The 288,358-nt window shown below is 39.3% G+C and overlaps 4 protein-coding genes and 1 non-coding gene across 7 annotated transcripts; 4 read left to right on the forward strand and 1 right to left on the reverse strand.

Annotated features, from left to right (window-relative positions):
* Positions 1-20,936: 20,936 nt before the first annotated feature.
* LOC122917593 (FRAS1-related extracellular matrix protein 1-like) lies at positions 20,937-86,572 on the forward strand. The gene is made up of 14 exons (XM_044265638.1): positions 20,937-21,212; positions 26,055-26,149; positions 28,475-28,785; positions 30,320-30,531; positions 57,481-57,804; positions 61,437-61,545; positions 65,105-65,236; positions 71,368-71,712; positions 72,334-72,476; positions 77,922-78,115; positions 78,820-78,910; positions 80,209-80,376; positions 83,702-83,910; positions 86,420-86,572. The coding sequence occupies exons 1-14, from the start codon at positions 20,982-20,984 to the stop codon at positions 86,544-86,546; spliced, it is 2,691 nt and encodes an 896-aa protein (XP_044121573.1). The 5' UTR covers positions 20,937-20,981; the 3' UTR covers positions 86,547-86,572.
* An 11,980-nt stretch (positions 86,573-98,552) lies between these two features.
* Positions 98,553-177,411, forward strand: LOC122917592 (FRAS1-related extracellular matrix protein 1-like). Of its 2 annotated transcripts, XM_044265636.1 has the most exons (20): positions 98,553-98,583; positions 104,056-104,252; positions 108,265-108,487; positions 112,955-113,099; positions 117,730-117,871; positions 120,747-120,942; positions 125,427-125,691; positions 134,147-134,561; positions 141,170-141,371; positions 142,512-142,656; positions 152,286-152,415; positions 155,381-155,453; positions 161,233-161,382; positions 162,854-163,092; positions 163,920-163,967; positions 164,253-164,402; positions 164,580-164,708; positions 165,145-165,260; positions 174,310-174,395; positions 176,622-177,411. In XM_044265636.1, exons 1-20 carry the CDS (start codon positions 98,568-98,570, stop codon positions 176,819-176,821), a joined length of 3,267 nt encoding a protein of 1,088 aa, XP_044121571.1. In that variant the 5' UTR covers positions 98,553-98,567; the 3' UTR covers positions 176,822-177,411. The 2 variants fall into 2 exon arrangements, with proteins under 2 accessions (XP_044121571.1, XP_044121572.1); XM_044265637.1 differs by lacking the exon at positions 163,920-163,967.
* LOC122917866 lies at positions 115,144-115,246 on the reverse strand. Its single transcript, XR_006386493.1, has one exon. It is a non-coding gene; the product is annotated as a U6 spliceosomal RNA (small nuclear RNA).
* Positions 177,412-194,040: 16,629 nt separating the features above from the next.
* On the forward strand, positions 194,041-197,943 carry CER1 (cerberus 1, DAN family BMP antagonist). The gene is made up of 2 exons (XM_044264330.1): positions 194,041-194,629; positions 196,367-197,943. The coding sequence occupies exons 1-2, from the start codon at positions 194,135-194,137 to the stop codon at positions 196,679-196,681; spliced, it is 810 nt and encodes a 269-aa protein (XP_044120265.1). The 5' UTR covers positions 194,041-194,134; the 3' UTR covers positions 196,682-197,943.
* Positions 197,944-213,906: 15,963 nt separating this feature from the next.
* Positions 213,907-276,514, forward strand: ZDHHC21 (zinc finger DHHC-type palmitoyltransferase 21). 2 transcript variants are annotated; one of them, XM_044265639.1, is made up of 9 exons: positions 213,907-213,995; positions 221,523-221,655; positions 227,563-227,761; positions 229,053-229,151; positions 236,650-236,761; positions 239,753-239,891; positions 261,059-261,175; positions 271,673-271,716; positions 272,265-276,514. In XM_044265639.1, the coding sequence occupies exons 3-9, from the start codon at positions 227,608-227,610 to the stop codon at positions 272,395-272,397; spliced, it is 798 nt and encodes a 265-aa protein (XP_044121574.1). In that variant the 5' UTR covers positions 213,907-213,995; positions 221,523-221,655; positions 227,563-227,607; the 3' UTR covers positions 272,398-276,514. The 2 variants fall into 2 exon arrangements, with proteins under 2 accessions (XP_044121574.1, XP_044121575.1); XM_044265640.1 differs by lacking the exon at positions 213,907-213,995 and adding an exon at positions 219,023-219,122.
* Positions 276,515-288,358: the final 11,844 nt, after the last annotated feature.

Genomic DNA, 288,358 nt, shown 5'->3' on the forward strand with positions numbered 1-288,358 from the left:
AATTCTCGAGTCTAGGAGTCCAAGATCAAGGTTTTAATAGGGCTGTTTCCTCATGAGGTCCCTCTCCTTGGTATGTGGAACTGATTTCTTCTCCCCGTGTCTTTACATGGTGTTTCCTCAGTTACCCACCTGTGTTCTAATTTTTTCTTTTTAGAAGGACACGAATGATATTGGATCAAGGGCCACCCTAATGACCTTATTTTAATTTAATTACCTCTTTAAAGACTCTGTCTCTAAATATAGTCACATACTGAGGTACTGGGGGTTAAGACTTTGATCTGTGTATTTGGGGAGAAGAAAATTCAACCCATAAAAACCATGCCACCATATCAAGCCTCTGCTTGTTGTTACTTAACTGATCTTCTAAATGCTGAGGACAAAACTGCAGCAGAAGGAAATCAAATAAAACCTGTGGACCTATAAATTCACGTTTAGAAATCCATTTGTAATACACTCTGGATTTTGAGCTCAACTTCAGGGTGGAGGGATGAGGAAACTTCCTTGGGCAGGACTAGCTTTGAACTTTTAAAAATTCTAGGTGAAACCCATTTTGCTTTTCTTATTTGGCTAAGAAGCCCGCACAATGCCAGTTTAACTGTTCAGGTTAGGAGGGAACAGTGTGCCGTGTCCTCGTTTGCCTTGCAGATGCTATGAAGCCTCCTATGTTGGTTGTTGCTGGATTGCTTTATTGGAAACCAGTGGCCTTTATTTACCCCCAATACAGAGACATTTCCTTTTTTTTTTTTTTTTTAAGATTTTATTTATTTATTTGAGAGAGAGAAAGAGAAAGAGGGAGCATGAGATGGGGGAAGATCAGAGGGAGAAGCAAACCCTTTGCTGAGCAGGGAGCCCGATGCAGGACTTGATCCCGGGACTCCAGGATCATGACCTGAGCCAAAGGCAGTTGCTCAACCAATGGAGCCACCTGGACGCTTGACATTTCCTGGTCTGTAACTTTGTAAGTTGCTCTGGCATGAAACTCCTTGTAGTGTGTGGAAATCACAGGCTATGAGATTCGATGGTAGGAAAACTCAAGTCTTCGTACATCCCTTCCCCCACTGAAGTGTTTGTCTGCATTAAGAATGGCAAATGATGGGATGCCTCTATGGCTCAGTCAGTTAAGTGTCCGACTCTTAATTTTGGCTCAGATTGTGATCTCAGTGTTGTGAGATTGAGCCCTGCATTGGGTGTTGTGCTGAGTGTGAGGCCTGCTTTAGGCTTCTCTCTTTCTCCCCTTCCCTCCCCCCTCTCCTGCTCTCTTAAAAAAAAAAAAAAAATCTAGCGCTCTCTCTCTCTCCATATATATATATATGGCAAATGATGACAACCACTTGAGATAAAAGAGACATAGTCAGGGATGATCTGTGGTGTTGCACAGCAGGCTTGCTATCATGGACAGCCCAGGGCTTGTAGGTATCGCCTCTGAATCATTAGCTCTATGGCCAGAGAGATCTGACATCAGAACTTCAAAATCTAAGACCTAGATTTTTCAGACATCTTAAGACCAAGACTGAAGACTTCAAGGTGATGACTTGGTAAGGAGCACAGATGCCCAGGAAGTGAGAGCATTTGAATTTGTTAATTAAGAACAACAGCAACAAACGCAATCTTTACAACAACCTTGTGAAATTAGTGTTACAGATCCTCACGGTACAGATGATGAAAGGAAGTCTGAGAAGGTTTAAGTAACATTTATTTTGTAGGTTGAGGTTCTTTTGAACCTCTAAAGTGTTCAGAAAGGGAATGGCTTAGAGTGCTTATCCTTCATTCAGAGGCTTAATTGAGGTCTATGAAGAGATGTGTGAGCTAGAGAACATGACATAAATGTAGTGGAGTTATTACCTGGCTTTCTATTAATATAAAAAGAAAAAAAACCAGTTTTATGTCCTTCAAAGGATTGATCTTTTTTTTTTTTTTAATTGAGCAGAAAAAGCTCAAATTGTGAATCCTAAGCAGAAGGCTAGAGGTAAAATTTTTTTTGAATTGAGCAGAAAAAGCCAAATTGTGAATCCTAAGCAGAAAGCTGTAGGTAGTGAGAGGGCTCCAGTGGAAAGGATCGAGGTTCGTGAACTTGGTAGCAAGTGTTAGAAGAGGCATGAAACGGTGGCTCCTGTTTCACTGAAGAACTGACGAGAAGAAACTGGTACGCTAGGAACACAAAAAGGAATTAGACTTTGGTCTAAGGCCATACCACCCTGAACACACCTGATCTCATCTGATCTCGGAAGCTAAGCGGGGTTGGGCCTAGTTAGCACTTGGATGGGAGGAATTAGACTTTGGAGTCACGTGAGGGATTTTTAATTTATAGACAAGAAGGTCTGAATGTTTATATTTTGCAGCAGATGATTAAGGAGAGAGCCTCAAATCCCCTTTTACTCTGATCAATAGTGACCACAAGTATTGATCTCAGGGAGACCTCCGACTTCCTGCCTAAACCCAAATGATTATTTCTATCATAACACAAACTATCATAATATGGGGGGAAGGGGAGCATGGAGAGATATTAGTCTTGTGGGTAATAAAATTTGTTGTTGTAATACACACATTTAACTGTGTCTTTAAAGATTCACAGCAAGGGAAAAGTTGGAATGCAATGGAAAATAGTCCTTGCCCAAAATTTTGCTGGCTAAACTTGATGTTAATTTCTTTTATTTTAGACTGTTTCCTTTCTAACGAGTTTGCTACTTTGGGAAACCGCTGCCTCATGTCTGTACTTGTCACGCATGTGACTAGCTTCCTAGGAATGGCCTCCCAGCTAGGCTGTCTGGAAAGTTTCCCTCATTTCCTCTCTGTCTGGGACCATCCTGTCTCCCTCTCCTTTTCCCCACTGCTCCCCAAACTGGATCTTGCTTTTAGCCTCTTCCTGGTGCTGGTCTTCTGGGTGGGACCCCAGCCCTAGACCCACCACTTCACTCCACTCTGATGGTTTTCAGGTATGCCAAAAAACCTACCTTCTGTCTTTGGGCACTAAAGCCCCCTTTACCTCCTCTACCCCGAGGTGAAGAAAATAAAGTGCTGTTGTTCACAGCAGTGATTCTCAAACCTGGTGGCTCATGAGAATCACCAGAGAACTTCTGATTTCAGACGGCTGGACCCCACCCAGGCAAATTACTTCTGAAAAAATTTGAGATGATGCATGAGCTGTCTTGAGATGAAGCCAGAGGTGGGACCCTGCTGGCTTAGGAGTGACATTAGGGCAACACTTTGACCTTATAGTGTTTCTAGAATGTTGTCAATGACAAAAACCGTCTTCAGCCCACATGAAGGCTGTTTAATTACTTCCAGCAGTCAAGTGGGGCTGAAGTCATGAGAGCAAAATCTCGTTTGTAACCACTACTTTCCCTCAGGCCTCAGGAGATATTGGGGTCCACCATCACACTGCAGGAGCTCTGCGGGCCCTGTTTACTATCTGGTATGTGAAAGCAGCGCCCCAAACACCACCACTCCCCCCACCCCTGCCCTGAGCACGGTTATAAAATGAACAGTGCCCCTGGAATTTGAGAAAAACCCAATAACGGAGTCTCACCTCCTTTGGCCTGTACTCTGAAGGATAGGTATGTCAGCTGGCTTCCCCAGAAATACGTTCCGTCGTGTTGAGTTTATGTCATGCTCAGCGACATCACAGTGTGAACTGCCTTCCTCTGCTAGTCCGGACGCTATGCCTATGGCTAATACGTTCTCACTTCTAGAGGAATGATTTGCAAACCCACTTTTAAAAAATAGTCTATTTGTGTTTTGGAGACTTAAGAAAATGTTTACACCAAGACCACTTGTGTGCACCCTATTTGTCTCTCTTTTTAAAGGTTTTATTTCTTTCTTTGAGAGAGAGAGAGAGAGAGCACGCGCAAGTGTGCGCTGACAGGGGGCAGGGCAGAGAGAGAGAGAGAGGGAGAGAAAGGAACTCCGCGCTGACTGTGGAGCTGATTGCCTGGTCCGATCTCAAGAACCTGAGATCATGCCCTGAGCAGAAACCAAGAGTCGGCTGCTTAATTGACCGAGCCACCCAGGTGCCCCCCTCTCTTTTAAAACACTTCTCTGACTTGGTTGTGCTTGTCATTGTCATGGTAAGCCACTCTTATACGTTGCCATATTCTTGTGCACACATGTATTCAACAAATAAGTCATCTCATCAGACATTCAGATACTTTTAATTTGCAGCCTGTGATGTTTACTGAGATTTTGTTTTTGAGCTAGGACTGAACCATTTTTAATCTCATTGCCTGAGAGCGCTCTCCCACTCACTGCAGCCCACCCCCAATTCTGCCAAAGTAAGCAGATTATGTTTCCACTCTTCTTAATGCAATTAAGCTCAGCGGAGCACAGAGGGGTCGGGGACTCATGCATCTGCAGGAGACCTAATGGTGGCCGCTGGGTTCACCTGGGCGGCGGGGGGGTCCTCAGTGTGGGAGAGTCCTGTGGCCAGCAAGCCCTGCTGGTGCCAGAGTAGCTGGATGTCTGCAGATCGTGAGGAAGGGCAGAGCTCTACAGCGCGAACACAGTCATGCTCGGTTCTGAACGCCAGGAAGTCCCTGTGGCTTGCCTGGCTTCTATTTTGTTGCCAGTAGCCCTGCACTGCTCTACAGGAAATTTTCTAGCTCTGTTGGGGGTTACTGGAGAGTCAGTTCAACCTAAATCCCAGAACATGTCAAAGGATGGCTCAACTAATGATTTTTTTTTTTTTAACTTGATAAACTTCAGTTTCTGAGCAGATTTCGATTTATGGAAGAATTGAACAGCGTTCTCACATACACCCCATCTGCCCACTTTCCCTGGTTACTGACACCTTGTATGAGTATCAGGTACTACAGGGGATAAGCCAGTGATGATTATCTAAAGCCCGTAGTTTCATTAGGATTCACTTGTAATGTACATTCTCTGGGTTTTGATGAATGTTTAATGACAAGTATCCATTACAGTGGTAAATTTGTCACTAAGTTTTAGAAAACACTCTGACGGGCCTGGGCCAGATAGGGGACGGAGTTACCCGGAGCCTTGCTCTCTCTGTGGGTGCGTGTACACCTGCGTGCTGGGGACTCCGAGCAGCAACACATTTACGTGCATTATCACGTTTAACTATTTTAATGGCCCTGAAAGGCATCGCTTTTTGTATAGGTGAGGAAACAGAGGCCAAGGAAAAATAAGGACCTTGTTCAAGGAAATAGTGGAACTGGGAGAAATCTGATTTAAATCCGGCCTCTGTTCTTATTACTGTGGCATTTCCTTTCACTTCAGCAGTAATCCTAGAGCAGAGCATTAAGCCCTCCCCACCCCCTCCCTCCTCTTCCTTCTCCTGTACTATATTTGCAAAATTATTTCTAATAAACAAACATTCGTAAAACAACTATTTGTAAAATAAAGTGATGTACAGGTCATGGGTGAACCTAGAATTGTGCTAAGATCCTCAGCAGAGAAGAAGGGAAAGACTCTCATTAGAGTTCTGTTAAATTTAATTATTTGTTGGTGTTAAGAATTGTCATTTTTTTTTAAAGATTTTATTTATTCATTTGACAGACAAAGATCACAAGTAGGCAGAGAGAGAGGAAGGGAAGCAGGCTCCCTGCTGAGCAGAGAAGCCTGACGCGGGGTTCGATCCTAGGACCCTGGGATCACGACCTGAGCCGAAGGCAGAGGCTTTAACCCACTGAGCCACCCAGGCACCCCAAGAATTGTCATTTTTTAAAGGATTCAGTGTTTGTTTCCTTGTCTTGACCCCCATCTCCCTGAAGGGCAGGTATAGGCAGTGAGGCGAAGGCAAGAGATGTTCACTTGGCAGATCTTGTCCTGATTGAGGGCTTTGCCCATGTGCTGGATGGCTGGCTTGTACTCTCACACAAGTGTCTGCATCTCTGTGTATAGGACTTGTAGTTTTTTTGACTTTATCCCAGGATTTGATACTGTGGTGTGCTGTCCATTTTCTGCCTGCATTAGTGAATAAGACAGCAGGCAAATCAGTTCTTTAATTCTTGGCAAATCACTTTGCCCCTTAGGGCGGTTGCTTCCTCACCTCTCTTCTATTTGTGTGCTGGAGTGTGCAGAGTATGGGCTTCAGGAACGGGGGCTTTGGAACCTATCCGCTGGGGTTGGACTGTCAGCTCAGTTGTTTATTAGCATATGCCTTGGACAAATTACTTACCTTAGAACCAGAGTCCTTAGAATAGAATCTGTTCCATAGGTGGTTGTGAAACAGGACCAGATGCAAAGTAAGTGCATAAACACCGAAGAACGTTGGTTTAAGTAAATTTGGAGGAGAAGCTCCTTCCAACCCTAGAATTCTTTGACTTTTGATGTACCGTGACTTAGTCTCAAACAACATTACATTCTTTATCATTATCACTTGGTTTCTTAAGTCATCAAAAGCATTTCCAATGCAAATCAAAACTGCAGTAAGGTACCATCTTACACTAGTTAGAATGGTTAGAATTAATAAGTCAGGAAGTGACAGATGTTGGCAAGGCTGCAGAGAAAGGGGAACCCTCTTACATCGTTGCTGGGAATGCAGGCTGGTGCAGCCACTCTGGAAAAGTACTCTCAAGAAGTTTCCTCAAAAAGCTAAAAATAGAGCTATCCTATGACCCAACAATTGCGCTCCTGGGTATTTACCCCAAAGATACAGATGTAGTGATCTGAAGGGACACCTGGACCCCAGTGTTTACAGCAGCGATGTCCACAATAGCCAAACTATGGAAAGAGCCTAGATGTCCATCAATAGACGAATGGATAAAGATGTGGTATGTATATATATATGTGGGTGTATATATATACACATATATACATATGCATACATACATATATACATATACATATGTGTATACACACACACACACACACACATACACACTAGAATACTATGCAGCCATAAAAATGAAATCTTGCCATTTGCAATGACATGACTAGAATTAGAGGGTATTATGCTAAGTGAAATAAGTCAAGCAGAGAAAGACAATTATCGTATGATCTCACTCATATCTCACTCATATGTGGACTTTAAGAGACAAAACGGGGGCACCTGGGTGGCTCAATGGGTTAAAGCCTCTGCCTTCGGCCCAGGTCATGATCCCGGGGTCCTGGGATCAAGCCCCACGTCGGGCTCTCTGCTCTGTGGGGAGCCTGCTTCCCTTCCTCTCTCTCTGCCTGCCTCTCTGCCTACTTGTGATCTCTGTCTGTCAAATAATAAATAAAATCTAAAACAATAAAAAATTAAAAAAATAAACAAAACGGAGGTGCATAGGACAAAGAAGGAAAAAATAAAACAAGATGAGATCAGAGAGGGACACAAACCATAAGAGACTCTTAATCATAGGAAACAAACTAAGGGTTGCTGGAGGGAAGGAGGGGGTGGGAGGGATGGGGTGTCTGGGTGATGGACATTACGGAGGTGCTGCGGTGAGTGCTATGAATTGTGTAAGACTGATGAATCCTAGGCCTGTACCCCTGAAACAAATCGTGGACGGAAGGAAGGAGAAAGAAAGGTTAAGGGGGCATGTTTGAAGATGAAGAGAAAGAATATGGCAGAGTCAGAGGATCAATGAGTAGATGTTACGTCAGAAGCACAGTCTCTGTGTAAATGAGTGGAGAGGCAGCTGACTCCTAACAGTCCACTAAGGTAAAAACCCCGTCTTTGAGAAATTGAGGTCTGTGGGACAGATCTCTAATCAAGTACTTCACAATACAAAATGGTATTGCTATGATAGCATATGTGCACAATGTTCTAAAGAGCTCCTCAAACGCAGCAACTTACCCTTAACTTGTACTGCTCGAAATGGAGTACTTCGTGGTGGACAGGACCGCTCAACATTTCAGAAAACTACCGAGGGTGGTGCCCGAGTGGTGTAGCTGGTTGAGGGTCTGACTCTTGATTTCTGTGTAGGTTGTGATCTCAGGGTTGTGGGATTGAGCCCCGTGTCGGGCTCCACACTCAGTGGGGAGTCTGTTTGGGATTCTCTCTCTCTCTCCCCCTGCCCCCTCGCACTGCACCCTCTCTCTAAATAAATAAATAAATCTTAAAACAAAACAAAACAACTACCCAGCATTGCTCCTTGAGCTATACTACAATAACCTTGACCATCTTACTTGCATGCCATAGCTAATGATAAAATCCAAACTCACAGATGTCTGGTGTAGAAAAGAGGCCAACCATCACAAATAGTCCTGTTCAAAGATCTGCCAATATGGAAATCCTTTTTTTTTTTTTTAAAGAATTAAGTATGAATTTGGAAAATACTTTATGAAAAAGATATTCATTGCCCCGTACTGGAAAACCCAAATGTCTAACAATAAGGAAGAGACTAAATAAACCGATAGTACATCGGAAGTTTTTAAAAAACAACACTTTCCCAATTTTTATAATAGTATAAATTCATTGTGGAAAATTTAAAAAAAGATTATAAAGAAGAAAATAAAAACTATCCAAAATTCTAGTATGCAAAGATAATTATAGTTAATGTATGGTCTGCTTTCTTCTAGGAATAGTTACAGATTTCTTTTTTATTTAAATTTAGTTAATTTACATATTGTGTATTATAGTTCCAGAGGTAGAGTTCGGTGATTCATCAGTTGTCTATAACACCCAGGGCTCATTACATCACATGCCCTCTTAATGTCCATCACCCAATCACCCCATCTCTTCCATCTCCTTCCCCTCCAGCAACCTTCAGTTTCTTTCCTGTGATTAAGAGTCTCTTATGGTTTGTCTTCTTCCCTGGTTTCATCTTGTTTCATTTTTCCCTTCCTTCCCCTATGATCCTCTGTCTTGTTTCTCAAATTCCTCATATCAGTGAGATCATAGTGTTATTTTCTTTCTCCAATTGACTTACTTCACCTAGCATAATACCCTCTAATTCCATCCACATCATTGCAAGTGGCAAGTTTTTGAAGGCTATGTAGTATTCCATTGTATATATACCACATCTTTATCCATTCATCTGTTGATGGACATCTAGGTTCTTTCCATAGTTTGGCTATTGTGGACATTGTGCTGCAAACATTCGGGTGCACGTGCCCATTCGGATCCCTACGTTTGTATCTTTGGGTAAATACCCAGCAGTGTGATTGCTGGGTCGTAGGGTAGCTCTATTTTCAACTTTTTGAGGAACCTCCATACTGTTTTCCTGAGTGGCTGCACCAGCTTGCATTCCCACCAACAATGTAGGAGGGTTCCCTTTTCTGTGTATTCTCGCCAACACCTGTCATCCTAACTGGTTAATTTTAGCCACTCAAACTCCCTTTCACCTTTCTAAATAAATCCTATTTGTCCTAATTTAGCTCTCTCCCCTTTTAGGAAAGCTCTCTCTCCTATGCCCAGTATGAGTCAAATGCTGCCCTCCTATTTATTCCTGTAGCATACAATGCATTCCACCATTAGAACACTTAACACTCTTTTTGAATTCAGAGTTTATATGTATGTCCTTCTCCATTACACTATAAATGCTGTATGAGCAAGAACTTTTTTTTTGTCTTTTTTTTTCTTTTGTCTAGCACTTATTAGAGCCCTTATCACAAAGTGGGTATTCTGTAATTGCTTGTATCTTAAGCGAACTAATGAATTTGTCCTATTCAAACAGAGAACCAGGATCAAATGTAGAAAGGGAATTGTTTCCAGATGATGAACTTCTGAACATGACCTCATGTGACTTTAAACAGAATCTCACTTCTGGACAACTTGGTGTTTGGTGAATTTAAAAGATACAGAATTCACTCAAGAAGAGAAAACCCAATTTTAATAGTGTGACTGTGGTTGGGAAGGTCCTGAGTTTAAGTCTGGGTGTGTACACATGGTTCAGTCCCAGGTAGAGTCGACCATCGTGAATGAGAATGTTTTTCATTCTGTTTAAGTTATTCAATTAAAACAAGCTGTTGTGAAAGTTTGTTTAATACAACCCTCTGGCTAAAAGCAAAGTGAATGTAAATTATGGTCACTTCCTAATCTTCAAGGAAATGCCTTTGATGGTTTAAGAAACTTCAAAAGTCATTAAAAACAACTGTAAATCGAGGGGACAAAATCTTTTTCCACCCTGCCATCCATTTTCTCTACCTTTGAAGGTAGTTTTAGTGGAAGTTCTTTGTAGAGAAAGGCCAGATGTCTGGTTTCCAAAGAGTGGCCTGGAATTTGGATTTCTGATGTAGATTCATTAAATATGGATTTATCAGGGATGGCCAGAAATTTGTGGCCATTCTATATTTCAGTCATTTTTAACACTCTAACCTAGTGTTTCTTGAGTGATTTATCAAAGAACCTGGATTTTGTATTGGGACGGAGAGGGTTCTCTGTAAGTTTGCAAACTTCCATGTGAAAGTTTTTCTTTCCTCAGGGCTTCTTAGAGCCTCTGATATGCTCATATTGCATTGCGAATCTTAAAAACAAAAACACCCCTTAGATTTCTGTGTTTTAGATATATTTGGATATAGAAGACTTTTTTGTGTGTGAAAGCTTATAACATCCCCAAAATGTGTATTTTAAGAAACATAGTTTGCAAAATGTGACCTTGATCAGTGGGATAAACACTGAACTATTGAAAAATCCGAGAATGGAAACCTTCTAATGAGTTTGTGTGGTGGTCAAAGATCCCTGTTTGCAACTTGGGTCTTGACAGCATGGCCCGAGGGAAGGCTTTCTCTCCATAGTTCTGGGAGTCTGTCAGGACTTGCTGAATTGGGGGAAGAAAGTACTGAAACAATAGTCTCTGGACCAAGCATCAGTGATTTGAGTGAGCTGGAGGGATGGCGGACATTGCCATGGTCTGGATGTCAGGAGGACAAAGTTTCCAAACCAGGCTTTGTCTCCAGACACCTGTGTAATCTTGGTGTGGAGACACTGATTAAAGGAGATAATTTGGGTGATGCAGACAAACTTTACTTAACACTTTATGAGGTGGACAGTCTCAGGGAACTGCAAAATGGGGCAGAGGCTAGAAATTTTATAGGATAAAGAATAAAAAACAAGGGGTGCCTAGGTGGCTCAGTGGGTTAAGCCTCTGCCTTCGGCTCAGGTCATGATCTCAGGGTCCTGGGATAGAGGCCCACATCGGGTTCTCTGCTCAGTGGGGAGCCTGCTTCTCCCTCTCTCTGCCTGCCTCTCCGCCTACTTGTGATCTCTGTCTCTGTGTCAAATAAATAAATAAAATCTTAAAAAAAAAATAAAAGGATAAAAAGCAAGGAAGGAACAGCTAGAGAATATCTGACTGGCTGGGGCCACATGGTCAACCTTGTTGAGGGTGAAAAGGCGTAGAGTTGGCTTGGCGTTCGGGATTGGCTGATTGAATAGATGGCGTTTCTGGTCAAGCAGAGCATTGACTGGGACATGAAAATTATCTAAGTTTCGGTTTGTGATTGTGGTGTCCTGGGCAGGAGTGGCTCCGTCTTGTGCCTGGAAATTTCTTTCAACATTAGTAAAGTCACTAATTGCCATGGGGCTTTCTTTCTTCTGTAAAATGAAATACACATAAATAAAAAGCTATATCGCGGGCGCCTGGGTGGCTCAGTGGGTTAAGCCGCTGCCTTCGGCTCAGGTCATGATCTCAGGGACCTGGGATCGAGTCCCGCATCGGGCTCTCTGTTCAGCAGGGAGCCTGCTTCCCTCTCTCTCTCTCTCTGCCTGCCTCTCCATCTACTTGTGATTTCTCTCTGTCAAATAAATAAATAAAGTCTTTAAAAAAAAAAAAAGCTATATCGCAAGTAAACAAAGGAATGCAAGTTAAAATAGGGGTAGGATACAACATTTCACTTTGGAAGTGAGTAAAGATTTAAGGGGTGATACGGAATGTGAGCAAGACTGGGAATGGTGTCAAATTAGCACCATCTTTCTAGAAAGCGTGTGTATCAGGATCCGCAAAATAAATTCATACCCTTTGATCTTATCATTCCACTGCTAGAAAACTATCAAAAGGAAAGAACTAGAAAAATAAACTAAAGTATAATTAAGGAGTTTTCATCACAATCTACTGGCATGGTAAGTACTTCAGCATAACAAGACATGAAGGTGGAGATCAGAGCATATCCATGTCTTGGATAGAGGGCATAACTGAAAAGTAAGATCACAAGGAATGTTTAATGATATGGAAAATGCTTAAACTAGAATGTTGCGTTAATAGGAAAAGATGGTCCATGCTCTTTTTATAGTATGATTTTAATTAAGTTTAAAAATTGTATATACATATGCATACATTTGAAAAACCCAAAGATGTTTTCTTTGGGTGTTGGGAAAAGATATTTATTCCTTTTCTTTGTGTTTCTGTGTTTTTATCTGTTAGTTAATGAGCATATATTTTTTAATACACATAAAAGGGGGTTATTTTCAAAAAAGACGAATACATTGATGAAAAAATAATGAAGGATGTGGACTCCTTGATTTCTAAAGTCTCTCCTAAAGCATATATTCTGTGATTCAGATTGCATTTTAGAAAAGATTTGCAGAGTGGGGGAAGCACAATGTTGTAAACAGAATCAAGACACATTTTATTGATTTAATAGACTGGAATTTCGAGGAGACCTGTTTGCCTTGAGATCTTTAAACTGTGCTGCTTGTGTGAGGAGTTGGAATAGTAAGACGCAATGAGACAGGGCATCTGCCTTGATTATCTGCTCTTAAAGTAACAGCTACTTCTCTGAGAGAACATTGCCTGCAGTGAAACCTTAACTCAGGCAGCGTCATCAATTGCTGTCTGCAACTGTCCCCTAAAATTGTTAGGGATTCACGTACTGTAAGAAAACAACCCCGAGGGGGTAGTGAAGTAATTGCAAGGAGTGTAAGATTTTGCTGTGATGTGGGGACAATGGGGTGGCTCACTTAAGCCTCTGCCTTCAGCTCAGGTCATGATCCCAGGGTCCTAGGATCGAGCCCCACACTGGGCTCCCTGCTCAGGGGGAAGCCTGCTTCTCCCTCTCCCACTCCCACTGCTTGTGTCTCTCTCCATCAAATAAATAAATAAATAAAATCTTAAAAAAAAAAAAAAGATTTTGCTGTCATGTGAAGCAGTGTAATGTCTTGTGGTTAAGTGTGTGGGTCCCAGGGTCAGGCAAAACTAGGACACAGACTCGAGTCAAACTGATGACCTTGGGCAAGTTACTTAACCTTTTTGCACCTCATTTTCCAAACCTGTAAAATCGTTCTCTATATCCTAGAACTGTTGCAGGAATTAAACAAAGATAATATGTATGAAGTACTTTGAACGTCTCCTAGCCCTTAGTAAGCACTTAGTAAATGCTAGTTCTTGTTTATGATTCTTCTGTCACTTCTTTAAGGCACTATTTACCTGTGAAATCAGAACAATAGTAGAAAATGCGTTGTAGGGCTTGTTGTGAGAAAGAAATGAAAACATATAAAAAGAACGGAGCTCATTGCCTGTATATAGTAGGTAATCAAAAAATGGGGATAGGAAGACATGAACAATTCTTTGATAAAGAAAAAACAGTCTTTGAAGTCACAAGCTTTTTCTTCTGCAAGATTCTATCTCCTATTTGAGAGAAATTTCTCTGGAAATTCTGTATTGGGCAAGACTGCCAAAGATTCTTCACTCTCGTGGGGTCGTTGAGCAATTAAAACTCCATAAAAGGTTATGTGTTTCTCAAAAAGAAAAACTTTTTTATGACTGTGTCTTCCCAGCTCATCTTTTGTGGTCTATATGGTTCAACTACTCTTTGTTGGAGAGAAAAGAATGAGATCGGTAGCATACAGGAGGAAAAATCCCTACACCGAGACTCAAGATCTGCTTCCCCCAGGCTCTGCTGCATCAGGCTATGACCTCTTAGAATGTTGACTCCCTGTTGCCTATAACAAGGAGCAGTTAGACTTGTCTGTCTCCCCCAGCGGGGGCTGAAGTCAGAGGAGGCAGTGCATCTGAAGTCCTTGGTAAACTCTGCCTAAGTTTTAATTTCCTCAACCAAAATACAGAGAAGAGAACCATTTTTTTAAAATTTTTTTTTAAAGATTTTATTTATTTATTTGACAGAGAGAGATCACAAGTAGGCAGATAGGCAGGCAGAGAGAGAGAGGAGGAAGCAGGCTCCCTGCTGAGCAGAGAGCCCGATGCGGGACTCGATCCCAGGACCCTGAGATCATGACCTGAGCCGAAGGCAGCGGCTTAACCCACTGAGCCACCCAGGTGTCCCGAGAAGAGAACAATTTTGCCCGAGTTTGGACAGCTAGCTGTTCTCTGGATACAGTTCCCCTTGAACGCCCATTCCTTTGGAGCACTTCATGTCATCTGTGATTTGGTTTCAGTTCAGTTGTCCTGTGGACAGTTTTATTCAGTGACAAGTTTACGCTTTAAATTTTTACCTTTGATTTATGTGAGTTATTTTGGAAATTCGTTTGGGTGAAAATAATGATGATTTTAAAAATCCATCAAAAAAATTCCACAGTGGCTTCTCAGGTCATTCTGATTGATATTTTAAAGATTTTAATGTGAAGTAGAGTTAGAAAAATCTCACTGGCTTTCTTCATCATTCTAGGCAAGGATATCAAAATCTCTCTATGTTGGGGTAGGTGGGAATGGGTTGATCCTGAGTTGGCTGTTTTTAACTTTACTGAGTTGGCTATTTTTAACTTAAACCCACTTTATTGATTTTCCCCTGTTCCCCTGTTTTGTTATTTATTTAATTAAGATTTAAATTGAAGTATAATGAACAAACAACATGATACTAGTTTTGAAGGTACAATATAATGATTCAGCATTTCTATATATTACTCAGTGCTCATCACAATAAGTATACTCTTAATCCCCTTTCCCTCTTTTACTCATTCTTCCACTGATCCCCCCTCTGGTAACCACCAGTTTGTTCTCTGGATTTAAGAATCTGTTTTTTTGTTTATCTTTTTTTTTTCTTTGTTCATTTGTCTTATTTCTTAAATTCCTCATATGAGCAGTATCATATGGTATTTGTCTTTCTCTGACTGACTGATTTCACTTAGCATGATATTCTCTAGCTCTATCCATGTTGTCACAAATGGCAAAATCTCATTCTTTTTTTGTAGCTGAGTAATATTCCATCGTAGATATATACCACATCCTCATCCCTTCATCTCTCAATGACCCCTTGGGTTGCTTCCATATCTTGGCTGTTGTAAATAATGCTGCAGTAAGCCTAGGGGTGCACGTATCTTTCTGAATTACTGTTTTCATTCTCTTTGGGCTTATTAGGTTCTGTTCTTTCAAGTTTATTTTCATTTTTAAGAACTTGAGGGTACTTGTAAAACAGGAAAACAAACAGTTCCATTGTTTGCGTCATCTTCCCTTGACTGGTAACAATTAACCTGGATCACTGAGAAGAGTATCAGGCTATCTATGAGAGTCCTGCACACGGCAAAGCAAACCAACAAGAAGATATAATAGATTATTGTGCTGGGCACAAGACGGGGAAGGGTATATCTTTGCATTGCATAGCTACCATTGCAAATTTTGAAGAATAGTAGTAAATATGATTCTTATCAGGGCACACATCATTTTCATTGACCACTGAAAATTTCCATTGCAGAAAGAGCTGGGGAGTACAGCTAGGATCCATTCTTTTCTTGATGTGTGCAAAATATTCTAGCTAAGTAATAAGAGTTTCATGTTTTTATTAACATAAAGAATACTTGCTCCTAAGGTTAAATCAAATGTATAATTATGAAGTAAATACTAGCTCACATTCCTTAACCCCCAACCACCTGGAAATGTTACTAAATTACTTTCTTCTGTTCAGGAAATTTACCAAGAAAGAAAGGTTGATTACAGAAACATTTTTGAATATTTATGAGGAAGAACTCAAAGCAGAGTCCTTTACCACTTTTCAGAATGTGTTTTCACTCGCCGGGCGCGGTGGCGCGCGCCTGTAGTCCCCGCTACTCCGGAGGCGGAGGCAGGAGGATCGCTTGAGCCCAGGAGTTCTGGGCTGTAGTGCGCTATGCCGATCGGGTGTCCGCACTAAGTTTGGCATCAATATGGTGACCTCCCGGGAGCGGGGGACCCCCAGGTTGCCTAAGGAGGGGTGAACGGGCCCAGGTCGGAAACGGAGCAGGTCAGAATATGTTTTCACTCATTTTTATTGGCGTGTGCAGATATTCCTTAGAATACCTGATTTCCATAAGAAGGAAAAAGGAGACAGTGAGAACATGGTCGATAGGAACAGAGCTGCTTTGGAGCTGCAACCTGAGGATTTTGAAATGGCGAGAAGCAGCTGAATCACCACATGGACAAAGAGAAACAGGGTTTGTTTCTGTTACAGGGTCAGATTAAGTCTGGAGCGGCTAAAAGTCAGGTGACAAGGTCCCTTGAAGAATTCAGCCGCCTTTCTGCTTCTGCATCTGAGCGCTTCTGCTGATTCTGCTCACTCCGTGGGTGCCTCCACTGGCATTCTGAGAGAGCTGTGGGCAGATGGATTCTAAGCATCTGATGAGGCCCTATGTTGGGACCAGAAAATGGGCTTCTTGTGATGAGCTTTATCAGGGTGTTGTCAGGTAAATGTTGGTTCCCTCTGGACGTCATAATTTGGTATCAGAGTCAAGACAGTTACTACCATTTAATTTGGGGGGTGGAGGTAAAAGGCCCATCATTGTCTACAAAACTTTGTGTGATGCAGAGCCCAGATTTCCTTATCTATTGTTCTGTTCATTTGTTTGCTTTTCTCTTCTCCATTTGTTCATCCAAATCCTCTCTCTCCCCTCCTCTGCTGCCTTCTTCAAGTGAAAAATCAGAGCAATATTTTCCATGGAATGCCCACATTCTTGGTGTTCCTCAACACCAAGAAAAAAATACCAGAGCAAAATCTGAATGTAAATAGAACTTAAGTACAACATACTCTTTTTGATCTTCATGGAGCTTAATTTTGCACACTTCACTCAAGCCCACTGATTAAAGGATATTTGGTTTTGAGTTTGGAAATTGTTACTCTTGTGCCCTTCTTTTCTCTCAGTTGTGTTGCTTCAGGTTGTTTCCGAAATACTGGAATTCAGTTTTTATTGTTACAGCTTGTCTTATGATCCTGAGGAAGAAAAGAGTAAATGAAAATGTAAACAGAACATACTTGGTTTGACTTGTCCGGAATCCAATTCTGCCACCTTCACCAAGGGCCAAGTCCTGCCATTCTGCTTGTCTCAAGACAAGCTTTCCTCTTATTCCTTTGATGTATTTTGTAATAGTAATGCTTCATTCGTATGGCACTTTATCATTAGAGTATTTCCACATGGATTATTTCATTTGGTCTCACAGGGAAACTGGAAATGGGAGGATGGATGGCTCTTCTCTTAGAAGAGGAAGCCAGTGTTCATAAGAATCAAGCCAAATCTGGATTTTCAGAATTCAGGTCCACTCTTTCCATATCATTGCAGCTCAGGAGCCACAAGAATAGATTTTCTCCTCCTTCTCTCTTATCTCTTCCTTGTGGAAAAGCATTAGGATCTTGGTCTGTGTACTTCTAGGCTAATTAAGAACTTATTATAATATGATTAGAGGATGACCTATTGCCCCGTATACTATTAGGCAAGAAGGTACACTATTTAGCTGATTAGTGACTAAATTAAATTAATAGAAAAACTTGAAAAATAAGGTGATGATTAAAGCTATAATTACAGTTCAGTCATGAGTACCAAAATAAACCCCAAATATCAGTGGGTTAAACAAGAAAAAAGTTTACATTTTCTGCCATGTAAAATTCTGGAAGAATGGGCTGGTATGGTGACTTCACTTTGCAAATGTCCCTTCTAGGCTCCTTCTAGCTCACAGCTCTGCCAGCCTGTGGTATGGTCCTGGGCAATGAGATGGAGGAAATCATAAAGATAAATCCATGAATAAAAAAGATAAAAATTCTCACCTCCATGAGGGAGATGGTTACACACAATGTAAACAAGCAAATGTATTATTAGATGGTTTTAAGGACTAAGGTTGAAAACAAAGCAGAAAAGAATGCTGGGGATGGAGAGATGTTTTAAGGGAGTGGTTAGGTGTGGTACAGAGCAGGTGTTACATTTGATGAAAAACTGGGAGCCAGTGAGATAAGAAGAAGAATATCCGAGAGAAGAATGAGCCAGAGGCTAACAGCAAGTGGGAAGGTTCTGGATGGGAGCAAGAGAAGGCTAATCTTGACATGTTTGAGGAAAAGCAGAGATGCTAGTGGGCCTAGAGCAGGGGAAGTGAAGGAAAGACAAACAGAAGAGGAGATGAGAGAAGTAAGAGAGAAACACGTTACATACATGGTTGCCTTATGGCTTTTACACTAAGATGAAAGGCCATTGGGGGTTTGGGGCATGGAAGTGACCTAAGTAATATTTAATAGGACCTGTGGCTGCCATGCTGAAGCTTGGCTATCGGGGAGGCAAGAGGCAAAGCGGGGAAGTCAAATTGGATGCTATTTGTAGTCATCCAGCAAAGAGTTGATGATACAACTTGGCTCTCATAACAACAACGGAAGTGAGAAGTGGTTGGAGTCTGGATATGTTTTGAAGAAGAATGCATTCAATTTATATTGCCAAGTAAGCAAATTACTACAAACTTAGTGACCTAACACAAATTTCTTATCTCACAGCTGACATTGTTTGGGAGTCTGGTCACAGTTTACCTGGGTTCCTTGCTTCAGGTGATAATCAAGGCATCTTCTCTGGAGGCTGGATGCCAGTCTTACCTGGAGGCTTGATTGAGGCTGCATCTTCTTCTGAGCTCATTTAGGCTGTTGGCAGACTAGAACCCAGGGACGCTTGCTTCTTCAAGTTCAGCAGGAGAGCCTGGAGCCCCAGTCTGCTAAGACAGATTCTTTTCTTATATAGTGTGACCATGGGAATGACATCCCATCACCTGTGCCTTATTCTGTTGTTTCGAAGCCTCAGATAGTCTGCTGTCACCCAGAGGGAACTCTGGGATGCTATAGGCTGAAATTCTTGGAGGTCACCCTAAGTTGTGTCCATTGCAGCAAACGAACAGGATTTTGTTGCGCTGTTTAGCGGTAGACTAAACATTGAGACAAAGGAGAGAACAACTAAAAAGTTGGATGCCATTAATTGAGATCGGGGAGAGGGAGAGAGGGAGGACCAAGAGCACAAATTTGGCAACATGAAGAATGTGATGTCTGTTAAACACCCCTAGGAAGATGTCACATAGACAGTGCCGTATGGAATCCAGAGTTAAGGGAGAAGGTTAGAGATATAAATTTGGGACTCATTCGCATATAAGTGGTATTTAAAGCCAAGAAATGAGATCATTAGGGAGAAAGGGTAGACGAAAGCCAGGTCCAAGGACCCTAGGCTCCCCATGTTAAAAAGTCAGGGGATCTTGGAAAAAACAGGAAAGGAGAAGGGAGGTGATATGAGATAAGAGGGATGCATGAGAGCCTGCTGTCCTTATGACCTTTACAGGTTGATTTAATTCTTTAAAAATCTCAGAAAGCAAAGTTTTTCCCCTTACCTCTCCATTTTGAGAAACACTTAGCCATGGTCTTCTTTCTGAATGTGCTGCTTTTTTTTTTTTTTTCTCCCCCCCTTGAGTGGTCTTAGATGTCAAACATGAATGGAAACCAGGTTTGACTTTGTTGTGAAGGTTCAACAGCAAAGTTTACATTTCTGCCCAAATAAGCCAACCTCATTCAGCCAGATTGTGGACAACACCATCAGTGGGAGTGTGGAAACTCTTTTAGTTTGAGATTGATGCCATTAAAAAAAAAAACAAAAAACTGTTCTGTAAAATGTACACCCCCCTTAGATACCAGGTGACGTATGTCATGTACTACCTCAAAAGTGAATGGTTTCAAACAATGACAAGAGAATGAGTCCTCCCTTGATGTATTGAACATGGGTGATTTTTTTGTGTACACCCTTTGGTCAAACATTTATTTGAGTATCCTTTGGTTATGTACAGAAATTTGTTGAAATCATTAAAACGTTAAGACTTCCTATGGGCATAGTCAACCATCATTGGTCCACCCAACCTTAGCCTGAACCTGAGGATTTATTGCAATATGTTTTACTTGGCAGAGTCATATCTGTTATGGAACACAGAGAAATAATCTTGAAATTCTAAGTGGTGAAAGTAGAAACAAAGATCCCATTTGTGCAGATTCAGTGCATTATGTTACAATTAGTGTCATAGACAATACGAACATGTATGCATACGCCGAGTCAGCTATGTCTAGTCAAGCTATGTGACTTGATTCCTAGTCTCTTTGATGTGAAAACAAACCCCCCCAAAATGTTCACTTAGAAAAACATCTGTTCTCCAGTTTACACTCAAGAGTTTCTCAGGGTCTTCATTGCCCAGCAATGTCAGAGTTGTGTTCATGGGGCAAATTACGAAGCTCGTTTCTTATTTGGGTCATGATGATTAAGAATTCTTCAGTGTTTGAAACAGCGTGCAAATAATTCTGTCAGCTCTCTTCTACAGATTAGGCTCTGGTCCTCATTCAACAGATGAGGAAACAGAAGCAGAGCTCACCTCCCAGGCAACCAAACACTGTACTTGGGGAGTGAGGCTAGTTGGCTCCTGTGGGACCACACAAGTGACATCCCCCTGGGGCAGGGTGGGGTTGGGGGTGGGCAGCACTGAGTCCGGAAGCGGGAGTTACAAGCAGGGTAGTGAAATGGCTTCACTGCCTTTTTACATGGGCCTGGAGGTCAAGTTAGTTTATTTGTTTTTAATTTAGCTGAAATTATAGGCTGGTTGAAAGATTCCTTTGCCAGCAGGGATCTTTTGAATAGTCACACAAACCTTTTGGTCTCTCTCTCTCTCCCTTTCCTCCAACCTCTCCTCTCATTTGCAGGATTAGAAAAGCACTTGGGAGGCACATTCATCTTGCCGGCGTTGTCAGGAGTGATCAGCGAGTTTTATTAAAAGCCCTGGGAGTGCCTGAAAAGCCTCCTTGTCTGGGTTTGAAATGAAAGGGACATGTTAAGATCTTGGGGCACATCGTCAGGACCCCTTGCCCTGCCCCTTGGACTATGAGCTAACATCTCTGGAGGAAGAACAGAAGCCCTCTTGTGTTGAAGGGATTTCACCAGTGGACAAACCAAGTTGGCCCCTGACAGCATGAGCTCTCTGAACTGGGGTGGGCCCAGTGCTCTGCTGCTGCTGCTCCTCGGCTGGGCCAGTTCCACCTTCATCAGCCTTAACCGTGGGGTCAGGGTGATGAAGGGCAGCTCTGCCTTCCTGTCGGGAGATGACCTGAAGTTTGTCATCCCCAAAGAGAAAGATGCTTGCAAAGTGGAAGTTGTGATGAACGAGCCAATGACCCAAAGAGTTGGGAAACTAACTCCACAGGTAGGTCATTCCTGAGATTTTTCTATTCAGCCATGTGTGTGAATGTGAGTGTGTATGGGTGTGTGTGTGTGTGTGTGTGTGTGTGTGAGAGAGAGAGAGAGAGAGAGAGAGAAAGAGGGAACGAATGAAACCAAACAGGGATGGGACAGCCTTTCAAAGGTTGGAGTAGGCCCTGTGTGGTGTGATATGATCAGTCTTTATGGGATTATTCTTGTCCCAAATGAGCTCATCCATTGCTAGTCAGGGTGCCTTTGGGTAAGATGTCAGGATTTCAAGATATGTTTTAGGCTACACTTGTGGTCGCAGAATAGCACAAGTAAAACGTGAAGACATTTTTATCTGTTTCCATCACTAGAACATTCCGGGGAGTGGGAGGAGAGACATGGCAAGGAGAGGTGAAAATACTTCATTTTAAATATTCATTGTTTCTTCAAAAATGTCTGTAGAAAAGTGTCTTCCTTTAGTAAAAATCTTGGAGACCTTATCATTTAAGAGTATTATAGGCACAATCCTTTTGTAGTATTATCTTCTAAGGGCAGAATAGAGTTACTGGGTTGAACTCTATTGGGTTGGGTCATCGGGTTGGGTTGAAAGTCATTGGGTTGAAAAAAGTCTGTATTATCATATATTGTACTTGCTTGAAGTAGGAGTTTACCGCTATATAAAATAGGAAATTGGTTCTGGTTTTATGGCTCGTCCCTACTGTGATTTAACTTCCTCCCAATGCAGACAATTTTGAGAATGTTCTGCACTGGCTGCTACTGCTGCTTCTGGAAACATGCACCATTATTTGTGAACCGTGAACATTAAGTTTCTTCTCCATTTGGCTAAAGACTTTTATTCCAGGAAGTTACTCCACAGTGGTACTAGATGATGTAGAGACAAATGGAAGGGGCCTTAGATAGATACTAACTCAAGTGGTTATTGCAAGCTGTTTGATTTACTGCTCTCAGAGGATAGGCCAATTCTGAAATACATCACAACTCTGTGGTGGATTTCTACTTAGGGAGCATTCCTGATGTGACAGCAACAAAATGTCTCTCTCCAGTTTCCCAGGAGATTTTCTTTTGTCATTCAGAGCTTCTGATGGGCACCTCCGAACTGAATACAGTAATGGTCCTAGCTCCCAAGGGGTTGTAGTCCCAAGTGTTTGGGACTTGCAGCATCTTTATACTTTCTCCCAATACCGTTTGCACTGCAAAAGTGTGTGTGTGCATGTTTTTAAGATTTTGTTTATAAGAGAGAGAGAGAGCATGAGCAGGAGGAAGGGCAAGCAGACTCCCTGCTGGACTTGGGGTCCATTCCAGGACCCCAAGATCATGACCTGAGCCTAAGTCAGATGCTTAAGGAACTAAGCCACCCAGGTGCCCAGTGGAAGTTTGGTTGGTCGAACTTACAGTCAGAGAAAGAAGAGAGACCTGAGGTGGCTCATACCTAGATCCCACATGACTAAGGGCAATGAGTAGGTGACATGAATAAGCTCAACTACAGAACATGGAGTCCTAACTACAAGGACTCAGTTTGTTAAAAGCAAATCCTTGGAGTTTTAGAGAGCAATAGAGGACCCTAGTCCTAGAACACGGGAGTCCGTGGCTGCACGGATGTATATGGGTGCCTTATCGAGAAATGAACTCGTAATTTGGTACCCTTTCCAATCAATATATTTTTTAAAATCATTCAATATTTATTTAGAAGTGAGGTTGAATATTTTATGAGGGAAGAGAAAAAAATGTCTTCCTGGTTTATTATCTCTGGTGCTAAGCATGCAAAGCAAATGTCCTGTTCTTCACCAGATTCTCCCTCCTTAGAAAGTAATTTGGGGAGAATATACTGTTCCTTAAGTCAGCCTCTGAGGAGTATCCTCTCCCTGTCTCAAATAGCCTATGACTCATAAACGTATATATAGTACTTTCTCCGCAAGTAGTGGAATTGTCTCCACTATTTATTTTTGGTGATGTTTAATGGTCTTTGCCATCTGGCTGTCTCTGAGATACTAGAGAGTGAAAGAGCATCTAAGTGACTACAATCAGGTAAAACACTTATTTGGGGTCAAGGGTTGTAAGAGATCTCCTAGTCATCTCCATTCCAAAATTTCTCTGATTTTAAGACAAAAATCCAGTTGCTGGAAAGAATATGGAGCAGAAACAGCGTGCCTGTCTGATTTAGGGATGTCTGAACAGGCAGGCCAGGGATGGGGCTCCAAAAAAGTCCTAACTTGTCTCCTCAAGTGCTGTGGCTTTAAAATGAGAAAATGTTCAGTGAGCGCATTTCTGGAGGTAAATGTGGCATCTCAAATGGATTTGTATGGTCTAAAGTAAATATGTGACTTGTATCTTCTAAAATTTATTGTGTGGAAAAGGAACCCATTGAGCTGTGGCGTTTCATTACCCTTTTGTCAGATATTTGTACCAGAAGGAAATCTATGTATCCAGAAAACTTTGTTTCTCAAACTCCCGGATGATCTTCCTACTTTAGTATGATAATTTCAACAGAAACCAGATTCCTACATAAAGTCTGTTGTTTTTTCTTTTCTTTTTTTTTGGGGGGTGGGGAAGATTATGTGCCTATTTTTAATGCAACGCTTCCAAGGCTTGATTTCTTATGGTGTTTTTGAAATTAAGCATAGCTGAATGCGCGTGCATACACACAAAGCCTAAGCATTATTCTTTAATAGCACTTACCAATAAGTTGAAAGCAAGGCTTATGTGAACCCGTTTCTAGTGAGATGACTATTAACAACACCCTGCTGTGTAATGAACAGTTTTATTTGATTTGCACAGAAAATGTTTTGTTTAACATCTGTTCAATTAGTGTTTTCATTTCATTACTGAAGTTTGTCTTAGGACCAACAGGTTCATTTTCCTATTGGATATTTGGAAAGGGATTTCCATTGGCGCACACCAGTACCTTCTGTTTAGATAATCCTCCTGATGTAGTCAATTAGACAAGGTCTGTGGCAATATGTTTTCCCCATGTTTTAGGACACGACTTCCTCACACAGAGCACTTCTCACACCTGTTTCAAAGCAAGACATTTCCTGGGTGGAAAATTCCCTCAGTTTAGAGCTGAGCTTGCTTTTTTGAATCAGAAATGCGGCCGTAAGAAAACATCTCTAGGTTGAACCAGTATACTGTCATTAAAGTGAGTAATGAATTAGGAATGTGTGACAATTTAATTATAAATTGTAATTGAAAAGCAGTTGAAGTGGAAAAAACCAAGGCTAGACAGTAATTAGAAAAGGATTTAGCTCTCCTTTGTTTTAGTTAGTAAATTTATGGACAATTATGGTTGTCGCCTTTTATAAAAGGAAAACATATTACGAAAATAAAACAGATGTTTCTTTTAACAAACCAGATTGTCTCTTTATCACCAGGACTATTTGTCAATGACATGGGGAAGGTCTTTCCTTTATCTCCTTCTTTGTTGTCAATTAAAAAGAGGAACCAATGATGTCTGTGGGAAAAGAAGATCATTTGTATTAGTAGTAAAGTCTTAGAGAGGATGATGTTGTCTGTAAATGTTTGAAACTGTGACAAAATGTAGGCTAAACACCATGAACTCAACAGTTATGGTATGGGGATACTTCAAGGGTATTTCTTAACACTCTGACAAGTCAGGTTGGGCAGAAGGAGAGTCATGGTGTGGTTGGGAGAGAAAATTCTTTTAAGAATTACAGTCCCCTCCCACCCCCCAAAAAAGAGAGTTCCCAAAATACAATGGTACAATTTCCTTAAAAGTGATTCAGTTAATTATAATTTTATTTGGATTGGAAGAAATTACCTTTAGCTTGCTATTGGTTTCATCAACTATTTTAAAAAAGATTTTGTTTATTTATTTGAGAGAAGGAAAGTGCATGAGCAAAGGGGGTCAGGGAGGGAGAGGTGGAGTGAGAATCAGGCTCTCCACTGAGTAGGAAACCCCAGGTGGGACTTGATTCCAGGACCTGGGGATCACAACCCAAGCTGAAGGCAGGCGCTTAACCACCCATGCCCCCTCATCAACCATTTCTGCTGTTAGTAACCAGTAAAGAAGTCTTTTGCAATTATATGAGAAGCAGTTTGGGACCACGTTTGGCTCTGATCAACCACAACAGTGTCCATAGCCTGTGGCTTCATTTTTGAATATAAAAATGCTATTTGGAAAAGAAAGAAAGAAAGGAAAAGAAAAAGATATAAAATTAATACAGTGTGTTTGTGTGTGGGGTAATGTGTACCTTTTCATGCATATGCACAGGTAGGCCTCTAATTCCATTGCTATGAACCTCTGAAGGGTGTGGGTGTATTATATTTTGATAAATGGAACCATAGTTTAAATATACTGGAGACTGTGAACAGAATCATTTTAAGAGATAATTACTCCTTAATATATCTGCTTGATCTGTTTGCATTATCATGGTTTAGATATTCTTTTTTTTTAAATATTTTATTTATTTATTTGACAGAGATTGAGATGAGATCACAAGTAGGCAGAGAGGCAGGCAGAGAGAGAGTGGGAAGCAGGCTCCCCGCTGAGCGGAGAGCCCGATGCAGGGCTGGATCCCAGGACCCTGGGATCATGACCTGAGCTGAAGACAGAGGCTTAACCCACTGAGCTACCCAGGCACCCCATGGTTTAGGTATTCTTAAAATAAGACATGTCTATAGAAGCAGGCTGGGAGCGGGCACAGAGGTGGGCAGAGATGGTGGTGGTTACAACATGGACACGTGTACGCACACATATACACACTCAGACACACCGTTCTAACAGACCATGGTTTCCCCAGGCGGTACTCTGCTGCCAGAAACATCTAATCGTGTACCAATTTTTTTCACAAATATTTATCCATTTCTTCATGTGAACTAGGTCTTTGACTGCCATTTCCTTCCCAATGAAGTAAAGTATATTCATAATGGTTGCCCGATTCTTGATGAAGACACAGTGAAGCTTAGACTTTACAGGTAAGCAGCACACATAACCATTCTGTGTACTTCTTCAGGATTTTTCTATAGATTGATGTTATCATGAGGCTAGTTGCTAGATCCCAAACAAGCAAGTAATCAATAGAAACTGGGGACCTAAGTAGGTGAGGCAAGAATTGTCGACTTCCAATCATCTTTATTTGTATCATCTTCCTGGGAGCTTTTCTGTGGAAAGCTTCTGTCCTGTTCCCCTGTAGAGTTCTTGTACAGGTCACTCTGGTGATCTACCTTCCTGCTCATGATGGGAAATTAAAATTACGAAATACAAATTCTTAAAAAGAACTCAGAAAACATATTCCAAAATTGAGTGCTATTCTTTATTTTGATTATCAGCTGCTGAGTTAATAAGAAGTCAAGTATGTCTTCTAATCGTAAGCATATTAAATGATAAAAATGTTTAAATAATCAGCTATAAAGTTAAGTACAGAGTGACTGTGTGAGCCAGCAATTCTACTCTTAAATAAATGTGTAAGAGAAATAAAAACCTTTATTTCCCCCAAAACTTGCACACAGATCTTCATTGTAGCATCATTCATAATAGCTAAAAATTTGAAATAACCCAACTGATGAATGTGTGAACAAAATGTGGTGTATCCATACAATGGACTATTACTCAGCGGATGAAGTTACTGATGTAGGCTGTAACATGGGCGAACCTCGAGACCATCATGCGAAATGAAACACACCAGACACAAAAGATCACATACCTTTTCTAGAAAAGGCAAATTCATAAAACGCAGAACGCAGATTAGTGGTTGCCAGGGGCCGGGGGAAGGGCAAATGGGGAGTGATCACTAACGGGTATGGATTTCTTTCTGTGGGAATAAAAACGTTCTGGAATTAGGTGGTTGTGAAGGTTGCACCACCTTATGAATATACTAAAAACCACTGAGTTGTATACTTTAAAAAGGTAAATTTCATCTCAGTAAAACTTAGCTTAAAAATTAAGTTCATGGTTATGGTATTGCTCACTTCATAGAGGTAACTGACAATGCAGTAGGTGGAGTAGGTTTTTTGTTTTTTTTTTTTTTCTTCAAGATTTTACTGACTTATTTGATAGGGAGAGAGCACAACAGAAGGAGAGGCAGGCAGAGGGCGAGGGAGAAGCAGGCTCCCAGCTGAGGGGAGAGCCTGACATGGGGCTCGATGCCAGGACCCTGGGAATATGATCTGAGCCAAAGGCCGATGCTTAACTGACTGAGCCACCCAGGCTTTTAGATAGATTTTTGGAGTAGGCTTTTAGATAGATTTTTACTCGGTTTTACGGCGGTTATGAATATCTGGCTGAAATATCTTAGTATGAATTTCCCTTTAGTACCACAGTACTATTGCAAAGAGTTTTGTAGAAGACACTAGCATATTGAATCGTTCTATGGACACTTATAATCACCTACTATAACTCAAGGCCCAATGCTGGGCATAGGAAACACAAGAATGAAGATTCATGGATTTTTGGTGTTCATAATCTGATGCAAAATATGGTAGATAACTGTAATGTGAACAAGGGCTGAAAGAGAGGCTTGAACACAATGCTGTGCTCAAAAAATGAAATAGTACCCAGAGATTCTATATCAACAGCACACAGAGATGTTTGATCTTTCTAAGGCTTTAGAGTTAAAAAACTAACTTTGGATAGCTTGCCTGGAAGGCTGGAAAAGCTGGTGGTTCTGGCTTCTCCCACTTCTTCCTTGAGTTTCCAAGGGGCAGGATAGGGGAGAAGGCAAGCAGGGCTCAGTCAAAGCACCTGCTGGAGGACATTCGAAAGAAAATATTTAGAGGAGTTAGAGGCAGAAAATCAGAGAACATGCTTATTCCCCTCTCTCCTCCCCCTCAGCTCCTTTGGCGAGCTACTTGGCCTCTCTCTGCCTCAGATTCCCCCTCTGTAAAGTGGAATTTACAATGTCTCTCATAGGTTTCTGAAGCGCAGAAAGGTGTTGATGCTTCAGAAACTCCTCATCCTTTCAATCCTGAATTAAAACCCGATCCATAAATTACACAAGCTTGCTACTCAAATGACAGATGTGCTAGAAGTGAGACTCTGAGCTCCCAGCCATCATTACATATCAACGTGGATGATGGGTTTGAGAGAAGGTGTGGAAAGCAAGCTCATTGGGGAGGGAGATGGCAGATAAAGGAGTTGACACCAGGATAAGGAGAAGAAAGGAAGAGAACAGAGATTGGGAGTAGAGTATATAACAAAATCCAAACTCTACCCTATATGCACATTTTATAAAGTCAGTCTTTAGATACTGGAAGTGTACCTGAACTCTGGTAAACATTGCCTTTGCTTTGCTCTCTCCACAGATTTACTGAGACTGATACCTTCACAGAAACCTTTATCCTGCGGGTCTATCTCCTCGAACCAGACTGTAACATCATCCGTAGGAGTAACAATGTCCTGGAGGTGTCTGAATTCTATGGCCTTTCCCCAGCCATTGATAAGAACCTCCTCAGATTCGATTATGAGAGAACGGCTGGCCTGGAGTGTACGATCAGGCTGGATCCTGTGGGAAGCCGGCTGCCAGCCCACGGTCAGATGGTCCTGCTGGAGCCTCGGCCAGAAAAACCTCGTGGAGATCAGCCACACAGTTTTTTCCCTGAGACTCGTATGTACTGTGTTCTTTTTTGTTATTTTTTTTGAAGATTTATTTATAAGCAAGAGAGGGAGGGAGAGGGAGAAAGTGAGAATGGTGGAGGGAGAGAGAGAAAGTGGGAGAGAGAATCTCAAGCAGACTCCCTGCTGAGCTTGGAGCCTGATGTGGGGCTCTATCTCACGACCTGAGCCAACACCAAGAGTCAGATGCTTAACCGACTGAACTACCCAGGCTCCCCTCATATGTATATTTTAATATGTACCCAAATGTTAATAGAACTGACAAAAACATCTGTTAATAGTCATCTTCTACTTTGAAAAAAAATATCTTATATCTTTGATATAATAACTGGTTGAAAAATGTTGGCTAGTGGTCAAGAGTATGGACTTTGGAATCAGAGAGACCTGGGTTTGAAACAGCTTCTGCTCTTTATTTCCTAAGTGATTTTAGGTAACATATTTAACCTGGTTAAGTCTCTGTAAAATGGGCAAAGATAGTAGCTGCTCCCCAAGTTTGTGGCCGGATGGAGTAAATGAGATCACGTGCATGCAGTGGGCTTCGCATGGTGTCGGGCCCATAGCAGGCACTCAGTGATGGTCAGCTGTTCTTCACAGTGGCAGTCGTAGTAAGAACAGCTTGTGCATTTATTAAGTATTATTTGATTACAAATAAGTTTGACGTAGAGCAGGTGGCCAGTAGCTGTGCTTTAAATCAGGAGGAGTTGATGGATGATGTCCCTTCTGTTACTCATCTAATCAGTGTATTTGGGGTACCTCCTCTGTGCATAATAATGTTCTAGGCACTATGGGAAGACCAATAATCACAGTCATAGTGATACCTTGAATTTGGGCAACAATTTACAGCTAAAGGTATGTTTGCACATGAACCCACCCATTTAGTGTTCATGACCATCTGGCTAAAAATTAGAACACTCATTTTATACAACAGGGAAAGGCCACTCAAAAAATAAGTGGCCTAGGGGTATCACCCTGCATGACTGTAAAAAGAAGTTGGGCAGAGAAAGAGACACACTCTTGAAGAGATGATGGTGGTTTTTAGTGGGAGAGAGCAGGTTGGTTCAGGCTGTCAAAGATTACTTAAAGGAGGGTTTAGTAAAAGGACTAAGGGGACCTGGAAAGGTGTCAGGACTTGGGGGTGTGATGAACACGGTGGGGAGCGAATTTCAGCATGTCGAACAGCCTTGGAGAGAGTGCATGATGGAGCCGTGGACGTGCATGCTGTGAAGGAAGACCAGCACTAGACTGTGGAAAGCCTGTCTTGACCCAGTGGCCTATTTGTCAGGGATGTTCAGTCACCAGAACATGTATTTTATTATTTTTTTCTCTCAATGTAACATTCCGTGGGCAAGGATCTCGGGAGAAAACGGGTCAACCGTTCTTTTCAGGAAAAGAAGTTATAGGGTTATCGAACAATGCCATCCCTCTCTGTGAATGATTAGAGGGTATGCGTGGGTATTCCGGAGGCAGTCAGGATCCACGGGAGGGAGGATTTTTAAAAATTTCACATTCGTGCTCAAGTAGCTGTCTCAAATCAGTGCTGTACATTCTAGAACTGGGAACAGAACTGAGGTGTCCAGGTGGAAGCTGTGCCCTGGGACTGAAGAAAATGGGAAGTGCCAAGGTGAGCTGTGAGGCGTTCCTGCTGATGGGGCTTCGCTATCAACACACAGATCCCCCTTCTCCCAACATCGACTACATCTCCATCCAGCTGGACCTCATAGATGGCAGGAGCAAAATTGTGTACAAGGTAGAGTTGGGGGTTATGTGTTTGTGTCCCCAGCTGATCTGTAGCAAGAGAGCCACTTTTGTGGGGGTTCTCGTGCTGGCTGCCACGCCAGGGACAGCTCCTGTGCTACCATGGATGGGACTGCCCAGTGACTCATTAGAGCTGCAGAATATAAGTGTATAATATCCCTTCCCTGCCTCTCTTCTAGCTTTGCCCCTCTAAGGCAATGGAGGAAGGTCTGGTTTGGTCACATGCTACCCTTCTTACGCCTCTTCCTTCAGTTTTTTTTAGCTTGACATTTGGTCTTTTGGAGCACCCTCTCTTCCAGGCTTCATTTCCCTCCATCTTGGTTAGAAACTCTTTTCGCCTGTTAGAGGAAATGAGGGGGTCCACAAATCAACTAGGCAAGGCTGTGGGAGACAAAGAGCAAGTCAGTCCCAGTATTATGGGTATAGTGGTTTATATCCTTTTTACTCTTTTAGACTGGCAGATGGAAGACCAGGCCTTCAAGGAGACGGCCCAAGGCCCCCTCCATTTTTCAGTCTCTTTCAAATCCCCCTGCCCTTTCTTCTTATTGATCTCTTGACATTGAAATGAAGGTAGAAGATGAAATCAATTTATATGAAATAGTTAACACCCTACTGAATTGATTCATGTACTCTATAATTTGTTTTATTTGGGGCAACTGTGTACCAGCTGAAACAGCTTGGATTCTGTGCTGACAAAAGATGATCCAAGATTAGAGTCATGAGAGACCTCCATCTTTCAAAATTTGACTTCTCACAGGATTTCTCCCAAGAAAGTCAGATATTGAACATTGTCACTCCCAAGGAATGGATAAAATACAAAATGATAAGAAAATGACAAGACAGGATCAGAGAATTATAGAATTGAGATAAAAAAACAACAACTTTGAGTTGGTCTGGTCAAATCACCTGGTGAATTTTCAAAGATTTTTAAAAAGATTTCTGAGTCTAACATTAATAGCTAAGAGCATGAACCCTGTGCCTACTTTGCCTGGGTTCAAATGTGTGTTTAACTAGCTATTTGACTTGGATTTTATGCCTCATTTTAATAAATCTTAAAATGGAAATAATGGAATCGACTTCTTAGAGTAATTGAGAGAAATAAACAAGATAAAAGGCAGTTGGTGCAAAGCCTAGTACATAGTAAGCATGGGGCGTATTTTGCTAGTTAAAAAAGCCACCCAGGAAAAAAAATGGATCATCAGCTAGGTTTGGAAACAACTGGTGTAGCCCAAACAACTTGTTGTATAATAGTGATCAGAGAAATCATATACCTTGCACATGCATACACAACTGTTTTATGACCGAGTCAGAACTAAATTCTAGGTCTCCTAACTAGTAGTAGATGTCTTCTTGTCTTTGTGACACAAAAATATTTTTACTTTTATCTTATTTTATTTTGTTTTATTTTAAGAGAGAGAGAGAGAATGAGTGGGGACAGGGGGAACACAGGGAAAAGAGAGAGAATCTCAAACAGGTTCCATGCTCAGTGCAGAGCCTGACACGGGGTTCGATCTCAGGACCCTGAGATCATGACCCAAGCTGAAATCAAGAGTTGGATGCTTAATTGACTGAGCCACCCAGGTGCCCCAAAACTTTCACTTTGATTGACTTATCTCCATTAAAAAATATATATACTCATTTTTCTTCCTGATTTTTTAAATTTATTTTTTATTTATTTTCAGCATAACAGTATTCATTATTTTTTCACCACACCCAGTGCTCCATGCAATCCGTGCCCTCTATAATACCCACCACCTGGTACCCCAACCTCCCACCCCACCGCCACTTCAAACCCCTTAGACTGTTTTTCAGAGTCCATAGTCTCTCATCCTGATTTTTTAATTTTACTTCACTATATTGAGTTAGGGCTTTATTGTTTATATTTTTAGATCAGTTTGATTGGGATTTTACCCCGTAAAATGACCTTCTTGTTTTATTAATTAACCTACTCCATAGTCAATTTGGCATCATAAAACATTCCTTTATGAATATCAAAGTAATGTGTTCACTGCAGAGAATTTTTTTTTTAAGATTTTATTTATTTATTTGACAGACAGAGATCACAAGCAGGCAGAGAGGCAGGCAGAGAGAGAGAGGAGGAAGCAGGCTTCCCGCTGAGCAGAGAGCCCGATGTGGGGCTCGATCCCAGAGCCCTGGGATCATGACCTGAGCCGAAGGCAGAAGCTTTAACCCACTAAGCCACCCAGGTGCTCTCAGAGAATTTTTTTTGAAAAACACACAGAAAGCAAAACAAGAAGAAAACGAAATGAGCTATGTTTCTCCCACTTTTTACACACACACGTATGCACCCTCATGGTCAGGAGACATGCACACCAATGTTGGTTTTGTTTTATGTGACTGAATTTATACTATATTTGAAGATTTTGAATCTTGTTATTTTATTATTTTTATATTTGTACAGTCTGTCCTCATCAAGTGACTAAATGACTATTTCATCCATAATTTCTTCTAGGTTCTTAAGATTTTCTTGTTTACAGTTGCCTTTTTAATCCATCTGAAATGAATTTCATCATATTGTGAAACACAGGAACAGTTTTTTTCTCCAAGTAGTCAAAAATTTCAACACTAGATGTTGAATAATGAACCTGTTTCTCATTGATTTTTGATGCTTCTTCTATTGAATAGAAAGGCTAGCTCTGTTGTTTCTTAGATATACCTCCTTATTTCTGTGCCAGTATCAGTTATTCTAAATATAAAAGGTCAATAAAACACTTTAATATTTTACAGGCAAGTTCTTCCTTATCACTTGTCTTCAAAGTTTTCTTATCCATGCTCACCTAATCTTAGTTCTCAATAAAGAATTAAATCATTTATTTCCATTAAAGTAAATGCCTATGTATTTTTATCAGGATGGGATTAAAACTATAAATTATTTTGGAAATAATTGGAATATTAGAACATTTACCACACTGAGCACTCTCATCCAGAAATGAGGGACCTCACTCATCTAGGCAAATGTTCTTTGATGTGTTTCTGTAAAATTTGCAGTTTTCTTCATGTAAGTTGAGCACACTTATTAGTTCAGTCCTAGGCAGTTTGCTTTTGAGAAATTACTGTGAATAGACACTTTTCCCTCCATTATATCTTCTCATTGGTTACTGATAATAAATAGGAAAGCTATTTTTGGTATAATTTTCTTTTATCTGGCTTCTTTCTTGAATTCAATTATTCTAAGAATTTTTCAGTTCTTTGGGCTTTTGAAGACCATAATTATGTCTTTCACTAATGACGATAATTTTGTCTTTTCTTTTTCAGTAATTATTCCTCCTTTTTTTTTTTTTTCTCTATTCCCCACTGGTTTGGCCAGAATAATATTAAATATAATGATGCTTATAAGAATACTTGCTTGTATATTTTATCAATCTTAACTGCCCACCCACACTGTCCTTTTTTGTGGGGAGGGGTTTAAAATTTAAATTCAATTAATTAACATACAATGTATTATTAGTTTCAGAGGTAGAGGTCTTATCTACCTCTGTGATTCATCAGTCTTATATAGTACCCAGTGCTCATTACATCACATGCCCTCCTTAATGTCTAACTCCAGTTACCCCATCCCTCCCCTCCAGCAATCCTCAATTTGTTCCCTATGATTAAGAGTCTCTTATGGGGGATGCCTGGGTGGTTGTCATTAGATGTCATGATCCCTGGGATCGAACCCCACATTGGGCTCCCTGATCTGTGGAAGCCTGCTACTTCTCCCACTCCCTCTGTTTGTGTTCCTCTCTCTGTGTCTCTCTGTCAAATATATAAAATCTTAAAAAAATAAAAAAAAAGGATCTCTTATGGTATGTCTCCCTCTCGATTTCATCTTGTTTTATTTTCCCTCTCTTTCTATACAGTCCTCTGTTTTGTTTCTTAAATTCCACATATGAGTGAGATCATATGGTAATTGTCTTTCACCGATTGACTTACTTCACCTAGCATAATACCCTCTAATTCTATCCATGTCATTGCAAATGGCAAGATTTCATTGTTTTTGATGGCTGAGTTGTATTCCATTACATATATATACCATATCTTCATTATCCACTGATCTGTCAATGGACATCTGGGCTCTTTCCCTAGTTTGGCTATTGTGGGCATTGCTGCTATAAACATTCAGGTGCACATGCCCCTTTGGATCACTATATTTGTATCTTTGTGGTAAATACCCAGTAGTACAGTTGCTGGGTTGTAGGGTATCTCTATTTTCAACTTTTTGAGGAATCTCCATATTGTTTTCCAGAGTGGTTAAACCACTCTGCACCACCAACAGTATAGGAGGGTTCCTCTTTCTCTGCATCCTTGCCAACACCTGTTGTTTCCTGATTTGTTAATGTTAGCCATTCTGACTGGTGTGTGGTGGTATCTCATTATGGGTTTGATTTGCATTTCCCTGAGGCCGAGTGATGTTGAACACTTTTTCATGTGTTTGTTGGCATCCAGATAGGATGTCTTCTTTCCAGAAATGTCTGTTCATATCCTCTGCCCATTTCTTGTTGGGATTATTTGTTCTTTGGGTGTTGAATTTGATAAGTTCTTGATAGATTTTGGATACTAGTCCTTTATCTGGTAAGACATTTGCAAATATTTTCTCCCATTCTGTTGGTTGACTTTTGGTTGTTGACTATTTCCTTTGCTGTGTAAAAGCTTTTTTTTCTTGATGAATTTCCAATAGTTCACTTTTGCTGTCATTTCCCTTGCCTTCAGCGATGTGTCTATGAAGAAGTTGCTGTGGCTAAGGTTGAAGAGGTTGCTGCCTGTGTTCTTCTCAAGAATTTTCATGGATTCCTGTCTTGAGTCTATTTTAGAGTATGGTGTAACAAAATGGTCTGGTTTCAGTCTTCTGCATGTGGCTGTCCAATTTTCCCAACACCATTTGTTGAAGAGACTGTCTTTTTTCCATTGGATATTCTTTCCTGCTTTGTTGAAGATTAGTTGACCATAGAGTTGAGGATCTATTTCTGGGCTCTCTACTCTGTTCCACTGTGTGTCTGTTTTTATGCCCGTACCATGCTTTCTTGATGATTATAGCTTTGTAATATAGCTTGAAGTCCAGAATTGTGATGCCACCAGCTTTGTTTTTCTTTTTCATCATTCCTTTGGCTATTTGGGATCTTTTCTGGTTCCATACAAATTTTAGGATTGTTCCAGCTCTGTGAAAAAAAAAAATTGACAGTATTCTGATAGGGATTGCATGGAATGTATAGATTGCTCTAGGTAGCATAGACATTTTCACTGTATTTGTTCTTCCAGTCCATGAGCATGGAATGTTTTTCCATTTCATTGTGTCTTCCTCAATTTCTTTCATGAGTGTTCTATAGTCTTCTGAGTACAGATCCTTTGCGTCTTTCTTTAAGTTCATTACTATGGTTTTTGGTGCAAATTGTAAATGGGATCAATTCCTTAATTTCTCTTTCTTTTGTCTCATTGTTAGTGTATAGAAATGCACTAATTTTGTATCCTCCTGCTTTGCTAAATTCCTGTATGAGTTCTAGCAACTTGGGGGTGGAGTCTTTTGGGTTTTCCACATAGTTTATCATGCCATTTGCAAAAAGTGAGAGTTTGACTTCTTCTTTGCAGATTTGGATATCTTTTATTTCTTTTTGATGTAAGATTGCTGAGGCTATGACTTCTAGTACTATGTTGAACAACAGTGGTGATAGTGGATTTCTCTGCCCTGTTCCAGCCCTCAAGGAGGAGCTCTCCGTTTTTCCTATTGAGAATGATATTTGCTATGGGTTTTTTGTAAATGGCTTTTATGTTATTGAGTGATATTCCCTCTATACACTGTGGATAGTTTTAATCAAGAAAGGATGCTAGACTTCGTCAAATACTTTTCCTGCATCTATTGAGAGGATCATATGGTTCTTATCCTTTATTTTATTAATGTAGTGGATCATATTGATCGATTTGCTGATGTTGAACCAGCCTTGCAGCCCAGGCATAAATCCCACTTTGTCGTGGTAAATAATCCTTTTAATGTACTGTTGGAGCCTATTGGCTAAGATCTTGCTGAAAATTTTTGCATCCATGTTCCTCAGGGATATTGTCTATAATTCTTTTTGGTGGGGTCTTTGACTGGTTTTGGGATCATGGCAATGCTGGCCTCACAGAATGAGTTTGGAAGTTTTTCTTCTATTTCTGTTTTGAAACAGCTTCAGAAGAAAAGGTTTAGTTCTTCCTTAAATGTTTGGTAGAATTCTCTGGAAAGCCATCTAGCCCTGGACTCTTGTTTTTTGGGAGATTTTTAATTACTGTTTCAGTTTCCTTGCTGGTTATGGGTCTGTTCAGGTTTTCTATTTCTTCCTGTTTTCTGTTCTAGTTTAGTTTGGTAGTTTATGTGTTGCTAGGAATGCATCCATTTCCTCCAGATAGCCTAATTTGTTGGCATATAGTTGCTCATAATATGTTCTTATACTTGTTTGTATTTCTTCGGTGTTGGCTGTGATCCCTGCTCTTTCATTCATAATTTCATTTATTTGGGTCCTTTCTTTTTTCTTTTTGATAAGTCTGGCCAGGGATTTATCAATCTTATTAATTCTTTCAAAGAACTACCTCCTAGTTTTGTTGATCTGTTTTACTGCTTTTTTCTATGGTTTCTGTTTCATTGATTTCTGCTCTAATCTTTGTTAATTCTCTTTTCTTGCTAGATTTAGGCTTTATTTGCTGTTCTTTCTCTTGCTCTGTTAGGTGTAAAGTTAGGTTGTGTATTTGAGACTTTTTTCTTTCTTGAGAAGGGTTTGTATTGCTATTTACTTCCCTTTCACGACCACCTTTGCTGCATCCCAAAGGTTTTGAACAGCTGTGTTTTCATTTTCATTTCTTTCCATGAATTTTTAAAAGTTTTCTTTAATTTTCTGGTTAGCCCATTCTTTTTTCAGTGGGATGCTCTTTAACCTCCATGTTTTTAAGTTCTTCCCAATTTTCCTCTTGTGATTAAATTCTAGTTTCAAAGCATTGTGATCCAAAAATATGCAGGGAATAATCCCAGTCTTTTGGTACCAGTTGAGATCTGATTTGTGACCCATTGTGTGATCTCTTCTGGAGACTCTTCCATGTGCACTCGAGAAGAAAGTGTGTTCAGTTGCTTTAGGATGGTATGTTCTGAATATATCTGTGAAGTCCATCTGATCTAATGCGCCATTCAAAGCTCTTATTTCCTTATTGATTTGCTGCTTAAATGAGCTGTCCATTCGTGAGTGGGGTGTTAAAGTCCCCTACTATTATTGTATTATTACCAATGAATTTCTTTATGCTGTTATTAATTGATTTATGTATTTGGGTGCTTCCAAGTTGGGGGCATAGATATTTACAATTGTTTAGCTCTTTGTGTTGGGTAGATCCTTTATGTATGATAGACTGTCCTTCCTCATCTCTTATTACAGTCTTTGGTTTAAAATCTAATTTGTCTGATATAAGGATTGCCCCTCCCGCAGCTTTTTTTCTGAAGTCCATCAGCATGGTAAATGGTTTTCCACCCCCACACTTCCAGTTTGGAGGAGATTCATCTGAAACGAATCTCTTGTGGACAACATATTAATGGGTCTTGCTTTTTTATCCAATCCAATACCCTGTGTCTTTTGATTGGAACATTTAGCCCATTTACATTTAGAGCAGCTATTGAAAGATATGAATTTAGTGCCATTATATTAACTGTAAAGTTACTGTTTCTGTATATTGTCTCTGTTCCTTTCTGGTCTAGGTTACTTTTGGGCTCTCTTTTCACTTAAAGGATCTCTTTTAATATCTCTTGCAAGGCTGGTTTCATGATCTCAAATTCTTTTAGTTTCTCTGTGTCCTAGAAGCTTTTTATCTCTCCCATTTTGAATGACATCATAGCTGGATAAGTATTCTTGACTGCGTATTTTTCTCATTTAGCATCTTGAATATATCATACTTGTCCTTTTCAGCCTGCCAGGTCTCTGTGGATAGGTTTGTTCCCAATCTAATGTCTCTACCCTTGTAGTTTATGGACCTTTTGTCCTGAGCTGCTTTCAGGTTTTTCTCTTTGTCTCTGAGATTTGCAAGTTTCACTGTTAGATGGCAGGATGTTGACCTATTTTTATTGATTTTGAAGGGGGGGTGGTCTCTGTGTCTTCTGGGCTGGAATGCCTATTTCCTTCCCCAGATTAAGGAAGTTCTTTGCTATAATTTGCTCCAATATACCTCCTGCTTCTCTCTCTTCCTCTTCTTCTTGGATCCCAATTATTCTAATATTGTTTTGCTTTATGGTATCATTTATCTCTCAAATTCTTCCCTTTATCTCTCTCTTTCAGTGGTTATTCATCTCTTTTTTTCTCAGCTTCTTTATTTTCCATTATTTGGTCTTCCATATCATGAATTATCTCTTCTGCCTCATTTATCCTAGCAATTACAGCTTCTGTTTTTTATTACATCACATTAATAGCCTTTTGATTTCAGCTTTATTAGATTTTAGTTCTTTTATTCCTCCAGAAGGCGATTCTCTAGTGTCCCCTATGCTTTTTCCATACCAGGTTTGGAATGTATTTTGATCTGTTTGTTAGAAGAAACTGTATCCCACAATTGTAAAGAAAGGAAAACTTATGTATACATAAAATAAAATTAAATACAATGAAAGTATAGAATGTAAGTATAAAAAGGAAATTTTTAAAATATTTTTAAAAAAGGAGTTAATACATTTCCTTGGGGGGAGACAAGATGGCGGTGAAGTAGGAGGCGGCGCCCTTTCAACCTGTACCCTAAAGTGAGCTGATTACCTTCCAAAGAACTCCAATCACCCACGAATTTAGCCTGAGATCAGAATTATACACGTTTGGATCTCTACAGAAGCAGAAGGCGCCAGAGGGCAGGTAAAGCGAGTGCGAACATCGGACTGATATCAGAAGATAAATAAAAGGGGGAGGGAGCCACAGAGCTGACCCTTTGGAAAGTAATATCCCAATAAGAGAGTGCCCTCCGTCTGGGGATCAGCATTAACTTGGAGTCTGGTAGAAAGCACTCAAAAAGAGCAAAGGATCACGGGGGGGAAACTGTGGGAATTGGGGCAGTTAGGGACAGCTGCTTAAGTCCCCAGACCCAGGACAGCCAGCCCTGGTGCAGAGGCAGAGTGCAGCGGAGAAACCAGGTCTTGGTCCCTGAGCCACCAGCATGCCTGAGAGCGCATGGAGTCCAGCTCCCGTGAGGGGCTGGGAGCCTCACCAGCTGGCAGAAGCACAGTCCCCATGCGCACTCCGCGCCCTGCTATCAGAGTCTGAGTCACCACCACCACCCCCCCCCCGTCCTCCTCTGAGAGAGGTGCGCACAGGCACCAGTCTGGTGCTCTCAGACCCGGAAAGACCAGGCACTCCCAGCCCGGGCCAGCAGGAAAATCTCAGTGTGCAATTACTGCTTGGAACCTCTCTGGCGATCTGGAGCTGCCCAGACAGCCGCTGCTGTCGTGGTTTTGGATACAAGCAAAAAATCCTGTGTCCCCAGGGACCACGACTCGGAACCTGTTCTGCCTGCGGCCAAGGTGGAATTTATTTGGGCTCTGCAGCCAGACTGAGGCTTCTCTCTGAAAGGGAGGTCAGGGTGCAGTCTGCTTTCCTCTAAACCTACAAAAACCATCAAAAGTGGTCAAGGCGAGAGGGAAAAAAAAAAAAAAAAAAAGTGAACAAACATAAAAACCTCCAGAGACAAAAGCCTGGAAAAAACCAGTTTCCTCAGAGCCCACCCCCTTGAGGGGAGCAGGAGGACTTAACTCAGAGAACATCATTGACTGAAAACCCACGTGGCAGGCCCCTCCCCCAGAAAACCAACCAGGAAAGGAAAAAAAAAAAAAGATGACAAGACAACTTTTATTTTTAATTTGTTCCCACCATTCTGGCTCATTTCTTTTTTATATAGATAATTTTTTAGCCTATTTACCATCACAGTTTGATGTCCAGTACATCAAATTCCATAATAACCTTCTAACCTGAACTTTTTGATACATACACCTGTGTTTTTCTTTTGAATTTCTACTTTTTAAATTTCTTTTTTTTAAATTTTAGTTTAGTCTGGTTTATTCCTTATTTTTATTTTCTAATATTCATATAGAGTTAAACTTCAAGGTAATCCCCTTTCCCCAATCAATGCTACCCCTATAGGTAAACCAATTTTTAATCCCCCTTTATCTTAGGAAAGTTGAGTCCTTTAACAAAGATATTAAGATACATACAGGAAGAATCAAAACAACCTTCCTCGCCCACACTGAGAATTTATAAACCACTCTCCCATCTTTTTCTTCCACCAGTGTTTCTGTGTTTTTGTGTTTGTCCTGATAGTATATAAATCTTACATTTGGTGTTCTTTTTGAGAGGTTCGTCCTTTATTTGCAGATATATATATATATATATATATATATATATATATTTTTTTTTTCTCTAGTCATATACTTTTATCGGTCTTTTTGTTTGTCTGTTTTTGTTTGTATACTTCATAAATCTTACCTTGGGGGCCCATTTGGGCTGAACCTTCTCTTTTATCTTCCCTTTCTTTCCTGTCTCTCTCTCTCTCTTTTTTTCTTTTTCTTTTCTTTTTTCTCTTGTTGGGTGGGGATCCTGATTGTTCAGAAGTGTTCCAGGTTGCATCTTGACTGCACCATGGTCAATACATCCAGCTACATCCGTTCAACCATCTCTCACCAAAATGACTAGGAGGAGGAATGCCCATCAGAAGAAAATTACAGAGGATGGGCCTTCTGCAATAGAGCTAACGGCTATCAACATAGACAACATGTCGGAAAGAGAATTCAGGCTAACAATTATCCAGGCAATAGCTAGGTTGGAGAAAGCCATGGATGACCAAATGGAATTGATTAGGGCCGAACTGAAAGCGACCAGAAATGATGTCCACAATGTTAGGACAGAGCTAAAAGCTACCAGGGATGAGGTTCACAATGCTCTCAATGAGTTCCTATGTAAATTCTCTCAAAGCTAGGGTAACTGAGACAGAAGATAGAATTAGTGATCTGGAGGACAAACAGATAGAAAGGATCAGGAGGAAGCCTGGAACAAACAGCTTAGAAGCCATGAAAACAGAATCAGGGAAATAAATGATGCCATAAAATATTTCAACATCAGAATTATTGGAATCCCTGAAGGGGAGGAGAGGAGAAAGAAAGAAGTCTAGAAGATATAGTGGAACAAGTTCTTCATGAAAATTTTCCCAATCTCGTGAATGGAACCAGAAGTTCATGTACTAGAGGCCGAAAGGTCTCCACCCAAGATTATAGATTTCAGAAAAACATCAAGGCACCTGATAGTCAAATTGAGGAATCATAATTGTAGATATAATGTCTTGAAAGCTGCTAGGACAAAGACGCTCCGTACTTACAGAGGAAAGTCCATCAGAATAACGTCAGACCTGTCCACAGAAACCTGGCAAACTAGAAAGGGCTGGCAAGATATATTCAGGGCACTAAATGAGAAGAACATGCAGCCAAGAATACTTTATCCAGCAAGACTGACATTCAAAATGGATGGAGAGATAAAGAGTTTCCAAGACCGGCAAGGCTTGAAAGACTATGTATCCATCAAGCTGACACCTCAGGAAATATTAAGGGGGGTTCTATAAAAGAGGAAAAATCCTAAGAATAGCATTGAACAGAAATACAGAGACAATCTACAGAAAGAAAGACTTCAAAGGTAATAAGATGTCAATAAAAACGTATCTATCAATAATCACTCTCAATGTGAATGGCCTAAATGCGCCCATAAAACGGCACAGGGTTGCAGATTGGATAAAATGACAGGACCCATCCATATGTTGTCTACAAGAGACCCATTTTGAACCTAAAGATAACACACAGACTGAAAGTGAAGGGATGGAGAAGCATCTTTCATGTCAGTGGGCCTCAAAAGAAGGCCGGGGTAGTGATTCTCATATCAGACAAATTAGATTTTAAACTAAAGACTTTAGTCAGAGATACAGAAGGACAAATCTTTCTTAAAGGGACTATCCACCAAGATGATCTAACAATTGTAAATATCTATGTCCCCTATATGGGAGCAGCCAATTACATAAAAAAACCTGTTAATCAAGATAAAGAGTCATATTGATATGAATACATTAATAGTAGGAGATCTTAACACACCTCTCTCAGAAATAGACAGATCATCGAAGCAGAAAATCAAAAAGAAACAAGAGCATTGAATGACACATTGGACCAGATGGACCTCATAGATATTTACAGAATATTCCACCCTAAAACAACAGAATACTCAGTCTTCTGAAGTGCACATGGAACCTTCTCAAGAATAGACCACATACTGGGTCACAAATCAGGACTCAACTGATACCAAAAGACTGAGATTATTCCCTGCACATTCTCAGATCACAATGCTTTGAAACTGGAGCTCAATCACAAGGAAAAGTTTGGAAGGAACTCAAACACCTGGAAGCTAAAGACCACCTTGCCTAAGAATGCTTGGATCAACCAGGAGATCAAAGAAGAACTGAAACAATTCATGGAAACCAATGAGAATGAAGACACGTTGGTCCAAAACCTATGGGATATAGCAAAGGTGGTCCTAAGTGGAATACACAGCCATCCAAGCCTCCCTCAAAAAAATTGAAAAATCCAGAATACACCAGCTGTCTCTACACCTTAAAGAACTGGAGAATCAACAACAAATCAAACCAACTCCACACATAAGAAGAGAAATAAACAAGATTAGAGCTGAGATCAATGAGGTAGAAACCAGAGACACAGTAGAACGTATCAATGAAACTAGAAGCTGGTTTTTTGAAAGAATCAATAAGATCGAAAAACCATTGGCCACACTAATCCAAAAGAAAAGAGAGAAAGCCCAAATTAATAAAATTATGAGTGAAAAGGGAGAGATCACAACTAACACCAAGGAAGTAGAAACAATCATCAGAAGTTATTATCAACAGTTATATGCCAATAAGCTAACAACCTAGATGAAATGGATGCATTCCTGGAAAACTATAAACTCCCAAAATTGAACCAGGAAGAAATTGACAACCTGAATAGACCAACATCTAGTAACAAGATTGAAGCAGTGATCAAAAAACTCCCAAAAAACAAGAGCCCAGGACCTGATGGATTCCCTGGGGAATTCTACCAAACTTTCAAGGAAGAAATAACACCTATTCTCCTGAAGCTGTTTCAAAAAATTAAAGCAGAAGGAAAATTTCCAGACTCTTTTTATGAAGCCAGCAGTACCTTGATCCCCACACCAGGCAAAGACCCTACCAAAAAGGAGAATTTCAGACCAATATCACTGATGAATATGGATGCCAAGATTCTCAACAAGATCCTAGCAAACAAGATTCAACAGCACATTAAAAAGATTATCCACCATGTCCAGGTGGGATTCATTCCTGGGCTACAAGGATGGTTCAACATTTGCAAATCAATCAATGTGATAGAACAAATTAATAAGAGAAGAGAGAAGAACCACGTGGTCCTCTCAATTGATGCAGAAAAAGCATTTGACAAAAACCAGCATACATTCCTGATTAAAACACTTCAAAGTATAGGGATAGAGGGAACATTCCTGAACTTCATCAAATCTATCTATGAAAGACCCACAGCAAATATCATCCTCAATGGGAAAAAGCTTGCATCCTTCCTGTTGAGATCAGGAACATGACAAGGGTGCCCACTCTCACCACTCTTGTTCAACGTAATATTAGAAATCCTAGCAACAGCAATCAGACAACAGAGAGAAATAAAAGGTAGCCAAGTTGGTAATGAAGAAGTCTAACTCTCTCTCTTCGCAGATGACATGATTCTTTATATGGAAAACTCAAAAGACTTCATCCCCAAACTACTAGAACTCATACAGCAATTCAGCAACGTGGCAGGATACAAAGTCAATGTACAGAAATCAGTGACTTTCTTATACACTAACAATGAAAATACAGAAAGGGAAATTAGAGAATCGATTCCATTTACTACAGCACCAAGAACTATAAGATACCTGGGAATAAACCTAACCAAAGAGGTAAAGGATCTGTACTCGAGGAACTGCAGAACACTCATGAAAGAAATTGAAAAGGACACAAAAAGATGGAAGACAATTCCATGCTCTTGGATCGAAAGAATAAACATTCTTAAGATGTCTATACTGCCTAGAGCAATCTATCCTTTTAATGCCATTCTGATAAAAATTCTACAGGTATTTTTCAAAGATCTGGAGCAAATAATCCAAAAATTTGTATGGAATCAGAAGAGACCCAGAATTACTAAGGAAATGTTGAAAAACAAAAATAAAAGTGGGGGCATCACGTTAGCTGATTTCAAGCTTTACTACAAAGCTGTGATCACCAAGACAGCATGGCACTGGCATAAAAATAGACACATAGACCAGTGGAACAGAGTAGTGAGCCCAGATATGGACCCTCAACTCTATGGTCAAATAATCTTCGACAAAACAGGAAAAAATTTACAGCGGAAAAAAGACAGTCTCTTCAATAAATGGTGCTGGGAAAACTGAACAGCTATATGTAGAAGAATGAAACTCGACCATTCTCTTACACTGTACACAAAGATAAACTCAAAATGGAGAAAAGACCTCAATGTGTGACAGAAATCCATCAGAATCCTAGAGGAGAATATAGGCAGTAACCTCTTCGATATCAGCCACAGCAACTTCTTTCAAGATATGTCTCCAAAGGCAAAGGAAACAAAAGCAAAAATGAACTTTTGGGACTTCATCAAAATCAAAAGCTTCTGCAGAGCAAAGGAAACAGTCAAGAAAACAAAGAGGCAACCCACGGAATGGGAGAAGATATTTGCAAATGACAGTACAGACAAAAGGTTGATATCCAGGATCTATAAAGAACTCCTTAAACTCAACACACACAAAACAATCATATCAAAAAATGGGCAGAAGGTATGTACAGATACCTCTCCAATGAAGACATACAAATGGCTATCAGACGCATGAAAAAATGTTCATCATCACTAGCCCTCAGGGAGATTCAAATTAAAACCACATTGAGAAACCACCTTACACCAGTTAGAATGGCCAAAATTAGCAAGACAGGAAACAACATGTGTTGGAGGGGATGTGGCGAAAGGGGAACCCTCTTACACTGTTGGTGGGAATGCAAGTTGGTGCAGCCACTTTGGAGAACAGTGTGGAGATTCCTCAAGAAATTAAAAATAGACCTTCTCTATGACTCTGCAATTGCACTACTGGGTATTTACCCCAAACATACAGATGTAGTGAAAAAAAGGGCCATCTGTACCCCAATGTTTATAGCAGCAATGGCCACGGTCGCCAAACTGTGGAAAGAACCAAGATGCCCTTCAACGGATGAATGGATAAGGAAGATGTGGTCCAATACACTATGGAGTATTATGCCTCCATGAGAAAGGATGAATACCCAACTTTTGTAGCAACATGGATGGGACTGGAAGAGATTATGCTGATTGAAATAAGTCAAGCAGAGAGAGTCAATTATCATATGGTTTCACTTATTTGTGGAGCATAACAAATATCATGGAGGACAAGGGGTATTAGAGAGGAGAAGGGAGTTGGGGTAAATTGGAAGGGGAGGTGAATCACGAGAGACTATGGACTCTGAAAAACAATCTGAGGGGTTTGAAGTGGCAGGGGGGTGGGAGGTTGGGGTACCAGGTGGTGGGTATTATAGAGGGCACGGATTGCATGGAGCACTGGGTATGGTGCAAAAACAATGAATACTGTTACACTGAATAGAAATTAAAAGAAAAAGGAGTTAATAAAATAAGAAATTGGTTGAAAAAGGAAAGAGAAAAAATTGAAATGGAAAGACTAAAGAATAGGGGGGGAAAAGCCATGAGTTCTATATAGTGTTTCCCCCTAGTGCTGGAGTTGTGCAGTTCTCTATGATGGGTAAACTTGGTCTTAGTTGGATGTTCTTGTTGATCACCTTGGGTAGGCGATCTGTTGCACTGATTCTCAGGCGTCTTTACCTTAGGCAGAATTGCAGCACCCTTGCCAGGGGCAAAGCTAGATCAGTGGCTCCAGGTTGCTCTGTGTGGCTTTTGTTCCCTGAAGGTTTCCTGTGCAGCTTTAGGATGAGAATGAAAATTGTGGTCTCCCCATCTCCAGCCCTGGAGCCAAATGCTCAGGCCCCACTCCTCAGTGTTTCCTTAAGGAAAAGCATTCAGTCACTTATGTCTCTCTGATCTCCAGTCACACTTGTGCTCACCCGGCCTGTGACAGAATTTCGTCTCAGGCTCACAACACTGTTTCGAGTCTCAAGACCCTGCATACTCCTGAGGCACACTCCTGAGCTACTCCTCTTGGTGGGTAGGGGTGTCTCGCAGGTTCTGCTGCTTGCTGGGCCCCTGCTTGGACAGTAGTCACTAGACCACTATTTGTGGTTTATGGTTTGTGGCAACCCCGAGCTGAGAGCCCACTCCTGGGCTTACTAATTGCAGCTGGCTTCCCTGCTCTGATACCTGGGACCTCTGCCACATTCAGGCATCTCTGGTCTTCCTGTGATCCTGGGGATCCTGGGGATCCTGTTCTACTTAGGATTCTGCCCTGCTTTGCCATCAGAGCACCTCTCAGGCAGGGACATCCCTCACTGGATCAACCTTTTAAAAGTTCTGATTTGGGGCTCTGCTGCTCCCTCTGCCTGCAGTTTATCTTCCTATATATTGCTTCAGAGTACCGTCTCTGCACCTCCTACCTTGCAGAAAGTGGTGGTTTTTCTATTGGTGGAGTTGCAGCTATTTTTTTCTTAGGTCTCTGGTTGAGTTTGCAGGTGTTCAGAATGATTTGATAGCTATCCAGCTGAATTCCTGGGACCATACAAAACTAAGGTCTCCCACTCCACTGTCTTTGACAATGCACACTGTCCTTCCCCCCCCAATTTATTTATTTTCAGAAAAACAGCATTCATTATTTTTTCACCACACCCAGTGCTCCATGCAAGCTGTGCCTTCTATAATACCCACCACCTGGTACCCCAACCTCCCACCCCCCCGCCACTTCAAACCCCTCAGATTGTTTTTCAGAGTCCCTAGTCTCTCATGGTTCACCTCCCCTTCCAATTTACCCAAAAGCACATACCCTCCCCAATGTCCATAACCCTACCCCCCTTCTCCCAACCCCCCTCCCCCCAGCAACCCACAGTTTGTTTCGTGAGATTAAGAGTCACTTATGGTGTGTCTCCCTCCCTATCCCATCTTGTTTCATGGATTCTTCTCCTACCCACTTAAGCCCCCATGTTGCATCACCACTTCCTCATATCAGGGAGATCATATGATAGTTGTCCTTCTCCACTTGACTTATTTTGCTAAGCATGATACGTTCTAGTTCCATCCATGTTGTCGCAAATGGCAAGATTTCGTTTCTTTTGATGGCTGCATAGTATTCCATTGTGTATATATACCACCTCTTCATGATCCATTCATCTGTTGATGGACATCTAGGTTCTTTCCATAGTTTGGCTATTGTGGACATTGCTGCTGTAAACATTCGGGTGCACGTGCCCCTTTGGATCACTACGTTTGTATCTTTAGGGTAAATTCCCAGTAGTGCAATTGCTGGGTATTAGGGCAGTTCTATTTTCAACATTTTGAGGAACCTCCATGCTGTTTTCCAGAGTGGTTGCACCAGCTTGCATTCCCACCAACAGTGTAGGAGGGTTCCCCTTTCTCCGCATCCTCGCCAGCATCTGTCATTTCCTGACTTGTTGATTTTAGCCATTCTGACTGGTGTGAGGTGATATCTCATTGTGGTTTTGATTTGTATTTCCCTGATGCCGAGTGATATGGAGCACTTTTTCATGTGTCTGTTGGCCATCTGGATGTCTTCTTTGCAGAAACGTCTGTTCATGTCCTCTGCCCATTTCTTGATTGGATTATTTGTTCTTTGGGTGTTGAGTTTGTTAAGTTCTTTATAGATTTTGGTCACTAGTCCTTTATCTGATATGTCGTTTGCAAGTATCTTCTCCCATTCTGTCAGTTGTCTTTTGATTTTGTTAACTGTTTCCTTTACTGTGCAAAAGCTTTTGATCTTGATGAAATCCCAAAAGTTCATTTTTGCCTTTGCTTCCCTTGCCTTTGGTGATGTTCCTAGGAAGATGTTGCTGCGGCTGAGGTCGAAGAGGTTGCTGCCTGTATTCTCCTCAAGGATTTTGATGGATTCCTTTCTCACATTGAGGTCCTTAATCCATTTTGAGTCTATTTTGTGTGTGGTGTAAAGAAATGGTCCAATTTCATTTTTCTGCACGTGGCTGTCCAATTTTCCCAACACCATTTATTAAAGAGGCTGTCTTTTTTCCATTGAACATTCTTTACTGCTTTGTCAAAGATTAGTTGACCATAGAGTTGAGGGTCTATTTCTGGGCTCTCTATTCTGTTCCATTGGTCTATGTGTCTGTTTTTGTGCCAGTACCATGCTGTCTTGATGATGACAGCTTTGTAATAAAGCTTGAAGTCCGGAATTGTGATGCCACCAACTTTGGCTTTCTTTTTCAATATCCCTTTGGCTATTCGAGGTCTTTTCTGGTTCCATATAAATTTTAGAATTATTTGTTCCATTTCTTTGAAAAAAATGGATGGTACTTTGATAGGAATTGCATTAAATGTGTAGATTGCTTTAGGTAGCATAGACATTTTCACAATATTTATTCTTCCAATCCAGGAGCATGGACCATTTTTCCATTTCCTTGTGTCTTCCTCAATTTCTTTCATGAGTACTTTATAGTTTTCTGAGTATAGATTCTTAGCCTCTTTGGTTAGGTTTATTCCTAGGTATCTTATGGTTTGGGGTGCAATTGTAAATGGGATTGACTCCTTAATTTCTCTTTCTTCTGTCTTGTTGTTGGTGTAGAGAAATGCAACTGATTTCTGTGCATTGATCTTATATCCTGACACTTTACTGAATTCCTGTACAAGTTCTAGCAGTTTTGGAGTGGAGTCTTTTGGGTTTTCCACATAGAGTATCATATCATCTGCGAAGAGTGATAATTTGACTTCTTCTTTGCCGATTTGGATGCCTTTAATTTCCTTTTGTTGTCTGATTGCTGAGGCTAGGACTTCTAGTACTATGTTGAATAGCAGTGGTGATAATGGACATCCCTGCCGTGTTCCTGACCTTAGTGGAAAAGCTTTCAGTTTTTCTCCATTGAGAATGATATTTGCGGTGGGTTTTTCATAGATGGCTTTGATGATATTGAGGTATGTGCCCTCTATCCCTACACTTTGAAGGGTTTTGATCAGGAAGGGATGCTGTACTTTGTCAAATGCTTTTTCAGCATCTATTGAGAGTATCATATGGTTCTTGTTCTTTCTTTTATTGATGTGTTGTATCACAGTGACTGATTTGCGGATGTTGAACCAACCTTGCAGCCCTGGGATAAATCCCACTTGGTCATGGTGAATAATCCTTTTAATGTACTGTTGAATCCTATTGGCTAGTATTTTGGTGAGAATTTTTGCGTCTGTTTTCATCAAGGATATTGGTCTATAGCTCTCTTTTTTGATGGGATCCTTGTCTGGTTTTGGGATCAAGGTGATGCTGGCCTCATAAAATGAGTTTGGAAGTTTTCCTTCCATTTCTATTTTTTGGAACAGTTTCAGGAGAATAGGAATTAGTTCTTCTTTAAATGTTTGGTAGAATTCCCCCGGGAAGCCGTCTGGCCCTGGGCTTTTGTTTGTTTGGAGATTTTTAATGACTGTTTCAATATCCGTACTGGTTATGGGTCTGTTCAGGCTTTCTATTTCTTCCTGGTTCAATTTTGGTAGTTTATATGTTTCTAGGAATGCATCCATTTCTTCCAGATTGTCAAATTTGTTGGCATAGAGTTGCTCATAGTATGTTCTTATAATAGTTTGTATTTCTTTGGTGTTAGTTGTGATCTCTCCTCTTTCATTCATGATTTTATTTATTTGGGTCCTTTCTCTTTTCTTTTTGATAAGTCTGGCCAGGGGTTTATCAATTTTATTAATTCTTTCAAGGAAGCAGCTCCTAGTTTGGTTGTTTTGTTCTATTGTTTTTTTGGTTTCTATTTCATTGATTTCTGCTCTGATCTTTATGATTTCTCTTCTCCTGCTGGGCTTAGGGTTTCTTTCTTGTTCTTTCTCCAGCTCCTTTAGGTGTAGGGTTAGGTTGTGTACCTGAGACCTTTCTTGTTTCTTGAGAAAAGCTTGTACCGCTATATATTTTCCTCTCAGGACTGCCTTTGTTGTGTCCCACAGATTTTGAACCGTTGTATTTTCATTATCATTTGTTTCCATGATTTTTCTCAATTCTTCTTTAATTTCCCGGTTGACCCATTCATTCTTTAGAAGGATGCTGTTTAGTCTCCATGTATTTGTGTTCTTTCCAAACTTCCTCTCGTGGTTGAGTTCTAGCTTCAGAGCATTGTGGTCTGAAAATATGCAGGGAATGATCCCAATGTTTTGATACCGGTTGAGTCCTGATTTAGGACCGACGATGTGATCTATTCTGGAGAATGTTCCATATGCACTAGAGAAGAATGTGTATTCTGTTGCTTTGGGATGAAATGTTCTGAATATATCTGTGATGTCCATCTCATCCAGTGTATCATTTAAGGCCTTTATTTCCCTGTTGATCTTTTGCTTGGATGATCTGTCCATTTCAATGAGGGGAGTGTTAAAGTCCCCTACTATTATTGTATTATTGTTGATGTGTTTCTTTGATTTTGTTATTAATTGGTTTATATAGTTGGCTGCTCCCACGTTGGGGGCATAGATATTTAAAATTGTTAGATCTTCTTGTTGGACAGACCCTTTGAGTATTATATAGTGTCCTTCCTCATCTCTTATTATAGTCTTTGGCTTAAAATCTAATTGATCTGATATAAGGATTGCCACTCCTGCTTTTTTCTGATGTCCATTAGCATGGTAAATTCTTTTCCACCCCCTCACTTTAAGTCTGGAGGTGTCTTCGGGTTTAAAATGAGTTTCTTGGAGGCAACATATAGATGGGTTTTGTTTTTTTATCCATTCTGATACCCTGTGTCTTTTGATTGGGGCATTTAGCCCATTAACATTCAGGGTAACTATTGAGAGATGTGATTTTAGTGCCATTGTATTGCCTATAAGGTAACTGTTCTGTATATTGTCTCTGTTCCTTTCTGATCTACCTCTTGTAGGCTCTCTCTTTGCTTAGAGGACCCCTTTCAGTATTTCCTGTAGAGCTGGTTTGGTGTTTGCAAATTCTTTCAGTTTTTGTTTGTCCTGGAAGCTTTTAATCTCTCATTCTATTTTCAATGATAGCCTAGCTGGATATAGTATTCTTGGCTGCATGTTTTTCTCATTTAGTGCTCTGAAAATATCATGCCAGCTCTTTCTGGCCTGCCAGGTCTCTGTGGATAAGTCAGCTGCCAATCTAATACTTTTACCATTGTATGTTACAGACTTCTTTTCCCGGGCTGCTTGCAGGATTTTCTCTTTGTCACTAAGGCTTGTAAATTTTACTATTAGGTGATGGGGTGTGGGCCTATTCTTATTGATTTTGAGGGGCGTTCTCTGAACCTCCTGAATTTTGATGCTCGTTCCCTTTGCCATATTGGGGAAATTCTCCCTAATAATTCTCTCCAGTATACCTTCTGCTCCCCTCTCTCTTTCTTCTTCTTCTGGAATCCCAATTATTCTAATGTTGTTTCATCTTATGGTGTCACTTATCTCTCGAATTCTCCCCTCGTGGTCCAGTAGCTGTTTGTCCCTCTTTTGCTCAGCTTCTTTATTCTCTGTCATTTGGTCTTCTATATCACTTATTCTTTCTTCTGCCTCATTTATCCTCGCAGTGAGAGCCTCCATTTTTTATTGCACCTCATTAATAGCTTTTTTGTTTTCAACTTGGTTAGATTTTAGTTCTTTTATTTCTCCAGAAAGGGCTTTTATATCTCTGGAAAGGGTTTCTCTAATATCTTCCATGCTTTTTTCAATCCCGGCTAGAACCTTGAGAATTGTCATTTTGAACTCTCGATCTGACATATTACCAATGTCTGTATTGATTAGGTCCCTAGCCTTCGGTACTGCCTCTTGTTCTTTTTTTTTGTGGTGAATTTTTCCGCCTTGTCATTTTGTCCAGGTAAGAGTATATTAAGGAGCAAGTAAAATACTAAAAGGGTGGCAACAATCCCAGGAAAATATGCTTTAACCAAATCAGAAGAGATCCCAAATCATGAGGGGGATTTCTCCCCCCTCACGATTGGGTGAGGGATCTCCTCTGATTGGGATCTCCTCTGATTGGGATCTCCCAATCTCTTCTGATTGGGATCTCTTCTGATTTGGGGATAAAAAGAGGTTCAAATAGAAAGAAAGAAAAAAAAGAAAAAAAAAAGAATTAAAAAAAAAGAGATTGAATTAAAAATTCAACCAAGAATTTAAAAAAGAATTAAAAAAAAAGATTGAAGATATTGGGATCTCTTCTGATTTGGGGATAAAAAGAGGTTCAAAAATAAAGAAAGAAAAAAAAAGAAATGAAAAAAGAAAACAAATAAAGAAAAGTATAATAAAGAAAAAAATTTATATATATTAGATAAACTAGTTAAAAAACGTTAAAAAAGAAAAGGGTAAAAGTTAAAAAAAATTTTAGCAGAAGAAGAGAAAAAAAATGAAAAAGAAAAAAATTAAATTAACTGCAAGACTAAAAAATCACAGGGAGAAAGCCATGAGTTCCGTGGTTTGTTTTCTCCTCTGGAATTCTGATGCTCTCTCCTTGGTATTGAAACTGCACTCCTTGGTAGGTGAACTTGGTCTTGCCTGGATTTCTTGTTGATCTTCTGGGGGAGGGGCCTGTTGTAGTGATTCTCAAGTGTCTTTGCCCCAGGTGGAATTGCACCGCCCTTACCAGGGGCCGGGCTGAGTGATCCGCTCGGCTTTGCTTTCAGGAGCTTTTGTTCCCTGAGCGCTTTCCGTAGAGTTCCGGAGGACGAGAATACAAATGGCGGCCTCCTGGTCTCCGGCCCGGAGGAGCCGAGAGCCCGGGGCCTTGCTCCCCAGTGCGCCCTCAGCGAACAGCTCCTAGTAACTCGCGTCTGCCTAACCTCCGGCCGCACTCCGAGCTCACCAAGCCTGCGACCGGTTCAAGGCAACACCGAGCTGTGAGCTTACTGTCGGCTCTGTCTCTGCAGCCGGCTTTCCCGTTCCAATATCCGCAAGCTCTGCAACACTCAGACACCCCGATCCTTCTGTGACCCTGTGGGACCTGAGGTCACGCCAACCCCGCGTGGGCTTCGCCCCGGTTTAGCCTCCGGAGCGATGTCCCTCAGCGGAACAGACTTTTAAAAGTCCTGATTTTGTGCTCCGTTGCTCCGCTGCTTGCCGGGAGCCGGCCCCTCCCCCCGGGGTCTATCTTCTCGTCGCTTTGGATTCACTTCTCTGCCAGTCCTACCTTTCAGAAAGTGGTTGTTTTTCTGTTTATAGAATGCTGTTCTTCTTCTCTTCGATCTGCCGATGGATTTGCAGGTGTTTGCAATCTTTAGATAAGCTCTCTAGCTGATCTCCTGCTAGCTGAAGTAGTCTCAGCCTGCTACTTCTCCGCCATCTTGACTCCTCCCCACACTGTCCTTTTTTAATGCTTTTTGCCTTGATTAATCTTTCTTTGAAAGTAATATGGTCACTTCTGCTTTTTCCTTTACATGATAACTTTTGATCATCCTTTTGATTTTAATATTTGTATGTAATTTTATTTTATGTCTCCCCGGGGCGCCTGGGTGGCTCAGTGGTTTAAAATGAGTTTCTTTTTTTTTTTTTTTTTTTTTAAGATTTTATTTATTTATTTGACAGAGAGAAATCACAAGTAGATGGAGAGGCAGGCAGAGAGAGAGAGGGAAGCAGGCTCCCCGCTGAGCAGAGAGCCCGATGTGGGACTCGATCCCAGGACCCTGAGATCATGACCTGAGCTAAAGGGAGCGGCTTAACCCACTGAGCCACCCAGGTGCCCCGGCTCAGTGGTTTAAGCCTCTGCCTTCAGCTCAGGTCATGATCTCAGGGTCCTGGGATCAAGCCCCTCGTCCGGCTCTCTGCTCGGCAGGGAGCCTGCTTTCCCCTCTCTCTCTGCCTGCCTCTCTGCCTACTTGTGATCTCTCTCTGTCTATCAAATAAATAAATAAAAAATGTATAAAAAATCATTTTAAATGTCTCCCCTATAAGGCATATGTAATTAGATATTTAATTTCAGAATATTTGTCTTAAACAGGGGAATATAAGGTATGGTTTTGTAATGGATATATATTTTTTTCTATCATTTTGTTTTATGCTTTCTGGCTAATTAAAAAAATTGTCTTGCAATACAGATTATATTTTCTATGCCTGTTTCTCCACTTACTTGAAAGTCCTTTATCTCATTTTATATTTTACTGGAATTTAGTTCCAAACTTTAAAACATTGTTTAGCTTATATTTTTAATATTTAAGACAAAAAATGAAATGAGTTTCGTTAGGTCTTTCCTATATGTGGAAAGGGTTGATCTTGTTTATCCTTTCTCCTGGGGATGGCCCATCTTCCAGGCTTTGTTTATACAATCTGCAATTTCAGTTTTAGGATTCAGTAGTTATACCTGTTACTTCTTAAATCATTTATCTCTTATTTCAAGTAAGCTTTTTTGATATTTATATCTATTTTGTTAGCATGTTTTAATTAACATATTTATTTAGGCTTAATCCTAGGTTTAAATAGTCTTACTGTTCAGCACTAGTCCTTTTATACTTTGATTTTCCCATACTTGAATTTCAACATTATGACTTTTATGGTTTTTAAATATACATGTTTTTAAAGTAGTTTCCATGTCCAGCATGAAGCCCAATGCAGGTCTTGAACTCACAGCCTTGAGATCAAAACTTGGGCTGAGATCAAGAGTCAGATGCTTAACTGACTGAGCCACCCAGGTGCCCTTAAAAAAAATTTTTTTTAATGGCACGTGAAGACTGATATCTCAGCATATCTTTAATTTGTTTTCATTAAGCATGGAGTGGGAGGAAAGAGGGGTTGATTGTCTTTTCTCTTTCTCTGTTGCATTCCTCTCTTTTTAGTTTGCTGGCTAGTCTTGGAACTTCTGGTCTTAGAGGGCTTGGTTTGTGGGGAGCATTGGTGAGAGAGGTCTTACTTGATCAGATACTGATGGAATAAAACTTCGTGCTCCGTAACTCTGGCAAGTGTTTCTAGCTTAGGCTTTGTCTCCAGGGCAATTTTGTGGTTTCTCTGGGGATCTCCCATCCTTGAGATCTTCTTCAGGTAGAACTCCAGTAGAGTCATTTCTAGCCTGAGTATTCATTTGCAATTCCTCCCCCCAGCTCCTAGGATGATTTCCACCCCCAGCTTCCTGCTTCTGCCATTCTTTGGCTTCTCACAGATGCACCCAAAAGGTCAAAGTCCAGTATGACCCCAGACCAACAGTCTGTCCCCTTCAGCTCATATGTGGTAGCCCCCATATGTTTATCCCTGCCATAAACAAGGACTAGACAGATCCCAGAAGAGACACCAGTATTCTGGGTCTGGCCCCCTTGCTTTCTCCTGTATGAATCCAGCATTAATCCTTGCCATCTCACATGTAAAAGATACATTTAAGGCTGGCCTCCAGGAAACTTCTGTCCTGACACCCAAGACAAATGTAGCATTGTCTACCTTTCCTCTTCATGGGGTTGGGTGGGGTTGGGGATTGAGGGAGTGACTCAGCACAGAAAAGCACTCTTCTCTACAAATAAATCTTTCTCTTACCCCTCTCAACCCTTTTCTATTCTTGCAGTGGTTGAAGGGGTTCTAGACCAGTTCCAGACGATTTACTTTGTAAATGTGCCTATAGTATCGGTGCCACATTCATTTTGAAATCTGGTATCTTTCTCATTGGAACCTCAGTTGAGACTGAGTTAAAAAGAATTCTGTTCTTTACATTTCGTTTCATACAGATAACAACTTCTAGTCCAATATCCAGTGTTCTGCATACTGAATGTGACTCCTATCATTAAGGGTCATTCTTAACAATGCAAAACACCAAATCCCATGATAACCAGCATCTCCTGCTTTGAGGACTTTTCCTCATAAAGCCTGATCCCAAGATGCAATTTCCTGGTTTCTATGGCAATCCCCATTATAGAGGCTGTTTGCTCATAGCGCTCTCATTTGAGGGTGCGTTTCTAGCCTGATTGGTAACTTTCAGCTTTAATTATCTTCTTGTCACCTGGGGACTCAGGGCCTTAACTAGACAGATGAGCCACCACCCTTCAGTTGCGTGGGTACTGAGTTACCGAGACATTTTCCTTCATCCTGCCTTTGCCCTCTTCAAAACCACATGGCAGGAAGTGGGCAGAGTGACCAGAGGAGGTAGGTGGGGCATGCCAGACACTGCTAAGTGCTTTACTTTGGCTATCTCATTTAATCCTCACTTAATACTTGGGGTCCCACTATTTGTATTTTACAAAGGGGGGAAAAGGCTTAGGAGTTAAACAGTGTGTTTAAAATCACACAAGTGCTGGACATAGACTCAAAAGGACAGTTCCTTCTGACACCAAAATGAATGTACCCTTCAATCCTGGCTACATACTAGAGTCCACCAGAGAGTTTTAAAAATACCAGTTTTCTGGTCCCTTTTTGGGAACAATTAAATTAGAACCCACAAGAGATGAAGCTTGGGCATCAGTATGTGTTTAAAACTCTCCAATGATTCAGGCGCTTGGGTGGCTCAGATGATAATTGTCTGCTTTTAGCTCAGGCCATGATGCCAGGGTCCTGGGATGGAGCCCCACATCAGGCTCTCTACTCAGTGGGGAACCTGCTTCTCTAACTCCTACTCCCCCTGCTTGTGTTCTCACTTTCTCTCTGTCAAATAAATAAATAAAATAAAAAGCAAAAACAACAACTGTCCACTGATTCTAATGTGCAGCCAGGTTTCAGGCCACTGCTGGACATCCTGTCTCCAAACTATTAGCCATGTATGTGATCACTTCATTCATATTATTTCCCCTTCGTATTTTTTTTCCTTTTCAAAAGTCAGAGAGTGCGTGGTTGCCCGTCTATATCAGAGCTGGCTTTCCTAATCAGATTCCAAGGGCTGCATTCATGGCCATGTTTACTCTGGAAGTGGATCAGTTCATCCTGACCTCCCTGACTCCATCCGTTCTGGACTGTGAAGAGGACGAGACCCCTAAGCCCTTGCTGGTGTTTAACATCACCAAAGCTCCGCTGGACGGCTATGTGACGCATCTGTGGGATCACACCAGACCAGTTGCCTCGTTCACCTGGAAGGATCTAAGTGACCTGCAGATAGCCTATCAGCCGCCAAACAGCAGCCATTCTGTGCGGAGACATTATGAGGTAAGAAGAAAGGGAGATGAAGCGTCTAACCTGTCTGGTATCCACAGTCAGTGAAGATGCAGGTACTTCTCGTCACCTTCAGGTTAGTTTGTACCCTCAGTGCCTCAGAAGAGAATCAGTCACTGTAAATCTGGAGGCAGACTCAAATGCTTACAGGAGCTGGGCATGTGATGCCAGTGAGGAGACTAAGCAGGGGGAGGGGATGGGAGAGGGAGACTGAGGGGAGGCAGCTGTCCCCACGCCAGTGATTGCTGCCTTGTGTGAATACAGACAAATCAGGCCACACCCAGGGTAGCCTTAGATCTTGTTCTTCAGAGTAGTTGGAGATCTGTAAGTTTTTCTTTTATTTTGTAAAAATGTTTCAATTTTTAAATACAGGATACATATTTAAAATTCTGAAACATATTGTGGCACCTACAAAATATTTCTGAGGGCCACTTTTGGTCCAGAGGTCACTGGTTTGAGAACTCCGGTGTCCTTGATGGAGTTAAAGATGACTTTGTCTACAATCCTTTCATTAACAAATTCTTTTTATTATAGAGATTTATTTATTCATTTGAGAGAAAGAGAGAGAATAAGCACAAGCGGGAGGGTCAGGGGGAGGGAGAAAGAATCTCAAGTAGGCCTCATGCTGAGTGTGGAGCCCCACATGGGGCTTGATCCCGTGACCCTGAGATTATCACTTGAGCTGAAACCAAGAGTCGGACTCTCAGGCCACTGTGCCACCCAGGCACCCCTCATTAATAAATTCTATTATTCCTTCTTTGTAGAAGCGTTTTACTGGGATCCTTACTTTATTTATTTATTTATTTGACACAGAGAGAGAGAGACAGTGAGAGAGGGGACATAAGCAGGGGGAGTGGGAGCGGGAGAAGCAGGCTTTCCGCTGAGGAGGGAGCCTGATGCAGGGGCTCAATCCCAGGACCCTGGGATCATGACCTGAGCCAAAGGCAGATGCTTAACTACTGAGCCACCCAGATGCCCTGAGATCCTTAATTTTAATGAATAACCCGACTCAGGATAGGAGATTCCATAATCTCAGTAGATGACTAATTTCTCTATCAAACACTTTCCTGTCAGAAAAGTCTCCTTCCTGTCTAATCTCAATACCTTCTGCTGCTCTTCTAGCCTCTTCCCTCTAATTTTGTTTTGGATGGGAGTTGAGAACAGCTGGTGACAGTCTTGCACATAATAACCCTCCACAAACTTGCAGACCTACCAGCAAGTTGATTCAAACAGGATGGAACGTTTACATGAGCAGATTGACACAGACCTGACTTCAGGTTTATTAAGGAAAATGAGTGTGCCTGCCGTTCCAAATTGCCCTCTATCTAATTTAGGCTTTCTCAGCATTTAGCCTCCAGGGAAGACAAAAGACTTGACTGTAAGTGCCATGTTTTTGCCCTTTGCTTTGCTTTTCTCCACTTCATCATAGTAAGTGGCAGACATTTTTTTCTTTTTTCCTTTTGCCTCCCATTCCTTTTGTATTACCGGCTCATTACTCATTAGCTGTCCAGTTTTACCTTGAACTCCTAAATAAAGCACAGCTCCTCTGGTTGCCTTCTGTGTCTTTTCTGGCATGGTATAATGTGATCCTAAAGCAGAACCTGGTCAAATGTGTGATTTTGTCATTGCTGTTAGAAGGTGACTCTCAGTTTTCTCAGTGATTAGGTGCTTTGCAGATTCTGTGGGCTGGAAGTCCTGGGCTCCTTCAGTCACCTAAGGTAGGACTCCCGAGGCCAGCGCAATGACCCATGCTCCTGAAGCTAGCCAAGCATTTCTTGGACTATAATGTCAAGGCGGTCCATTCTTTCAGCCATGCAAATTCAAACTCGTTTTACCAGGTACCCTGTTGGTTTGAGAACAGTGTTTTTTAGCGAGCACGTGACATACAATTTCAGATGGCTCAACCTAACAGATACTGACATTCTACCTCCAAAAGATAACCCCGCCTGGGTGTGGTTCCATTTTTAGTCTGTTACTTTGGCCCCCTTGAACCTGTTTCTTTGGTGGGGTAGTACCTGCTGATATGCTGCCATTTAAGAATTTATCCTCTCTGGTGGACCAAATGGCGATTCAGTGTCAAATGGACATTCTTCAAAAGTAGGCATGTGCCTTGCATTTCTGTCTTATATGCCAACCTTCCTTGTCAACATCTGGTAAAATATGTGCATAATACAATAAGAAGGTTCAAAACTTAGTGGGATAAAATCTTAAAAAAAAAAAAAACAAACTTAATAGGGCACTGGGTGGCTCAGTTGGTTAGGAAAGAGTCTACCTTAGGCTCAGGTCATGATCCCAAGGTCCTGGGATGGAGCCCTGTATCGGGAAATCTCTGCTCAGTAGGGGGTCTGGTTTTCCCTCTCACTCCCTCTGTCCCTCTGTCTCTCAAATAAAGAAATAAAATCTTTTTTAAAAAAGATTTTATTAAAATTTATTTTATTATAAATTTTTAATAAAATCTTTTAATAAAATTTTTATTTTATTATAAATTTTATTAAAATTATTAAAAATTTAAAAAGACTTTATAAAATATTTTTTTTTTAAGATTTTATTTCTTTATTTGACACAGAGAGATCGCAAGTAGGCAGAGAGAGAGGAAGGGAAGCAGGCTATCTGCTGAGCAGAGAGCCCGATATGAGGCTCAATCCCAGGACCCTGAGATCATGACCTGAGCTGAAGGCAGAGGCTTAACCCACTGAGCCATCCAGGCACCCCAAGAAATAAAATCTTTATGAAAAACCTTCTCATATAGCCCCATTTATTAGCTATGGATTTCATGGAAGCGAATAAAATCTGGGTATTTAAAAATATGTTTGGAAAGATAGATGCCTCTAGAGCAGGGTCTCTTAAAAGCAGCATTTCGCACTGGCTGATTCTTTATTATGCAGGCTGTCTTGTGCGTGGTAGCTTGTAGGAGCATCCCTGGCCTCTGTCTACTATTTAGTGGCCGGTAGGACCACCCACCATGCTTACCTATTTGTGAGATCAAAAATGTCTTTAGACATTTCCAAGTGTCCCCTGGGGGAATAAAGCCTCCCGCAGTTAAGATTTACTGCTCTGGTCCTTGTACCTTTGGGAGAGGCTCTAGTGGCCCGAGGCTGGTCTTTTGAGCAAATACAGGGGCCCTTTTTCACCGTATTCACCTATTTGAGGCTAAAAGCTTCTTTTATGGAGAGGAAAATTTAACAATACTGCTAACTAATGAACAAAATCTAGAGCCTGAAAACGTGAGATCTGGTTGTCGAAAATGACATCAGGTGGGACGCCTGGGTGGTTCAGTCGGTTAAGCATCTGACTCTTGATTTTGGTGCAGGTCATGATCTCCGGGTCCGGAGTCTGAGCCCCATGTCAGGCTCCTCGCTCAGCAGGAAGTATGCTTCTCTCCCTCTGCCCCTCCCCCTGTGTTCGCTCGCACACACACACTCTCTCTCTCTTTCTCTCTCTAAGATAAATAAACCAATCTTTCTTTCTTTTTTTTTTTTTTAATAAACCAATCTTTAAAAAAATGAGTTATGGCTTCAGCAGAAATCTAACCTTTTGCCTCCCACTGTGGAGTCTGCTCCAGGAATAGTGGTATTTTATGCTCTAAACGGTCAATGTGTGATCCATAGGCAACTGTTTGTTTGCAGCTGGAGGTGGAGGTTTATGATTTCTTCTTCGAGAGGAGTGCACCGATTACAGTCCACATCTCCATCAGAACAGCAGATACCAACGCCCCGCGGGTGTCCTGGAACACAGGTGAAGCTCCGTGGAGTGTGTCAAGCCACAGAGCCCTAAAGGGAAGACGGGAAAGTATATGGGTCAGGAAAGAAAGGTCGTTTTCTTCCCATTTCGCACAAGAGGCAGCTGAAACCCAGCCCGGTGAAGGCAATCAGATAGTTTTTGTTTTGTTTTTCCTACTAGCAGGGTGAGAAATTTAAATCCAGGATTCCTGTGTGGGGAAGCCAAGTTTCTCCTCTGGAAGAAATAAGCCAGAAGGGCACCTTTCAAATGAATGAGGCAAAAAGTGACTACTTGGGAGACTGAGCTATAGTCGGGACAGAGAGCAAAAAGGTGTCCAACCGCTGTTCAGAAGGAGGGAAGGAAGCGGTAGACTAATTCATTGTCCTGTTTTTAAGACAGGCAAGGAAGCCACAATGCAGGAATAAAGAGCTTAAAGTGCTTTATTTTAAAAGCAGGTCACTTCTGAGTGGTCTTTAATGCAATGTATATATTTAGATCAAATGTAAATGTGGAATGTAAATGAGGATTTTTCTCCTTTCCCATTGATCTCATTGACAGCATTTAAATATACTTGTAAGTAGTGGCTGTAGGTTCTGTTAAGGGAAAACATCTCTGTCTGATTTAAATCCCCATGTGGTGGCTTAAACTTGTTTCCGTGTGTGTGTGTGTGTGTGTGTGTGTGTGTGTATGCCCTTGCATGTGGGTACACACACACACGTGTTTGCATGTATGTGAGTTTCAGTCATGAGAACATTGGTTGAGCAGTCTTGTGTTTCTCTGTCCTACTCTACCTGTTAGAGGGATAATGAAAGAAAAGAAGGAATTGATAACCCAAAGTTTAGTAATAATCATATATTAAATGAATTATTGCTTCAGATAAAGACTTAATAGTCTGTGTGATCTGTGAAACCCAAGCTTGTTAAGAGTGCTCCAGATCTGGTTTTGACTACTTGGGACATGACAATTTTTTTTAAAAGCAATTTTCAGTTATGATGAACTTAATACATGTTCATCACTGGAAACTTGGCAAGTACATTAAGCAATAAATTGAATGAATGGATGGATAATAATAATGATACTAATAATGAATGGATAGTAATGAATAAATGATTGAAATGGTAATGAATGAACAAAATCATTTATTACTCCACCATGAAGACAGAACCACTCTTAATATTTTGCTGTCTATACTTCTAGTCTTGCTTGTTCTTCTGCTGTGTCCCACGATGCCTTGGATTATGCTGTACCATACACTCATGGTTTCAAAACCCTTATTACCAATCACAGAGATTTTTTTTTTTAATAGGCTCCACACCCAGCATGGAGCCTAGCACGGGTCTTGAACTCACGACCCTGAGGTCAAGAACTGAGCAAAGACCAAGAGTTGGACACTTAACTGACTGGGCCCCTCAGACACCCCTCACAGAGATTCTTTATATGTGTTTGTTCTTCCTCCCTTCTCTCTTTCCTTTCTTCCTCCCTCCCATCTTTCTCTCTCTCTCTCTCCAGACTGAATGGCTTACCCCAGGTTCCCCAGCCAACAGCCCTTGAGGCAGGTCATATACTAACCCTATACCCAAAAAGAATGAGGGGGAATGGACGTTGTGAGGAACAAATAAAAAGTTGACAAGACTAAGTTGGTGAGGAAGTGAAGTTGACTGCTCGCTCATGCTGGGGGCTCCAGGAGGAGATGGAGCCACTGTGTGTAGCAAGAGTCAGAGTTGGACTGGGGAAAGGGTGAATAGTTTCTCTCTTAACTCCTTCCCATCTCCTGTCTCACTATGGTCAGTTTGCCCCGCTGGATGTTAGCTCCTCACATGTCCATGATGAGCTACCTGGCCCCTCTTTGCTGCGGCAACAGAAATTCCCTGGGTCCCCTGGTGTAGATAGAACCTGGCTGTGGTCACAAGAGTGGGTCATGCCACAACCTGGCCCTTGACCAAGAGGACAGCTGAGGTAACCAGCCACATCAGAAGATGAGGCAATGGTGGCAGCCAGGACTTCACAATTGTGGGGACTGTGGGGCTCCCAATGGGGCTGTTGCTTTGAGAAAGCACATGCATGGTCACAGCTGGCAAGAGGGGATGGGAAGAAGCTAACCAGGTTTGAAAGGGAGTGTCCTCAGGTCCACCAGTACACGACTTTTAAATTTTATCAATTTGTTTCCTCAAAAAGCATTGCTCCCTTTTATTTTTTAATTTTAATATTTTTAAAAGATTTTATTTATTTATTTGAAAGACTGAGATCACAAGCAGGCAGACAGGCAGGCAGAGAGAGAGGAAGAAGCAGGCTCCTCCTGAGCAGAGAGCCTGATGCGGGGCTCGATCCCAGGACGCTGAGATCATGACCTGAGCCGAAGGCAGAGGCTTAAGCCACTGAGCCACCCAGGTGCCTGCTTTGCTCCCTTTTTGTATTCTTTGCAATAGGTCAGTTCCTGGATCTCCTGGATAATGGCATTGGCAGTGATGCTCAGCTCCACATTTTCACTGGAGTGTTCCATCCAGGATCTGTATTCTGGCTGCTCTGAGCAGCACTTACCCTCTCCCCACATTTCCTCCAGCATGCTGGATCCAGGGAGAAGATTTTATTTCATTTCCTTTAGTTACAAAAGTCCTTTCTTTGTTAGAGTCCAGAATAAAATTCAGCCATCATTGCAGAGTGTCAGACTCTTCACGTCTAATACCGCTCAATGCTCTGCTAGTGCAGTAGCTCTGTATTTGCGTGGTTACCCACCTTACATTCTCTGTCCTATGGGCTACTCTTGCACTCATAACGTATGGAAAAGCTCTTCTGATTCTTTTGCCTGCTTAAAATTTCTGGATTCATCTTTGAAAAATTCCTCGTGGACATTTTTGAGCTAGAGACCACTGTGAACATAACATCTATTCTTTCCTTTAGTATTTATTTTCTGGACCACAATGTCTCCAATGGATATATAAGGAACAAGTTGTAAGTTTGGGGTTAATAGTATTAAAAGAAGAAATATTATGGGGCACCTGGAGGTTCAGTTGGTTAGCTGTCTGCCTTCATCTCAGGTCAATGGTCCCAGGGCCTGGGGTCGAGCCCTGAGTCAGGCTTGCTGCTGGGTGGGGAACCTGTTTCCCTCTCCCACTCCCCTTGTTTGTGCTCTTTCTCTCTCTCTCTCAAATAAATAAATAAAATAAAATAAATAAAATCTTATTGAAAAGTAGAAATATTAACTAAAATATGAGGTGCCTGGGTGGTACAGTTGGTTAAGCATCTAACTCCTGGCTTCAGCTCAGGTTATGATCTCCGGGTCATGAGATCAAGCCCCACATGAGACTCCACATGAGCATGGAGTCTGCTTGAGATTCCTGCTTCCTCTTCCTCTGCCCCTCCCCTCTGCACACTTGCTCTCTCTCTCTCTCAAATAAATAAATAAATCTTAAAAAAATTTTCTAAAAATAAAAACGAAATTCCAATTTCTTGTAAAGCTTTCATAGATACAATTTTCAGCTAGTTTCGTGACTGAAAATTCATTAATCTTGTCTTAAAGTAGATACGTTGGCATGTCATAGAACTTTCCAGGACACTTGTCTGTTTTCTTTTATAGGTCTGAGTCTTCTAGAGGGCCAGTCTCGGGCCATCACTTGGGAGCAGTTCCAGATTGTCGACAACGATGACATCCATGCTGTCCGGCTGGTCACCGTGGGTGGCCTGCAGCATGGACGGCTTACACTAAGAGGTGAAACACCAGTCTGTTTGACCTAGAAGAGAATCTGAGCAGTATTTTCTCCAAAGGCAGATCATATTTGACAGGATGTACATAGCATCTCTTGGGTCACATTTCTTTCTCTCTTTTTTCCCCAAGTTTTTATTTAAATTCTAGTTGATTAACATATAATGTAATACTAGTTTCAGAAGTAGAGTTTAATGATTCATCACTTACATATAGCACCCAGTGCTCATCACAACAAGTGCCTTCCTTAATACCCATCAGCCATTTAGCCCATCCCCTACCCACCTCCCCTTTGTTAATCCTGTTTGTTCTTTATAGTTAAGAGTCTCTTATTGTTTGCTTCCCTCTCTCCTTTTTTTCCCTCTTCTCCTATGTTCATCTGTTTTGTTTCTTAAATTCCACACATCAGTGAAATCATATACTTGTCTTTCTCTGAATGACTTATATTGCTTAGCATAATACCCTCTAGCTCCATCCATGTCATTGCAAATAGCAAGATCTCATCTTTTTTTGATGGCTGAGTATTATTTTATTATATATGTGTATATACCACATCTTTATCCATTCATCAGTTGATGGACATTTGTGCTCTTTCCACAATTTGGCTATTGTTCATAATGCTGCCGTAAACATTAGGGTGCAAGTATCCTTTCAAATCAGTATTTTTGTATCCACTGGGTAAATACCTAGTAGTGCAATTGCCGGGTTATGGGGTAGTTCTATTTTTAACTTTTTGAGGACCCTCCATGTTGTTTTTCCAATGGGGCTGCCCCAGTTTGCATTCCCACCAGTAGTGTAAGACAGTACCCCTTGCTCTGTATCCTTGCCAACATCTCTTGTTCCCTATGTTGTTAATTTTAACCATTATGACAGGTGTGAGGTGATATCTCACAGGGGTTTTGATTTGCATTTCCCTGGTGATGAGTGATGTTGAGTATCTTTTCATGTCTGTTGGCCATCTGTATGTCTTTGGAGAAAATGTCTGCTCGTGTCTTCTGCCTCTTTCTTATGTGGAGTATTTGCTTCTTGGGTGCCAAGTTTGCTAAGTTCTTTATAGATATTAGACACTAATCCCTTATCTGATATATGATTTGCAAATATTTCTCCCATTCTATAGGTTGCCTTTTCGTTTTGTTGATTATTTCCTTTTCTATGCAGAAGCTTTTTATCTGGATGAAGTCTCAGTAGTTCATTTTTCCTTTTGTTTCCCTTGCCTGTGGTGACATATCTACTAAGAAGTTGCTGTGGCCGAAGTTGAAGAGGTTGCTGCCTCTGTTCTATTCTAGGATTTTGACTATTTACTGTCTCACATTTAGGTATTTCATCCATTTTGAATTCCTTTTGGTGTGTGGTGTAAGGAAGCAATCCAGTTTCATTCTTTCTCATGTTGCTGTCCAGCAATCCTTTGTTGAAGACACTGTCTTTTTTTTCCACTGGACATTCTTTCTTGCTTTGCTGAAGATTAGTTGACCATAGGGTTGAGAGTCTTTTTCTGGCTTCTCTATTCTGTTCTATTGTTCTTTTTGTGCCAGTGCCATTGCTTTGTAATAGAGCTTGTCTGGAATTGTGATGCCTCCAGATTTGCTTTTCCTTTTCAAGATTGCTTTGGCTATTCGGGGTCTTTTGTGATTCCATACAAATTTTAGATTGGTTTGTTCTTGTTCTGTGAAAAATGCTGGTGGTATTTGATAGGGATTGCATTAAATATGTTGATTGCTCTGGGTAGCATAGACATTTTAACAACATTTGTTATTCCAATCCACAAGCATGGAATGCTTTTCCATTTCTTTGTGTTATCTTCAATTTCTTTCATCAGTGTTCTATAGTTTTCAGAATACGGATCTCTTACCTCTTTCATTAGGTTTATTCTTAGGTATCTTATGGTTTTTGTTGCAATTGTAAATGGGATTTATTCCTTGATTTCTCTTTCTGCTACTTCATTATTGTCATATAGAAATGCAACAGATTTCTGTATATTGACTTTGTATCTTGCTACTTTGTTGAATTCATTTATCAGTACTAGCAATTTTTTGGTGGAATCTTTCAGGTTTTCTTCATAGAGTATCATGTCATCTGCAAATGTTTGACTTCTTTCTTGCTGATTTGGAAGCATTTTATTTCCTTTTGTTGTCTGATTGCTGAGGCTAGGACTTCTAGTACTGTATTAAATAACAGTGGTGAGAGTGGACATCTTTGTCCACTCTCAGTTTTTCCTCATTGAGGATGATAATAGCTCTGAGTTTTTCATATATGATCATTATTATGTTGAGGTATGTTGCCTCTATCCCTACTTTGTTGAAGATTTTAATCAAGAATGGATTCCTTATTTTGTCAAATGCTTTTTCTGCATCTATTGAGGGGATCATATGGTTCTTACCCTTTCTTTTATTAATGTGGTATATATCACATTGATTGACCACTTTTGCTGCATCCCAAAAGTTTTGGACTGTCACATTTTCATTTTCATTTGCTTCCATATATTTCTTTATTTCTTCTTCAACTTCCTTGTTACCCATTCATTCTTTAGTGGTATGTTCTTTAGCCTCCATGTATTTGTGGTTTTTCCAAGTTTTTTCTGATGGTTGACTTTAAATTTCATAGCCTTGTCATCGGAAAATATACATGGTATGATCTCAGCCTTTTTGTAATTGTTGAGGGCTGATTTATGACTCAATATGTGGTCTATTCCGGAGAATGTTCCTTGTGCACTTGAAAAGAATGTGTATTCTGTGTACGTAAAAAGAATGTGTCATTCAAAGTCATTATTTTCTTGTTGATTTTCTGCTTAGATGATCTGTCCATTGCTGTAAGTAGGGAGTTAAAAGTCCCCTGCTATTATTGTATTATTATCAATGAGTTTCTTTATGTTTGTTATTAATTGATTTTATATTTGGGTGCTACCAAGTTGTGGGCATAAATATTTACAATTATTAGATCTTCTTCTTGGATAGAGCCCTTACTCATGATATAGTGCCCTTCTTCATCTCTTTTTACAGTTTTTGGTTTAAATTATAGTTTGTCTGTTTTAAGTGTGGCTACTCTGGCTTTCTTTTGACATCCATTAGTGTAATAGGTGGTTCTCCAAGCCCTCACTTTCAATCTGTAGATGTCTTTAGGTCTAAAATTAGTTTCTTGTAGGCAGTAAACGTGGATCTTTTTTTTTTTTTTAAAGTCCATTCTGATATCCTATGTCTTTTGATTGGAGCATTTATTCTATTTACATTCAGAGATATGAATTTATTCATATTTGTATTGTATTACAAGTTAATTGTATTACCTTTAAAGTTTGTGTTTCTGGAGATTTTCTCTATTCCTTTCTAGACTTTGTTGCTTTTGTTCTTTCTTTCCTACTCAAAGTGTGTCCTTTAGTATTTCTTGCAGTTTAGTCGTCATGAACTGCTTTAGTTTTTGTTTGTCTGGGAAACTCTTTATCTCTCCTTCTATTCTCAATGACAGCCTTGCTGGATAAAGTATTCTTGGTTGCATATTTTTCCCGTTTAGCCTGTTCAATATATCATGCCACTTTCTTCTGGCCTGCCAGGTTTCTGTGGAGAAATCTGATGTGAACCTGATTTGTCTTCCTTAGTAGGTTAGGGATTTTTCCCCCTTCCTGCTTCCAGAATTCTTTCCTTATCTCTGTATTTTGCAAATTTTACTGCAGTAAGTCTTGGTATTGGCTTGATTTTGTTGATTTTGATGGGAGTTCTCTGTGCCTCCTGGATTTGGATGTCAGTTTCCTTCCCCAGATAAGGAAAGTTTTCAGCTATAATTTGTGCAAAGAAAACTTCTGTCATAGACCTCATTTCTATTTTTCTATTTTTATTTTTTTAAAGATTTTAATTATTTATTTAAAAGAGAGAGAGACAGAGAGCGCCTGAGTCGGGGGAGAGGGACAGACTCCTTGCTGAGCAGGGAACCTGACTCTGGGCTCAATTCCAGGACTCTGAGATCATGACCTGAGCCGAAGTCAGATGTTTAAGTGACTGAGCCATACAGGTGCCCCTTAGACCTCATTTTTAAATAAATTGTCATATCCAGAAAATCTGGAGATCTTGAAACCATTAGCTTTTTCATTAGGGTGCTCACATCAATGGATGACCATTTATTTACTTACTTATTTATTTATTGAAGAGGGAGGAGCAGAGGGAGAAAGAGAGAGAGAATCTTAAGCTAACTTCATGTCCAGCACATAGCCTGATGTGCAGCTTGATCAATATCACAACCCTGAGATCATGACCTGAGCCGAAATCAAGAGTTAGAATGGACTGAGCCACCCAGGTGCCCCTGGATGACCATTTATGAATAGCCTCCTGTACTTGGCTCATACCTTGCCAGGTAGTACTCCTTCTAAATATATTCTTTAACTTGTGATCTTACCCCCACTGGAAGACAAAATATTTCCCTCTCATTTCTCTGATTCAGAAAAATGTATTGAAAAACAGAGAAACTTAGTTCTTTGAATACTTGGTAATGATTATGTTATTATGTTAATAACATTATGTTATGTTAATTATGTTACAAGGATAGTAGTTAACAAGGCATTAAGCCCTAACAAAAATAATATTCATGTCATATGATAGTATAGTCCATTCCTTATAATGAGCTCAGAGGATTTAATTCAGTTATCCTTTTGGTATATTCCCAACTATAATGCAGAAAGGGGGTTCTTATTTATTATCATTTGTGATTAGGATTTCTGAAATCAAAAATGAAATGATAAATTCTCTTGTTTAATCCCAGGAGAGTAGGAGATTGGTTTAAGCCTAGGTGTATTAATTAGGGTGGATGTTCAGTTACATGTAAAGGAAACCCAGTTCCAGTGATTTAAAAATTCAATATCTATTTTCCTCATGTAATAAGTTGCCCAGAGGTAGGCATTCCAGATCCATGAGGCCAGGAGCTCTTTCTGCTCTGTCAGTGGTCACAAGCTAGTGTATATACCTCTAGACTTTGGGTCTGCATTCCAGGAAGGAAGAAAGAGAGGGACAATGAAACAGTTATGTCAATTAATTTTCTCTTTAATAGCTTTTCACAGAAATCTGATACAACAGGTTCCACTTAAATCTACCAAGCACATATTACCTCCCAGATGCAGTGGTGTCTGGGAACCTGAGTATTTTTTAATGCTCATATTACCATTCCAAATAAAAGTAGGATTCTGCTACTGGTGACGAAGCAGAAAAAGGCTACTGGACAAGTAACCTGCAGTGTCTATTACACAAATGTTTAATCACTTATTCCTCAGGGTTTTAAAACAACCATACAGTGTGGGGAGACCACTGGGGCACTTGTCATCAAGAATTGTAATCACCTATACAGAGTGAAGCAATGTTTATTAGCACTGTAGAAATGAAGAGTAGAGTGATAGCCCATGATGATGTGGCTCAGAGGAGGTAGAAAATAGTACTAATATTTATTAAGTATTTTCTTTGTGCCAGATACTATACAAAGCATTCTATATACTTATATCAGCTTTATGAAATGAAGTAGTATCATTATTCCCACTTTACAAATGGGGAACCTGAGATTTAGAGAAGTTGACTTGTCTAAGGTCATCTACCTAGAAAATGGCTGAACTGGGCTTTGAACTGAGGCCATCAGATACCAGAGCTCTAGCTTTGGGGCAATAAGCCAGTGATTCTCAAACTTTAGCATGTGTTAGACTCTCCTGGAAGTTTAGTGAAACAGATTGCTGGGGCTTATCTATGGAACTTGCATTTCTAAAGACATCCTAGCTGGTACCAATGCTCCTGGTTGAAGACTGCCCCTCTAAGAGGTGCTGCCCTGTAGGATGACAACAATGAGTTTAATAATCAACATATTTTGTAGGCTTACTGTTTTTAAAATTCTCTCATCCTTACTAGGGAATATGAGGTAGGTAGTATTAACCCTGTTTCACAGATGAGTCTCAAACAAATTAAGTACCTTGCCCAAATCCACACAACTCATTAGTGTTATAGCCAGTATTCAAAACCAGGTTTTTGGAGGTCCAGAGCTGACTAAACAAGACTGTTTAAGTGAGGCATAAATTGGCTGGTCCTCTTTCCTTAACGCCCTTTTCTCCACGGCTGCTTTCACTATAGCTGTTCTCTTGGCATCCCTCACTCAGTCAGCTCCATCTCTGCTGTCTCCATTAGGTGGGAAAGGATTTCTCTTCACTGTGGCTGACCTTCAGGCTGGAGTTGTTCGCTATCATCATGACGACAGTGATTCCACCAAAGACTTTGTAATCTTCAGGATATTTGATGGCCAACATAGCATCCACCATAAGTTTCCCATCAACATTTTGCCTAAAGATGACAGTCCCCCATTCCTCATAAGCAATGTTGTGATTGAACTGGAGGAGGGGCAAACCATACCGATCCAGGGTTCCATGCTCAGAGCATCAGACATGGACTCCAGTGATGACTACATCTTCTTTAATATCACAAAACCTCCTCAAGCTGGAGAAATCATGAAGAAACCAGGGCCAGGGCTGATAGGTAAGTTCTGAACAGTGAAGATTGTAGGCACCAGAATTTGTACAAGGGTGAACATCAAGTTTATGAGGTATGATACGATGATCGTTCTCATTTTATGGATGGGAAAACTCACACCTAGAAAAGTTAAATTGATCCATTCGAATTTGTGCATCTGGAAAGTTCCAGCCCTCAAGCTGACTATTACACTATGAAAAATTATGTCTGCCAAGCAAGATGATAGAACAAATAAGCTTGAAGAGAAGTGTTTGGCCTATTTTAAATATTGATAAAGTAATTTCCTGAATAACATTTGTTTATGCTTTATCAGAATAATTCCATAACTATTTCTTAAAGTATTCAGGAGTAACAAAATAATAGTGATCAAGCAGTTAGTGTTAGTTACGACTGTGTTCCTAAAAAATATTTTTTGTAATGCTAATTTTTCTACATATTTTCAGATAGATGTAGCAACTTTAATTTTTCTGCTTATTATTTATAAGCCTTGATAAAAATATTTAATGAAAATTCCTTGGGTGCATACGCCATACAAGGCAGAAAGTACTTTGAAGGTAAGTCCAAAGTTTATACTCCAACATCTGGGAGATTGTTACAAAAGTATGTGATGTTTTGTGGACCCAATAGGCTATCCTGTCCCTGGCTTCCTTCAGAGGGATCTATTTAATGGCATCATTTACTATCGTCACTTTGGTGGAGAGATCTTTGAAGATTCTTTTGAATTTGTCCTGTGGGACAGCCACGAACCTCCAAATCTCTCAGTGCCGCAGGTAAGAAGCTATCTCTGAATACTGTCCTCAAGTCTTATCCACAGATAGCCGTTCTGGGAGGTGTCATTAGAAACTATATAAAAGCAGGTCTTAAGATTCAAAGTTTGAGAAGCAATGGATTCAGCAAGGTTAAGTCAATTTCTTTGCATGTCTTCTCTACCTTTTACTTCCCTAATATGTTTTGTAAATTATTGTGTTTGTAAAGTATTGTATTTGTAAATATTGCATTTGTAAATTACTTGTAAAAACTCCGTGTTATGTTATGCTGTGTTTTCAAGATTATTTAACCATGGGACCCTTGCAGAACACCTACCAAATATGCTGGCCTCATAACACTCAAGAAAACACTGGCATTTTATGTGTAAGTGGTGAAGTATAGTCTCTGAAGTTACATTGCCCATGTTTCTCTCCTGTCCTTGACCCGACCTGTGCCTCAGTTTCCTCACCTGTAAAATAGGTAAATACTACAACTTCCTTATAGGGCAATTGTGAGGGTAATGGAGATAATTATATATAAAGTACTGAGCTTTCTGGCAATGGTAAGCCCTCAATAGATAAATTAGTTATTATTTATTGTTGCTTTTGAAGAACTATGTGTTTCACCACCACTCAAGTATATCATTTAAGTATACAGGATACAGAAATAAGTTTAAGGAGGCATTCTCATATAGAAATTATAGAAAAGGAAGTTAGTGTAGGATCTGGACAACTATAAACTTAAAAGGTAGTCTCCATATAAAGAGAGCATGGCTGGTGGTAGGGGTGGAAAAACAGCTGAAAATAAGTGATCACTTACTATACATAGTTCTTTTTGCTAGGCATTTTATACCTATGATCTTGGAAGGTAGCATGTGTAGAAATCTAAGCAAATCTAGAACCAGCTCTAGAATGATTTTTTAAAAAAAAGACTTATTTATTTTAGAGCAGGTAGGAACAGACGGAGAAGGGGGAGGAAATAGACTCCCTGCTGAGCATGGAGCCCAGCTGCAGAGCTTGGTCTCATGACCCTGAGATCATGACCTGAGCTGAAATCAAGAGCCAGGCGCTTATCAGACAGAGCCACCGAGGTGCCCCTCTAGAATGATTTCTTAAAGCATATGTCCCTATTAGCTATATAATGCTTCTCATAATGTCACTGTCACTTACATTAGCCACTATATAGGGGACTGAGCTATTCATCTCATCTGTTTGCTAAGACAAAGGTAACAAAAAGGGATGATCAGGAAGAATGACGTCAGAGAGCCCAGAAACTGAAGGAACAAGGTGATCCCTGTTAAGAGGGAATAGAGAATGAATGATAAAATTCTTAATTCATCTGCATATTGAATAACAAATCAATTCCTTTCCAAATAACAACTCCCTTTTTTGGTTAGTGTATTCTATGCCATTTCTAGGTTGCATTTTTGCTTGAGACCTTGGTTGACTTGATGATGCAAAATGGCGACGACAAATAGGATTTATTTTTAAATCTTCTATTGTAGCTATTCAAACTGACCTGCTTCTGACTAGAATATCATATCACTTTTAGCAGATTATGTATTTTTTTTTAACTGAAAGCTCAGGACTTCTTTTTCCTCTTCTGCTATTACATATTTTATGTAACATAGGTATAGAATTATTTATATTTATCGATCACATGGGGATGTGAGATCTCCCTAGAGTAGGAAAACTTCATTGAAACAGAATTATTTCTGAATCTTGGCAAATAGGTCAGACCAAACTCTGCAGATCCAGTTGTAAGTTTATTCCCTATGGTGGATGGAAAGCAAGGATCTCCTCAGATGAGACACAATGTGCATAAAGCAGGAAAGAGCTTACATAAGCAGGGATGCCCCTTCCCTCCTCTAGTCCTTCTCTACTGAATGCTCCTCTGAGAGGTTGACTGACACACCAATCAACAGTATATCTACACATCAGCAAGAAACCCCCTCTCTCTTTTGATCTTGGTTGTCATTACTGTCATCAAAGTAACCTCACCTGCTCAGTTTGTTTTTGAAAAGTATTTCCTTTCTTATCCTTCTCAGTAGAGGGCTTTTTAGGTCTTAAGCTGTAAGAGATCTTAAACCTAGGAGAAAGTGATATTAGAAGCAAAATGGGATTGGCGGGGAGAAGGGTGTAATTGGTGAGGGGGATTAAGGCATGCCCTTGTCGTGATGAGCACTAGGTGATTAAAGTAAAAACTTGAAGAAAAAAAGAAGTAAAATGGAGAATGGAAAATAAGGATAGATGAGAGAAATAGGAAGAGGACTAAGAGATGGAGGAAGAAAGGAAACAGGTACCACAAAGGCCTGTAGGTCAAGTGGAAGGAGGCAACTGGACATGACTGGATGAGAATGGGCACCCAGGGCATGGACATTTGTCAGAAGTCAGAATGGAAAGTGGGGTTGGCAAAGCTAACATGGGTATTAATTTCTGGGGCTGAGAAATAGAACCGGATAATCTCAAAAGAAGATGCAAGAAAATGAATCAGGCAAAAATCAAAGCTGAGGCAGAGAAAGGATCAAGAACCAAGGCTTGATGGCTTCTGACTAGGAAAGTCAGATACTAGCTGTCGGAGTATCATATGTGGACCCTGATCCTGAGGGTCAAGGTCAGGCTTTGTCATTTTGTGTACTGATTTATCACTTTATATTCAGATTCTGTTCAAGTGTGTGTGCAGGTGCCTGTGGCTATAAGTAGACTGGAGGGATGCAGGGAGAGCCAGCAGCAAGAGCCCATGATTGGGCACTACTTTCTCACTGTCTGGGAATGGCTGTTCAATGTCTTTTTTACAACCAAATTTCAGTACAATGAGGATTCTTTATTTCTCTATGGAGTTTTTTTAAAATAGGATTTCTCCTACCCACAGACACACATACAATAATTGTTTAAACATACATAAATATGTAAAGATTCATCAACTTAAGTGATCATAAAACATGTTGAAAAATGTGCCCACCAAGAATTACTACAGGGGTATAAAAAAGCATGCTTGTACATTCTTTTTATACAAAGAACACATTGGAGAATAAATTAGCATGGAAAATGGTCTCTTTGAAGGCACAATAACTATTGTTTCCATATTAAATCCAGTTTTTCAATTAAGTGGAGCCTTGCTGATGCACACTATGGCTGGGAGGCCCCATAGAGAATTTCTGAACTTTGTAGATTAGCAAAAAACTGTAATTGGAAAAAAAATTGTGACACAGACTCCAGGAGACGGGAGAAATGACTGTCATTGTGTTCTTTTATTTTGATAACTGGCTTTAGTTTTTAATTATTGAAATGCTTCATAACGGAGTAGTAAATATGTTGTATGGTTTTGTAAAAGTAATGAAGGATGGAGACAGGGGATTAATTAATTGAGCACCTACTACTAGATACTCACTGTGCTACTAGAGAGAAAAATTGAGCCCCAGAGGGGTAAAATTATCTGCCCCAGGGAGCATAGCTTGTAGGTGACCGAGCCGGTGTCCCAGGCTTTATCACAGAAAAGCTTAACTATGCCTTGGTTTTTGCTCTGTGCATCAATTTAAAAAAATATATTCTTCATTTTCAAATTAAATATTGTGAACACCATTATTGTAGACAAAACTGGCATTGCTGATCTGTGCTTTGGTAACAATATTAAAACTAGAATCAGGGTAAGAATACCTCATGCATCAAGCTGTGCAAAGATCCATGATGCCAAACAGATGTCCTGTTTCGGGAGAGAGTTCGTAATTGCTTTCTCACAAACAGGATTATTGGGGAAAAAAAATAAATGTGATTATAAAAGTTGTTTGGCAAAGCTGCCTTGCCCTCTTACATGATCCCAAACCCTGACAGTACGATTTTAAGTTTTTAAAATCACAGATAGGACATACTGACTGGGTTAGCAAACACCAATGAAGTATCATCTACCTACAAAATACCATGCTAATTGCGGAGCAGCCAAAATGAACACAATATTTATTGAGCACCTACTATGTGCCAGATACTCATCTACATGGTTATATTTGATCCTCATAGCAACTCTTTGAGATTATTGTTGTTACACTTAACTAACCAATAAAACTGGTATCCCAAGAAGTTGAATGACTTGTTCAAGATTAATAGCTACTGAGTGGTATATTCTGCATTTTAACTGTCTGTCCACTGACAAATTTCACGGGGTTTTCAGTATGCTATGGTTCTCCCCTTGTGGACCTTTCAGTCTAGGAGAGACTGACATGTGGACTACTAATACTATAAGGCAGTAAAATATTTGTTGAGGGATAAGCCAAATTCAGAAACAATTCCAACTGAGAAATTGGACAAAGTTTGGATTTTTTTTTTACAGATTGATTTATTTCTTTTAGAGAGAGAGAGAGAGCATGTGTGGGGGGTGGGGTAAGGGCAGAGGGAGAGAGAGAGAGGGAAAGAATCTCAAGCAGACTCCTTACTGAGAGGGCAGTCTAATGTGGGGCTCAATCTCATGACCCTGATACCATGACCTGAGCCAGAGTCAAGAGCTGAACACTTAACTGACTAAGCCATCCAGGAGTTCCAAGAAACTGGGCAAAGTTTTAAAAAGAGTCCTCAAGGTAAAGAAAGCCTGAGGTTGCTGGAGAAAGCAGGAGAAAAGCATTGTAGACTGAAGGAACAGCATGATCCAGAGCATAGAGGCCTTCTTGAGAACTACAACTGGGTATCTTGTGCTCATCTGGAGTCCTGGGTTAATGTTGAAAGGTGGCACAAGATAAAGTTGAAATATAGAGTGTGTCTAAACTGTGGAGGTCTTGGGTGCTATGCTGAGGAGCTTGAATAATTTAATCTGAGTGGTTGTTTAGTTTTTTGGGGAGATGAATAACCGAGTTGGCCTGCATTTTCTTTTTCTTTTTTTTTTTTTTTTAAAGAGAGCACTAGAAATATGTAAAGTCGAGATTAGGTAGTGGAGTTAGGGTTCACAGGAAGCTATTGCAATAATGTAGGGAAGAAAGAATGAGAGTGGGAGCTAGAGCAGTAAGAGTGGGAATGACAGTTGGGGTGGGGGCGGGGTGTGGTCATGGCATAGGAAATTTGGTAAGCAAAAACTCTGGGACCTGGAGATGTGTTACATGTCACAGGAGAAGGAGGAACCAAAGTCATAACAAGGTTTCTAGGGTCAATGACTGAGTAGAAGGTGGTAGCAAAAGAAAGCATAGATTGTTGGTGGAAGGGAGAAATCGAAATAAAATCAGGAACATATTTTGTGTATCATATGCCTGTTCTGTAGCTTTCATGATGGCATTAACTATATTTGTGATAATTCTATTTTTAAAATATAACATTAAATGGGCATGAATGTTCCATTTTTGGCCCAAGTTCTTAATAGCTCCTGAATCATTTCAGTGGAAGTATATTACAAATGGGAGTTTTGAATAGCATCTTCACCATGACTGGGGGACTGTGGGGACATTTTCTTTGGTGTATTTCAAATTAATGGCACAGATAATTTCTTTCCAGGTGGTGACCATCCATATCACTCCAGTGGATGATCAGCTTCCAAAAGAGGCTCCTGGAGTTTCTCGGCATTTGGTTGTCAAGGAAACTGAGGTGGCCTACATAACTAAGAAACATCTACATTTTATAGATACAGAATATGACAGTGAGCTTCTTTACACGATAACGACACCTCCGTTTTTCTCTTTCGGCCACAGGTATCTCTTGAGAAGTCATCACCTGGGCTATTTGTTGAGGGTTGTGTCCAAGGACTGAGTCACAAGTGTTCCTATACAGTACTGTGGTTCAGTTGTTCTCTTGGTCAGACATGAACTTGTACTCAAGTCCACATATATTGTAATCTCAAACTTATCTCATACCTTCCTTCAAAAGCTGTATTAATTGGTAAGTGATCTGCTACTGGTAGTGTCTTCAGCTTAGGTAAGCTTCAAAGAGTCTTTAATCTGTTTTTCATACAACATTTCTTTTTTTCTAAAGAGAATGTTATTTTTGACTTTTTAATAAAAGGTATTGAATCTTTATAACACTATTTTCAGACATTGCAGGCCACAAAAGGGTCATATTGTATGACCCCAATCAGAAAAGTGACATGAGTATACCTGAGGCTTGTGTCATGTACACGATAGCAAGGAAACATTTTTTAGAATGAGAAGAATGATCCCCTTTCATGAGATCAAAGCAGAAAATTCTGTACATAGTTTCTGCAGTCATAAGAATGGCATTGATGACTCTGGACTGAAGGCTAGAACCCCACAACAGCAGGAGAGAATATAAAGATGGAACATTTGATTTCTTCTTACAATGAACATTTGTAGCTTCAGAAAAGTTGGTTGCAGGCTCTTTGACTAGTTGTTTCTTGCCTGGAAAATTAACTGATGTGTTCTCCTGTATTTCTCTTTAGACATCTGGATGCTGGGAAATTATTCATGGTGGATAGCGTCCCAAAGCTGACCAAAAATCCTGCAGCCCTGGGACTGGGGTCATTCACTCAGGTATGATGCTATGCTAAAATGTTGACAAACATGATGGAGGTGTCTTCTGAGAGAAAGGATGACACTCCTAGTGTTGGACTCAAGAATGTTGGTCTTTGACATCTGTCAAAAGCATCAAATGCTTGATGTCTACATTCTGTCTGCTTGAACACTTTTAACTAGGATGTGCTATCTATTTGACAATGCTTCATTGAGTTGGATATGATTTCGAAATCTTGCTATAATTCAACACAGCCTTTTGTATTGTTTTACCAGTAGCAAGGCTCTGATTTACAGACTTGGTGCTTATGGTTTTATTCCAACGCATTCAACTCAAGATCCTACCATATTAGTTTCTTATGGCTGCTGTAGGTACCACAACTGGGTGGCTTAAAATAACAGAGACTCACTGTCTCGAAGTTCTGAAGGTTGGAAGTCTGAAATCAAGATGTTGGCAGGGTTGTGATTCTCTGAAACCCTGTAGAAGCCTTCCTTGCTCTTCTTTGGACTCTCTGATGCTCTTTGGCTTGTGGATCATCACTCCATTCTGTTTCTGTCATCCTGTGTGTCTTCTCTCTATGTGTCTCTCTCTTCTTATGAGGACACAAGTTACAGTCCATGAAGGGCTTTACCCTTCCCTGTGACCACAACTTAACTAATTACAGCTGCAACAACCCAATCCCCAAATAAGGTCATATTCTGAGGTATTCTAGAAGTTAGAAATTCAACATATCTTTTTGGGGGGACACATATTCAAAGTATAATACCTACTCCCTTCCCAAATCTTCATCAACCTTCTCCCCCTTCCTGTGGACTCTACCCTGAAACTCCCCCAAGAGTCACAGCCTTGTGAATACTTAGGCATGATGAATACTTAGGCAGAAGCTACCCCTGTCTGTAGGGCCAATTCTGCCTAATCTCACAGTAACTAGATGTTGCAAATGAGTATGTAAACCCTATGTGCTCAATACTATTACTTTATTATTTCACTTATTATAGTGATAAAGAAACAAAGGACTTGAAAGTTTAGTTAACTTGACCAATATCACATAGCTAATTTATGGTGGAGCTGTGTCAAAACTCACATCTCCTGTCTTTTATAGAGTTGTGCTGACTTCAAGCACTTGGCATATTTACTTTCTTTGTTCTTTTCCCTCCTGGTTTTAGAAAAAGTGATTTATAAAATAGAGATTTTGGACTCTTCAAAGTGGCATTTCTAGTGTTCGATGTCAACATAATGGTTCTCAGGGACCTAGTTCTCTGAAAATCTCTGATCCTTGCAGATGGGCACCCACATGTTCATCTCAATTGCTTTGCAGCATGCTGTGAACCACATGAAGGTGGCCTACATGCCACCCATGCAAGATATAGGCCTCCATCCGGGACATGTCCAGTTTGCCTTTTCCATCAGTAACCAACATGGCGGCACTTTGCACGGGATCTGCTTTAACATCACAGTTCTTCCAGTGGACAATCAAGTTCCCGAGGTATGTATGATATTTGATATTAAAGATGACAAGGCTGGAAGATCTCAGGAAAGAAAGGGAAGACTTGAAGACTTACTAAAAATGCTAACTTTCCTTCAGGCTATTTTCCAGAATTTTTTAATTTTTCAGCTACAGTGTAGGAAAAAAAGCTTGGAGAGGGGAGTCTTTCACCTCCCATGGGACTTTCTGTCTGAAAGGTGAGATTTTCCAGTTGCTGAATTTGGCAATATTTTCAAAGCTTTATCATAACCTCTTTCATTTTCTTTCCTTTCTGCTAAGTCTCACATGCTGATCAGGGGAAGGGGATTAAGTTATGGGTCTCTTAGCAACCGGAAGGACTTATTTGATCTCATTGCAGGCCAACTCTAAGCTTGCTAATCTAAATAAGGTTTTTAATTTTTCAAATGAGTGAAGATGGGTTCTTCTATCCTCTCCCATCCCAGCCCTAGTGTTGACATAAGTGGTCAAGAAGCTGGGCCTCTTATTAAAACTGAACTGCAAAGGCAATGCTACCTTGTCTACATCTTATATTTGAGGCTGGACTTCAAAGTGAAAGTTTGATCCAAACCCCATCAGGGGGTCAGACTTAACTCGTGTGGCTATTCCTGGGCTCATTTTACCCTCATAAGTAGAAAGACAAGGTAGGATTACCTATTCATCAGGACCCAGAGGGATGAGAACCCATACTTCTCTCACCCCTAAGGAAAGAGATCACCTTCCAGTCACCTCCTTGGAGGACAGTCAGGAGCCCTGAGGCTCCCTTTCCTGCTTCCTCCTCCACTTTTCTACATCTGCCCAAAGTTGGATGGCAGATGTCTCACTCTGAGGGAACAAGTGGCTTTCCCAGCCCACAGAGCTATTCTGACAGAGCCAAACAAGACTTTTAATTAGTGAGTTGTCAACATTCACACATTTCATATCAAGTCTGGCTTTCTGACTTCTCTTGAAAATTTGGGACCTCTAGGAAGAATAAACTGACTCACTTACCCTGAGCAGCAGTTGCCTGGGCTTGCTCTCCAGTCTCCAGAGGCCCCACCACGCTCAGCACACTCATTTACATTGCTGGCCTGCCTCCTCAGGCCTCTGAACTTGCCATTTTTGGCAGAAGATGTGCCAAAGAGCTCACGAAAAAGACCAAAGAATCCAAACTATATTCTTTGATTCCTTCCTTGTCAGGGACCAGATCACATTCCCCATGGAAGAAATAGTTTAGAATGTCTGTTCATTTGATTAGATTTTATTCATACCATCCTTTTCCACGTATGAGATACACGCCCTGAACTAGGCCAGCATCTTAAGAAGTCAAAGCATTTTCTAAAACAGTCATGGAGATAAATAGTGTTTTAAGCAAAGCAATCCAAACCTCTTGCTAGAGAAGAATGATCTGTGGAGAAAACTAGAAACATTCAAGTGAAAAGTTAACCTCCCTCGTTTGAAGGTAGACCGAGTAGCTATGAGGACTCGGGGCTAACGTGGCATAGCACCTTCTTTTTCCTATAGTGCATGGGACAAAAGAAATCATGCCTTAGAAAACTGAGACCATTAGAAATAAAATCAAATGAGTAGCTTAAGTGAAACCAGTCTCAAGAGTGGTTTCCTGGCATAAAATACCCACAGATAGCAGAGTTGAGTGATAACCACTAGGTGATTTTAATATCATGCTAATGGGAAGGCCCAAAACCTAAACACTAGGTTTGGGCAGAGACTGAAAAGTTAGTGGCGAATGAGTTGGGGGAAATTAGCCTTATGCTTTTATTTTTTGAAAGTTGCCCTAAAATACATGTATATTTTAAAAGCCATAGAGTACAGCGGAGTATATCACTTGAAACATTAGCATCTCGGGGTATTAATTGATGCAAATTTGGAATCAGTGAGGTTGGCAGATGTGGACCTTGTCTCAAAGATAATGCTCCTCTTTTAATAATAGGAGTATTCTTTCCTTCTCCTACAAACAGTAAAAGTGTAGGAGTAAGCCGTGTGGGAAGGATAGGGGCGAGAGTCATTGTAGGGAGAGAAGTCCCTTGTATTGTGTTTTCCTTTCTAGTAGAGGTAGCTTATTAAAGAATAGAAGGCAACTGTCTCAGGGTGGTTGGTCTAATAATTTCCATGACCCAGGGGGCTGCCTTGGGGCAGCTGTGCCTTTGTGGGCAGGAGGTTAGAGGAGGGCTCTGAGTGAAGGCTGTGACTTGTCCTTGCTCACTTCTTTTTCCTCTGCCCATCTCCACGACCCCCAAACCCCACCCCCTCCAACCACTTCCTTTATCAACTTTTTCCTCAGGAACATTCTGCCTTCTGGGAGCAGCAGTTGGTCTGAAGAGAGCAGCTTCTTTCTTGAAGAATGCTGTATCCTCACATGGGTGGGGCACTCACCTCAGACCTTTAGGAGGGGAACTTCAGAGCCCATGATTGGTACCCCAACTCTATCTGCTTGCTTTTACTTCTGTGTAGTAATATAAATTTAGGAGAATGAGAGGCTAAACAAAGTTCACCAATGTTTCTACTGCAGGATCTCAGAATGTTGGATATGCTTACACGCCTTATAAATCTCCAAGGTGAAGATACTGTACATGACTCTTCTCAAGCCTTATTTGGCCATAGAACACTTCTTGCCAAGTCGCAATGTAATGATAAAATATCCCAACCACTTCTGACTTGCTTTTTACTTTCAAATGAATTGTTTGTTGAGTAGTGGATTTTTCTGTCATCAGAAAAATCAGTTATCTTTATGGTTTTATTATTTGTCTGATGTTTGAATAAATGTATTTCTTATGGAATCTTTGATCTCTGATCTTCAGTTTCCCAGGTCTACTTCTATCTTAAAAATACTCATTACATTTGACACTTAAAAGCTCCAACCAATTTCCCAAATCTTTAAGAATTTTTAGGGTAAAAGGAAGAGATGGATTCTGTCCTCTAGGGGAATTTGATATAAGTGTTGTTTGTTGTTGTTTGATATATATATATATATCCATCCAGCAATGGGGGGTATGGACATGGTGATGGACGTTACTATTTCCTCTATTTAGTGCCACTGATAGTAACCAGTTTGGTTGCTGCTTCCATTATAATGGGGTCTGAGGTAATGAATTGTAGATACTTTGAAGCTTACAAATCCACCTTGCTTCTTTGTATACCTCAGTGCTTAGAATTGGAAATGTTTAGTAAAAATTTTTTTCAGCCAAGATGTTCAGCTATGAACTTGTTCCCTTTACTACATCCTTGAAAAATTAATTGACATGTGAAGGTGGTACTAGATGTTTTCCATTTATTTAATGAGCTCAGTCTTCAGGAAAAGCTCATAGAATGCTTTCTTCCTTCTTTTTAGGTGTTTACCAGCTCCCTGAGAGTGACTGAGGGAGGTCAGTGTATCATCAGCACAGAGAATGTTCTGGTTTCTGATGTGGATACGAAACTGGACAACATCTATCTCTCCCTGCAAAGACTGCCTCAGTGTGGAAGTGTGGAGCTGGATGGATTTCCTCTAAACACAGGAGGCACATTTTCTTGGGGAGACCTCCATGCCTTAAAAGTTAGGTTAGAACAATTCCTGGATCTCTTTTTTGATATGCTTTGGCCTTCATCTTGATGAGTTGTGAGGCAGAGTAAAAGATAGAAGTTTGTTCGATTTTTTTCAGGGTTACTAGCAAGCCAGTTAATACTTCAAGGGTCAGTTGAAAATTTGAAATGATAAACTTTCAATTTCCCTTCAGACATTTTCTTTCCATCTGTCTAGCTTGTACCAGTGGAAATGACTTTTTGGATATTTGAACAATAGGAATTAATTACCACGAATGTTAATTTGCTTCAACTATACATATCACAAGAGGCAGTAGCCAAACTAGATGAATATAGACTGAAATAATTTATATGGCTAATCTATATAGTTGAACTTGGCTTTAAGGACAGTCAGTTTCACTGTGGAAACTGGGAATAAATTCTGTTGATCAGTATATACTTAGGGTTAATTTCTATTCCATTGTACTGGGAAGGGACTTGCAGGCAAACATGAAGGGTAGACTGGGGAGGTAGAGCATGGAATAGTACTTGGGTTTCTGACAGAGAGAGCAATTTATTTTTCAAGGTCCTATAGCAGTTCCCCTCACCTTAAGGTCTTTCACTTTTCTTGCTACTGTGGTTCTCTAAGAAACTTTCCTACAGAATTTAGTAACATGCCTTCTCTGTAAAACAATGCAAGATACTCAAAAGCAAGGATCAGGTAGACAGATATACTAGCTGACTTTTCATTTATAGGTTCAAATTGTAAATGGGAATTTTGACCTCTCAGAAGGTATTAGGCATCAAATGCTTAATTCCACACTTGGAAGTTGACTAGGAGCTCAAATTTGTGCATAAGAACATCAATTTCATCTGAAATTTAGTTTGGTTACATTAGTTATTCATGATCTCTAATATATTGACCTCTTTTTCACTACTCATCTTATCCTCATTAAAATTTCCTTTTTTTAGAGATCTCAGCTCTTAGCTACATGTTAGAATAAGAGCTCTGTTTAGGTAATTCTTACTAGGGAGCAAGCGATGGATAGAAGAGTACTATTATCTGCCAGCACATATAATTCAAGGACTTGCAGTTGTGGTTTTTTTTTCCCCATTTAATCTTTACAGTAATCAAGCCTGACAAGGTCGATGGTCGTATTCTCATATTATGTGGTATATATTATATTATAGTTGAAGAAACTCGGAGGTTGAGGTCACTCAGTTAGTATCTGGAAGAGTCTGGTTTTGGAAATTCTGTTTGATTCCAAAGCCATGCCTTTGGATGTTACTCCTAGATCCGCTTGGCTCTTTTAGGGGTATTAGTATGGTAAGATAGGACCTAGTACATTATCACATATCTATTTTTGATGAAAGTATCAAGGAGCATAAGAGGCAGTGTGTGGGAGGGATACTGGGGTGGGAGTGGACTTTCTTCACCATTGGAATGGAATCCCAAACCTGAGTCCCTACCCAGTGTATGGGTAAGACTAGTTCTGAGTAAAATATTTTTTAACCTGGGATTTTTTCATATTTAAGTGCTTTATATGATTGATATATGATTTTTTTATATTTATTTGAGAGAGAGAGAGAGAGAGCATGTGCATGTGAAAGAGGGGAGGGGCAGAGGGAGAGGAAGAGAGAGAATTTCAAGCAGACTCCCTGCTGAGTGTAAGCCCAAATCAGGGCTTCATCCCAGGACCCTGAGATTATGACCAGAGCCAGAACCAAGAGTTAGATGCTCAACCAACTGAGCCACTCAGGTACTCCTCAATATTATTTTTATGTAACTTTTAATTTTATTTCCTAGGGCTTATTTCCTATTTTGAACAAATCATTGATGAGCTAAAAATTTGGCTCAATTCAACCACTGTTTAGAACTTACCATGTATCACTACAGTGGTTGGAGAGTAGATGGAAAGTCCTGAATTAGACAATTCTGTTATAAAACTTGACTGGAAATTAAAGAAAAGTAGGGCCAAAGCTAAGTCAAGGAAAAATATTTTGAAGTCTGGAGGGATTCAAAAATCTTTATAGGTTGAGTGGAAGAGAGCTAGTAAGTAGAAAAGAGAAAATGGCAGAAGAGAAGCAATAAATAATTCGTAGATCAGAGTTTTGTAGAAGAACTGAATAGATCGAAAGTACAGGCAGAAAGATCAGGCTTAAAATAGTAGAGGAGGGGCCTCATCAAGATTCACAGTGTCCCTCTTTTACCTACTATCTGTCTCAGTTACTCCCCAGCCCCAGCCTTATTTTATGTAAGTAAGCAAAACTACACCAACTGGTTCCCATTGCCATGGTGGCAACTTGAAGGGCTAATTTTGATTTGCCAGACATATCATGAAACCATATAACACATTTTTCCAGGGTGGAGCAAATTTTTACATTCAGAGACACTTGAGTAGTTCAGTATGTGACTTTGTAATTATGTTATGTATTTTGTTATTCATTTACTGGCCATATGGCCAAAGCCATGGAAGAACTTTTGTGTCAGACATCTCCTACTGTCACAGTGGTCTTGAGGGGCTAGTGGCAAATATCATCCCCACAGGTATCAGCATGATGACTCTGAGAGACTTCAGGATGACATATTCTTGGAGGTCACAGATGGCACAAATTCAGCAGAATTTGTTCTACATGTTGAGGTGGGTAGAATGTTTCCTTCCTCATTCATATAGAAATAAAGCATCTGGTTTAGAAGCCTTTTTTTTTTTTTTTTTTTTTTTTAGAATGAGAGAGAGCATATAAGTTGGGTGGGGACAGGCAGAGGAACAGAGAGAGATTCCACTTTCAGTCCAGAGCCTGATGCAGGCCTTGATCCCACGACCCTGAGATCATGACCAGAACCAAAATCAAGAGTCAGATGCCCAACCAGCTGAGCCAGCCAGGCCCCTGCTTTGGAAGCCTCATTAGAATTCCTTGTAGAACTTGAAACTTGTGGACTTCAAACAAGAGCATACCTGCTTATGTCTGAACATCTCAGGACAGGCAATAGACAGTGAAGATATATTGGTGAAATGGGCATGCTGCCTTCTCCTTCTAATCCATTTAAAGCTTAAGCCACTTGGACCTCAAACCCAGATACTTAACTTTAAAACCAGTTGGTTCTGTGTATAAATGGATTCTGATGTTTTTGAGCTCTAACACCCCAAAATACTTATTTAGCAGCTACCATCACTGGGTTTTTCCCTCTTGTGCAGAAGAAGCCATGTCTTTATGTGTGTGGTGCCCTTTTATGAATTCCTGTTCTATATACTCCTTTCTGAGATCTATTTGAAATGATGATTTTCCCCCTTTGGACAAATGATGAAAAAATCTGCGCATCAAGGTTGATGGGAACCCCTGAGTTTCTCTGTTGTGTGAACACTTAAGTCCATAAACAAAACTCATGGGATTTGCAGGTATTTATACTTAGTGACAGAAGAAGTTCTACAGAAAGAATTATTATGTCCCTCTTACTGTTTTTTACCAAATTCTATTTTTGTTTTAATTTTGTCAGATCTCTGTGATGTGAAATTTTAATTAGTGGTGATAATGTGTTTGAATGATATTTTTATGGCTAATAATTAATTAAGAATGATCATATCCATCTAGTATTTTTAAGAAGTAGAAGGAATTATTTCCAGCACAGGGCAGTAGAAGGGGAAGGAATTATCTCCATTTTATAGGAAAGAAAACTTAGGTTCAAGAAGTTTCCATGACTTGCCCCAAATCATTCATTTGTGTGTACACAGTCTGTTTATTGTTACTTTTTAAGCAAAAGGGCATTGGCTTTGGAAGCCAATCAGAAGTACAGGTTATTTTTGGACAATTATGTGTGATTGTTTTCTCCCCTGGAAGAATGTTTTAAATATTGTTGCCTTTGGGCTTCATTAACTATTTGAAACCTGAAGCTATTTTGTATTTTGTAAGGTGGTCATCATGGATATATTGATGACATTCATCAGATAGAGTCAAGAACAGTAACAATGAGCATCTTTAATGAATCCACTCAGAGGACATGCCAATAGAAAATAGAATAGAGTATTGCATATTTTTTTAACCTCTGATTAAATAAGTAAATCTGAGTTTCTACTACCCCATTCCACTACCCTTTAAAGGAAGATATGAAAATAATCTCATGTATATTTGTTGTAGAGTTGTTAGCCTGTTTAAATAGCAGGGTGTGCAGATCATACATACATATTTACCTTTCTTCATTTACTTACTCCATAAATATTTAAAAAGTACCTTCTGTAGGCCAGCTCCTGTGCTAGATGCTTGGGATATGATGATGAACATGACAAAGAAACTCTCTGTTCTGTTAGAGATGATGGTCAGGGGATGATGGCAGACATTAAATAGATTATTGCTGAAATGATTGATTAGTTAAAATGCTGTGTTCTGCGAATAAATGGAGTGCTAAAAAAGAGTAAATGGTAGAAGTCCCTAAGTGAGTCTGAGTCGTCAAAGAAGTTTTCCCTGAAGAATCCCCATGTAATCTGAAGGAGAAGGTCGCTGAGCCAAGAGCTGAGGCTGAGCCTAGCAAGCCACGGGGCAGTGAGAGTGTGCAGAGATGGTGCAACGACTGGAGATGGGAGGAGCTCAGGGTCTTCTGGTGAAAAGGCAGTGGGGTGGCAGAGGCACTCAATTGCGTGAAACGAGGCCTCAAGCATTCTTGGAGTAGTGTTGGGAAGCAGCTGAAGGCCCCCATAAGGACAGGGCTTGAAGAAAGCCACATTTTATTTATTTATGTATGTATTTAATTTTTATTTTTAAAGATCTCATTGATTTATTTGACAGGGAGAGACAGGGAGAGAGGGAACACAAGCAGGGGGAATGGGAGAGGGAGAAGCAGCAGTTTTCCCACAGAGCAGGGAACCCGATGCAGGGCTTGATCCCAGAACCCTGGGATCAGGACCTGAGCCGAAGGCAGCCACCCAACCGACTGAGCCACCCAGGCACCCTGAAAGCCACATTTTAAAATGTGGCTTTTAAAATTTTAAAATCCCCCCCCATGATTTGGGGTCTCTTCTGATTTGGTTAAAAACCAGAGTTATAAAAGCCACATTTAAAATGATCCCCATGGTTGAAGCAAGGGGGCAGGAAATGTGGGGTTGAGAGTATCCGCAGGCCAGACTTGATAACTAAGTGAGTAGCACACGTGCCAAGTTTGAGACTGTGAACTCAGAGACAGGATGGCCTTTTTTCCGATTTAAAAGACTTGCCTTGAAGAGGAGTCAAGATGGCGGAGAAGTAGCCCGCTGAGACGACATCAGGTAGCAGATCAGCTAGATAGCTTATCTAAAGATTGCAACACCTACAAATCCAACGGGAGATTGCAGAGAAGAAGAACAGCAATTCTAGAAACAGAAAATCAACCACTTTCTGAAAGGACTGGCGGAGAAGTGAATCCAAAGCGACGGGAAGATAGACCGCGGGGGGAGGGGCCGGCTCCCGGCAAGCGGCGGAGCACAAAATCAGGACTTTTAAAAGTCTGTTCTGCTGAGGGACATTTCTCCAGAGGCTAAACCGGAATGAAGCCCACGCAGGGTCAGCGTGGCCTCAGGTCCCGCAGGGTCACAGAAGGATCGGGGGTGTCTGAGTGTCGCAGAGCTTGCAGGTATTAGAACGGGGAAGCTGGCTATAGAGACAGAGCCGAGGAGTGAGCTCTCTGCTCAGGGTTACCTTGAACTGGTCTCAGGCTTGGTGAACTCGGAGCACGGCCGGAGGCCAGGGAGACGGGAGTGATTGAGCTCTGTTCTCTGAGGGCCTTGAGGTCTTGGCTCCTCCAAGCTGGAGACCGGGAGGCCGCCATTTTCATTTCCGTCCTCTGGAGCTCTGTGGAAAGCGCTCAGGGAACTAAAGCTCCTGAAAGCGAACCTGAGCGGATTACTCAGCCCTGCCCCTGGTAAGGGCAGTGCAATTCTGCCTGCCCAAGTTCGCCTACCAAGGAGTGCAGGTTCAATACCAAGGAGAGCAGCGGAATTCCAGAGGAGAAGAAAGCAAAGCACTGAACTCATGGCTTTCTCCCCATGATTCATTAATCTTGCAGTTAATTTAATTTTTTTTTTCAATTTTTTTCTTCTTCTGCTAAATTTTTTTAAACTTTTACCCTTTTCTTTTTTAACGTTTTTTAACTAGTTTATCTAATATATATATTTTAATATTTTTTCTTTATTCGTTTTCTTTTTTTTTTTTTCTGAACCTCTTTTTATCCCCTTTCTACCCCCCATGATTTGGGGTCTCTTCTGATTTGGTTAAAGCATATTTTCCTGGGGTCTTTGCCTCCCCTTTAGTATTTTACTTGCTCCTTAATATACTCTTACCTGGACAAAATGACAAGGTGGAAAAATTCACCACAAAAAAAAAAGAACAAGAGGCAGTACCGAAGGCTAGGGACCTAATCAATACAGACATTGGTAATATGTCAGATCGAGAGTTCAGAATGACAATTCTCAAGGTTCTAGCTGGCCTCGAAAAAGGCATGGAAGATATTAGAGAAACACTCTCAGGAGATATAAAAGCCCTTTCTGGAGAAATAAAAGAACTAAAATCTAACCAAGTTGAAATAAAAAAAGCTATTAATGAGGTGCAATAAAAAATGGAGGCTCTCACTGCTAGGATAAATGAGGCAGAAGAAAGAATAAGTGATATAGAAGACCAAATGACAGAGAATAAAGAAGCTGAGCAAAAGAGGGACAAACAGCTACTGGACCACGAGGGGAGAATTCGAGAGATAAGTGACACCATAAGATGAAACAACATTAGAATAATTGGGATTCTAGAAGAAGAAGAAAGAGAGAGGGGAGCAGAAGGTATACTGGAGAGAATTATTGGAGAGAATTTCCCCAATATGGCAAAGGGAACAAGCATCAAAATCCAGGAGGTGCAGAGAACCCCCCTCAATTTCAACAAGAATAGGTCCACACCCCATCACCTAATAGTAAAATTTACAAGTCTTAGTGACAAAGAGAAAATCCTGCAAGCAGCCCGGGAAAACAAGTCTGTAACATACAATGGTAAAAGTATTAGATTGGCAGCTGACTTATCCACAGAGACCTGGCAGGCCAGAAAGAACTGGCATGATATATTCAGAGCATTAATGAGAAAAACATGCAGCCAAGAATACTATATCCAGCTAGGCTATCATTGAAAATAGAAGGAGAGATAAAAAGCTTTCAGGACAAATAAAAGACTTACCTTTTTGAGGCGCCTGAGTGGCTCAATTGGTTCAGCCGCCCACTCTTGATTTCATCTCAGGTCATGATCTCAGGGTTGTGAGATCAAGCCCTGGGTGGGGCTGCGTGCTCAGTGTGGAGTCTGCTTGTGATTCCCTCTCCCTCTGTCCCATTCCCCTGCTTGCGTGCGTACTCTCTCTCTCTCTCTTTCAAATAAATAAATAAATATATGTTTTTTAAAAATTAAAAAACAGTAACAGACTTGCCTTTTCAAGTGTCTTCATCATCCTGTTGGATTCAGAGAGCCCGAGTGGACCCATGTTACTCTTCTTTTCCTTTCTACTTTAGAGCTTTATTTTCAGAACAATGAGAGAAAAACGTCTTGTCGAGGTGAAGCCTGGGATTGATTTAATGGTTATGCAGTTCCAGAGTTAACTCAAAATGTTTGAAATAAGCTGCTGCTTATTGTAAGTTTGGAGAAACTTCCTGGGTGGCAAGAAGTTGAGGGTAGACAAAAGCTTTGTAATCACCAAATAATTTGAAATATAAATAACTCTAATGTGGTAAATGTAAATGCATCAGACCACAAGGACCAGATTTCCTCTGGAATATGTGTGAATTTAATAAAGGAGGTTAGGGACTTTAGCAAAGACTGCTTTGTATTACATTTATATTTTGTCTCTCTAGAAACGAATGAGAGCTGTGAGTCCCAAACCATAACCATACCCTTCCATTCCTACCTCAAATGTGTCTCACGTTGGCCATTTCTTACAAGATGGTTCATATGGGGAAAAGATATAGCCTGCTTGGCCAGATTCCATGACTATTGTTTCTTGTGTCTGGAAGATCGAAAATGCCTGTCATTCCGGCTGAGCTATGGTTTACCAGCTGGGCAATTTGTCATTGTTCTCTTTTATCTCGAACACATGCATTTTTTCCCCTAGGTATTCCCTGTAAATGATGAGCCACCAATCCTAAAGGCTGACCTCAACCCCATGATGCATTGCGCAGAGGGTGAAGAGGTGGTCATCACCTCAGAATACATTTTTGCTACTGATGTGGACAGTGATGACTTGAAGCTGGTGTTTGTGATTGCTCGAAAGCCTCAGCATGGGGTGGTGAGGAAAACTGGAGTCACAGTGGATCAGTTCTCTCAGGAAGATGTCATCTCAGGGGCCGTGACATACAAACACACGGGTGAGTGACCACATGGCGACTGGCGTGCGTGAACGGACAAAAGCCCCACCACAGAGTCGTAACTCATAACCCCACTTCTTGCTGTGGGTTTGATAATCTAACAATCTTAATGCTTTCTTCCATTAAAAAAGGGGCAAGTATAATCTTTTTGTAAGTATAATCACCATATTTGTAAGTATAATCACCATATTTAGTATTTGTTAGTATAATCACCATATTTAGAAGGATTTCTGATCTCCATAATATGAATTTCAGAGTGGAGAAGGAACACATATTCTTGCTGCCTTGTTCCTGAAGCTTCCACTTAGACCTTTAATTCACCCCGGGTTGTCTGCATTCCCTTTTTGGTCAATTTGAAGAAGACTGTATTTGACCATCACAGTTTGGGATCCATAAGTCATAGCAGAAATGCATGAACTAAGCACTCTAAGATAATTATAATTATACTTTTAAGGGGTATCTGGCTTGCTCAGTTGGTAGAGCATGCAACTCTTGATCTTGGGGTCAGGAGTTGGAACCCCATGGGCATAGGGATGACTTAATAAAAATTTTAAAAAGAAGTCTATTCTAGATTACCAGCTAGCTCCTAAGAAGTAACTTGTCTGCCTTTTGAGTTCCTGAAAAGCAAAGGTGATATCTTACATTTTGTGTAATGCCCATGTCAATAGACGCCAGGGGACGACAGATAATGATACAGTAAAGGCTTGTTTATTAGCATCGCTCTTTCATTTCTGGCATCGTGTTATATTGTTACCCAGAAGGCATTTGCTCCCCATGTAAAATGTTTGAATAAAGAAAATTTTACTTCAACATCTGTTATCTGCAAGAGAGAGTACTGGGCATTAATGGGCTACAAAGGAGTATACTCTAGAGTCAGCTGTGAAGGACTTTTAGTTTAAGTGGGTAGATGGACCCACTCATGTGCAAAGGAAAGAGTGTCCCATAATCAGTACCTCATCAATCACTGCCCCTTGCACGTCTTCTGATCTCTAGTTTGAGTGCCCTTCCTCCGTAATAATACTATATACCTCCCGTCGCTCCCTTTTATTGCTGCTTGATTACAACCTCAGGTGTCCTCATCCACATGCAGCTCTCATGTGCAGCTCTCATGTGTAGATTCCACAGGAAGCGGGGTGGGCTATAGAAGGTCAGGTGAGGGTGAAGGGAGTAAGAGGTATCAGAATCCAATCACTTTCTTATTTGAAAACACGTGGAGAATACAAGCAGTGAGTGGGAGAGGAAACCTGGGATGGGGGGGTTAGAGAGAAAAGGAGGAATTTGGAAATGGGGGGGGAGATATTGTGAAATGGTATTTTTATAGGTACTTTGGAAAATAATTTATTAGGATGCCCATTGTTTAATGGTTAATTACTAGGTAGGGCACATTTTAATCACTCTGCCACACATCTTTTTTTTTTTTAATGGTATCTCCTTTTCTTCTTAAGTGTATTTAGTCTTAGGAAGGGTTTCACTGCTTATTTTCCTGGCTTAGGGAGCAGAGTCCACCTGCTTGATGTCTCTTGAGGGTCCACAGCAAATCGCTTCATTTTGATTTCCCGTAGATCTCAGATAGACTAGCAGAAAAGGGATCAAAAACCAACCACTGTTGGTCTGTGGGTTTTTACACAATTTTAACACCTGTGGCAGGCTAAAGCAACATAGAAACATTAGGGGTGAGATGAATCTGTCTTCGCTGCCAGTGCTTTGTTCCAAGTGCTAACCAACAGGTGTATGTCTTTATCAATCCCTTTGGTGTGATGGCCATGTAAGGACGTATGAACTTTTTTTTTTTTTTTTCCATGAGACCTAGTAGGATGTGAGGCAAATCATTTCAGACAGATGGGTATTTTATTGTTGCTGTGTTACAATTAGCAGAAATACTGCCAATTTGAAAGGTGGTTTGTTATTTGAATGATATGTTTCCTTATAACGTTCTCCCAATGAATCAATTGGTAGTGCTTTAGTGCTGTGCAGGAGAGAGTGTGAAGAACCACAGGTCTACAGAGCCTGAAGTTTCGATGGCTCTGCTCTTGCCTCTGTATGTGGATTATAAAGGACACCTGGGGGTGATTTTTTCACCATTATTTTAGTTGCTTTCCATGATGATAAAAATAATAGCACATGCCCATTTCAAAAAAGACTTGCAAAGTGTAGATAAGCATAATGAAATTTCAAAAAATCACTTATTTACCTCTCAAAAATGGTCACTGTTAACATTTCAATATTACAGTACTTTTTCTTCCTTCTTTAAAAAAAAGATTTATTTATTTATTTATTTGAGAGAGAGAGAGGGTGAAGGGGAGAGAGAGGGAGCACACATGTGGGGTGGGGTTGGAGAGAAAAGGGAGAGGAATAAGCAGACTCCCTGCTGAGTAGGGAGCCCGACATGGGGCTCGATCCCAGCATGAGGCTTGATCCCAGGACTCTGGGATCACGACCTGAGCCGAAGACAGATGCTTAACTGACTGAGCCACCCAGGCATCACTGTCTTCTTTATTCTAATCATAATTTTTTACATGGTTGCTGATCATGTTGTATGTGCAGTTTTGTTGGTTACTTTTTACATTGAGATTGTCAGCTAAAACATTGATTAAACAGTTATTCAATGTTACAAAGTTATCATAAATGAAAGTTTTAATAGTCAAATAATATTTTATGATGCAAAATGACATTATCCACGTACTCTTTTCCAAACATTAAGCATGAAGTCATTCAACAAAACTTCGTAAAATAACGTGGTGGTTAACAGTGTTAAGTGTAAATCGTGTCCTGACACCATGCTCCATTCAAGGTAGAGAATTCTCCATCCGTGTTGTAGCCTTTTTTGTGACTAGATGCTCAGCCTGGCTTTCCAGCTTTTCTGTAAATGTATCCTATGCTTTCATTATATTAAAACCACAGTTATGGGGGTGCCTGGGTGGCTCAGTGGGTTAAAGCCTCTGCCTTTCGCTCAGGTCATGATCCCAGGGCCCTGGGATTGAGCCCCTGCATCAGGCTCTCTGCTCAGCAGGGAGCCTGCTTCCCTTCCTCTCTCTCTCTGCCTGCCTCTCTGCCTACTTGTAATCTCTGTCAAATAAATAAAATCTTAAAAAAAAAAATCAGTTATGGAAGGTACTGTTTGCTTTTTTATTTCTTTCTTTTTTTTCTTTTTTCCTCTTTTTTTTCTTTCTTTTTTTCTTTAAAAATGCTCCCTACTCTTCCTGGAATGATTTTTCCACTTGTCTTAGCTCTCTGTCCCTGCAGGTCCGCCTTCCTCCGTCCCAATTCTCTGCTTCATCTGCCTGGTAACTCACTCATCATTTAACGCTCACTATAAAGCCAGCAGAGCCTTCTGGGAAGACTTCTCTTTCTCTGTCCTGTTGCCCTGTCCCCATGACTCTTTCTGCCAAAAGCTTTCATCTTTCTTCACCCTCAGCCCCTTGTACATATTCAGGCTGAGATATATGAGTTTTCCATTTAACTGGTAAAAAAAAATGACTTAATGTTGGCAGTTTCATATGGTTCCTTTTAATACACACACCTGTGATAGACTAAATTGCGTTTCTTTCTCGACCATCAGATTGGGTCAGTGCCTGACACGTAACCGGTCTTTTGGCATTTGACATTCTTTTGAACTGTCTTTTGGTGCTTTCACATGTCTGCGGGATTCTCTGCTGGAACACCCAGAAAATGAATTGCCACATAGGAGGCATTAAATAATATATATTTACCAAGTGAATGAGAAATAAATTAGTTTTATGCCAATTTATTTTTTACAAATATGAATAAATGAGAGGCATCTTAATTGTTACTGCTTCTAACGTTAAAAGCTTATTATTTAATTCTAATTCTCTCCGTGCCAACTTTATTTTTTCTTATGAGCCGAGTTTTCTCATTCTCCAATCCTGTGGCTGCTCAGTGATACCATCTCTTGATTTTCCTTGTCATTAAGTAGGGTAGAATAATGCCAAAGCACAGTAATGTGTAGATTTGACCAATGTGTCTTGTGAAAAGAGACGACATCCCTGATCTTTTGTGCTCTTATCTCATCAAAACTCAAACAAAATTGCTTCCCTCGTGGTACTTTCAATGTGATGCATGAGAATTACCAAAAGCATGTCTGCAGAATTTTTGTGTCCTGTGGGTAGTGAACGCTTCTACCTCTGTGCTGTTAGTGACCCAAGAGCAGATCAGCCAGTTTGCTGATAAACTCTTTCTAATCCTGACATTTGTTTGTTTGTTTGTTTGTTTGCTTTTTCTGTCTTCCTCTCACTGCTTCATTTGGGGCCCTATGAAATCCCTACACATAACCCTAAAGAATAAGAGGGAAAAAAAAATACCACTTTTTCCCCATGTCCTGATGCTATTTTGCTAACACCTTGGCTGTTATATAACGAGGAAAATATTGAAACAAATGACAAAAATGTGGTTCATCTTCCTAGTCTTTCTACTCTTCCTTCCCAGCTTCTTCTCCTAACTGCAGGTGTGGTGGTTGATGGTTGTCCATTTAAGGTAGTTAATGTAAATGGGAAGACAATGCAGTTGGAAGGACAAGGGTGCTTCTGCTCTCCCTGTGGTTGGTCCTAACACTAAACAATTAGGAAGAAGGAAACCATCACTAGGCGAGCTTGGTACCTCTCCCTTTGTGAACGATCAGACCCTTTTCAGCCCCTTTTGCCTCTCCATTTGCCGAGAGATGGCTGTCAAGGATTTCATCAGAGGCAAGATATAAGCAAGCATTTTTCTTTGTTATTTTCATGACGATTTCCTTTCCCAGTGTTAAAACTGAGTATGACGTGTTAGCCGCCTGAGGCTCTTTCCTCGCCACTCTTGCTTGTAGAAGAGGTGTGGGTAGATTTCATCTTAGTATTCTATATTTTTAAAGAAAGTCAGGTTTTAGCTGTAGTTGTGTCTTGCAGGTGGTGAGATTGGCCTGGTGCCTTGTTTGGATACCATTACGTTGGTGGTTTCGGATGGAGAAGCTGGCCCTTTTGTGAATGGCTGTTGCTTCAGTGGGCCTCGTCCATCTGTTCCTCCTCATGAGTCCTTCCCGGTGTATGACCTCAATATCACGGTGCAGCCAGTGGACAACCAATCGCCTTCAATTGCAATAGGTGACAATGTGTTTTTCTATCAAAGTTCTGTCATTTCATCTCGTATCATGTCTTTGGTTTAGTGAAATAGTGCACTTGACTTTGAGTTAAAATGGAAAACTACCACGCAGAATTGCCTGCGAGAATTGCCTCCGCACAGTTTCTAGAAAACTCCATATTTATAAAAGATAACAAGGCAAAAGAATTTATTTGTTTAAATATGTGTGTTATTCTGTGTGGAGAGAGAATGCGAGTGTGTTTGCATGTGAGTGAGCGTGTGTTAGGATGAGGACAACATTTGGAATCCTCGAATATTCTGGTTTTATTTCATGTGGGAAAATATTATTTGCCTGCTGGAGAGAGAGTAATTTATTTTAGCCATAATAATTTCTATTCGAGCAGAATGAAAATACCAGAGAGGGCATTTATATACATTTAACCTTATTTGCTTTTTAGAAAGTCATCACTTCTTAGGCATTATGTATATGTTCCGTCTCTTAGAAAAAAAAATACAAGCATATGTATGGATGTTATTGTAATTTGCAAGCTATCTCCCAAGCAATGTTCTGGAAAGGAAGCATTATCCCTGCAGAATAATTAAGCACCAAGGCATGAAAAAATGTTCGTTATGAGCAATTCATAATAGCTCACAGGCAATTAACGCTCTGACAAACAGAGGTAGCAACTGATCTTGAAGAGTACATAAACTACATTTAGTGGCTTATCATTAAAATGGTTTGGCAATTCTTATTTTCATTTGTCACTTCTATAGAGGCACAAGGGAAATCAGAGTTCCTTGAGAATGACTAAAGGGCTGTCCTAGAGCGTTTAGTATTTCTGCTGTCTTTCCATTATTGTCTGGCTTGCTTGTACAAGAAAAAAAATATAATTCCACAAGTCAAATTAAATTCCACCCATTACCCCTGAATATTTTCACTGTAAGGAAAAATTATGCCAAAGGAAATGAACATCTCCCATGGAAGTATATTTGCATATGGGAGGCTTCTCTGAATTGGAATTGCAATCACTCCCTTTTGTTTTCACTATTCTGATTAGAGGATTTCATGCTAAATTGTAATTGCGTTGTTATTTGCATGCAGGTACCATGTTCGTGGTAGACGAAGGTTTCTCTGCAGCCCTTACTATTAACCATTTGTCCGCCACTGACCCTGACACTGCAGGAGACAACTTGGAATTTGTCTTGGTTTCTCCTCCCCAGTTTGGCTACCTTGAGAACACACTTCCCTCTGCAGGTTTTGAAAAAAGCAACATGGGTGTAAGCATAGGTAAGTCATGGCTTCGTGACCAGTGATAACTCGCCTATGTCTACGTTTCTGACTGGCTATATCATGCTTATTGACTGCGTAGGAACTTCAAAAATGTTCAAAACATTACGTACACTCAAGGAATTGTTATTATAGTGGGTACTTTTGAATCTTGTTGTTTTTCATTTTAATTTTCTATCTTGAAGTGCCCCACATATGGGAGTTTACTTCAAATAAAATGGAATTTCACTTATGAAAAATATAAGAATAAGTAGGGAAGAAAGAACATTTTAAAAGACCTTCAGAGCAACACAGAATACTGTGATAGAATAAATCTGGTGGGAGCTTATAGGTCTCCTCTCACTCTTTTAGCACTTTTACTAGACATTGGCAGAAAAGATTAGGATATGTTTCAGGGGTATAACAGAGAGAGAGCCTGAAATGTTGAAGGTGATGACTTTAATTTTGGAACCAAATTGTATCTCAGATACTTAAATAGCTCTTCTATTTCAGGCAAAAACAACTAAAACAAAAACAGACACCAAAATAAAAATTATTCAAATACATTTTATCTGTTTATTCAAAGATAACACCTTAGAAATAAATGAACTAAATGATTCTTTAAGCACTTTTTGGGGCATATCCAGTTTAACTATGAGAAAGGCTGGGTTTAAGATTAGTTGCATTAATAGAGTGACTGATTGGTTATAAAGAAAAACAAGACCCAACTATATGGTGCCTACGAGAGACTAACTTCAGGTTCAAGGACCCACACAGAAATGAAGGCTCAGAAATGAAGGAATGGAAAAAAAATATATTCCATACAAATTGAAATCAAAAGAGAGAAAGTGTCCTTATAACAGATAAAATAGACTTTAAGTCAAAACTGTAATAGGAGACAAAGAGGATCATTGTAAAATGACAAGGGAGTCAGTTCCTCAAGAGAATATGACAGTTGTAAAATTACATGCTTACAACATTGGAACACCTTAAAATATTAAGCATATGCTAACAGATCTGAAGGAAGTAATGACAACAATGCAATAATAGTAGGGGACTTCAGTACTCCACTTTCAACAGTGGGTAGATCATCTGCCGGAAAATCAACAAGGAAACAGTGGACTTAAACTGTATATTAAACCAAAGGAACCCAGTAGACATATACATTACATTCCATCCAACAAAGGCAGAATCCACATTTTTCTCAAACATATGTGGGACATTCTGCAGTATAGATCATATGATCTGTCACAACACAAGTCTTAGCAAATTTTAAAAAAACAAAGTCATACCAAGTATCTTTTCTGAGCACAATGGTATGAAATTAAAATCAATAATGGAGGAAAAGTAGAAAATTCACAAGTATGTGTAAATGAAGATACTCCTGAACAACCAGAGAATCAAAGATGAAATTTTAAAAAAATCCTGAGTTCTTGTCACAAGGGAAAATTTTGTTTCTTTTTTTCCTTTCTTTTTTAATCACATCTATAAGAGAAGATGGATATTAGCTGAACCTGTTGTAATCATTTCACCATATATGTAAATCAGACCCTCATGCTCTACACCTTAAATTTACACAGTGATATATGTGAATTATGACTTAATAAAACTGGAAAAAGGAAAGAAGATCTCGAAACATAAATGGAAACACAACATACCAAAATATCTCAGATGCAGCAAAAGCAGTGCTAAGAGGGAAAGTTATAGTAATAATTGCTTCCATTAAAAAAACAAAAAACAAAAAAAACCTCAAATAAACAGCCTAACTTTATAACTCAAGGAACTAGAAAAATAAGAACAAAATAAACCCAAAGTCAGCAGAAAGGAGAAAAGATCATAGTAAAAATAAGTGAAGTAGAGATTAGAAGAACAATAGAAAAGATTAATGAAACTAGGACATGATCTTTCAAAAGGATAAATGAAATTGGCAAACCTTCACCTATCCTTACCATGTAAAAGAGAGGACTTAAATATAACTTGAAATGAAAGAAGAGATATTACAACTGATGTCACAGATATACAGAAGATCATAAGAGACTATTATGAACCATTATGCATCAACAAATTAGACAATCTAAAAGAAATGGATAAACTCCTAGAAGCATACAACCTACCAACTACCAAGTCTGAATTGTGAACTAAAAACCCTGAATAGACCAATAATGAGTAAGGAGATTTAATCAGTAACCAAAAACCTCTAAGAAAGAAAATCCCAGGACCAGATGTCTTTACTTGTTCTATTGAATTTTTAAAGAAGAGTTAACACCATTTTTAAGCTCTTGCAAAAAAAAAAAAAAATCAAATAGGAGGAAAAACTCCCAAACTCATTTCTAACACCAGAATTACCCTGATACCAAAGCTGGGTAAGGATACTATAAAAAGAAACCACAGACCAATATCCCTAAAGACAATAGATGCAAAAATTCCCTACAAAACATTAACAAACTGAATTCAGTAGCATGTTAAAAAAAATCATACACATGATTGAAAGGAAATTATACCTGGGATACAAGGGTGGTCAACATGAGCAAATCAATAAATGTGATTCACTACATGGATAGAAAGGACAAAAATTCTATGATCATCTCTATTGATACTAAAAAAGCATTTGTAAAATTCAACAGTTTTTTATAATAAAGACTGTCAACAAATTTGGTATAGAAGGAATATACTGCAACACAATAAAAGGCATAAAGGACAAAATCACAGCTAGCATCATACTCAACAGTGAGTGGTTAAAAACTTACTCTCCAAGATGAGGACCAAAACAAGTATGCCCACTCTTACCATTCCTATTCAACATAATACTGAAAGTCCCAGCCAGAGTAATTAGGCAAGAAAAAGAAATAAAAGGTGTCAAAGTAAAAGGAAGAAGTAAAATTGGCTCTGTTTGTAGATGATATATGTAAAAATTTTTTAAAGAAGTAAAAAACTTTTAAAGATTTCACCAAAATACTGTAGAACAGGTCAGCAAATTAAGTAGTTTTAGGATACAAAATCCACATAAAAAGATTGGTTGTATTTCTATACACCAATGATGAACTATCTGAAAAAGAGATAAAACAATTTCAATTATGATAACATAAAAAACAATAGAATACTTAGGAGTAGGTTTAACCAAGGAAGTGAAAGATTTATACACCAAAAACTGTAAGACATAGAATTGATGTCTTGATGGAAGAAATTGAAAAAGGCAGAAAAGATGGAAAGATATATCTATGAATTGAAAGTGTTAGTGTTGTTAAAATGTCCATAGTACCCAAAGCCATTTATAGATTCAAGGCAATCACTATCAAAATTCAAACGACATTTTTCACAGGAATAGAAAAATCAATGCTAAAATTTCTATGGAGCCACAAAAGGTCCTGAATTGCTGAAGCAATCCTGAGAAGGAACAAAGCTGGAGTCATCATGTTATCGGATTTCAAACTGTATTACAAAGCTATACTAATCAAAACACTTTGGTATTGGCTTAAAAATAGGCATGTAGATCATAGAACAGTACAGAGATCTCAGAAGTAAATGCACTCATATATGGTCATTTAATTTATGACAGAAGAACCAACAATATACAAATGGAAAAAGACAATAAATGGTGTTGGGAAAACTGGACAGCAGTATGCAAAAGAATGAAAATGGACCACTGCCTTATACCATGTTAAAAAAAAAATGAACTCAAAGTAAAGACTTGAATGTAAAACCCGAGATCATGAAACTCCTAGAAGAAAATGGAGATGGTAAACTCCTTGACATTGGTCTTGGCAATGGTTTTTTGGATTTCACACCAAAAGCAACAAATGCAAAAATCAACAAAGTAAGACTATATCAAGTTAAAAAAACTTCTACAGAGCAAAAGAAACAACAAAATGGAAAGGCAGTCTGCAGCATGGGAGAAAATATTTATAAACCATATATCTGATAAGGGATTAATACCTAAGATATATAAGGTACTCTTACAGTTCAATAGCAAAGGAATCTAAATAATCTGATTTAAAAATGGGCAGACATTTCTCCAAAGAAGATGAACAAATGGCAAACAGGTACAAGAATCGGTGCTCAACATCACTAATCATCAGAGAAATGTTGATCTAAACCACAAGAGGTATCACCTCCCACCTGTTAGAATAGCTCTTATCAAAAAGACAAGAGATAACAAATGCTGGCGAGGATGTGAAGAAAATGCAACCCTTGTGAACTGTTGGTGAGAATGTGAATTGGCACAGCCACTATGGAGATTCCTCAAAAAATTAAAAATAGAACTACCCTGTGATGTAGCAATTCCACTTCTGTGTGTATAGGAAATGAAAACAGGCTATTGAAGAAGTATCTATACTCCCATGTTTACTGCAACATTATTCACAATAGCCAACACATGGAAACAACTTAAATGTCCACTGATAGATGAATGCATAAGGAAAATGTTATATAAATACATAATAGAATATTATACAGCCATGACAAGAAGAAAATCCTGCCATTTGCAAAACATATATGGACCTTGAGGGCGTTAAGCTAAGTGATATTCATTAGGGAAAGACAAGTACTGTATGATCTCACTTACATGTGGAATCTAAGACCATTGAATTTGTAGAAACTCATAGGATAGTGGTTACCAGGGGCTGACGGGTGGGGGGAAATGGAGAGAGGGTGGTTGAAGGGTACAAACTTTCAGTTATAAAATGAATAATTTCCAGGAAGCTAAGGTACAGCATGGTGACTATAATTAATACTATATTGTATACTTTAGAGGTGATTTGAGAGTAGAATTTTAATGTTCCCACTATAACAACAACAAAATGGTAATCATGTGAGGTGGATAATGTGTTAACTAAATCTTAAACTTATAGTGTTACATGGCAGTTATATCTCAATAAAGCTGGGGGTTATATCTCAATAAAGCTGGGGGGAAAGATTTATTGCATTAAACGTATGCAGTTTGGTCTGTGACATAATGCTCCACGTAGAGCATTTTTCTCTTTTTGATTTAAGGCGATGTCAAAACAGCAGGTCAGCTAATTCCACTCAGTCCCACCTGTCGCTTGATGTGTATGTCAAGTAGGCAGATGATTGACTGGCTCTTGTTTCGCCTTCATATGAAGGAGATGGTCTCTTTTTTATTCAAGCAGGACAAGGACTATTTATATGGGAGCAGTGATTTTAATCGAGGGAATGTCTTGCTTACCTTCATTGCAACTATATAAAGAACAGTCACGAAGTCCTGACATATCCCGGTTAGCAGTTACCACCTTGCTGTTCTCCATGCAAATTTTCATCCTTCCCTATGATTTACGGATATCTGTATTTATGCTGATGGCAGACAGACACTATAGCAGCCCCTGATAGCTGATTCTTAGATTAATTGCACCGATCTCTTATTTGCTTTTCTGAGAAATAAACTATTGGGTTAAGGGTTAAGAACCAGTAGCTTGGGGGGAAGAAAAAAAATATATATATATATTTCATATTGACCTGCTCCATGTTGGTGTGTTCTAGCTTCGTTCCGGTGGAAAGACATGAAGGCTTTGCACATTAACTACGTGCAGTCCAGGCATCTAAGGATGGAACCAACAGCCGACCAGTTCATGGTGTATGTCACAGATGGGAAGCGACGCTCCTTGGAGATACCATTTCACGTTATCATCAACCCCACGAATGACGAAGCTCCTGACTTTGTAGTGCAGAATATTACTGTAAGAGACATAACGGGATTTTCAGTTGCTTCTTTTTAAAATCATTTTCTGATTTTATTTTCACCTAGTTCATTTACATTGGTCCAGGTGCACTTAATACATTAAGTTGAAAAGGAATGGGGAGAATAGTCACCTATATTCTAGAATACAGTTACTTGAAGAATATTATTCTAGTAGTAATGATGGCAATTGCAAGCATATAGAACTGCATGAATGGACTTAGAGCTGCATAGATAGAGGATGGTGTACTTACTAGGTTGTAGGTGATATTTCGAGTCCTTTACATGTACTCATGGAAAGGCTTACAAGGCTTTTAGGGTGATGGTATTATTATGATTGCCTTTTAGTAACTGCAAAAATGAGACACAGAGAGGTTAATTCTGTGGCCCAAGATCACAGAGCTTGGAAATAATTGGCATATAGGGAATGGTACATAGAAGACTTGCCCCCAGAGAGTTTGATTTTATAACATGCCCTCTAAACCAATGCTATTATGACAAGGACTCTTAATTCACATATATTAAGGCATCTTTTCATATAGCTATTTTTATTTTTTTAACTTTTATTTATTTTTTCAAAGATTTTATTTATTTATTTGACAGAGAGAGACACAGCGAGAGAGGGAACACTAGCAGGGGGACTGGGAGAGGGAGAAGCAGGCTTCCTGCTGAGCAGGGAGCCCATTATGGGACTCGATCCCAGGACCCTGGAATCATGACCCAAGTTGAAGGCAGATGCTTAATGACTAAGCCACCCAGGTGTCCCATATAGCTATTTTTAAAGATTTATTCATTTTGAGAGAGAAAGAGAATGAGAGAGAGAGAGTGTGTGTGTGTATGAGCAGGAGGGGCAGAAGGAGATGCAGAGAAAGAATCCTCAAGTAGACTGGTCATGATCTCGGGGTCCTGGGATCGAGCCCCACATCGGGCTCTCTGCTCAGTGGGGAGCCTGCTTCTCCGTCTCCCTCTCCCTCTGCCTGCCTCTTTGCCTGCTTGTGTTCTCTGTCTGTCTCTCTGTCAAATAAATAAATAAAATATTTTTAAAAAAAAGATAAAACTATTTTTACATGATAATGTTTTTTAGTTTTATTTAAAAATTCATATAGATAGTTAAAATGGCCATAATATCATTCCTCAGATAACATCTGTTGTCTTTAAAAACATAATAATAAAATATGTAGTTATACAAGTTAAAATATTGAGGAGCATATGCAGTGAAATATGAAATATGACAGTCTCCCTCTTCTACAGCCTCTACCCATATCCACTCCCCACTGACTTTTTAGTAATTCCTCAGAAATAATTTGTGCAAATGCCAATAATATGTGTTTGTATGTATGTGTGTGTGTGTATATATATATGTTATATATATATGCAATTTTTCTGTATTTACTTATAAGTCAGGGGTCATATTATACCTACTACTCTCCACTTTTTAGAAAAACCTCATTATGTATATTGGAAACCTTTCCATATTAGCATGTAGTCTTTTAAAACAATTCTATATTTTACATACAATTATTTAATTCAGAAATATGTACAGCAAATCTTGATTAAATAGAGGAACATAGGCTTTGGAATAAGAGGGGTTTGGGTATTGCTATTTACTGGCTGTAGGACCCTGGATAAGCTATTTCTCTCTGTACTTCTGTTTCCTTATCTGCAAAATGTGTATCAAATCCTTAAGGGGTAACCATGTTGAACAAGATGGTCAGGCACATACTAGTCCCTTAGTAAATAGATCTCATTTGTATTATTGTTAGGTTTACCATCTTTTTTCTGATATTTACCAAAGCAAAGATGATTTATTTTGAAGCCATTATCTAGCCTTATTTGTCACTGAAAATTATCAAATTCTAAATGCAAAAGTCTTTATTTGATTTGGATGGTCTACTGACTCTTAATGGTATCTGAGAGTCACCTCACCAAGAGACTTAAGACCCAGCTCCTGCCCTTCCCTTTCTCTTGGCATGTGGGTTCCTCTGGAGAGCACTTCAGTAATTACGAGAGAGAGAAGAAACTCTACAAATGATTCCTTCTATACCTACCTCTGTTGTCTTGTATCTATGCAGAGCTAGAGTTTCTGAAATAATTAGGCCACTGGGAAATTGTCCCTTGCCCTTCTCTGAAAGTAATCATGCTTTTTACCTGGGCACTCCTTAGAGAAGCTGTTGGAGGGTATCAGATAGGGAGCCCTATGTGTTACTGCCAGAGCTGGCTTTAAGCTTCAAGTGATTTTTTAAAAAATAGCCCTATTTATTATGCTTTCTTGGGGAAAATCTGTTTGTCTTGTAGAGAGTCAAGCTTCCATCAAGTTGGGCTGCAGCTTGCCAAAACATATGAGGTTTTAAGATATCCTAATTCATTTCAAGTGGCTATACTAGTGAGTTTCTGCATTTTGTGCATATTGATCTAAACCTTTTATTTAGGATCTCAATAAATGAAATGTGCAAAAAACGAATCCTAATTTTTCAGTGAAATTTCCCAGTCATGTTGTGAAGTAATTTACCATCTGATAAATGAGAAAAGAATGAGCCGTATAGTGAGTCCAGGAGTCCTAAGCTTTTAGGAAGAAGGGTAATGAGAACACATTTTCAGTGGCTTTATGAAAATTTTTGGAGAAAAAGGCAAGCTACCGTCAAAGATGATTTCATAGTTATATCACTGCATGTTAAATTATGGTGCCATCTTTGTCTTTAATAGTGAAGGCCAGCTACAAGAAAACCGACATCATTTTGGCCCAGGTATCAGCGTGGCAAGTGATTCTTCTTCACGCATGCGCAGTAGACGCTAGTCGCGGGGAGCCTCCCAGTAAGAGAGGCTCAAGAGAACGGGCATTTTCACAAACCTAAACTTTATGTATCCTTCAAGGCTTACATGGCCACTCTGCCATGAAGACTCTCCTGGTCTCCTCCACCCTTTTGCACTTCCTGTTTATCCATATTTAGTATCGCTAGATAATTTTCTGGTTGTATTATAATCACTGATGGACTGGCCTTCATGGTCTCATCCGACTTTGACTGGAGAGAATATTTCATTCCCCACAGCACGAGGCCCAGTGCCTTGCGGATTACCAGTCAGCATCTGTTCGATGTATACAGTCTGATTATTTAGGTCTCGCTTTGTTTCAAAAGACGAAACAGGTATTTCTTTGTTCTCTTCATTCTTGCTATGAGAAAAAGATCCAGACAGCTAAGTACCATGTCAAGTTCTAAATGGCTGGAGGCTACCTGAGATGAAAAACAGTCCGTTCTCTTTGAATTTAAAGGATTATGAAACCTGGAGTGGGGGCTGAGGATGGGAGGAGTTTGAGGCATGAGGGTTGGGGAGAGGTGAGGGACCCTGAATTAAAATAAACACTGTTAGGCCTCCAGAAGCCTCCTTCTCAATTGTTGTTCATTGCAACTGAAGTACAGAAGGTTTTCCTGCGATGAGAACATAGAGAATGAGAATGAAAAATAGAATAGAGAAAGAGAATGAGAAAATAGAAAAATGAGAAAAATGAGAAACATAAAATACCATACCCAGTGCACATAGCAGACATCCACAGCATTTCCGAAGCAGAAACAAGAATTGTGAAAGCAGCGAGGTTCAGGAGGTTAAAACAACAGATTAGGATCTGAAGGTGAAAGATCCACACTTAGCTTTACAGTTGAACTCTGTGACTTCCAGAAAGTAAGCATTCTTTTGATTGCTTTTTCCCCGAGCTTTGAATTATATGGGGGGGGGGGATTGTGTGTGTGTGTGTGTGTGTGTGTGTGTATCTTTTGTTCTTTAGGAAAATGAATAAACTGCTTTGAAATCTTCAGAGAAAATATGAGAGAGATTAATAGATTTATTCTTTTCTTCTAAGCCCATGTTAAACCATCCATTTCTTTTTAGGATTCATTACACACACATTTCATAGAAAATTTGTAATAGGATATCTTAAAATCATTTCTTTGAAGCAACTTGCTAAAAGAAAGACAAATGTTATTTTGACATAGCTGACATGCCGACTTGTTTTTGCTCAGGTGTGTGAGGGTCAGATGAAAGAACTGGATACCTCCGTCATCGATGCTGCTGATCTGGACATTCCCAAGGACCCCTTGCTTTTCAGTGTCACTCGTAAACCACGCCATGGCCTCCTCATCAACAGGGTGCTTGGCAAAGACTTTCCGCAAAATATGCAGCCTGTCAACCCCGGCCAGAAGCATGAACTTGTTCAGAACTTTTCCTTGGAACTTCTCAAGAATGGTAGATCATGTTCCACTTCAATTCACTTATTGTTGTTGATTTAGTAATTTAGCCTGGAAAAGCTAATAGTAAACCTCAGATACAGGAAGTGAAGAAATGGCATTCAACTACTTTATTCATTTTATCTCTCAAGAGTTTTCTCTGGGCTCTGGATTCATGTAGGGCATGAAGCCTCAGTTACAGATAGTGTGCAGTTGAAAAGGAAATAGTGTTTTCTTTCACTTTGGGAGCATCACTAAAAATGACATTTGTGGGGCGCCTGGGTGCGTCAGTCGGTTGTCTGACTCTTGATTTTGGCTCAGGTCATGATCTCATGGTTGTGGGATCAAGCCCTGCATCAGGCTCTGCACTGAGTTGGAAGTCTGCTTGAGATTCTCTCTCTCTTCTCCCTCTACCTGTCCCCCTGCTCGTGCTCTCTCTCTCTCTTTCTCTCCAATAAATAAATAAATCTTTAAAGAAAATGATATTTATGATTTGGGGTATTTTAGCTCCAACTTTTTCGCATCAAAATAAAAAATTCCTTTTAAAACTACTGAGATCATCGACCCAAATTTGAAGAGATTTGTTGGCCACAACTTCTATGTTCGGAACAAATATAGAACCACATATAATAACATTACTCTCGGTGGAGATAATTTGTTCTTTAAGGAAATGACACACGGGAATAGCAGCCTGAATTATTTTTTAATTACTCTTTTTTAAAAAAATCAATTTTACCCTATTTTCCAAATATAAACAGACTTTTAAATATTGGAGAAAAGGGCGGGTCTAGAATCACTGCATACTCTCTCTCCTTACTGCCTTCACATGTTTCCCCAACCTGAATACCCTTTGCCAGGTTAGCCAACACAGTGCCTTCAGAACCAGGGTAACCTCTGACCTCCCCAACCACCCACCCACCAGGCACTCCAGACCATCCCTTTCCTGGGCTGGCTCCTTCCAGCACTGGTTTAGCACTTTTTCTACTTTCTACATTTCTCCATTCCCCAACAAGATTAAGCTCTCTGCCCCCAAGTTTATTTTGCAATGGCTGTGCCACATTGTGTCATGTTTGAATTTGAAAAGTTAAATCATATGTTACTTGGATTTTGTCAGTTGCAAAGAAACTCTGGGGGTTAAGTGATGATATTGCCAAATCAATAACCGTGTGTATCAAATAATACAAATATGTTGTTACAGTGTTCTTCTTTTCAAATTTAGTACAAAGGAAAAGGAATAATCATTCAAACTGTACTTTCAAAATCTGTTTTGTAATTCAGTTAAATATTATTAATTATATTACTAGGCTAAATAAGCATGCGTATTGGGTAAAGTTTGCACCATACGATGATTTTGAAGAAAAAATAAATGGTTTACATAAATTAATGCTTTGGTCAATAACTTAGTAACATTCTCAGAGATTAGATTTTTGTCTTTATTTTATTTTTGATTCATTTATGGCTACATTTTAAAAAATTTTTCAGTATATTCTCACATACATCCTCTAACCCCCAAAAAAACAGAATGTATAAAACTACTGCCACATTATGTAATCTGGCTTTCTTTCTTAGCAACTATAAGAAACTTCTTACTTTTTAAATGTTAATTGAAAACATGTTTGTGATAACTCCAGCTTTTCATTATATGGGGGTGTTGCACTGTAAATTTTTTTACAACTGTCTTTTATTTTTAAATATCCAGAGAGCTTTTCATTTCTTGATATTACAGGTTACACACAAATATGCTTTATGTATATTTTTGTAACATAAATCCTAGTCCACATCTCTTAAAAATTTTTTGCCATAAATTTTTATAATGAAATCACTTGGCAAAACAGGAGAGCATTTATAATACTTTTGAGGGAAAATTGCATGAACATGCTTAGTTTCCTAATCAAGAATGGATATTTTTTTTAAACTTTTGTGAATTTTGTAGTCAATAACAGTCCCTCGTTTTAGTCTTAATTTGAAATTCTTAGAGTATGAGTAAGATTTACCATACTTTCATATTTATTGACTATATTTGTTTCACCTTTTTGTAAATTACTTGATAATGCCGTTTGCTCATTTTTCTATTCATTTATACTAACTTATAAAAGATCATTAACTACTGATGTCTCATATTTTTGTTACATATGTTGCCAGTAAGTTTTTCCTCTTCTTATTTGCCTTTTAATTCATGTTCTTAAGTACAGAAATCACAAATTGTCAGTGGTGAAATTTATCGTTATTTTTCTTTATGTGGTTTTCTTTTGTTACTGTATTAGGAAGATGCTCTAAATTCAGACATAAGATATTTACTTGTATTTTCTTCCAAATAATTTAAAACAGCTTTAATGAGATATAACTCACATGCCTTAATATCATAACATATAATAATATAACAATATAAAACCTACTAATAACATATAAAACCTACCATTCAGAGGTTTTTAGATTTAGGTTTAGGTTTTTAGGTTTCTATTCATCATCACGATTAATGATTTTTTAGATCATAGAACACTTCCATTATCCCCCAAAAGAAATAACATACTCATTAGCAGACATTCTTATCCCTTTCTTCCTCAACCCTTGGCAGCTAGTAACCTATTTTTTTGTCTCCACAGGTTTATTTATTCTGACATTGCAGAATCATATAAATAGAATCTATGAGCTTTTGTAACTTCTATTTAACATAATGTTTTTCTTAAGCAATGTTTTCAAGGTTCATCTGTATTGTAACATGAGTCAGTACTATGCCATTCCTTGTTATTGCCAAATACTTTATTGTATGGACATAGCACATTTATTTAATCTGTTCATCAGCTGATGGATGTTTGGGTCACTTCCACTACTTTTTAAAAAATATTTATTTATTTGTCAGAGAAAGAGCACCAGCAGGGGGAGCAGCAGGCAGAGGGAGAAGCAGTCTCCCTGCTGAGCAGGGAACCCCATGCAGGACTTGATCCCAGGACTCTGGGATCTTGGCCTGAGCTAAAGGCAGGTGTTTAACTGACTGAGCCACCCAGGCATCCTGTCCTTTTTTCACTTTTGACTGTGAACATTCATGTATATGTTTTTGTATGGATATGTATCTTCATTTGTCTTGGGTCTGTATCTAGGAGTGGAATTGCTGGGTCATATAATAACCCTATGTTTAACAATTTGAGGAACTGCTAAACTGTTTTCCAAAGTAGTAGCATCAGTTTACATTCCTACCAGTAATGTATGAGAGTTCCAGATTCTTTGCATCCTCACCAAAGTTTGTTACTGTCTATCTTTTTATGATAGTCATCCTAGTAGGTGTAAGATAGTATCTCATTATGATTTTTATTTCATTTCCCTAATAGCTAATAGTATTGAGCATCTTTTCATGAGTTCATTGACTATTTGTCTATGTCCTGACATCCATCTTCTTTGGAAAAATGTCTACTCAAATCTTTTGCCAATTTTGTAATTGGGAGTTATTTTATCATTGAGTTGTAAGAGTTCTTACAACTCAATGTGTTTGGAATACTAGACCCTCCTTTATCAGGTATCTGATTTGTAAATATTTTCTCCACTTCTGTGGGCTGTTGTTTTACTTGCTCAATAGTATCATTTGCAGTCCCAAATTTTTAATTTTCATGAGATCTAAATTACCTTTTGTTTTGTTTTGTTTTGGTCACTTGTGCTTTTGGTGTCTTGCCTAGAATCCATTGCCTTACTCAAAGTCACAGAGATTTACTTGTGTTTTCTTCTAACAGTTTTTCTAGTTTAGCTCTCACGTTTAGGTCTATTATCAATTTTGAGTTAATTTTTGTATGTAGTGTGAGGTAGGGATCAAACTTCTTTTTATTGTCTGTGGCTTTTGAGTTGTCTCTGCACTATTTATTGAAAAGACCACTCTTTCCTCATTGAAAGGTTTCTGTGCTCTTAATGAGAATCATTTGCTTGTAAATGTACGAGTTCATTTCTGGACTCTTCTATTAGATTAATCTATGTGTCTGTTCTATGCCAGTTTCACACTGTCTTGATTACTATAGTTTTATAGTAAATTTTGAAAATGAAAAATGTGAAATCTCCAACTTTGTTCTTTTCAAAATTGTTTTGGCTATTCTGAGTCTCTTGCATTTTCATGTGAATGTTGTGTAGGTTTTTGAAAAGTAGTTTTATATAAGTTTTGCTTCATCTAGGATTTATTTTGGTTCTTGAGGTAGATATCTAAATATAATTTTCCCCAAGTAATGAACCATGTTCTCATACAGTGTATTAAATAATATATGCTATCCTCACTAATGTCTAAATGAGATCCTTATCAAATACTTAAGTATTTAAATATGAATTTTTACCAAATTAAGAGGACAGTCTTACTTCATAAAACAGTTTAATTTCACCCAATTGCACTGACTAATGAACTCTTGGTGATATTAATACCTTGGAAATTAAAAAAGATTATGTGTGTTTTGAAACGGCTTAATCATAGGAAAGATTTACTTTCTCTTTCTCTTTTTTTCCCTGCTTCTTCCAGGAATGAAGTTGGTATATGTGCATGATGACTCAGAGAGCCTTGCTGATGACTTTACAGTCCAGTTGTCAGATGGGAAACATAAGATATTAAAAACCATTTCAGTGGAGATCACCCCAGTTAATGATGAGAAACCAACGCTGAACAAGTAAGCTCCCTGAAAAGAGTCCCTTTCAGATGTTCTAGAAAATTTTGTGGTCTGGAAGACTAGGTGCAAATGTCATGTGTGTCTTCCAGGGAGAAACGAGACTTGGACGGCTCTTGTCTATCAACTCATCCCACCTACTCCTAGAACTTTTAGTTCAAATGTTCATGTAACATCTCCCTAGTTATTTGATTTTCCTCTTAAAGTTCTAGTTAGTGGTAAATAATTAAGAATGACTGAGCCTATTGTATGGAATGAAGAGTGTCCTAGGTATTTAAACACCTGTACACACACACACACACACACACACACCCCAAAGTGCAATAGATTATGTATAGACTTAACTAACGTGATAATATTAACAGTAGACAGTCCTTCCATGGATTCGATCAAACTTTTAACCTGGAGTGGCTGAGTTTAACATATAAATGCCATCGCTTTTGTCATCGAGGTATTTCATGATCCACCAGTCCTCTGTGTTCCATCAGGGTCAATACTCTTTTCCCACCTGGTATCCAAATGATCCCTTAAATGATCGTTTAAAAATTCTGAGCTGATTAATTGCAAACCATCTCGGTGACTCCCTCTGTAATTGATCAGTGTGATCATAGAGTAAAGCGTCTTTGTCAGATACGCTCCAGCCATGGTTCGTATTACTGGCCACCACACACAGCTGTACCAGGGCAGAACTTGAGGAGGCCCATCTGTCTGGTGCTGGACGCGGAGAAGTGTCCGCTTCTTTTGATGATCGTTTTTTGGAGGATTGCATCTCAGACATCAGTTCCACTAAAAGTCCGCAGCAGAACTTTCTGTTTTCTGGGATCTAGCTGGACTGTTGGACTGGGATGACCCTGATTTATAAAAATGAAAATAGGAAGGGTATTGTGATAATTAGGAAACCCCCCCTTTTTTTTTAATTTTAAAGATTTTGTTTATTTATTTGACAGAGAAAGAGATCACAACTAGGCAGAGAGGCAGGCAGAGAGAGAGGGAAGCAGGCTTCCTGCTAAGCAGAGAGCCCGATGCGGGTCTCAATCCCAGGACCCTGGAATCATGACCTGAGCCGAAGGCAAAGGTTTAACCCACTGAGCCACCCAGGTGCCCAGGAACCCCCTTTCTAATGACCTCACTGTATCTAAGAGAGTGGGAGGGAGGGGCAAATGGGTGTTTATTAACAGACACTGTATTGGATCTTTTAATGGACATTTCCTTAAATCCTCACCACAGTTATGGGAAGTAGGTATTATCCTTGCTCACAAAATTAGACCAGACAGGTCAAATAACAGGGTGTCACTCAACTCTGATTTCCTGTTTCGTGATGCATTCTTTTTTTTTTTTTTTTTTTAACTAACATATGTATTATTTGCTTCAGGGGTACAGGTCTGTGATTCATCAGTCTTACACAGTTCACAGCACTCACCATAGCACATACCCTCCCCAATGTACATCACCCAGCCAACCCATCCCTCCCAACCCCCTCTACTCCAGCTACCCTCAGTTTGTTTCCTGAGATTAAGAGTCTCTTGTGGTTTCTCCCTCTCTGGTTTCATCTTGTTTCATTTTTCCCTCCCTTCCTCTATGATCCTCTGTCTTGTTTCTCAACTTCCTCATATCAGTGAGATCATATGATAATTGTCTTTCTCTGATGACTTATTTCGCTCAGCATAATACCTTTGAGTTCTATCCACGTCATCTCAAATGGCAAGATTTTTTTTGATGGCTGCATAATATTCCATTGTATATATTTACCACATCTTCTTTATCCATTCATTTATCGATGGACATCTAGGCTCTTTGCATAATTTGGCTCTTGTGGACATTTCTCCTATAAATATTGGGGTGCACGTGTCCCTTTGGATCACTACATTTGTAACTTTAAGGAAAATACCCAGTGGTGCAATTGTTGGGTCGTAGGGTAGCTCTATTTTCAACTTTTTGAGGAATCTCCATCCTGTTTTCCAGAGTGGCCGCAGCAGCTTGCATTCCCACCAAAAGTGTAGGAGGGTTCCCCTTTCTCCACATCCTTATCAACATCTGTCATTTCCTGAAAAATATGGACCGGTTCATGAATTTGCATGTCCTCCTTGCGCAGGAGCCATGCTAATCTTCTCTGTATCGTTTCCATTTTAGCTTAAGTGAGCACTGTCAACCTCTTTGTAAGTGGGGATAGTAACAGTATCCTTTTCATAGGGTGGTTGCAAGGATTAAATGAATTAAAATATGTAAAAGTATTTGAAAGATTGGCTAGTACACAGGAAGTGCTCCTAGGTGCTAGTTATTATCATTATTAGGAGCTATTCTCACCCTAAAACCACGAAGATGACCCAGTTCCTCATTTATTTCAGTGCCAATCTATTTGGAAGAATAGTTTGTGCTTTGTCCATTTCTGCCCAACCTCTCCCACTTTATTAAAGCTGCTCACTTAAAAGTTATCCTTGGCCTTCCTACTGAATTGAATGGCTCGTCTTTCCTTGCTGGACCTTATTAGAGCATTTGCCTCCATTTCTTTGGTATACCTTCTAGATGCTATAGTAGATGCTTCCAGAGTTCTGGGCCATGCTCCCTCAGCCCCCTGCTCCGTGATTGTAGTTGCTCTCGTGGTGGGACACATCAGGCTCACTGTCAGGGTCACATTACCAGTGCCATGGTTCATCACTGCATTTGCCATGTTGCTCAGGGCTTTCTGTGAAGCAGCATTGGCTCATTTGGCCCATTTGGTCCAGACACAGCAAAAACACTCTGACAGTAGCTCTCAACCTATGGGAGCTAGTGCAGAAGTAAATGTCCCACACTCCCACCCTTCAGAAGCACAATTTAAAAAAAAAAAAAGATTTTATTTATTTGAGAGGGAGAGAGAGAAATAGGGGGATAGAGAATGGGCAGAGAGGAGAGGGAGAAGCAGACTCCCCAGGAGCCTGATGCAGGGCTTGACCCTGGGATCATGACCAGAGCTGAAGGCAGATGCTTAACCAACTGAGCCACCCAGGTGCCCCAGAAGCACAATTTTTTTTTTTTAATAATTTGGGGGTTTATTTATTTATTTAAAAAAAGATTTTATTTATTTATTTGCCAGAGAGAGAGCACAAACAGAGGAAATGACAGGCAGAGGGAGAGAAAGAAGCAGGCTCCTGTTGAGCAAAGAGCCCGATGTGGGACTCGATCCCAGGACCCTGGGACCATGACCTGAACCGAAGGCAGAGGCATAACCCTCTGAGCCACCCAGGTGTCCCCCACCAGAAGCACAATTTGAAGCATACTCTCTATGGTTCTTCGAAGGATCCCCAGAAGCCCTGAGTCCATAGCCATAAACACCTTTCCTTGCCTTACTACTCCTGCTCTGTCTCGCTCCTTATTCCTCTCTCTTGTATCCTGGAATCACTTCCCAAATAAATCACCTGCACCATTGTCCTTGTCTCATGGTCCCTTTTGGGGTAACTCAGACTATGACATACTGCCCTCTCCTTTGGCCCCTCTGATATCTAATTCTGGTAACTTTCTCCCATGAGCTTGTTATCTTCTTCATCACAAGGGTTCCTTCCTGTTTTGATTAATCCGCTTCTCTCAATGGCACCACTCACCTCCGGAATCAACCAGTCAGCTGATTCATTAGCCTTCGAGAGGAATGGGATTCATATCTTCCAGGAAAGAGGTGGGCAAAAATCACCTCCTTCTGTCAAGGCAGATGTCAGCTCTGGAGAGGCAAAAGAGTCACCAAGTACAAGAGGTTAGAAGTGAGGTGTCCGGGCTCTGGCTTATCAGCAGAGAGCCTGGAAGCTACTAGAACACCAGTTGATGCTACTGAAATGTCCTTTATCTGCATCCCAAGGAAACTTCATCGGTTTTTATGGGAAACCAAGCAGTTAGGTTGGACAGCTTTGGGCCTTGTGTGGTGACCCAAACTGAAAGCCAGAAACAAAGGTGGAAAGAAATCCCTTCCTCACTTGGGTGAGACCAGAGAAAATGGCCGTATTGGCTGGGAGAGGAGTAGAGGACAGTAGCAGTATTTATAGCGAAAGCAGCAGCTGCTCATCCCTGCCGCGTCTTCAGGGGCTAACCTGGCAGGTGTAGCACTTGGAAAAAACAATCGCTGTGAAGGGAATGCTGTCTACCTGGAATGTTATCAGGGAAGGGGAGGGTAATGTAGGGGGCCATGGATGGCCTAAGTGTCACCGAACTCGTAACAATGCTCGTAACGGTGCTTCAAAAAGGTACCAGAACCTGGGGGCCTAAGCCAGTCAGTCTCTTTAAGTAAGTTTTTATCTGTAAAATTTGAGTGATACTGTCTTGCTCACTTATGTCATGGAGCTGTTGTTGTAGCAAGTGAAATATTGGAAATAAAACCGTTCTATAAAATAAATTACAACAGAAGACGGCGAAGTGCAATGCATAGAAACAAGCAGAAGTCTTTAATTACTTCACACCATGTTCCCTGTGACTGCCTTTTAGGGCTTTGACGTATAAAGTGAAATGAGAGCCTGTTTCACGAGCCCGACTCATCATTTTCGGTACCTTGGATAGGGAACAGCATTCCCTAGCTGTTGAAGATTGCGAACTGTGATAGTCCTTGTGAATGTGCCCTGCAGAAGCGATGCCTTCTATTTTCCTATCAACCTAGACATCTTCCTTTCTACAGGAAGGCTGAAATTACCATGAAAATGGGTGAAACGCGTATTATTTCTAGTGCCGTGCTTTCAGCCATAGATGAAGACTCACCCAGGGAGAAGATTTACTATTTGTTCGAAAGGCTTCCCCAAAATGGGCAGCTTCAACTTAAGGTTGGTGGTCTTTTTACTGTTCTTTTTCAAAACTGGTGTAGCAGGTATACATTTTCTTAGTACACAGATTTCTATAACTGAAGCTATTCTCTAATAACCATATTTTGCCCAGAGGTAGAAAATTTAATTTTCTTAGTTTGGGGTGAACTTACATCATGCTAAATTTTCTTACTCGACTCGGCAAATTCAAACACTTTCAAGATTCTTCATTATTTCGCCTCCACTGGGATCACACCTAAATTTTGGGAGTGTGGGGTGGCTGGGGTAAAGCAAGTTGTCTAATTGCTCATGAGAACCATGCATCCTTTGAGATATCTTCATCCCCCCCCAGATTTAAAAAAAATTTTAAATAGAGTTTATAGAACACTTACTGTGGATATTAACAACCTGATTCTGAAGTTTGTATGGAGAGGCAAAATGCACAATATAGTGAACAAACAGGAAAACAGAGTTAGAGGAATGGGACTGTCTGGCTTTAGGACTGACTATAAAGCTGCATTAATTCAGGTAGTCTGGATCTTATGAAGGAACAGATGAATAGATCAATGAAATAGAATAGAGAACCCAGGAGTAGACCCTCATGACAATACAGTCCACAGATCTTTGGCAAAGGAGCAAAGGCAATACAATGGAGAAAAGATAGTCTTTTAACAAATGGTGCTCACCAATCTGATTCAGACTGTGCTTGATGCCCAAGGAGGAGCCCAACTCACATGATAGATCAGTCGCTTGAAAAGGTCCCATGAGTAATCCATCAAAATGTTTGTTTGAATGATGGATGACATCTAGCAACAACCATTGCCAGCCATCCCCAATGCGATTATTTGACTGAATGCTTAACTTTTAGTATAATGTCAGCACAGTCCTAGAAGAGCAGTGAGGATTCATTCTGCGTGGAACAGCTTGATTATCTTAGATTGTAGGCACCATAGAGAATCAGAGTGAAGAGCAATCACTGATTTAAATTGAGGTACAGCTGTGTCCTTATTTCATTTCAAAGAGTAATGAAGCAGAAATGCAGTGAGAGCTCACGCATTTGGGTAGCATGGGAAGTGAAGGGTTTGGGGTATGTGGAAATGCAGATGGGTCCAGCTTCCCGGTATGACACCACATCATTCTTTCCCAGCTTCTTTGGGCTTTGCCAAGTTTCTCCAAGACCAGGGACTGGGACTCTAGGACTCCTGGACTTTCCCAAGGGTTCTTGTGTTCTTGTTGATTTTCTGTAGTTTGCACCACTTTGAGGCTGACTCTTATTTTCTTTCTCTTTGGAGGCTTGCAAATGATTTTGTCAAGCCAGAGCCGGCATTTGGGAGTGCAAATGGGGAATTGCATGGAGATGGGAGACAGGAAAAGCTATCTTCTTCTGTATTTACTTTCTCAGAAAGAGGACAAACGAAGAAAGTTAAATAGAAGGCAGGCCATCCGGTTTGAAACCTGAGAGAGTCTGTTTTAAAATCTAAATCTGGAAATAGGTTTAGGATGGAAACACATAATGACCTTAAATATTACAACATAACTAACTTTCACCCAGTGAGCCCTGGGGCGGAACATACCTCTGTACAAACATCAGATGAGCAGATATATTAAAAAAGAGGAAATTTTATCAAAGAGGATGTAAAGAGAAGTGGTAACACAGTGGTGGGGGGGGGCGGTGAGGCATTTTTGCCAGGAGTTGGAGGTCTGTGGAATAATGTGTCAAAGGAAAAAAAAAATTCAAGGATTTAAATTTCTATTTTAGTCTCTTAAACCAGACAAGGAAAAGTACAGGATTATATTGTACAAAAAATTTGTAAGATGACATTTTTCTTGAATTATGTCAAATGACTTTCATGAGCTATTCTTGGGGAAAGTTATGTATCCTCAGAGAATAACAAGAAAATTATTATAAATCAGATACAGATTTATTAATATTGTGTTTTGAATACTCTCAGTTGTCAGTTCCCCCTAGCATAAGAACCTCTTTTAATTGAGGATACCACAATTTCTGCACTGAGTTCGGTACAGAATATGTGCTTAACTGATGTTAGCTTGTTTTTAGGAGATATTGATAAAAAATAATATATGATATTTGCAGTTATGTTTCTTTGCTGACTTGATATAAACAGAATGATCGGGATCTTGTTAATTTTCTCTGGGCTTCAATAAAGCTGGGGAATGTACTGGGGGTAAATACATCCATCCTATTTTTGTTTTATCTAATTCAGATAAGTCCAGTGATAAACCAGTTTGAAAAAATAGGTTTGATTAATTGTATGATGATAGGAACTAAAAAAAAAAAGGAACCCTCAAATGAAACATATTTAATTTTTAAAGAATCAATTTCAGGAGCTCGATTACCCACCTGCTCTCATTAATTGGAATATCTAATCAGCTGTGATTGCTCATGATAAATACCTTGGAAGTAGCGCCACTGTTGAATTGCCACAAGACTGTCACAAATCTTTTGGTTGAAGGTAGTTTTCTCCCAAGGTCTTCATTTGTTTTAATGTATTTCTTTGAAAGGAAAAAAAAATAAGATAAAGTGACAAAAAAATAAATTGAATCTGGAGTTTCCCTGAAATATTATTTCTATTGGAGGCTTACAGGGAGTATAGGAAATATCAATTAACCTAACTTGTAAAGAGGGGCACCTGGGTGGCTCATTGGGTTAAGCCACTGCCTTTGGCTCAGGTCATGATCTCAGGGTCCTGGGATCGAGTCCCGCGTCAGGTTCCCTGCTCAGTGGGGAGCCTGCTTCCCCCTCTCTCTCTCTGCCTGCCGCTCTGCCTACTTGTGATCTCTCTCTGTCAAATAAATAAATAAAATCTTAAAAAAAAAAAAACATAACTTGTAAAGAAAAAAACATGGGTGGCTGACTAACTCTGGCACCTTTCAGATAGGGAGGGACTGGGTCCCTGTCTACCCTGGTATGAAGTGCACTCAGGAGGAGGTGGACCTGAACTTGCTGAGATACACGCACACCGGAGCGATGGATTCCCAGGATCGAGACACTTTTACCTTTTACCTCTGGGATGGTGACAACAGATCACCAGCACTGGACTGTCACATAACCATCAAGGATATGGGAAAAGGTAAAAACATCTCTCTCAACATTTATTGGGACCAAGTTTTAGAACCAGAAGTGAGCTGCTGTAAACACTCAAAGGTTTTCAACTAAATCCTCTTTCCTCCCTCCCTCCCTCCCTCCTTTCCTCCCTCCCTCCCTTCCTTCCTTCCTTCCTTCCCCCTCTCCTCTCTCTACCTCCCTCTCTTTTTGACTTTCTTTCTTCTATCCCTTGTACCTGAAATTCCATCTCTTATAATTTGCCTCCCTGACTCCTCACCTGCCCTGCCTGGGAGCTCTGAGGCTCATGAGAGTAGCCCATTAATTTGTCATTTTTAGAATTTCGAGAGCCTATTGGAAATCCAGCCTTGCCCACAACATGGCAGCCCGGGCTGCTTTAAGAGTCAGGGTTTTCTGTTATAAGTAACATTTTACCAAATCAATACGAAAACTCTAATTTTCTCTTCAGGGAGAGAGTTGTTACTTGAAAAACAAAGTGTCAGGGAAAAAACATTTCCAATATAATAACAAAAAGGAATAAAAACATATTTTAAAATTTAGAGCTCAAAAAAAGGAATTTTGTCATTGAAAAGGTTAGACTGTTGCTCGTTTTCACTGTGAAAGTGTTAATACCAGCTCTCTCAGGGACAGGGGAGAACACGAGGAGATACTAAGCTGCTCTTGAATGAAGCAGACCCATTTGTGTAATGGGACTCAGCAGCCTCTAAGCGGGAGAAGGAGGAGGGTGAAAAAATACTGGGAAGAAAACTCAACAAGGCAAAGTGTAAGCTTTAATGTTACGCAACTCTCACCACCCCAAAGCGTTGCTTAGAGTTTGTGTGAGGAAGGCACAATTCATTTCTTGTTCATCTGCACCATCCCAGAGTCTCTGTATTTTTAGGACCAAGCATATTCTTGGATCTTCGATACATTTTTGCTTGACAGAATGCTTCCCTTTTTGCCTTGCTGCCAGGAAGCTCAGAGGACGGCGATCTTACATCACCTGTATGATCGAGTTCCAACAGTCCTGAATCTTTCTCTTTTCAGTTGCCGTCAGCTTGATTGATTTTGAGACGTTTATTTGGGGTTCTAAAATAACATATTTTATTAGTTTGTTTCCCAGTTGTAAAATATGTTCCTTGAAGATGGCCAATAAGTGACCCTTAGAGAAGCGAGATATGACTGTATGCATTTCTTTCTTTCCGTAAAGTAAAGGCTACTATGTTCATCATCAGTGTATGTTTAGGCAAAATGTAATGCAAGTCCTGTGTCGTGGAGATGGCTAATGTGTTAGGACAGACTGCCCTTGGCTGAGATGGCTAATGTGTTAGGACAGACTGCCCTTGGCTAAGCACAGTGCATTCACGGGGAGGGTTGGGGGGAGTTCTGCTCTACACAACCATCTGGGGATTTTTTCCAACTAGAGGATCCTTCCTGTCTGAAGGCCTTGGAGACTCTCCGGAAGTGAAACACGGAGGAAAATGAGAGGATGCCTGGCCCGGGTTTTGAGGCACCTGTCTTCTGCACCTTCCAGTGTCTGAGTCACAGTCCCATGCCACATTAGGGGAGTCTGAGCAGTGGAAACTCTAGTGGTGCGCCCAGGAAATGAGGCTGGTGAGCGCCTGGCCAGTCTCTGCTGGAACTGACCTGTGATTCTTCTCCTAAAGGATTCATGAAACTTACATCAAACAGATATTTTAACCTGCTAGCATTTTCAGAGGTTCCAGATTCCTTTTCTTTGCTCCTTTTTACATCATGGCGTGTTTTACATCTATAGAGTGTTGTATTTTTTTTTAACTTAGTGTGAATTTTCTCAGGTTGTAGCATAACGAGAACAGTCATTGTTCATCTCTGAATAAAACTACACTGAATATTTAAACTAAACCATAACCCTAACATCGAGCATCTAGATTGCCTCCATTTGAGAGCGATTATAAATAACATCGGGCCTTCCATTTGTTCTGTGGCTTGTGATTTGCACAGTGGCAAAAATGATATGAGTTATCTTTGAGAGAAGCTTAAAGGGACTTCATCTAACAGTTGACCTTGAAACGTACTCTGCTGTCACTGTGCTGAAAAACTGCGTTGAGGGAAAGCCCAGATGCTGTTCCTCCCCTCAGATCCATCTTCTGCTCCTGGTGAAACATTCTGTAGGTGATTTTTATGTCCCGGGCTTTGTTCATCTTGACTCCCAGGAGGCAAGCCCCATCTGGGGCTCAGGTTTTGATTTAAAGTTAAGATGCTCTCTGATTCTTCATTGCACCTAAGTTAGATAGCATTTTGAGTTAAAAGCACCAATAATCTACCAAAAAGACCAACTTAATCATCTGAAACAGAGTTTCTCAGTCTTAAGATTACTGACATTTTGGGACAGATAATTCTTTGTTGTAATAGACTTTTTTTTTTAAAGATTTTATTTGTTTGACACAGAGAAACACAGCGAGAGAGGGAACACAGTAGAGGGAATGGGAGAGGGAGAAGCAGGCTTCCCACCGAGCAGGGAGCCTGATGTGGGGCTCCATCCCAGGACCGTGGGATGATGACCCGAGCTGAAGGAAGATGTAATGATTGAGCCACCCAGGCATCCTGTAATGGACTTTCTTATGCATTATAGGATGTTTGGAAGCATCTCTGGCCTCTACCTATTAGATGACTATAGGAACCCCCATTTATGACCACCAAAAATGTCTACAGACATTACCAAATATCCCCCGGGGGCCAAAGTTGCCACTCATTGAGAACTACTGGTCTCATTGTACTTCCTTGATATTTTATTTTTTTTGTTGTTCCTCATCAGACCTAACATCTTTTTAAATTTTATTGACAATTTGTATTTTTAAATTTAGAAATGGCATTTACTTCACACATATTTCTAGTGTTCAAGTTTGTGCTCTGAAGTCAGATGGTTAGATTACAAATTCTAGCTCCATCCTGTATTTTATTATTTTTTAAAGATTATTTGCTTGCTTATTTATTTATTTATTTATTTGCCAGAGAGAGAGAGAGAGAGAGAGAGGGAGAGAGGGCAAGCACAAGTAGGGGAAAGGGCAGAAGGAGAGGGAGAAGGAAACGGCCCTCTGAGCAGGGAGCCTGATGTGGGGCTCGATCCTGGGACTCCAGGACCATGACCTGAGCCAAAGACAGACGCTTAACCAACTGAGCCACCCCTAACTTCACCTTTGATTAATTGAATCATCATTAGCAAGTTGGTTAACATTTTTCTGTATCTTAGTTTCCTCATTTATAACCTGGGAGATTATATATAGCCAACCTCATAGTTAGTGTGAAGTTTTAAGAGCCTTACCCCTGTGCCTGACATAAATTAGAAGCTCAATATTGGAGTTATGATTTTTTTAAGCGAATAAAGTGAACAAAACTGGATTATCATCCTTAGTTTGTAAAACTGCATCATTCGTCCACATGTGGCCCACGTCTCCTCATTTATGCATTTCATACACGCATTCATTTATTCTCTTTTAAATACGTAATACACTCCTGTGCAACCACCATACAATTCAAGGACTGGAATACTGACCATAATACACATCTGCCCATGGGCTTCTCCCATCCTGCCTTGAGAGCCATCATCCTGAATTCCGTGTACATATTCTTACTGTGGTTTATGGTCTTCTGGGACTTGCTCATGCAAGGGACAAATGGTAACAAGCTACCTCTTTGTTCCATGTGCCTCTAGTTCACTCATTTCGCTACTGTTTACAATACAGTTGTACCATTAGATCAGAGCTCGCTTACATATTTACTTTTTTAAAAGGCATTTGGGGGTGCCTGGGTGGCTCAGTGGGTTAAGCCGCTGCCTTCAGCTCAGGTCATGATCTCAGGGTCCTGGGATGAGTCCCGCATCGGGCTCTCTGCTCAGCAGGGAGCCTGCTTCCTCATCTCTCTCTCTCTCTGCCTGCCTTTCTGCCTACTTGTGATCTCTCTCTGTCAAATAAATAAATAAAATCTTAAAAAAAAAGAAAAGAAAAGAAAAGAAAAGGCATTTGGGTTAGCATTTTCAATGAGGACAGGGCTGCAGTGGCCATTCTGGTCCCATCTCCTGGGGACCAGTGTGTGCAGCTGGAGTGAAGTCGCTGGGTCACGACCAATGTGAATATCCTACTCTTTATAGCATGTTGCCGATCGTATACCCATTTATATCCCTACCAGCGGTATCCTCTTCATCACTTGGTGTCATCAAAATTTTAAATTTTTGCAAATCAGAGAGTCACAACCTGGTTATAACTTCTTGTGATCTTGATTTGTATTTCCACGGTGACTGATGAGCTTGAGCATTTTTTTGTATCTCCGTTGGCCATATGTGTTTCTCCTGCTGTGTCTTATCTCCTCCAGTCTTTTGCCTGATTCTTTTATTAACCATAATTCTATCAACCTTTCTAAACCATAGTAGTTTTGATTTCTACAGTTTGGCCTTTGGATTTTTACCTTTACCTTGGACTTTTTTTTTTTTTTTTTTTAATTTGGGTCTTGACCGCAAGCTCTTCTGCTGTGCAGGTGATATTGTCATCCTTGTGAAACCGCTGGTGGTGTCTAAAGGTGACCGGGGTTTCTTGACGACCACCAGTCTCCTTGCTGTGGATGGAACAGACAAACCTGAGGAACTTCTCTATGTCATCACCTCCCCTCCACGGTTTGGCCAGGTCGAGTATGTCCGCTATCCTGGAGTCCCCATCACAAGCTTCAGTCAGATGGACATAGCAGGACAGACAGTCTGCTATGTGCATAAGAGCAAGGCAGCTGTCTCCCGTGACACCTTCAGGTGAGCCCCAAGGAAACTTTTCAGAACCCCTTCCCTGGATTAATGCTTAGACAGACCAAAGGTGGCAGAAAATGAGTTCTCTTCCAACTCTGACATAGCAATGGTCTTCTGCTGCCTGGATGTACGAAAGGTGGAAGTGTACGATTAATTGGACAATAGCAAAGCAAGAAATTTGAGCCTGTTGTTTAAAAAAAAAAAAAGCACATCTAAATACCAGCTGCTCTCGGAGAGGAATTAAACACCTTTGAGTCCCAGCTAAGGAGAAACTAAGTGAATTTTCTGCTTTTACAGGGTATCTTTTTCTATCTGAGGAAAGGCATTTAGTGGTAAACATTTAGCACAAGCAGACATGGCTTTTTGATGTGATGTATTCCAGGATCTATATCATAAATCATATTGTTATCAAGTGTCCCCATAGAAACAATGTTATAACTGGGAGCTGTATACCTATTTAAGAATTCTATAACAAATCATTGGGATGAAGTACAGTCTGGTGAAAAGACAAAGATACGACATTAATGAAAGTCCACATTCATTTAAAATACTGAAATCTATTTCTAGTCACAAGACTAGAAGGAAGACAAACTCTAGAAGAGCAATCACTTAGCAGTCTCCAGAGCTGCCTGGTCTCAAGGTCCTTGTTAGAAATCCAGATCTCCAGGGCTGGGATGAGAATCTAGGAATCTTGAGGTGCCTGAGAGGATAAATTGGTTGACCATCCAACTCTGATTTTGGCTCCGGTCATGATCTTAGTTTCCCGAGATCTAGCCTCGAATTGGGCTCCACACTGGGCATGGAGCCTGCTTAAGATTCTCTCTCTCTTTCTGCCCCTCCCTGTCACCCATACCTGCCTCTCCCCAGATACCCCACCACTCTCTCTCTCTCTCTCTCTCTTTCTCTCTCTGTCTGTGTCAACAAATAAAAAAAGAACCTAGAAATATTGATTAGACTAGCCTTTGGGGGAATCATTGTACCTATGCAGTCCTGAGTTTTACCAATTAACATGGAGGCCCTGAGACCATTGGTTAATTTGCCATACTTGAAGAGCTTCTGACCCCTAGTACAGTTTTCACTATGTCAGAATACAGCTTCCAATATGGTGCCCAGCTTAGTCAGTAAAACGTGCAACTCTTGATCTCAGGGTTGTGAGTTTGAGCCTCACAATTGCTGTAGAGTTTCCTTAAAAATAAAATCTTAAAAAAATACAATCTTCAAAAGAGCACTATAAATTAATGTAAATGTAGCACTTATCACCATCATATATTTTCTCTCTCTAAACTCTGTATGTTTGCTATGAGAGACATTGTTTAAATGTCAGTAAAGATGATTTTGCATGCCTTCTTGGAATTACGATTTGGAAAGATGGTTAAGATAATTAGCTGTTAAAAAATTGGGGGAAATTTGAACTTGTATTTTCTTTTTTTTTTTTTCCTCTTGACAACATGTCCTTAATAACTAGATAATCATTTGGTTGATCAATATCCAAATAATAATTTAATGTTTGAGTGTTGCTAAGCATTAACTAAAATGTCAGATATGGGGATTCCTTTTCATGCTGGTTCTTTCACCCTAGAAGTAGTAGAGTTGTAGACATTACACTCTCTACCACTGTGTGTAGACTGTGTAGACACAGTCTTGGGGTCAGTTACCACCTTCATTACTTACCACTCTGTGGTCAAATCACACTTCCTCCTGTGCTCTTGTGTCCTCTTTGTGAAAGGAAATGATGCTTATAGGACATGTTTTGCAGGGGTGATGGGGGGTATAAATGGGTTTATGCATGTAAAGTACTTAGAAAAATATGTGGCACATAAGAAGAATGAAATAAGTATTAGCTGCTCTTACTACTACTATTATTATTGATACTATTGTTCTTATCATTGTTTATTATGTTCTTTCCTTGGCCCCTTTTTTCTGACAATGTTTACAGTACCAAGATTAATCTTGGAGGAAAGAAATTACAAAGAAGAGTTATGATTGTTCTTTCTTCCCCTGTTACTTATGGAGGTTGGATGCTTCTTGGCTTAATCAATGTATATCAGATTTAGGGCTTTTAATTTTACACCCATTTCTGGAACTGCTTACTCCTGTCCATTCCCACTTTCCCCGGTCAGTGCCCATGGGAGAGTCTGTGGAAGACGTTAATAACCATTTGGAGGAAACAGTGACCCCGCCAATGAATAAATATAGATGTTCGGAAATCAAGCTTAGATATTAATCAGATGGTGTTGAGGAGTAGAGAATGAATTACAAAATTTCTGTACGTGAGGATTGAAGATACTCTAAAAATTTCCTAATCCACATTCATAGAAAGTCATACAAGATGACATTTTAGAAATCATTTATCCTAGGAATTTTTAATTTTATTTATTTATTATTGTTTTAGAGGGAGAGGGGCAGAAGGACAGGGAGAGAGAGAATTTAACAAGGCTCCACGCCCAGTGCAGAGCCCGATGGTGGGCTTGACCCCACGACCCTGAGATCATGACGTGAGCCGAAACCAACAGTCGGATGCTTAACTGACTGAGCCACCCAGGTGCCCCAAGAATTTTTTAAATATTTAGATCTTGAAGAGATTTACTGGGAAGATTGATAAAAATACATTCTTGACTCTCACTCCAGAGAGATGACTCTGCTAAATCCAGTCTTGGGCCAGAAATCTGTATTTTTCAAAGCTCTCCAGAAGATTCTGAGGCAGTCTGGACTAGCAATCACTGGTCTGGTCCAGTCCATTGTTCCAAGAAAATTCTATGGAGATTTGAGGATTTACAAAAGCCCTCTTGGGGCCTCCCGGAGACAGAACATGAAGGAATTGAATTGGTGAGGCTCTGGGACCCTCACCCCAGTTTACTGATAAAGCTTTCGGGGTTTTTTTAGTGTTTAATTGTTGTTTTTATGTTTTGTTTTGTTTTTATTGTTTTTAGTTTGTTTTGTACGCTGGGCTCTTGGGCAGGATTTTCTTTTAGCAAAAAGCCTGTGGCTCTATTTCTCAGAGTGAGTAATTTGGGCTAATAGTTACACAAAGATGCAAAATGACCTGGGTTGGTACAGGGAGAATGCAATAAGTGACAGGGAATCCAGAGTAAGAAACTACTCCCTTGTCGTCCTGTCAATCCTCCTTATTGTTTCAAGAAAGAAATCTCAGGCTGGGGCTCCTTTGGTTTCAACAGCTCTTCAATGTTCACTGCTTTCCTTTTTAACAGACAATACTGGCCTTGGGTTCCAAGCCATTGGACCACAATTCCTAGCTAGAATTAAAAACATCATTTTCTTGCATTTATTTCTGCAGTATTTATGGGATTAAGTTTTTAGTAGTAAATATTTTCAGCTTTTCTAGTTAAAAGATTTTCTCTTAAATACATTTGTTTAACTACAAGAGTGAGTTGATCTAAAGCAAAATAGTAATAAGAGTATAGGTGGTAGAAGAATACGGCAAAAATTATGAAGATGTTGTTTGAACCTAGGAAACAGGGGTCAAAAGACACTGATTTAGTCCAATCCCTTCATTTACGCAGAGGAAAGCTAGTATTGCTTGAATACCTGTGATGTGTCAGGCAGTGTGCTAGACTTTTTTGTCCATCATTTTCCTTAAGCCCTACACCACTACCTTGAGAGAGATGATTTGGTCCCATTTTATGCATGAGAAAACCAAGATTCCAAGAGGCATAGAAAGTCATCTACATTGTTGTCACTGAGTATCAGCCAAACTGTGGAGAAGATCTCATTTTTAAGAGACTTTTTTTTATTGTACCAAAAATTCATGGAGAAAATGCACCTGTGGGAAGAAACCTCCTCAATGTGTCATTCTGATGTTTGGCCAGCAGTCTGACATATTTATAATGGAGGAGCCTAACATCTGCCCCAGACCCATGTTTTAATCTTGTCATTTCACTCCCCCACTCATGGGCTGCCGTGTTGTTTGTCAGGTGGATCTAACCCAAAGCTGAGCGCTGGTCTTAATGAAAGTGTGCAATCGTGGTGCTTTTAAAAATTAAATAGATGCAACCAGTCTAATCACCTCAATTTATGTTGCTTGCTGTTAAATCTGGCAAGGAATTTGGCTGGGTAGAAGAGATAAATTCTGTGGCAGAGAATGTTTTCCCCTTTCTCTTTTTAATGTAAGATATGGCAGCATTAATTAAACGGGGGAGCTTAATGGTCAGATCTTACCTTCTGCAAAAATATTTTGTGAATCATAAATTTCTCCTGCATTGTTTGGTGCTGCCGGCCTGGAAGAAGGATTTGGCAGCACATTCGAGGACAGATGACACCAAGTGATTAGCAAGCTGACTTCAGCGGCTGGCAGCCGGGGACTAAAAGAACATGCTAATGTCCTCCATTTTGACATGCTGGCTGGACTTTTTTTTTTTTTTCCTGAGGAACTGGCTCTATTTATGATTCCATTTTTATCTTTTAAATGCCATGACAGATGGCAGATTCTTCAGCCAACTCTCTTGCCAGGAAACGCAGAAAGCCTGAATGCACCACCGTAATGGTGAAATCAGACCAGGCAGGCACCCCAGACAAATCTGAGAGCCATTCCCCAAATTTCATGAGGACAGTGGTCAATCCTGGTGGTGTCTCTTTTCAGGGAGGCTAAATAGGGGAAATGAAACAAAAACGGATCCACAGAAGAAGCTGCCCCCTTGATACCACCAGCTTCTTAACCTTGGAATGGACGCCATCGTCGCAATGGCACTGTTGTTTCAAAACTTGAAAATAGATCTGGAAGGTTTCTTCAGGGGCGGTGGGGGAGAGCATTTGGAGGATCACCTGGTCAACCTTGGCGGACGCGAACAGCACTGACCTTGGTGCCCTTGTTCTGCTAGGCTTGTTTTGACTGGGAAGGCAACCATGACCGTTCACCCTGTCTCCCTCCGATAATTTGACTAGTTTCCACTGTTACTCGTGAAAGTGGAAGGAGGTGTTTGATCTGGTCACGTTTAGAAATTTCATCCTTTTCGCCACTGGTTTATTAGCTTTCCGTCAGCACAGACAGCTGCCTCGGTGTCCCAGCTGGGAACACTGGCCTCAGTAAACATATTTCTTACTCCTATATGGTCCCTGGCTTCCCTTGCCCTCAGTCCCATCTGTCTGATGGCAGGCTGCCGATTTCCGACGTGGTCAGCTCCCCATCATCGGGCAGGGAGGAGTCTGAGATGGACAGCCTGAATCTGAAGACAGCTTCAGTGTCCTCACGCAGGTCATGCATTGGTAGATAATTACGGCCATCCTGAGGCCGAGCTTCGAGGTGTTTTCAGAACTCAGTCTCCATTGGGGAAAGTCAGAATGCGCCCCTGTGACTCACTCCAGCCCCCTTGACACTCCTTACCTCTGATCCCTGTCTCACCCCTCCTTTCCCTTTTTTTCTCCACCCATATTTGACATGCTTTTAATGGGGTACACATTCCTTAATTTCTCTGATTAATACTAATGCTAAAAATGCATGTCCTTGGGGGCGCCTGGGTGGCTCAGTGGATTCAGCTGCTGCCTTCCGCTCAGGTCATGATCTCGGGGTCCTGGGATCAAGTCAGCAGGGAGCCTGCTTCCCGCACCGCCTCTGCCTACTTGTGATCTCTCTCTGTCAAATAAATAAATGAAATCTTAAAAAAAAAAAAAATGCATGTCCTTTGGCTTAAATTTGTGCTAAACTATAAACAGCTGATTTAAAAACTTTCCACAACAGCACATTGTGAGATAGGGGTCTGATAGTCTGATAAGGAGTAGAGACCCACTCTATTTGAAGTGGGAGGCGTGAAGCATGTTTCTGGAAGGGTGAAGTGGAGAAAAGAGAAATTGCAGACACTGAGAGAATGCCTCGTCTCCTCTTTTTTTTTTTTTTTTTTTTTTTATTACTTTGGGTTAGATGATAGGCTCCAGCAAAGGAGAGCTGAAAAAGTAACAGGAAAACAACGGAATAAAAGCATAATTCCACGAAAAGCTCTCCCTAAGAAATCATTATTTTCTTTTTTCTTCTTTTTTTTTTTTTTTTAGATCATGATTTTCATCTTAAAAATGCAGATCACTTGACATTTGAAATTGCCAAAGGGACTAATAAGTACAAAGATGAAGAACACACAGATATTTTTCTGGCTGTGTTTCCTTTTGCTTTTTCAAAAATAACTAATTTTGTAAACACTCATGATACAGCCATGAAATTGTCCTATTTGCTTAGAACAGACTTAGTAAACATTTAGTTTTACAAAAGAACAGCTGATTGTTTTGTTTTAAGGAAATTGTGATTTTGCTCAGTGTACAGTTCTAAAGCTAGAATCTTGATCCAGACTGTAAAAATAATGCTATGGAGAGAAAAAAGAAAAACGGGTTAAATTCTTTATAAGTCAAGTTGTGTGAAATGTCAAAAATTTGCTTTATTTGTAAAATTCCACTTAGTGAGTTCACTTAGCAGAAAGGAATAGATTGGTTTTTCTTTGTATGACATTGTATTTTCCTTGTAGGCAGTCTTATCAACTAGATAATTAGAAAGCTCAAACATTTTAGCTTAGCCTTCAAAGTAAAATCTGTGCTCGGCCAAACTCCTGTTCCTTTCCTGTCTGTCCAGCTGCTCCTTTCTCTGAGCCCTCTGCCTCAGGCAGGCTGGTTGACTGTTTGTGCTCCTACAACCTGGTTTCAGGTTGTCTCCTGTACAAAGGCAAAGCAATCAACCCTTTAACCCTGAAGGACAAGACACATTTTACAAAGAATAAAGAACTTGTCAGTCAAATTTGTCAGATTAGCAAAATAAATATAAACCTCGTATCTTCTCTAGTTTAAAAAAAAAAAAATCCAAAGAAAATTCTTAAGTAATTCCAGGTTATATTCTACTAAAACATTTTTTTTACATCTGTGGAATATAAGAGTATCTCCTCCATGAGTATTTCTAACAACCACAGTACATGGAGAAAAACTAACAGATAGAACTCCAGGATTATTTCGAAGTACACCTCTTTGGTCTATGGTGAATTCATCAACTCCACTGAGAGCAGTGATTAGCTAACTTCTTGGAGTTTCCATACTCCCAGTTGCCCTTCAAGTCAAATATACACATGGACACGTTCTAAAGATCATTTTGATTGGTTTTCGTGTTGCCCTTGGCAGCGGTGGGTGGACTGTGATTTAGTGATCAATGAAATCAAAAGCACATTATGGTATCACAAATCCAGGGGTGTGTGAGAGATTTTGTCTACCTTGAGTTGATATCGTTTGAACTTTCTCTCTAGCATTCTGTGGTGGTGCTCAGGTACCACAAGTCTGTCTTTGTGGTTTGTTAAACTGGCCTGTATTAAAAACCCTTTAAGAGCAGGAGGTGTGGGATCCGGAATCCTAGTTCCATTCCCAGCTTTGTCTCCTATCTGCCTTATGATCTCCCACTACATCTGTACCTTTCTGATATATGTATTTTTTTCTTTAAATTAGGTAAGTAATCCTTGTCTGGTGTAACTCCCATATATATTGTAAGGGGCAAATAAAGAAGCACAAGAAAAATTTGAGGGATTAGAGCATCATATGATGTTTTAGAGTTAGATGATCCTTTGCAATCATCTGGTCTAATCTTTTACTTTCTAAAAGGGTAAAAATGAGGCCCGGGGAGGGGAGATGAGTTAGGCAGGATTATATTATGACTGAGTAATATGATCTGCTCTTAAGAAATTTACCACAAAGGGATGCCTGGGTGGCTCAGTCAGTTAAGCATCTGCCTTCAGCTCAGGTCATGATCTCAGAGTTCTGGGATCAAACCCCACATCAGGCTCCCTGCTCAGCAGGAAGCCTGCTTCTCCCTCTCCCACTCCCCCTGCTTGGGCTCTCTCTCTCTTTCTCTGACAAATAAATAAAACTTGAAAAAAAATAATAAATTTACCACAAAAAAAACAGGAATAAAGTGAAATTGCTAAAATTAATCACTGAATTGGCCCCCAATTATGTCTTAAAAGCTTACCTCATTAAATGTCTACAAAGAAAATGTCTACAAAGAAAATGTCTACAAAGAAAATACAATTGAAAAATTATAAACATATAAAATGAATGTACTCTTCCAACTCATGCAAGAAATCTACTAAATTCTACCAAAAATCTACCAAAAATTCTACCAAATCTACTAAATTCTACCAAAAATTCTACCAAAAATTCTACCAAAAATCTACCAAAAATTAGGAATTCTACTAAATGTTGACGAGCCTGAGAAATACCACTGGCAGAATGAGGCTGTTCTATCACATGAGTATGCCACATTGTTGAAAAAACACTTTCGGGTGTAGAATGTTGTAGGTAATTTGTGTGTTACTTCGTGACTGGTTTAAAGGATAGAACGATATCCTTCTGAAGGATCTGCCCTTGGGCTTTCATTTGAGTTCCAGCACAACATGTCTTTTAGTAAAAGGTGTGTATTATTATCATTTCATTCCAGTAGATTCCACAAGATTCCATGCTGAAGGCTGCCCTTGCCTCTCTTTGCCAGATTCATCATCAGCAATGGCCTGCAGACCAAACACGAGGTTTTTGAGATCATACTGGAGCCTGTGGATAGAGCCTTACCTGTGGTGACCAGGAATAGGGGGCTGAGACTGGCTCAAGGGGCCACGGGCCTGCTCTCCCCTGACCTCCTCCAGCTGACTGACCCTGACACTCCAGCAGAGAACCTCACCTTCGTGCTGGCCCGGCTCCCGCAACATGGCCAACTTTACCTGCGGGGGACTGTGCTACTTCAACATAACTTCACTCAGCAGGATGTGGACAGCAGGGATGTGGCCTACAGGCACCTGGGAGGGGACTCCCAGGCTGACTGCTTTACCTTTGTGGCCACAGATAGGACGAACCAAGGCTTTGTGGTGGAGGGAAGAGTGGGCCAAGAACCTGTTTCATTCGCCATCCAGGCAAGTATGATGAGCCCATTGGTCATTGCCGCATATGTAGAGAAAACAACTTTCCTCCATTCCTTCCTTCTTCCTTTTTTTTTTTTTTTTTTAAGATTTTATTATTTATTTGTCAGAGAGAGAGCACAAGCAGGAGTGGCAGGCAGAGAGAGAGGCAGACTCCCTGCTGAGCAGAGAGCCTGATGCGGGGCTCAGTCCCAGGACTTTGAGATCATGACCTGAACCGAAGACAGGCGCTTAACCAACTGAGCCACCCAAGCATCCCAACCTTCCTTCTCTTATTCAAATATGTACTGTGGGGTAGGTCTACAGCACGCCAGGCATATTGATATGGACATATTAATGCAAGGCTTATGCATATGGACAAGACAGTTGCAAGAGTCCAGGACAAGACCAAAAGAAACAGAAAACATGGGCTTTGGAGTCAGACTTGACTAGGCTGGAATTTATTGACTAGGTTTGTCATTTATTAGCTGTATGACCTTAAGGGAGTCCTTTAGCTCTTCTGATTCAACCTTTCCTCCTTTGAAAACCATGCCTTACAGCATTGTGGTGAGAACAAAATCAAATTAGATATGGCAGGCACTAGTATATTGCCTGAAATGTAGTAGATATTCAATATCTTGTAACTACTGTTGTAATATCTAAGTGTTCTATTATGACGATACCTATTGGTTCGCATCATCTGGTAGCTTTTCAATGGTTTTCGATTGAATACGTGAAAAGTACAAGGCAGCATCAATATTACACATGAAATAATGACGGGAAAACAACTGTAGTAGCTGCGAGGGTTAGAGCATTATCTGTGGGCCGGACCCACTTCACATAAAGCTCATTTCCTTCTCAGGAAGAGGGGAGTTTTATTATCTGCACTTAATAGGTGTTTAGGAGTTCACAAGCTCAATAATGTGATCAAAACCATATAAAGACCCATGGTCTTTCTGACCCCCAGTTCTGTGCCCTTCCTCTGGCACTGCTCTGCCACAGTTATATTGACTATTAGGATGATTTGGGGAGGGCATAAGGTGTTTTTCCTTTTTTAATCAAATTCATCACCCTTGACTCCACTTTCTTTGGATGTAGTTTATCCTGTTCTACACACTTCTGCCAACCGTAGAAGAGATAAATTTACGTGTCCCAGTACCTTCTGATTATGTGAAATAATCATAATTTTCCCTGCTCTTTAGTCTCTGTATTGGTCAGCGGTTTTCGGGGGACAGCACAAATGGGATGTATATAGGGAAAGAGAAAAGGAAAAAAAAAGAGAGATTTATTTTCAGGAATCGGCTCACCATTGTAGATTGTAGAGTCTGACATGTCCAAAATCTGCAAGGCAGGCCAGCAGGGTGGAAATTCCAGCAGGAATTGATGTTGCAAGTCTCAATCTCAAAGGCAGTTGGGAGACAAAATTGCTTCCTATCTAGGGGACCTCAGTCTTTGCTCTTAATCAGTCTTCAACTGATTGGAAGAGGCCCACCCACACTATGGAGGGTAATCTACATTACTCAGAGTCAACTGACTGAAATGTTAAGCACAACTAAAAAATACCTTCACAGCAACACCTAGCCTGCTGTTTGACTAAACAATGAGCATTCTAGCCAGCAAAGTTGACACATAAAATGAACTATCACAGTCTCTATCTAAAGTGGGATCTGAGTAGAAAGATGGGGAGTCATGGTAGCATAGAGTAGATGCAGGATGAGTCTTTGGCTCTAGGAAGGTCCAGAAAAATGTCATAAAATTATGATGCACTGGGAGAAGAGATAAGGTCCTGATGTCATCAGTACGAAAGAAGTACTTTGTATATTGTAAAAATTTTTTTAATTATATATCTTAATTGCTATTTGTCTCATCCCACTCTTCAACCTATTAATATACTTTTTCCTGACTCCTGACTGCCCACTCTAGGTAGAGAAATGTAACTGTACTGTCCAACTAATAATACTTTTCTTGGTCTACTATGCTGCAAATTTATAGGACTTACACATTCTAAGTACAGGCAGGAAAGTTCCTTCCTACCCTGCAGAGTAGAGAAGGAAAAGGGAGTAGAATTTAGAAGAAGTATCAGAACTTAAATCAGGCCTGTCCCAACACCAACACTCATCTTACAGAGCATAGCTATTGTAAGCGAATGATCTCGTGGTAGTTGCAGAATTTACTGATTGGAGAATGTTGGATATATGTTGTGAAAGTTCTTTTTAATCCAAAGCACAAGGTATTTTTTGTCATAAAATTAAATTTTTTTTAAATATTTTTTATTTATTTGTCAGAGAGAGAGAGAGAGAGCGCACAAGCAGGGGGAGCTGCAAGCAGAGGGTGAAGTCCGATGTGGGGCTCGATCCCAGTACTGTGGGATCATGACCTGAGCAGGAGGCAGATGCTTAAGCAACTGAGCCACCCAGGTGCCCCAAAATTAAATTTTTTTAAAGATTTTATATATTTATTTGACAGAGAGAGAGAGATCACAAGTAGGCAGAGAGGCAGGCAGAGAAGAGGCTGTAGCCAGCTCCCCATTGAGCAGAGAGCCCGATATGGGGCTCGATCCCTGGACCCTGAGACCATGACCTGAGCCGAAGGCAGAGGCTTAACTCACTGAGCCACCCGGGCACCCCATAAAATAAAATTATTGTAGACAGGGACAGCCTCAAACTTTCTCCCATAATTCCCCTGAATTTTCTGGTCTTTCAGTGCAGAGAGGTCAGGCAGTTTAGGAATTAAGTGACAGATGCCCCTCAAAATCTTGCTTTCAAGAGCTTCTTTGGTGAGACAATATAATGTCCACCACTGAGTCACAAGTTGGTCCAAATAAATCTGTCAAGTGTGGGTGTACTACTCTTTTGGTCCCATCCTGAGTGGAACCAAAGGCAAAGCCACCGGACTTTACAAGTGTAAAACACAGCTGCATTTCGCTGAAACATGCACAACCTAACACCCATGTTGTAGGAAATCATGGCTGTGTGACCAGGACACCGCCGTCATGCTTCAATGAGTCCTGCACTCCTCTAAATGGGCATGGGCTGGGGGTAAGGGAGCAAGGACCAGTGTCGCTGCCCTCTATGGTTTACCTGTGTCTGAGATCATGGTCGGTGAATCCAGCACAAGTTCTAAAGGATGTAGCCTTCTTTTCTTAAAAAAAAAATGGCTTGGACTTCGATATTTTGAAATCCCTCTGACTTACTAAGCCAGAGCTGTTTATGAAGAAGTTTAATGGGATTAGGGGCAAGTGTGACCGAAGACACAATGGGAGACTATGTAACCAGAGTTTTTTTTAAATATTTTTAAAAATATATTTTACATATGTTAAATACTTTAATATATAATATATTAAATATATAAGAAAACTTAAATATAAAATACATGTATATAACATACATTTATATAAAAATTTAAATATAAAGAAATTCAAATATATATAATATATATTTTAAAACAAATCACAACAGGCATTTATTCCTTTCTCTCTCTCTCTCTTTTTTTTTTAAGATTTTATTTGGGGCGCCGGGATGGCTCAGTCGATTAAGCATCTGCCTTCGGCTCAGGTCATGATTCCAGCATCCTGGAATTGAGCCCCCTCATCAGGCTCTCTGCTCAGCCGGAAGCCTGCTTCTCCCTCTCCAGCTCTCGGGCTGTGTTGCCTCTCTCACTATCTCTCTCTGTCATAAATAAAATCTTTTAAAAAGATTTAAAAAAATAAATAAAATCTTTAGAAAAAGATTTTATTTATTTATTTGAAAGAGAATGAGAGGGAGAGCAGGAGAGGGGCAGGGGGCGGAGGGAGAAGCAGATTCCCAGCGGAGCAGGGAGCTGGATGCCGAACTCGATCTGGGACTCTGGCACCAAAGGCAGTTGCTCAACCAACTGAGCCATCCAGGGGCTCCCCATTTATTCCTTTTGTAACACTTTAATTTTTAAGGAAAATGCAACATAAACCCACTCCTGCACTCAGCTGGTTTTAACATTGAGGGTTTCTTTCCTGGCTCCGAGTATTTTTATTTTTCTCACCTGCCATTCGCCATCCCTCCTACTGGCCTCCTGGCCATCATGAGTAAAGCGGCTTCTCCCACAGAAGGCCATGATAACTACGTGACTCCCCGCCTCCCAGCCAACTGCGCAGCTCCGAGGTTGTCGTGAGCACTTTTTAGGAGAGGAGAATGGCTGTAACTTTCAAAAATTGTTGTTCCTTTCTTTGTAAAATAATTGTTTATTGTAAACAATTCATAAGCTACAGAAAGGGACAAGAAAAAAGTCCTTCACAGTCATACCACTCAAAGATAACTACTTTTGGGGCACTGTGTGGCTCAGTCGGTTAAAAATGTGCTCTTGGCTCAGGTCACGATCCCCAGGGACCTGGGATGGAGCCCCGAGTCAGGCTCCCTGCTCAGCAGAGTCTGCTTCTCTCTCTCCCTCTGCCCCTCCCCCTGCTCATGCTCTCTCTTCCTGTCTCTCTCTCAAATAAACAAAATTTAAAAAAGCAAAAAAAGATAACTACTTTTGGTGACTGCCTTTCATTCTTTTATTCTGTGCAATTAAAAAAGTAGGAGGGTATGAGATATACTATCAAGCATATTGGCTGTTTCTACCCTTCATTGTGTTATGAAAATTTCCTAATGTCATTAGATCTTTTTTGAAAACATAATTTTTTAAAAGCTGAATAAGACCCAGTGTCAGGTAGAGATGGTTTGTAAATCCCCTGTTGGACTTGTAGTTTTATGGATTTGTTTTGTGAATTACTATTATAAATTATATTTAATGAGCATATATATGTATAGATGTGTATGTGTGTATATTTTTATATATATGCATATATATACATATATATGTATATATATGTAATCTCCACACACATTTTGTGTACACATCTAATTATTTCTGCAGGACATACTCAAAAAAATGAAAGTTTTGATCAGAGTATATATACTTTTGTTATATATATACATATGCCAAATTTCTCTCCAGAAAATTTTCACTAATTTGCACCCCTACCAGCAAAAGATAAAAATGCCTGCTCTTCCAAACAGTTACCAACATGATGTATGATTATTCTTGTAGTAAAAAAAGAAACTTGCCAACCTGCAAGGGAGAAAAAAATATTTGATTGTTAGAAAATTCCATGTAGAAATACATAATGAAACCTCATATTTCCCCCACCCCATGCAACTGAACAGGTTTATGTCAGTGCTCCCAGAATTTTGTCTATGTCTGTATGAACATACAGATGAACAAAAGCGGTACTGTAGTCATCTCCTCTGCCACAGCTTACTGTTTTGTTTTGGTTTGGTTTGGTTTTGGTTTTGGTTTTTTACCAGTTCACATTCAGTTGTGGAAATTATTTATTTTCAGTGCCTCCTACCTTGGTTATTAAAATAGCTGAATAATAATTTATTATATCATCTTCTACCAGACTATACAAGTCTTATCATGGCACTTACTCTTTCCTTAGCTAGGGTGAACCAAGATTTGCAACAGTATCATTTGGGGATAAATGAAGTTAAGACCCGAACAGATGGGAGTAAGAGGAATAGGCACCATGGTCCCGTACCAGTTGTCTAGTATGAGTGGCCGACTGTGCTTATCATTCAAACCTGCTCCTTCCCTAACTTCCGACAGTCATTTGCAAGATGGACCGAGATTCCTACCACACCTGAATGAGGCCCCTTGCGGGGTCTGAGCCTTTGTGCTTCTCGAGCTCATGAGTGATTGCCCATCCATTCGATATCTCCGCAAACTGAGTCTACTCACTTAGTTACATGGTTCTCATCCTCAGTGAAATAAATACACAAATGCCTGTAAATAATCACCTTTCATTATTTTTCTTACCAAAGCATCTCTGGGTATATTTGTTTGTTTTGTTTTTAAGAGAGGGAGAGAGAGAGAGAGTATGTGAGTGGGAAGGGAGGGACAGAGAGGGGTGAGGAAGAATCTTAAGCAGGCTCATGCTCAGGTCAGTGTGGAGCCCACTCAGACCTCGATCTTACAACTCTGAGATGAAGAGTTAGAGTTGCACGCTTAACCGAATGAGCCATCCAGGTGCCCCAGTGTTTCTGTTTTTAATTCAACATTTATGCCATTTGAGCAAAGATGTGCCCCCCAAATATTCCATTTATTCGTGATGTAGAAAATTTACATCTTATGTAAATGTTCATAAGCTTATTTCTTATCACCAAACACCAGGAAAATGGAAGAATCCTCGGGAGCGAACGTTTAGTTTCAATATAGTTCTTGGGTCCATTTTAATGTATTCATTCAACAAATACTCCCTGAGCTGCTCTTATGGTTCAGGTGCTGTGCCAGGTGCAGGGAATAAAGGGAGAGGTAGGGGTGAAGATGTGATGTGTGCCAGCAGAGCTTGTGTCCTAGTAGGAGAGTCAGACAATGGACAATTAACAAGCTGGGTCAAAGTTTACAATGGAAAGTTAGCTTCTGTTCCAGGCATTATGATATTTACTGAGGATACTGTGAATGAGCCAGCCTGTAACAGAAATGAATAAATGAGGAAGATAAGGAATCCGAAATTTGGGCTGGATTATCACTGTTAACCATTTAGATCCTATGTTACTTGGAGATGAGAAACCTCTATATAAGACTGTACATCATTATTGACTATCCAGGTTGACCAGTTGGACAAAACAGCCCCCTACATCACACACTTGCATTCCCCTTCTCAAGTGGGGCTCCTGAAAAATGGATGTTATGGGATTTACCTCACTTCCCATGTGTTGAAGGCATCAGACCCCGACACTGATGACGATCTGATCATCTTTAAGATTTTACGAGGTCCCCAGCATGGACATCTGGAGAACACAACAACAGGTACTTGCCTTCCTTAATCCTTGTTATTGTTCATCTTAAAATATCCCATAGCTGGCAAGGCTAGAGAGTAATTTAATTAAGTGTAGGCCCATTTGGTAAACACTCCCCAGGGCTTACTGATAGAGGCAGTTTATAAATCAATATTGGTGCTACAGAGGGTTTGAGGCTGAGCAATCCTAAATTCATCTCAAGTGGAGAATCAAGTAGTGATGCGCAGCTGTTTATTATTTTTTTTTGAAGATTTTATTTATTTATATGACAGAGAAATCGCAAGTAGGCAGAGAGGCAGACAGAGAGAGAGGTAGGAAGCAGGCTCCCTGCTGAGCAGAGAGCCCAATGCGGGGCTCGATCCCAGGACCCTGAGATCATGACCTGAGCTGAAGGCAGAAGCTTAACTCACTGAGCCACCCAGGCACCCCTGGTAGCCTTTTTTTAAAAGATTTTATGTACTTGTCAGAGAGAGAGAGCACAAGCATGGGGGAGCAGCAGGCAGAGAGAGAAGCAGGTTCCCTGCTCAACAAGGAGCCCAATGTGGGACTTGATCCCAGGACCCCAGGCTCATGACCTGAGCTGAAGGCAGACACTTAACTGCTTGAGCCACCCAGGTGTCACGCAGCTGTTTATTATTTACAATTCTTTGTAACAGCCAGATGGTAATATAGTCAGAGGAACACACAGTATCAGTACCAATTTCATATTTGTGACTAATTTTTTTTTCTAGCAGGAATTCTAAATGATGTCAGTTCATTAAACTAAATAACTAAATAAATAAATTGGGAGGGGTATAATAGTTTCTCTGGATTGCATATTATTTCTGCTTTATGAAGACAATGATCACAATATGTCACTAAAAAGGATGGCACAGAATTAGAGATTTTATTACTGGATCTTCCTACTCTCCCTCTATTTTTATATTTTCTTTAAGGCACAATATTTCTGAGCCAAAGTAAATTTTAAAGCCTAATTTAAGCTTATTGCATATGACTTTAAAGATACTTGCAATAATGTTAATTTCTTTAAAAATATCTACTTTGACTGTTTTTAAAGCTCTGCTTAAAATAAAATTGCCATATAATTTATCAGCTTTTATTTAATATTTTGCTTGATTTCCCATGAAATTCATTCATTGCTTTCTTATAGGTGAATTTATCCATGAGAAATTTATCCAAAAGGACTTAAACAGTAAGACCATTCTTTACATCATAAGCCCGTCTTTGGAAGTGCATTCGGATATCATGGAATTTCAAATCATGGACCCCACGGGGAACTCTGCTGCTCCTCAAATGTAAATTATTTTGCTTCTTCAGCGGTCCTATACATAGTAATGTCCAGAATATATCTGATTATGAATGTGAAATATTCATTTTAAAACAAAATCCAAGGATAAATTGTTAGGCCATTTTAGAACCTCGTCGAATTTATTTTGGAGAAAGAATTTTCTTTCGACTGGGAGATAATGGGAAAGCCAGTAGCCTTATATGCTATGGGAATATTAAAAAGTTAAGGTATAGAGTGCTGGATCATTCCTATTACTCATGTAAATACATGCACTTTTGCACACAGAGCAGTTTCTGTCCTGATAGTTCACTCACACCCATGACTGAGCTTGCAGGCTCATGGACAAATCATGCAGCAAGAGGTCACTCTAGGACTGTGTTAGTAACCCGTCTTTGAAAATACCTACAGCAGGAAGCATGGGGTAATCAGGAGAGGCCCGCAATACATCTCTTCCCTCCAAAGAAACCAAAAAACCCTCCCAAATGATGACTTGTGACTGCTTCTGTACGTTAAACTGATCCCAGGTAAGATGAAGGTAGTGTAAAGGGAAATACTGGGTAACAGAAATTGTATGACATGTGCAAGGGTATTAAATCCTCACAATGAACAAGATGAACAGACCATCCTAATATTTCGGACTGGGCCCCTGTTCTAAATTCTCTTGAATGCAGGGCTTGAATAGTTTACCAGTTATCGATAATCACAGAAAGTTTCATCAGAGTCCGATTCTCCTTAGGCTGTGTTTTTCTTTCGAAATTTGACACACTTTCCAGTGCCCTCATAGAAGAGTTGCTCATTTATCCTAAATTCAGTGTTTGCCGTAACCTCATAAATCTACACATTGTGAGAAAGCACAGCCTCTTTATGGGCCTTTTATGACAGAATATGGCCAAAGAAAGGCAACAAATTCACCTCCGGTCTCTCCATTTTTACTTTTTCTGGCTGAATTGTAGTTCCAACAATTGCCAGCAGAGGTCTCTATAGTCATTGTTAGAAAAATGTATCTTCTGCAAAATTCATTCCCAGAGTCCCACCTCCACTTGCCCTGATACAGAGTATAGCACCTGGCCCAGATTCATAACCTTCACAGATTTTTATTGAGTGACTGTTATATGCCACATTTGCAGTACTGGGGTTGCTGGGGAAATAGGCACGAATAAGGAAGACCTGGGCTTTGACATTAAAATACAATCATGAGGTTATAAAACTAAAATGGAGGACCACCACCCATTAAACTGATCTTATGCAAGAGAAATGATTCGTTGGCATTAAAATCTTTACAGAAAATATATTACCTAGCTGCAACTTCAGATGGGTGTCTTCCAGTTCTTAAGAAAATGAAAAAAAGAAATCTTGCTCCAAAATTATTAATAAATCGATTACATTTGTTTTTTAATAATTCAACTAAAGAATGAGACTATTGACCAGACTTGTCCGTGACCTAATGCTGACCGCTGCTCCTTCACGTGGTGAACATAGCATGGCTGACAAGATTTTTTTTCTCCAGCAGCGATGCTAGATTGATATTGCTTCAACTGCAAACCCTTTTTGTTCCTCATGGTTACAAAGGACATTGCTTTTGAAGACAATTTGTGTTGTTAAATAATTCTCAGATTCATAGGAGAATCCCAGAAGAATTTATAACCTTAACTGAGGCGATTTTAAATAGACTCCTTGCTTCTGTGATACCAATTTTCACGTACGTCACTAAAGAGATTTCTAAATCAGCTAGAAAGGATTGGAACCAGCAAAACAAGAGGAAGAAAAATATGTCTACCAGGGGTTAACCCAGAAGTCATTTTGATTTGATTCTGGCATACATTGTTTTCTTTAGGGAGGTAGGGGGAGAGAGAAATTACTCAGCACTTATCTTCATGATTTGTGAAAGGTATAGCTGTCCCTAACCTCATTTGTAAATAGATTTTTGGAACAAGAAGTCTGTTATTCCAGTAAGAAACAATGTTGTGAATAGTTGTCTTTCCACAACAGCTCACAAGGACCTAGTTACGTGTACAGTATATGTTATAGGTATTTACAGGACAATTGTTTTCTGTTCCTTTTTCTTTTTCTTTTTCTTTTTTTTTTTCTTTTTTAAAGATTTTGTTTATTTATTTGACAGAGGGAGTGGTCACAAGCAGGCAGAGCAGCAGGCAGAGAGAGGGGGGGAAGCAGGCTCCCGGCTGAGCAGAGCCCCATGTGGGGCTCCATCTCAGGACCCTGAGGTCATGACCTGAGCCGAAGGCAGAGACTTTAACCCACTGAGCCACGCAGGCGCCCCTTTCTTTTTCTGTTAAGATCTTGGTTTTTTTGAGTGAGCAAGAGAGAGAGCGAGTGCACAAGCAGGGGGAGGGGCAGACTCCCGGCTGAGCAGGGAGCCTGGTGCAGGACTTGATCCCAGGACCCTGGGATCATGACCTGAGCTGAAGGAAAACGATTAAGCAAAGGAGCCACCCAGGCGCCCTCTACTCTGCTTCACTGATCTTCTTTAATCATCCAGTTGAGTCCATCTTTAATCAACCCAACCAGCAATCAGGTACCATCATAATCTAGAGTTTATACATGAGAAAACTGAAACACGGAGATAGGAGGTGACTCTTCTCGGCTCACACAGCTTATTAGTGAAGGAGCTGGGATTCAGGTCCGGGAAGGGCGGCTCTCAAGTCCATGGTTCTCCTTATCACACTGAAGAACTTCTTGGCCACTCTTAACAAGTCAGCTAGACTGGCCTACCAGGAAAGGAGCCGCAGACTTACCTCCCTGTTTTTTCTCCAGTCTTTGGCCACTAGGCAGCAGAAAAGGAGGAATACATACTCTTCAAGGACTTTTGTGTTAGGGGTTTTTTTTTTTTTTTAAGTATATTTCAGCTATTAATATTAATGTGCGCTCCATGTCTGACACACTGGTACAGAATTATGGTATAGATAACAAAGGAAAAGCCACTGGACTTAGAGTCAAGGAACAGGGCTCGCGCTTTGGGTCCGCCATTGACCTAGGTGATTGCGTAAACCTTAGTTAATCTTCGGTCAGATGAGGGTGGTACCACGATTTGCTTAGAGAAACAAAGGAGATAAAACACGTGAGAGCATCTTGCACAGTGTAAGTCCTTGACAAATGTGACTTGCCGCGGTGATTGCTGTTGTTCATTCACATGAGTACAAGACTGACTGTTTGAAGATGTATCCCGGAGACGTCTGGGGGCCCATCTCTAATTAGAAATCAATTCTGGGATGATTCACAAAGTAAAGAGTCAATACACTTATTAATCAATAAGCTAAATTATTAATCAATAAGCTAAGTCTTGTGTAATTTTATGTTCTTGGTTGGGTTCGAAAGGATTAATAGATTAAAAGTCCATTTATTTGGAGGGGTGAAAACTTCCCTGTAATGAAGCTAAAAGGACCATTGAGTACATTCTGGGGCAGAAGGAAGCTTTTTTAAAAACCAAGAGGGACCCACGTTCAGAATCTTGATTGCTAGTAAGTCTTTGCTATGGCAGCATTTCTATAGAATATCAGTTTTGAAGGGTCTTTGGATATTCCATTAGACAAGGTATTAGGAAATCTCGATTTAATCAAGTTGTTGCAGGTGCCTGGGTGGCTCAGTCCTTAAGCATCTCGCTTCAGCTCAGGTCATAATCCCAGGGTCCTAGGATCCAGCCTGCATTAGGCTCCCTGCTCAGTGGGGAGTCTGCTTCTCCCTTTCAGTTTCCCTCTGTGTGCGAGCGAGCTCTCTGTCTCTCTTTCTTTCTCTCAAATAAATAAATAAATCTTAAAAACAAAAAATAATCAAGTTGTTGCCAGCTAGCTAGCTTTCATGCTGTTTAACCGCATCACTTCCCAGAGTCACGGAGATGCTTGTACAGAGTGGGAATCTGCAACAGGGATATGGTATGCAGTGTATCTCAACTCGATTTGACATCAGAACCCCCACCATTCCACCCCAGAGTAGCTCATGGAACAAGTTTTTCATGGAATACATTTGGGAGACGTTTTATCGTAAATAGAAATTATTCTAGAACACTGAGATGCATGGAAATTTGCATAAAGACTTAGATTTGGCCAAGTGCCTAAATTTCAGGCACTGTGCTAGGTACTTTCACATATGTTGTCTAATTTAATCTGCAAAATGCAATCCTCTGAGGGTGATAAGGAATTCAGGCTTAAAGCATTTAAGTAATTGGCCAGAAGTCACAAAATGAAAAAGGCAGAGCTGAGCATGAACCCTGACCTCGGCACCTCCAAGTGAGCCCTCATCTTGGTGGCTCGGGCCTTGGCGTGACTCAGTCCCCGCCGTAACAGTCCCCTAGCCCCACTCCCATCGCAAGACGATCCGCAGAGCTCCCAAGCCCAGCTACGCAGGACTCACGCTTTTCAAAAACGCCTCTGCAGACCACAGGTGCAGACAACTTCTAACCAAGGCAGTTTCTTCTCACGTCTCCTGTATTGACCTCTTTCACGTGGCCCCTGGGGGGAAAAGTAAACTTCAAAAAGAAAAGTTGACCCCTGCTGAAGTTCATCATCTCCCTGGGTCACTTTTCCAGCTGCTACCCCATTCCAAGGACTGATACTTCTCCTCCCTGTGGCTACCCTTATTCGTTCCTGGCTTTGAAAGAGAAGGGACAAAAAGAGATCCAACAGTGAAGGAATTCCTAACAGGCGCACCCTGCGACTTTTATGAAACACCTTACAGGGGAAGAGGTTGAAACTCTGGGCTAGCTGAAGTTTTCACATTACCTGCAAGCCAGAAGTTGGAGCATTTGCCTCCGGATAGATTGAAGAAAGCGCAGAGGAAGGGAAGGGAAATGACACTTATTAAACGCCCACTGTGTACAGGTGCTGTATACATATTAATGAATTTTAATTTTCATCTGAGTATAATTCTCATTTTAAAGCTAAATGAAAACTGAGACTTTGAGAGACTGGGTAACTGACCAGAATCACACACTAGTAAGTGGTTGCAAGATGTTCTGACTCCAAAGCACTTGGGTACTCAGTGTTTCGGGTACTCAGTGTGCTGCCTCTTGGCCAAACACTGTTTTCCCATTACCACCAGAGAAAGACAAAAATGGAAAACACAGGTGTTCATAGCATGAGATTATGGAGATTAATAACATCCTTTTTGAATTGGTAAGTTTTAGAATACTCAGAAAAATATTTTTTAGCCTTTTAATTTTTCTTCAGTCATATGTTACTTGATTATGAAGATCTAGTTGGAAGAATAATTTAATCACCATTTTAGCTTCTATAAAAACCTTTCACTGAGAAACTCAAAATACTTAATGAGTATTCATTAAGGCTCATTTAAGCCCTTTGAAGTACAGACTCATCATTATTTATTCTTTGGGAAGTGAGGAAACTGAGGCACAGAGCAGCTGAGTGCCTTTTTCACATACTCTTACTAACCTAGATTAGTGTCCCAAATCCCAAACTGGGGTTTTATTCCCAAGTCTTTCAGTTAATTGTTTTTTCATAGAAATGACTCAAGTAGCCACAAAATGAAATTGCAGAAAGTATCTATCTATCTATGTGTGTGTTTTGTTGTTGTTTTGGTGTTTGTTTGTCGTTTGTTTGTTTTCACAGCAACACTATTGACAATTTGGGTCAGGTGACTCTTTGTCATGGGCTGGGGGTACGCTGGGGCCAGGCAGGGGGACCTGTGCTTTGCACAAGGTTTACAGCCTCCCTGGTCTCTGCCCACGAAATGCCACTATCACCCTCCTCCCCGCTGTGACAATCAGGGCTGTCCCTAGACATTGCCAAGTGTTGAGAATCATGCACATACCTTTGAAAATATAATAGTGTGCGCTAAGCCATCATGCTCTCTTGTCAACGCCATCCTTTCTCGATAGTCTAATAAAGTGCAGTCATAGCTAAAGAATCCAGAGTAAGGGCTGGAAAGAACATGTGACGGTCCTCTATTGCAGCATTTTTCAATTTTGTGAAATACGATGTTAACAGGGCCAGGGAGATGAAAGGTTTCAGTGGTCAGCTTCGCTTGGGAAACAGTGGGTAAGCAAGATCCCTTCATTCATTAAACAAGTATTAATTGAGCACCAACTGTTTTCTAACCACTCTCAGGGGACTTGGGAGTGTATCAGTGAACCAAAGAGCCCTGTTTTCTTGGGAGTTTACTCCATATCTAAATAAACTGAATAGTATGTTCTACGTGATACTACCTTGGGAAATGAAAAAATTGGTCAGGATTAGGGGTATCACAGATGCTGGGCTTTAAGACGGGTTGCAATTTTATTTTTTGCTTTTTATTTTAAAGCTCTTATTTATTTATTGGACAGAGAGAGAGCATGAGCTCTCAGAGAGAGAGGGAGGAGGGGGAGAGGTAGACTTGCTGAGCAGAGAGCCCAATGTGGGGCTCAATGCCAGGACCCTGGGATCATTACCTGAGCTGAAGGCAGATGCATAACTGACTGAGCCACTCAGGGCACTTGGATTGCAATTTTAAATTGGGTATTTAGATGACTTTCCTTATATTTGTAGCAAAAGTTAGAGAAATGTCAACAAAAATGTTATCCTGAGAATCAGCGGACTGTGAAATCTACAGTAAAAGTGTAGTATATCTTATATTATTACTTGTAAATCGCATCCTATACATCCTTAAATCCGTATTAAACACACACATATATACACGCATCTCTTCCCTCTGGAGAGTACATGTTAAAATATTTATAATCATATCACTGCTTATATGAACATATAAAATAGAACAAGGCAATACGTAAATTTAAAGTATGTGCTAAAATTAAACAAAAGACAAGACCTTAAACGGAGACCGGAAATAAAACAAAGCAAGACAGTTTCCTTGTGCTGCACTTTGAGATCTTTTTTTGTGCGGTAGGCGGACCAGAAACCTCATGACTTCTAATCCAATTTAATCTCCACTGATCCGTCCTATGTCTTCCGTTCACAGTAGTGGATGTTGGGAATTCAAATTCCGTTTCCTCATTAAATCAAATCTCCTGTTGTGATAAGTACCCCATGGTCACTGAGGGAAATGTTTCTCAACTGAGGATGACCTACCCCTCAGGGTCATTTGGAAGTTTCTGGAAGCAGTTTTGATTGGAGAAGCTGATGTGACTGCATCTAGTGGGCAGAGCCAGGGATGATGCTAACCATCTTACAATGCACAGGACAGCTCAGCAACAAAGAACCATCTGGTCCCAATGTCGACAGTGTCCAGGTTGAGAAACCATTCCTAAATGACTTGAAATGATCACCATATGTATGTCACATAAAGTATGTCCATAAACTTCATTTCTGACTAGAGACTGAGCTTTGCTCAGTGGCAATAGGACAAGGGAGGCATGATTAAAATGTGAAGATTCGACCCGAGCCTTGTCTGTATGATCTGTACATATGCACAGCTTTCCAGATTTCTCTTGTGGGCTTCTGCATCTGGTTGTCTACGTGACGCCCAGCACACAGCCGTGTATCTTCTTGCAAGTGGAATTTCTTTCTTGCATAGAATGTAAGCAACAAGCATCAGCAATTGAAAGATCTCAAATTCAGTACTGCAGAAACCAAACACACTCAAAACATGCGTTGCACCTGTCCTAGGGGTGTGCCTGTGCTTTGGGATTGAAATATTTTCCCAGAAAGTATACAGGATGGCTTAATTTTGTGGCTTTGCAGTAGATCTTTATTATTTATAGTGTGGATTTTTAAGAAAAGAAACTAGAACATTGTGTGATGACAACCATATCCTGTAGCCACTTTGCAGCGTTCTAATCGTGCATCAGGGAAATGCATGCATTTCTCCAAACACCAAAGCCCTTTATCCTTTGAGGCTGAACCCCACTCTGCGTGGTCCCTTTATGGATCTAGATCAGCAATCAAACTGCATTTAGCTTTTAGGCCTTGAGGACACCTGGATCTTCAGAGTGACATTGATGAATTTTTGCCTGTCATGGTTTCCATTAACAGCTGAGAATGGATTCTCGGAAGATTGGACATTGAAACTCATTTCAACCTTATGGAGACTTAGCTGAAATCCACCCATTTTTTTTTTATCTATTTCACTCATTCCCACTGCTCTTCTGTCCTTTCTGTTTCATCTTTCTGTCCTTTGCCCCAGTCCATCTTGTTGATTTTTGCCCTGTTCTCACTTAACGGAGTCCTTTAAGAATTCTTTGCCACACATTATTTTTGTTGGCATTATAATAGCCTCATTGCATGTTATCTTGTGATTCTTGAAGCACAGTCATTTGTTTCTTTATTTCTTGACTGTTCCGTGCCAGATTTAAACTCAGTCACATCAAAGACCAGTGAGGATCCCATTATTTCTGATGAGAGGATTCTGTTTTCATGTCAAAAGTTTACAAAGCCCAGAATGCTAGTAGTAATTTCATGTGTATCGATTGAGTTAAGCATGTATGTTTATATAGATTCATGAACCTCTGCCATAATTCTGGGCTCCCACACTACCTTGCCACCCAGGTCTGTGGTCCTTGGAGACACAGACAGTGTTATTGAGTTTATCTTGCTGGTGAACTTAGAGTATGCGACTGCAACATGTGACTGGAGCAAAGACATGAAGTGGATATTACAGGATAGTCTACTATTTAATTTGAGTGGTCCCCAGGAAAGCCTGGAGAACCCCATGAAACCCATACTCTACATGGTGGCATGCAGAATTTCTAGTTGTGGGAGAAAAAAATTATTAAAAATATGCATTAAGAAATCCAGAAGAAAAGCCTACAACCAATTGGAAGATGGGGGATACAATAAAGCGACCACTGAGCGTTTTACAAATGTAGAATGAAAGGAAAATGAGAGAAACAAAAGTGACAGAAGTGTGTGACATAATCACTGTGAAGAGTGCTTGTGTCCCATATACTTGTGTCTCTGATTTTCTCCAGTTTTTGGTGGGGGGGGGGAACTTGCTTTTTTTTTGGGGGGGGGGTGGAAAACTTCCCTCTATATTATGAGGAGTAAAGTAGAGAGTTTCCATCCAATGTTGGGCTCACTAAATCTACTGTGGGAAAAAGACCACCCCCTATTTTCAGGTTTACTCAGTTGCATTGCTGTATGCAAACCACCTGTCAGTTGGCCTGTTTCATATGCACAGAAGGAGGAAGAGATAATGGTTATAAAACCCATGCACATTGTAATTCCAAACACATCCTGAAAGATAACTACTTATTTAACTGAACCCAGGTTCAGAGAAGTTCTGTGTCTAGAACACTTCTTGATACACCAGTGAAGGCCAAAAATAAGAAAGAAGATTCCCTATCAATGTCCTTTCCATAAATAAATGTCTCCTTGAACTTCACCACTCCTGGTTCCTTCCCCTTCAGAAGACTCATGTTTGAATCCCCCTGACAGGATTTAACCTTAGTTAAATCCTTAGTTTCTGCTTTTGTAAAACAAAACTCTAGTACTTACACTTCTTAACTCAAAGCATTGTAAGCATTGGATGAAATTGTTGGTAAAAGTTCTTTTTGAGCTAAAATGGACCAAATAAGCCTGAGAAATTTTTAGCACTGGTGCAGGTAGATGAACCACATCTGTCACAGAATATGAACCAGTGATTCAGTCTTCTACCTAGCAGAGGATCTCTACAGGCATTTATTGTGCATTTTTTAAAAATTGATTTTCCCTTTTCTTTTTCTTTCATGCCCAGTTTGGAACTGAAGTGGTCTCACATCGAATGGTCACAGACTGAATACGAGGTCTGTGAGAATGTGGGCATGTTGTCTTTGGAAATTACCAGAAGGGGATATTCCATGGACTCCGCCTTCGTGAGTGTGAAGGTAACAACTCTAAAACGTGAAGTGTCAGGCTAAAACTTGGGCTGCTGGTTGGTGCCTTTCAATTATTTTCTTAGGAAGAAAACCAGAATAACCACGGAAATTTCAAATTGCAGGATTACCCCATTATTTTAGAGATTCTACACCTAACATTTTCTTGTCCATCCACCCTTTATCTAGCTTCATTAGCTCGTAGATAAGGTATTTTAAACCCATTTTTTGTTTTTAAATCTGGTCATTAAGTCTGGAAGTTTGACTTTACAGCAAGATATATCCAACCTAGTGAACTCAGGCAAAAGTCTGCTTTGGAAAAGAAAGCTTGTATGCAAGACCTTCTATGAGGTCTCCAGAGCAAATTTCAGCCCCCAGATGGCTTTCTTAGTATGGCACCAGGATCACTTCTTGTGGCATTAGTGGATGAGGAAAATCAAGGACAAACTTATCTCAAGAGTCACCCAAGTTAAAATTAAGAGCGCACATATCAATCTAGGCCTCTGAGGGGCACCTGGATGGCTCAGTGGGTTAAGCCTTTGCCTTTGGCTCAGGTCATGATCTCAGGGTACTGGGATGGAGCCCCACATTGGGCTCTCTGCTCAGTGGGGAGCCTGCTTCCCCCGTCTCACTGCTTACTTGTGATCTCTCTCTCTGTCCAATAGATAAATAAAATCTTAAAAAAAAAAAAAACAGGCCTCCAAAATATAAAGAATATTCAGTAATCACTTACAGATTAGTTGTATTTTTATTCCTTGCCATTGGCTTGGATCATGGAGCACAACTTAATGGCTTCTAGAACTGAAGGATCTTTTTAGGAGTCACTATCACAGTAACACTTCAAGGGAATGACAGCTTGAAAAGCTTTCCACCAACTAACAATGGTGAATGAGCCTTGGGGACTCCACTCCTCAATCTCATGAAAGAGGCAGTGATATCAGCTTCTGGAAAAAATGGCCATCTAAGTTCAGTCTCCATTGCAATGATACACTGTATCATTACAATTGGTTACATCACATCATTACATCATTACATTACAATGATATATTCAAATCACCCTCAGAACCTTGTGCACCCCAGTTGTACCATATCCGCATTTGGTATTGATCTTTCCAGTGGATATGGACTTTTTCACCCCAGATCTGTGGGTGCTTTATTGTTTCTGAAACATCAGACAACTAAATATGCCCTATAATTTCCCAGCAGATCGTTTGTACCAAAAGATATCTGCCTGAACAGTATTTAAATGATGCTTTGGTCATCTACAGAAAGCATCATATGCTTATGTCTAGAGTTTGGGGCCACACACCATTCACCTGGCCAGGTAGAAAGAACATACGTAGCGTGACATGGAACCTTTTGTCTACTTCGGCTGCATGCGCACCGCGATCCTGCCCGTGAGTGTGCAAGCCTTCATCAAACACGGCCCTGAGCCTTCAGAAACAGCTCTGCCCAGAGCACAGATGCCACTGTATACCAGAGCATATTGGCTGCTTGACCAGAAGCAGGGGAAGAGAAAGCACTTTCCCCTGCATTGTTAGCCCTGGTTTGAAGCGCGCACCTTCCCGGGGCTGATTGCTCTCACCAGCCTGCCTCAGACCATTCCTTTTCCCACATCGGATTCTGTCAACTCAGTGGTGGTAAAATGCTAAGTAATTGCACGTGCAAGAGCCCTGCAGGGAATATAACTTCCGGCATATGGTGGCTACAGGTGTACAATGGGCTGCCTTTTCACAATGCAAGGTTGTGCAGGAGGAGCCTTGGCATTGTGGGCAAAGTGTAAATGGAAGCTTAGCAGGAAGTTCCCTCTCCAACACGTTTCCACGGCAGACCCATTCTCAGGTCTTAGAGCCTTTGATGAGCAATGGAGGGAATGTTTAAAGCCAAAAAAATAGGAACTTTGAAGCTTTCCATGGTGCGCTTCGTTTCTTGGCATGAAGGTGAAGAAATATAGTAACCCACATTCTTGGCCATCTTAAATGTCTAAGAAAGGGCAAAGTAACAGCTGTCTCTTGTGCTTACACCGGGTTCTCATCTGATGACTTCTTTTTCACACTAACCAAGGACACTTTTCTTAAAGCAGATTTAGGCTCCCTCCGGGGAAGATAAGGCCGGGACTTGAGAGCCCTAAATCGCCTCTGGTTTTCAGCCCTGGAAGTGGGGAACAGGAGATCAGCAAACAGTCTCTGCAGACAAGCACCACTTTTGTTGTTGTTGTTAATGACTTATTTCATGGAGATTCGAAATTCTCCACTGTGTGTGTGGATTGATTTTGTGTGGCCATTCATCAGGTCGGCCACTCCCATGGGGCATACATCTATTTCTGTGAAGAGCGGTGGTTTCATCTTTACGGGAAAATTGACCAGAGTTGTTTCAGGTCAACTTGTCTAAGGCATTCCGTGCCCTGAAACTCGTAAGACACCCCAGAGCTACTGTGGGGAGCCCCTGCTGTTGCTTCTCCTTCTCCCCCCTTTCCTCTGAGGCACCATTCAAAGCCAGTTTGGGTTAGAGGGAAGGGGATGAGATGAATAGAACTTCATAAGAAAGAGAAAGTGGTGCTTAAAATTTATGCTGCTTTCTCCAATGACTGAATCATTTATAAAGAAGCAAAAAGGAGAGAAAAAAGAGCTTTACTTTGACTTCCATTGATATTCGTCTAAGAAAAAGTTAAGTTTAAGGAAGATCCATGTAGCTTAGATCTAAAATGGTTTATTATAATTGAAAAAAAACCCTTTATGTTAAAAACAGACTAAAGAACATGAATTGGGGTGTCTAGCTGGCTCAGCCAGAAGAGCATGCAACTCTTGATCTGGGGGTCATGAGTTCAAGCCCCATTTTGGGTAGTTGGGTGTAGAGCCTCCTTAAAAAAACAAACAAACAAAAAACCGAGAGTTTAATCTATTATGACACTAGACTAGATGTTTCTGTCTTAAAAATAATTATTTTTATCTAAAAAGGACATTTTGTTCTTCTTAAGGTCAACCAAGTGTCAGCTACAGTTGGAAAAGACTTCACTCTGACTCCGTCTAAACTGATTCAGTTTGACCCAGGTATGATTCATGTCTGCAGTTTGTTTCCTGTTTGTGGAAGAACGTGTGGCGATCATGGGGACTTACTTCAGCTACTCTACGAGAGATCAGTTTGGACTTGAGTTTTTGTCCCTCGTATTTCACTTCATCACAAGTGAATATTTATTTAAAATGAGAAGAAAGCTCATAACAAATAAATATAAAATATCAAAGCAAACATCCAAAACACCCAGGAAAGGGTGTCATCTAAAAAACTATTTGAGGACACCTGAGTAACTCAGTTGATTAAATGTCTGACTTTCGTTTTTGGCTCAGGTCATGGTCTCAGGGTTGTGAGATCGACCCCCACATTGGGCTCCACACTGGGCTTGAAGCCAGCTTAAGATTCTCTCTCTCCCTTTCCCCCATTCCCCCTTCTAACCCCCCCCAAAATAAAATAAAAAATTACTTGGAGTCCTAACATAAAGCTGAGCTAATATAATTGCCTCATACTTTGATGGAAATTTTCGGAACATCATATTTGCATGAGGCCATTTCTAAATGATTTCTCTTGGAATAGGTTGAAATGAGGGGATTCCAGGGAAGATTAATTAGATAGCACATATTTTGTTTTAAATCTGTGGAAAATATTTTGCCGGGTGCAAAAGGGAATATAAAATTATGGTGCCTACTCTCGAAGGTGTTCTATCATGTGAGAAATAGAGACATGAAAACAACTCACGGGGCGCCTGGGTGGCTCAGTGGGTTAAGCCGCTGCCTTCGGCTCAGGTCATGATCTCAGGGTCCATGGGATCGAGTCCCGCATCGGGCTCTCTGCTCAGCGGGGAGCCTGCTTCCTCCTCTCTCTCTCTCTCTGCCTGCCTCTCTGCCTACTTGTGATGTCTCTCTGTCAAATAAATTTAAAAAAAGAACTTAAAAAAAAAAAAAAAGAAAGAGAAAACAACTCACTAAGAATACAGTGGGACCCAAAAGATGAGCCATTGTTCTAAGAGGAATCCTGGAAGACTTCCCAGAGGAGAGGTATTCTGAGCAAGTAGAAGGAGGAGGAGGAGGGGACATCAGGGTAAAGGACCAACATGCTTTTGGGAGACTGTGCCTGATGAACCGTTCCTGGAGCCACACCTTCCTTCCCTGGTTTCTGTTGAAGGTGCAAGTAGCTCTCCTTCATGGCACACATGGTTCTCTCTTTCCCTCTGGTCTGGGATGGACCTGGATCCCTTGTCTGTGGACAAATAGAAAAGGACTTACAAAGCAGCTGAGGCCGGTTGCTTTGTGCTCTCCCATAGGGGAGGTGTTCTGCACTCTGAGAACATTCCACCAAGTCGCAATTCTTGCCGTTATCGGTCATTGACCCATGATGATTCAAAACAAAGTGGCCCAAGTATTATCACCATTCCAAAATAACAACCTTCGTAGCAAACATAGAAAAGAAATGCCTTTCTGCCCTTCACCACAAGTAGCATGATGCTTTGTGACTAGTTTAGTTTGCGAAGGCTGCCCTCACAAAATATCACAAACCCGGTAGCTTAAAAAGAGAACTGTATTTTCTCACAGTTCTGGAGGCCACAAGCTCAAGATCCAGGGATCAGCAGCACCGAATCCTTCCCAGGGGAGGTGACAGAGAATCTGTTCCATGCCCGTCTTCCACGCTTTGGTGATTTGCTGCAATCTCTGGCATTCCTTGGCTTCTGCTGTATCTACAGCAGTCTTGCCCTTGTCCCCACATGGCTTTCTTGTGTGTGGGTTTGTGTCCAAATTTTCCCCTTTTATAAGGACACCAATCATAATGGATTAGAGACCCACTCTATTATGATTTCATCTTAACCAGTTACTTCTATAGTGACCTTATTTATAAGGTCATGTTCTGAAGTATGAAGAATTAGGATTTCGATGTAAAGATTTTGAGTACCCAACTCAACCTGTAACAATGAACCTTAAATTTGACACGAAACTACCCAAATATTATGACTGGCCTCCTTCCTGTGATATTTCCATTTCTGACTCGTGTTAAGTTTCTTCTTCAAGTGACCTGCTTTGTAGGAGAGCTGTTCCCATAATGTATTCAACGTTTACCCACAGATTGCTGCAGGCAACACAAGAGTGTTCTGGTCAACCTGAAGATGAAAGATTTGGGTGCTTTTGCATTGTGTGAGCCCCCTTTGTACTTCATGTTAAGGCAGTTCAAACCTTTCCACTTTGGAGAGAGCCAAGAGTCTTTGCCATATGTCCTCTTTATTATTGGAGGCCTGTCTGTCCCAGGGACTCCAGTGATTTGGGCTTTCAGTAGATTTCAAGCAGCCCGCCAGGTGCTCCATTTGGATTGATAGCAACTAGAAAGTATCACAGTCAGAGGAGGCTCTGAAATTGACTTCTAGGAGGTCCCACTGGATAAGATAAAGACCGATCTGTCTACAAGAGTTTACATGCTGTTTTGAGTAGATGCTGATGACTTCTGGAGGCTCTCACTGGTCATCTTAAGACATCTTAAGAAAAAAAAATCCTGTAAGTTAAAAAGAAACCATACCTCCTTGCTCATTGTTTTAGGAATGAACTAGCCAGAATGGTTTCATAGACTGAAGTCTTAATTTCGGGTATTTTAAAGTTCCCTATGTTCACAGGTTCTGTCAACGTTTATTCACTCCCATGTTGTTAAGCCTTACCTCTTCTGGGTCTGGTGTCCCCACCCCCACTGCTTTTGCCCAGAGCAATCTGCTTCTTCAAAAACGTAGCCTCCGCAATGGGTGAAGAAACAGAGTGAGAAATTAAAAATTGTGGGATATTATAAGGTTTGAGAACTTTGGGGAGGGTGCCGGAGAGAAACACATGACTTTTCAGTCTAGTGAGCTATGCCTCGCTGCCGTTGTACCGAACCCCAAACGGAACCTGCCTACTTTGCATTCAGCTATTGTGACTGATTGATTCGAAATGTAAATATTCTTAAGAAAATGATTGTTTTCCTTTTCAGTATGTGTTCTTGAAAGGTCGCTGCTTTCTTAATTGAGACTAAATCATTCCTAAGAGTCAAAATGTTTTCCAAAGGAACAGATCTCTGACATGGCATTTACTAAAAAGCACTGAGGAAACAGCTATCAGTAGTGAAGTCTGCTTTGCAGGAAAATATCCAGGAATTGACCTACTCTAAAGTGGGCTGTGTCTGCGTAAGGTGACACCTTTTCTTCAGCACCTTTTGTTTTATGGGAACAGGAGGCCAGTTCAAGGCTTCTGAAATTGTTTATAATCTCAGTGATTTAACAACTACTTTACACCTTGAAAATGGGAGAGGAAGGAGAAAGAAAAACTCAGAAAGTTCTTAATGTCAATCTCATTAACCTATGCTCACCTGGTAAGCATGGAAACAAAAGTGGAATGTAAGCCAACCGATCAGAAAGTACTTAAATGAAATTTGGAAGAGATTTGCTCTAACCATCTGGTTCTACTCCATAAGGTCTTATTTTGGGGGGGGTTGGGAGAGAGAAGGTTTACTGTAATATTTTTTAAAACGACCCTTAATAATAAGAGGGCAATTGGTTGGGACTTGGATTTCTTTTTTTTTTTTTTAATTTTTATTTATTTATTTATTTATTTATTGGTATTGGAGTTTTATTTGAATAATGTTTAACTTTGGGGGCTTTGAGAGTCAAAACAGTTCTCTGAGACTTCTTCACAGTCTGGTCTCTTATGCCTTCCTGCCTGGTTTATTACAACAGCTGCCTATGTGGTCTCCCCACTTCTAGCCTCTTTGCCCATCTTCCCAGGTCCCTAAGTCTTCCTGTGTCAAACACTGAGATTGATTTTTCTAAGACCGCCATTTTCAAGAGTCTTCCTTGTTGCCTTTAAGGTCTGAATCCAGCCACCTGGTGTCCAGGGCTCTTTGCAGCCTGGCCACAAACTGCCTTTGCTTTTTTCCATCTCCTGTTCCCTGGTGTGAGGTCTGTTCCAGCCTGTGCACCCGCTCAGCCTTCCCTGTTCAAGGCCTTTGCTCCTCTACCTTCCTGCCTTTGCATGTGCTGTCTTCCCACTCCCTCCCTCCAAAGCCTCTGAACTCTGAGGCCCACATATTCACCATCTAGTCTGCACCTTTGGCAGGAAATCATGCATAGCCTTGCATAGTGGCTTTTTCTGGTATTTACATCTTGTCTCTTCAAAGAAGTTTTAAATTCCTTTATGTCAGGACATGGCATTCTCCATAGCATCTAAAGCAAAGGTAAGTATGAAATAGATACAAAATGTATATTTTGATCCATCCACCCAGGAGGTAGGAATTATATGGCAGTTTATGTTAAATGTTTCAACTTCTGTTTTTGCAAGGACTAGGAAAGTAATTGATTTATGGATTCAGTTGATACTGAAAGCTTAACAAACCGGTTGTCAGCCTGTTGTTGTTGTTGTTCTTTTTAATAAAATTATTTCAGCTACACTTTATTTTTTTTCCCCCTCTAAGTGCAGCCAGGAGTAGGATAAGGGAACGGTTTCATCCTTCCAATGGATTCTGCAGGGGATTGAGGAAATGTTGATTAGATCATGAAATCTGTATGTGACACATCTTCAAAAAGGAGACTGTCATATAGATGGCACGATCGAGAGGCATAAATCGGCAGCAAACAATGTGCAGAGAGAAAGGAATCCAGATTTTCAGAGGGAAGGCTAGGAAAAAAAAAAAAAATATATATATATATATATATATATATATATATATATATATATATGGGACCACTTCTACAGATGGGCTTCTGGGAATAAAAGCCCTCTAAGAACCAGTGAGTAAATGCCAGGGAGTAAATTTTCCAAAAACAGTCCTAGAAAGCTAAACCATACATTTGTTATCTTTTTTCCCCCTTGAACTTAAACCTTCTTCTCCACTAAACTGTACTTTTTTTTTTTCTTCCATCACGTTCCCTTCTAAATAAACTAAGGGAGATATCCTGTAATCCGCATCACAGAAATGGGTCAGGATCAGACAATATCACACGTTTCTCCCAGTTTTAATATTTTGTGTTTCTGGGGTTGCTTTGTGCCCCATCTTTGTGGTGACAGAAGGGCTGGGGCTGTGTTTGTAACATCAAAACCAAGCTTGACTGTAACTCCATGAGCAGAGGCAGACAGAAAGGGGGGGGTGGGAAATGGGCCCAGTCTATTTTTAAAAGCCCCCAACCCATAAATTCTCTTGAGAAAGGTATCAAATACTGAGTATGACATCATTAGAAAAAGCATTTGTGGGCTAGAAGGCTCTCAGGAAGTGGAGCCGCCGGTGGAGGCAGCTGTCTTTGGAAATCAATCACTTCAAGGGTTCCATGAATAGCATGAAGTACCCTCCGATAATCAGTTTTAACTGTCGGTACCAACCTCTTAAGATTTTTGGAACTATTAAGATTTTAAGATTGTGGTACTTGTTTATTCTTAAGGAGAGAAGGGGACCGGTTGTGGGGGGTGGTAGGGCAGGGCAGCATAAGTCTTGGATCTCATCTCCTAACCTTTCTTTTTCTTTCTTTCTTTCTCTTTTTTTTTCTTTCTTTCTTTCTTTCTTTCTTTCTTTCTTTCTTTTTTGTTCATCTCTTGCATAATGCAGCTTACTTTTTTGTTACAGTGTTTGCATTGAAACGGAATCATCATTGTCCAGGAACAAATGTGGTCTTTTAATATTATTTGGGAGAACAGCGGGACTCAAGCGAGTTGCTAACAGTACAATGGCTCACTCGGGCTCCTGCCGCCTAGCTGTAGACATGTTAATTAATATATTTCTCTGACACCTAGGTGATTGAAATAGCAATTAAAGAGTAATTAAAATGTTTACTTCTTGTAGGAATGTCAACGAAGATGTGGAATATAGCAATTACCTATGACGGATTAGAGGAAGACGATGAGGCCTTTGAAGTGATTCTGAACTCCCCCGTGAATGCGGTTCTTGGCACAAAGACAAAAGCTGCAGTGAAAATTTTGGACTCAAAAGGAGGTATTCTTTGATCCTCATCTTGAAATCAGGAACTGTCCTGGCGCTCTAGCTGCTTGCTTTCAACAGCCAATGTGCTTGATAACGCCTTCAAATCAAAATGCTTAATTTCTTGTCAAGAAAGCAACCTCGGTCATGCTGAAGGCCCTTTATTCTGCTTTCTGCTTCATGTGGTTTTCCTCCTGCTAAGAACTAGCGTTTGAGAAAAGCAACAAGTCAGTGGCATGGTTGTTTTTTTTTTCCCCCTACCCGTTTGTTGTTCTCACCGAGGGGGAGACAATGTTGGTGAGAATCTATCGACAATTATTTTCCCCCAGAATTTGTAGGGCTGTAATTATCTTCCTCTGTTAAAGAGAGCTCTTAATGCCTCAAATCTGAATCCCCACTGTAGTGTAACCAGGAAAATTCTAAGAGAGGAAGGAGTTGGAGAGAAATTGATGTGAAAGATACATGTGTCCGGGGGCTTCAGGAGCAGCTGGGGAATATTAATGAATAACCTTGGGTTGCAGAACCAAGTAGGTCCTGGACAGTATAAGTAAAAGAACAACCTGTGAACTAAACAAAATAAAAACCGAGCACAGGCCTTGGTGCTCTGATTTTTTTTTTTTTTTTTTTTTTTCTCTGCTGAATACTTTCTACTTAGGTGTCTGGTTAGCATTTGACAAGCATCCAGTTACCACGCATGGACTCAGACCTCTGCTTTTACACCTGTCATGCCCCGCGGTATGTTTCCCTGCCTGAAATCCACTCTCCCCTCTTCTTTCTCCTATAATGAAAATAAACGCTATCCCCTTGCCTTCATGAAGCTCCTATTTCCACAACATCTTTCCCCATCACCTTTATGGCCAAATTGATTTCTTTTTCAGTAGAACTTTCTGGTCTCAGTAAGTACATAAAATATGTGAAATACTTACTTTACACATGAAGTACACAAGAGCCATGGGAGGGTGAGGGTCGGGGGTTTAGATTTTTGTCGTATGAATTGGAAGTGTTTCCAATAGAAATAGTTCCATTAAGACTTTCTGGCTCTTTGTTCATTAACAGTCGAATGCTAATTTTTTGTAACTGTGACTTGATTTCGCTTCTTCAGACAATCCCAGTGCCTACCTCTAGGAGACCCGGGAAAGGCTGAGCCTTTGCAGTGTTTACGAACTGACAATTGATCAGTGAAGAAGCCTGAGGAATGCTATAATATGAAGGGATTTGAGGCAGTTTCCCCAGTACAGGGTCTGATTGTAAAATTATGACAGTGGTTTCCATTTGTCGTTTGTGAAATCAGTTTCATAACTTCATAATCACCCGGCAGAGGTGCAGAAGGGCGCAGCTCTCCTGCATGGCCGCGAAGGAAGAGGCAACATCTGGGGAGAAACCATCCATCTCAGTTTAAGGCCCTCGCTGCTGCAGGGGCTGTGTTGATGCGATCACTTGCCTATTGGTGTACAATGAACTGACCTGCCATCATTCATGCCCCCAGGACAGTGCCAGCCTTCATATTCCTTCAGCCCCAACAAGCACAGCGCACGGGAGAAGAACATTTGGCACCCGCTGTCCCCAGGGTCTTCCTCACCCACCACTTCTGGTTCCTTTCATCTGGAAAGACGACCCCTTCCAACCTCCAAGCGTCCGGCAGTCACTAGGGGAGACATCCAACAGGGTTTTCAGTCTCCAGATCTTTCTCGTATGAAGCTTAGGACCCGGGGGAATGGCAAAACGGTAAGGACGGGGAACTTCTGGGATCGGAGGTATGAAGGACATTGTAAAAGAATAAAAAAATATATTAATAAGTGTTCTAAGACACTGATGAAGCTGATTCGCATAGTGAATGGGAACCACGGTTCCTTGCACAAGCACGTGATACCCGCCCCCCCCTTTTATTAAAGATTTTATTTTTGAGTAATCTCTACACCCATCATGGGGCTCGAACCCAGGACCCCGAGGTCAAGAGTCTGAGGCTCCACCGACTCAGCCAGCCAGGTGCCCCCATGCAGTGCCTTTTGGATACAGATATCATAACGCTGCCCACTTCCTTAACTTATACTAATTGAAGGGATGAATGTACTGACTCATCCATCTGATATCTGCTTTGGTGCCTTTGTGGTCAAAACAGACAGGGGATAACCAGTGACCCTAGAACAGAATGAGATTAAGTGATCTACTTGGGTGTGGAAACCATGGCTTTGACCTTATTGACACAGGATTCTAATTAGGCACATTCTCATGAGTGGATGTGTGTGTGTGAGTGTGTGTGTGTGTGTGTGTGTGTGTAAGTTTTCTTGGACCTCGGTGTACTATAAATATGCCAGGAAAATAAGGATGTCTTTTCTCCATAACAAACTATGAGTGTATGAATCAATACTGGTAAGTTGGGATTAAGTCTAATGATTTTAAAAATTCTCATGATTTTGGCATGGAAAGTCTTAAGCAACACATGTTCTACCATTTTTTTCGACACTAATAAGGTCTAACTGAAAGGGTTTCACCCTGATGCTGGTTATTATCTCAGCCAATTTTGTTCCTGTTTTGTACTGTCTTGATTTCAGGTCCTTCCATCCTCTGTTTATAGAAATGGAACCGACATCATCTATAATGTAAGCATAGTCTGAGAGAATTCCTAAATATCTTGTATTTATGAATGCAAAATATTTAGTGAAACTATTTTTAAAAAATTTCTTCTGTATTTATGCGTTTCTCTTAAGAGCTTGTTTTGACATTTGCTTTCAAGGCTTGGGTGGTGAGGAAAAACAAAACAAAACAAAACCTTTTATCTTTCCACATTAACGCAATTTTTTCATTGCTTATTTTTCCAACAGACATTTTTATTTTTTCTCTGGGTGTTTGCTTTCTCTTTATTATGGTTTTCTGGTTTCCTCCAGTATCACGGAATGGTTTCCCTGCCTCTGGAGGAAGACGGTTCCCCATCCCACAAAAGCAAGGCCAAAGTCTCGATTATGAGCCAGACACAAAAGACAAGCAAATTGGCAGATAAGGTGGAATCCACAACCGACTCACACTTCCCCAGACAGGTAGGAAAATCTTCTTACTTCTTATTCATCCTACAACAGGCTGTTTGGCTGGGCTATGAACCAGGCTTCAGGCTTGGGATCACTCACTGAACACAAATGCTACCTAACAAACGAAGACCTGAAAGGGGGGAGTGTGTGATTAGCTCACATGAAGTCCAATCTATATTACCTTGCTAGGACCCGCTGCCCTCATTTCCAAAGAACTGCACGCTGGAATTAAGGGGACTTTTGCACTTTCAAGAAAACCTCCAAGAGCTGTACGAGTGCGATGGAATTGCCTGGAAAGCTTGGAGCCCCCGTACCAAGGTGGGACACAGGACGGGCCGCGAAGGCAGTCTGCTTGCATTATGCTCTGTGATAAGCTGGTAGACAGGAAAGGATCTGAGAGCTCAGGCTACATCCTCCTGCCCTCGCTCTGCTTTGAAGGTGAAGAGGAAAATACGGCCCAAGGGGTGTTTCACAAATCACAAAACACGTTCATTAACTGATACAATTAAAGCAGGTGTTTACTCATTTTCTTTAATCATCAGAATGTCAAAAGTGTAAAATCGAAACAGTGCTGACTTCAGTAGTGTTTTCTGTAAAACGCCATGGCATCCCTCAAGGTGGAGAATTGGGATAAGGGCTGAGGTCATTTCTGGTGACAGAACTGCTCTAGTCAAGTTCAGGGACCGTGGGACTCTGTGCAGAGGAGACTCTAGAGGGTAAAGACCATGATGTGAACATGGACAATGTTTTTCAGGTGGTGGAAGGTAAATCCTGCCCAGCTGGGTGGTATCGTCACTCGGGGTACTGCCACTGCCTGGTCACAGAGCGGAAAGGCACCTGGAACTCAGCCGCCCGAGCTTGCAAGGAACAGTAAGAAACCCTCTTTCACATTAAGTAATGTTTTCTTTCATACTCTTTCTATTTTCTCATGCAATTGCAGGGTTGCTGCGTTCTTTGGAGCGTTGAGTGTCCAATAACTACTTGGTTTTGTTTTAGGAAACCCAGGAGAGCTCTGTAGTTCAGAATGGATTCGAGATTGACCTTGATAATGTGTAGTAACCTATCTCTCTATGTGAAAACTGTGATTGCAGAAATTCTATATTCTAGCCTCTTTTGGTCTTTTGGAGAAAGTCAGAGGAATTTTTCTGGGTGGGCAGCCTTGTAAGTTCTATCTTTAAAAAAAAAAAAAAAAAAAAAACTAAATACGGATTCCTGTCCACTGATTTGGAAAATACATAGCAATAAAAGGTCTTATAGTATCAGACTTATGACAATGCCAGAGACAGTGATGATTATGAAACCAGACAAGTCGGACAAAGTGTCGGAGGGTCATGGAACACTTAGTGAAGGATGACTTGTGGTCAGATCATGACAACAAAATTTATCTAGCCCAGAAGGACTTTAAAAATGCATACATACCTATCCCTGCCCCCCCCTTTTTTGCCCACCTGGATATTATCCAGAACAGTGCAATTAGACTAATATTCCCCATGGCTGGAAATGGAGACTAGAGAGAAGTCCCTGGTGAAGGGCAGTCAGACCTTGCACTTCATCAAATTCCAGCAGTTCTGCTTATCTAAAAACACTGTTAAGAAATCGAAAGGGTGAATCACAGTTGGCAAAGCTTATCTCCAATCATCCAGCTGATCTCGGTCTCAAACCCAGAAAATACCAACAATTCCTAGCAACCAGAACAAAAAGAAAACCTGATGAAAAAATAGCCAATGACTTGGAGACTTCATAAGGAAAGATATATAATTGGTTGATAAGTGCATGAAAAGATGCATCCGCATTAGACATCAGGGAAGTGCAAATGAAAACCACAGTGAAATACCTCTTCCCACCCAGGATAAAATCACAAAGACTGACAATACCTAAAGAGTTCTCATATATGCTGTGGCAGTATAAAAGGGTACAACCGCTTTGTAGAGCTGTCTGGGAGTTTTTTAAAGAAGGTTACGTACGTTTATCCTGTGGCTTAACATCCCTACTCCTAGGTATATACCTGAAAGAGATAAATATTTGTGCTAAAGGGGTAGCTCAGTTGGAGGAGCATGTGATTCTCGATCTTGGGGCCATGAGTTCAAGCCCCACAACGGGTGTAGAGATTACTCAAATAAATAAAAGTTAAAAAAATATGCTAGAAAAAGACTTTCACAAGAATTTAATAACAACTTAAAAAAAAAGAATAATAATAGTTTGGGTATGGGGTACCTGAGTGGCTCAGTGGATTAAGCAACTCCCTTCAGCTCAGGTCATGATTCCAGGGTCCTGGTATGGCACCCTGCTTCGGGCTCCCTGCTCAGTGAGGGGTCTGCTTCTCCCTCTGCCTCCCCCTGCTCATCTCATGCTCTCTCTCTCTCACGCACTCTGTCACATGAATAAATAAAATCTCAAAAAAATAATAATAGTTTAGTTCGTTAGTCTTTTTGTTGTTGATTTATAAGGGTTCTTTATATTTTCTCTATCAACAAGGAAATAGACAAATATTCTTCTTCTGATCATTTTATGAATGATAAAATGGAATGAACTACTAAAACCTCCAACAATGTGAATAAATCTCAAAAACCTGTAGAGAGGAAGCAATCCAACATAAAAAAAATGCATATTGTATGATTTTGTTTACATGAATAGGAATAACTAATTTACTAGTTGGTGATAGAAATAAAAACAAAAACAAAAACAGTTATCCCTGGTAGGGATTGTAGGGTGATTAAAAAGTAGAATGAGGTAAGATTCTAGAGTGATGGAGAGGTTCCATGTCTTGCTCTGGGTGGGTTGTTACGTAGAAATATACAACTGTAAAAATTCATTGAATTGAATATTTAAAATGGATGCATTTTACTGTATCTAAATTATAACTAGATTTTTATTTCTTTTTAAGATTGATTGATTGATTTTAGAGGGAGAGAGGGTGGGCTGGGGAGGAGCAGAGGGAAAGGGAGAGGGAGAGAGAATCTTAAGAGGACACTGTGCTGAGTCCCACTCTGGGCTTGATCCCACAGCCCCAAGATCACCAGCTGAGCCACAACCAAGAGTCAGACACTCAACCGACCGTGCCACCCATGCACCCCATAACCAGATTTTTAGAGAGCTAATTAAATATTTTAAGAGCCTATGCTGTTTTGGTGGCTCAGTCAGTTAAGCATCTGCCTTCAGCTCAGGTCATGATCCCAGGGTCATGGGATCGAGCCCCATGCTCCTTGGGGAGCTTCCTTCTCCCTCCTTCTTTGCCTCTTCCCCTGGCTTATGCCTATTTGCTCTCTCTCTCTCTCTCTCAAAGAAATTTAAAAAAAGAAATCTTTAAAAATATATTTTAGGGGCGCCTGGGTGGCTCAGGGATTAAAGCCTCTGCCTTCGACTCAGGTCATGATCCCAGGGTCCTGGGATCGAGCCTCACATCGGGCTCTCTGCTCAGCAGGGAGCCTGCCTCCTCCTCTCTCTCTCTGCCTGCCTCTCTGCCTACTTGTGATCTGTCAAATAAATAAAAAAATAAATAAATAAAAATAAAAAATATATATATGTATATATATTTTTTAAGTCTTCAAATCAACCCCCCTTTTTCACTGATATATTTCATGTCTTAAGTAAGAGTGCTATAGAGTTTAGTCAGTGACTTTCAGGTTTTTGTTGATGAGTGGGTGTAGTATAAAGTAAGGTAGCTAGATTTTACAAATAATTATTGTCTAAATACATGTCTTCCCATATTGCTGTATATTTAGGGACAATGAAGACATTCATCCACCCAAATAACTGGGTGTCCTACTTTTATTTAAATTGTGTCTGAATGCATTGATAGCCCAAGTAGGAAGAGTGGTATAGATCTTTTTTCTTTCTTGAGGAAAGGGCTCTGTGTGGAATGAAAAGCTCTCTGATTCAGCACAGAGAAGATTGCAACATGTTCCGAGGAGGAGGAGGGTGTGCTTGTGTATACTGACCAAAATGAGGAGGAGTGCAGGAGAGCAATTATGCTCTACCCAAGGTTACCCCGATCAAATTGTTGTGGGATTCGTTGATGAAATACAGGTGAGCAGAGCAACAGAACCCCAAACCTCAAGCTTAAAGGCAGCCTTATTGTTCCTCTTCCAGGGGTCCTCAGAGGACAATGCAGCTAACTCTGTCGGCCTATAATGCAGCTCTAACTGGTTCTTCCTATTATGAGAAGAGTAAAGTCCATGTGTACTGAGCGATATCTTTCCATCCCTTCGTCACTGTTGGCCTCAGGTCACTGAGTATATTTTCTTAGAAGGACTGTCCTTTACTCTGATACTATGATCTCTTGCTTTTTGGTGTCAAAATTCATTTCTTTTGAAGTCGTGGCAATTTGTAATAATACTGGTATCTTCTTGGTGACCAACCTACATTAACCCCCAATATATATTTTATTTTATTGATCCACCTAATTGCAGCTGGGTTTTAATGATGAGTACAAAGAGTACAAAGACTAGTTATGCATCTATTAATTTTCTCATAAATCTAATAATATTATGCAATTCCCTCATCCCAGTAATAAACTTGAGGCTTGAATTAATTTAAAAGTGTAGCTACTTCCTCCTGCATTTGACCTAAGATCTCATCTGTGACTTGGGTTTAAGCACGTTTACACCTTGACTGACCCTTTTACTGTAGCCTGACCTAGTTCTACGTGCCTCCTTGCCAATAACGCCTTCCTTTTATATTACACAGTACAGTTTACAGAATTCCTTCACTTATATTAGCTTATTTGACCCTCCCATCACTTCTGTGAGGGAAGCATGTATAATTATCTACATTCTACAGATAAAACAAGAGATTTGGGGAAGCAAAATCACTCGCTTGCAGACTTCATTTCTATTATACTTCCCAAAATAGTTCCTTAAGGACAGAGGCTATCTCCTCTCAGATGAATCGAGAAGCACACCTATCTTAATTTTGTGTTGAACTAATCTAAAGTAGGTTTCAAAACTTTGTATGAGTACTTTATATTTTTCATAGCAAAGATACAGTGCAATTTTTATTAAATTATGGACCCTAAGTTTCTTTTGGGTTGGAATCAAAGTAATCTTTCAGAGCAAACCTAAGATACAATCAGATTCTCAGTTTATAAATTCATTCATTCAACAAATATTTGTTTGGGCACTTACTGTACTGGAAATGTCTAGGCCAGACTGCATCTCAAAGTATTATCCCCCGTATTGGCCCCACAGCCCAGTAACTAAATCATTCTTCATTCATCAAAGAACTTCAGAGAAATTGACACTGTCTCTGTCCAGATACAACTGTCCCATATGGCAAGTCTTTATTAAAGATTTTTAAAATTTATTTGAGACAGAGAGAGTGAAATCGAGAGAGAGCGTGAGCGGGGGGAGGGAGAAGCCGGCTCCCCACTGAGCAGGGAGCCCCATGTGGGGCTTGATCCTAGGACCCCAGGTACATGACCTGAGCTGAACGAAGGCAGACACTTAACCTACTGAGCCACCCAGGCGCCTGTACAGCAAGTCTTTAAACCCTGCATTTTTACATCAGTTAGGTGTCATACAACCCTGATAATTCCTTCCCACATCTCTCTCACAAAGCTCTATTAAGAAGGTGAAAGTCACCTTCTTAAGTGCCTGGGTGGCTCAGTCCCTAAGCCTCTGCCTTGGGCTCAGGTCATGATCTCAGAGTCCTGAGATCAAGCCCCACATCAGGCTCCCTCCTTGGCAGGAAGGCTGCTTCCCCTCTTCCACTCCCCCTGCTTGTGTTCCCTCTCTCGCTGTGTTTCTCTCTGTCAAATAAATAAATAAAATCATAAAAAAAAAATAGGTGAAAGTCAGTGGGGCATCTGGGTGGCTCAGTGGGTTGAGTGTTAGACTTCTTGGTTGCAGCTCAAGTCCTGATTTCAGGATCATGATCTCAGGGTCATGAGATGAGGCCCTGCATCAGGCTCCTGCTCAGTGGGGAGTCTCCTTGAGATTCTTCTTCTCCCTCTGCCCTTCCCCCTGCTCTCTCTCTCTCTCTCCCTCTCTAAAAGTAAATAAATGAAACTTCTAAAAAATGTGAAAGTCCCTAAATTTAAATGGCAGCGTTTAGCTCTTATTGAGTTGATGTCTCTGGACCTAAACCTAAACAATGTGAGTTCCACACTGTGTTTGTTGATTGCATATGTGAACACACAATGGTATTTAGAAATAGTACAAAGAGAAGGATATTTTGTGTTAGAATAACTATTATAAAATCTATTACAGTAGTGATGGAAAATTTCCATCTCGTATTAATTCAAGGGTATTAAAGATCATAATCTAGTAGATCAAACATGGTATTATAAGCAGGTTCAAAAGTAATTTGTTCATATTACTTTGAAGTTATTTTGGTAAACTCTAGTCCCGGGGAATTATTTTAAGCTCTAGAACTGTGATTTCTTTTGAGATATAAAACTAAGAAAAATTTCAGAACGAAAAAAAGTTTTAAGGGCACCTGGGTGGCTCAGTGGGTTAAGCCGCTGCCTTCGGCTCAGGTCATGATCTCAGGGTCCTGGGATCGAGTCCCGCATCGGGCTCTCTGCTCAGCAGGGAGCCTGCTTCCTCCTCTCTCTCTCTGCCTGCCTCTCTGCCCACTTGTAATCTCTCTCTGTCAAATAAATAAATAAAATCTTTAAAAAAAAAAGTTTTAAGGGATAATTTGAGTTTTTCCATCATATTTTAGAAAGAGACTATGTATCTGTCAGTTTTTTCTGTCAGATAAAATTTATAGTTTCAACATTTCTGTCAGAAAAAACTCTTTCAAATTACACTTTATGTTGTTTACCAGATTGGTCCAGAACTTAAAACATCTCTCAAATACCATTTCCAATGGCATTCCAGGATGTGTAAGGGAGGTAAAGATGAATATGCGTTGTATTTTGAAAGGATGAGAATGATTATCCCAAGAACAGTTAATATTAGTTATAGACATTTCAAAAAGTATCTAGCAGTAAGTTAAAAGCAAACTGAAAGGAAAAAGAAAAGATCTCCGTATCCCTTTTGTTCGGTCTTTCTTAAAGAAATACTTTTGGACAATACTCTTCAGTATAATTTTTCTCTAAACCTCAAGACCTCCTCTACCATTAAATGTTTATATTTACCCAATGGGCCTCCCTGCCTCCATGCACCCATTACCTCTCAGGTTCGTTGTGTTTTCTTCTCTACCTTTTTGTCTTAAAAACAGAGATTCTTCACTATATCAGACACCTGAATCTATGATAGCCCTGTATGTTGACAATACTGGAATTAAAATAAAAATCTTAATTAAAAGACATATATCAAAGGAAGAAAAATAGGCATTCTGGAAATTATCCATTCCTTCTATGATACAAAATTTATAGTTTCAACATTCCACAACTTGGGTATTTACCTTCTCATGAATTAATTTTAGGAGATGACTTTAGGTTTTCTAATTAGAATTAATATTAATATTAGTATGTTTTTTATTTGGTATCAGGGATATTATTCAATTCTGGGCTGTGTTTCCTGGAGCTCTCTTCCCTGACAATCCTTTACAGAGGGTCATTTGCAACACCCATGTTTCAAGAACAGCAAATTTTGCTTTCCTCCTTGTTCCTAATCAGATCGCTAACTCAACTCAATCTTTATCTCCAATCTCCTTTCCTCTCCACTGGTGTTTTATTATTTTTCCAACCCAGAGGAGCTAGACTCCTAGATTAGGTATTTCTTGAATTTACATATTGTAATCTCATCTGCTCATTTCCTTAGGCAGTCATTGTACATTTGGTAATTCTATTATTATAAATCATTATCTATAAAACCATTTTGTTTTCCCAAAGCAGTGTCTGGAACCCCTGCTGGCCTGGCCTTAAAGAGTTACCCTGAAATACATCTATACTTAATCAGAACATTTCAAAGAAGTAGATGTTTATTTCTTTAACTAGAAAAATGAAAGTCTGTTTTTATTACTACACTTTGAATGCCTTCAAATTTCAGAGCTGTCCAAAGATTTTTATTTACGTGTTTATTTTATTTTTATATCTCTCTCTATACACATGTATATAGAAAATGTTCACACTATTTTGTATGTATGTGGGCATGAAGGAAAAAGAACATTTTTGTAAAGTAATCAACATACCAGTACCTAAATGTTTCTTTTATAATGAAAGCTGTCCTAAGCACAGCTACCTTCCCATCTTGCTCTTTGGGGATTTTTGCTTCTTGCAGGGACAAAAAAGAACTCAAACTTGTGCTTGTCCAGCACAAATGGATTTTACAAAAGTCTGTTTGCACAGTAGTTTCAAGAATCTTAAAGCAGGAGATGTTAGATATCCTTGAATAAGCCCTGTTACCTCCTAAAGATGAAGGTTGCAGTTACAGCTGTAAAGGCATTAGGGGCAGAGCAGGCTGAGAACTCAGATCTCCTATGCTCTGTTCGTGCTCGATATTGACTGGGGCAGCGCCTCGAACCTTCCCTTGATCTGCATATTACACACCTTTGGCATTTTGAGATCTAAACCCTCAGCCCATTAGAATTACCATATCGGATGTGAGAGGAAGGGAAGAAGTCGTGCTCTAGGATCTGCTGTCACTGTCAGACAGGAGATGACAGTAAACAATGAGGTAAGAGCCAAGTCACAAAACCCAAATCCAGCAGACTGACGACATTCAGAGAAAGGGTGAAGAGACTTAACATGTCTCAGAAGTCCTACAAGTCACCACTGCAGGACAGAACAATAAAGTACTGGTTTGAGTGGGAAAAAATCATTAAGAAATGGATAAATTATGCTCACCATATGTGATCTGGAAAAACAGAGAAATGAACCGGAAGTTTGGAAAGACATTGGCAAAATGAATAAAATATCAATGGATATTAACCAGGCAAAATCATGGTGACTTTGTCTCTTGTTTGAAACTTTCTATAGTAGAAAAAAAAAAAAAAAGGAGAAGATATGGGGTGGAGTAATTGGATGAAAGTGGTCAAAGGCACAAACTTCTGGTTATGAGATAATTAAGTCCTGGGAAGTAACGTCCAGCATGATGAATATAGTTAACACTGCTCTAAGGAATGCTTGGAGGTTCTTGAGAGAGTAAATCCTAAGAGTTGTCATCACAAGGAGAACAACTGTTTTTCTTTTAAAAAAAAAAAAATATATATATATGTATATATATATACACATATATATTTTTGTATATATACATATATTATATATAAATATATATTTTTATATATACATATATTATATATACATATATATTTAAATGAAATGATGGATGCTAACTAAACATATTGTGGTAATCATTTCACAATATAGGTAAGTCATGTCAATATGCTATACCCCTTAAACATAAAAGCAATTCATTTTGGGGCGGGGGAATGTTTATAGATGTTTACAGGAACACGTGCTTTAACTTCTACACCACTTACGAAGTTTTGACAGTGAGACCACGCTCATTTCATTGAGTATGAGCAAAGGTCACAACTACGGGGGTATTTGAGTAAATACACCAAACACAAAATGTAGACCCCAAGTAACTTTATTTGAATAGTTTGGGTTACCTTACTGATCAAGTTAACTGGATATTTGTCAAAATTATGCCCATTTAGAGATAGACTCCCCGTGAAAGGGGTAATATTTTGGCATTAATTTTTATAAGTGGGTAGTTGCTGATTTTTCTAAAACATATTTATAACCTATTGAATTTGTGCTTTAAATCTCAGATAGTAATAAAATAAAAAAATCTCAGATAGTATTTAAAAAAAAAAATCTCACTTTCTTTGATGTTACCAATCCCACCTTACAGATAGTCATTAAAGTTAAAAAAAAAATAGAGTATTCAAATCTTGGAAAGTCCTTTCTATATATATATTTTTTTTTCTATTTTAAACTGGTTTGATTTCTGTTATGAATTTCATATCAACAGGAAAGTTGGGCTACTTGTCACTGATGCTGCCCTTTTTGTTTGTTTCCTTGTAGTCACCTGGGCAGCCTTGTAACTGTTCTCTCCAGGCAACACATGCGATGGCTCTGGGACATCAGTGGAAGAAAGCCCTTTTGGATAGGTAAGTGTTTGTGCTGTTCTAAGGAGGGAGACGAGAACCTCAAGAGGGCATCGCCCTCCCATGGGCCAAATAATTGTGGCTTATAGTAACAATCAAGTGTTAGATGGTTGGACAATCTATTTTTTTCTTTGTTGGAGGGGTGGAGGGTCTGTCTTTCAAAACTCATCTCCGGGCGCCTGAGTGGCTCAGTCGGTTAGGGGTCTGTCTTTGGCTCAGGTCATGATCCCAGGGTCCTGGGATCGAGTCCCACATCGGGCTCCCTGCTCAGTGGGGAATCTGCTTCTCCCTCTGCTCCTCCCTTGCTCATTCTCTCTCTCTAATAAATAAATAACATCTTTTTAAAAAATTTAAAAACCTCATCTTAATTGCATACTACTGTGATTGGTAGACATCTGTCTCAAAGAAATAAGCAATGTGGTTTGATTTTTAGGTAAAAGAATTCAACAAATGCTATATCTTAAAGTAAAAAATTAGAAATAGCTATAAATAGGGGATAGCTAAATAAATTATGGTATAGCCATATGAAGGACTATTTAATATTTAATGTTTTGTAAGGCATTGAATATTAAAGACATGACAAAGTGCTTTATGTTTATTGTTTCATCTAGGACATATATGTTGGAGCATGTTATATATTAAAGATATGATATATTTGTGACAGGATGCTGAGTAAAAAAGCAGAGCCCAGAGCCATATGAAGCATAAAATAATTTAGAATATATTTAGATATTTTATGCATATATGCATATGATATATATACACATATATGCCCATGATATATACATATATAAAAAAGGATGCCAAAGAACTGGAGATGTTTATTCCTATTGACAATTATTGGTGGATCTTAATTTTATCCCTTGTTTTCTGAAGTTTTAGTATCTTCTTCAATTTTAACAACAATACAAATCTCTCAGATTCTATTTTTAGGAGTAGAATTCTGGGGGCACATCCAAGTCAGACTTCTCACCATCTGTCCTAGAAGGTATTGGATTTCAGGGAACAATAGTAAACCCAGTCTTGGCTTCTCAAAATCTCTGTCATACTTAGTACATCTCTAAATTCTGAAATTTTCTGAGAGTATTAAGATAAAGCTAGAGGAGTAGTTTTCTCTGCTTCCATAATGCCTGATTTCAAGGCTCTATTCCCACAGAACGCTTAGGCATAACATCTCCTCCTGATTACTAACCCAAGGAAAAAAATCCAGAAGGAGTCAGTAGTTCATTTTATTCTACCCCAAAATTACTGAGGGAGAATCACGGGAGAAGGTTATTCGCTGCACTGTTTTCATGGTTAAACTTGGTTGGGGGGTGTCAGGTCATGCTCTTACAGGGGACTCTTTTCTCATTGTGTTCTCTTTGTTTCTGCAATGAAGGAAGGTGAGGAGGAGGAATGTTTCTTTAAGAAAAATTACAACAGCTTTGCAACACTAAAGTACAGTTTGTAGAGTAGCTAGTGAGAGTAGAGAGGCAAGTGGAGAAAAGCTGCTTTTTGTTGGAATTACAGCAGACCGAAAAAAACTACGTTCCAGACTAAAAATAACACCTAGTTAAGCTACTTTCAAATATGAAAACCGAGGCATTTACACAGTGAGAAAGAACAACAGTAGACAAGAGTATACCTGTTTCCCCGGGATGGGAGTTCTGTCTGTAGAGTGATGTGAGTAATAATCACTGTTTACCAAACACGTATGTATGTCAGGAACTTCACATGCATTATCTTATTTAATACTTAAAACAGCCCTTGATATACTATTTTTATTGCCATTTCTTAGATGAGGAAACTAAAACTTAGAGTCGTTAAGTAATCTGCCCAAAGATGCTCAACTAGTAAGTGGGGATCAAGGATTTGGATTTGGATCTGATTCCAAAGCCATATGTTGTTGTTTTATTTAAGTTTTAATTTTTTTAAAGATTTTATTTATTTGAGAGAAAGAGAGAGAGAGAGTGAGTGGGGAGGAACAGCAGAGGGAGAGGGAGAAGCAAACTCCCCACTGAGCAGGACTCTGGGATCACGACCTGAGCCGAAGGCAGACACCCAACCGACTAAGCCACCCAGGCACCGCTCAAAGCTGTATGTTCTTACCTGTGTTTTAGGATTCCCAGGCCCTATTCTGTGTTTTAGAACATAGGCCTGTGTTTGTATATGGTTACTGAACTTATAACAATAGACTGATAGGTATTCAAGCATAAATGTAATATTGGCCCATTTTTTGGTTCACATTAGGTTTGAATGACCAAGTGCGTGCTGGCCACTGGGAGTGGATTGGTGGGGAAGCTGTCACCTTCACCAACTGGAGGAAAGGACCCCCTCAACGTATGAAGCCCGGCAAGAACTGTGTTTTGGCGCAAAGACAAGGGAAATGGCAAACACAAGACTGTAGGAAGGGCAAACCTCACAATTACGTGTGCTCCAGGAAAATCTAAATGTAACTGACCTTACAGGTGCCCACTTGGGATTTTTCACCTATTTATTTACAGAATCTGTGCATATTGTTCAATACAAAACAAGTCATGACTGACTTAGTACATTTTTTTTTTATCATAGTATATGAGTGATCTAGTAAAAAAAGGAACATTGAAGAATTGTTCCAGGAGGACTGATCAATGAGCATTTCTTTCAGGAAGAGATACAATCCTTGTGTCTCAGTACCTTTCAAAATAAATACCTAAAGTATTATATGGTATAAGATTTGCTTGTTCCAGAATATTCCCACCCTGTCCTCACTCCATATCTAAGTCCTCAGCAAGCTCATGATCTTTGGATTTTTTTTTTTTTTTGTCCGAAGACCTCAGTTTTTTGTCCCGTTCTGAAATCTGTCCTGGCAGGGGCTTGTACCACTCCAGTCTGAGGAAAGCTAACTTGACCAGCTCATTAAATCGTAGTTGAACAGCAAAGGGTCGCTTTGTCCCTTTGGAATGTGAAACCTAAGATGAGAGTCTTGTGGATAAAAAAGGAGAATTCTTGGGCACTGGGTGGCTCAGTTGGGTGGGCGGCTGCCTTTGGCACAGGTCATGATCCCAGAGTCCCAGAATCGAGTCCCTCATCAGGCTCTGAGCTCTGCAGGGAGTCTGCTTCTCCCTTTGACCTTCTCCCCTCTTGTGCTCTCTCTCACTGTCTCTCAAATAAATAAAATCTTAAAAAAAAAAAAAGAGAGAGAGAGAGAGAGAATTCTCTGTGGTGGAAAAGGAAGGCTTTAGATGGGAGAATCTTGCAGATGGAAGCTCATTTGCAAAGCTCTAGTTCGGTGAGAATTCAGAGACTACATTCACGTCAGGGTCTACCCATCCCTGCTCATGAGACAGAGCTCTTTTTCCAATAAAAATGTTGGCCTCGTACCTTCCCAGAGCTCCTCATGACGTTTCCCCCGGCCTCACAGATTCAGGAGAAATTTGAAGTAATGTGAACTTCTCTTTTCATTTGGGTATACGGTAAGGACTAACATTTCTCAAGGACATTTGGAATAGAGTTTATGCGAGTGATGTTTAACACATTGAAGAAAAACACTGCTTGCTCAGAAGTGTCCCAGTGAAAAATGCTGATGAACAAAGAAAGATAGGACTGAAAAGAGAGCCCTTGAGAACCCATATTCTCAGAATGGATTTTGATATAACTTTGAGCCCTTACATCTCTACTATTTCTAGAAATGGCATGCTAACCCCATCCGGTAACATAAAGTCCCTTATGAATTTCTAGTATCAGCTGAATGAAACCTTTTCGTACCAGTGAAGTGTGTTGCAGTCTTACAGGAACTCCCTTCTGAAATCAAGTTTTAATTCCCGGAAATCAGAAATTTATTTCTGAAGCATGTGCTCAAAATTTTCCTCTTTTCTTAATCACCAAAAAATGCAGTTGTACCAAATGTAACTAACTTGCTCTATGAGTGGTTCAGCGTAATTTCAGAGTCAAGATGGGGTTACCAAGGAGACTAAAGCTTTGGAGCACGTTTTATTAGACTAACACATTTGGTAAAACGAAAATAAACGGAAGAAATTCAGTCCAGTTTCTGGATATAAAACATGACAAGCTTGTTTGATTTCTGCTCATTTATCAAGATTTTTGGTATTAGAAATATTTACAAAGAGAAGTGGGGATCACGTTTTGGCATTTCTACCTCTCACTTAAATTTAAAAGCATGGTGGCCTCGTGAGGCTCCTTGCTTTAGGTATCCCACATAGGCTCGGAACTGATTACAACATACAGGTCTCCTGAGCAACACAGACACTCTCTGGCATTTAACCCAAAGATGCAAAACCCACCCTCCAAACCAGCTCCAGTCCTCTCTGATCCTCTGGCCTCTGCCATTTGGAAAGGCGAGATGCCAGATAATGTAGCAAAGGGTTGTTTACCTGAAGAATGATATCCTAAGAGGGAAAGTAAAAGCTCAAGAAATAAAGAGTTCAGAGGCCGCTCCCTTCTAGAACGACAGAGCTATAGTAACTATTTAAAACTGGGAATCCAGAGCCAGGGCTGTTATGGAGAGACTGATCCGCATGGTAGATCTTATTATACTTACCTGCAATGACAATGATGTTTAAGTGTAATTGCAAATGCTAGTATAAAGAGAGAATGTTTTATGATTTTTGTAGCAACTAGGAATACTAGGATAATATTTTTGAATGTTCCTGATCATGAAAACATCGATCAGTTTATAAAACGCAAGTAATTGAATGAGGATACAAACAAAAATGCTGGCACGTTGGGATGTTGGGCAATATTTATCATGACCTGTATTTCTTCCTCATGATTGAGCTTTGACTCAGGGGAAAATAAAAAAGCAAACGATTGTTATCTAAAAAAAAGAGAGAGAGAGAGAGAGAGACGGGGGCGCCTGGCTGGCTCAGTGGGTGGAGTGTGCAACTCTTGATCTCAAGGGTTGTGAGTTCAAGAACCACGGTGGGTATCGAGATTACTCAAAAATAAAATCTTAAAAAAAAAGTAAATGATGGTCATGGTTCTTGCCACCTAGATTGGTCACTGTCACTTGTCAAGTTCTGGTGGGAGCAGGAAGGAAGGAGATGGATTAGTGGTAGAATAAGGAATGGATGATTAGATGAGAGGAGAGGGGAGAGAGGAAAGACGGGTTGAGCAGGGAGAGATGGGAGTGGTGGTGGCTAAGAAGGCGAGCATCAGAAAGAAGGACTTAAAGGTCACCTGGCTCTTCTCCCCAGGTTTGAATACCAGTTCAGGAAAAGCCGCCTCCATCCAAAGGCATCAACCCAGCTAAGTAGCATGTAGCTTTTCAGAATCCTGCGATTTTTGCTCTTTAACTAAAACATACACATGTATACAGCATATATTTTGCTGAATGTAAACTTAAAAACATATGATAATTATTTCATCTCTTTCCAAGGAGTGGTAAAAATGAACCAGGTGACATTTTTTTCTTTAAAAACTTTATTTATTTGACAGACAGAGATCACAAGTAGGCAGAGAGGAAGGCAGAGAGAGAGAGAGGAAGAGAAGCAGGCTTCCCGCTGAGCAGAGAGCCTGATGAGGGACTCGATCCCAGGACCCTGGGATCATGACCTGAGCCGAAGGCAGAGGCTTTAACCCACTGAGCCACCCAGGCGCCCCCAGGTGACATTTTTTTACATTTCTGTTTTTGTTCATTTTTACTACAGCCAAAAAGAACAGGCACATAATTTTCATTAACACTATGGTTTGTATAATTCAAACCAGGAGCTGGTGCTGATTAATTTTTGCAACAAAGCAGCCTATGAAATATACTGTGTCTAGCATTGTATCAAAATTAATAAAATAAACTTTTTTCTACTTCTGAAGTCCTGTTGCTTGAGTTTTTCACAGATTCTATTTATTCTAGCTATTGTAAGAAGGAATGGAAAGGGAAATACAACATGTCTTTTTTATCCTTGCTGTTTAAATCAACCTTTAGTTCCACGGCTTCCAACCATCTACCCAGCCACCCAGCCACGCATCTAGCTACCACTTATTCCACGAATATTATTGGAGTATCGAATGCCAGCCCCTCACCTATTCTAGATACTGGAGATACTGAACGGGATAGGAAAGTAAAAGTAGAAAAGCATAGCGTATACATGCAAATTTCTAATAGTCTTTTTCTTAAGCATCAAACTTTTTATCAGGGCGGAGGTCACAATGGAAGTCACAGGAGATAAGTACATTATCCCTTTTCAGAACCAAAGGGAAGCACACCCCAATACAAAGAGCTCACGCTTTCTTTTGTTATATTTCTCTCCTGATTAGGAAACTGGCATTACTTCCTGTGTTTACGATCAGGTCAAGGTGTTATGGGTAGCAACTATCCCAAATTTCCTGTCTCCAGATCAGGTGAAGAACTTAAATTTTCCAATCCAGTTTTCTAATTTTTGCAACAAGACAAGCAGTAGGTGTCTCTGCATCTCTCAGATCCCTGGAGCATCAGGAATTTAAAAAAAGAGAACAATGATATCATCTCACCTGATATCCTTACTGTAAAGAAGAGGACATTGAAGTCTTCAGAAGGTAAAGGGGGAAGAGATTAGTACTAGAACCAGAGACCTCCAAATCACAGGCTGACTCTCTTCGGATTATTCTATGTATTCTCATTCTTACCACTCTGAGCACTCTTCCCACTCTGCTTATATTCCAGTAAAATATCTTTGGCTGAAGAGTATGATAAAACTGACGGACGCTTGACAACGTTATCATAAGTAAAAGAAGATGGACAGGGAAGGCCATGTACTGCTGTATTGCATGGTCCATTCATATGAAATGTCCAGAACAGGCAAATCTATGAAGACAGAAAGTAGATTCATGGTTGCCCCAGGGGTGGGGTAAGGGGAAATGGAAACTAATTGCCAGTGGGTACCGGGGGTGCTTCTCGGAGTGTGGAAATGGTCTGGAATTAGATAGTGGGGATGGTTGTACAACATAATGAATACACTAAAAATGAACGGAAGTGTGCACTTTTAAATGGTGAATATGAGGTCATAGGAAGCATATCTCAGTAAAAATGTTATTAAAGATCGCCATATAAAAATTTATTTTAGAAAGCTATAAATGGGTTGATATATTGGCTGCGTGTTTATCTGACTCATCCAAGATACTTTTTCCAGTCTTTGCCTCATGTCTCACCCAGGTTTTTGTTTGTTTATTTATAGAGTTGGTTAAGAGGAAGAGAAAGTTGATTGGACGTACTGTTTAACTTACAGGACGGCTTTATTGATCTTCCTCCCTTTTCCCCATTAATCATGAGAGGGCTGTTGCGGGTGGCAGAGTGTGTCTGGATATGTGTAATGTCCAGAATGCCATGATTTTCTAAAATTAATTCTACAACTCTTTAGAACAGGATCATGCAGGAAATGAATATACCCTCCTCGTAACTTACGCATATAACTGTTCATTTGAACAGTTTTTATAGGTCTTATATTCTGCTAGGTAATAAAGTCTAGTTTATCTTAAGACAGAAAGGAACAAAAATCAACCAACACTTCCATTAAAGGCCTTATGGTAACCCGCAATGCTTTTTCCAAGCAATGAAGTATGAGTTCACCTTTTGCTTCTATCCCCATCTGTATTTTTGCTTCCCAAGGGCAATCAATCCCAACTTACTTTACAGAAGAAAAATGGAAAAATATATGCTATCCTAAAATAGGTCAAAAGCAAGCTGAAGCGGCTATATTAATATCAGAGTAGGTTTTAGAGCAAAGAATATAACCAAGGTTAAAGGAGCTTATTTTATAATTTGAACAGGTCAATACATCAAGAGGACATAATAATTCTAACATTTAGGCATCTAATAACAATGTTTAGAAATACATGAAGCAAAAACTGATAGAAATAAACAAATCTATGATTATTTTCAGAAATGCTAATACCCTCTCAATAACCCTCTCAATAATAATAGAAGAAATGGGCAGAAAATCAGTAAGGATTTAGAAGCATGGACAATGTTAACCAAATTAACCTGCCATTGCTAGAACACTCCACCCAACAACAGGATAGACATTCTTTTCATGTGCACAGGAAGCATTTGCTGGAGCAAGCCATTTTCTGGGACATACAATGAATCTCAATAAATTTAAATGGATTTAAGTTATACAAAATTTGTTCTCTGGCCATAATGGAATTAAATCAGAAATCAATAGCAGAAGTATCTTTGGAAAACCCCTAAGTGTTTGGAAACCAAATTATAAACTTATTCAATCGATAGCTTAAAGAAGAAATCAGTGGACAAATTAGAAAGTATGGTGAATTGCCTAAAAAATGAAGACAACAGGGGTACCTGGGTGGTTCAGTCAGTTAAGCGTCCAACTCTCAGTTTTGGCTCAGGATGTGATCTCTGGATTGTGGGTTGGAGTCCTGTGTGCAGGGCGGAGTCGGCTGGAAATTCTCTCTCACTCCCTCTGCCTCTTCCCTTGCTCATGCAATTTATTTATTTAAGTAAATAAATAAAATCTTTTTAGAAAATGAAAGCAACATATCAAAGTCTGTGAGGTGCCATTAAAGCATTATGCCGGGGAAGTTTATAGCACTAAATGTCTATATTTAAAAGAAGAAAGGTTTTAACTTCAGCTTCCAGTTTAAGAAACTAGAAAAAGAAGACAGCAGAAATAAGGATATAGAAAATATCAGAGCAGAAATCAATGAGTCTCACTAAAATTGGTAAATCTTTAACGGGACCAATCAGGAAAAAAATGAGAAGACACAGATTGCTAAGTTTCCAGATAGCTTCACTATTGAATTTTATAAATATTTAAAGAAGAAATAGCGCCAATTCTACAAAACTCACCCAGAAAATCTCAAAAGAATATTTTCTGACTTATTCTATGAGGCCAGTATTACTCTGAAACCAAACTATACAAAAATATAAGAATACTACAGACCAACATCCCTCATGAATATAGATTTAAAAAATTCTAAACAATACTTTACCAATTCAAAGCCAACAATATATACAAAAGAATAATGCATCTTGATGAAGCCACTATTAAGAAAATGATAGGCCATAGTCTGGGAGAAAATATTTACTATGCATTTCTCTGGTATCCTGACTATATCAAAGAAACCCTCAACAATTAATAATAAGAAATTTTTTAAGTGGACAGAAGATTTGAATGAATATATCACTACAGAAGATATACAGGTGACATATAAATAAATGAAAACATGTCAACGTATTAGTCATTAGCAATTATAAATTAAAGGCACAATGAAATAGCATTACACACCTATTAGAGTGGCTCAAATTATAAAGACTAACTGACCATACAAAGTGTTGGTGAGGATATGAAGGAACTGGGACCCTTACACACTGCCGGTGAAATATCAGATAGTCCAGCCTCTGGGAAACAATTTGGTGGTTCCTTAAAAAGTTAAACATACACCTACCATGTGATCCAGCCATTCCCCTCCTAGTTACTCACACAAGAGAAAAGAATGCTTATTTCCATTCAAAGACTTACATATGAATGTTCATAGCAGCTTTATTTGTGACAGTCAAAAGTATAAACAGCCAAATGTCCATTATCATGTGAGTGGATATGCAAATTACAGTACATCCTTGCAATGAAGTCTATTCAGAAATATAAACAAGTGGGAGATTGCTACAACAACATGGATGATTCTCAATAGAACTATGCTGAGTCAAAGAGCCTGACAAGAAAGAACACACAGTGTATAGGTCCTCTATTTATAGAAAATTCTAGAAAGTGCAAACTTTATGTATAGTAACAGAAAGCAAGTCTGGTGCTACCTGGGAATGGAAGAGAAGAACAGGAAAAGGCAGAGGAAAAGGACTGAAAAAGGATGCATGGGAATTTTAGGGGTGGTGGATATATTCACTATCTTGATTGTGGTAATAGTTTCACAGTATACATATATGTGTCTATTTTTAAAAAATTTCTTTGACAGAGCACAAGTAGGGGGAGTGGCAGGCAGAGGGCAGGGGAGAAGCAGACTCTCTACTGTGCAGAGACTCCCCCACACCCCACACCCCACCGAGGGGCTCAATCCCAGGACCCTGAGATCATGACCTGAGCGGAACAAAGGCAGACGCTTAGCTGACTGAGCCACCCAGTCGCCCCTATATGACTAAATCTATCAAATAATACATTAAGCACAAGTTTATTGTATGTCAATTGTATTTCAATAAAGCTGTTTGAAGAAAGAAACAATAATTTCTACAACATGGAAGATTTTCAAAAGAAAAGAGAGCTCTAAGTCTAACAATATCCTTATTTCAGGACAGTAAAATATTGGCATACAATTGTATGATTTCAATATCCAATGACAGAAGAACACTTAATGGAAAATTATATTGTCTCCATTAAAGTGATAATTCAATCACATAATGTTATTTTAAAATAGCAGAATATAAAATAATGGATGCATTATTTTATTTATTTATTTATTTCTTAAATTAACATATAATGTATTTATTTCAGGGGTACCGGTCTGTGATTTGTCAGTCTTACACAATTCATAGCACTCACCATAGCACATACCTTCCCCAGTGTCCATCACCCAGCCGCCCTATCCCTCCCTCACTGCCCACCCCGGCCTCCAGAAACCCTCAGTTTGTTTCCTGAGATTGAGTTTCTTATGGTTTGTCTCCCTCCCTGGTCCCATCTTGTTTCATTTTTTTCCCTCCCTCCCCCCAAGACCCCCCACCCCACCTCTCAAATTCCTTATATCAGAGAGATCCTATGATAATTGTCTTCCTCTGATTGACTTATTTCGTTTAGCATAATACCCTCTAGTTCCATCCACATCATTGCAAATGGCAAGATTTCAGGGTTTTTTTTTCTTGATGGCTGGATGCACCTTTTTAAAAACTACATTGCAAAAAAGAAACTGATGGGGGAGACAAACATGAGCTGGGTTTATAGCACGTTTCCACCATGTACTTGCTCTGTATCTTGAATTCTTTAAGCTTAGGTTTCTCATGTATAACATGGGGATGACAATAACTTTCTGGAAAAATTGCTGTGAAGATTAAATGTGAAACTACAAAGAACATGCCTGGAACATAATAGATACTCCATAAATGCTACCTTATTAAAAGCTGTTGTGTGTGTACTTGGGGGAGGGGGCAGGGCAAAGTACCTAGAAGAGAGTGACAAGTTTTTTAAAGGTTTTATTTATTTGAGAGAGAGCACAAGGAGGACTGGGGAGAGGGAGGGAGACTGAGGCAGAGTAGAGCAACAAGCAATCTCCACACTGAGTGTGGTGCTAGATTCGGGGCTTGACCCCACGTCCCTGAGATCAAGACCAGAGCCAAAGTCAGGTGCTTGACCAACTGAGCCACCCGGGCTTCCCAAGAAAGTGACGATTTTCAACAGTGCTTGTGTTCACCAGTAAACAGGGAAGGAGGATCTGGGGTGGGGGAGGGCGGAGGAGAGTGGGGGTTTTAAAGTTCCGAATGACAAGTGAGAACACTTCCACATGTTAGGACATTTGTGTGGAACGTGGAAGTGGTTCCAGCTTTTGGAGAAGTCCAGATGACCAAGGAAGCCCTTTTTAAAACCCCAATATGCCTTGCTTTCAGACGTGATCTGTGATACACAAATCTCATGATAAAGAGAGCCACGCTAGCAGATGGTTTCCCACGCGGCAGAAAGAATTGTTTGTTGCTAAGGACTGGAAGGCTAGTTCTTCTTCTAAGAATGGCTCCTCCGGGGAGCCATGTTTTCACAATCTCCCTTTGCATTCAGTATTTCAGGAACATGCTTGTTCCGTGTCTTGAGGGTCCATCCTGCCCCCAGGTGAACATGTGAAGAATTAAATGGTGCTAAATGGAGAGGAAAGGTGGTTCGGCTTGTATGGCCGTCAGGACGGATTCAGGCAGGAAGTGAAAGGACAGGAAAGACCAGCAGAATCTGGCTCCCAGGAAATCTCCTTGCCTGAGGGTTTCCTACCCACCAGAATTCTTGGGTCATTTTAGGGACCAGCCTCAAATAACAAGCTTCCAAAGAGTTTCAGATTTGAACTAAGAATGGAACTTTTGCAAATATGACAAAGGCCTCCCCAGCTTTATGGCCACCTTGGTCCTTGGGTCAGGAAGGCAAGCCTTCCTGGAAAGTTCTGCTTTGCTTTTGCATTTTATTGTCCTGATTTTTCACAGTTTGTCTCATGTCACCTTGTTACTTAATTCCCACACCTCCAAGGGAAAAGGAAAAATGTGTAATATTTTAATATTTATGTTACAGATACTTAACATTATGTTTCTACATAGGTGTTGCCAAGATAGTCAAGCCAACCTTTATTTATGGAGGGTAGAAAATATAAATCTGTCTGAAATCTTTCACGAAAGGAAGGTCTTAATATTTCCAGAGTTGATTTTGGTACCTACTCTTAGAGAGTTAGGAAAGGGTTGTCAATACAAGGTGTCATTGTTTTAGGTTTCCTATCCATGAGCTGCTTTTTTTCCCCCAACTTCCCTCTCTTTTGGCAACTTCTCCTCGCATTCTGTCCCACATTTGGCCCCGAGTCAGTTGAAAGCTTTGCAAGTTGATTTTCCATTCCCATCTGAATTTTAGCTTAGCTGTGGAACTGTTTTCCATGTGTTTTTAATCATTTGTCCATGTGTTATGAGCTTATAGGGACAATATGGTTCCCCCAAGCTGCCTGCATTGTATAAGCAGAAACTGGCAAGGTAGCCAGTAGGGAAATGGTTTTCAGACAGATGCCCCCTACACTCATTTCTGTTGGTGATACACCACCCTCTTCTTCCAACTGGAGGAAAACAATTTACAAGCTGCGTAAGTCACCTAACACAGATAGAGTCCTCTGGTAGGAGCTACCTTTTCTGGGAGTGTAATTTATCCTCAAAGAGCAACCTGCCTAGGAACTGTGGCTGGTAAGACAAAGTTCAAAGTTCTGAGACTGTGGCCAGGCTGGGTTATAAAGAAAGGTTTATTCTGAGTCTTCCCAGAGTCCATGGAAATTTGGTTTTAAAATGGAGTCTGAACTCAGAGAATTAAGGGTAAGTTCTCCAGGACAAAGAGATAGCTCTTGGAAAGTAGAGCCCAACAAGGCTGCATGTCAGAAGTTTCCGTCCACATTTTTATTGGATTTGGCATGTTAAAATGAGCACTCGTTAAACTCCTAAGTGTCGAGCAAGGGACCAGGCACAGAAAAGAAAGAGAAAACTGCATTTAACAAAATCCCTGTTCTCGGCTGCTGACAATGCCATCTCCAGCAAACGCAGACCTTGCCTCCTGGGAGCCTCCTCTCCTAGATAGGAAGACACGCATGCACCCAAATTAAGCCAAGTCTGAAGAATCACCAAATGGCCAAGTAAAGAAGGGACCTGGCTTCTAGAATCCCAAAGAAACTCTAGTGTTCTGAGTGAGACACCCCTTGTAAATCCTCCACTACCCAGGAAGCTGGCCAGATGGCTGTTCTGCTCTTATAGCTTAAATCTTCAGGATTTTCATAGCTGTTTTGCCCACTCTGACCTCCTTTTCTCCATTTTCTTTAGGACCAGACTTATGAGAAATGAATTAAATATCGCAGAGAATTGCAACAGCTATGAGGAGGGATGGGTGATCCTGGGAAGGAGGATTTAAAGAAGTGCTGAAGCCAAACTCTGCGTGGGTCGATGTATCAGGGGATGTGAGAACACGGAGGTTGTTTGAACAATTCCTTTCAAAACTTGCCCATGAATGCAGAAGATAACACCAAAGTGTAGAACCTGAAAACTTGTAAGAAAGAAAGAGACTTTTTTAAAAGATTCAAAATAAGGAAAGGTTGTATGAATGCTAGTGGGAGGCAGCCATGGAGAAGAAGAAGGTTGATGGGGGAGAATATTCGCTATGGTAGATTGGAAATGGTGGCATGCAAGGGCAGAGTGGAAAGGAGAAATGAATCAGGATGCTGGGATGGTTGGATGGGAGAGAACTCTCCCATCTGCTGGCTTCCATCTTCGTCCGTGGAAGAAGGGATGAGATCATTTGCTGGGGACCATAGAGGAGTTGAATGGTCAAAGGCTGGAGACAGAGAAGTTTTTAAAATAATCTGTAGTGAAAATAAAGACAGAGTTGGCTAGAGTAATAGGAAAACTGTTGGGCAGTACAGAGGGTTCTGTTAAGAAGGAGGGTAGTTACTGTAGAAGGAGCCCTTATCTGCCACTTTGACATTGACCCTGCCAGCATTCCACAACCCAGGTGTGGCCCAGGGACGGTGACAGTGGGTGACTTCAGACCTGGAACTCCACTAGATGGGTGCAAGAGAAGGGCAAAGGGGCAAGAGAATTGGGAATATTGCAAATGTTTGAAGTGATGGGTCCTGAATCCAACCAGGATACGGAAGGAAGTGAAGACCAGAGAACTTAGAGATCGTCATCCATTCAGTTTTACAAACAGTATTTTGAGCGCCTACCATGTGGCGGGACCTGTTCTAAGGCCTGAGATGGTGCTACCAGGAGACACAGTCCTACTTTCATGGGCTTTAAAATCTAAAGTGGAAACAGATGTTCAACCAATGTTCAGACAAATCACCATGTAGCTGCAGCTGTGGTAGGACTATTACAAGGATAACGAGGAGCTCAGGGAAGGACTCTACAGAACGAAACAACAGGAAGTGATTGAGAGAGAGAGAGAAAGAGAGGGAGAGAGGGAGAGAGATTGTGAAACCCACCATGTAGAGGTGGAGCCTTTCCTGATAAAAACGAGTCGAAATGGAGGGGGAGGGAGAGGCCAGGGGAACGGAGGTCATCAGACCTCAATAGGGTCTTGAATGGGGCAGCTTGTCATGCTGATGGCCTGTTGTTGGGCAGACCCATCCGTGCAGACACAGACGTCATGCAGGGTGCCAGCAGGATTTGGGGTGAAAAGAAAGAGAATGAGCCTAATGAGGAAGGCAGGGCAAGTGGTATTGTCCCTGACAAGGTTTAAGGACCCGGAGTGCTTACGATCCTATAGCTTCCAAGCTGGAAGGCAGAGTTGGGTGTCAGATAAAGGTTTTCTGGCTTTCAGTCCAAAGTTACTTGCCCTTACATTACTCTCTCTGAGAGCAAACCCCGTGCAGAGGGAGAAGTGATCAAGGTGAATTTTAAGGATGGAGAAGAGGCGCATGGCAAAGGCTTAGCATCAGTGACTGTAAGTTGAGGCTGTGGGCAGTGGGGACGGGTGGGTGGCAGGATGGTGGGGCACACTGTGACGTTGCCTCAGCTGTCTTGGCCTTCTTTTAGATTTGCAGGAGCCCTCGCTACCATCTGGGTAAGTAGCTGATTAGTCACATTTCACAGTGATAGATACATTCCCAGTTGCAAAAGAAACGGAACGTTTCTCCAAGGTATGGGAGTGTTTGGGACAGAAAGCCGTAGATCACTGGAACAGCCAACAGAATAATCTGACCCTGAAAAGTAACCTGGGGATCAGTGCCTAAAAGTGAAAAAGAGGGATTTTTGTGACGTGCTGCACCATTTGATATATATCCTTTTTATTGGCTCCCCATTTGGTTCTCTTTGAGTGTATGTATTAGTTTGCTGGGGGTGGGAAGGCATAATGAAGGGTCCCAGACTGGGGACTTAAAAAACGGAAGTTTATTTTCTCACAGTTCTGGAGGCTGGAAGTTTGATACCTGGGTGCTGGTAAGCCTGTGCCCTTCTGGAAATTCTCTCCTTGGCATGCAGACTGCCATCCCTCCTGATGTCTCCGCGTGGTCTCCCCTTTGTGTCTTTGTCTTCCTCTCTTTTCCTCATGAGGACACCTGTCTTGTTGGGTTAGAGCCTACGCTAATGGCTCCGTGTTAACTTCATTACCTCTTTAAAAGCCTTCTTTTCAAATACCGTCATATTCTGAAGGATGAAGAGGTTGAATCTGCAACACGTAAATCTTAGGGGGATACGATGCAGCCCATAACAGGTGATAAATTTAAAAGATCGAATATAAAGAAGTTGATAACAGTGGTTGTCTCCATGGCAGGACAGGAAGCGTGGGAGGTTACAGGAAAATTTTCCATTAATTGTACACTTTTTGTACTATTTGAGTTTTGTTACTGCAAGTATTCAAAATACTTGTCATCAAAAATAAGAGAAAATTATTGCATTAGTTACACATCTTTGCACTCAACACCTTTATCTATCTATCTATCTACCTGTCAGAACAAAAAAAGAAAGAGAGCAGGGGCAGGGTGGGGAGGGGCAGAGGAAGAGGGAAAGAGAGAGAATCTCAAGCAGGCTCCATGATCAGCTTGGAACCTGCCCTGACTCGGGGCTTGATCTCATGCCACTGAGCTCATGAACTGAGCTGAAATCAAGAGTCAGATGCCTCACCGACTGAGCCACCCAGGGACCCCCAACACCTACTTATTGAATAAAATTAACATAAACACAGTGTGACCATCCACCGTGCCTTTGGAATTTGGACCTACTTGAAGGTCTTTGATTAGTACAGGAATGGTACCTGCCAAGGTTTTTTCCTCATGTAACTTATTCTGAAGAAACAGATCTCCCAGTATAGACGGCAAACTCCAGGGGGCCTGGTCAAGGACAGCCTCGCCATTTTATCTCCAGGACCACGCACAGTCAGCTCTCATATGTGCGGTATGAATGAAGGCATCAGTGAGAGAATAGCTTCGGGGAACGAGTTCTTCCTAATGTTTCAGTTCCATAGAAAGCAGCAGAGGGGAGAGTTCCATTATTTTTTAAAAAGATTTTTATTTATTTATTTGACAGAAAGAGACACAGCTAGAGAGGGTACGCAAGCAGGGGCATTGGGAGAGGAAGAAGCAGTCTTCCCACTGAGCAGGGAGCCCAGTGCGGGGCTGGATCCCAGGATCGTGGGATCATGACCGGAGCCAGGAAGGCAGACACTCAATGACTGAGCCACCCAGGCGCCCCACGTGTCATGTTTTGAATAATTTACTAAACTAAATCAAGATAATAGGTTTAAGGGGGAAACCACTCACCCTAATATGCCCTAGTCCTTGTTCTTTGGGAAAAAAATAGAAAGATTCTGCCTACTTTGGGCCTCCTCTACAGCAATCCAATCCCCACAATCCTACTGTGTTTCCATATTTTATAAAGAGAGGGAGCTAGGAAACAGTGGCATGCACCCTGAGCAGATTTCTTTCACAAATCCACTCACCCAAATTCCTTTTTCTGCCTCTCAATTCACCTCTGATGCTCACCTCTGACACTAACATGGCCTCTCGCCTTCTGTTGTTGTGGGTCTGGGGTTTCCAGGAAAGAACTTAGCCTCTTTGTTTCTCTTTTAAAACCACTAGCCATTTTATAAACCCCTTCTGAGTGTCTGCAAGAGCAGCCATGTCCTCTTAGGGACGCTGGGAGCCCCACCTGGTCCTCAAGACTGTGTAGTGCCTGGGAAAACCAGGTCAAGTTGAAAACGGTGTTCAGGTGATGGCTGAACTTGAGTTGTCAATGGGGAAAGAATGAATGAGAGATTAGTCCCCCTGGTCTCATGCAGGTTAGCCCAAAAAGTGGACTTAGCTTATGGAAGCCTGGGCGGGCCTGCCTCTCACCCTGACATTTGGTACTACGTCCACCAGCGGTTTTGCGGTGCTCTCTCCGCACCGTCACCTGCTGAGTCTGGAGGCCCCCTCCTCGCCTACTTCCATTTGGCTTCATCCAAATGGGGAGGTAACTAGATTCCTAGGTCACAGAGGACCCACCAAGGCAGCAGTTGTTTTGTTAAAAGATACAAACTGTTTATGCTCTTAAGAGTAAGCTACAATGTATCACATACATAGTTTCAGATTTACTGAAAAGACATGGGGTGAAAGGTGAACGCCATCCGCCCTTAACCATAAAAGACAGGGGTTGAAGACAAACTTAAGTTCTCATCACAGAAGGCTTTGCTAGCTTTTTCCTTCAGGATATTGGTACATCTTCCCAACGGGAATGATAAGACAGCAAAAGTAAATTCTGCATGAGTAATTTTTATTTATTTTTTAAGATTTTATTCATTTATTTGAGAGAGAGAGAGCATGAGCAGGGGCGAGGGGCAGAGGCAGAGGGAGAACCAGGCTCTCCCCTGAGCAGGGAACCTGCCTCCAGGCTCGATCCCAGAAATGGGGAAACCTAGCTGGTGTCCAGATTATATTTATAATCAGGGCAGAGTGGCCAGCGCTGGAAAGGCTATGTCATTGGATAGTTGAGGGGAATCAAGAAATTCTAATAGAAGGCAACTTAAGAAACTACATTAAAAGAAATGGCAAATACTAATGCTCATTTAATATAGATCAAGTGTATCTTAATTCATACTAGCCCGGATCCTGTGGGTATTTAGTACAGGCGAAAGATGTCTCTTCTGAGAGAATTCTGGAAAAGGACGGTCCATTTAAAAATAGCTCATTATTGTAAATAAAGGAACTCACTTCAGGCTTTATGTCGCAGCAATCAGGCATGACTATTAAAAGGAACACAAATGTCTGGAAAAAAGATTCCAGTGGGTCAATTCTTGGAAAGAAAGCTTAATCAGTATGAAAATGGGGACAATGTTCCAGGATTATGTGCTACTAAAAGCAAAGAATATGGTAATTAAATTAAAAGGGAAGAAATATAAGCCAGTATGGGATTAATTTCCAGTGGAAATACTATTCAAATGGTGTGGGGGGACAACTCAATTCAATTCTGGGATTTCAGTTTTGTGGATCTGTTTCTTTCTCATGCCCTTGGGTGATTTATAACCTTTTTGAATGAGAGTCTTGTCAGCTAACAAATTTTCCTTTGGTTCCTGAAGATGGGTGCTTGTCTCCCTCTTTAATTAACCTGGTCATCAATTACCGTGGAATAAGGAAGATGATGTGGATTCTGTCAGGTAAAGAACTGACCAGCCAGTTTTAGGCCCTGAGCTATCAAACCTGGTTCTTAGAATCCACGTTTTCAAGTCTGGCTCTTTGTTTAGAGAAAGAGAACAAAATCAATAGGGTGGCTTGAAGGAGATATTTCCCCCCACCTGCCCTGAAGGTGCTGAGCAATCCATTAGGGAGGATCCTGTTGAGAAATTTGTGAACAATTGAAAGGGTTTATCTGATGGCTGGCTAGTTGTGAAATTTAGCATCAAGTGTTTGATTCTTCAAGTGAGGGGGTTAATTTGGGAGCTGGGAGTTTCCTTGCGTGAAAAGGGAGAATGTATTCCCTGTATCCTGCCAGCAAACAAAAATCAACAACCCCAACTACCTGTAAGTGAGAGGGAGAGTCCTCTGCTCAACAAAGTTAACATTCTTCTGTTTCTTCCTTTTCCTTCCTTATAATTTTGACATACTTATTTGGCTGACTCTGTGTGTGTGTGTGTGTGTGTGTGTGTATGTGTAAAGCCTGAAGACTTGGGCATTTGCTAAATACATGCCTTTAATTTTTATCTGATATACCTCCGTCATAAAAACATGTCTTGTCTTTCTGATCCCAATACAAAGCAGATGCACACAAATGTTTGTTGACTCTGGTCCTTCTTCTAACAGTGATGGGAAATCCGGGAGAAGAATGTGTTGTTTTCTCAGAGACGGCTCTGTAAATCTCAGACGATAGATAAAGTGCCAGCTAATTACCCCCTGGGTCTCAGGCTTTCACTGGTGCCTTCTTAAATACACAAAACTCAAGTGAAGGCATGACACCATTAGCACTACATAATTCAAGCAAACAATAAATGTGTTTACTGTGCCTGGCTACTGACCACCTGCCTTTCCATTCCACAAGGCAGGTATCTATATATAGGATCTCCTTGTTTGCATTCCCGCAGAGAGCAAGCCTTTCTCTCCTTTAGGCCTCACCATCTGTGAAAGCGCAAGAAGCTTGGGCCCCCGACAGCATGTGTCTTCTCTTACTTCAGCTGCTGGTGCTCCTGCCTCTAGGGAGGGCTGCACAGCGAGATGGCCGCCCAAGTCCTAGTTCTGGCTCCCCTGTGCTCCCAGAACGGGATCGCAGAGAGCTCCCCCTTGACAACCACGAGGATGCTGAGGAGAAGCCAGACCTTTTTGTCGCGGTGCCTCACCTCGTAGGGGTAGGAGAAGGTCAGAGGCAGAGAGGGAAGATGCTATCCAAATTTGGCAGGTTCTGGAAGAAGCCCGAGAGAGACCTGCATCCACCCCAGGACTTGGTCCCTGAGCGCGTCCCACCTGGGACCCACGCTGTCACCCAGCCCAGAGATGGGACACAGATAAGGAAATCTCCTCTTCGGGAAGAGGCCAAGAAATTCTGGCACCACTTCATGTTCAGAATGAGCCCAGCCTCTCAGGGGATCATCCTGCCCATCAAAAGCCATGAAGTACATCAGGAGACCTGTAGGACAGTGCCCTTCGGCCAGGTATCTGCTCTGGGTGGGGGAGGGGATCGGAGTTGGCAAGAAAGGGGAGGACAGCGGGGGCAGGTGGAGAGTTGGGGAGGAGGCTGCTGGGAGCCTGATTCTTACCTAATTTCCTGATTGGATCCTTGGGTATTCGTCATAACATGTGGCAAACTATCGTTACACTCTCCAAATTTCCTTCTAACTCTCCATTGTCTCTTGGTATTCCGGAAATGCTGGGAGAATGGTATGACGCTACTGTTCAGATGAGTAATCATTCCTATTGATGGCACAGACATTTGTCTTAGGGGGTTTAACGTACTTATATGCTGGAGGTGTTCTATCTGGAAAGATAATTAAGACCGTCCCCTCAGTTAGGAGAAGTGGGAGCTTGGGAGTGCCAACCAGAACTTCTCTCTAGCTATACCTCTATGTTCTATTGGGATGTGGACGAGCAGGTTGACTCTGCCTGTAGATAAGGTGGGAAACACTGGACTCCTAGCCAAATACTCACGTACACAAGTATCTCAGTCTCAATCCCCTGTATTTCCCACCCAACTATTTCATAGGCTGTCAGATGGAAGTCGTGACATTGTTTCTATGGTTATGGTGGCAAAAATGATTTAATTTATTTTCTCATAAGCTTTCAAGAAATAATATCAGTGATGTGATATCGAATGTGAGATCACATTTTCTCCCCTCAGAAACACCTCCTACTTCCTGTCGCATTGGCTGACTTATGGTTATTGTGATCGATTCTGCACTATTAAGACAAAGGGACATTTTCTACTAGCCGCTTCCTCCAGTCAGTCCTGGCAAGCCCTGCGCTCCAAATGTTAAATTCAATCGAGACACTGCATCAGGTCCTTAAACACGAAGATACTGAACCCAAAGCAATGCAGGGGAGAGTAAAATTTTACAGTCCAATAATGCTACCCAATTAAACAGGCAGTATTATAAGGTAATTGACTGTGTAAGGCAGTTAAGTATTCTGCCTGAAAAGGCAAGGATATGTAGCAATAAGTCCATTATCAAATAATAATGACTGCTTTGTTGGCCATGTGCAATTAGAAAATTGCTCCCAAGAAATCACGCAATTGAATTTCCTTTGAAACTCTTATTTTTAATTCTATTGCTAATTAAATTAAAATTAAGGTGTTTGACTCCTATGTCTTGAAGGGCACATAAAGCTAGGTGAAGGGGGATGGAAGGGGCAAAGGTGATGTAATGTATGGTGATTTGCAGATGTATCACTTTGTCCCATGCAACTTCTTAGATTTGAACGTACTATATAGGCCCTGCAAAATAGAATAGAATTCATCTTGATGTTCTGATCGACTCTATGAGCAGTTGAACAAACACGGATGGAGAATCTATTATGTGTAATGCACTGTGGGGCATAGAAAGATAAGGCACATTATTCGTGTAGGAAGTAAGCCATTAGAATTTTTCAACTGGTAACATTTAATTAGACAAAATTTCTTCAAGTTCGGATGTAAGATGTAAAGCATTTTCTCATTAACTTAGGGATTTCCTAAAGGCTCATTTAGTAATCTGTCCAATAAAAGAAATTTTAGTTGAGGTGGCTTTATGCCCTAGGAGATTAACCATGGCTCAGATATTGTAATGTATGCCAAACTGGAAAGTTTTTGACATTTTAGTCTGAATTATCTTCAGACTTAGAGTCTTTTGCTTCTGCATCACGTGTGTTAATGAAATGACTCAAGATGACTGAATGGAGATGTGTTTGCCTTGTAGACAATCACCCATGAAGACTGTGAGAAAGTTGTTGTACAGAACAACCTTTGCTTTGGAAAATGTGGGTCCATTCATTTACCTGGAGCTTCACAACACTCCCACATGTTCTGCTCTCACTGCTCGCCTGCCAAGTTCACCACAATGCACTTGCAGCTGAACTGCACCAGCCTTGCCCCTGTGGTCAAGGTGGTGATGCTGGTGGAGGAGTGCCAGTGCAAGATGAAGACCGAACATGAGCATGGACACCTCCTCCAGGCAGGCTCCCGGGCAGAATTTCATGCCCAGGATCCCTTCATCCCAGGATTTTCTACTTAAAAAGAGACCCCACTATTATCTTTGAAAAGCAAAACTGTAGTAGCAAAGGTGCTGGATTATTCAGCTTGGAAGTGTAAGCGAGTGCACACTATTTTAAGAGAAAGGTGGTTCAAAAGTAGTGAGATAGAACAATTTAGAGGCAATGGTGTTCATCTAGTTGTGGGTCTATGTTTGGGTTCTACTCTTGGCTCTGCCCCCCTGGCAGGAGGATGTTAAGGAGTTGTGGAAGCTTTCTCCATCTTGAGGGCTTCATCTCTATGTAAGGGACTTGAATTGGATGATTGCTTAAGTCCTTTCCGCTACAATATTCCATGACCTAGGGTCTCCACATTCTGTTAAAAGTCCTTCATCTGAAGTTGGAAAAGAAAGAAAGTGGGCCCTAAAAATTGGCTTCTTTAGTCAAAGCACCACCAAAAATCCATTTCTAGAATTTGTAGGACAGATTCTTTGCATTTCAGGCTGTGTTTTATTTGCTTCCATCAGATGATTATTTAACTTCCATGGACGTAAGGAATAGCTTGCTTGGTTGCCTCATAGTTCTTTGGATACGCCCCATATAAGGTTGTTAATGTCAGGTCCTTGGCTTTGAGGAAGGAGCGTTACTTTCAGTGGTTCACATAGGGAGAGGGAGCAATCACTGGAGGCCACACAAGTATCTCCATAATGGGGGAATAAAAATATATGACCTGCACTGTCAGGCTGAAAGGTCAGTCCAGAGATGCCAATGAAAGTAACCAAAGAATTCCAGTGGACGTCAAATTACACAAACTGCTTAGAAATGGAAACAATTTACCGGTGAAATTCTTTATCCTTCTCGGAGTTGGTAGTAAGTTACAGTTCTATGTTGGGATGATGTTTTGTTTTGTTTTTGTTTTTGTTTTGCTGCATTTTCAAAACTTCATATTACAGACTTTTATTCTGTAAATGTCATACTAGCAAGGTCTGAAAATATTCTGAATATTTTAATGTATTAAATTTTAGTGTATGAAGCGTTCTGGGAAATGTCATGACATTCAATTGTCTTAAAATTTTGTCTTAATGGTGCTTTTTCTGTCCCGTAACTTAAAGGTGCTATCTGGAGACGATGTACCTGGGGTATCTCTCATATGTTTTCTGAGGCTAATGATAATACTCCAGGTGTTTCTTCCAACACTGCCAGCAGTCCTCTGTTAACAGAAAAATCACTGTCCTAGGGGTTCCCTTTCTTCTTCTGTATTTGTTTGTATTCATACATTATATAGACCTGGCTTTCCCTCACCCTATTTCTTTTTCTGTAATCATCCTTTAAAAATTTCATCATAAAATTATTTTGATTATTTGAACCTTATTATGCACAGTATACACAAAAAGGTGTTTCCCAGAATATTGATTTTTTTTAAAGGAATCAAGGTATACTTTAATTCTATTTCTCTTTAATCACACCATCTAACCTGGCATTCCAAAGAAGTGGATGCACTTATATTTAGTGTATATTCTACATTGAAATAATAGAATATGTGATATGCAGATACACATGTGGCATTTACATCAGAATATATTATACCCTTCGGTGGTCAAAGACAACCTAATTGGCCAAGATATGGCCATAAGGATGAAACTGTTAAGCATTAATGATATCCCAGCTGGTCAATATATTTTGGTGCCAAGAGCTATTGAGCAACTGTCTTGTTTGCAATTGCCTAACCCTGATTATGTAAACCTATCCCTGCCAACTGGACTGTCCTTCTTACATGCTTGCAAATCCTTTTTATTTATCCTTGCAAATAGACTCTCAACCCAAGCCCCAAACAATCATCCGTCTTATTCAAACTCTGCTCTGCTCTTCCTTCATGTGAATTCAAGATGAGACAGTGGACAGTGGTATCAGAATTGACCTTCATAGTGCAAACCTCATGAAATTGCCCACGTTCATCCATTTTTACTGTTAAGAAAAAAAAAGAGGCAGCTCTCAATGGTTCCACCTAATACACAGGAGCGTGGGCACCTGAGAGGAAACATACAAATACTGAACATCTATTAAGGGCCAGATATTATGCTGAGTCTCTTACATAAGGTATAGATGACAAAACTTATATAATACATCAATACATATATAATCTTCATAGAAATCTTTTTTACAATTTTACTTAAATTCAGTTAATTAACAAATAGTGTATTATTTGTTTCAGAGGTAGAGGTCAGTGATGCATCAGTTGCATACAACACCCAGGGCTCATCACTTCACCAGCCCTCCTCAACGGCCATCACCCGGTTCCCCATCCCCCACCACGCTCCCCTCCAGCAGCCCTCAGTCTGTTTCCTAGAGTTAAGAATGTCTTATCGTTTGTCTCCCTCTCTGATATGATCTAATCTTATTTTCTCCACCCTTCCCCTGTGATCCTCTGTTTTGTTTCTTAAATTTCACATATGAGTACAATCCTCATAAAAGTCTTATTAGGTGGGTAAATACCTTGTTTTTATTTTTATTTTTAAAGATCTTATTTATTTACCTGAGAACGAGAGAGAGTGAGAGAGAGAACATGACAGGGGAGAGGGTCAGAGGGAGAAGCCGATTCCCTGCTGAGCAGGGAGCCTGATGTGGGATTCGATCCTGGGACTCAAGGATCATGACCTGAGCTGAAGGCAGTCACTTAACCAACTGAGCCACCCAGGTGCCCAGTAAATACCTTATTTTACAGGGGAGGAAAATAGGCCTTAAAAAGTTTAAGCAACCAGCCTAAGGTCATTTAGAGAGATCACAAGTAGGCAGAGAGGCAGGCAGAGAGATGGGGAAGCAGGTTCCCTGCTGAACAGGGAGCCTGATGTGGGGCTCCATCCAGGGACTCCATTTAGAGCTTATTTTCTATTTGTATTAAAATATTTGTTCTTTCATTGCCCATCAGTTTAGATCTCTTTGAGATCTCTTGCCTCTAGGCCTCAGAGCTAATTTCTTTGATCTCTTGCTCAGCAATCTTATTTGAAGGACATCAGTGTTGCCTCTTGAAAGAGAAATCATCCCTTGGTCAGGTTCTCAGCCAAGCATTACCTTAACTTGAGAGGGGGTCATGGCAATTCCCTCATTAGTCTTGGTCTCATTTTCTGCCCAGATAGGATGAGGGTGATAAATAATCACTTCAAAATTACTGTGGGAACACCTGAGTGGCTCAGTCAGTTAGGCATCTGACTCTGGATTTTGGCTTAGGTCATGATCTCAGGGTTGCAAGACCGAGCCTCATGTCAGGCTCCACGCTCAGTGGGGTGTCTGCTTGAGATTCTCTCCTTCTCCCTCTTCTCTTGCCCTTTCCCCTGCTCATGCTCTCTCTCACTCTCTAAACTAAATAAGTAAATCTTTAAAAAAGTTATTGTGATGATCAAGTGTAGAGAGCAGCACATCAGAGAGCTTTATATTCTAAAAAACCACAAGGGCTGAGTTCACTGTTTTCCATTCAGATGTTCTTTCTTTGAAAAAAGCTTTGTTTTGTGAAATTCAAAATACATAGAAAAAAGTGCAAAGGATATTATAGCAAACACTCCAGTTCTTACCACCAGAATATTTGACATTTTGTCATCTTGTGCTCCTGGTCTTTTTTTGTTAAAAAAAAATAATAAACCATTTCTCATATAAATAAAGTCCCCTCCAACCACCATGGGGAGTCCCATCCCCCAAACCCCTGACCTCTCAAGAACGCTCCCAGGATTCCGATTTATACTTTCAATACCCTTTTACATATATTTTTAGTATTTATTTGACACAGAGAGAGAGATCACAAGTAGGCAGAGAGGCAGGCAGAGAGATGGGGAAGCAGGTTCCCTGCTGAACAGGGAGCCTGATGTGGGGCTCCATCCAGGGACTCCAGGATCGTGAGTTGAGCTGAAGGCAGATACTTAGCCAGCTGAGCCACCCTTGTAAGAGTTCTTAAAAAAAATTTATGTACTTTTATCTCGATTCTAGAACCTTGGCATTAAGTATTCTCCACAGAGAGTAGTTAGCATAGCTTTGATAATTTATTTTTTCAATATACATAGTCTCTTTAAACTGTCAATTTGATTCCTAATAAAGAATGTCATGCACCTTCTTGATTTTTATAAAAGACCTATTGTACGCAAGACACTGTGCTGAGAAACCAGAGATAACAAAAATAAATAAGACACATTTCCCTCTGCCCTGGAACTTACAACATTGTAGCAGATGTAATTTGTGCAAATTATAAAGCAATAATGGTAGTAATAATAATAGGAACTACCAGTTATTGAGGCCTTACTATGTGTTCATGTGCTTTCCAGTCCTCATCTCCTAGAAATAGACATTTCATACACCCCCCCCTTTTTTTTGACAAGGGGAGTGGGTGTCAGAAAGCTTCATGCATTCAGTTCACAATTATTTATGGTGGTGATGAGACTGGTCACTGTGCTCGGTACCAAGAATGTAAATAAAGGAATGAACTATTATTTAAAAATAATTCCTGATCTTGAATAGTTTTACAGTCTGGGAACACATAAATAAATATATTTGTTTCTGTAAAGCTAGAATGATGATCTTCCTACCGGGACCTGTTCCACTTCCTCAATGAAGCCCCCCTTAAGCCCTACACAAGGTCAGTTTAGCCCCTTGCCTGATTACACGGTGCTCTATACCTTCACTTCTCACACTTGTTTCGGTTTCTCATTATACTATTAATTGTGTCATCAGTACTCAAATCAGAAGCTCCATGAGAGCAGCGATTATACTGGTTTTCTTTCACCTCTGTCACCAATGCCTAGGAAAGCGTCCAGCAATAGTAGGTACCAATGCAGAATTTTTGTCTGCACAAAAGAAACAATAGTAACAGATATCATATGTTGAAGGTGTATCATGCATCAGGCACTGTGCCAACCACTTCATATACCTCATTTCATTTAAGCCTCAGGAAACTCTACAAGGTAGAGAGTACTGTATTATTTTATAGGTGAAAACACTCATATAAGTTAAATAATTCTCGGGGTGCCTGGGTGGCTCAGTGGGTTAAGTCTCTACCTTCGGCTCCGGTAGTGATCTCAGGGTCCTGGGATCCAGCCCTGCATTGGGCTCTCTGCTCAGCAGGGAGCCTGTTTCCCCACCCCCCCTCTCTGCCTGCCTCTCTGCCTACTTGTGATCTCTGTCAAATAAATGATAAATAAAATCTTAAAAAAAAAAAAAAAGTTAAATAATCCTCCCAAAGCAGAACTGCTCAAGGGCCTCAGAAGTAGAATGACTCCAAAGTCCCAGATCTTTCCTATCAGGCTACTTGCCTCAAGATAATAAATATAAAAAAAAAAGGTAAATCAATATGTGTATTTCTATATGCACATTACACATACACATATCCATACATATACATATACATATATATCTACATACACATAATGAGCAATAATTCCCTGAGCATACACATACAGGGTTAAACTCCTGATTTATCCACTACTCTATCCCTTCTCTGATTCCCACAGCCCATTATCCATGCCTGTCTTAAAATGCTTAATCAATGAGGATGCCTTCAACTCAAGTACCAGAAAACACGACTCAGAATAAATTAAATTATAAAGGGATTTAGTATTTCACTAACAAGAAGCATGAAAGGCAGCTAGTTTCCTGGTTGGTCAAGTCAGAAGCTCTACCATTCTTTCAAGAACTCAAATTCCTTCCATCTTTCTGCTCTGTCACTCTCAGTGTATCTTCCAAAAGCTAAAGCTCTCCTCCGTCACAAGATGGCTGCCACACTTCCAGACATGGTAGGTCACCATTCCCACACCAACATCTATAGTAGAAAAGAGGGATTCGCTCCCCCTTTGCATCCCTTTATTTATTTATTTTTGCATCCCTTTTAAAGAGCTGAATAAAATCAGTTACACTGAGGATAATAAATCAATGGAACAAAACCTTTGCTCTGACAGCAAAGAATAAAAAAGAGATGAAGGTTAAGTAGACAAACAACAGTGTCTGCCACAGCCCTTTGCCACTTTTTAAATTATGTCATCATTATTTTTTTACTTATCTTTACTTCTAAATTATAAACTCCTGAATAACAAGTTCTGTATATTTTAGATCTTTGTTACCCCTCTGATTCTAATTTAAGGTTCTATGTTTTATATAGTTTATTATTTTAATACATTTCAAATACATTAGTGATAATGTTTTAGATATCATATTATGTACTTACATTTTAATATTTGTATCCTGGCCTATATATAGAAACATAAGCCTATACATACATAAAATGTATGTTCCGTACACATTAGCTTAATGAATGAGTTTTGGGAGCTGCCCTTGGAAGACTAGGTAATATAGATAGTGTGGGGAATTTTGAATGACAGCCAACAGGTTTTAAGGACATATTTGGTAGGCAATACGGAGTTTTTGAAGGTCTGCGAGCAGACTCGGATGGCATGGGTTTATAACAGTCACACCAGAGGGGCTCATGAACCCCCCGAAATGTGCACATATGTTGCAGGTATGGGCATCCTTCAGGGGAGAGGGTCCAGAATCCTAATGAGCTTCCCAAAGATATCCACGAGCCAAAAATCTCAACAGTGGGTATGATGAATTGGAGTAGAAAGAAAGCACGGGGGCCAGAAGAGCTGGAAGAAACTGTGGAAATCATGTGCACCAACCCCCTCTGACTGGAACTCCGGAAAGTCAAGTTTCCGCTTTCGGAACAGAGGATGAATCTGAAGTACACACTGGTGGGTCCTCTTCACCCTGTTTCATCCAGTGCGCACAACCAGGAGCTTTGCAGTGGTGAAATGTGTGAGTAATAATTCCCTGAGCAATGGAATGGACTTTCCTGTAATACGAGTTCTCCAAAGCCGGCCCCATTTAATCCACCCACATCTCTGGGAGCTAGCTCAGATTTTCGTGGAGTGCCTGCCTCCCTCTTACTCTGTTTTGTTCCTCTTCCTTTCGTCCAAAAGAAACAATCACCAGTGATCCACCTGTGGGTGGGGACCCGGGTTAATATTTTACAAAGAACTTATCAACAGGCTTCTCTCGTCTACCAGCTAAAGGAAACACACCTCTTTATGTCCAATATTTAAAGAACCAGAATTTCCAGTAAGCGCTTTTTCCTCGTCACAATTCTATTACTAAAAGGAAACCTGCATCCTGCCCAAATCTCAGGCAAGAAATAGACGAAAACTTAAGTGGATAGACAGATTTCACATTTTGCAAATATGCAAATGATATCTTGGGGCTTTTCAGGACCAGGGAACACAGTAAGGACCTATACATGAAGTGGTTCCCAAATGTGCAAATATCATGAAAAGAGACTTTCTGCCCCCATTCTCCTGCTTGCTTGCAGAAGAGATTCTAGCCCTGGCATGGCTCTGAGGAAAATTACAAAACAGGTGGAATTTTCTTTGATGTCTACTTTCCCTCCTTTCTGCCTGGGACCTCACTCTTGAGCTTTCCTTTCTTTCTTGCCTTCTCTTCCTGATATTCAAATTATCCACAATGGCCCAGAGCTCCTAATTCCTGTCCGTTTATCTATCTAGCCTGTCAATGGATTCAGCCAATTAACATTTGTTTAGAACCTAGTAAGTGTGGGACACTGGGCTGTTTCACCGGGATATCAAGATGGTTATGACAGATTCCTGCCCTTGGGACTGAATTTACCTGGTTTAAGAGTTTGGGTTTCAGTTTCTTAGATTTGGTTGCGTGTTAAAATTATCTAATTGCTTGAAAAAAACAGAAATAGTGTTCCAGGGCACCTGGGTGGCTCAGTTGTTTAAGCAACTGCCTTTGGCTTCGGTCAGTCCCAGAATCCAGTCCCCCATCCGGCTCCCAGCTCCGAGGGGAGTCTGTTTCTCCTTCTCCCCTCTCATGCTCTTTCTCACTGTCTTTCTCAAATAAATAAATAAATAAATAAATAAATAAAATTTTTGAAAGAAAGAATCTGTTCCAGTGGGTGGTTGGGGGGGGTTGAGGGTGGCAGACAATTGTTGATATATTTTTAAAGTTCCACAGATGATAAGAGGCGGAAGTCACTGAAGAATTCTGGTCACGGGAATTCTGAACACTTGTTCAGAACTCAAGACCCAGAACGTTCCACCGTTCTCCCAGACCTTCTGGGTCCTCCTGCTGTGCTCCATAGAAACCGTCTTCTGCATTCTTCTTATTTTATTTCTGTGCAATTCATGAGTAACATGATTCTTGCCCAATTAACAAAAGTGGATTTTTGGCTAAGAGGAGATAGAGGTATTTAATTGAATTTATTTTTCTCCCCCAAATTCCTCTTTTTTATCACATAACTATTGCACTTATTCCTTCATCAGCATTTAGTACTATAATTCAGCAACTCCCAAATACCAATGTGCCAAAAACTTGCTTGGAAGGCTCACAAGCAATGCTTTCTTGGTTCCACACCTAGGGAGTATGAGTCACTGAATTTAAGATATTCTTTGGAGTCTGCATTTTTCTAGCTTTTTGTTATAAAAGTTTTCAAAAATACTAATAACTAAAAAAAACAAATAGCACCAAGAATACCTCCATAACCTCCACTTTAACTCAACAATTGTTGACATTTTGCCACATTTGTTATCTTTCAGTTTGTGTAGATGTGTGTGGGGGGGTATTCACTCCATGGTTTTAGACCCTTGAACCATTTGAAAGCAAATTGCAGATCTCATGACCTTTCACCTTTACTTCTAGAATGAGGATATTCTTTTTTTTTTTTTTTTAGTTTAGGTTTTTTGTTTTTTTTTTTTTTAAGATTTTATTTATTTATTTGACAGAGAGAGGGAACACAAGCAGGGGGAGTGAAAGAGGGAGAAGCAGGCTTCCAGCAGAGCAGGGAGCCTGATATGGGGCTCAATTCCAGTACTTTAGGATCATGACCTGAGCTAAAGGCAGATGCTTAATGACTGAGCCACCCAGGCACCTGTAGAATGAGGATATTCTTACTTAGTAAGGATAATATCATCATCACTGTTAAGAAAATTAAAAATATTTTCAAAATCTCATCTAGTCCCTTGTATTTTAATAGATGCCTTCTGGATCTCAGTTGAGTGATGAGTGCACCAAAGGGCACCTAAGGCATTCAGGACACACCTACTTTATTTTTATTTTTTAAATTTTTTTCAGTGTTCCAAGATTCATTGTTTATGCATCACACCCAGTGCTCCATGCAATCTATGCCCTCCTTAATACCCATCACCAGGCTCACCCATCCTCTCAAACCCCTCCCCTCCAAACCCCTCGGTTTGTTTCTCAAAGTCCATAGTCTCTCCTGCTTCCTTTCCCCCTCTGATTTCCCTCAATTCACTTTTCCTTTCCTTCTCCTAATGTTCCCTGTGTTATTCCTTATGCTCCACAAGTAAGTGAAACCGTATGATAATTGACTTTCTCTGCTTGACTTATTTCACTCCACATAATCTCCTCCAGTCCTGTCCATGTTGCTACAAAAGGTGGGTATTCATCCTTTCTGATGGAGGCATAATACTCCATTGTGCATATGGACCATATCTTCCTTATCCATTAGTCCATTGAAGGGCTTCTTGGCTCTTTCCACAGTTTGACAACTGTGGCCATTGCTACTATGAACATTGGGGAACATATGGCCCTTCTTTTCACTACATCTGTATCTTTGGGGTAAATAACCAGTAGTGCAATTGCAGGGCCATAGGGTAGCTCTATTTTTAATTTTTTAAAGAATCTCCACACTGTTTTCCAAAAAGGCTTCACCAGTTTGCATTCCCACCAACAATGTAAGAAGGTTCCCCTTTCTCCACATCCTCCCCAACATTTGTTGTTTCCTGTCCTGATAATTTTGGCCATTCTAACTGGTGGAAGGTGATATCTCAATGAGGTTTTGATTTGAATCTCCCTGATGACTAATGATGATGAACATTTTTTCATGAGGACACACCTACTTTAAAGGATAAGATTTGCCTCAGCGGAAGTGATCAGTGGAGTGATTCCCTGCTGTGACTAAAGAGTTAAAATTGTAGCTCAGGGTCCTGCTTGGGGGAGCTGTAAGAAATAGGGATCATGGGAGTTGTAGTGTGCTCTGTTTCCATGCTCTCTAATTTTGTCTCCATAAAACAGCATCAGCTGCTGCTGCACACGGTATAATTTTAACATGATCTTTTAATATTTACAGGGTGCTTGTAAAAGACTTCCAATGACAGCTGGTGATTCCTGTGGCAGTTAAGGAAGGACAGCACAACCGTGATCAGATTGCTTTAGGAAAGAGTCCCTCGGATTGCTGGCTTTCACAGATCCAGGCCTGGAGTGATTCTTGGGTGCAAGATTCTAAACCCCAGGTTGACCCGGTTTGATTATTGCCTACGTGGCTCTGCAGTGTAGTATCTCCAGGTTCTTCCCAGATAGCAAAAGTGGGATAGGAGAAAGTGGAATGAACAAGGAGTTTGCTTGCTAGAGCAGGTATGAGTTTGGGGATAACTTTTCTTGTCTTTTTTTTTTTTTTTTTGTAATGCAGTTACAGTGAAAGTTACTCTTTGACTAAGAGGGCAAATAAGAAGGTTATCAATAGAAATTGTGTGTGTGTGTGTGTGTGTGTGTCTTTGAGTTTGGCAGGTATGATTATCCAAAGCAACACAGGTATTTAATTAACCCAAGATATAGCGCATTCTAAGTCATTGGTCAATTTTTCATCCTTGCTTCTATGGAATTCCTCCACTATGTGTTCACTGCCCCCATGCTGTTCATTGTGGCACTCTGAGCCTGAACGGCCTATGGAATTTTCTCAGCCATCTTTATATATTGTTGTCAGCTAAGCCTGAGACTTCCTGTTGTGGCACCATAGGGTGTCAAAGGATGAAACGTTAGGGGCCTCATTTCTTTCATCTGTTACATGTAGATACCGTGAACCCAAAGCAGATCTGTGAATTAACATATTTGGAAACCCACAAAAGTTAATTCTCTAGAGTGTTGTAGAGCCACAACATATAGCCGGAAGCACTATTTTTTATTACCTCTGGCACCGAGGTTTTTCTAGAAGGACTCAGATTATTTTTTCCCACTGGTGTCAATATTATCTCCACAGGAGACTTGTGGGCTGTCTCTTTTAGAGTCTTCGTCTCCATTCCTAGAGCTGAACATGCCCCTCTTTCCTTTTCCTTTCTGAGAGCTCAGCATGTCTTGCTTTGGTGTCTACATGAAGATGGAAGCCATTGAATTTTCCCTTTTTTCCCCTTCAAAATATCCCACCTGCTCATCCTCTGGCTCTTCTTTTGTTCCTGACTTTGAGAATTAACTTACTCTTTCTTCACCCTACCAAAGATAACTCTCCTATTTGGATTCTTGATTCTACTGGTGTCCCTGCTCCTTACTTTGTTTAAGCTCTGATTTTTTTTTTTAAGTTTATTTATTTAAGTCATCTCTATACTCAACATGGGGCTCAAACTCATGACCCCAGGATCCAGAGTCACATGTTCTTCTGACTGAGCCAACCAGGCAGCCCTAAGCTCTGCATTCTAACTTGTCTTCCTCTTCTATTTTTTTTTTTCTAAGATTTATTTATTTGAGAGAGAGAGAGGGAATGCAAGTGAAGGGAGGGCTGGGGGAGTGGGGAGAGAGAGAATCCCGAGCAGACTCCCTGCTGAACATGGAGCCCCACATCAGGCTCGATCTCACCACCCCGAGATCGTGACCTGAGCCGAAACCAAGAGTCAGATGTTTAACCAGCTGAGCCACCCAGACATCCCTTCCTCATCTCTATTTTTATGTCTTGGAGATAAACTAAGACTTCCTGACCCCCCATCCCCACCATCTCTTTGGCTATTGTTTTTATTTAAAAAATCTCTCAGTGAAAATTTCAGTCTCTTTGCTTCATGCAATGAGGTCTCAGCATCATCAAAATGACCCTATTTTTAGTATGTCCTTTACACTGAACTAGGGAAGAACTTACCATCTTTCCAGACCCATTTTACTTCTGTCTTGGATGTCTGTGAACCCCATTTACTTAAGCTATTTTCTAAAAACACGACTCACAAAAATTGTTTTTAGAAGCACATTTTCCAAAAAATAAAAATAAAAACTAAAGCCCGTTTTCCTTCTGCTTTCTACCTCAATCCACATTTCTCCAGAAGATGAGGGAGCGGAGTGACCTACCCAGAGCATTGCTTCCTCCTGTGCTGGAAGAGTCCATGTGTGAGTCTCATTGCTGAGAATGGCAGCTACTTTATCGTGCCATTGACAGAGAAAAGGAGACCTCTTTTCTGAAGAGCCCTGACTTTTGAGTCCTGACAACGGGTGGCTTTCATTATCGAAAGGGTTGCTAATACTTAATCAGGTAAAGACTGCTAGAGACAAGCCTGCAGCCTGACAAAAAACAGATTTCTTGCCCTTCAAGGAGAAAGGGCTCTTCAGAGAAGTACCACTAGACCAGTAGGAGGGGCGAGCCCAATGTACATGGGGCTTTCACTAAAAAATTTCGAAGATGGTTTAAGGGAAACAGGAATCAGTTTTGGATCATTTGTTGTTTTGAGGTGGGTTTAGAAAAAGAGGGAATTAAGAGTTGGGTGCTGTCGTGAGAGGACGTTGACCAAGCATTTGGGTATCCCCAGGAATAAATGAAAACAGCAAGTGGTCTGAGGTGTCACTGGTCAGAGACCACCCAAAGAGTGGGGTTCACTGAAGTAATTTACAACTGCCACATGACCTTTAGCAGAAACAGTGTCTGCTATTAAGTTGGCAGCTGGCTTGATCTGTGTCTCTCTTCCCAGCCTGGTTAGTGACAGGGCTTTTTTTCTCTTTTTGCTCCCAGTTGATTTTCACGCTTTCAATTCCAATTAAATTTTAACTCAGTGTCCTGGATTCGAAATTCACCTGAACATTTCACCGGGCTATGTTTTCTCACAAGCACGTAACGAACTGTAAGGATTTCAAATTCATCTTGATTTAGCTTAATAGAACTTCTAGAGCAAACATCAAGCAACCCTAAAAAGTTGAAATGAAACCATTTGGCTTCACTAATAGATTCTGATTTAGGATATGGAAAATTTTTTCTTTTTTTTTTTTTTTTTAAGATTTTACCCATCCATTTGAGAGAGAGGGAGACAGAGAGAGAGAGAGCGCGAGCACGCACACAAGCAGGGGAGGGGCAGAAGGTGAGGGAGAAGCAGACCTCTCGCTGAGCAGGGAGCCCAACACAGGCCTCGATCCCAGGACCTCAGAACCACCACCGGAGCTGGAAGCAGGCACTCAAACAACTGAGCCACCCAGGTGCCCCTATGGAGAACTTTTTCAAATGTCCTACTGCTCTGCATTTTGATGGTACTACGGTACTCGCTAATAAAGTCTTTCCAGGTTACCATACTCCAAAAGCTTACATTGGCTGCTTATTGGAAATAGTGTTGAATTTTTTTTTTTTAAGATTTTATTCATTTATTTGACAGAGAGAGACCACAGTAGGCAGAGAGGCAGGCAGAGAGAGAGGAAGGGAAGCAGGCCCCTGCTGAGCAGAGAGCCCGATGCGGGACTCGATCCCAGGACCCTGAGATCATGACCTGAGCCGAAGGCAGCGGCTTAACCCACTGAGCCACCCAGGCGCCCCAATAGTGTTGAATTTGAGGCCCAACGTGATTTGACTCTGTTCTAGCTTCTGATTCTCTTCTCTCCATGAATTTTACTTTTGAGCCACACCGATGGACCACTGTACTTTCATGTTTCCATGCCTTTGCATAGCCTGTCCCTTATGCTGGAGGGATCCTTTGTTCCAAAGTCCTGTTCTTATTTGCAAGAACATTTCTCCAGGAAGCCACTCCTGAACCACTCTGCTGACACGACCGGCTGCTGCTTTAGCAGTCCCAAATGTAACTTCAGTTAGCATTGCTTTTGTTCTATCTTTGAGTGGTTTTTAGAGTTATCTTTGATATTTGAGAAAAAGAAGTTTATTTCACCCACTCTCCATATCCTAAAGCAGATTCTTAGCCTGATGTTTGTGACTTCACTGTGGTCCTTGGGAGGCATGGGAAGGTGGGGCAGCTTCTGAAATTTTATTTTTAAATATATATGTACATGTTTATATAATTGCATGTATACACCCATGCTTCATTGGGAAAGAGGGTCCCTAACTTTCATTAGATGCTCAAAGAGATGTGTAACCCAAGAGAGGTTAAGAATAACTATTAGAATATTAGACTGTTCTGGAATGGGCACTCTGCCACTCAAACAGATGGGGGAGATGACGATAAGCAACCAAGAAATCATGAATGTGCATCAAATGTGGGTGCTTAGGGCATGGTACCCAGCTGGGCAGGTGGAGAACGCCATCCACCCAAAGCTGCCAAGGGCTATTAGCCAGTGTTGATTAAACTCTGGACTGCACTTGCACTGACTTTTGGAAATTGTAGTCAAATCTAGTCCTCCCCCGTCACGGCACAGAAGCACAGTAGTTGGCTGAGTTTATCCACATAAATGCCCTGACTGTGCCTTTGTTGAGAAGCTAAGTTGGCAGTGGTAGCCATGTTGCTTGTTCTTGTCTACTTTTTCAATTCCCAGATAAATACTAGTTTGATTAATAATCATGTCACAGGAAGGATGAAGTAGACTAGAATTCTGGAGGGAGACTATAGCGTATCTATCTTCTCTCCATCCTTAGAGTAAATAGAAAAGCTTCTCAAAAAGATTATATGATGCCATATCTCCCTCACCCTCTCATTATGACATAGGAGCCAAGTATATAGGTTGCAACATAAGACAATCATCCTTATGACTTGACCCTGATAGGGCCCTGATAGATAGGCCCCTGATTAGACTTCTTGAGTGCCCATGCTAACGAGATCATGCTTTTGAGAATGGTTTTCCTGCCACTTCTCTATTTCCATGTCTTATTTAGAGAATTCTCTGTGAAATGGGCTTAGCTGATCAGAGACAGGTTTATTCGTGACAAAATGCACGAAAAAAACATATATTCCGATTGTCACAGCACTCATGTGCCACTCAACTAATTCTCATTTTGGTACTTGTTGAAATCATATACTGCAAATTATTCCTTCTCACAATAGTATACTAAAAAAAGAGCCAAATAATATGCAATTTGGGTACTCGAATTTTGGAAGCAAAATTCCACATTTCTCCTTCACCCAAAGTGACTAGTTATGTTTCCTTCCTTCTTTTATTTATTTGAGAGAGAGAAAGAGAATGTCTGTGAGTGGGGAGAGGGCAGAGGGAGAGAGAGAATCTCAAGCAGTCTCTGTTCTGAGCCAGACATGGGGCTCCATCCCACAACCCTGAGATCATGACTCAAGCAGAAATCAGGAGTCTGATACATAACAGATTGAGCCACCCAGGCACCCCTACACCCACTTTTCCTTCCTCCCTCCTTCCCTCCCTTCCTTCCTTTTAAAGATTTTATTTGAGAGAGAGAGAGAGAATGAGAAGGACAGGGAGAGAGAATCTGAAGCAGACCCAGCACCGAGCACAGAACCCGACATGGGGCTTGATACCACAGCCTCGAGATCATGACCTGAACCAAAACTCAAGAGTGGAGGCAGGCACCCCTTTATTTCTTTCTTTTCAAACAAACCCAAGTTATAAAGATCCTACTACATAAAATGCATTGTGAAAACCAAAGGCAATTCTTTCAAAAGCAACTGTCATTGCCTTCTAGCCTAGTTATGCATAAATGGAGGAGCTGATTGCTTAATCTGAAAGCCAATAAAACTTGCATATAGTCAAATCAATCCCAATCACTGAGTTCCTTTGGGGGGTAAAAGACAATATTCTAGGTCAGTAGTTCTAAAACTTGAGTGTGCATTAGAATCACCCGGAAGGCTTATGAAAACAGTGATTGCTGGGCTTCATCCCTGAAGTTTCTAATACGGTATGTCTGTGATGGAGCTGGAGAATGTGGATCTCTCACTAGTTTACAAGTGATGTTGGTGCCGCTGGTGTGAGGACTACACTTTGATATCTACTGGTGTAGGTCTTTAAGGTCCTAAGGTGTTTGTAATTGAAATACATCAGAACTAACATGTTCAAAAATATCTAGCAATACAGGGTAACACATGGTTTCAAAATAAGCTTCATGGGTGTGATATAAGAACAGTGGAGAGGGAGGAGAGTACGCTGGGCTGGCAGGATTTGAACTGACTCCCAAGTCTGGATAACGATCATCAGGGAGGAAGACAAAGGGCAACCTAGGAAGGCTAAATGAACCAAGTTCATTTGAGCTAAGACTGCACGGGTAAGTAGAGACAAGTTTGTGAAGGACTTTCAATGCCATCCTATAAGAAGTTCAGACTTTATGTATCAAGTAATATTCTTCCATCCATACATGATGTCCTGTGGCATGCAAACACAAAGATTTAGCTCTACATTACTACAAACGGTGTAGTACTGTATCCAAAGTACTGCTCAGCTTAGGAGAGGGAAGAGAAGGGAAGTTTAAAAGTAGGTCTCTGGTGTTTGGTAAGATATCCACTAAAACTGGGAGGTGGACTGATTATTTACAATGTTGGGTCAGCTTAGATTTCCTAGGCTGCAGGGATGGGAAAGCTGACAACTTTTGGATGTTTCCTTAAATATCGAGTTAAGCTGGTTTGGGTATGGACTGAGGTGGCCCACGGGAACCGACAACATCTTAGATAGCTGGGGCAACCCTGGCTCCTGCTGCGTAGAGGGTCTGAAGAGGGCAAGGGCGGGCACTAGAATCCCGTGCCTTTCAGTACCTAAGGTGCACATTTAGGGATCACCTGGAGATCTTGTTAAAATGCAGATACTGATTCAGCAGATCTGAGGTCGTGCATTTCTAACAGGTTCCCAGAGGATGCAGACGCTGCGGGCGCACTTTGAAACAAGGTACCAGGGGACATCCAGAACGCCTTAGCGGAAGACAGAGGCCTGTTGGCCATTGTCCTTGAAAGAAGAGGGCTACTGGGCAATCCTTACACGAAGGCCCCTCTGCGGTCCCCCTTAGAGGGGGACAGTGAGGGGTGTGGGGACAAAGAGAAGGACGGCCCGGGCACAGCTGGGAAGGTGGCAGCAGGGGAGGGCTGAGGCGCCGAGGTGCGTCAGGTACAAGTGTTCCGGTGACGGCGCGGGGACCGCCGCGGCACGCGGCCTGGAGCCGCGGCGCATCTCCCCCCGCCGGCGGCGCGATTTCTGCTCTTTGGGCCCTCGGCGGCTCCCATCGCGGGTCCCGGCAGCGGAGCGCAGACGGCGACGACGGCCGCCGGTAGCCCCAGCGCGCGGGCGGGCGCACACCCACCCCGCCGGCCCCGGCGCTCCGGCTCCCGGAAGCGGAAGGGGAGCGCGGCCCGGCCTGGGCGACGGCGGCGGCGCCGGCGGAGGAGGAGGGGGAAGAGCGGCTGGCGGCCGCGAGAGCAGCGGCGGCGAGAGGCGAGCCCGCCGGCGCCGGTGAGTGTGTGCAGGCGCGGGGCCGACGCGGCCGCCCCCGTCCCCCCTCCCCCCCCAGCCCCCGCCCCGCCGGGCCCCCGCCGCCGCCGTTGCTGCCAGGCGTCCGCCGTCCTCACCTGGCCGCGCTCCCGCCCCGCGCCCTGCCCCTCCCCGCACCTGCCCCTCTCGGCACCTGCCCCAGGCACCTGCCCCCTCGCCCGGGCTCCGGCTCCAAACCCCGCTCGCCCGGGCCCCGCGGGTCTCAGAGCAGCTGCAGCCGGAGCCGCAGCCGCCCGCCAGCTCCCCCTCCCAGAACTGGGGGTGGGGGTGGGGGGTGGGTTCCTGCTCTAGCCGAGGTGATTTAGGGTTGTTTTTTTTTTTTTTTTTCCCCGCTTTTGCTTTTTAATTTATTAAATCTGTGCCCGGAGTTTCTCGCCTGTGAACTCCAGTTTCCCTCTCTGCACCCCTGCCCGGAGATCTGCGCAGGGATCCCGGATTTATCTGTGTTGTCGCAGCCTTTCATTCATTTCCAGATCGCTGGTGTGAGGCTGCGGAGGACTAGGCGGGAGCAGAAATAGTTTGCTCCTTTATTGACCTTCTGCCTCCCTCCCTCCAGATCTGAGAATGATTTTGAGAAAATGGCTTATGGATGGCAGCAGTTTGCACTTGTTACCATTCACGATAATAAATAGGTCGCTGGATTTTAAGTGTAGAGTCCATTTAAAGTTGTGGTTTCTCAAGCTATATTTGGGTCACATTTTAAAATCCCTTGTGAGTCAGTGGAGGATGTCTGTATCTCTAGGGCTGAGAGAACCTGACCGGTTATTACTCGAAAATATTGCAGTTATGACAGTCCCATAAAAGTACACGAGGAAAAAAAAATCAAGGTCATTGTGGGTGGGTCATAAATCATAGTGTTAAGTTACAGCCCAAAAAGACAACTGAGGATAATTAATCGCAAGTTGAAAAAGATGATGTGTCAGTGGATCCTCAGCCTAGGATGGTAATATGTATGTATCCTTAAAAAAAATTCACTACCTTTCTTGTGGTAAAAATAGTAATAACGAATAAGAATAGTTATCATTTGATGATTGCTTGGTATGTGCCTTCCTTGGTTTTTTGCGCAATGGCTTGTTAAATCCTTCCATTTCTTTAGATTTTACTTATTTTACAGATAAAATCTAGAGCAGTGTTTTATGTTGCTTTAGTTGTTCGACCTCTTAATGGCAAAAAGATTTTTGAGGAAGTGATGAGTAGAGAAATCAATTGGAAGGAAGAACCAAATGAGATTTAGTGTAGTGGAAAGAAAAACTCAATTCTAGTCCCATTGCTGTCACAGTCTAGCTGTAGGGTCACGGATAGGTGAGTGACTCACCCTGTTTTCTCTTCTATACAACTAAGGAGTTAGGCTAAAGTCTTCAAGGCTCATTTGAGCTTTATATGTTACATTTGTAATTAATTTAAAACCCTTTAACATGTTAAGAGCACATTTTAAACATACACCTGCAGAAATATTGGGAAAATTATATCAAAATATAACTAAAAGTATATATATATATTTCTATACTTTTGGAATAGTATTTGGTGTTGAATTCCTCATTTTGGATGTAAACCAACAGGATCATATTAGGTCCCTTCAAACTGTGGTGATTTCTGTTAAATGTAAAATACTTTAGAAGCTGTGGTTGGAATCAGTGAAATAGAACATATTTTAAAGATTTTATTAATTTATTTGATAGAGAGAGAGAGAGCATAAGCAGGGGGAGTGGCAGACAGAGGGAGAGGGAAAAGGAGGCTTCCCTGCTAAGCAGGGAGCCGGACTTGGGGCTCAATCCCAGGACTTTGGGATCATGACCTGAGCCGAAGGCAGCCACCTAACCCACTGAGCCACTCAGGTATCCCAAATAGAGCATACTGTCAACAAAATGATGGTAACCGTGTCTCACTGCCTTTCTCTGGGGTGTTTTATTTAATACAAGAAATGTAGGTATTTTAAATGCACACACGTAACCATCAGCTTAACAGATTCTGAAGAAGTGATCATCAGTATGAATCATAAAATTTTTACTACTTATTTGACCACTGCCTGATTTCTTTAATCCATAGGGCCTGATTCAGAACCTGTGGAAAAGTGCATGGATAAAATAATGCGATGTATTAGTGAAGAAACTAATTGAGAAGTCTAGTATTGTTTCCATGGAGCTTTTTTTCTGGGATTGTAATTGAGTGTGAGTCAATACAATCTTTTTCAGCATAGAAGGCTACATACTGGTAGTATCCATATTAATAGGTGTAACAGGGAAGACAGAGGAAAAGCTATTTTTATTCCCAGGGAGTTTTCCCTAAGCTCAGTTTTACTTTTGTATTAAGGCATGAAGGAGTTTTATATTGCTTCAGTGAAACATTAGGGTTCAGAGTCAGTTTTTCAAGTGCACTAAGTATAAATGGCATTTTAACATCGAGTAGAATAATCAGTGCACTTATAGCTCTTATTTACTAAGCGCTTTAAGCTGAAAATGTTTGAACTCTTTTGTTATCAGTGAAAAACACAGGTAAGAGACAAGAATAAATGGGGAAAAAACCCCTTTTTTATTGTCAGCATAGTGATTCATTGGTAAATTGAATAAACCTAGTTATTCACAGATGTAGCACTGCTCTCATTGGTAGCTACCTTGACAAAAATATCTTAGGATGATGGTAGGTTATTTACTTATTTCCTCTTTTTACGTACCCTAGGGAAAAGACGTAACATTTTCCAAGTTTGTCTTCTGCCATTTAGGCATCCTCTTGCCCTATGCTTTACCTCGTAGATAAATTAAGTTCATCCCCTTTAAGAGGCCGACTAGGTATCTGCTCCCTTCATCTAACTGTTGCTGCTTCCACAAAAGGGCAGGTTAGGTTAAAAATTAGTATTTTGCCATTCGCTGATGGGTTTTATGTTAGTTCTTTCTAACTTTAACATGCTCATGTGTGATCTCAGCCAGGTTTCTGATTTTAAGCCTTTTATCCATAATTATGGAACAAATAATCTCCTGTAGGATTTTCAGCTTCAAGCAAGTAAAGAGTGATGATTTCTTTTGGTAGTATTGTTCTTGAACTGTTCCTGCTTTGGTAAAGTCTGGTGTGAAGGAAATCTGATTTGTTGTTGTTTTTCAGTTTGTCTTGGTGGAGTGGGTACTAGAGGTAGGGAGCCAGTTTCCCTTCCCCCTTGGAAGAACGTATCAGGTTCATGTCCAGGAAACACCAGAGCCTCTTCATTTCTGGCTTTTACTTTATCTGAAGGTTTTTCCTTGTGCTGTGTTTGAAGCAAAGGTTATCTGTAGCCTTCTGTCCTACTCTACATTCAGCCTTAGTTCTTCTTGCCTTTCCTGACCCTCTCCCACATTCCCATCTTCTAAGTGAAGATTCCCACGTGACATTTTATACTGACACAAGCAGTATTTGGTATCTTTAATTCATATTATCCCACACCTTCGAAGCTACTTTTACTTTCTGTTAGGGAATTCTGATGAAGTGTATCACTGCAGTGCAGTACTTTTAATGGATGTATTAATTTACATTTATTTTTCACTCATGAAACAGGCACACAGAGGAGCAATGGCTTATGTTCAGTTTTTGCCTAGAATGTAGTGATTAAAGGACTTGTTCTAGAAGTGGCTTCTTGAAACCATTGATGGTGCAAGTATGTTCTGCTTTGACACTTTGCCTACCCACATTTTCACAAAGAATTCCTGGAGAACTCAGCATTGAGTCAAAATTGTGCATTCTTCATTAGTTTCTGAAAGCTGGTCCTGATTTGCTCCTGTGTTTTAGTCCTTAAATTACCAGCCCTTCTGCTTTTCTGCTTTTCCTTGAAAGACTTTGGTTTGAAGGTTTTAGTTCACTCCATTTTAGATCAAATCTCTATTTTCAGTTTTCTGCTTGAAGAGACCCCATGCCAACATGTGGAAATAAAACTTCCTCTATGCTCCTAGTATGAGAACAGCTGAAAGACTGGGCTGTGGGAGGCTTTTCATTCCTGACAAGTGTTCTCAGTCTTTAGTGTTAGAGGAAGTGGAGCTGGGGTATGGTTAAATTGTATCATGACTTTAAAGATAGAGACCCAGAAACATTGTTTGATTCTGGAGTTTGCAAGACTAGAAGTAAAACTTAATTTGTCTCTCTTCCTCTCCTGTCTCCCACTCCCCTTTAAAGTTACTGTTTTGGGAGTTGCTTTTCATTTGTCAGGCAGTTTCTCATTTAAGCATGACAACAATTCCATGAGTTATTTTTATCACCATTTTACAGATGGCTAAACGGAAGCTTGAAAAGAAACGGCAGCTTGGAGGCTGTGTCATAATTTGAATGTGGCTCTCTTTTTCATATCCCCACAAGATTAATTTCCTACTCTTGAAGTAAACTGAATACCTATATGATATTTAAAAAATTGAATTAACCCCTTGGCTAATTATTAGAAACAGAGCCTGATATGTTTTTTAATTAAAAAAATATGTATTTTTTAATGATTTATTTATTTTAGAGAGAGAGAGAGCAGGAGCAAGGGGAGGGGCAGAGAGAGTGTGGAGCCTGATTCGGGGCCTGTCCCAGGACCCTGAAATCATTACCTGAACTGAAATCAAGAGTCAGCTGCCTAACCAACTCAGCCCCCAGGGGCCTCTGTAGCTTGGTAGTTTAGGTAGAATTATTTATCCTGGCCAATTTTCAGAGTAGACAACACCAGAAGTTAAATATCTATATAAATATGTTTAAAAGTATATAGTTATAACTTCATTTTAAGGTGCAGTTTTAAGTTTATATTTTCTATATCTGTATATTAACTGTTTTCTTTTGGGAACTTTCTGTGGGATTTGTTTTGTTTGTCCTGTGAATTGTTGATTGTATTCTTTTAGACATCACAATGTTAAAAATATCTAATGACTTTATGATCTTTTATAGTTATGAAACTGGGATATAATTTGTTATCTCCAAATTACATGGATTTTTAAACCTAGCGTTGTTTTTGTACCTCATAGGTGAGATTTGATTCCATGATGTCGGTGATGCTGCTGCTGAATTAGATAAAATGGTCATCCCGTTGGAAATGCTGTGGTGCACTGTAGCTCTAATAACTGAAAATGTAAAGTAGGAGTTTTCCTTGAGCTTAAGCCAGTGAGTGACTGGAGTTTGACTCATAGATGTTTGACTTGGGCTGTTACCTAATAATTCTGACAGGAAGTACTGTTTTGCTGAAACTTTAGGAAGCCACCCTAGAGTCATAGCCATAGCAGCGTTATTGACTTTGGCCCTGTCTCAGACATTTTGTAGTACTGTATTTAATTCTGCTTGTAATATTTTTCTAGAAGAAGATCAGCTCATTAATTTGCTATTAGTGTAGCAGCTCCTCTACTTTGTCATTACATATTTTGTCTCAAAAAAAAAAAAAATCAAAAGTGCAGGCAAGGAAAGCACTCTACACTAGCTTAGAAAGTTAGCGTAGAAACAAATTGCATTTGACAATGTAACAATTATGACCATAGAAAAATTGATGCTGGGAGAAAATAGAGTTAAAGTCTATAAGGGGAATGGTTAATGCTAATGATTTAGATATATTTCTCACATACTCAGAATGTAATACTATCCTTTTGCTATCGTAAGCAATATACTTCAGACACCCCAAACTTGTCCTTCATTTCCTGTCTTGGAAATGGTGCTACCCTTTATGTAGTCCCTACACTAAAAACCTACAATCTGCTCTTTGCTTTTTTTTTTAAGATTTTATTTGTTTATTTGAGAGAGAGAGAGTGAGAGAGAATATTAGAGGGGAAAGGGGAAAAGGTCAGAGGGAGAAGCAGACTCCCCATGGAGCTGGGAGCCCAATGTGGGACTCAGTCCTGGGACTCCAGGATCATGACCTGAGCTAAAGGCAGTTGCTTAACCACCCAGGCGCCCCTACCCTTTGCTTTTAATTGATCACCAAGTTCTGTTGATTTTACTCATTAAATTCTTAATCTGCCCATTTCCAGCGTGTCTCCTGTCCTAAGTTAAGTATTCGTTCTTTACCCCAGTTGTTCCACACTCCCCTTATAAGTCACTACTGTTTCGGTCTTCCCCCCTGCCCCTCTTTTCTCACGTGGGTGACCAGTAAGCAGAGCTTATTTTATGTAGTCAGTTTTGGATCCTTATCCATCCACCCAAGTCCATCCTTCCTAGTGTTGCTGTTCTTCCAAAATGTGAACTTCACCATGGCATTCTTCCCCCTAAAATCCTGCAGTGGTTTCCCACTGTGTTTGGTGCAAAGTCCAAACTCATTAGCATGGTTTAACAGTGTTTTTTGCTCTTAGACCATTCTTTTCTTGTGGGTCATGAAATCCCTTTAGTGGGCTGTGACCAACGTTATATATTTTTATTGAAGTGAACTAGGGTAAAATAGAGTAACAGTGTAGCAAGAGCAAATATTTTATTAAACCTTTTCAATTATGTTTTATTTAATGAGTATAAAACATTCTCATATATATTTCTGTGTGTACTGGTAATATTATGAAATATATTTCTTAGAGGTGACTGTACTCAAAAGGTTAAACATGTTTTACCCCATTCTTCCATATGCAATGACTCTAGTCATTTCGGTTTACTTAGGTTTCTCTGCCTGCTTCCTATTTTTTCTTATTTTGCTCTCTTGTTCAGAAGAGCCTCCATTCTTTGACTAGCTAACTCACAGGTTTCACTTTCTCCAGAAACCTTTTCCTGATGGCACCTCACCATAAGAAATACCTTTTGTACTACTACCTAGTATGCGCATAAATATTCCCATAACTGAAGAAAGTTCCATGAACCAGTACCCTTCCTATATGAGCTGAATTCCTGCCATCTTGCCCTCTAGCTCACCTTGTCTTAGAAGCAATTGTTCTGGTCTGATACCTAGTCTGTCTGAGGATGGGGCCCATCTCTTTTTTATCTGTATCCTGTGCAAAAGCATAATATATAGTCAATGGATGCTAATTGAATTAATAAGATACTAAATCTGTGTGTGTATGTTATCTAGAACTCTTTACAGTATTATTGTTTAAACTTAAACTGTAGAAACTAACTTTTATGGTTGATTCTCTTAATGGTTCATTACAGGAGGATAGCTTTTTCCCTTAAAACATTTTAAACTTAAACTTGCTTCTATTTTAAACTCTTTATGTTTATCAATTGTGATTGGATAGTTCCAGCCTCACATCTTGATAGACATTACAATGCATTTTGTCTCCTCAGTGATCTCAGAATCTGTTGTCATTTTGTGATTTGTGGTCAGGAAGTTTGATGAAGCCCAAATGTTGGACACACAATACTAATTTGATTTTATGGGAACTGGGTGGTTTCAAAAGAGAGAACTTTCCTGTATAATGGTATAATCAAATGCAGATTGTGGGGGGATGGGGTAGGATATGGAAACACAAAATCAGGTGGAGTTGAGTCATCTTATTTTTGAATTTAAAACTTCTGTAATTGACATTTTCACAGAATATTTAGCAACTTGCAATTTTTATCTTTGTAAGAGATCATTATTTGTTAAACTATTAATAGATTCTCATGGAGAACTGTTATTGAGGAGAGATCCATTTGTTGGGATGTAATTTAAAAAGGAATGAATCAAGATAAAACCTCTAAATGCAAGCACCAGAAAAATCACAACACATCTTGGTGAATTTGCAAGTTGGTAAGTCCACATTTAATTTTACATGGGAATATGTTTCTGTATTATGTGGCATAGTATCCTTAAAGTCTTATTTTTAGATGCATTAAACGACTATTCATTTGCAAAAAAAGATAATTGTAGTTACATTATGTTTATTTAAAATTTTTCATATTAAATTTTAACTAGGCATTTCCTTGAATAAGAAATTTCCTTTTTCATAGAGAAAAGTAAACTGTAAGTAATACAAATTTCAGAAACAAATTTGAAATGGCTTTATAGCTGATGCTTCTTCACTGCATTTTTAAAAAAGATTAATTTTAAAAACAATATTAGGGTAATAAATATAATGATAAAGAGAGCTTAAATTAAACATCTTATGTACAAGGTTGTATTGTCTCATCAGAACCCCTAGGCAATCTTTATTTTTCAGCTGGTTGAAAAGAATTTAGAAGTGCATATGTTTATTAATAAACTGAGAAGAACACATAAACCATACATGAAATGTGAAAGCTTTCTTTTCACTGCTCTGTCCTTTAGATAGCCCAATGATAACCATTAGTGTTAACAGTTTGATGGACATGTTTTCTTCTATACTTCTTTTTCTCTATCCATATATAGAAATTACTAATACATGTTTTTTAACAACAACAAAAAAATCATGTTATACAAACTTTTCTGTAATTTTCTTTCCCCGCCAACATTTAATTGTGAAAAATTTTAAACAGAAGAGTTGAAAAAATTTTATGGTATAACACCTGAATACCTACCTCCTAGTTCTTCCACTAATATTTTATTAAACTTCATCACATGCTCAACCATCTCTCTTTCTATCTGTCAATCCACTTTATTTTTTTTGGATCCATTTCATAGTAAATTGCAGACATCAGTACATTTCCTCCTTCCGCCCCCTCCCTGATACTTAAGCCTACTATCATTAGCTAGAGTTCAGTGTTGGTTTACAGGGTTTTTTAAAGATAAATTTACATACCATGAAATGCACCATTCTTAAGTGTAAATTTGTTGACTTTCGACAAATTCGCAACCTGTGTATCTCAAATTCATACCAAGATAGAGATCTTTATGAGGGAACCAGAGTGTTCCCTTATACCTCTTCCTAGTCTCTCATTATCCTCCTCTACTCCAGGAAACCACTGTTAAGCTTTTCTCTCATAACCTCCTTTCTTTCATTCAACACTATGTGTGTGTACCCATATGCAGATCTAAGTCTGTCTCCTTTTTTCTTTTCTTTTCTTTCTTTCATTTTTTTAAATTGCAGTAGCTTGGAAATAATGCTACACCTTGGATGTCTTATAATTTATTTGATCAGTCCCGTCCCTCTTCATGAACATTGATGTTGTGCCCAGTTTTTATGATTACAATAAGCAGTGTGTGGAGCACCTTGAATGTATCTATACCTCCCCACTCTAATGAGTACTTTGGTAGCACTTACTAGAGATACAACTGTGGGTCAAAGAGTGACTTTTTAATAGATACTGCTGCATTGCCCTCTAAAGATGAGTGTTCCCTCTCTCTCTCTCTCTGCCTGCCTCTCCATCTACTTGTGATTTCTCTCTGTCAAATAAATAAATAAAATCTTAAAATAAAAAAAAAAATAAAAATAAAAATAAAAAAAGATGAGTGTATCCGTTTACATGCATAGCCGTAATGGATGGGAATGTCCTTTTCTCTGTGCTCTCTCGTCATTGAATAATCCTCTGTCTTCCCAAAATTTTGTGCATACAAAGGATGAAAAAAAGGATTCAAAAGCCATCCATTTTGAAAAGGATGCAAAATTTTGTGCATACAAAGGATGAAAAAGTTATTTTACATTTTTCTAATCAGTAATGATTAGCCATTAAATTTTGTTTTCTTTTGTGAATTGCTTCTCTGTGTATTTACTTTGTATGACTCTTACCAGTCATATGTTGTCCTTTTTTTTTTTTTTTTTAAAGGGATACTTTGTCTTTTGACTTTGTTTTTGGTTCGTGGTAGGCTTCAGAAATTTTAATCTTTATGTGGTCTCTTAAGAGGTTCTTCCTCATTTCGAGATTACAAAACCACTTGCTATTTTCTTGTACCAGTTTTGCCTTGTGTTCTGGAATTTGGAAGAGGAGAATCACTGTGAGCTGAGGTAGCAGGAAAAATTTCGTCTGGAGAGTGAGATTCAAATTGACCTTGAAGTATGAATTGAATTTAAGTAGAGTAAACAAGATGATAGGGACATTTCAGATAGGAGGAATGAGAGAGGGAATTTTTTTTTTTTTCCATATTCATGGAACATTTATAAGACCATTGGCTGAGGTGGAGAGTCATACAAAACTCTTAAGTTTTGAGAGAACATTTGGCTAGATTTCTTGTAAATTATCTTGGCTACTTTTTATCATTTTCTAAACTCTGCATTTTCATGTTGTAGTTTTCTGTCCTATAATAGTTTTCTATCCCTTTCTTTTCATAGTGATTCGAGTCTTCTTCCTGAAGAAAATACATAGTAAAATTTAGTGGCCAAAAAAGGCAAAAAAGGAAAGGTCGTTTCTTCCTAGAATAGTTTGGGCATTGTAAATATTTATGTAGTCTAGTTTATTAGAGTTGAATTATATCTTTAAAAAAAAAGTTGGTGCTGTAGTAATTTACATCATTAATGAAGTTAGTCACAGCACTCAGGTAGAGTTACCAGATAGCAATCTTAAAAAATGTGGAAGTACCAGTATGTCCACTGGTTACATCAAAGTTTGAGTTATGAACTCACCTTTTAATAGACAGATTAGCATGTCAGGATCTCTAGCTAAGGAAAGTATTTTACAAATACCACCCTTCAGATCGGATAGCAGCGCTCTGTGTTCGGTCTGGTCATGGCTCAGGATGTGTAATAGTTTCTGTTCAGCCATAAGCCACGCCTGGTAGATATTAGCTGAGGGAAGTGATCCTACAGTTCTACCAGGTACGTGTTTCTGGTTGTAATCTGATTTGGAGCTCTTGGAAGACTACTGTTTGCTTCTCTACAGTCTAGCTGTAAAGCTTATGTGACACTAATTTTCACTCATCAGGTATTTAAAAAACAATTCAACATCTTATTTATTCATTGTTCTGTTTTTCTTTTCTCTGCTTGCTTTTCCTTGGGGATGCTTGTTCTCTTAGAACTTGTTGTCTTTATACGCTCACACTTAGGAAAATCAGAAACCCTTTACTCTACTTTTCAGTGTCTAGTATTTTCAGTTGCGAGGACTCTCCTAAGAAAAACTCTTTATTCTCTGGTAGAGGAGAGTACAAATAGAGTTCAAAAATATGAATGAGTGTTTGAGAATTCTGCTGCTTGTTTCGCTGGCTTGTATGCTTTTCTGCTTGTAATATTAATAAATTTAGAAATAAGTAGTGAAGTTCTCTCTTCTTTGTGATGCTTGGAACTCATGGTCTGTTTCTCAGTCCTGACTGGAACAGAAATATTACAAGGAAGAAGGTACATGAAGTTAATAATATTGAACATGTTGAGAGACAGAGCCTTCTGTCATTTCTTTTGGCACTTGATGGTTGGCAAGACTGTAAAAATAAACATTCTTTTTAATGTTTCTCATTTTAGCTATGCAGACGGCTTATCATTTGTATTTGAGCTCCTTTAATTTTTTAAATCCAAGATACCCAGTAAATTAAACAGTATAATTTATCCTCTGTTACTTTCCTCACTTTAAGGATAACTGATAGTTCTTTTAATTTTCTAATTAAAAGGTAATGAAGGTCAACTTTTACTTTTTTTAAAGGCCTCGGTGCTATTCCTATTTTAAAATTCGTTCATAAGGACTAATTTAGACCATATCTGATTTAGACAGTTGAATAGTGTTGCATTTGAGGTTGTTTTTTTTTTTTTTTCCCTGCTGCTCCTATATTTTTGCATGTTCTAAAGATGATAGGATCAGGGTATTACTTTAAAATTAGCTAATCCTAAATCTTTCTTCTTCTCTTTGTCCCTGTAGCTTTGTAGCTTTAAAGAACATTGGCATGACCTCTAGGGGCCAGGACCCTGAGGCTCTCCAACTGATGATAGTGAGGGATAGAAGATGACAATCTGGAAGTCATTCTGGAAGTCATTTCCTCTGTAACCCCTAATATCCAGTCAATTAGTAAAAAGTACTGGTTTGATTGTAACTATTTCCTCAGTTGATCTCTTCTCCAAACCTACTTTTGGCTTTTGTCTTTCCTTAGCTTAACCGATCTTTAATTTTATCCTTGACACTAGAGCTTCAATACTTCATTTAAAGTTATAAATCTCACGTTAACTTCCTGCATCAGTAACTTTCCAGTGCCTACGAATGAAGTCTTAGCATTCTAACGTGGCATCTTTGTGTCCTTCATGACGTAGCCCCTTATTTCTCACCCCTCGCTCTCCACTGTGAGCTTTATGACGTAGGAAGGCAATTTGTAATACCTCCTACAACGTTTACTCTTGTATACCTCCTGTTCTTCCTTCTGTTCGCCATACTGTTGCCACTTTTCTTTGCTTGGATAACTCTTACCCATCTTTAAAAACTGAACTCAGATTTTACCACCTGCAGGAAGTCTTGCCCTAACTTAACTAGTCCCCATCCTCCAGGCCTCTAGTGACATCTTGTCCACATCTCGGAAATGTCGCGTATTGTATTAAACCCATTTTTTGGACTCTTTTCCCCAGTAGACTGTTAGTTACTTTGGGCAAAGACCACATCTCACTTATCATATCTATAGTAACTGATATGTTGTGGTGGCTCCGTGAATAGATTTGTTGAACTGAGTTCAACTCCTTGCCCTAGCATTGAAGTCTGAGGGAAGCTTTTGGATCAGTAGCTTCTAGACACCAGTCTGCTTTATCAGAGACATCTGGGGAACATTTTAAGACATTTTATTGGTTTTTTAGCTTTTATTCCATAAACAGTTATGATTCAGTAGATCTGGAACGGGGCCTGGGAATAAGTATTTTTAAAAAGCTCCTCAGTTGATTCTGGTTTGCTTACAGGTTTGAGAAACACTGTCCTAGTTTATTATTGTATTATTCCATTGTATTTTATGTAAAAGGTGCTCTCTTGAACTTATAATTTCCTGTTCAACCCTTATAACTTATATCTACTAAGGTAGACATGTATTTTAAATCACTTGTTCTGATATCATAAACATAGAACTATCAACTTTAAGTGTCTCACTGGGAGGTCGATGAGCATTTTGTTAACACTCGTATGGAAAAAGCCCATTTCTTCTTGAATTGGTAATAGCAAGATTAGTTGGGCTTCATTCTGTGAATTTGAATATTTTTGGCAATTTGTGATTAGTTTCTGCTTTTTTATTATGATTTTTCAAAAATGATTAGGCATTGTTCTGTGGTTTAAAATAAATTGCACAAATTCTGTGGTTTAAAATAAACAGCACAGTGAATTTTTACAGATGTGAATACCATGAAGCACCACCCAGGTCAAGATATAGAACAACTCTAGACCTTCAAAGTTTCCCTTATGTCCTTTTGCAGTTAAGAAACACCCCTCCCACCGCAGGAGGACCACTACTTTGGATGACCATCAGTTAGTCTAATGATTAGGACTAATAATCATTAGATCTTGTCTAATAATCATTAGATAGATCTAATGATCTATCTTTTGATATGTGTCTCACTTCTCTTGGGTTGACGCATGGAATTGCTGGGTTGAGGACAGTCTTGTGTTTAGCTCCAGAAGCTATTGCCAATTTATCCTCTATGGTAGCAGTTCATGGTAAAAGTTGGAATTAAATTATTTGAAGATTTTGATGAAATTTGAGTACTCTGAAACTTCTTTGTTGTCAGTGTGTTTCATTTTGTCAAAAATATACAAACAAAACTCAGTGTCATTTTATAGTTGCCAGTAATGTAGTTTTGTTTTAGTCAAATGATTTTTTTCTATATAAGTAACTTTTTCCTTTGTCACCTCTCCTTAGGATCGTCTTTCCTTGTGGGTTGGCACGCAGTTGTAGGACTGCAAAATGGGTCTCCGGATTCACTTTGTTGTTGACCCGCATGGTTGGTGCTGCATGGGTTTGATTGTCTTTGTCTGGTTATACAATATTGTTTTAATTCCCAAAATTGTCCTCTTTCCTCACTATGAAGAAGGACATATCCCAGGCATATTAATAATAAGTAAGTTTCTGATACTTATTTCTTTATATAATTAGTTTTCTCATTGTGAATATTTTTAGAGTATAGTATCAGTATGATAACCTTTTAATATTATTAGTGATATTAATATTATGTTACTTACCAAATTATGGAAATTTTAAAGAAGACTGGCTTTTATAGATTTTGCAGGGTTGGATAAATGTGGCATCTCCATATCTAACTGTGAAATATATAAAGGTTGACTTGTTTAAATTGAAACTGGCACAGTAGTGCTATTTTGTGTGTCATGTGTATTTTTAATGTTTCTATTGTGTACTTATTTCAAATGTGGAAGGAATTTTAAGAATGTAGATGATATACGTTACTGAGAAATGGGAATTGCATGTTACAAAAATTGTTGATTATAATGTTGATTATGATAATACTTTGAACTTCTGGATAATTATTTTCTGCTGTAGTTTCATTTGGTGATGGTTTGCTTAAGATTAAAAGAATAAGATTGAAATGATATATTTTACATGTACATGGCATTGGCAGTTTCCTTGTACATTATGTCCTTTTGGCCTCACAAATGCTATGGGAAATATAATCTCTGTTATACAAGTGATAAAACTGACCAGTACCATGTAGTCAGTCCTGGAGTTAGCCCTCAAACTGAATTTCCTACTACTGGTGTGGGGTCTTCCCCCTCCTCTGCCAAATGCCCACTTTTTTCTTCATTTAAAAGGTTGAATTATAATGAATGAGTCTATTTTTCCTTACTGTTATTTTTCAAGTTCTTCTTTTAAAAACTCAAAATTCCCAGAATCTTTTATTTTCACATTACATTAATATCATAGGCTCTATGAAAGGAGAAATTGAATGTCTCTAACTCAAAATAATTTGGAAGATAACCAATTAGAGGTAATGAAAAAGTTTAATTGTAGGATGGGTTTTAAAATGCTGCTTTGATTCTGTCAAATATATATTTGTACATGTAGTAATTAAAAGGGAGCCCATTCATTTATGCCATTATTGACAAGGAATCTCTGTTAATAAAAAATCTGATTTATAACAAGTTTATCAGTTATTATGCAAAATAACATTTAAAGTTAATATGTATGAGATAGTCCTGTTGGCAGTATTATTTGATAAATGAAATGAATGTTTAATTATTTTATTTAATCATTTAATTTTTCCATTTTTGTTTTGAAAATTATTCTGATGGCATTAATTAAAACATGCATGTAAACTTTGAATATGCTTCTTGATAAAATGCTTTAAAGAATGAATAACTAATTTCATTTACTTAACTTTCTCATTTATTTCCAAGTATTCTATGGCATTGCCATATTTTGTCTGGTTGCTTTAGTGAGGGCCTCATTTACTGATCCCGGAAGACTCCCTGAGAACCCTAAGATTCCACATGGAGGTATGGCACTCTTCAGATTGGTCACTTTTGCTCTCTCGGCATTACTACCTTTGTGAATGTACTTTATGGCCTTCAGCACGCATTCATTATATATGTCCTCTAACACCGCTCGCAAGTCTCTTCTTGATGTTTCCGTTCTAGACTTCTTTTCTTTTCTTTTTTTTAAAAGATTTTATTTATTTGACCAACATCACAAGTAGTCAGGGAGGCAGGCAGAGAGAGAGGGAGAAGCAGACTCCCCGCTGAGCCGAGAGCCCGATGCGGGGCTCCGATCCCAGGACCCTGGGATCATGACGGGAGGCGAAGGCAGAGGCTTAACCCACTGAGCCACCCAGTCTCCCCTAGACTTCTTTATTTAAAATTGCAAAGCCCAGCTGACCCCCGGTATTCCCCACTCCCTACCTCTTATTTGTAGTTTACTTGTTTTTCTCTTCTCACACCCTAGATCTGTACAGCCTCTGTGAGGATATCGATTTTTTGTTTTGTTTTCTGCGTTTGTTCAGTGCTCTATCCTTAGTGCCCATCTCTGTCACTTAGTAGATGCTTGCTTGGTAAATGCGTGTTGAATGATACATAAATACCTGATACATTTTTATTTAATAAACGAATCTTTTTGATGGTTCCCCTCTCTTGGTGATATTATAAATAGAATATTGCTTAGCATAAATATTTGTAGTATAATGATAACGTTGCCTGTATTTTTCTGGGTTCTGACAATTCAGTGAAAAGTTGAAAGCTTTTTATTCTAGTGTCAATTGAAGTTGGTTTTGGGTTACCTTGTTGCAAAATAACCATTTGAACCACAAAAATGAATTGAAATGTATCGCTTGTTTTATTATGTGCCAGGTATAGTAAACCTCAGGAACCCTCTTTCCTCAGTTTCACTTTTTGATCATTTGGTCTACCAGCTTTGAGAACTGTCTGTACTTTCTTCTAAGAAGACATTTCTATGATTTTGTTGGACATTAGAGAATCAGAATACTTCCTATAGTGTTTCAGTGCTTTCCAACCTTGCTGACATGAGACATTAGAGTTGCGGGGAGCTTTTAAAAATCTCAGTGTCCTGATCCCAATTCCGTATTAGTTAAATCATAACATACGGAGCTAGGAGCTAGATACCAGCATTTTTCAAAGATTTCAGATAATTCCAGTGTATAAAAAATTGGGGAGCCTATTAATTCCTTCTGAAATTAGATTAGTGGCAAATCACTAAGGGAGCCTCCCTTGAGTTCCTGAATGTTGTTTTTTGAAACCCATCATTTAGGGACTTACGTGGCCTTGCAAGTTTAATGATTAAATGGGAATGATAGACACTAATGTTTACATGACTATAGAAGTTTCTGAGAACCGTTGGAGGATTTAGTTTCTATTCACTTATAGAAGCCTTATCACTGGCAGTTATTTTGTGTGTGTGTTTGGGTGTGGACAATGGCAGTCTGCAACTTGTACTGAATCTCTTTTCTCAACTAGCCTAACCCAAAGAAAGGCTCTCTACCACGTAGGTGAATGTATTGCCTCCTTCAACTCTAGAGCCCAGTGTTTCCAGAAATTAGAGAAGCAAGCCTTTTCTAACTCAGGACCGTTTTGTGATGAGCACTGGGTATTATACGCAACTCATGAATCATTGAACACTACATCAGAAACTAATGATGTGTAATGTGGTGGCCAATTGAACATTAAAGAAAAAAGGACCCATTTCTGACGAAATCTTCAGTGTGCAGTGGTCAAACACTCAGATGCCTACATGGATCAGATACTGCTCATCAGTGAGAGGGGCCAAGAAAGAACCATTTCGTATTGAAAGTCTCATATCCAAAGGCAGCAGCTACAGGGAAATTGTCTCGTAGGCCCGGTATTCATAGATCTTAAAATTTTTAAAGAGAAAACAGAGAATTGGAGGGTTTTTTTGGTTTGTTTTTGTTTTTAAAGATTTTATTTATTTATTTAAGAGAGCTAGAGAGACAGAGTGAGAGAGCATGAGAGGGGAGGTCAGAGGGAGAAGCAGACTCCCCATGGAGCTGGGAGCCTGATGTGGGACTCGATCCCGGGACTCTGGGATCATGACCTGAGCTGAAGGCAGTCGCCCAACCAACTGAGCCACCCAGGTGCCCCAGAATTGCAGTTTTTGAGAGAACTTTTATAATTTTAAAAAAACTAACAACTAATTAAAAATTTTACAAACATTGGTTTTAGATGAATACCAAACAAATGATGTCTGTATGCCTAAATGAATCTACAGGAAACCACCCTATTACCTTTAGCTTATAGACCCTGGAGATAGAAGACTCCAGGTTACCTTGCTGCTGTTTGCATTCTCTCTGATCTCAGTTGACATTTGGCATAGTTTTTTCCACTGAGGCCCAAAGACTTTTGCCCAGTTGAAGAAAAAAATACATTTATTTATTGTATTTTAATGTCTCCAAAGTCTTTTACTAGTTCCTGTCATTTGATTCTCATGGTAATTGCAGGAGGTATTTGACTGAATAATCAAGTGTAGATTTGTCCTCTCTGGGTCACAGAGCGGGTTGTTGTAGAGCTGCTGTGACACTCAAATACTTGTCTCCATCCTCTTTTTTACCACGTGTCTATATTGAGATTAATAATTTTAGCCCTTTATTCACCTTTGCTTTGATTCTGGGAAAAATTGAAGTCATCATGTGCCTTGTGATGCTGATTTCCTGATTATTTTGTAAATACGGTTTTAACTTAGTAAAAAATACAAAATTTTAACAGTGAAAAAATAACATCGCACGACTAGAGAGTAGGGTCTATAAAAAGTGACATTTATCATCATTGTTTTAAGGTTGAGCAGTTTCATATAATTGAATTCTTTAGGAAAGGAAACTTAAGCCCTAATACTTTTGATTTTAACCATGTGTTAGTTGAATTACTCTGACATAGTTTACATGAAATTCTTTTTTTAAAAAAATAGATTTTAAATAAATTTAGTATCTATGTGACCTGCCAAATATGTGAGGCAGTTTGAATATAAGAGGATGTTCCTCTGTCCCACACAAAGATCCCCAGAATTTGATTTTTATAAAGTTCTTGGGATGTAGATGAAATAGTCAAATGAAGTAATTAAATGTTTATTTATATTTAATTAATCCCATGCATGTTTCAAATACAGAAATATTACTTTATGTTATTTTCAAGTTTTATGAAATGATTTTATTCAATCTCTTAACCTTAATAAAACAGCTTTCTTGAGTATAATTCATACATCATATGATTTACCCATTTTAGATAGACAGTTTAGTGATTTTTTTATGTCCACAGAGTTGTGCAACCATTACCACAATCAGTGTTATATAATTATGTATGTACGGAAACTCTACATCCAAGGTGGGGCTTGAACTCATAACCCAGAGATAAGAGTTGTGTGCTCTATTTACTGAGTTAACCGGGGGTCCTACTGCAGTCAATTTCAGAACTTTTTTTTTTCCAAGATTTTATTTATTTATTAGAGTGAGAGAGCACAAGCAGTGAGATGGGGCAGAGGGAGAGGGAGAAGCAGACTCCCCGCTGAGCAGGGAGCCCGACATGGGGCTCCATCCCAGGACCCTGAGATCATGACCTGAGCTGAAGGCAGAGGCTTAACCAACTGAGCCAGGTGCCCCTAGAACATCTTCATCACCAAGCTCTTAACTCCCATGTTTGACTTCAGTGTTTTTGTCATTATTAGAGCCACTTTGAGTAGAGTCACCCTATTACAGAGCAAAATCTTCCAAGTTTGAAAAAAAATGGAGCATGTTTAAAATTTGTGTGTTCATGTCCATTGAAATTTTGCCCCAATGGTAGGGACATTTGTGCTTTAATGCTCAGGGTCATGTTTCCTCCTGTAGTTTTGCTCCCCTCCCTATTTCTTTTATTGCTTTTTAAAGGAGATCTGTTTTAGAGACTTACAGCCATTTATTTTCTGTATTGGCAAGTGATTCTGTCAGGGAACCTCTGTGAAGAGCCAAGCATTTTATTGATTTTCATTGTTTCAGGTTCCATTTTCTTACTAAAACATTACTTTGTGGTTTGAAATACAGTAATTGAGAGAGCCTAATACGTAAGGCTTTTTAAAAGTCTTAAATAGAAGGTGATTCCTTTCTTTCTGAGGGATAGCTAAACAAAACCAAATTTTGCTTTGTATTTATTCGTGCATTTACAGCATTAAGAGCATCCTTGCTACAGAGTGAAATACTGTTTACTTAGGTTACTTACTTAGGTTTACCCAGGCATTTATGGGGTTTGTCTTTGATTTGTCTTATGTTTTGATTTTTTATTCCTCTAAAAAAAGTCACTTTTCAGTTTTTCTTTCCTTTAAAAAAAAGTCAGTTGTCAGTTTTTCTGTAGCTACCATAAATTAGCAATTGAATTCTCTCCCCCATGGGCTTTTTTTTTTTTAAATTTAAAATTTTTATTCTCATTACGTACAGATGGCATTTTGCCTTCTGATTTTTTTCCCCTATAGGATTTTATTTTATATTAGATGGCTAGTACAAAATTTTTCAGACATCAGAATATATTAGTCACCAAGGTCGCATTTGGAAGGAATAAACCTAAAGAAGGAAAGGGAAAAGAGCAAGAATGGCTCCCAGATATGTGGGGTAGGTTAAAATAGATGGATTTTTTTTTCTTGCTATATAAGGCAAAAACATAGATGATACTTCAGTTAACTTTCTAGGTATTTAAAAAAGTGATTCTTTTCTTTGTTCTCTAAATAATTGGGGTGAGAAAAGGGTGAGTTTTCAAAGCCATTTTAGGTGCTTATATAGTATCTTAAGTTTAGCCAGTGGAATGGCTCAAGCTCTTTCTTTAAACAAACTTATGATTCAGACCATATATTGGCAAACTCTTCCTCACTGTACGCATCCAGATAGTAAGTATTTTCGCTTTACAGACCGTGCAGTCTCTGTCAGTGCCTCTTAGCTCTGCTGTTGCAGCCCAAAAGCAGCCATAGGGAAAATGTAAATGAATGGGTGTTCATTTGAACTGTGTTCAGATAAAACTTTATGTGTGGACACTGAAATTTGAATTTCAAGATTTTTACATATCACACATTCTTATTTTCAGTTGTTGAAAATTATAAAAACCATTCTTAGCCCATGAAAACAGGTGGTGGCCTGGATTTGCCTGTGGACTATAGTTTGCCACGCCGTGGTCTAGACTACACAATTACAGGATTTCTCTCACTATAACCAAATGCTGTCTTCTTTTCCGAGGACACAACATGTCAAGTATGAAATAAAGAATTTTACTCTCTAGAACATCATATGCTGAAATGACCAGTAATGAATATGACATATTTATATTTTAAGGCACTAGTTTAAAAACTAAAGTTTTTCTGTTGTCTTTTAATGAAAATTGGCTCATCAGAGGAAGTCTGCTTCCTGACTATATTCCTTGCAATATGTGAATTCAGAGTTTTAACACTGGGATGTTTGGGAGCATCTAGCTAAGTGGGAAAAGCATCTGCTTATGACACTGTATTGTGCTACATATGAAATGAGTTTTCATTTCAGTTACAGTTAAATAATACTAGTTTAACTATCTAAATTAAACTTTAATGTTACTTTCTCATGGAAGTTTTTATTAAAATAAGAATGTAAGTAAGAAATGAAAGAGGATCTTTAGGAAACTAATTGAGGCTTGCTGGAGGGAGTGGTGTGTGGGCGGATGGGGTAACTGGCTGATGGGCCTTAAGGGAGGGCACATGATGTGTTGAGCATTGGGTGTGATTCGCAACTGACGAATCACTAAATTCTACCCCTGAAACTAATAATATGATATATGTTAAGGAAATTGAATTTAAATAATTAAAAAAAAGAAATTTTAAATGCAAAAGTTAATTTCTCAACTTTAATATTATTGGAACAATTAATTTGATATTATTGTTATTATTATCATTATTATTGATTTCTTCTATGCAGAATGTTTTCCTAATACTTCACTCTATAAAATTCCAGTATATTGATTTTACTCCTGGTCATTAAACTAAAATAATGGAATTAAAATAAGGTATCTTTTAGAAAACTGAATACTACCTACTATTATCTTTTTTTACTTATATTTAGAATCTTTCGTTTTTAAAAATTCATACTTTACCAAGCATTTAATGACCACCTACTATGTGCTAGGATCATACTTGCATATATGAATATTCACTGAATGGAAATTAGGTTGATATTACTATACCCATGCTTTTAGCAAGGTTAGAGTGTAGTTTAAATATAAGTGATGCTAGGCGAAGAGCACAGGGTCTCTCGGTATCAGTTCTTACAAGCGCATGCAGCGCTACAATGAAGCAACATTTAAAGGCTTAAGTAAAACGAAAAAAACAAGTCCTAAAATAAAAAAAAAAAAAAATAAATATAAGTGATGGAAGGTTTAAGAACTTTGTAAAAGTAAAGTTCCATTTCAACAAATATGAAATAGATACATTCTGTATAATAAAGCAGTTGTCTTGGTAGATGACTTTCATATAGTTCTTATAGATCTGATTAGAAAGGTTTATAATGGAAATAAATGACTTTTTATGTCTGTAAACTTAATGCTTTTAGCACAAAGCTTAAATGTGTGCTCTTTAATTACAAGGTAAAAGAAATTGCTCCTTGGTGGTAAAGAAGGAGTTTGGTAAAGAACTTCCTTATTTCCATTAAATAACAACTTTTTGTAATCTTCTTTACTTCTGAAATCATTCTAATTCCTCCTAAACCCGTCTGAAACCCTTTTCCAACCCTCTCCCATAAACACTTCCAAATGAATTCACTGATATTAAAAACATAAAATGGTTGGGGGATGGGAATGCTATCTTTGTTTTTCTAATGAGTTTATGGGATTGATTTTTTTTTAAAGCTTTTATTCATTTATTTGAGCAAGTAAGCAAGAGAGAGAGAGAGAATGAGAGAAAGTGAGCACAAGCTGGGGGAGAGGCAGAGAGAGAGGGAGAAGCTAGATTCCCTGCTGAGCAGGGAGCCCAATGCAGGGCTTGATCCTGGGACCCTGAGATCATGATCTGAGCCCAAGGCAGATGCTCAACTGACTGAGCCACGCAGTTGTCTCATAGGATTGATTTTGACTTCTTAGTCAGTGAAACTAGGATTCAGTATTATTTCTTTTTTAGAGTCATTAATAAAATTTTGAGAAATTAATTTGTTTACATAAAATTCTATTTTAATATAATAATATGGTTGTACTATTGGGTTTTGTTATTAAATTTTACTTATGGCAATTATGTCCACAACCCAAATACATTATTTTCTATCCCTCAGTTTAACATTAATGGTGTCTTAACTATTATAGTGTTTAAAATTAGGAATGTATAGAGTAAGACATGCATAGAATAGAGAAGCAGTATTTATGGCAAACTCTTCTACAGTGAAGATGTAGAAGAAAAATCTCTTGAACACATATATCGAAGACTTCCTGTAAAAATCTAAACTGTTGTTGCTAAATTTCAACATTACTCATTTGCCTTTATTAAATGGATTTTAATTTCCTTCTCTAGAACGGGAGTTCTGGGAATTATGTAACAAATGTAATTTGATGAGACCAAAGCGTTCCCATCACTGTAGCCGCTGTGGCCACTGTGTTAGGAGAATGGATCATCACTGTCCATGGTAAGAAATCTGTGATTTACTTTTAGAAAAAGAAATAGTAAAAAAGAAATCTTAGTACTTAGCAGATTTAAATAAAAGTTATGTTAAAGTCATGCAGTTTAAAAATAAATCTTTCAGTAAGGATAGCTCTATTCTATCAGGTTCTATCAACTGCCAAAGTCATTTTTGCACAGAGATCCTGTCTTTTCTAACAAAAAGGCATTGGAGCAGAAAACTGACATTCAGATGCACCCATGTGTACAAGAGACCTAAGATGGTTGTATTCAATGAGGCAATGTATGTAAACCATTGTAGTGAGTATCTGACACATAAAAAGCAAATAATAGCTGTTATTGTCTTCAACTGTAATAAACCACATACATTGCATGGTATTTCCCTTTCCAGTTGTTTAATTGAAGAATAACACATCTCAGATACTCTGATAACCTCATCTTTACCCCCTGTAAGCTTTTTTCAATATTGTGTATTGGACGCAGGTATTAAAGTTACATGTGAGCTGGATCTGTGTCCGTGGTAGTTAGCTGATGCCACTGAACCAACATTTTTGGTCAATAGGGGGCTCTCTTGTAATATTTTTAAAAACAGTTCAGTTGAGAAAAAGAATGTTGAAAACAAATGCTGTGAGAATTCTGCATTGTATCTCATTTCAAAGCTGTCACAAAAATCTGTGAACAAGATATTGTATTTAATTCTGTTTTCCTAGCATGGGATCTCTGTATAAATATTTAAACTAGTATAGTGTAGCACTTTGTAAATATATCTAAATACATATATATTTATGTTTGTACACACATACAGGCACATATACAAAGTTAACTGCACAATGGGCTTCTTAAATTCATCACTGCATTTATCTATAGTTGACTCCTTGATGGAGTTTAGCTTTCCCAGATGATGCTGACCAATTTAGAGTTTCCCATGTTTTTGATGACTTCACTCTGCTAGCACAAGTTAATGTTTGCAAGCTTTTCGTGAAAATTTGATTTTTACCGTAAACTGATTATTTAAACAGAAGGTAATTTCCTGAGATTAGGAAAAATAAAAGCATTTTAGATAAAAGCACTTTGTTATTATATAAAAGAAGTTTCAAATTTTTTAAGTCCGTCAATGGGATAGTATAGTGTATATAATATATAGCTCATGTTTAAGAAATGTGCCTTGAATTTAAACAAATTCTCAAGTGATTTCCTAAACCTCAGTGATCTGTTTACAATTATAATAGTAATACATTAAAAAACAAAAGGCTAGGTATTATTAGGCAAGTAGTAACCACACTGAAAAACTCAATTGTGTAAACTTTTTTAGAGTAATGTTTCTGATTAACTAAGAATATAATAAATGTTCATGTTCATGTTATGGTTGGATACTGATACTTCCTTTTAAAAAAATGCTAGAGTTTAAGCTTAAAAAATAATCAACCAGGAGATGTTTTGGTCCTGTAGAGATTAGCGACATCCTTTCTTTATTTTTAAGGAATAGAGCTTAACTTGGTGACAGAAAAATGTGCTGTTAATCTAAATTCTAAGATTCGGGTGAGCTGTTTGTCCGCCTGTTCCATGGGTTTTCAACTTCTCAGAGTACTTGTGGGAAGAAAAGTGGAAGTAGAAGGAGTTGGAGGTAGGGAAGGAGGGTAGATCAGAGGCCTTGAATAGATCCGAGGGACTTTGGTGATTGAATTCCTTAATAGGGCGTTGCCAAGGTAGTCACAGGCTGAGGAAAATGGACAGTGTGAAATGAAAGCAGGGAAATTTTTTTTTATATTTTTAGAAATTGCATTTCTTTACTGTCTAACAGCTTTAGATTTGAAGGTCAGTTCTCAGATCACCTGGAGCTTTTCTCTCTTTCTGGCCCCTTGAGTAGTTTGCTACCAAGAGAACTCTTCCGTATAGACTGAGGATCTTCATGTTTCTCAGAGCTCTCTGCTTAAGAATGCCATCATTAAAGCAGGTGGGGTCAAGGATGATGGGACGAGGAGAAGTGTTTGAAGCCACAGCTGTTGGAGAGTATGTTTGAGGGCACACATGAACACTCTTCTGTGAAGACCCCCCTTGCAAGTCACCATGCACAGGAACTTTCATGGTTTACAAAGCATGAGCTCTTAAGTTTAGGAAATGCCTCTTTGCGTTTTGGATTTAGTTCTATATCTGAGTTTAAAAAAATAGTTTAATGATACACTTTTGAAATAACAGTTTGTTAGCAGTGAACCAGTTATATCTTTTTTCCCCCCAAACAATAGCAGTATAATGAAATGAAAACATTTGAGCAAGGTAAGTTATTGTTTTGAACTAGGGTTTTCTGTGGGAATTGTAAAATAGTCTGAAAATTTGGAATGGTGAGATTTTCAACCTGCATTAGGCTTGAAAATTTTAGGATTATCACATTAATTATTTTTCCTAGCTGTGATTCCCTGTTGTCATGGTGGAAGTGTAGCTCTAAGAATTTGTAAATACTTGTGGGCATATACATTTATTTTTAGCAACGAAGGGCAGAATTGAAAAGTAAGAAGAACTGGGAGTGCTTAGCAGGAAGGTCAGAGTGGCAGGTTTCAGTCCTCTTACTTTGAATCATTCAAATTGCCCTCCGCAGCTGGGATGCTGTAATGGGAGAGCAATATACAGAAGAAGGTTCTTGTTCTCTTGGCTACTTTCGCTTCCTCTGGCAAGTGTCTTTACTCTTTTGTTCCTGTTTCCATACCAATGAAACGAGGAGACTGCCATCTGCTCTTCCTGCCACACCGGGTGGTTGTGAGTTGAAGGCAGCCGTATCCATGGACTTCCTTTGTAGAGTAGAGAGTGCTTTGCAAATGCAAGGTGGCGTATTTAGAGTCTGTTGCTGTGTATTGTTTGCTTGTAGGTTTCAGTGGCATTAGCGGATCTCCATAAAGTCAAGCCTATATAAAGTTATTTGTGTTTATTTTCAGTTTTTACCGGTCCTGAGGTGAACATCTTATTAAAGTTTAAAATATTATTTCTGTTTTCCTTTTTTCTTCAGGATTAACAATTGTGTTGGTGAAGATAATCATTGGCTTTTTCTGCAGTTGTGTTTCTACACGGAACTTCTTACTTCCTACGCTCTGATGTTTTCTTTCTGCCACTATTATTACTTTCTTCCCGTAAAAAAGCGTAACTTGGTAAGAAATGTTTATATCCACTAATGTTAGAACGACTGTGGCATACAGTTATTAACATGGGGTTCCCTTAAGTGCAGAAGATTGAAAACAAAAAGCAACAAAAATAAACTCCAAACTTGGTGAATTTTAAAATATATTGGGATTGAGAAAGTAGGCCCTAATCTGCCATTCCCTTTTAACCAGATCCATTTATGATTATTTATTAGGGTTGAGTGACTTTCTTGAAAAAGCAACATATTAGATCTTTCAGTATATATGTTTGGGTTTAAAAATACCTATAACAATGAGAGAGTAAGTGAAAAATGTTAATTTCTTGTTTCCTTTCAGGTATAAAGATAGACTTTAATTTTTTAAAGGCACTCAAAGAAATGTTAAATTTTTGAGGAAAAAGGACTTTTCCCCTCTGACTTTTAATAATAACAAAAAGAAGAATTTACAAGATCCTTTAAAAAGTTATTGTTATGTATACCATTGGAAACAGTGCTCTTCCCATGTTGTACAGGAATAACAACAGGTCTTAGTAAGGCTTGTCCCAGATGGGTGATGTTGGGGGTGGTGATGGGAGTAAGAGCAGCAGCAAGTGTTAAGTACTTGACTACGTACGTACGTATCAACACCATGCTGTAGGCTTGCTGCTTCCATTCACTTTAATGCCCACAACAACCATGTGAGGTGGGGTATGCTTTTCCCCCATTTTTATAGATGAGCAAACAGATTAATAGAGGTTCAGTAGGTAGTCACTGAAGGCACAAAGCTAGTAAGTAATTATTCAACTGGTTTTAGTGGTAGAGCTGGGATTTGAATTTGCTCATATGTTTTTGAATCTTCTGTGTTTTGTGTGTGCAGTTGTTTTCAGCCTGATCTTGTGTATTCTTTGGACTTGGATTGTGTTTTTGAAATACACTGCCTTTGTGTGTATGTGTGTGTGTTTAAGTCAGAGAAAGGCAGACAGGCAGAACAGAAAGCCAGCATGCACAAGGGTGCGCAAGTGTGTGTGAGGAAGGAAGGTAGGGTGGACAAGGGGAATATTTCTTTCCTATTTATACAATTTTCTACCGTTTAAATCTTAAAAATAACAATCTCAGTGATGGCACATATGATTAAATTTTGGAATAAGGGAGTGAAGGGCCTATCTAAAAAATAAGGTCTTTGAGTTCTGTGTCGTTAGGTCACTTGTATATATGATCATTAAAAAAAAATTATTTATATATTTTAGAGAGATAGGGAATATGTGAGGGGGAGGGGCAGAGAGAGAGAGGGTGAGAGAGTCCCAAGCAGATGCCTTGCTGAGTACAGAGCCTGATGCAAGGCTTGATCTCACAACCTGGAGATCATGACCTGAACTGAAACTAAGAGCCGGATGCTTAACTGACTGCTCCTTCCAGGCACTCCATCTATGATCATTTTGTTTAATTGAAAGAGGATATTTGTTCTTGTTGCTTGGCTGTGTATATTAGTGGAGCCTTGTGGTGATTATGCTTATTAAATATAGATTGAGCAATTAAAATTAGATACTAATAACTGAAAAAAGTTCAAAGGGAGAACTTTAAATACAGATGTTTGACATTTTCATACTGATAAGTTAGTGCATGCAAGTAATGTAGTTTTAGAAGTGTTTCATCTTATTTATAGATTAATTTCTGGTATAATTGACATTATAGTTAGAATATGTAAAAGACTAAACGTATTCCTCCAAGAGTAACCTGTTTCAAATAATGGAGCCTAATAAGAAAAGCATTAAAATAAAATTGCCCAGTAAGATGAAAGTCATAATTTTTTTTTTTAAGAAAGTCATAATTTTTTAAGGAGAGAGAGATACAATACAATTTGGTGATGTTAATAAAAACTTAATAGAGGTTCTCTAGGAGGAGATGCATTGTAGTATAGAGGAGGGATTGACAATTTGACTCTCCGTGTTTTTATTAATATAGTTTTACTGAAACACAGCTACTTTTGTTTCCATATTGTTTATAGTTGCTTTTGGACGACAACAGCACAGTTAAGTAGCTGTGACAGGGTCATATGGTCTGAAAAACCTAAAATATTAACTCTCTGGCTGTTTTTGAGTTTGCCAACCCTGGTGGTAGAATGATCTTGGCTTTGTTAAACAGACACACCTAGGATCAAAGCCTGGCTTTTGTTATTATACGTATAATCTTTGACACCATGTTTAACCATTCTGAATTACAATGTTTTCTTTTGGAAAAGGTGACTAATAAGAGATTAAATGAGGTAACACGTGTAAAAGTATCTGATATGTAATAGATGTTCAGTTTATGTTATGTTTGACTTTTATAAAAGCTCTTGGAAGGAAGAAACAGTTTTCCTTTGGCCTATTGATTTTTTTTTAAAGATTTATTTATTTATTTGAGAAAGAGAGTGAAGGGGGGAGGAGCAGACTCCCTGCTGAATGCAGAGCCCGACATGGGGCTCAGTCTCAGGACCCCGTCATGACTTGAGCCGAAACCAAGAGTCAGGTGCCCAACCAAATGAATCACCGAGGAGCCCCTGGCCTATTAATTTTTATGAAAATTTTACAGACTGTTTGATAGTATTGTTGGGAGACTGATGACAGACTAAAGAAATTTCAGTACCCAAAATATAATGGTTCTATTTTCTGAAGGATTAGCATATTTGAATTTATAAACTGATTTCCCTTTCCAAATGAAAGGTAGAAACTTTGAAAAAAATTCTACCAGTTAGAGGAAGAATTACTGTTTTTTGCCTGGATAGCATAGTTGATTAAGTTTCTGCCTTTGTCTCAGGTCATGATTTCAGGGGTCCTGAAATAATAGATACACAACTATTATTTTTATATTGATTTATTATCCTGCAGCTTTACTGAATTAATTCACTAGTTCTAACAGACTTTGGTGGAGTCTTTAGGTTTTCTGTATATATCGTTTTATCTGCAAAGAAGGGCAGTTTTAATTCTTTTCTAATTTGGATACCTTCTATATTTTTTCTTGCCTTATTGCTATGACTAGCAATACTAAGTTGAATAAAAGTGGTGAAAATGGCCATTCTTGTCTTGTTCCTGGTCCTACAGGAAAAGCTTTCAACTTTTTGTTGTTGAGTATGATGTTTCTCTGGTCTTGTCATATATGACCTTTATTATGTTGAGATATATTCCTTCTTCACCTAATTTAAGACTTTTTATCAGGAGTGGATGTTGAATTTTGTAGCATGCTTTTTCTGCATCTATTGAGGTGATTTTGATTCTTTTTTTCCCCCATTTCATTAATGTGTATCATGTTGGTTGTTTTGCAGATGTTGAACCATTCTTGTATCCCTGGAATAAATCCTCCTTGGTCATGGTGTATGATTTTTTTTTTAACATTTTATTGAATTCAGTTTACTAATATTTTGTGGAGGATTTTTACATCTCTGTTCATCAGGGATTTTGTCCTGTGATTTTCTTTTCTTCGAATATTGTCTGATTTTGATAACAGTTTTTTTTTTTTTTTTAAAGATTATTTATTTATTTATTTGACAGAGAGAAATCACAAGTAGATGGAGAGGCAGGCAGAGAGAGAGGGAAGCAGGCTCCCTGCTGAGCAGAGAGCCCGATGCGGGACTCGATCCCAGGACCCTGAGATCATGACCTGAGCCGAAGGCAGCGGCTTAACCCACTGAGCCACCCAGGCGCCCTGATTTTGATAACAGTTTAATGCAGATCTTGTAAAATGATTTTGAAAGGATTCCTCCTTCAATTTTTTTAATAGTTTGAGAATGATTTATATTAATTTGCTAAAGTTTTGTCTATTTTGTTTATCTTTTCAAAGAATGTGCTTTTAGTTTCCTTAATCTTTTCTGTTTTCTTTTTAGTCCCTATTTCATTTGTTTTTGTTCTTATCTTTGTTATTTCTTTCCTTCTACTAACTTTTGGCTTGGTTCTTCGTGTGTGTGTGTGTGTGTCCACCCTAGTTCCTTGAGGTATAAAGTTAGGTACTTTGAGACCTCTCTTTTTCCCTCAGGTAGGCATTTGCTGCTGTGAACCTCTCTCAGACTTGCTTTTGGTGCATCTCCTAAATTGTTGTGTGTTTAGTTTCTACTTTCATTTGCCTCAAGATATCTTTTGATTTCTGTTTTGATTTCTTCTCCGACCTATTTGTTGTTCAGTAATATGTTGTTTAATCTTCACATATTTGTGAATTTTGAATTTTCCAGTTTTTTCTTATAATTGATTTATAGTTTCCTACCATTCTTATTAAAGATGTTTGATACAATTTCAGTCATCTTAAATTTATTAATAAGACTTGTTTTGTGGCCTAAACATATGATCTCTCCTGGAGAGTATTTTATGTATGTTTGAGAAGAGTGTGTATTCTCCTGCTGTTGTATGGGAGGGTCTATAAATCTGATCAAATGTGTAGTTTAAATCCAGTGTTAGCTTGTTAATTTTCTATTTAGATGATCTATCCATTGTTGAAACTCAAGTATTAAAAGCTCTGCCATTATTGTTTTGCTCTCTATTTCTCCCTTAAGGTCTGTTAATATTTTCTTTATGTATTTAGGTGGCCCTATATTGTTTGCATAAATATTTATGAATATTAATCCTTTTATTGGACCAATCCCTTTATCATTATGTTGACTTTCCTTGTCTCTTATTACAGTCTTTGACTTTAGTCCGTTTTGATTGCTATAAAAGTATAGCTTCTTCTTATTGCTTTTGGCTTCCATTTACATGGAATATCTGTTTCCATCTTTCACTCACTTGCAGTCTGTGTGTCCTTAAAGCCAAAGTGAATCTCTCATAGGCATCATATTGTTGAGGGTTTTTTCTTTAATCCATTCAGCCATTCTTTGTTTTTGATTGGAGAATTTAGTCCATTTACATTTAAAGTAATTATTGATAGGCATGCACTTAATATTGCTCTTTTGTTAATTGTTTTCTAGCTATTTTATAATTTTTTGTTCTTCTCTTTCTTCCTTTGTGATTTGATGATTTTTTTTATAGTTGTGTTGTGTAGAAATTGCTCATCTAGTTTCTGGATTTCTTTCAAAGAGAATTGTTCCATATGTAGCAGTAGATTCAGTGTGTCCATGAAAAGAGTTGAGTTCAGGAGCTTGTATATCACCACCTTGGACTGAAATTCCTTTTTTTTCTTTCTTTTTTTTTTTTTTTTTTTGGTCTTTGTAGTTTAGCAGTTATTCTGTGATGTGCTTCATTGTCTTCGCCGCATTTTTCTTCTATGAAAGAGTTTATATAATTTCTTGTATCTCTGGCTTGATAACATCCTTAGGTTACAAACATATCTTGGCCTATGTTACTTCAAATACTGCTTCTGCCAAACTTTTCTTTTGCATTTCTGATATTCTGAATTTACGTACGTGCGATCTCACTATACTGCATACCTTTCAGTCTTTTCTGTATTTTCTTTTTTTTTCTCCTTCAGAGTGGGCACTTTCTACTGACCGTTATTCTGGTTTACTGATCAGCTTTTCTGCTCTGTCTAATCTGTCAAACTGTTCTACTGAGTTATTAAATCAGTTTTATTTTTCACATTCAAAATTTTCATTGATAACTTTTTCATAGATAACTCCTTTAGTGAAATTTTCCATTTGTTCATCTATACTTTTGAACATTTTAATTAAAGTTATTTTAATGTCTGTGTCAGTTTCAGTATTGAGATCTACTTATGGGTTTGTTTCTGTTAGCTTTTTTTTCTATCTTAGTTTCCAGATATTCAGTCTTTTCTTCTGATATGTGTGATAGGTTTTGTTGGATACCAGGCATTTTTAATGACAAACTGTAGAAGAGCTTTTTTTTTTTTTTTTTTCTAGATATGATTTACTCCTTTTTTTGGATAGGCAATAAAGAGAAGTCTCATCTTGATCCAACTGAGGGTTTTATATGACAAATATTTCTAAGGTTACATAACAGAACATTGTCTTAATACAGCAGTTCCTTTGAAATGACATTTATTACATTTATTGAATTTTCTAACAATTTATGATTACAGGGCTTTGTCTTGGTGAAGGATTACTTTCAGTTTTCCTTCTCATGACGTAACCCTTCATGAGACTCAACTGAACAATTTAGGTGTTTACTGTGGATCATGCCTTTTCCTTGTTCTTTTCCCAACTCTGTGAGGTTACAGACAGCTCTGAGCCTCTGCTTATGCTTGACCTTTCATACTGGGGATGAATTGGTAAGTCCCTTATGGTAAAAAGCAGTGCAGAATGTAGGACTCACCTTAGTGTGTTTCTGTACCCTTGGATCTTGGCCCTATAAGCCTTGGCTAGTTTGGCTACTTCCCAGTGTCTTCAGTCAGTTGTTTATTTATTAATTAATTGGGTTTTATGTGGCTTTTTGTAGTGTTCTTATTGAGGTGAGTCTCATAAAACTGTTTCCCTCACAGATGATGTTGGCAGTAGCATTTTGTTTAAAAATTTTTTCCCAAGAGATTCTTTTCTTTTTTTCTTTTCTTTTCTTTCTCTCTCTCTCTCTCTTTTTTTTTTTTTTTTTAAAGATTTACTTATTTGAAAGAGAGCACACAGGAGAAGGGGTAGAGGGAGAGAATATCCAAGCAGACTCCTGCTGAGCTCAGGCTCCATTCTAGGCTCCATCTGAGGAGCCATGAGATCAAGACCTGAGTTGAAACCAAAAGTCTGATGCTTAACTGACTGAGCCACGCAGATGCCCCACTTCCCAAGTGATTCTAATCCATGTTGCTTAACTGTGCAACTCCAGGGGAAACAGTCATGTCATAGTCTATGTAAAAGGTATCCTGTGGAATTGTACGGAAAGTGAGCCCTAGCCACAGGATTTGAGAACTGTTGTGCTATAGGGAATGAGGCTTGGGGTGCACTTTTAGTACAGTAGAGATTAACCAGATAAGGAGATGAAGGAAGTCACTGTTGGCAAAGAGTAGAACTAAAGGCCAGAGGCAATAATTGAAATAATTGCTTTTAAGGTCAAATCTGTTCTAAAATACTATTATACTGTGTAGTAAATATTTCTCAGGTGAAATAATAGAACCTTGTTCTTACTGTATTAGTTCTCTTAATGATGACATTTATTGTATTTTTTTATGATAAGGTAGAAAAATACTACAAGTAATTTCAGTACAGAAGTCACCATTATTACCATTGAAATTATATTAATAATATATATTTTAATATATATTAAAAAATATATTTGGGGGGCGCCTGGGTGGCTCAGTGGGTTAAAGCCTCTGCCTTTGGCTCAGGTCATGATCCCAGGGTCCTGGGATGGAGCCCCACATCGCATTGGGCTCTCTGCTCAGCAGGGTGCCTGCCTCCCCGTTTCTCAGTGCCTGCTTCTCTGCCTACTTATGATTTCTGTCTGTCATATAAATAAATAAAATCTTTAAAAAAATATTTTGAGTGGTATAGTCTTTAAACAGCCCTGCCCCATCAATTTTTTTCTAAGTTTTTGCCTGTGTCTTTTTTATTTTTCTGTAAAACAAACAAAAGCATAACCATCTCTTCCCTTTGTGTGGAAAGCTGGCCAGATAGTATCAGAAACATGTTAATTCACATTGTTACCCTTTCAGTTATTTGGGGTATGAACTAAAGATCCCCAGATGCCCCTAATTATCTTTGGAGATTGTATTAATGATTGCTGTGCCTCTTTCTCCTGGCGATATTAGCTCAATTAAGGGATGCCGTGGATTTTGACCCTGTGTTCTTCTGTCAGTCAAAGGATGTGAGAGCTTTACTCTCTGTTCTTATACCCTCTCAGGTTGGTAGATGGCAGCATAGTCTCTTTTCTAGCCAAATTCTAAGGCCCAGCGCTTGCTCTCTGGGTGGGAAAAGAAAGTGTTAACAACTCTAACTCCGGTTTTTGTTTCTTTTGTTTGTTTGTTTGTTTGTTTGTTAGGTAAGAGTGTTTCTTCATTAAACAAAAGAAGAAATGGATTGCCATTTAAGCTTTGTTGTAATGGCAGTCAGCCTGTATTCAGTAGAAAACTGGTATGTTTTGGTTAAGCTCAAGGAAAATAGAGTTGAGAGAGAAAAAGCAAGCTGTTCACAAACTCTGGAAGTGAAGGGCTTTGGGATCCTGATTTTCTTCCATTTCTCTTCTCTTAGCTTCCTCTTGTCAGGGGAGGTCTTTCTGATCTGAATTGTTTTAACCGATTTGCAGATGCCCCATTGCTTTTTTAGAGTAACTTAATACTTCTAACATTTCTTCTTATTCTTTTAAAATACCCACCTATCATGAACATCCAAGGATTTATATGTTTTTACTATATGAGGTTTTGAGGAAATATTTCAAATATCCTTTAATGAGAGAAAAGGGTAGTAAGAGGTATAGGAGATAAAGAATTTATTCATTAGGCATGAATACCCAAAATACGGATTTATTTTTAAGCTGTAACTATTGATATATGTTCTAAGTTTTATACTAAAGAAGGCCTACAAACCTAAAATGAATAATACTTATATCATCTTCTTTGTCAACAGTCACTAATTTCAAAATTCTCTGTATTAGGGGCACCTGGGTGGCTCAGTGGGTTAAAGCCTCTACCTTTGGCTCAGGTCACGATCTCAGGGTCCTGGGATCTAGCCCAGCATCACATGGGGCTCTCCGCTCAGCGGGGAGCCTGTTTCCCTCTCACTCTCTGCCTGCCTCTCTGCCTACTTGTGATCTGTCAAATAAATTAATAAAATGTGTTTTAAAAAAATTCTCAGTATTAAAACAAAAATACATAAATGGAAAAATGGCAAAAACTTAAGTAATAGGTATCTTTCTAAATAAATAGGGGTAATGTAAGCATTTTTAGTTAGAGTCACAGAAGCCAAAATCAGTAAAGGTCATAGGCTTTGAGATATTTGGGTAAGTTTTTCAAATGTTAGATGTTGAATTTGTTTGACCATCATTTGTATTTATCATGCTATCATGCCAGTATAATGTTAAATTTTATTTTTTAAAACCCCTCTTGAAACAAATGTCTTATTTTAAGTAGTTACTAGGATAAAATTATTTTAAAGATTTTAAGACCTATAGATTGGCAATGATTTGGCGTTTTAAAAATGAATAAAATAAATGGATATTAAAGAAAATTTTCTTTGACCAAGGTCCACATTTGACTATTTTCCACATAGTTATTTTAAGTATTTATAAGCAAATGTTTAGTCATTTGGTATATTATTAAAGTATAATAATGTATTTCATTTTATTGTATGCTGGCTTACAAAAGCAATATTAGAAAATTGTAGTTTTGTAATTAAATATGAAGGAAAGTATCACTTAGTATACTTTCAAAAATTTATTATTCATGGAGTCATGAATATATCATTAGTCATATTTTTCATGAATTTTACATTCTGTTATGCTGGATCTGTAAGCATTTGATTAGTGGAAAATGCCAACTCGTTTAAAATATCTCTGAGAGGATAAGTAGTTTGGTTCCCATTTGTACAGAGAAGGTGACTAAGAGTCAGAGAGATCCAAAACTTGTTAGTTCAAGAGTTACCACTTGGCAGAGGTGTGGTTTTGGCTCATTTCTGTCCATCCCCTAAGTCAGTGTTCTTTCTATAGTACCAGATTCTATTGTATTTTTTGTATTTTTCTCTGGAGTGATTTTTTTTTTAAACAATATTGTCACATTGTTAATTAAAAAAAATACAGGTTTAAAAAATGCTGAAATGTCACAAAAATCTATTCTTCAGAGGAAGCTCATTGAATCTCCTGATTGGTGAATTTATATTTTGCTGTTTTCATTTTTCACTGAGGCAAGCCATTTTTAGTAGCTTATCTAATATGAGGATTGTCAAAATAGACTTATAAAGGCATTATAGTAGTTTAAATATTTTTAAAAATAGGTACCTGCTGGCAACCTCATATTGTAGACAATACTGTCTCTCTAGGTGAGAAAATCTGAGGTTGTTTTCTTTTTGAAATAAATAATTCGTAGCTAGTAGTGTAGAGATTTTGTAGCTAACCATTTGTGTCTTACCACATTAGTTCTAAAGTGACATGTTTTAAATTGTTTTTAGATGAAGCGGATTCAGATAATTTGTAATTGATTCTTTTATACCTGTTGTTGTTTTTTTTTTTTGTGAAGGCCCACAACTAATATATTAACTATACTTAAGGCTATGGGGAGAGTAACAGAAGGGGGAAAGAAAGGAGAGAATTTCAAAAGGTACATGCTGCCAATATTCAGAAGAGGAAAATAAATAATGTTTAGCAGTCTGGCAAACTCTTCAGCTAGGAAGATACATCATTATTATTCCAATTAGCTCATTCCAATAATGTTGCTAAGGACTTGATGTCAGATATAACTGTGCCACAGAATTAGTTGGCTAACAAAGAATAGAAATAGCCAGAAGATTTGATTGCAGGTAGCTTCGAATGTTGGTAAATATTATCCTTCTATATAATCAATCTTAAAGTGTCCTGAGTACTTCCATTATTTATTGCTCTTTAAACAGTATTTTTCACTTTATTCAATAACCTTTGTTTTTTGATATCTATTAAATCATTTATTTATCATGGTCCCTTTAGAATGGATAAAAATTACTGATGTATTTATTTAACTTACTGGATTTGGGGAAAAATAGTTGAGAATAGGCAAAAACAGTGTGAAATTAAGAAAAAATTAAGAAAAAAATGAAATGTAAATTATTTTTAATGCTAATATGATGGTAATTTGGCATGTCTGTGGATGCATCCTGAAATGGTGGTGGAGATATCATCACTTGGTAGTTTGTTTTTTCTTTTGCTTGAAAGTAATAGTGTCAGATATAATATAATTAGTTTATATTTATGGGAAAAGAAAAACAGCTTAAGACTATTATTATTGGGATGCCTGGGTAGCTGAATTGGTTCAGTGTCCCGACTCTTGATTTCAGCTCAGATCTCCATCTCAGAGTCCTGAGCTCAAAAAAACCCCAAAAGAGTACCCTGTTATTCTAACAGTTGTCATTTGAATGTGTCAGCATATCTCTGAGCTTTTAGTGATACGTAGAACGTGGAATCCTCATAAGAAATCTTGACCTTGCTGTGCAGTATCAGGTCTACTGAATATATGTCTTCGTTAAATTTGTTCATATAGCTAATTACTTATAAATATTACAGCATTTAGCATAGAAGACTTAGTTTTTATTTCTCTCTGACAATGGTGTCATCACTTTGAGTTTAAATGGTTACAGCCCAGCAGCAAATTTATTGTCTCACTCATCTTTTTTTTTTTTTCTTCTTTTTAAGATTTATTTGTTTTAGAGAAAGAAAGAGTGTGTGGGGCTGGGGAGGGGCAGAGCGAGAGTGTCTCAAGCAGGCTTCGTACACGGGGCTCGATCTCACGACCCTGAGATCATGATCTGAGCTGAGTTCAGGAGTCGGACACTTAACCAACTGAGCCGCTCAGGTGCCCGTCTCACTCATCTTTGACCGAACATCATATGTTAAATGGTAAATGTAGCAAGAAAATATAGTATCTTTTTCTTTATTATTGTGTCAATTTTTCTAGAGTTCTTACTACTAAAGTATGGGAAGGCAGACAAAATGGTTTTTCTAAAATATTTTAGCCTCCGCCATGAAATTGGCTGTCAGGTGCCAGTGCAGTTTGCTCTCTAAGAAAACTGCAGTTATATCTGTATCAGAACTTAACGTGTCATCCTGAACCCTCAATGATAGCCATTGGTTAGGTGTGAATAATGATTTTTTTCTCATTTAGATATTAATTTTCATTAGAATTTAATAAAACTGAAAAAGGACATTTTACTTGGATGTGAAAGAGGGATGTACAGAACAGTCCGGTAACTTCTCTGGGATATTATGATCAAACTTAAGGCTTATGCCCAAAAGTGCTGATAACCATACAGATATAACAGGATCTTTTTTTCTGTAAGAGTAATTGCCACAGGGCTCTAATTTCAGCATGTGATATTGGTTTTGAAGCCATTTTGAAAATTCAAATCAGGTTGTGATACAACCTATTTTTATTTTTGAAAAATAAGGAAAATCAGATCCCTTACAGTAGTGCAGTGGGGGGAAGAGGGAGATTTTGTCCCCTATTCCCCCAGAGGACATTGGTCACATCAGGAGACATTTTTTGGTTGTCACAGATCTGGGGAATGCTTCAGGCATCTTAGTGGGTAGAGGCCAGGGATGCCGCTAAATATTCTAGAAGGATAGGGTAGTCTCCCCAGCAGAGAGTGATTCAGCCCAAAGTATCCATCATGCTGAGGCTGAAAAACTTTTTAGTAACAGGAAGATCCTAAATATGTCAAATCTTGTTAATTTTCAGATTCATTTCATAAAAAACACAGAAAATTACTTAAAAATGGCTTATAAACAAAGATTGCTTCCTACTGGCACTATAAAAACTTATAGTTTATAATAATGTAAAATTTTATTTGTGAAACATGTTTACTTTAAGAAATTACGAAAACTACTCATTTAGTCATTTAACAAATATTTGTTGAGTGTCTACTATGTGCATTGATCCCAGATCTAGGCTCTGAGGATGCAGCAGTGAATAAAACCCAGTTCTTTTTTTTTTTTTTTTAAGATTTTATTTATTTATTTGACAGAGAGAGATTACATGTAGGCAGAGAGGCAGGCAGAGAGAGAGAGGAGGAAGCAGGTTCCCCGCCGAGGAGAGAGCCCGATGTGGGACTCGATCCCAGGACTCTGGGATCATGACCTGAGCCTTAGGCAGCAGCTTAACACACTGAGCCACCCAGGCGCCCCTAAAACCCAGTTCTTGCATTAAGGAGCTTATATTCTAATTAGAGGAGACAGGCAATAAACAAATACATAACATGCAAAAAAGTACTATTAAGCGTAATACAGGGGTAAGGGAGAGAGATTAATGGTTGATAATGCAGCCAGAGAAGGCCTTTCTCAATAGTGACACTTGAGGAGCGACCTGGAACCCAAGCAAGTCATTGATACTGGGACGAAGAGCATTCCATGGAGAGGAAAGGACCTGGGCCAAGTCCCCCTGGGGTGGGAGCATACTTGATATTTTCAAGGAGCAGTAAGAAGACCAGTCTGCCTTGAGTGGAGCAAGCTGGGAGAAGGTAGGAGGAGCTGAATTGAGAGCAGTGAGGGATAGAACTGGAGGCTGGAGATGGTTTTTTTAGGATGATTGGTGGTTGGGACTCTGGAAACTATTAGAGGGTTTTTTTTTTTTTTCTCCCAATTTATTTATTTTCAGAAAAACAGTATTTATTATTTTTTCACCACACCCAGTGCTCCATGCAAGCTGTGCCCTCTATAATACCCACCACCTGGTACCCCAACCTCCCACCCCCCCGCCACTTCAAACCCCTCAGACTGTTTTTCAGAGTCCATAGTCTCTCATGGTTCACCTCCCCTTAGAGGGTTTTGAGCACAGTTACACAAACTCATTTACATTTTAGAAAGAAAACTGATGGTTGGGAAATAAATTGAGGGAGAACAAGGATGACAACACTTAAGACTAGTTGTGAGACTATTAAAATGTAGTCCAAACGTGAGATGACTATGGGAGTAGTGGAAGTGTTGAGAGTGAGCCATTATAGTTTGAAGAGCTAAATGATTTGGATGTAGAGTATGAAATAAAATGGGCCAGGTCAAAGATGATCACAAGGTTTCATGGCCTGAACAATGGGAAGAATAGACATATCACCTCCTGAGATGGAGAAGCCTGGAGGAAGAGTTGGTTTTAGGAATAAGTTAAAGATTTTGGTTTTATGTGTTTACTTTGAGGTCCCTCTTCTGTATCTAAGAAGAGATGTTGACTAGACAGATGGAGGGAGCAGTTTCAGTGGAGTGATGTGAGCTTTAAATCTATGAGCTTTCAGCATAAAGATGGTATTTAAAGTCATAGGATCTGATAGGAGATTTTCTAGGGAGTAAGTACACATTGAGAAGAAAAGAGGTCTGAAGACCAAGCCCAGGGCACTCTTAAAGTTTAGAAGACAGAAAGATGAGGATGAATCAGAAAGGTGATGAAGAAAGTGCAGCCAGTGAGCCAGGAGGAGAACAGTGGTAAAGGAAAGGGTCAAGAAAGTGGATGATGTACTGAGGAAAGCTGTGGCAGTGTACTGTGGAGTGTAAACAAGCAGGGAGTCAGTGAAAGTGTTGGGGGAAGACAGTAATAAGTAGTAGAATGGTGGCTGGGTCAACAGACTGGAGGTCCCACTGATGCTGACAGTTTGTTAGCATCATTGGCCTACAGGGAGTTAGGCTCCAGAGGTAGGAGGTTGGTATTCAGTGTGTGCTGTGCTTGAGCTTGCATTTATGGTGTGGGTACAGTTATAGGAAGCAATATGATACAGGGTTTAATCATAGAATTTGGATCAATACTAGATTAGGATAGAAGATAAAATTGTTGAAAGAGGTGAGTTCAAGGAATTCACAGACCCAAGTTATCAGAAGACTTATTTGCTAGATCGTGAGTGGCCAAATCCAGCTCGTGGCTTATTTCATCTAGCTTGTGTCAGGAAGCGCCCCACTGCTCACTAGTTTTGTAACATTTTGAAAGTTTCAATGACAGCATTACAGAAGATGGCCAGATGGGAATGTCGCTGTTTATTCCATGTAAGCGCCCCTCTCTTCCTCTGTCGGTTTGTGCGGCATGCGTGTGTACATGTCGCCTGTATGTTTCTTCTTCTCTGTTTATCTCTGCTATCGCTGTGTGCAGCAGTCTCTGTGGGTGCTGCTCTGCATCTCCACGTGTTGGGGGAGGAGCCTCTGCCATCCGACTGGCCCGGGAAGAAAGTGGTAGATGGGCTCACAGAGCAGTGGGACTTCCCCTCTCTCCTTTTTTCCTTCTGTCTCATATCCTTTCTTATAACTTACTGGACATTTTTGTCTCTCCTTTCACAGACCATATGTAACCTAATTTTATTTTGCATGTTGCTTATATGTATTTTAAAAGAGTTTTGTTTCTACTTATGAAATTATTTTTCTAGTGTACATTTCAAGGTCACAGCTTTCTTCTCAGTGTAATTTCATTTTTTGTACCTTCTATATTGTAAAACACACCCACAGAAGAGTATACAAAAATAAAAACAAACAGTTCAGTGAATTATCACAAATTCTCCTTGAGGAGTCCTTATAAGATTTATTCTTTTTGTTATTAGATAGTTCCTTTTCATTGCTGTGAGTATTACTGTAAATTTTAATTCATGGGTGCAGTTGACTCTTGAACAGCACAGGGGTTGGGGGACCCAACCCCCTGTGCGGTTGAAAATTCATGTATAACTTTGACACCCCCAAAACTTCACTGCTAATAATCTTACTGTCGACTGGCAGTCTTAACAATAAGATAAACAGTCGGTTAATACATATTTTATATCGGTATCATATACTGTGTGCTTACAACGAAGTAAGCTAGAGAAAAGAAAATGTTATTAGTAAAAGTGTAAGGAAAAGAAAATATACATATAATATAGGAAAAAAATCTTGATATATGTAGACTGGTGCAGGTCAGACTGATGTTCAGGGGTCAACTATTTCATTTAATTTAAGACTATTTATTTATCCATTCTGTTGATGGACACTTGCCTTGTTTCCAGCTTGGGGCTCTTACGGATAATGGCCAGGAAGTAGCCTTGTCTCTCCTGTATGTGTGCAGGTATTTCCCTTGGACTTACAGCTAGAAGTGGATGGTGTTCAAAGGATATATCTGTGTTCCTTTAGACACTGTTACCCAGTTTTCCAAAATGGTCCAATGAATTTAAACCCCCACTAATAGAGAATATAAGTTCAGAGTGCTTCACAGCTCCACTAATACTTGTCCAGGTCTTCTTCTTCTTTTTTTTAAATATTCTATTTATTTGAGAGAGACAGATAGAGCATGAGCTGGAAGAAAGGAGAGAAGCAGGCTCCCTGCTGAGCAGAGAGCCTGATGTGGGGCTCCATCCCTGGACTCTGGGATCATGACCCGAACCGGAGGCAGATGCTTAGCCAACTGAGTTGCCCAGGCATCCCTGGTTCAGGTCTTAAAGTAACCATTTTGCTGGAGATGAGCAGTACTTGACTGTGTTCTCATTTGTGTTTCTCCAATGACTAATGGTGTTGAGCCCCCCTTTCATATGCTTACTGAACATATGAATAGCCTATTTCATGCAGTATGCCTGTGTAAGTATTTTGCCTATGGTAGTGGTGTGGGGGGAGCGGCTATTTGACTTTTTTTGTTTTTTTGTTTTTCTAATTGTAGAGCATTTTAGATTTGAGCTCTATTTTGAGTATGTGTAATAAGTATTGTCTGCTCTCTAGCTTATCCTTTCTTTGTTGATGGTATTTTTTGATGAACAGGAGTTTTTAATTTTCATGTACTTCAACTTATCAGTCTTTTCTTTTTCAGTTAGTGCTTTTTGGGTTCAATTTAAGAAGGCTTTTTCTATCCCCAAATCATCAATATAATTCTCTTACATTGTCTTCCAAGTATTATATTTTTTTTACATTTCCACCTGGAATTGATTTTTGTGTTTCCCATGAGGTATGAGTCGGGTTTCATTTTCTTTCTCAGATGGATAGCCAATTGATTTAGCACCATTTATTAAAAAAGATAATTCTTTCCACTCTGCAGTGCCATCTTTGTCAGAAACGCAGCCATCTATGTGTGTATCTGTTTCTGGTTCTTTCTAGTTCATTGGTCTATTTGTCTGTCCTTGTGGTCACACCATGCTGTCATAACCATAGTTTTATAACAGATCTTCTTATCCAGTGGAGACTCCTCTTTTTTCATTATTTTTGCTCCCTCAGGAGCCATTTTAGGCCTTTTCTCCCCTTCCCTCTATGAAATTAAACACTAAGGAATAAGATTTTGTCAGGTAGGATTGATTTGTGTATTGCCACAAAACTATTGAAATGGGTGATTTTTTTCCCCCTGGAAGCACCAGTTTTCTCCCTCCTTTGGGGGCCATATTACTTATATTGAGAATGCATGCAATAAGCCAAACCCTCCCACCATTTTCTTTTTATATAGGAGTGGTATGGTATTTGTTGTGTTTTGTTTGTTCCCATGAAATTTAGATACAGCTTACTTAGCAATTTGTACAAAGAAAAGTAACCTAGAGTTAAAAAAAAAAACCTTTTTTTAAATTAAAAAAAAACAAAACCCATATAGTCCACCATTAGTAGATTATATGCTCTGCCAGTGGGGATTTTTATTGGAATTGTATTAATTTTATACATCAGTTTGGATACTTGACATCTTTAACAGTACTGAGCTTCCTGATCGTAAGCATAGCATAGCTCTAAGAAGAAAATTGCTTCAGGAGGAAATTGGAAACAGGAGGAGTTCTGTAACCATAAGTGAGTGGTTAAAACTTGTGCAAGAAATATTCACAGATTTATCAGTGAGTTCTACCTCTGTCAAATATGAAAGGAAACAATCATTCTAATCTTATAAAAACTCTTTTAGAAAGAAAAGAAAAAGAGGGAACTCTACCCAACTTGTTTTAGGTGTATAGCATATGTTAAATACATAACTTATCAAAGATAATGAAGAAAGAAAAAATTATAGGCTAGTCTGATTATGAACATAGATAAACAACCTCTACACGAAATATTAGCAAACTGAATCTGGATATATACATAACCAGCCTTATCCAGTTGTGTTTATCTTAGACATGAAAGGCAGTTTTTACATTAGAAAATCAGTATTTTTATCACATTAACAGATTAGAAAAAAAATCACGTGTATGCAGACAACTATTTAGACAATAAAGTTAATAGCAAAACCACTTATAATAGAAACAGGAAGTTCCTGACTTAAATATGGCCCAAAAGTACAAGACCTCTGGGGGAAAAATATGAAGCTTAAGAGAGAGACACACACAGAGAGGGGGAGAGAGAGAGAGTGTGTGTGTGTGTTTCTGATTGTGTGTGTAACTTGAAAGACTAAAGAAATTTTTTCTGAAAATACAGATGGATATCCATATGTTAAAAGTAAATTCAGACCCCTGTATTACACTGTGCAGAAAAAGAATAAACAGCAGTTCCAGATGGATTAGTGACCTAAATGTGAAAGGCAAAGCTCAGAGCTTTTAAAGGCTTTGGGTAATAATGTAGGAGAGTGCCATTAGTACCTCAGGATTGGAAAGGCTTCTTAAACAAGAAATGAAAAGCACTGAAGGAAAAGATTGATACATTGGTCTACATTAAATTGAAGCCCTTGGAGTTATCAAAATATGCCATAAAGACAGTGAAAAGGTAGACTCAGTGTAGAAAGCATCTGCAATATACAACTAAAACTTGGTTGTATCCAAATGGCAGGAACAGTGAGTCAGTAACCTTTACCTTCAGGTAGGGATGAGGGAGAGAATTTGATGGGTAGGGAATGCACAGATGAAAGCTCTGTGTGCTGTCACATGTTCTCATTCTTGAGAGGATGGTGTGACTTTTCTCGAAACTGAACTTACATCTTATGCATTTCCTGGATATAAGCACATCTCTTAACGAGAAATGGGGAAAATGAAAATGATGAAGGAATACAGTTACAATATCCATTTGCTAAGGCTGCCATAACAAAATGCTGCAGACTGGAAGGCTTATACAACAGAAACTCCGTTTCTCGTAGTTCTGGAGGCTGGATATCGAAGAGCCTCAAGTCAGCAGGTTGAGTTTCTTAGGATGCCTCTGTCCTTGGCTTGCATCTGGGCCACCTTATCGCTGTGTCCTCACATGGTGTTTCCTCTGTGCGTGAGCATCCTGGTGTCCGTGTTTCTTGGTTTCCTCTTATAGGGACACCAGTCAGATTGGATTAGTGCCACTCTAAGGGACTTGTTTTAACTTATTCTCCTCCTTAAAGGCCCTGTCTCCAAAGACGGTCACATTCTGAGGTTCTAGGAATTAGGACTTCAACATATGGATTTAGGGGAAGATACATTCAGTCATAACACTGAATATGTAGGAAAGATCTCGAATAGCACACGGGTTCTTGTGATTTGGATAAAGTTTTCCAAGCGAATTTTTAGATCCCAAAAGTGCTACATTTAAAAAAAAAAAAATCTAAAATAAAGTGAAGATGTTATGCTCTGAAGAACTTTGCTAAATGACCAAGATTTGGATTTAGTACTGAACATGTTAATTATGTGTGTGCAATCTTGGAATGCAGTTGTGTTTTGAAAATGTTAAGAGTGATAAAAAGAAATTTCTCCCAAGTATTTTACTGTTTTACACGAATACTCTTAAATCCAAATGTGCAACCTGTGAATAAATGTAATATTAGCGTTAGATCTTTTAATCTCATCATCCCCAACATTTATAAATTCTAGCTGGCAAAATTTGTTTAAAAGCTTTTCACTGGGAGAAGAGAAGATGCTTTTTATTTGGTCATATATGGTATTTTTATTACACCAAGCTCTACTGTAACACCATATGTGCATTTCTGAAATTCACCCTACTATGCAAAATTATGCAGTGAAAACCACAGAGCTTATGGGAAGAGGGAGGCACAACACTCAGAAACTTTTTCAGTGACACTCAGAAGGGTCAGAACCTAATAAAATCAGCAGCACGGTTTCACACCTGTTAAATAGTTAAGAAATACACAAATACGATACTGAACTTGACACTTCACCTTAGAAGAGAGACCTGCTGTGTTGGTGTGGCAGTGGGCATCAGATGGGTTGCAGTAAGTGATGGAAGGAGGGTCATCTGAAACCTGAGGGGAAGTCGCAATAGCAGGTGTGGGTGAGTGCGGGCCCCTAACACAGACGGTCAGTTGCGGTGGTCACTAGGTGTTCGGGAGTCTGCATGCGTTTTGTGTATTCCCGCAGGCCTTCGTTTAGCTGGGTGCAGTCTTCCATGTTCATTTAGGGTTTCTCGTGGATGAAGTCACACACAAGCAACACAGAATTCTCGCTGTGCTCAAGTTGTCGTTTCATGTACTGACCACGTTGGATCAAATATGTGTTTTCAAACAGCGGTAGAGCAGAACTTCCTACACGTAATTTCTTGTATCGTGCATAGCTCCATCTTTCCATCGTCCATGATTTGTAAGGACTCTGTGTCAGGCTCTTCTCACTGGGCATTTAAAATGACTGCCTGATTTCCGACTGCTGTATGAACTGAGTGGTTTGGGTATAGACTCCGATTTCTGCTTGAGTCTGGTGGGTGGTCATTGTGCTACACCGAAAAGCATCAGTTTTTTTATTTCAAGCAAGCTCCTTATGTTCGGTGACCTCCCTATTTTTGATGTTGCTACCAGGATACCCTTAAGCCTGAACCTGATTCAGTGTTAAAAAGACATGTGGGTGTTTATGTTTTGGGAGGGTCCTTCCGTTCATCTGTTGTTTCTGTCCATTGTGGAAGTATTACTACACAACTTAGGAGCAGGTTTCCAGAGCTTCATCTCACTGCTCTGGTCTGTCTGCTTGGTTACAGAGAAAATGAAGTGCTTCTTATTTTCCTGTCTTTCCACCACTTTTTTGGGTTCACTTTTGAGACACTCATTTTTATGCCGTGAGCCAGGAAATCAGCGTTCCCTCAAGGCATTTACATTTCTCCTTCCTGTCTAGGCATTGCTTGGTGTTTCCACAGTCTTCTGCATGCATCCCTGTTAGAGCATAGATCACACTGTTTTGGAGTTTCATGAAGTTGGCTTCTCTCTCTAAATAAGCTGCAACTTTTTCAGGGCATGGACCATATCTTTCTCGTTTTTACTTTTTTCTGTTACTTAGCGCCGTGCTTGGCAGTGGTAGTCGAGTGGATGGATGGATGGATGAAGTAGGCTTAAAGAGAACTTATCCACAAGATCCCATCATTAATATTTCCCCCTCTTTTTGACTAAGTGACATAATCTCGGCTATCTTGGTCACCTGAACTTCAATACTGTGAATCAGGCTTGTGCATTCATTCTTTAGAAGTATAATAATAAAATTTCCTTTTGTGTAACCAAAGATTGCACACTGTATGTTTTGTTTGTGTTTTTTGGAGGTTTTTATTTTCTTTTGGTTTTTGCTACAAACGGTACATAAGTGTGGCTAATTTGCAACTTTAAGATTGAGGTTTTTTGACACGAGAGCAGTAAAAATCCCATTTATTGGTATGCTACTATAAATTAAAAGCAATTATTTTTGAAATTTTCAAATATTTATATAGTGGTTAAGTGGAGTAAACTCAAAAGGGGGAGAATATTTTTTAAGATAATAAGGAACAGTGTTATGGGTTAATTCTTGAGTGTTACTGAAATTATAAGTAACTTTTCAATTTGTTTTTAAGTCTTTCTTTTTTCTTCTTCTTATAGGACCTCTTTGTTTTTAGACATGAACTGGCCATAATGAGACTAGCTGCCTTTATGGGCATTACTATGTTAGTTGGGATAACAGGACTTTTTTATACTCAACTAATTGGCATCATCACAGTAAGTATATTTTTTTAATGTAATGTATTTATGAACACATTTCCTAATTATGAACCTAATTCTAAGTGACAAAAGTTCAGATATTAAAGGAGAAAATTACCACATAGTCATTTATATATTTTCATTCCCATGTGCCTGTGTCATTTTAAAGTAGTAATAATCAGTGTACAGAGTATATATACTGTTTTGTTTCCTGCTTTTAAAAATTTGCATATTCTATATGGCTACAGACTAATGTTTATAGTTTTTAATATTTGGATATACTGTTTAATGACTATACCTTATTTTAATTAATAGTTTTCCTGTTGATCAGCATCTAGTTTGTAATCTTTTTTTCTATATTACGAATAAGACTACTTTGAACATCTCTTTTTCCTCTTGAAAATATTTAAGACTATTTAAGATAAATTCTGAAAAACGCAGTTGCTGGTAGAAACATTTTATTAGTAATTGGGTCTTACTGTTATTTATTTATTTATTTATTTTGCATGCATTTATTAGCAAAGTAGGATTTATCACAACAGAGAGGTTCAAAAAGTGAGAAAAATTACATTGAGTAAGGATGTGCAAGTTTGGTAATATGCTGCATTGTAGAAGATGTAGGTTAAGGTTTTCTCCTGCATAGTTGATGGGGATAAATTGGCATAATCTTTTTGAAAGGTGAATTGTCAGTGTGTATCAGACCTTAAAACTCAGTCATTTTTGTCAACCTCTACACATTTGTTTTTTTTTTTTTAAAGAAGCAGTTTCTACCCTTTATTTATTTATTTTTTAAAGATTTTATTTATTTCTCTGACAGACAGAGATCACAAGTAGGCAGAGAGGCAGGCAGAGAAAGAGAGAGGGAAGCAGGCTCTTTACCGAGCAGAGAGCCCAACCTGGGGCTCGATCCCAGGACCTGAGACCATGACCTGAGCCAAAGGCAGAGGCTCAACCCACTGAGCCACCCAGGCGCCCCAGTACACATTTGTTTTATAGAAACTATTTGTTGATGTGTGTAAATAAGCATGTATGTTAAAAAAAGATCCCCACTGTTATATTCTGTATAGCATATGTATTGTGTATGTAAACATAAGTGTTTACCAGAATATGTTCAGTGAAAACAATGTATAGTAAGAAAAAAAGGTTATTAAAACTTACTATGAAGTAACAGTAATCAAGAAAGTATGCTACTGACACAAGGATACACGTATAGATAAATGACCTAGAATTGAAAGTCCAGAGATGTATGTAAAAATAGTCAATTGATTTTCAACATGAGTGCCAAAACTGTTCACCAGGGAAAAGTCTTTTCAATAAATGCTGCTGGGATAATGAGATATGCACATGCAAAAGAGTAAAGTTGGGCCCTTACCTCACACCATATACATAAATTAACTAAAATTGGATCGTGGACCTAAATGTAGGATCTAAATTATAGAACTCTTGGAAGAAAACAAAGGAGTAAAATTTGGAGTAGGAAATAGTGTCTTAGATATGACAAGAAAATTACAACCAAGAAAAAAATGGATAAATAAAACTATAAACTTTTGTGCTTCAAAGTATACAATCAAAGAGTGAAAAGACAGCTCATGGAATGGGAAAGAATATTTGTAAATCCTGTGTCTGATAAGGGACTTTTTAAAATCTAGGATAGAGAACTCCTATAACGCAATACTAAAAACCAGCCTAATTAAAACATGGCCAGAGGATCTGAATGTATAATTTGTTCAAAGAGGTTACACCAATGGACAACAAATACATGAAAAGATGCTCAACATCACTGGTTTTCAGGGCAATGAAAATCAAAACCAGGATGAGGTGCCACTTCACACACACGAGGATAACTGTAATTTAAAAAAAAAAAAAAAAGGTAATAACAAAGATTGGTCCGGACTTAGAGAATCATAACCCTCACACACTGCTTGTGCGGACAGAAAACAGCCCAGACAGATAACAGTCTGGCAGTTCTTTAAAAAGTTACACATGGAATTATCATTTCATTCAGCAGTACCTCTCCTAGGTGGATACCCAAGAGAAATGAAACATATGTCTGTGCAGACATTTGTACATGAATATTTATAGCAACATTATTCAAACATAATAGCCCCAAACTGAGAACAGTCCAGGTATCTGTTAGCTGACAAATGGATATACAGTGGGATATCCGTACAGTGGATCTTACTCTGCCATAGAAAGAAGTGAAGTACTGATACATACTGGGAACACGGAAGAACCTTGAACAAGTCACAAAAGGCTCTGTATTTGTGGGGTTCCATTTATATGAAACGTCCAGAATAGGCAAGTCTGTAGAAACAGAAAGGAGGTTAGTGTTTGCCTGGGGGCGGGGAGCTAGCTACAGGTAGTGGTAACTAGCCTTGGGCTAAAACTGGAAGAGTGCAGTCAGGGAAACGCACCTCTTGTACAAACCTGTGTTTGCATACTTTCTACGGTACTCATCATAACCTTTCCTCCCTAGGTTTTATAGGAAAAACACTAAACACACAGGAAATTATAAAGAATTTTATAGTGAATACCCAACCACAGTTAACATTAGAATATTTGTTTTATCTCATGTCCGACTGTCGATCTGTTTATATTTTGATACGTATCAAAATAAATTGCAGGCATCAAATTATTCACCATGCAGATCATTAATAGAGCTTAATGCTTATTTCCATTTTTTTTCCTTCATGTTCTTATTGGCTGTTCATGATTGCATAATGTCTGTTCAAATTATTTTTATTGTTACTCAGCTTGAAATATTTTCTAGTATCTTGTGACTTCTCTAATGATGATAACATGGTATTAAGAATAGTGGTGAAGAGGAGAGTAGGTCTTTGCCTAAAATCTTTTCTCTACTTTTACACTAATTCCCAATTACTTTATAATCTGTCTGTAAGTCATGTCAGAATTACTAGATTTTACTTGGATTTTTTGAATTTTTACTTTTGGATTTACCAAAATCATTGGTATCTATTTATATACCCCAGAATGATAATTCTCAGATTTCTTTCGCTATCTTAAATTCTTTCTAATTCTCAGATTAGATCTATCTATCTATCTATCTATATATTATCATATATAATATATATGTATTAAATATAATAATATATATAATTATTGTAATATATTATTATATTTCTATATAATAATATATAATATAATATTAGATATATATATACCCAATATACCCCAGAATGATAATTCTCAGATTTCTTTCACTATCTTATGAATAACTAAAGTTATTTACTGAATTTCTTGGTTTGGAAGGATGTGTAATATTGGATTCTGTTCTGATTCTATTCCATATTACCAAAGTGTTAATATTTTTCAAATTGCCTGATTTTTTTCTTTTGCTATAATACTGAACAGTATTTCATTATCTTAAGATGAGGAGGTTGGTTCTGATGTTTTGGTATTTCTAAAACTAAGTAGAAACCACATTTGTTATCTAATGCTTTCTTCAAAACTTTCATTTCTTTCTGAATACATATAGTACCCTCTCAGAATACTCTGTACTAGACAGTTCTGATGTCTGTAGAAATTATACATTTGTGAAACATTCAAAAAAGAATGCAGTGTTAAAGTAGACATTTTTAGCCCAGTCTCTACTCACCCTACTTCCTCTTGAATCCAGGTATTTTGAACAATTGTAGTCAACTTCAATTCCATTTACCTGGGTTTTCATAGTGACCTTCTAGCATCCCTCTTTTTGGATTAAGAAAAATTCTTTTAAGGTTTCCAGCATGCGCTCCTCCTCACATTGATTTAAGGCTCTTTAAAGCTTAATTATTTAAGGTTTTAAACCTCAGTATTAATTTTAAATCTAATGAATTACTAACAGTTAAATAAAATAAGATTTAATATTTAATTAAAGTTAAAAATATAGAGACTGTGCTTACTTTTTTTTTTTTTTTAATACAGTATGCTTGCTGTTTTCATTTTATGAAAAAAATTGAGACTGTCCACAGGAAATTTCACACCTGGACATGTTTCTGTCATAATTTGAATCCATGCATCTCTCACAATGTGGAAGAAGTGATGAATATGTTAGGTAGCATAAGAAAGACAAAGAGGAAAAGCAATCACAGTAAATTTAATCCTTCCACTGGAGTCTTCCTCCTCCCCTATTCCTGCTTCCAAAGACCAGGAGGCATTTTGGGAAAACACTGGTAGGAGTATTATTTCATTACATAAACTATGTCATTATGTAAGTCCTATTAGACAACAAACAGGCAAAACGAATGCTTTTTTAGGTTTAAATTGAGGCTTTGAGGAAGCAGCACATCCGTTTTCAGTAATTTTTCCTCATTATTTGTTCTTAGAATAATAAGTCATTTTTCTCCACGCAAGAGGGAAGATTCTGTCGTCTTATTGGTAGTAGAAGGTAACAGGATAATCACAGTAATGATTATCTGATGTCGTTTGAGAGTTAGCAAGAGCAGATTATCTGTGACCTAGATAAAGTAACTAGAAAGTTAAGTTTAAAACCAGTGGATTTCGAATCTCGTTTCCAAGGTTTAAAGATTGCAACACAACCAGATGCTTCTGTGGAATAAGCTAATCTTCAACCCAGATTTAAAGGATTACCTTTGATTATTTTTAGATTTCATTTTAGACGTAGGCTTAAATATATGTTTGTGCCTTTTTACTAAACTCGGTATTGAAGTTAAAATGTTTTCAAAGCAATCTGCTTTGACGCATTCTCTGTTTAGGGAACAGATTATTCTAATTACTCCTTACTTTGCCTGTTTAGCCTTTTTCTGTTTCCGAATGAAATGGATAGTGATGTTGTTATTCACGTAATTGATGTTGTCAGACTCTCTTATTGAGCAGTAGTCCACACACAGCCAAGAATGATGTCCGTTGTGATGCGCACTGATACTGATAGTGCTGGTGATGGTATTCGTCATGTTTGCAGTCCCTGGGCTTGGGGAGAGTTGGTCAGGAAGCGCTGTAACAGCTGGTCCAGCGCCTTCTGGTGGGGTTCTGACAGGGAGCCATTGTGTACCATGACACTGCTCTGACAGTTTATCTCAGTTTTGCATACAAGCATTTTTGTTTTCTGGGCGCCGTGGAGTTGATATAATAGCTTAAGCTTTTGATGGCGTCTCTGGAGCATAGAGAGCTTTTCTCAGTTGTGGTGAGGTTGAGGGTAGGGTGCGGCATATTTAGCTGTGGTTTTGTGCTTTAAATTCTCAAAGAAAAAAAATGGAACTTTTGCCTTTGCTCTCACAGGTACTATTGTTGAACTCTACTTGAATCACTAAAGATGGCTTAAAGTAAAGCTTTTCAAATTAAAAAGGGAGAAATGTCTCCCCTCCCCCCCAACATACTGACTCATGATTACTTAAATAAATACAAAAAGAATCACAAAGGCAGGGGTGACTTAATTTTCACTTGGTTATCTTAGGCAATGAAAAGTATCTTCTGTTCAAAATGTGTTCAATTAGTTTAAATGAGATTGTCTATTAAATAGCATTCTCATTAGTCTGACAATTAGTGGGCTTACCTGCCTTTTACTATGTACCCAGAAATGTAGTCCTGAGATTATTAATCCTTATAATTAAATTTTGCCAAGTATCCCACCGAATCAGTGTGAATTAGCATCTTTCAATATAGCCTCTGTACAAATTATGTGTGGTTTACTCAACTCCAAATCAGCATTGCAAATATGGAAATCATTGCTAATTATGCTGAGCCCAGCTCACTTAACATTTTTATAAAGGGCGCTCTGTATGGCATTTTCTTTTCTGAATTATATGTTTTGTTTAAGAAAAACAAAATGTATTTCTAATAGAGTACTCCTAGTTGTAATATTGGATGAAATATAATATTTCTCAGTGGCTTTTAAAAATCTAGAAAAATCATTAAGATTTTAAGTGCCATTTCTTACATGCTTTTAATATTATACACGGATATTTCTTTGAACTTTGAAATATGTAGAGAACTTTATAGAACCTAGGATCTCCCTTTCCAAAGAATTAGTTTAAATACATACTAAGTTAGGTTGCATGGTAATAAAACAGTATTCTTTTAAAAAATGCCTGCTAGCATCAAAATTATTTTGTGTGGGATTGGATTGTTCTTCAGCATAAACGTGTTCGTTTGTGAAAAATAAATTTATGTTATGTCATCTCTCTGGCTCAGGGTCATAACCTCCTTGTATTTCTGATAAAATTACAAGTAATTACAAACTATTTAAATCTATTGTGAGAAGTTCTTCCTTAGGAATACTGCATTTTAATTTTCTCAAAGCATTACTAATTGCTCGAGTGATTAAATGGATGCTTTTTTCGGTAAAGAAGCTAAACATTTATGAGTTTTCATTTTACTTACATTTTTACGCAAACATCCATTTTATTTTCTCATGTTCTGAATCTACATGAATTTTTTATCTGACTTTAAAACATCGCTGTAGGATTGGCAAAAACACTAAATCCTGTATTTATAGTTAATTTATGAATCTTTCCCACAATGATTCGTAAGCTTCTCTGTCACATTTTGTCAATACATTAGTTACTCCCTAAGTCTCAGCCAGAGAAGCACATTAGACCATCTTACCAGTACTGGTAACCAAAAATCTTATTGAAAGTAGAAGTTTGTATTAAAAATGTAAGAGTAGTTGACCTGGAGTGTTGATTGGGAACATGGTTTCCAGCCGTTTCAAATATTTAGCTTAAGGCTTACTTGTACAATATGTTATTGTGTGTAACCATTCTCTCTGGCATTCTCTGTGTATTTCCATACAGTTATCTTGTGTACTTGACTGCTTTCACTAGACTGTAAGCTCCTTGATGCTAAGGACTGTGTCCTTAGTAATAGCAATAGGTCCTTAGTAAATTTTTGATAGGTGGATAAATGAGTATATGATCTTGGTTTATATTCCCAGTACTTATTTTTTCAACTCGAGTATATGCCCCTTGTGAATATTGGATTTTATCTGTGTAGTCTCCTGTAGTCTCTGCATTTTATCTTTCGTTATAAAATCCACCTTGTAGAAGTTATATTCTGATATAATTGAGATACTGTTATCTCTAAGCCCTCAAAAGAGGGGTATATATAGTAGGAAGCAATATCAATGAAAAGTATAGTAGGCAATATCAGGAAAAAGTAGGACTGCCATTTACTGAGGCATTATTAAGGGTTCTAACATATATTAACTCATTTAATGCCTACAAAAATCTATGAGTAAGGAATGATTATTTGAAAATTGAGATACAGACTTTTAGTAACTTTCCTAAGGTTTTATACAGCTGGGAAATGACTTGATGAAGAGAAGGACAGTGATTATTTTGGAAAGAGATTTTCAGTGACTATATATGTAAGATCTACGGCCTTCTCACTTTGGTTCAATGAGTGATTAAATGTTCGTGTGAACTCCAGATCTCTGATAAAAGATATAGCTCGTTCTCTTTTGGAGATTAGTGCTTAAAAAACAGATTATTTCAAATGAGGACTACAGTGAGTTCTGACTTCAAAGGAGGAGAGTGAGCTATGATTAACAGGAAATAGTCTCTCTTTAACTTACCTTCTTAGACTGAACCTGAAAGATGATTTCTTAGGGTAAGATCAGCCCCAGGAGAAGATAAAGTATTGGTTGATAAACTAGGAAAGGCCCATATAGGTCTTGCTGTTTCCAATTTATTCTTTTTTAGAAAATAAACTTCTTATTTTTAAAATAAGAAAGCAGGGCTGCCTGGGTGGCTCAGTTGGTTAAGTGTCCAACTCTTGAACCGCTCAGGTTATGATCTCAGGCCTCTGAGGCCAAGCTCTGCATTTGGCTCTGCTGTGGGTGTGGAGCCTGCTTACAGTCCACTCCCTCTTCTTCTGCCCCTCCCCCCTCACTTACATTGTGCTTGCTCCCTCGCTCTCTCTCAAAACAAAATAGGAAAAGATTTTCATGTATCTCTTAGTTATGCAGATTGATAGAAGTCTTAGGTATTTGGGTCATTAAACCCATCATCATGGTGTAAATATTTTTCTGGAGGTAAGATATCCTGATTGTAGACAACATACTATAAAAACTTGTTTCTTATTCTTCGACAAATGCATTTTTTCTGGATAGTTAAGTTTTATGTATAACTAAGTATTTATAAATTATGCTTATACTCCTCAAAGATGGCAAGTATCTTATTGGTCCTTTCCTGATGGTCACTAAAGGTATTGACTCTTATGCTGAATGAAATTACTGCACCAAAATCCATTTTAATTATCTGTAGTTTGTTCTTTCTAAAATAGTCCACATTTCTCTGGTTTGCAGCACACACACACACACACACACACACACACACAGAGTATATTTAACCTCATTTGGCACTTTTGGCATTAACTTGTGGTTTTCAGTGTTCTGCCATTAGTAACCCTCTCTCCTCCTCTGGTTTACAGATCCTATTGTGTTTACGAATGTGATAGCGTGTTGACTTGTGTTGTTCTGAGCACATTCTATAAGTGCAAGGGACGTGTTTATGCCATGTTTGGCTATTCGAATACAAATTGCATTTTCTTTTCTTATAACAGTATTCTTGATAGCTGAGTTCCAGAGAGAGATAAGCATTTGCTATTTCTAGAGGGGAAAAAAAAAAAAAAAAAAAACAAGCCTGTTTTTGGCTAGCCTCGAAAATCCTGTTCACAAAGTCATGGTAAACATCACATTCTTTGATAGAATAACCATCTGTTTATGATGACTTAACAGGTACTATTCTACTTATTTCTTGAACCAGATTCTGGAAAGATGTCAAAAGCACTTGGAAATAAAAGCTTTTCCCACATGAAATCTAAATCCAAAGTCTTTGAAGTTGATTCTTTTATTTAAGCCACATATAAGTACCTCAGAGTTTTAATCAAATTGTAAACTTACACATAGTAAAAATTTAATATAATACTAGGTGTAGTAGTCTGACTCTGTAGTCGCCTTCCTTATCCTGAAACAGTTTGTAAGTATTATCCACAACTGTGATTTGAGGCCATTTACTTACCTGTCCTAAGAACACTTACAGACCTCTGTCCTGTCTTTTCCTTTGCCTGGTTGCACAAGCTGCCTAGATTGTTCTGGGGCAACGTGTCGCCCATCAGTGCTAAGAACCTGTTCAAATTACTTCATTCACTTTCCGTGCAGATGTGGAAGCAGAGGGCCCGCTTTCCACTAAGCCCATAATCAACGTTCTCATGTATTTGCAGACTGTGTTGTCACAAAGTAAAATGTTATTTTGAGGAAATTATGCAACAGAACTGAGGAAAGTTAATTATAAATAGACTTGTCATTGGATACCATGAATTTCAAAGCATGATAGGAAAACTAATGAATATGGAATATGTGGCTAATCTACAATCTTGTCACAAATTCCCAGGGAAGAGGGAAATGAAACACTGCTATTGATGACTTTGTCGTCTAAAAAAATAGATTTATTTTCTCATATGTGGGCTAACTATAGTTATTCAACTGTTCATACATTGAGAACTTAATATTGTGAGCTGTTGATGTAAATGCTATAAAGAGATTTTTAAAGTCAAATGTTTTTTGTTATTATCCTTGGAAGAGAGGTCCACAGCCAGAGAAGTTCTTGGGATTGGCATGGCCACCCCAGACGCTTGCATGTTTGGTGACAGCGCGGTCCACCTGTCATATGTGAGCAAGCTCTTGAAGTAGAGGATAAGAGGAGGAAAACTTCTCTGACTGTTTTTCATATATTAGAAAGAACATATTTTCTTTTGTAGTACTTTGAAGTCTGTTTAAAATGTAAATAAGTGTCTAAAATAAGATTGTGTCATTTGTGTTTTGGTTATCTGGCTATTACTTACCAGCACAGTTTCTCAGCCTAGCAATGGATTTTTCTCTTATTGTAAATGAAACCAGCATATCTAGAAACTTTCTTCTCTTTGTTGAATTGTTTCACTCACCTATTTGTGTTAGAGCTTTATAGAAAGCACATAAGAAGAAATTGTATTATTATGAAGATACTGCTTTTTCTGTTAAAGAAATAGTTTCACTTTCCTTTTCAGAGTGATAGGTGCTGTAATATGGCAAATGCGTAGATTGCCTTGTTGGATTGTGTTTGTTTATAGAAGTCCAGAACCAGTAGCCTTCTTGGGCTGTTCGCAGTTTTCTGTTCATGAGTGCCTTGAATTCATCGTTTTGGTATTTATTTTCTCGTACATGTTCACTGATAGTTGAATTAAAAAATAAATCCTAGACTTTTAGAAGAATTATCAAAGAAGCAACTGTAATAAAAGGTTATAGTTTAATAAAATGAGACTCCTACAATTTTTGTGAGGTTTTGTAATTGAATAATTTTTTTTTTCTTTTTTTGGCACGATGTAATGTTCATTCTGTTTTTGTCAAGGGGATTTCAGCAATGTATGCAGTTAATTTAAAATTCTTAGTACCCATATGTAAACTGTTTAAATCTTTAGAATATTCTCTAAATACGATGAAAAGCCTCATAAAGTAGATGTAGAATAAAGCCTTGATAACTTTGTTCCATCTGAGTATAATTTTTCTTTGATTTTTGATAGGATACAACATCTATTGAAAAGATGTCTAACTGTTGTGAAGAAATGTAAGTATAAACGTGAAGGCCGTAGTGTTCTTCTTTAAAAACGGAAACAGCTGGCCACATTTGAAAAACGTGTGTGTGTAGTGGCAAGATAGCATAATGCTGGCTTTTTCTCGGGGCCCTGTCTAAGGCCTGAGCTAGACAGGCATAATCCAGTCTTCCAGTAGGGGTCTTCAAGCCATGCTAGTTTTCCAACAAAATAAGTACTGATCCTTCTTGTTCCTTGTCTAAGTAAAGTAAGTTAAATTATTTGTCCCAGAAAGTACATCAAAAGAGATTTGCTCCTGTGTTGTTGACACACATTCTGTTAATCCCGAGATTCTCCTCTGCTTCAAAAGTTGCCCTAGGTTGATTGACGACACAGATACAATATCTGCTCTCCAGAGTTAAAACTCAGCTGCATGCCGGAATGAAAGGAGAGCTGTATTTGTGATGCTGGGACACAATTCATCAGAGTCCGGGAATGGATCCCCAGCCAACCTGTATTGTTTTAGCTGACTGAAGTACACCATGGGAGTGCTGTCTTTCACTAATAATGCTGTCTTCTGTAGATCGAGGCCCCGAAAGCCATGGCAGCAGACCTTCTCAGAAGTTTTTGGCACTCGTTGGAAGATCCTGTGGTTTATTCCTTTCAGGCAGAGGCAACCACTGCGAGTTCCCTACCACTTTGCCAATCACGTCTAAACAGATGGATGGTGGGCACAGATGGGTCCTCCACGCTGGAAATGCGTTACAGGTTTTCTGATAATAGAACTATGACAGTCTTCAAGTCAATTAAAATCCACCCACCAATCTTAGGCATCATAATGTGCCCCAGGCTTTATTTTAATAGTGATCTTGATCCTGTTGTGGGACTAATACGAGATCTATATTTAAGTTTTAAAGCATGTTTACTTTCAAATTAGCTTTCCACAGGGATTTCTCTAAATGCTTTTGTGATTAGACCCCGAAGGCAGTGATTGAGATGAAATAATTGTACATAATTTTTTTTAGTACTGACAATGTTACAGATTTTAATTTATGGGAAATTTCAGATGTTTATTTAAATTTTTCACTCTTAAGCAGTACTAACCAAATCTGAATTTCATTCTTTGGGTTTACAAAAGTTGATACACCTATATTATAGGTAAGTTTTCTTTTTCAAATACATCATAATTTAAATAGCAATACTGCCTTTTATTTGTGCTGCAGGATTTTTTTTTAATGCAGCATAGATTGAACAACAATGAAAAACCAAAAAAAAAAAAACCAACATAAAAAGGGCAGTGTTTTCTTAGAAGTAGCTCTCTAATGTTTTCTGTTTTTCTCTTCACCAAAAACAAAATAAAAACGCCACTAAAATAAAATACCAACTACCTACCTTATTTTAAAGGAAAGATGAATTTTTTTTCCATATTAACTTTCTCACTTCTTTTCCCTGCACTGATATAATTATTGGTTGTTGTTAAAATAATTGCTCCAAGTCAGAATTTTTGACCACATGGGCATGTATTCTATTTTACGCTAAGATTTTGATGAGCAAAAAGGGTAGAGAATTTGTAATAATTCCACAGGTACCTTTTCTCGTACAGTTAAATTAGAATGAATATGTTTTTAAAATGCTAGTGTACTAGATAATATATAATGTACAGTGTAAAGAGGAATATTGTGCTTTTAAAAAACATATATATATATACTTTTTACTTTTATTTACCTACTAGTACATCTAAAATTACACATTGAAGGTTTATATGTAATAGATATTGACCAACTAAATAATAAAATTTTATTTGTAGGAAGTTGCTAGTAAAAATAAGTAAGTAACCTTTGTGTACCTATAATCACCCAAATCAAAATGAAATTTTAATCGGCAACTATAAATTTGGATTGAGAGACCATTTGTTAGTAGCTAATGTTAAGAAATGACCTTAGAAAACATAAAGATCTATATTTACCATTAGCTTATACAAATTTAAATGGCTAATGGTGATGGTCTCTTGGAAAGCAGAGAAGATCTGTGTGAAAAGACATTTAGCAGACTTTGAAAAAAATTCAGCCTTTACATTTTTTTCCATTAGAATACTGCAAAATCCATATATCTTTTTAGAAAATGTATGTCCTCACAGTCTTTGAAGAGAAGATTGAAGGGGTCTGCTGTTCTTGGAGCATATCAATATTTTCCTTTTAGTTAGTTTTGAGAGTAAGGAGTCACACCTGAGAAATCATGAAACCGAAGATTTCCGTTGTCAGCCAATTAACTATACTGTAGTTAGTTCTTCCAGGAATTGTAAATATCTTCTAAAATAATCAAATAAGCTGTTCTCAGAGATATAAATACCATGTCTTTTATGTTCTGACTGCAGTGCTTTATTATTTAAAAATGTAGAATTGGCAGATGAAAATATTTATTGGTGCTGATAAGATGCATAGCAAGTTTAATATGAGAAGTATATTTATAGAGCCTAATGAACCACAAAATTAGTATGTTCATCAGGCAACTGGGTTGAGTTTCATGCAAGCTAACGTATTGACCAAATTTTGGTCTGGTGACAGAACCGTTATAGGGAAGTAACGTGTAGATATATAAATAGGTCTCAGTCAAATGCCTTATGCTGTATACATTCCTGTCAGATGAGAACCTTGAGAAAAAGCAAAGCCTACTGTAGATCCCCCCCAGGGAGCTTTTTGGACATATTTATACGTCATATAGTAGCAGTAGGTACACACCTGGGAGGTCCTCAGTCCCAACCTCTGCCTCGGCAAGGAGAGCTGGAGGTGGTCCGTTTATCACTCCAAAGGTGGTTTTTGTTTTCTTAGATCCACCACTTCTAGGCACACTTCCTTCCCTCCTTTCTCTTTACCCTCCCTGCTCCTGATCCCACTACTTGAGTCCTCTAAGTTACGGGGATATAGATTGATACACTAGGCAAGGCATATATTTATTTTGTTTGAATGGCAGAAATGCTATATATCAATCTATTTATATAAGAATCTATATTAAAGCATAGCTATATATACTTATGCTGTAACTTTCAGTATTCCCAAGTTAGCACACCTAACTGGGTTTATAATTCTTGTGCCAGGACTTGAAAGAAACCAACTGGCAGTTTGCTAGGGAGTGCAGGAAGTCTAGTTGTGTTCTGTCTGCGCCCTCTTTTGGCTAATCAGTGTAATTATACTGGCTCTAGAGATCCACAGTGCCACAATTAACTGTATAGCCTAATCCTGAACATGCCAGAACTTAGGGGCAGTGTATGTACAAAAATGTATGGGTTTATGAAAATCAGTGTGTTCCACTTTATAATGACGACGTCTAGTTCATATAAGTGTGATAAGTACTTGGCTTCATTTATGTATATTCTTATATTTTTTTACTCTCAATTAGAAATTTCTATTAGATTTGGATAAACAAATGTAAACCATTTCATGAATTTTATTTTAAACCTTACCTTGGCAAATTAAGCCCTTAGAATTAGGAAAACCATTACTTAAAATGACCAATTTATTACAAAACACAGAAATTTACTGTAGTTACATCAGCAAGCAGGTACCTAATGTGTTTTGATGGGTATTAAAAAAAATACGTTTAATTATTTTTTAACCTCAGTTTTGGAATGACTTTTTTCTTTTTACCTGATTCTACTGCATTAAAAAAATAAGAGATTAATAATTCTTTCTATACTTTTTTTTTTTTTTTAGCTCTCCTATCCAGAGTTACAGCTGTAACTTTAGTAGTCATTGTGTTAGGTATTTTGGATAACCATGAAAATAAGAAATGATGCTGAGCATTAGTAAATAGTTACAAGCAGTGGGATTACTGATGTGATCTGTTTGTTAGAAGTAGTATTTCCTTATAAACATTCCATTTCATTTTAGGCAAAATATGTGTTAAAGGATGCTTTATATCAGTCATGTTTGTGGCGGGGGTCTGGAAATGAAAGATTTTTAGCTAGACGCTCTAGGTTACACCTCTTGAACAATTATATTTGTTGTTGTTCTCGTCTGTAAACAAACATGTTTATGGGCCCTAGATTATGGGGAAAAATTGACTGAGTTCAGAATCCCCCAAACTGTAGGTATCTGGTTAAAGAGCTTTTGGTACTTTATAACCAAGACTTAAAGAGTTTTTAAAATATGTGAAGGTGTTGCATTATAAGAAAAATACTATTTTGCTTAAGAGTTGTATTAAAAATATTTGTGATTAACATAAGAGATAGCTGTATTTAACATTTTAGTTGATGTATTAATCTCTTTTAACAGAAGAAGGCATAGTTTACTTTTAATAGTAATAGAATTAGAGAACATAAACATACCTAACATTCAGTATAACAACTAAGTTAAAACTTCTGTCAGACTGAACATCAGTGAATTTTTGCTGATGCTTAGAGGTATTTTACTCTAAGGATGCTGGCTAATTAAAACCATTCATCACCAGGCTTTTTCAGGTCACTTCCATAAAAGTAATTACTTGAAGGTGTATTTCACCCAAAAGGATTTATTATTTCTGAACACTAATCGTGAAGACTTAGGTTAGAATAACACTTCCAACCAGGAAATGTGAAGTAGTTTAGATTATGGCCACACAGTTTTCTATGTGTTAGATCAGAGGGCAGTTTCAGTGTTCTCCCATGTGTTGTTCTAAAATCAATGGATCCAGCCCTAGTTTACAACGGTAGTGATGTTAACAGAGCGGCTGGTCTCTCCCTGGGCTTTTTTCTAGTCTCTAACTAGTCCCTTGTGCTTCATGTATTTATAGATTATCGAGCTCAAGTTTACTAAACTATTGCTGCTTCAGTAAATAAAATTTTGAAATCACCTCTAATATATGTAGATATACTTATACTTGAATTTATTTGGGGAAGCTTATACTTATAAACATCAAACAATTTACTAATAGATGCAAGTATTAGATTTTTTTTACCTGACCTACTCTTGCTTTAAAAAATTTAAGTATTGGAAGATGTAGTTAGTCGTGTACATTTAGTATATTCTACTTGCTAATGTTATTAACCATATAATTAACAGTTCAATGAATGTATTATTTAATGTCCGCATTTGTTACCTTCTACTCTAAGAGTCATCCTCTGTTTATCTATAAATCAAAAATTTCATTATGTTCTGAATTTAGCCATCCTCAGTTGAATTCTAGAATATTCTACAGTAGAAATGTGAGAAAGTAACAGAAGCAACTTGCTTAAAGTAGTCTGAACCCATGTTGTTATTTTATAAATCAGCCAGTATTTAGCATTTCTGCTGCCTTTGGGACGATGATAGTTTAATTTCAGGAGAGTGACTGCTTTCTCTGATGTGTCCTTTCATTTTCATTGTGCAGTTTTTAACAACAAAATTTTTGTCTAGTTCTGCTCGTGCTTATTTGAAACAGAAGTAACAGTGGTATTTATAGTTCTTCAGTTGATATTGCCAGTATTTTTCATTATCATTATATTTATATTTTAATATTATATGTCCTTTTCCCATTGTCCACTGTAGAGGGCAGGTACAAATGAGTAGCAAGTAGCCAAAATTGGATAGAGAGAATAGGGGAGTTTGCAGCGATGGAGAGAAGGCTGGACAGGACGTGGGTAAGCAGCATCTCAGCCACAGGGCTGACGGGGTGCTGTTTCTGTGACATCAGGAAAGCCCCCGGGCTACAATCATGTGATTCATCTAAGCCTTCTTTCTTGTTGATATCGTTTTACTGTGAGAGTGGCTACTGCGTGTAAGCATTTGGTTAGAGCCATTTTATTTCTATTGCTGATTCTCATCAGTTGGCCAGATGCCTTTGAGAAATGGTTTTCAATTTTAAATATCGTACTTCTGTAGCATATGCTCACCTGAAGTGTTACAAATAATGTGCAGAGGGAAAATGGACAGGTTGCTGAAAGTTTGAGAAGTCCACGTCCTTTTTTACAAGCTTCCTATTGCAGAGAAAGCATACTGAGTTTTCTAGTCAATAAAATCAGCAATTTGTTTATAAAGGATGATTTTCACTTTAAAATGTGGGCTTTTTTAGAGTTCTTGATCCCCCAGGCGGTCACCTAACCCATCAGTATCATCCTAAATACCTGTCAGGTAATATGGTACTGACCACAGCTGTTCACCACTTGGAGCTTTTTTTTTGGTATTGATCGCTTTATATATAAACAGAGATGTGGACAAAACAGCAACAACAAAAGTGTGTTTAATTTTGTGGTTTTGCCTGCCTGTTGGACAAAGTGTGGGGTTTATTCGTGTAGTCTGGTAACTAAAGGGGAAGCTTGTCTGCATGTTGCGAGCTCTGCGCTCTTGCCGGTGTGCGTCGGGTGATACTTGAACCTATCGGTGCCTGAAGTTAGCGTTTTACAACCTCAGCAAATGAAACATCCTGGTGCTACTCGCTTTAGCGTTGAGTGAGTGACATTTTTAATTCCTGTACCAAAGAGTTAATTTTTTTTTTTTTTAAATTTTCGGTTGCCTAAGACTTTTCTTCTCTCCTTGTGAACAGTGTTCCTAAGAACAATTTTGATGAACACATCTTCGTTTTTGCACACTGCTGCCTCCGTTTAATTGGTTTTAAATGTCTCCCATTTGGATTTTTATATATATATATATATATATATATATATATATATATATATATGGTTAGGCATATTGGTATGATTTTTCATGCTGTATTAAAATAGAGTTCCTCTATATTTTAATATAGATTGGCTGCTTTAAGAGGTAGTTTAATAGGTTGAGGTTCCAAAAGATAATTGAACACTTTTCACAAGATTTTTTTATTTTGTTTTTCTTTCTGCAGAAGTAAGTGAAATATAATAAGAACTCTCCTTTGATTTCTATAAATGAGCCACATGGCTTACTGAGCCCTTTTAATGAAGGCTGAAACAAAATCCTAAAATGAAAACTTAAGGGCCCTCTCTGATTATCAGTGAAGAATCCTGCATCTGTGTATGTGTGAGGGTCGGGGGGGTGTAACCCTTGGTGGCACTGAAGAATGATGTTGCCATTTGTCTTTTTTGCAAATAAAGATAAAATTAAAGAAGACCTTAAAAAATATATATGCGTATACACGCACACACACACACATACACGCTCACACTTTCCCAAGAAGAAATGCAATGTACATTCATTTATGCAAAACTACTAATAGAAAATTGAACTTCACAAAACACACACACAAAAGAAGTCTGGTTGTTGTTAGTCACTTTACATAAAAAGAGTAAGATTATTTAAAAGCTAATTCTGCTTGGTGGTTCATTTTACAAAAAAAAAAGGGCAGAAAATACGAAATACTTGCAATTGTCCCAATGCTATACTGCTATGTACACTAGTCTGGTTACTTATTTTTTTCCACAAGTTTTCAAGACACTACTTTAGTGTCTTTAAAACTGCAACTGTAATGGTTAAAATTTCTGGCAAGAAGGTAACTTGTTCATGTATTGGAAAAGAAGACAATCACATTTGAGAATGTTTTGCATTATTTTCAATCAACTGAAAATCAATCTCTCCTTGAATGTAGATACAATATATGGTTTTGCAGTGATTTCTGAATGGAAAAAAAATTCATTAAATGAAATTACTTAGGATCATTTGAATTAAATATAGAAATACATATGGACATGCCATTAGATATAAAGGGAAAATATGTAAGCAAAATGGAAAGAAGCAACAGTATGTCTGTAATTGTCAACAATGTACAATTCTAGATTCTGTTGCTACAATATTGATTCTGAGTTTTTTGGCTTGTTTATGTATTATTTAAATTAGTGTGGCTGAGTGTAGTTATGTGTTCAAGTTAGTGGTAGTGGATAGTTCACCACTATCTGTTGTCCTCCAGAGATGAATATGAAAAGAAGTTCTACTTCAGCATAGGTAGAATGAAACAGCTGAGATGATATGATAGGGAGAATTTCCTGCACAATTAGAAATACTCAGACAAGTGAGTTGCAAGTCTAACATGGAGGGGTGGGTTGGGAGGCAGGGGGCTTTGGGAGGCTTGAACACAGTTGACCATGCTTGTATGGCTTTTTAAAAATCTGACTGGCAAGTTTAATGAATGGGCAAAATCTGTGATATCTGGGGACTTGTGTCAACCTCTAATTGTGTCTAATGTTCTGTCCCTAAGATATAAGGCTTTTAATAGTGCTGTGTTCCAAGTGCCATATAAAGATCCCAGTTTTAAATATGTCAGGTTTGTTTTTTTTTTTGTTTTTTTTTTTCATTCAGTGCATATGTTTAAATCTGAGGGCTGTTCTGCTGCATTGTCTGTTTCTGGTCCTTTTCTGGTCCCTCAAGAGCATTTAAAGAAAATCTTCAGTAACATTTCTAATGCTCATGGTAAAAAGGAAAATAATGGTTGAGAGACACGGGCCTAGATTGAAAAGAGGGAGGAAGATGACAAGCAGGAGCCATGTATCTGAGATAAACTTGTTTAAATGAAAATTCTACACTGGTTCTTAAAATGAAAAACCATGTATCTACCATAAAAACAATGTCTTTTTAAAAAAATATGTTTTAGTGATTTTGTTTTTATTCATGTAATATTTCTGTTTTCCTTTGCAGATTGTTTTTAATTTAAATTGTGGAATTTTTACTTCTCTTGAAATGTATTATGTACTGTATTTTTAGAAATCTTATTTTTAAATAAATATTTTTTAAAAACATAGGACTGTTTTTCTCCCCCACCTCTTTATTTATTAAAATCAACCCAAATTCTAGATTCTAGCACCAAGAGCGTGTGATAGGCCACTTCTTTTATGCAGTTTGAGTGATTATTCTTAATTAGTAGCCTTTTGGGGATATTGTTCTACCATAATCTCAAAATTCATTACACATCAAGAACTAGGTATACATACCAGGATTGAAATTGACAAACACAGTATTTGCAGTCAGACATTTTTGTCTTAAAGATGACCTAGATTGGGTGGCTAGATTCAGTCACCCAATTTATTTTCCATTTATTGTGCCAGTGGACACCATTTTATAGAATTTATTTTTCCCTTGAGGAATAATTCTGCATAAAATGCAGAAAGTGTAAGTATACATCTAGGCATTTTAGAGCTAGGGGTATTGGATTACTTAAAACCTTTGTCTCCAGTTCTGTTTTTAACTTTTTGAGGAACCTCAATACTGTTTTCTACAGTGCCTACACCAGCTCGCATTCCCACCTGCAGTGCAAGAGAATTCCTTTTTCTCCACATCCTTGCCACACCTGTTGTTTCTTGTGTTTAGCCCTTGAGTTTAGCCCTTCTGACAGGTGTGAAGTATTTGCATTTCTCTGATGATAAGTGATGACGAGCATCTTTTTCTTGTGTCTGTTGGCCATCTGGATGTCTTCTTTGGAGAATTGTCTGTTCATGTCCAATGCCCATTTCTTAACTGGATTACTTGTTTCTTGAGTGTTGAGTTTTATAAGTTCTTTATATATTTTGGATACTAACCCTTTATCAGATATGTCATTTGCATACATCTTCTCCCATTCCATAGGTTGCCTTTTAGTTTTGTTGATTGTTTCCTTCGCTGTGCAGAAAGCTTTTTATTTTGATGTAGTCCTGATGATTTTTTTTGCTTGTGTTTCCCTTGCTCAGGAGACCTATCTAGAAAAATGTTGCTGTGGCCAAGGTCAGAGAAGTTACTGCCTATGTTCTTTCCTAGGATTTTAATGGTTTCAGGGCTCATTTTAGGTCTTTAATCCATTTTGAATTTATTTTTGTGTGTGGTGTAGGAAAGGGGTCCGGTTTCATTCTTTTGCATGTCGCTGTCCACTTTTCCCAACGCCATTTGTTGAAAGACTATCTTTTTCCCATAGAATATTCTTTCCTAATTTGTCAAAGATTAATTGACCATATAATTATGGGTTTATTTCTGAGTTTTCTATTCTGTTCTTTTGATTTATGTGTCTCTCTCATGCTGTTTTGATTACTAAAGCTTTGTAATATAACTGGAAGTCTAGAGTTGTGGTGCCTCCTGTGGCTCTTCAGGGTCTTTTGTGGTTCTGTGCAATTTTAGGATTGTTTGGTCTAGTTCTATGAAAAATGGTATTGGTAGTTTGATAGGAATTGCATATGAATGTGTGGATTGGGTGATACAGATACTTTAACAATATTTGTTCTGTCAATCCGTGAGCATGGAATGTCTTTCCATTTCTTTGTGTCATCTTCAGTTTCTTTCATCAGTGTTTTATAGTTTTCAGAATACAGGTCTTTCACCTCTTTGTTTAGATTTGTCCCTACACATCTTAATATTTCTGGTGCAGTTATAATTGGGGTTGTTTTCTTAATTTCTCTTTCTGCTGCTTCATTATTGGTGCATAGCAATGCAACAGATTTTGTACATTGATTTTGTATCCTGTGACCTTACTGAATTCCTTTAACAGTTCTGGCAGGTTTTTGGTGGAGTCCTTCGGGTTTTCTATATGTAGTATCATGTCATCCGCAAATAGTGAAAGTTTTACTTCTTCCTTAATGATTTGGATGCTTTTTATTTCTTTTTGTTGTCTGATTGCTGTGGCTGCGACTTCCAGGGCTATGTTGAATAGAAGTGGTGAGAGTAGACTTCCTTGTCTTGTTCCTGACCTTAGGTGAAAAGCTCTCAGTTTTTCCCCAATTAAGGATGATGGTGGTGATGGGTTTTTCATATAGGACCTTTATTAATGTTGGGATATTTATCTCTAAACCTACTTTGTTGAGGGTATTTTTTTGTAATTGTAAATGGGTGTTGTACTTTGTCAGACACTTTTTCTGCATCTTCTGAAATGATCATATAGTTCTTATCCTTTCTTTTATTGATATGATGTATCACATTGATTGATTTATATATATTGAATCACCTTTGCAACCCAGGAATAAATCCTACTTGATCATGATGAATGCTTTTTAAAAATGTGTTGTTAAATTCAGTTTGCTAGTATCTTGTAGAGGAATTTTGTATCTGTGTCCATCAGAGATATTGGCCTGTACTCTTTTTTAATGGTATCTTTAGGTTTTGCAATCAAGGTAATGCTGGCTTCATAGAATGAATTTGGAAGTTTTCCTTCCTTTTCTATTTCTGGGAACAGTTTAAGAAGAATTGGTATTAATTCTTCTTTAAATGTTTGGTAGAATCTGCCTGTGAAGCCATCGGGTCTTGGACTTTGTTGGGAGTTTTTTGATTACGGAATCAATGTATTTGCTGGCTGTCAGCATGTCCAAATTTTCCATTTCTTCCTGTTTCAGTTTTGGTAGTTTCTATGGTCTAGGAATTTATCCATTTCTTCTAGGTTGTCCGATTTTTAGCATGTAATTTTTTCATAATATTCTCTTATAGTTGCTTGTACTTCTGTGCTGTTGTTACTTCCCCGCTCGTTTGTCTTTTTATTTATCTGAGTCTTTTTGCATTTTGATGTCTGCTGGCTGTTTTATCCTTCATGCCCGAATTCTGCAGGAGCTCTTTTTCCCTGTTACACATGGCAGTGTTTGGTCCCTGGCCTGAACATGGCATGGTTTACTAGGTGTGCTTTGGTCTGCTTATGAAATGAGAACTGTTGTCACTTGCCGCTGCTGGACCCGAGGCTCTGCAAGCTCGGGAGGCATGGGTGTAGGGTCCAGGAGATGGGGTGTCAGTGGGGGTTTGGGCTAGTCTTCTGTGGGAGGGGGCCTGCCATGCTGGGACTGAGGCAAGTGTGACTGGGAAGGGCGATTCTTCCAGAGCCAGGGGGTGGGATCTGTGCTTGGTGTAAACAAGTTGTATAACGAGTGTCCGCACTAAACTGATTCCCCCAGGTGTTTCTGTGCTTATGCTGAGGAGCAGGAGAAGGAAGTGGCCCCTGCCAGCTCCTTTGTTCCTAGTCTTTCTGTGAAGGCTGCCTCTCTGGGATGCACTCAAAGATTAAAAAATCACCTTCCCAGTGTGTGCCCAAGACACTCTTCAGATGGCTCTTTCCACGCTGTGTGTCGGCGGGCTGTTTGCCCTGCCTTCTGTCCAAGAACTGCCCCCATGCTCATTGGCTCTATCCGAGCCAAGCTGCCTGACCTTCAAAACTCCAGGTTTTAAGCCCCAAGAACTCAGCAAAATTCAGCCCTTCTCGCTTTCTAAAGGAATTGCTAGAGGGACTCATTTTCTCTGTGTGCTCCCCTGTGTGTCCGTCTGTCCTTTGCCCTTCTCTGCAAGTGTAGCTCCCTCCCCACGCTGGCGGCCATGATCTGTTTCCCAAACCGAGTCTGTGCCTTTCCTACCATCTTCAATGTGGCCTCTTCTCCATCTTTGGTTGTGGAGTTTCTTCTGTCAGTCTTCATGCCGATTTTCTGGGATATTTAGCATCATTTGATAGTGATCTAGTTGTATTCATGGGATGAAGCTCACCTAGAGTTCTACTTCACCACCATCTTCCAGACTCCCCCCAAGAAACTTAGTTTTATTATTTGTAGTAGTTTCCCTTGAAATGCTGGGATCACTTCACTTAGTTTTGAAAAAAAAAAAAAAAAGTTTGTGAAATACCTGCATCTGAAAAAGCATAGCTGCTCTTTAAAATTAAAAAATAGCATTCCATGCAAAACATGGCTAGTTCAGTTTGCAATTCAAATGGGTGCACTGGCACTTTTCCTTAAGAGTAACAATCATACTTTGAAATGCAGGTGAAATGCTTTATGTGTACTTCCCATCTTGTCAAATGGAATATTAGAAATGTACTCCAAGGTTTAATAAAATAAATCATTTTTACTGATCCATCAAGGGCAACTTTAAGTGAAGCTCCCTTATTCTCCTTTCTAAGCAAAGTTCATCTGAATCTACTTAATTTGTCTTTGTTTAGGGAAGATAGCAAGGGAGGAAAAAAGGAGCAGAACATTATGCATTTGAGACTCAAGTTCACTTACTCTATATTTGATAAGTGAAAAGGAACAGGGGCTGCTTAAACAGAATTTGCATTGGTATATCCCTGCTCTTGAAACACCTAAAATATAGCACCCTTAAAGATTTACATCTCTTTAGTCCTGTTATAAAAAGACAAAAACTCAAAATGCATGACAGTATAATATTGCAAAAGCATCTGAGAAACTGCCAGATACTATAGATGAACAAATCCATAGAAATGCTGCTCTAGGCTGACCGATTACCCATATGAGCGGCAATTATATTAGCGTGCAAGGGCAATTGGAGGGAAAATTGGACCCCGTGGACATCCAGCTGAGCAAACAGGACTGAGGAAGGATAAAGGATGTGTTTGAAGGAAAAAAAAAATACATCTAAGCTAACTTAAAAAATATTTTTATCAGTTGCAGCATATTCTTTACATGTTCTCTAGTTGCTTAGTAGTTTTCAAATTAGCTCTCTTCTCCAGACGAAAAAAATGCCTCTGCTTAGATCAAATGCCCAAATAGCCATGTCTTTTGCATGCAAAAAATGCCAGAATAATTCAGGAAATAGAGAACTTGGAATATACAAATCCAAACATTCAGATGCTACGATACATCTGCACACACAATTGTGGCATGGTCTGAGTTATATCTATCCTCAATACTGAAATTTACGATTTTAAAAAAGATTTTATTTGTTTATTTGAGAGAGAGAGAGAGCACAAGCAGGCAGAGGAGCAGAGAGGAAGGGAGAGGGAAAGAATCTCAAACAGACTCTGCACCGAGTGTGGAGCCCGACACGGGTCAATCTCATGACCCTGCGATTGAGACCTGAGCTGAAACCAGGAGTCAGAGCCACCCAGGAGACCTTGAAATTTACTATTTTTATTACTGAAAGTGTTCCGTCTTCTTATGATCCATAGCAAAAACTGACTAAGCATCTGATATGATGTGGAGCTTTTATAGTTCCACATCAAAACTATGGATGACTAATCCTTGCTGAGTAAGTAATGACTCACGTTAATGAAATTTGTTCTATAGATGGTATAAGCTTTGTAACTGTAGGCCAGATAGCCTCATTCCTTTGAGCATATTTTAATGGCAACTAGAAGTAACAGATACCAAATTTTGGGGGGTGGTCTATACTTTGTATAACTTGATTTCTGATTTAGAGAGTTCTTGATTCTTTGAAAGCATTTCAAATATTCTCAATATGGAAAAGTACCCACAAATGGGGGAAATACCAATCCAAAGTGCTCTAATTTTTGCCATTCCTTTTCCATGTGCATTTTTTAATTTTTGAAAAATAATTTCAACAATTTGGACAATCACTGTGGTAAGGAAGATCTAAGAGGGCATCCAGTCAACCCCATATCCTGGTATTTCAGTCCTTGTAGAATCTCCTTTCTCCTTACTGGAGGTAAACACTATTATACATTTGAAATCTATTATTCTATTCATGTTTTTATACTTTTATGGGTGGAAACATGAAAAATATTTTATTGTTTGATCAATTTCTAAAATTCACATAAACCTCCTCACAGTAATCCCTGTCTTTCAGGGGACAAAATGTGAAAAATCCCCACTCTCACTCTCCTCCCAAAGGTGGCTACTGATAATACTTCGGTGTCGATCCTTCCTTAGCCCTTCCTTCACAGAAATATATACATATATTTATCATCTGCATGGTTGGTTTGGTTTTCAAGGGAGAGTCTATTAACTTGCATGATTTGAATTTCTAACTTAATAATAGATCTTGTGATCATCCATACCAAGACACAATAGTCAATTGTATTTTTTTAAACTTTTCTATGGATTTCACCATAGCAGTTTCCCATAATTTATTTAACTATGCCTCTATAATGAACATCAAATAGATTCCTTTTTTATTTTTATTGTTTGCTATTGGTAACAATGCTACAGTAAACACGTGTACACCATCTTCGTGCCCCTTTACTATTATTTCTCTAGGTTGATTTCTAGAAGTGAAATTGACAAGTCAAACGATGCGCTTATTTTTAATTTTGATAGGAAATATCAAATTACCTTCCAAAATTCTTTAATTTATACATAACCTCACTCAATAGTATTAATCTTTAAAGTTTGTATCAATCTAGAGGTATCTGTTCATTTTTTTTCTCTCTCCTCTAGTTTCCTTGCTTATGACGTCTGAGTGGATTGTTCACTTCTCCTTGTTGAATGTTAGTTATTCTCTATATTTTCTGAATTTTTGAAAATTTATTCAGTGTGTTTCTAGATTGCAGTTCAGTCTCTTGTTTTTCTTTATAGTGATTTTTCCTATAACTATTGCTGTGTAGCAGATAACCCCAAACTTAGTGACATAAAAGAACCAGTCATTTCTTTGTGGTCACAGATTCTGTGGGTGAAGGATTCACAAAGGACACAGCAATTTTTCTCTGTTTTGTGGTGTCTGGGCCTCAGTTAGAAAGACTTTAACACTCCCAAGGAGTCTATCACTGGAGACTGTAATTCGCCTCATTTACTCTTGTGTCCAACGGTAGATACTGGCTATCAACTGGAGCTTAGCTGAGGTGGTCATCAAGAATACCTCCATGGGGGGCGCCTGGGTGGCTCAGTGGGTTGGGCCGCTGCCTTCGGCTCGGGTTGTGATCTCAGGGTCCTGGGATCGAGTCCCGCATCGGGCTCTCTGCTCAGCGGGGAGCCTGCTTCCTCCTCTCTCTCTGCCTGCCTCTCTGCCTACTTGTGATCTCTCTCTGTCAAATAAATAAATAAAAATCTTTAAAAAAAAAAAAAAGAATACCTCCATGGACCTTGCCAGATGTTTCATTGAGCTTCCTCAAGCATGGTAGATGGGTTTCACAAGAGAGGGACCCAACAGAAACAGGCAGAAGCTATATTACTTCTTGTGACCTAGCCTCAGGGGTCATAAAGCCTGCTCAGAATCAGTGAAAGAGAATGTAGCCTCTAGCTATTAGGAAGAGTATCAAAGTTACATTTCACAGGAAAAGCATGTCAGTTGGGAGATACTGTTGAGGACATCTGCGGAAAACAAATTTTGCCACAATCATTGTCTTAGGGAAGAAGTAAATGATCTTGAAATAATCATTAATAAAGATATAAAATAATCATTAATCATTAATAAAAAATCATCAATAAAGACCTTAAGACCTCTGGGTTTTAAAAAGCCTTTCTTAAATGAAGGTTATTTATTTCTTTTTATTTTTCAAAAAAACTTTGATAATGTTGCTCTTTTGTATGCTCTTTTTATGCTGCTAATTAGAGTTTATGAATATAAACTCCAATTAACTTTAATTTTTGTAAACTTCAAAATATTTTATATACTTCTATAACCTTTTATTTTTGTAATAAATGTGTAGTGGAAGACTAAGTTTAAATTTTTCAGATATACAAACTGTCACCAACAAAAATTTTTTTTGCATACCTTATTTTTTCATATCTAATTTTTAAGGTCACTGGTGTCCTTGGGGATATATTATATGCATTTAATTCTTCTAATTAATTACTGTTACAAACTTCAGAAGCATTCACCAATATTTTTCTAGTTGTAAAATTAATGTAAGGAATACCCCCACCCATTTGAAACAAAAACTTCTCACACTTTTGTTTTCTAGAACTTCACATAAATGGAATTATACATACACGGTATATCCTCTTTTTTTAAAAACAGGCTTCTGCTCAGCATAATGTTTTTATGTTGTGTATCAGTTTGCTTTTATGTTATATCAGTTTGTTTTTTGCTGTTGTCGCTGAGTGTTATTCTTTTGTATGAATAATCCTCAACGTGTTATCTATTCCACTTCCTGAACCAGTTATAAAGGATTGGTAATAGTTCCTTAAATATTTAAGGGGCA

The sequence above is a fragment of the Neovison vison genome, chromosome 9 (genome assembly GCF_020171115.1).
Source record: "Neovison vison isolate M4711 chromosome 9, ASM_NN_V1, whole genome shotgun sequence".
Taxonomy (NCBI): Eukaryota; Metazoa; Chordata; class Mammalia; order Carnivora; family Mustelidae; genus Neogale; species Neogale vison.

What these genes read in the sequence shown, in the direction of transcription:
- LOC122917593 (XM_044265638.1), top strand. Translation starts at nt 20,982, where the DNA reads ATGAGCTCTCTGAACTGGGGTGGGCCCAGTGCTCTGCTGCTGCTGCTC. An exon ending in GTGAAGCTTAGACTTTACAG is followed by an intron (nt 26,150 to 28,474) that starts GTAAGCAGCACA and finishes CTCTCTCCACAG; the next exon opens with ATTTACTGAGACTGATACCT. An exon ending in GGAGCAAAATTGTGTACAAG is followed by an intron (nt 30,532 to 57,480) that starts GTAGAGTTGGGG and finishes CCTTTTCAAAAG; the next exon opens with TCAGAGAGTGCGTGGTTGCC.
- LOC122917592 (XM_044265636.1), top strand. An exon ending in ATGGGCAGCTTCAACTTAAG is followed by an intron (nt 117,872 to 120,746) that starts GTTGGTGGTCTT and finishes GGCACCTTTCAG; the next exon opens with ATAGGGAGGGACTGGGTCCC. An exon ending in AACTCTGCTGCTCCTCAAAT is followed by an intron (nt 142,657 to 152,285) that starts GTAAATTATTTT and finishes TTTCATGCCCAG; the next exon opens with TTTGGAACTGAAGTGGTCTC.
- CER1 (XM_044264330.1), top strand. Translation starts at nt 194,135, where the DNA reads ATGTGTCTTCTCTTACTTCAGCTGCTGGTGCTCCTGCCTCTAGGGAGG. An exon ending in GGACAGTGCCCTTCGGCCAG is followed by an intron (nt 194,630 to 196,366) that starts GTATCTGCTCTG and finishes TTTGCCTTGTAG; the next exon opens with ACAATCACCCATGAAGACTG.
- ZDHHC21 (XM_044265639.1), top strand. Translation starts at nt 227,608, where the DNA reads ATGGGTCTCCGGATTCACTTTGTTGTTGACCCGCATGGTTGGTGCTGC. An exon ending in CCCTAAGATTCCACATGGAG is followed by an intron (nt 229,152 to 236,649) that starts GTATGGCACTCT and finishes TTCCTTCTCTAG; the next exon opens with AACGGGAGTTCTGGGAATTA. An exon ending in TCTAACTGTTGTGAAGAAAT is followed by an intron (nt 271,717 to 272,264) that starts GTAAGTATAAAC and finishes TGTCTTCTGTAG; the next exon opens with ATCGAGGCCCCGAAAGCCAT.